Source organism: Salvelinus namaycush, chromosome 2 (genome assembly GCF_016432855.1).
Source record: "Salvelinus namaycush isolate Seneca chromosome 2, SaNama_1.0, whole genome shotgun sequence".
Lineage (NCBI taxonomy): Eukaryota > Metazoa > Chordata > Actinopteri > Salmoniformes > Salmonidae > Salvelinus > Salvelinus namaycush.
The window spans coordinates 17,075,339-17,348,148 of NC_052308.1; the positions used below are offsets into that span (position 1 = coordinate 17,075,339).

Consider the following 272,810-nt stretch of genomic DNA (forward strand, 5'->3'; position numbering starts at 1 on the left):
GTTATGTTCAGAAAACCAAAGCCTCGTTCCGTTCGACGAAAATTCCAAAAAGTATCCGTAATGGTCGTAGAAACATGTCAAATGTTTTTTATAATCAATCCTCAGGTTGTTTTTAACAAACATAATCGATAATATTTCAACCGGACCGTAACCTATTCAATAAGAGAGAAAAAGAAAATGGAGAGCTACCCTCTCGCGCGCAGGAACTAATCAGAGGACACCTGACTAGTTTTGAAAAATCTCGCTCATTTTTCAAATTAAAGCCTGAAACTATGTCTAAAGCCTGGTCACAGCCTGAGGAAGCCATTGGAAAAGGAATCTGGTTGATACCCCTTTAAATGGAAGAAAGACGGGCCAGGAAACACAGATTTAAAAATAAAAAAATCACTTCCGGGTTAGATTTCCTCAGGTTTTCGCCTGCAGAATCAGTTTTGTTATACTCACAGACAATATTTTGTGTTTTCTATCCTAATCTGTAAATTATATGCATATTCTACGATCTGGACCTGAGAAATAGTCTGTTTACCTTGGGAACGTTATTTAAAAAATACAAAGAAATCTGACCCCTAGCGTCAAGAGGTTAATAAAGGTATCACTAGTCACTTTAAATAATGTCACTTTAATAATGTCTACATATGCTACATTACTCATCTCATATGTATATACTGTATTCTATACCATCTACTGCATCTTGCCTATGCCGTACGGCCATCACTCATCCATATATTATATGTACATATATTATACGTACATATTCATCCCTTTACATTTGTGTGTATTAGGTAGTCGTTGTGAATTTGTTAGATTACTTGTTAGATATTACTGCACTGTCGGAACTAGAAGCACAAGCATTTCGCCACACTCACATTAACACCTGCTAACCATGTGTATGTGTCCAATCAAATTTGATTTGATTTGTAAGGGGAAGACACCAGACACAGACCCCCCAGAGTCCAGATTCCAAGCAGGCAAAATGTGCAGCACCCATATCAAGAATGCCCCAGAGTGTGTGGACTATATTTCATAACCATCTTAGCTTATCCTCCATGTTCATGCTCCAGCCATGAGTACCCAAGGGCTATTCACATTCCACACAAACCACATATATCAAATGATGAGAATGGGTTTGTTTGAACATAACATTCCAGCTATTCTACATTTTCTGTTTCTTCTTTCAACCCACTACCAACTGCATTATTTTTTTTATAGTTCAAATATTCCTTTTGACAAGGTATTGAATAATTCCAATATGAAAAATGGAACCAATTAATTTGTGTAGCATTAAACATTCCTCAATGAGGTGACACATCTGTTCCAATATATATTCCATCCCAAATGGTACCTGTCATGACGTTGCCCTCTTTGGGTACAGCAAACCCCATCCCCCTCTCCCTGCCTCTCCCTGCCCCCTACAACTAGGCTGCTGTGGTCAGTGAGGTCGTACATTCCTAGGGAAGACCCTGCCTCATGGCCACACAGTATAGAGTGAAGTTTCATAGAGAACAAAGGAATTTCTTCCACCTCACAGAACTTGAGGTCCGAACAACATTTACGTTCCGGAGAAGGTATAAAAGATCGGTGAAGAATCCAGCTACGAACTGGTCCGTTTGTTACAACTTGGGGAAGCTCATGGGAGACGGTGCGGCCACATTACCATAACGCTGTTTATATAATAGACTCAGATATGAGGTTTACATCTAATTGTTGTATAAGATGAATGAGTGTGTATGATACTGTTTGTAAAGTTGTGTAATGTGATTTTGGACTGTTTAATGAAGGAAACTCCAATTCCCTTTTGAGTTGAACTAAATCAGAGGACAGCCCATGAGACCAGTTAGGGTCAGGCATCCTGAGACAGGCCCTTTTCTGCAATTCCGAATAAAACCCAACTTTGAGAAATTATCACTAGACCATGTTTCTCTCAATCACGGGAGGACAAAGGTTGCAGACCATTGCTGAATCTTTTAACCATAGCACGTGGTTAAACTCTTACACTATCGATACCGACAGAATAAGAACAAGTCTTTGATATTAATTACTAGTCTGCAGCTAGGAATTCGGTATCATTGAACGCCGAAACATCCATTCTGCAACAACATGAATGAATGTCACTCTGAACTATCCCCTCTAACCAAGACAGACAGACAGACAGACAGACAGACAGACAGACAGACAGACAGACAGACAGACAGACAGACAGACAGACAGACAGACAGACAGACAGACAGACAGACAGACAGACAGACAGACAGACAGACAGACAGACAGACAGAGAGAGAGAGAGAGAGAGAGAGAGAGAGAGAGAGAGAGAGAGAGAGAGAGAGAGAGAGAGAGAACGGAAACTCTCCAACAGAAACTAACTTTTCAACAGCGATCAAGACGACACACTGAGCGTAGATATATATATTGATTGCAATTGTTCCCGAATGAGTGAGCGTTCATGTGCAAAGGATTAGTATTTCAATTGTTATAATTATCAACTTTGTAGTGTCTCATCTCAGTTGACCCCCACTTCCCCTTTTGTCCACCAAGCCACGATACCGGTTTAGCCCACTAGGGCACATTCTCCTATCATTTCTTGTAACCATATTTACTTTGTTTGTTTGTTTATGCATTTCTGTGAATTACTTAGTTAGTAATAAATAAATGATTTAAGACAATTGATGTATGGATGACTCATAGTGAAGACTAGGTTCGTGCAGATAACCAACAATTTACGACGTTTGGAATGAGACTAACGTGAGGTAACGTAAATAATTCATTAATTAAGAAGACGAATTGATCAGATATGAAAATATCTGGAAAGTTATTTTAGGAAAATTATATCTTTGTAATCTGAATATTTTCCTTGGTGCCCCGACTTCCTAGTTAATTACAGTTACATGATTAATCAGTTTAATCGCGTAATAATAATTACAGAGAGTTATTTGATAAATAAGTCTTCAGTTTAATGATGCCAAAGACACAACATACCCATAATGCTTATTGAAAGTGCAACCAAAATCAGTTCCTGGCAAACTGACACATTATCTACCATTTACAGTCAACACACCAATAATGTAAACACAACATTTCCAGAAACCAACAGGACTTCCTTTATTGGCTAACTTATTTCTATGAAATTCTGACAGGGGTTGACTTTTCATTCAGTGCTTTCGGGAAGTATGTACAAAGGACATGGAATTAATTGTTTTGGTTTGTTTGTTTGTACCATACATACAAAATAGCATCTACTTTCCTTATTGTAACATTTACTCGATTGTTTAGGGAATCTGATGGGAGCTTATGAAGTAAATTCTGTTTACTGTTTGTATATACTGTTTTAATATATTCCTATTCAAAACTAGGGGAACGTTACATTAGGTTTCTAATTTAGGAAAAGAACTGGCTTCTTTGAAAAGTTGCCTGATCCAGTCATGGAATTGACAGACAACAAATATATAGGTGGGCAGCAACATTGCTTTGTCATTAATACTGGGAGGTTATTTACCCCATACAATGATTGATATAAATTCAGAGATATACCCTTCTCTTAAACCAACTGATATGACAGAATTCTTCACATAGTTTTGGTGTTACCTGAATAGTGATCAATACCAAAGTAAAATAACACAACCTATCCTATATGTTACAATAGAAATAAAGTGATATCCTCTTATTTTCCCTAACACTAAATCTGATTGAACATTACCAATATTCTGACAGCATTTTAGCAACATGAAATCTTATTAAAATATGTCCATATGCACCCCCAGGAAGAATAACTTATTTTATACAATTTATGACAAGTGAGGACTTAGATACGGTCATTTTCATGTTTTCATAAATTCTTAGAATGTTTGAGAATTACATATACTAAGGTATTTGTGAAAATAGTGTAGCAATATAGAGTGGGGAAGCAGCCGTGCGTTTGGACAAATAATAAACACTGCAGTAAATAAAACCCTAATAAAAACATGTCTCATCCAGAACCGGAGTCTATGCAGACCGATGCGCCATAGCCAATCAGAGGTACAGTAGGCCTATATGCAAACAAGCCATTTGCCACAAGGGCCTGCCATCATTCACTTTGAACTGGACTGTGTGTTTACAGGCAGTTGCAACAGCGCAACTTTAGATAGAACGCATTCTGCAAAAGCCACAAAATACACTTGAATGGATTTCTGCAAAAATGTAGCTAAATACCACAGGAGTCCACTTACATTTGGGAACTTTACAGTCCTATTGATCAAACAACCATAAAAAGGTAGGGTGTCTTTCCCTATATGCACATCAACAACAACCCTCTAAAATATTTTATCTTGTTGGCCATCAAAATTGCACTGATAAATGATGGGGAATAGCCTGCTCATCCTTCTGCAGCTTGCCTACCAATGCATGCGTTGTCCCAACCAAGCACCCAAGCTAACTGGCCAAAGTTGATAAGCTTGCTAGCTAGCTACTACCAGACACAAATGAGAGAACACCTCACTGACAATTTTACTCGCCGAGCAGAGCTGGTTAGGCTGTTTACATGTTATATAGAGCATTCGTGAATAACTATAACTTTTTTTGCCTATGGTTACTGACACCGGTCATATTCAGCAGGTCTTGCGTGTTCGTAAATTGATCAGTTATTCAGCGCTCTGGCACACTCGGAGCACTCTGAAATCGGAGTAGATGGCTAGCCAGAGTGAATTTGCGAACACAAGAGAAATGCTAACTGGATAACAGGCATTCAGCATAGCTACCAATCAAAGCGATTCACATGTATTTCTAGCTAACCAAATGACACGTGCATCTCTAGCTGTGTAGCCACCAAAAAATGATATGAGGGGGAAAAGTCGGTGAATGTCCTCACCAACGTCCTCACTCACTCATGACGTCCTCCTAGCAGCTAGCTAGCTATCTAGCTAACGCTAGGCTCTGTGTTTTTAGCTAGCTACATAAATAGATACGCTAGCATATTAGCCACATTATGGCTGACTTGTGATCATTGCCCTTGCTAGTTTGATTGTATTGACATTCCCTGCCTTAGTTACATTCGTCAGTTTTTGTCCAAAATATTGAGTCATTGAAAATGAAACAGTGCATCCCGAATGGAGGCCAGTTGTGATTTACAACATAATGTATTTACACCAAATGTATTGGTGAATTATATTAATCATGCTTTGAACTACATCCATCTATTCTGCCAACAATGCCTTAATGTACGTCATGGAATGTTGAGTCAAATAGAACCTATTTTTAAAATCTCTTATAAAGTTGATTTTGTAGGATTAACTGGGAATTTGATATTGTTGACTGATATTATGATTGTCTGTCGATTCCATAGCTGCAAAGTAGTTAAAACGCTGTCGGTTCCACTTTAAATGCCCTTACATTGTTCCCAAAGTCATTAAACTGTACAGAATGATTTTTAAAAAATCAACAATAGAGGAAGAATCCAATCCGCATTATATCCACACTATAAAAAAGGTGTGGGAGTAATACATATATACAGAGAGGAGGGGTGGGGGTAGTGCAGGAGGGGGGTTGGGGTGAAAGGTCAGCAGAAGAGGCAGATGAGTGTGAGGAGAGCTGTCAGGCTGGGCAGAGCAGCGCTGAGACTAGAGGCTCTACTGGATGACATGCAGTGGTCTCTGTTCTGGCCAATGCAGGCAGCATAAGCCATGACATGGGGAATGTAGTTCTGCTCGTGTACACCGTGCAGCAGGTGAGCCATAGGGCCCTTAGCAAACACAGCCACATCCTCTCCTCCATGAGTCTCCATACTCAGCGGCACTGCAGACTGGGCCTTGTAGTTATTTTCCTCTGAAGAGAGGGAAGGAAGGGAAGGGGTGGAGGTAGGGAAAGGGAAGGAGAAAGAGATCAGATGGATGATTTTCTGGCATGCCAAAGACCAAGTGATGTTCTCTATGACAGATGACTATCAAAATGACAATACTTCATTGATGATAAAATTTCACTTACCATAGTCAAGGGTGGAGACGTTCTCTCTCAGACCATTGACTACTTTGAACCCTGGTCCGTTCCCATATAAGATGGCGGTGAAGGGCTTCTGGTCCACATCACTCAACATGGGAGCCAGTCCTGTAGACAGAGAGGAAAATAATGAACCACCTCCATCACAAACCATTAATTACAACATCCACGACATCCAAGTGACTGATGACTGAGTGTAGCCACATACAATGTACAATACATTGTTGCAAAATCATCCACTGCTCACCAAAAATTGTGTTCCCCCTTGGAGTGTAGCCTCCGAAGTTGAACATGTGAGAGTGGTCAGCAGTGACGACAGTCATTGTGTCATATATGCTGGTCATGAGGCCGGCGTGGCCAATGGCCCGGTCCATCTCCACTGCCTCATGCAGGGCCTGCTTGGCTTTACCCTCGTGATGTCCGTGGTCGATGCGCCCCCCTGGCAACGCACAGCCTGGTTAACCTCTCTCTCTCAGGCAGATGAGAAAATCTAGCATCAGCACTGGCAAATCAGCCTCAGCTATACAAACTTCACATTCAACATGATATACATTATTAAACTTATGCAACAGATACAGTATTTACTGGTGACAGAGTAAATGTAACACAACAATCACCCTCCACCAGCAGGTAGAATCCGCTGGGGTTTTTCTTCAGGATCTTGATGGCCACCTCCACCATCTCTGTCAGTGAAGGATCTGTCTCATTGTTTCTCTCCAGGTCATAGGGAAGATCTCCAGGCTCAAACAGACCTGTGTTAACACAGGAAGCAGGGTTTAAAATATTGCAAAATAGGTAGAGAAGATGATCAGTGGTTAACATGAATACAAAATATGAAACAGGCATGTAGTGAAATCAATAAAGAGCAAACTATTTAAAAAAAGAACTCACCCAAAAGGTAATCCACACTATTAGGATTTAGCGATAAAAGTTCCTTCTTGTTCCATACATAGTGGGCGTTCTGTTTATTTAATAGATAAAACAATACATCATATGGCATTGATCTAACCCTGTGACAACCTAAAACTATTCAAATGTTGATAAGAAAAATAGAGAAAGGAAGACAGAGAAGAACAAGGAAGAAACAACAGGACATGGTAGAAAAGGAGTGAGAGAAGAACTAAGATAGAGCAGCTGACCTTGTTTTTCATTCTGTTATTCCACTCCTCCACCAAGTTCCTTCTATCGATGCGCGTACCGAAGTGTTTCTTCTCTCCAGGATACTCCACATCTGACTGGTTTTTGGGGAACATGTACTTCCTCCCTCCTCCCATAATCACCTAGACATCCACCACAGAGATAAAACATTTGATATCTCTCTATGGACATCCCCGGTAGGGTGAAATATTTTCCCGGTATTTTACAAATGTTCAATCCCGAGAACAAATCACTTTTCTACCGGGTAACCCGGTATTTCCCGCCAAAACCAGAAGTGTCACTCAAAAGCACAAATTTGTTTATATCCATGTTAGTGAGCATTTCTCCTTTGCCAAGATAATCCATCCACCTGACAAGAGGTGGTATATCAAGAAGCTGATTAAACAGCATGATCATTACACAAGTGCACCTTGTGCTGGGAACAATAAAAGGCCATTTTAAACTGAGCAGTTTTGTCACACAACCCAATGCCACAGATGTCTCAAGTTTTAAGGGAGCGTGCAATTGGCATGCTGACTGCAGACCTGTTGCCAGATAATTTAATGTTAATTTTTCCACCATAAGCTGGCTCCAACGTCGCTTTAGAGAATTTGGCAGTACATCCAACCGGCTTCAAGACCGCAGACCATGATGTGTAACCACATCAGCCCGGGACCTCCACATCTGGTTTCTTCACCTGTGGGATTGTATGGGGGGGGGGTCTGTAATAAAGCCCTTTTGTGGGTAAAAACTAATTCTGATTGGCTAGGCCTGGCTGTCAAGTGGGTGAGCCTACAATATGCCCTCCCAGGCCCATCCATGGCTGCACCCCTGCCAGTCATGTGAAATCCACAGATTAGGGCCTAATGAATTAATTTCAATTGACTGATTTCCTTATTATGAACTGTTACTCAGTAAAATCTTTGAAATTCTTGCATGTTGCGTTAATATGTTTGTTGTATATAATTAGTAGACTGATGCATACAGTATCTTTCAAAGTATTTCCCCTAATGTTATTAGCCTACCTCCTCTTTCTCTCTTGTTGCTTCATTCCTTCCTCGCATTCAACAGGTAGGCTGAATTAAATACATTTTGTTGTCCTTAACATCATCATTCTAATTACAACTTTGAATAATATAGGACTAAAATTAGATGCAGAAGGCTTTCACTTCTCATCACAAAGATTGAATGGTTATGGTTCTGAATAAATAACTGCTGTAGCCTACCGCGTTCACTCTTCTTTCAAACTACCCGTGATTCTGGCTGCTGTATTTAACATTCAGCAAACAAGAGCTTGCATCCCTCTTCGAATAGTCTATTGGTATAAGAAATGCAAAAAAAAAGAAAGTCCAGCAAGCTATTCTAGTCTAGCTTTTCCTGCATGGGACTCCAAGAGCTAAGGAACGTTGTTTAACAAGCTATTCTCGTCTAGCTTTTCCTGCATGGGACTCCAAGAGCTAAGGAACGTTGTTTAACAAGCTATTGTAGTGTAGCTTTTCCTGCATGGGACTCCAATAGCTAAGGAACTTTGTTTAAGGAGAGAGGCCTGCGGAGCACAGGTGCGTGCGTATTGTGCAAGACACAGAGGCTATAAATTAGAAGCTTATTATGCATTACCCATCATTAATTAGCTAAATATAAGTATAATACTGCATTGAAAGTATTACATGAAACAAGTAGGCTAGGACTTGTATATACAGTGCATTCGGAAAGTATTCCGACTCCTTCACTTTTACAGCCTTGTTCTAAAATGGATTAAATAGTTTAATCCCCTAATCAATCTACACACAATATCCCAAAACGACAAAGCAAAAGCAGTTTTTTTTTTTGCTAATTAATAACACATTAAAATAAAACACACTGAAATATGACATTTACATAAGTATTCAGGCCATAGAGAAGCCAGATTTAGACATTGCATATAATTTAATAGTTCCATTTCACCCCATGCTGTTCATATAAATAATTTATTATAATTTACAGGTTTTTCAAAGTTATTTATCCTGGGAAAAGGGAGTGGTTTTGGGCAATAAATCCACAATAAATCTCAGTAACCGGGTTCCCGCCATGCAACCTTAATCCATGGCAGGAGGAGAGGAATTATCTGTGAGTCGTTACATTACAGGTGCAAGTTGCTCAACATTACTGTCTGAACAATGTATACAGAATAAAGAGCAATCATTGTTTTCAACAATAGCTGTTGCTTATAAAAATGCTCTGTTTTTAGCATGATTACTGGATATTTTCTGTAATATCAGGATCCATATTATATACACTACATGACCAAGAGTATGTGGACACCTGCTCGTTGAACATATCATTCCAAAATTATAGCATTAATATGGAGTTGGTCACCCTTTGCTGTTATAACAGCCTCCACTCTTCTGGGAAGATGTTGGAACATTGCTGGTGGGACCTGCTTCCATTCAGCCACAAGATCATTAGTGAGGTCGGCACTGATGTTGGGTGATTAGGCCTGGCTCGCAGTCTGCGTTCCAATTCATCCCAAAGGTGTTTGATGGAGTTGAGGTCAGGGCTCTGTGCAGGCCAGTCAAGTTCTTCTACACCGATCTCGACAAACCATTTATGTATGGACCTCGCTTTGTGCACGGGGGCATTGTCATGCTGAAACAGGAAAGTACCTTCCCCAAGTTGTTGCCACAAAGTTGGAAGCACAGAATCGTCTATAATGTCATTTATTGCTGTAGCGTTAAGACTTCCCTTCACTGGAACTAAGAAAAACAGCTCCAGACAATTATTCCTCCTCCACCAAACTTTACAGTTGGCACTGTGCATTGGGGCAGGTAGCGTTCTCCTGGCATCTACCAAACCCAGAGTCGTCCGTCTGACTGCCAGAAGCGTGATGTATCATTCCAGGTAAGGTGTTTCCACTGCTCCAGTTTCCAATGGCGGCAATCTTTACACCCCTCCAGCCGACGCTTGGCATTGCGACGAACAGTTATCGTGCTGACGTTGCTTCCAGAGACATTTTGGGACACAGTAGTGAGTTTTGCAACAGAGGACAGATGATTTTTTACGCGCTACGTGCTTCAGCACTCACGTTCTGTGAGCTTGTGGGGCCTACCACTTTGCGGCTGAGCTGTTGTTGCTCCGAGACGTTTCCACTTCACAGTAACAGCCCTTACAGTTTACCGTGGCAGCTTAGGCAGGGCAGAAATTTGATGAACAGACTTGTTGGAAAGGTTGCTTCCTATGACGGTGCCACGTTGAAAGTCACTGAGCTCTTCAGTAAAGCCATTCTACTGCCAATGTTTGTCTATGGAGATTGCATGCCCGTGTGCTCGATTTTATACACCTGTAAGCAACGGGTGTGGCTGAAATAGCCGAATCCACTAATTTGAAGGAGTGTCCACATACTTTTGTATATATTGTGTATATGCTGTGACTCACATCAATGTTAGGAATGTTCTCAAAGAGCTGCCTGGCGATGTCCTTGCAGCCCGCCTGTACTGCCTCAGCGGGCATCTCTCCATCGGAGTACCAGTCCCTGTCAACACAGTGGGCATAAGCCGCACTGGGGGTGGCATGGTTCACACGCGTTGTCGTGACTATTCCCACTGACTTGCCTGGGTAACAAACACACAAACATTTTTGAACCTGCTACTAGGATTCTGTGCAATAGTCCGCCAGATCTGAAGACAACGATTAGCTCCAAAGAATCTGCTAATTCTAGTTGAACTTGAACAGAGTGTCAATTCATTTTTCAGTCATTTGAGAAATATGAGAAAACTATTTATGTATTTTCTTGTTTGTTGGATCCCTGATCTTCTCTGACCCCTGACCTCTACTCCAGAAGTCTTGTTTTCATTCTTGCCATGTCTCTAAGTCATTGGGGCCTGCTAGGGAGTCTCTGCTTTTGAGAAAATACATCTGCAGCTATAAACTCCCCATTGATATCCATGCATGCCTACGATTACAATGTTATCATGGTGTGTCTCTACGGCTAATCTCAGGTTGGCCAAATAAGGCTTAATAGATCTGGTGTGGAAAGGTACTGTGAAAAAACATGAGTTATAATGAGACAGTACCGGCTTCCTTGGCCCATCTGAGGATGGAGGTGACCTCGTTGCCCTGTGTGGTGTTGCACTGGGAACGGACGGCAGCTGCACTCACACCCACCGTGCCCTCGTTGGCCTTCACCCCACAGAGGTATGCTGTGGCCGTACCCGCACTGTCTGCCACCTGGGCATTGGTGTTATATGTCTGCAGAGACAGGACAGTAACGTGTGAATTATATAGAATTGTAGTAGGAGACATTGTTCTGCATTCCGTGTTGGTGTTATCCACACCTCCAAGCATCACCTTGAAACGCTCAGATTGTGTCATTTCTTTTACATTCTAAACTCTTACACAATTATTGACACAGACTACTACATGATCAATCATGTGTGGAATGTGCTGCTCCCTTAACTATAAAGACAGTTCTATGATGTGTGGCTTCTTGCCAAGTATGTAACATAATAACACATTATTATCGTATGACATAGACAGTATGTGACCAGGTATATTGGTCTTGCTCTTGGTGAACCATTCATTACTTCCAGATCACTAATGCAAGCTATTCTATAGCTTTTCTATATGATAACAGACCAGGTCAGACCTTGGAAAGCGCAACAAAGGGGAACTTGTCCATCTCCAGCTGGGTCTCTTCCCCACTCTGTCTGCTCAGCTGCCCCTTCAGTATTCGTGCTGCCGTCACTGTGGGAATGCCCATTCCTACACAACAAAAGCAAAGCAGTGCTCGGTCTGTTATGGTGTGATTCTATTTAAGGGATAGAAAGCGTTTCCATCTCATGCATTAACACCTTTTGGTTTTTTATCTGGTTAACATGGCTCTGTGGTCACTTTTCACAGCAGCTGCTCTACCACTGAACAGACAACTCTACATTTGGTGGTAAAGAACCCCGCCAAAAGAGCTTTTACCTGAGATCTGCCTTTTCACAAGTCAACAAAATTTGTATTTTTAGAAATGACTATCTATTTTCCCTTTGTTTTTATATGGGTATCAATATGGATGCTTTTGTAGAGGATGTGAACTGACGTGCACTTTCACTTTATCCAGCATGATTGTTTTAAGCATGGTTGTCATACATGATAGAGTAAGGTACATTGTATGCTGCTGCATGTAAAACATAGACAGTTAAGATCCTTTGGGGGGGACAGTTTAATGGGTCACTACATAACATAATATTAAGCAGAAGCAAAGTGATCCATTGGCACTGTAAGCATGTTGGTTTAATGCTCGATGGCTCCCATATTCAACATTCGATTTAGAAAGTCTGAAAAATACTATTTACTTCTGACTGGATTACGTCAATCCTCCAGAATGTTTAGATGGAAACGACTGTGTTTGATGAGGAGGATATACTTATCATCAAAATACTAGTTTTCTACAACCACTAGGAAAGATAATCTGGAAATGTATAAAAATATTACATCTGTATGCTGCACATAAGCTCATAGAGTTAAGACTTCACTTCATCATACAGTATGGCACATACTCATGGAATGAAAAAAGACTCCTGTAATCATGGCTTACCATCACCAAGGAAGAGGATGAGGTTCTTTGCAGTGTTTTGATTGAGCTTCTGAAGTGTGAGGGCATTCTTCAAAGTACGCTGGGCCCATGTGTTCCAGAACAGGGGATCTTTCTCTTGGTCTGCAACACGGAGGTAGGGTTTTAGTTTTAAATGAGGAGGGAAAGAGGCCAGCAGAAGTGATCTGTAACACCTGCGAAAGTACTGGGACAAGTGGGACGGAATATGCCTCAATTAAATGGAAAACATGTTGAGGTTTATCCAGGGAAGCATTCTTTGATGGACAAAAACTTGATTAACACAGAAAAGATGCGTTGTCCATTATTTCCAAGGTAATGTACAGAACATTGGCATTAATCACTTCCTTATTCACTTGTATTTCATAACCTAGTTATAACTTTTCTAATTAATGTTTTACTGCCAGACAATGTCAAACTTCCTTTGTGAGTAACTTATTTCTTTACTGGTTATAAGTCTCAGCATGACAAATAATATGAACAAGTATGGACGATAATATCAGGGACCAACAGGATGACCATAAGCACATACACATGTACTGTATTCATAATGACATGTTCTGGAGGGTCGGCCACTGCCAACCATATGACCTTGGACATCTCCAGCATGTAAGCTTTTATTTCTGAAATTACGTTGCCTACTATACACCAGCACATACATTAATGATGTTACGATAAGAAGGAACCTAATCTTATAACTGTTTAGGGAAAAATATTACACATCTGGAATTCATTTTGAATCCATTTTGTGAACCTCTTCTGATTTGTACATAATCTTTCAGGAGCTAAATGATTCTGGTCATTTTGTAGAGAGAACAGAGAAAATGGAGGTTCACTAGCCATCGTATTGTTAATGCAGTGTGAATTCTGTTCAGTGGGTTCAATAGACTGACAGTTATAACTCTAACAAGCCGTGTTATTCTAAACAGGATGCCATAAACAACAGAGAAGTGGAACTTCATTAATAAGAGCAGTTGAAGACTTCTGCATGTGTCACATCTCCAATAAATCAAAGCCCAATTTAGTTTCTACCCTTCTTCCTCCTGAAGTGTGCACTCATTCACTCCTCCCCAAGGACTATAGGATTATTGGATTGGTTTCAGCATGTGCTAAAGGATCATTCCACTACATTTCCTAAACCTGTCCCTTTCCTTTCAAATATACTTCAGCGAGAAGAGAGAACGAAATAGATCTGTGTTAGTATGTGTCCCCTCTAAGCTCTTCCTGGTAGATTTCAGTCAAACAGCTGGATGCTGTTAAGAGACATTACATTTCTTGACAGGTGTGTGTATTACCAGGAAACTGTGGCTTCCCCAGGCCTCCCCAGACCAGGCAGGAGCAGATGAGCAGGATTGTCACCTTCATGCTGCTTTCGCTCTATCGCTGTAGTGTTATCACATACCACGTCCCAAACTAGAGAGAGTCTGTAAAATAAGGAGAAATCAGTGTATATGAAAGTTGACGATGAGTTTGATTTAAAGTGCAGCAAAGGATGTGGAAAGTAGGTAGGTTTCAACTTAGACATTCACAGTGAACAGAAGTAGTGGTTTTGTTGTAGTGCAGTCCTAACACGGCCCCATGGGCCCTGAGCAGCCAGACTTCATCTATTATTACATCCCCCACCCCTGTCCCTCCACTTTTCCTCCGCCGTCCCACCCCTGTCACTCCCCTGACCCACCCCTGTCCCACTTCTGTCTCTCCCCTGTGCTGTGGTCAAGGTCGCTTTAATGGGAGCGTTAATGGGATTGTGGGCCGTAGTACAGAGATTTAACGGCCATAACAAAGCCAATATAAATGTTTTTTAAACAAGGTTTACAGTTTTCTAAAGAAGAGAGTTTGGCAAATGTATTGTTACACGTGCTTGAAATAAAATGGTATTTCATAACGTCTTGAAACTGTGTGCAAATGAGCCTTGTTACTTTATGCTATTAAAACAGACAACGCAAGTCCTACAGCATTAGTATACAATATGCTGTAGTTGAGCTCACATAAAGCTGCTAGGCTGGTCTCTGAGGAGAGGAGAGGTTTTACCGTGCCACAGATGCAGGCCTAGGCCTATCCTCTAAGTAAAGCTCAGAAGTGGCCGGGCCCACCAATCAGCAGCAGACTAGCCAGCCTGCAGGTGAAGAAGCAGAGCAGTCCCAGGATGGGCACCAGGAGAATGCCAGAGAAAAGGAGGGGTGTCAAGGAGAAAAGCATCCCGGTTGGAATACCAATCTGTATCAAAGACAGAGGCAGATGTTTCCTGTTTCACCTGCCAGCTCTGTAGCTGACCACTAAGAGATGAAAACTGGGTCCCTGTACAGGGTTCGATCTGTTTGAATGGAGCTGGGATTAGGTTTAATAATGTTCGTGAGGTCAGGGTTTTGGATCATAATTAGAGTGTGTGACTTTATTTCTTGCTCTGGGCTTAGTGACACAGGCTCCTCCATTCTGGGAAAACACTGACCTCAGACACATTCCCCCAAACAGATTACCTTGGCCCATCCAAAATGTAATGGGAGGAGAAGGAATCAATCCAGCTCAATCAATGTTGTGGTCCAACTGGCCTGTTTGAATCTTTTACTTTCAAGAACTCTGGGTTTTGGCTTTATCCTAGGGTATGCTGTACACATGATATCTATGGTGATATTTTTTATGTTTAAATGTTTCTAGCACTGGCATTCTTTCCCCTCCAAACAACCATTGCCTTGTTGAGGAGCTGATAAGATTGAATGCCTGTTGTGCTTATAAAGGCTCCATAAGACCATACTACTAAGAGTTTTTAATTCTGTCATGAGATAAGGCACATTTTTCTATTTAACTACAATGACAGCCTAGGAACAGTGGGTTGTTCAGGGGCAGAACGACAGATTTTTACCTTGTCAGCTCGGGCATTCGATCTAGCAACTTCGGTTACTGGCCCAATGCTCTAACCACTAGGCTACCTGCCGCCCCTACAGGAAAAAATTTAAGTGCTCAATTGTAGATGAGATATCATCCTCTCCTTAGCATAGGCTAAACATTCCACCCTATTAATGCCAACTCAATCACAAATCAACTTGAAAGATTATCCATGTGCTTTACATCACTGGTACAATGGCCATGTCTAGGGAACAATGACTGACAAGAAGAAAACCTGAAAAGAACAAAGGCTTGCCATATGTTCTATTTTTTTCTGTTTACCTGTAAAAGGTGAGCGTGTCCAACCAATTTAGGTATTGTGCATCACAGTGTATACATTAATTGTCAGCCAAATTTAGTAAATTGCAGAACGCTCTATCCAAATGTATTGATAAAACAAATATTTCAATCATTCGGTCTGTCTGTCAGTGTATTCTCCACCTTTTCAGCTATATTGGTACCTTCTGACAATTATTTTCTGGAGAACTATTGTGTTGTGAATTCTGACATTAATATTACTATAGCTGAGCACTCACTGCTAGTTGACCTTTTTATAATCAAAATGAACATCCAACAGCATAGGATATCAACCAAAATTAATGAAACTGGCTATAGGCCTAGCTATGTGATTTAGTGTAGTATTGGTTTAATAAAAAAACTTCATCCTTATGGAGGGTACTGCTATTGTTGTATTGATGCTCAATCACGTGTTGGAAAGTTGGGAAGATTGCGAGTTCTACCTACAAGAATCTGCAATCACAAAAACTTCTACCACAGCTACACTTATAGGGTAATATTACTTTAATTTAAAGAGATGGAAAGCGATAAATAATACGCATGTGGTGCTAGTGGCATGTTTAATTGCACCGATTTTCCTGACAATGCAGCCAATTGCAAGGAGATTTTATGTTGATATTTTCTAAATAGCCTGCACACGATAAACCATTGATATTCCAAAAATAGACAATTAATACAAAGAGTTAAAGGAATACACTTACTTCGGGTTCTATTTAAGCTTCTTTAGCAAAACACTTATGTCTGTGTCATCCTGTCGCACTTTTATACGCCTATGCACCAGCTCTGTTTTGAGGGCTGAGAATAGCGGTTGATATCCCACCACGATGGCGAGAAACCACCCTATAAATAATGGCATCATAACATGAAGAGCTGGATCGTGAGTGCCGCCTGTTGACCAGTTTCACTGTTGCATTTAGACTACTCAAAATATTTTATTCAAACCTTAAATCAGTCGAGTTCATTGTCAGCATGTGAAATACTAAACTGAAACATATTGGCCTACATACTTAATATATAGGTTTATAAGTAGCTTATCATTGTCATTACTTTATAGCCTCGTTTATAAATGTGTAAGAATACAGTTGCTTTAATGCACAATTTTGACCTTTACTATTATTAGTATATTGCTATTTATTAACCTCGATTGCCTAATGTCGCGTTCATGTGCCAGTCGGAAATAGGAAACTCGGAAACTTCCGACTTGCTAGCTGGTTGAATGCAGCACATGTATAGGCTCCTACAACCAGTTAAACAAGTCAGAAGTTTTCTAGTTCCGACTAGCACGCGAACGCGGCATAATGCACCAATTTACCCTGAGTGATTTTTGTTCATAATTTTGTATCCTTTAGATGTCACTAGAGACCAGTAACTATTCACACAATGTTATATTGGCTATCTCTCATACAGGAAAGCTACACTACCTGCCCTTTCTCTCCAAGCATCCCACACACAAATGCACAGTGTGAACAGGCAAACAATTACACTACTGGGATTATCTGACCGCTGCCATCAATGTGTCAATTGACAGGGAATAGACATAGCAGGACTTGAATTTTCGTTGTGAGGGAGGGAGGCTACAACATTTTAGAGTATTTGTCATGGTCTTTGCTCATGTGAAAAATATACATATCTTCTGTTTAAGTAGCAATGAATTGCTTGGATAAAATTATTTACTGAACTGAATAATAGAAGGCCTATTTAGTATAGGTTAAAACACCATCGGTGTCACGTTCTGACCATAGTTCTTTTGTGTTTTCGTTGTTTTAGTGTTGGTCAGGACGTGAGCTGAGTGGGCATTCTATGTTGTGTGTCTAGTTTTCCTGTTTCTATGTTTGGCCTGATATGGTTCTCAATCAGAGGCAGGTGTTAGTCATTGTCTCTGATTGGGAACCATATTTAGGTAGCCTGTTTTGTGTTGGGTTTTGTGGGTGGTTGTTTTCTGTCTTTGTGTCTGCACCAGATAGGACTGTTTCGGTTTTTGTAGTGTTCACGTTTATGGTCTTTATTAAACATGATGAACATTGGCTACTGTAACGTTCGTCTTGTGGTGCATGAACGGACCAAGGCGCAGCAGGTGAGGAATACATACTAATTTATTGAATGAAAGACGAAAACACTGACAAAACACTAGAACAAACTACAAAACAATAAACGAAGGCAACAGACCTGAAACCAACGAACTTACATATAGACGAAGAACGCACGAACAGGAACAGACTACCTAAAACGAACGAACAAACGAAACAGTCCCATGTGGTAAACACAGACACAGGAACAATCACCCACAAACAAACAGTGAGAACAACCTACCTTAATATGGCTCTCAATCAGAGGAAACGACACACACCTGCCTCTAATTGAGAACCATACCAGGCAAACCATTAACCCAACATAGAAAACACATAACATAGACTACCCACCCCAACTCACGCCCTGACCAATTAAACACATACAAAACAACAGAAAACAGGTCAGGAACGTGACAGAACCCCCCCCCTCAAGGTGCGAACTCCGGGCGCACCCCTAAAACTCAAGGGGAGGGTCTGGGTGGGCATCTGTCCGCGGTGGCGGCTCCGGCGGTGGACGAGGACACCACTCCACCACTGTCTTTGTCCCCCTCCTTAGCGTCCTTTGAGTGGCGACCCTCGCCCCCGACCATGGTCCAGGAACCTTCACCAACGCCCCTCTAAAATAGAGGAGACAACTCAGGACAGAGAGGTAGCTCAGGACAAAGAGGTAGCGCAGGACAAAGAGGTAGCTCAGGACAGAGGGACAACTCAGGACGAATGGCAGCTCTGGACTGAATGGCAGCTCCGGACTGTAGGGCAGCTCCGGACTGGAGGGCAGCTCATGACTGGAGGGCAGCTCATGACTGGAGGGCAGCTCATGACTGGAGGGCAGCTCATGACTGGAGGGCAGCTCATGACTATAGGGCAGCTCATGACTATAGGGCAGCTCATGACTGGCTGGCGGCTCTGGCAGCTCCTGACTGGCTGGCGGCTCTGGCAGCTCCTGACTGGCTGGCGGCTCTGGCAGCTCCTGACTGGCTGGCAGCTCTGGCAGCTCCTGACTGGCTGGCGGCTCTGGCAGCTCCTGACTGGCTGGCGGCTCTGGCGGCTCGGGACAGACGGGCGGCTCTGGCGGCTCGGGACAGACGGGCGGCTCTAATGGCTCGGGACAGACGGGCGGCTCTAATGGCTCGTGGCAGACGGGCGGCTCTAATGGCTCGTGGCAGACGGATGGCTCAGACGGCGCTGGGCAGACGGATGGCTCAGACGGCGCTGGGCAGACGGATGGCTCAGACGGCGCTGGGCAGACGGATGGCTCAGACGGCGCTGGGCAGACGGATGGCTCAGACGGCGCTGGGCAGACGGATGGCTCAGACGGCGCTGGGCAGACGGATGGCTCAGACGGCGCTGGGCAGACGAGCAGTGCAGGCGGCGTTGGGCAGACGGCCAACTCTGACCTGCTGAGGTGCACAGTAGGCCTGGTGCGTGGTGCCGGAACTGGTGGTACCGGACTGGAGACACGCACCTCAAGGCTAGTGCGGGGAGCAGGAACAGGGCACACTGGACTCTCGATGCGCACTATAGGCCTGGTGCGTGGTGCCGGAACTGGTGGTACCGGGCTGAGGGCACGCACCTCAGGGCGAGTGCGGGGAGAAGGAACAGTGCGTACAGGGCTCTGGAGAAGCACAGGAGGCTTGGTGCGTGGTGCCGGAACTGGAGGCACTGGGCTGGAGACACGCACCACAGGGAGAGTGCGTGGAGAAGGAACAGGGCTCTGGAGACGCACTGGAAGCCTGGTGCGTGGTGTAGGCACTGGTGGTACTGGGCTGGGGCCACGCACCATAAGGCGAGTGCGGGGTGCTGGAACTGGAGGTACTGGGCTGGGGCGGGAAGGTGGCGCCGGATATACCGGACCGTGCAGGCGTACTGGCTCCCTTGAGCACTGAGCCTGCCCAACCTTACCTGGTTGCATGCTCCCCGTAGCCCATCCAGTGCGGGGAGGTGGAATAACCCGCACTGGGCTGTGTTGGCGAACCGGGGACACCATGCGTAAGGCTGGTGCCATGTACACCGGCCCGAGGAGACGTACTGGAGGCCAGATATGTAGAGCCGGCTTCATGGCACTTGGCTCAATGCTCACTCTAGCCCGCCCAGTGCGGGGAGGTGGAATAACCCGCACCGGGCTATGCACCCGTACAGGAGACACCGTGCGCTCTTCCGCATAACACGGTGTCTGCCCGTACTCCCGCTCTCCACGGTAAGCATGGGAAGTGGGCGCAGGTTTCCTACCTCCCTCGCCACACTACCCTTTAGCCCCCTCCCAAGAAATGTTTGGGTGAGCCTCTCGGGCTTCCGTGCTAGACGCGTCCTCTCCTTCGTCCCCAGAAGAAAACCGTTACAATCGGAGTCCCTCTGCTATTCCTATTCCTTTTTGTTTTATTCCTTTTTTTAAAGCAAAAAGACAATACTATTATAGCAATGGATAAATACAAAGACTGGACCAGCCAGAGCCAAGAATTTGTTACTTTCTACATTACCATTAGGACTAGTAGCATGGCACATGAGGCCAATTTTCACATATTTCCTGTGGACCTGTGAAAATGAGGGCATTATAATCCCTCTGATCCTATTAGGCACTCGATTACTTTAGAAGCTTTTTGCAGTTTTCTTTTCTTTAATCTCCACACCTTAAGTGATTGCTCTGCATGTTAAGACTGTAAAGAAACGCCCAGTCAACAATACATGTTCCTTAATCCTTAAATGCTGTAATCCTTGACAATTGTTTATGTATTATATAAACACATTGAAATTATTTTCAGCTAAACCACCCCTCACCCTAGAATTATTGCCTTAGATCAATTATATATCTCCTTTATGAATAGTTTATTTGCAAATCCATGCCAATTGCATAAACCAAAACAGGTAGCAGTTAGAACCTAAGTAGGGCAAATATAACAATGTGTACCTGGCTGTACCTACATAGTCTAGGCAAGCATGTACTTTAAATACATAGGCCTACTGTTGTGGATACTTAGTAAAGTGCAACCATTTTTTTCCTCAGACCTTTTTGTACATTAATTGCACCACAAAGTGTGGAATTTTCTAAGAAAGGGTAATAAAAATGTTTTATTAAGACCCACCCATTTCTCAAATCCTATTGGTTAGAATAATAGTGAACCGTCCCTTCTCATTTTGCTGTTGGTTGGACATGTTATTTCAGGGTCAGCATGGAAACTCAATATTTACGTGGTACTTTCGCGTTATATGTTCGCACTATATGACCGAAAATACAGTTCGTCACTCATTTGTTGTGTCTGGCACACCAACAGCTGTCCGCTGAAGGTACCTGAGAGGAACGTATAGAGTAGACGGAGTGAGCTGAAATAATGGTGGTAAGAACCTGTTCCATATCAAATGTATCTTAATTACAAACCTTATGTTTATGAACTGAATTTATTGGCTGTCGTTGCTGTAAATCTACATTTGGAACATCAACGTGTGATTACACGGTGCGCAAAAAATTGTGTGCAATTACGATTTCTATTAACGTTTGCGACCATGACATGAGGTAATATCTTTAGCATAATTCCCGGGGCAACTGGTTTCTGCATTACCAAAACTAGTAATTCTCTGCATTTTAGGCCTACTCCCTGACTTAATAATTGTTGCCTTATTATGATCATGTGGGCAGATAAGCCTTTTATGTCTTGAACACACTCTTTCATTGTATTTTTTTTCTATATAGGCTAATGTTAAATCCATAGTTGGTTTGTTACTAGCTGACTGAACTCAACTCTACGATTAATGATGGAGTTGAGGAGTGACTAGTGTAGGCGGACTGGAGTTCTGAAGTCACATAAAATAAAACTACAGATTTCAGCGCCCCAAGAAACGCTGCATTTACACAATACTATGTCATGTGTAAATGCGGGCTATTCTTTTGGTGCTGAAATCCATCGTTTTTTATTTAAAAATAATGTGAAGTCTGAGCTCCAATCTACCATTGGAATCTGCTGAGTGGGGGACTGCTCATAATAATGGCTGGAACAGATCAAATGGAATGGCATCAAACCATGTGTTTGATGTTATTGATACCATTCCACTTAATCCAGCTCCAGCCATTACCACAAGCCCGTCCTCATCAATTAAGGTGCCACCAACCTCCTGTGCAGTTCACCCACACTGGTCGCCACCCAACACCATGGTAAATCGTGGAGTTGAGTTTATTCGGCTAGTTTGTACTTGTCACCATCCTTGTTTGCATAGTGGTTATTCATTACCTAGGGCCCAGGGGTAAGCATGAGAGTTTCTTGGCAGTAAACATAGGCCTACATGCAGCAACAGACACAGGTTATCTACCTGAGCTGTAATGTCCAGGTGTAAACAAGCTTCCATATGCCACTCCTTAAAGAGCGACTGCACCACAGATGGATGTATAAATGTGAAGCAGCCGGTTGGCGTTTCCACTCACTACCAGATATGGTGATAAGAAGCCCAGCGAGATGGATTTTGGCCAACATTCTGCACATTTTCTCTTAGATGAAACACTTGATCTGCATACAGTTTTCTGTTTCCAAAAGTAGAATCTGTAACAAACAGAGTGGATTTCATTTTGTAGACTTTACCCTTTGACAAAGTTTGACAAAAAACTGTGTTGTTTAGAAGAAGTGCAAGGGCAGATTAAGTTATTGCACATGCGCACTTCCCAGAGTAGCCGTTCCCAGACATAAATATGTAAATACATGCTAGACGTGCCAATAGGATCTCACTATCTCATGCTTGGTTCTGCCTACTATGAATAATTTGCTCCCATTGGAAACGAGGCGCTGGTCTATCTTGGGTTAGTTGTAAAAATCTTTGACAGCACTTCTATGGTATAATGGCGGTCCACAAACAAACGTTTAATATAAATAAACAAATAAATCCCTACTAACTTCAAACAAACTCTCCCCATTTCTATATATTTTTTGTAATTTAGCAGACGCTCTCATCCGGAGTGACTTATAGGAGCAATTAAGGCTAAGTGCATGTCGACAGATTGTTCACCTACTTGGCTCGGGGATTTGAACCAGCAACCTTTAGGTTACTGGCCAACGCTCTTAACCATTATGCTCACGCCCCCATCCAACCTTTTCTAATTTATCTCTATCATACTGAGACAATCCATCCTGAGGATTATCCAGCATTTCAAAAATCATGTCAACAGTAACACCTGTTACTCCTAATAACTGTTGCCATATCCACAATAATCTTCAACCTGGCATTTCAGTTTTCCATAACCCAAGCCGTGTTGATAACCTTTCCAATGAAAGCTATGAAGTCAATTTTATTTACTAGCAAAAGTGTCCTTTGACACAGCACATTTGTGGAAACAAGATTTCTGAACAGGCCTCAAAACCATGTCAGGACTAGTAGAAGCACCAGTTCTGACACTAGGTCCACTTACTACGGGAGAAACCATGGTAGCTCCATCAGTCCGCCTATAGTTCTACCAATCTGTTTTACAGCCTCTGCATATGAGAAATCATGATTCTTTATCTCTGGGCCTCTCCTGCCTCTCTCTGCACCTGGCATCCACCAAATGTTGCACTGTGTTCCACCCCACAATTACAACACTTAGCCTTCACATTATTCCCCCACTCCATACTTTTCTTTTCTTTACAGTGAGCAGCTACATGTCCCAATCTTTGGCATTTAAAACACCACAATGGGGATGGAATAAATTCTTGGATATTCAAACTTTGACGCTCTTTCCTACAAATCAAACTTTTGGTCTCAAACACTATGCCTCCCTTCATATTTTATTTAATATCGTCTATTGGACATAGATAGTGGGACCCCAGAAATGATTCTCCTCAACATAGCATACACTCCATGGACATGGCTTTTGATCTTCTTCCGATTGAGAGTTTCCATTTGAAGAATCTTCTGCTGCTGACCACAGAATATTATCAGTCTACCATTTCCAATGAACCAGACTAGTTTTACTTCACCTAAACTCAGCAAAAAAATAAACATCCTCTCACTGTCAACTGTGTTTATTTTCAGCAAACTTAACATGTGTAAATATTTGTATGAACATAACAAGATTCAACAACTGAGACATAAACTGAACAAGTTCCACAGACATGTGACTAACAGAAATTTAATAATGTGTCCCTGAACAAAGGGGGTCAAAATCAAAAGTAACAGTCAGTATCTGGTGTGGCCACCAGCTGCATTAAGTACTGCAGTGCATCTCCTCCTCGTGGACTGCACCGTTCTTGCTGTGAGATGTTACTCCACTCTTCCACCAAGGCACCTGCAAGTTTCTGGAAATTTCTGGGGTGAATGGCCCTAGCCCTCACCCTCCGATCCAACATGTCCCAGATGTGCTCAATGGGCTTGAGATCCGGGCTCTTCGCTGGCCATGGCAGAACACTGACATTCCTGTCTTGCAGGAAATCATGCACAGAACGAGCAGTATGGCTGGTGGCATTGTCATGCTGGAGGGTCATGTCAGGATGAGCCTGCAGGAAGGGTACCACATGAGGGAGGAGGATGTCTTCCCTGTAACGCACAGCGTTGAGATTGCCTGCAATGACAACAAGCTCAGTCCGATGATGCTGTGACACACTGCCCCAGACCATGACGGACCCTCCAAATCGATCCCGCTCCAGAGTACAGACCTCGGTGTAACGCTTATTCCTTCGATGATAAACGTGAATCCGACCATCACCCCTGGTGAGACAAAACCGCGACTCGTCAGTGAAAAGCACTTTTTGCCAGTCCTGTCTGGTCCAGCGACGGTGGGATTGTGCCCATAGGCGACGTTGTTGCCAGTGATGTCTGGTGTGGACCTGCCTTACAACATGCCTACAAGCCCTCAGTTCAGCCTCTCTCAGACTATTGGGGACAGTCTGAGCACTGATGGAGGGATTGTGTGTTCCTGGTGTAACTCGGGCAATTGTTGTTGCCATCCTGCACCTGTCCTGCAGGTGTGATGTTCGGATGTACCGATCCTGTGCAGGTGTTGTTACACGTGGTCTGCCACTACGAGGATGATCAGCTGTCTGTCCTGTCTCCCTGTAGCACTGTCTTAGGCGTCTCAAAGTACGGACATTGCAATTTATTGTCCGGGCCACATCTGGAGTCCTCATGCCTCCTTGCAGCATGCCGAAGGCACGTTCATGCAGATGAGCAGGGACCCTGGGTATCTTTCTTTTGGTGTTTTTCAGAGTCAGTAGAAAGGCCTCTTTAGTGTCCGAAGTTTTCATAACCTTAATTGCCTACCGTCTGTAAGCTGTTAGTGTCTTAACGACCATTCCACAGGTGCATGTTCTTCTTGTTCATTGTAAAGGGTTTAAACTCTGTATCCCATGCTTGTTCAATGAACCATAAACAACATCTGTGAAGTTATTTGGATTTGTATGAATTATCTTTGAAAGACAGGGTCCTGAAAAAGGGCCGTTTCTTTTTTTGCTGAGTTTATTTCTTTCTTTACGTTAATAGGATAGGGTGTAGATGCGGCCCTGTGGTCACATCAAACACCATCACAACTTTACACTCCAACACATCATTACTCGTTTCCCATCTTCACCCTCACGCTCTCTGCACTAGAAGCATCACTGCTTTCAGTAGCATGGTTTCTCTTTTTCCTGTTACTGTCCTTGACACTCATTCTCCCGACCCATATCCTCAGAACTATCAACCATAATGATCGCATTTAAGCGCAGCTGTTACTTCTCCAACCTTCTCTCCATATCCTCCATCACAGCATCTTCACTAATCACACGTCGGCAAACTGCACTTCCTGATTTGGCCTCATTTTAGATTTGGTTCATTAAGAAATGCTAACAGCCATGGTTGAATTCAAACATGAGTTGGTTTCGGGGTGTGGTTTGATGTGGGTGTCTCTTGTATGTGTTCGCAGGTGGGAAGAGTTAGACAAATTATTTAGCCAATTAGCTTCAGCCAGCTGGTGTGCAACTGTGGAAAAATGTATTTGACTTTGGATAGCCTATCTCCGGGGCTAGCTACAGACCGTTAATAGATTGCCCAATGTACTGTAAATGAGACAATATTTTCATGTTGCACACTTTTTTGTTTTCTTATTAAATGCTTTCAATATTTGTATATGCATTTCCACAATTTCTAGTTGGCTTGAGGTTTTTTAAGTAATTGAAATTTGGAGCTATTGGAATTTTTACATTGTCCCATGTACATTGTGTAATTTACCGATGGTTCCTAACTAGCCCCATAGGGATATCCAAAGTTAACCCAAATTTACCACAGGCATTACGATTAGGTCGTGTGCAGCTGCAATCAGAATGTATGATTACTTATGTGCTGCCAGCTGTGGGCATGTGGGCAGGATTAATACAAACCCAACCTTCATACAGTATACTTTGTGATGCAGTCACGAGCACAAGTCTCTGTTTTGGATGCAACTGACTTTATGACCAAAATTAACCTATTTACACTTTGTAGTCAATTTTGACAGTAGAATAAATGTTGCTGACTCATATCAATGCCACACAGGCTTTCAACATGCGAAGTTGTATTTTAGAGTCAGTTTCTCTTTAAATCTCACATCATTCAGATCAAATATTTCTCCATAGGTATTCTCATGTAAAACCTGGAAGGTAGCCTACATGATGTCTCTCATTCATTGAGCAGTAGACTTTATTGCTTTTTGTGGGAAGTTTTTTTTGTGTGGCGATTTTAGGGTTATGTCCCTGACATCATATCTAAACTAAACTACAGTATTGTTTAACTGTACACATGACTGCATAAGGGTTCTGTAATGAAAATCATGAAGGGACACCAAGTTCATTGTGTCCTTTGACAAGGATGTGGGAATCACATTATCCAGGAGTTTTGTGATGGTTTATAGGGGATGGGTGGGGTTGAAGTGTTATAAAGGTTTAACTAACTCTACAATCATTGCTTTATTAACGCTTGAATCATTAAAAATGTTATTTACTGACATTAAAGCTGTTATTGGAGTCATTATTTGGGGATTTAATGCAGTATCTTTATGATGATAATGATGTTGGGGACACTGTGTGTGTGCATATATATTTATTTTTATATATATATTTTATATATATATATATATATATTATAATATATATATATATTTTATAATATATATATATATATTTTATATATATATATATATATATTTTATATATATATATATATATATTTTATATATATATATTTTATATATATATATTTTATATATATATATATATATATATATATATATATATTATAATATATATATTATAATATATATATATATATATATTTTATATATATATATATATTATAATATATATATATATATATATTTTATATATATATATATATTATAATATATATATATATATATATTATATATATATATATATATTATAATATATATATATATATATTATATATATTATATATATATATATATTATAATATATATATTATAATATATATATATATATATATATATATATATATATATATATATATATTATATATATATATAAAGAGAACAGCGTATGAGAGGACGCACCTGGGTGTCAGAATTTGCAGAACCTCTAAGTCTTATTGATTTTATGTTCTGGGCTAATAAGGGTTATCCTATAGTTTTGAATGTTTAGCTTGTGTTGGAGAAAACCCCCACATACTGCGAGTTGCCGGCTGATAAGGATATTTGTTTTCAGTCGGTACCTGACAGTATCAGGGTGTTTTTTCCAAAGGAAACATGCAGAGAAAGCCCATGATCCCTATGGCCCATGATCCCTCGGAGTAGCTCTGTGATTTTAAAACAAAAGCAGTTTAAGACAATTATAGAAAAATATTAAGAACACATTCATTAGACTCCTAGTAAGTCTACATGCAATGTAGGGCACATGCAGTGAAGTTCACCAGTACCGGTTTAATTAACCTACATTCTAGGGGTGTAACGGTTAACTAAATCCACAGTTTGGTACATACTGTACCTCGGTTTTTGGGTCACGGTTCACAGAAGGAGGGAACACATTTTTATTACATTTACAGTTGAAGTCTGAAGTTTACATACACTTTAGCCAAATACATTTAAACTCAGTTTTTCACAATTCCTGACATTTAATCAAAGTAAAACTTTCCTGACTTAGGTCAGTTAGCATCACCACTTTATTTTAAGAATGTGAAATGTCAGAATAATAGTAGAGAATTATTTATTTAAGCTTTTATTTATTTCATCACATTCCCAGTGGGTCAGAAGTTTACATACACTCAATTAGTATTTGGTAGCATTGCCTTTAAATTGTTTAACTTGGGTAAAACGTTTTGGGTAGACTTCCACAAGCTTCCCACAATAAGTTGATGAATTTTGACCCATTCCTCCTGACAGAGCTGGTGTAACTGAGTCAGGATTGTAGGCCTCCTTCACATTTGGGATGGTGTTCTTCGGCTTGCAAGCCTCCCCCTTTTTCCTCCAAACATAATGATGGTCATTATGGCCAAACAGTTCAATTTTTTTGTTTCATCAGACCATAGGACATTTCTCAAAAAAGTACAATCTTTGTCCCAATGTGCAGTTGCAAACCATAGTCTGGATTTTTTTATGGCTGTTTTGGAGCAGTGGCTTCTTCCTTGCTGAGCGGCCTTTCAGGTTATGTCGATATAGGACTCATTTTACTGTGGATATCGATACTTTTGTACCTGTTTCCTCCAGCATCTTCATCAAGGTCCTTTGCTGTTGTTCTGGGATTGATTTGCACTTTTCGCACCGAAGTACGTTCATCTCTAGGAGACAGAACGTGTCTCCTTCCTGAGTGGCATGACGGCTGCGTGGTCCCATGGTATTTATACTTGCGTACTATTGTTTGTACAGATGAATGTGGTACCTTCAGGCATTTGGAAATTGCTCCCAAGGATGAACCAGACTTGTGGAGTTCTACAATTTTTTTCTGAGGTCTTGGCTGATTTCTTTTAATTTTCCCATGATGTCAAGCAAAGAGGCACTGAGTTTGAAGGTAGGCCTTGAAATACATCCACAGGTACACCTCCAATTGACTCAAATGATGTCAATTAGCCTATCAGAAGCTTCTAAAGCCATGACATCATTTTCTGGAATTTTCCAAGCTGTTTAAAGGCCCAGTCAATTTAGTGTATGTAAACTTCTAACCCACTGGAATTGTGATACAGTGAAATAATCTGTCTGTAAACAATTGTTGTAAAAATGACTTGTGTCGTGCACAAAGTAGATGTCCTAACCGACTTGCCAAAACTATAGTTTGTTAACAAGAAATTTGTGGAGTGGTTGAAAAACGAGTTTTAATGACTCCAACCTAAGTTTATATAAACTTCCGACTTCAACTGTAACTGCAGTAGATCACTGCATTTCATACATACCGCATCCCATGAACCAAGGTTCCATACCTTATGGTTCGAATAGGTAGGTGACAGTTAGAGACTTACTACATTACTTTTATTAATGACTTGGCCATTTCAGGAATTCAGTTCCTTATGTAAAGGAACATCAGTAGTTTAATAAAATATGTAGGACAGGCCTACCTATCTCTCAACTGGCTTCACATGTAGGGACGATCACTTATAGGCTGCAGTTTCCGTGACCTGCTTGTAACCCTGTTAACTCCGGAAAGGTAGGCCTACAGGTCTTAGAACAGGTGTGGAGAACTCATTCGGACAGCTTGGTAAGATAAAATATCAACTGAATGGTATTTTCCCTCACTACTCTTGTCCAGCACATTATCATGATCTCCAGATATGATGCTTAACTTGTAAGTAAGATCAACAGAGATTTCTTGCCATAGTCACACTGTGTTTTGGAGGGTGACTAAAATGTTGTTTGATTAATACATTTGGAGAGAAGAAATCTTTAAACCTTTACACTTGTGGGAATTGGCCTATATGTTGAAAAACAAATGATAGTCCCACTAAGCGCAAACCAGATGGGATGGTGTATCGCTGTGGTAGCCATGCTGGTTAAGTGTGCCTAAATTATAAATAAATCACAGACAGTGTCACCAGCAAAGCACCATCACACCTCCTCCTCCATGCTTCACAGTGGGAACCACACATGCGGAGATCATCCGTTCACCTACTCTGCATCTCACAAAGACACGGCGGTTGGAACCAAACATCTCAAATTTGGACTCAACAGACCAAAGGCCAAATTTCCACCGGTCTAAACTCCATTGCTTGTGTTTCTTGGCCCAAGCAAGTCTCTTCTTATTATTGGTGTCCTTTAGTAGTGGTTTCTTTGCAGCAATTTGACAATAAAGGCCTGATTCATGTAGTCTTCTCTGAACAGTTGATTATGAGATGTGTCTGTTACTTGAACTCTGAAGCATTTATTTGGGCTGCAATCTAATGTACAGTTAATTTCAGATTTCTGAGGCTGGTAACTCTAACGTATCCTCTGCAGCAAGGGTAACTCTGGGTCTTCCTTTCCTGTGGCGGTCCTCATGAGAGCCAGTTTCATCATAGCGCTTGTTGGTTTTTGCGACTGTGCTTGAAGAAACTTTCAAAGTTCTTGAAATTTTCCGTATTGACTGACCTAAACCTTAAAGTAATGATGGACTCTTGTTTTTCTTTGCTTATTTGAGCTGTTCTTGCCATAATATGGACTTGGTCTTTTACCAAATAGGGCTATCTTCTGTATACCACCCTTACCTTGTCACAACACAACTGATTGGATCAAATGCTTTAAGAAGGAAAGAAATTCCACAAATGAACTTTTAACTAGGCACACCTGTTAATTAAAATGCATTCCAGGTGACTACCTCATGAAGCTGGTTGAGAGAATGCCAAGTGTGCAACGCTGTCATCAAGGCAAAGGGTGGCTACTTTGAAGAATCTCACATTTGTTTAACACTTTTGCTTACTACATAATTCCATATGTGAAATGCATTATTTCAACGTGTTGATGTCTTCACTATTATTCTACAATGTAGAAAATAGTAAAAATAAAGAAAAGTCCTTGAATGAGTAGGTGTGTCCAAACTTTTGACTGGTACTGTAAATGTGCACCCATCTCAGTGAATACTGAGCGGAGGCCTAGACTAAAAGCAAATTTATGCTTGACCCGAAATGTGGTCGGAAGCTCCATATGGAGTGTGTGACGCAATTGCGGCTCCTCCAGAGGAATGAAGAGGCCAAATCGAGCTCTGTACCGCAATGCCGTGACGGTAGGTGGGGGCGGTACATCCTGTATAAACACAAACTCACTTTCTTGACAACTTCCTTCAGAACAGCTCTGCACTGCTCCGCGAATCGCAAGAAGTATGAATGCCATGACTTCTGCAGAGGCCCTACCATCGTAAATGCTGCATGGCCAATGCAGATGTCAGATTGACCATGCCACGCCTAGATGCACAATGCACTTCTCTCTCCCATCAATTTGTGCACATTAATTGTTTCATAACTTCATTGTGTGAATTGTTTGCGTTTGATTGTTAGTGTCTATCGATTCCACATTACATATATCACCAGTAGTACATTTACCGTTAATTACTATAATTTCTAATCTACAATGTTTGTTTGGTTACGGTAATTTCTGGTAATGCATTAAATATATTATCATTCCAGTCTTTTACCGTTCTTGTCAGAGTGGACACAATGTTTGCAACGTGCATAACCTATGCTACACTTGTGAGAAATAAGTATTGGTTTATTTTATTCCTTTTAGGAGTTTTTTTTGTCAATTTAGTCTTTGTCAGGAGCACTCCAAACAAAAGACAATGTTGAGTAAGGACGCACACCTGATTACACATAGAAGTAGGTTTATAGGTTACCTGGCCTGCGTGCAAATGTTGGCATATAAATGTGCCCATTTGGAGATCTGATAGTATTTCTGATTGGATTAGGGCACCACCACTAATGAGCTCTGGAGCTTTTGAAAGTAATGTTTTCTTCACCCCAAACAGCAAGCAAACAAAATGTTTGTTTTATATATATTGAGAATGACAATAGTTCCTCAATGTATTTAAAAAAAATGTCATGTTCTGATCCAGTGGTAAATAGGCCTACCTGATTACTTCTTATCAGTGCTTGACTTGGACTGAAATAGGTTCCGGTACTCATTTTGGGTGCTGGTAGTGTTTATATTTAGGTGCAGGAGCTTCACAATACTTTTGAGCTAATATTCTATAAGATGAAGAGGAGCTCAAGCAGTAGAACATTTAAGGTGCTTGTACTCAGCTCTCGTGAGCTCCTGCCCAATTCAAGCACTGCTTCTTATCCTTTGCGAAAATAGCCTACAGTCCCGAGCTCACTGGCATGGGAAACTGTAGCATACAGTCCAGGCGTAGACAATGTGATTTATAGGATATTTATTTTTGTCGGGATATTTTCTATTTGCAGACTGCAATGTTTTTATTTGTTGGCTGTATGTAGGTTATTTTTACATAGTGGGCAATGGCAATAGAAGTTACGTTTTAGGTTTGTATAATTTTTATTTAGATTTGAATAGTATTTTGATTATAATAAATGAAATTAAACTATTCCACAAAAATGTGCATATGGAAACCATAACTGGCATGCAGATTGGTAGAAATTGTATGCGCATTTTACATTTACTGTACTTATCGCCGCATTTGTTGGCCGAAATCTGAAAGTACTCTGGATACATTCAGTAGCATAAGAATATTCCTGGAAAATGTGTGGTAGGTGCTAGAGGTCGACCGATTTATGATTTTTCAACGCCGATACCGACTATTACCAGCCTGTTCAACCTCTCCTTCGTATCATCTGAGATCCCCAAGGATTGGAAAGCTGCCTCGGTCATCCCCTTCTTCAAAGGGGGAGACACCCTGGACCCAAACTGTTACAGACCTATATCCATCCTGCCCTGCCTATCTAAGGTCTTCGAAAGCCAAGTCAACAAACAGATCACTGACCATCTCGAATCCCACCGTACCTTCTCCGCTGTGCAATCCGGTTTCCGAGCCGGTCACGGGTGCACCTCAGCCACGCTCAAGGTACTAAACGATATCATAACCGCCATCGATAAAAGACAGTACTGTGCAGCCGTCTTCATTGACCTGGCCAAGGCTTTCGATTCTGTCAATCACCGTATTCTTATCGGCAGACTCAACAGCATTGCTTTCTCAAATGACTGCCTTGCCTGGTTCACCAACTACTTCTCAGATAGAGTTCAGTGTGTCAAATCGGAGGGCCTGTTGTCCGAACCTCTGTCAGTCTCTATGAGGGTACCACAGGGTTCAATTCTCGGGCCGACTCTTTTCTCTGTATATATCAATGATGTCGCTCTTGCTGCGGGTGATTCCTTGATCCACCTCTACGCAGACAACACCATTCTGTATACATCTGGCCCTTCTTTGGACACTGTGTTAACAAACCTCCAAACGAGCTTCAATGCCATACAACACTCCTTCCGTGGCCTCCAACTGCTCTTAAACGTTAGTAAAACTAAATGCATGCTTTTCAACCGTTCGCTGCCTGCACCCGCACGCCCGACTAGCATCACCACCCTGGACGGTTCCGACCTAGAATATGTGGACATCTATAAGTACCTAGGTGTCTGGCTAGATTGCAAACTCTCCTTCCAGACTCATATCAAACATCTCCAATCCAAAATCAAATCTAGAGTCTGCTTTCTATTTCGCAACAAAGCCTCCTTCACTCACGCCGCCAAACTTACCCTAGTAAAACTGACTATCCTACCGATCCTCGACTTTGGCGATGTCATCTACAAAATAGCTTCCAATACTCTACTCAGCAAACTGGATGCAGTTTATCACAGTGCCATCCGTTTTGTTACTAAAGCACCTTATACCACCCACCACTGCGACCTGTATGCTCTAGTCGGCTGGCCCTCGCTACATGTTCGTCGTCAGACCCACTGGCTCCAGGTCATCTACAAGGCTATGCTAGGTAAAGTGCCGCCTTATCTCAGTTCACTGGTCACGATGGCAACACCCACCCGTAGCACGCGCTCCAGCAGGTGTATCTCACTGATCATCCCTAAAGCCAAAACCTCATTTGGCCGCCTTTCCTTCCAGTTCTCTGCTGCCTGCGACTGGAACGAATTGCAAAAATCTCTGAAGTTGGAGACTTATATTTCCCTCAACAACTTTAAACATCTGCTATCTGAGCAGCTAACCGATCGCTGCAGCTGTACATAGTCCATCGGTATATAGCCCACCCAATTTACCTACCTCACCCCCATACTGTTTTTATTTATTTACTTTTCTGCTCTTTTGCACACCAGTATCTCTACTTGCACATGATCATCTGATGATTTATCACTCCAGTGTTAATCTGCTAAATTGTAATTATTCGCTCCTATGGCCTATTTATTGCCTACCTCCTCATGCCTTTTGCACACATTGTATATAGATTCTCTTTTTTTTCTTTTTTTTCTTCTACTATGTTATTGACTTGTTTATTGTTTACTCCATGTGTAACTCTGTGTTGTTGTCTGTTCACACTGCTATGCTTTATCTTGGCCAGGTCGCAGTTGCAAATGAGAACTTGTTCTCAACTAGCCTACCTGGTTAAATAAAGGTGAAATAAATAAATAAATATATAATAATGATTGGAGGACCAAAAAAAGCCGATACCGATTAATCGGCCGATTTAAAAAAAAAAATAATAATAATAATTAAAATAAAAAATATTTAATTTTTAATAATGACAATTACAACAATACTGAATGAACACTTATTTTAACTTAATATAATACATCAATAAAATCAATTTCGCCTCAAATAAATAATGAAACATGTTCAATTTGGTTTAAATAATGCAAAAACAAAGTGTTGGAGAAGAAAGTAAAAGTGCAATATGTGCCATGTAAAACAGCTAACGTTTAATTTCCTTGCTCAGAACATGAGAACATATGAAAGCTGGTGGTTCCTTTTAACATGAGTCTTCAATATTCCCAGGTAAGAAGTTTTAGGTTGTAGTTATTATAGGAATTATAGGACTACTTCTCTCTATACCATTTGTATTTCATATACCTTTGACTATTGGATGTTCTTATAGGCACTTTAGTATTGCCAGTGTAACAGTATGGCTACCGTTCCTCTCCTCGCCCCTACCTGGGCTCGAACCAGGAACACATCGACAACAGCCACCCTCGAAGCATCGTTACCCATCGCTCCACAAAAGCCGCGGCCCTTGCAGAGCAAGGGGAACAACCATCTCAGAGCGAGTGGCGTCACCGATTGAAACGCTATTAGCGCGCACCCCGCTAACTAGCTAGCCATTTCACATCGGCTACACCAGCCTAATCTCAGGAGTTGATAGGCTTGAAGTCATAAACAACTCAATGCTTGAAGCATTGCGAAGACCTGCTGGCAAAACGCACGAAAGGGCTGTTTGAATGAATGCGTACGAGCCTGCTGCTGCCTACCATCGCTCAGTCAGACTGCTCTATCAAATATTAAATCATAGACTTAATTATAACATAATAACACACAGAAATATGAGCCTTTGGTCATTAATATGGTCGAATCCGGAAACTATTATTTCGAAAACAAAACGTTTATTCTTTCAGTCAAATACGGAACCTGTAACGTCCTGACCAGAGTTCTTATGTGTTTTGCTTGTTTAGTGTTGGTCAGGATGTGAACTGGGTGGGAATTCTATGTTGTGTGTCTAGTTTGTCTGTTTCTGTGTCCAGCCTAATATGGTTCTCAATCAGAGACAGCTGTCAATCGTTGTCCCTGATTGAGAATCATATATAGGAGGCTTGTTTTGTGTTGGGATTTGGTGGGTGATTGTTTCCTGTCTCTGTGTTTTGTCTGCACCAGATAGGGCTGTCTCGGTTTTCACATTTGTTATTTTGTTACTTGTTAGTAGTGTTACCGTTTATTCGTCTATTAAACATGTTGAACACTAGCCGCGCTGCATTTTGGTCCTCTCCTTCATCCCAGGAAGAAAACCGTGACAGAATCACCCACCAAACTCGGACCAAGCAGCGTGGAAACAGGCAGCAGCGACAGCAGCAGCGGTACCAGGAGGAATGGACATGGGAGGAAATTCTGGACGGAAAAGGACCCTGGGCAGAGCCAGAGGAGTGTCGCCGCCCCAAAGCAGAGCTGGAGGCAGCAGAAGCGGAGAGGCGGCATTATGAGGCGCTAGCAAGGCAGAGCGGCTGGAAGCCCGAGAGGCTCACCCAAAAATTTCTTGGGGGGGATAAAGGGGAGTGTGGCGAAGTCAGGTAGGAGACCTGCGCCAACTTCCCGGGCTTACCGTGGAGAGCGAGAGTACGGGCAGACACCGTGTTGTGCGGAAGAGCGCACGGAGTCTCCTGTACGTGTGCTTAGCCCGGTGCGGGTTATTCCACCTCCCCGCACTAGCCGGGCTAGAGTGAGCATTGAGCCAAGTGCCATGAAGCCGGCTCAAGATATCTGGCCTCCAGTACGTCTCCTCGGGTCGGTGTACATCGCACCAGCCTTACAAATGGTGTCCCCGGTTCGCCAGCATAGCCCAGTGCGGGCTATTCCACCTCGCCGCACTGGCAGGGCTACGGGGACCATTCAACCAGGTAAGGTTGGGCAGGCTCGGTGCTCACGAGCTCGTGTACTCCTTCACGGTCCGGTATATCCGGCGCCACCTTCCCGCCCCAGCCCAGTACCAACAGTGCCTACACCACGCACCAGGCTTGCAGTGCGTCTCCAGAGCCCTGTTCCTCCTCCACGCACTCTCCCTGTGGTGCGTGTCTCCAGTCCGGTACCACCAGTTCCGGCACCACGCACCAGGCCTACTGTGCGCCTCAGCAGGTCAGAGTCGGCCGTCTGCCCAACGCCGCCTGCACTGCTCGTCTGCCCAGCGCCGCCTGCACTGCCTGCCTGCCCAGCGCCATCTGAGCCGCCTGCACTGCCTGCCTGCCCAGCGCCATCTGAGCCGCCCGTCTGCCCCGCGCCATTAGAGCCGCCCGTCTGTCCCGAGCCATTAGAGCCGCCCGTCTGTCCCGAGCCATTAGAGCCGCCCGTCTGTCCCGAGCCATTAGAGCCGCCCGTCTGTCCCGAGCCATTAGAGCCGCCCGTCTGTCCCGAGCCAGTAGAGCCGCCCGTCTGTCCCGAGCCGCCAGCCAGTCCCGAGCCGCCAGAGCCGCCAGCCAGTCAGGAGCCGCCAGAGCCGCCAGCCAGTCAGGAGCCGCCAGCCAGTCAGGAGCCGCCAGAGCCGCCAGCCAGTCAGGAGCCGCCAGAGCCGCCAGCCAGTCAGGAGCCGCCAGAGCCGCCAGCCAGCCAGGAGCCGCCAGAGCCGCCAGCCAGTCAGGAGCCGCCAGAGCCGCCAGCCAGTCAGGAGCCGCCAGCCAGTCAGGAGCCGCCAGCCAGTCAGGAGCCGCCAGCCAGTCAGGAGCCGCCAGCCAGTCAGGAGCCGCCAGCCAGTCAGGAGCCGCCAGCCAGTCAGGAGCCGCCAGCCAGTCAGGAGCCGCCAGCCAGTCAGGAGCCGCCAGCCAGTCAGGAGCCGCCAGCCAGTCAGGAGCCGCCAGCCAGTCAGGAGCCGCCAGCCAGTCAGGAGCCGCCAGCCAGTCAGGAGCCGCCAGAGCCGCCAGCCAGTCAGGAGCCGCCAGAGCCGCCAGCCAGTCAGGAGCCGCCAGAGCCGCCAGCCAGTCAGGAGCCGCCAGAGCCGCCAGCCAGTCAGGAGCCGCCAGAGCCGCCAGCCAGTCAGGAGCCGCCAGAGCCGCCAGCCAGTCAGGAGCCGCCAGAGCCGCCAGCCAGTCAGGAGCCGCCAGAGCCGCCAGCCAGTCAGGAGCCGCCAGAGCCGCCAGCCAGTCAGGAGCCGCCAGAGCCGCCAGCCAGTCAGGAGCCGCCAGAGCCGCCAGCCAGTCAGGAGCCGCCAGAGCCGCCAGCCAGTCATGAGCCGCCAGCCAGTCATGAGCCGCCAGCCAGTCATGAGCTGCCCTCCAGTCAGGAGCTGCCCTCCAGTCAGGAGCTGCCCTCCAGTCAGGAGCTGCCCTCCAGTCAGGAGCTGCCCTCCAGTCAGGAGCTGCCTTCCAGTCATGAGCCGCCTTCCAGTCATGAGCCGCCTTCCAGTCATGAGCCGCCTTCCAGTCATGAGCCGCCTTCCAGTCATGAGCTGCCTTCCAGTCATGAGCTGTCTTCCAGTCCGGAGCTGCCTCTCTGTCCTGAGCTGTCTCCTCTATCTAGGGGGGACCTTTGTGAAGGTTCCTAGACCAGGGTCGGGGGCGAGGGTCGCCACTCAAAGGACGCTAAGGAGGGGGACAAAGACAATGGTGGAGTGGTGTCCTCGTCCTACGCCGGAGCCGCCACCGCGGACAGATGCCCACCCAGACCCTCCTCTTGAGTTTTAGGGGTGCGTTCGGAGTCCGCACCTCAGGAGGGGGGTACTGTAACGTCCTGACCAGAGTTCTTATGTGTTTTGCTTGTTTAGTGTTGGTCAGGACGTGAGCTGGGTGGGAATTCTATGTTGTGTGTCTAGTTTGTCTGTTTCTGTGTCCAGCCTAATATGGTTCTCAATCAGAGGCAGCTGTCAATCGTTGTTCCTGATTGAGAATCATATATAGGAGGCTTGTTTTGTGTTGGGATTTGGTGGGTGATTGTTTCCTGTCTCTGTGGTTTGTCTGCACCAGATAGGGCTGTCTCGGTTTTCACATTTGTTATTTTGTTACTTGTTAGTAGTGTTACCGTTTATTCGTCTATTAAACATGTTGAACACTAGCCGCGCTGCATTTTGGTCCTCTCCTTCATCCCAGGAAGAAAACCGTGACAGAATCACCCACCAAACTCGGACCAAGCAGCGTGGAAACAGGCAGCAGCGACAGCAGCAGCGGTACCAGGAGGAATGGACATGGGAGGAAATTCTGGACGGAAAAGGACCCTGGGCAGAGCCAGAGGAGTGTCGCCGCCCCAAAGCAGAGCTGGAGGCAGCAGAAGCGGAGAGGCGGCATTATGAGGCGCTAGCAAGGCAGAGCGGCTGGAAGCCCGAGAGGCTCACCCAAAAATTTCTTGGGGGGGATAAAGGGGAGTGTGGCGAAGTCAGGTAGGAGACCTGCGCCAACTTCCCGGGCTTACCGTGGAGAGCGAGAGTACGGGCAGACACCGTGTTGTGCGGAAGAGCGCACGGAGTCTCCTGTACGTGTGCTTAGCCCGGTGCGGGTTATTCCACCTCCCCGCACTAGCCGGGCTAGAGTGAGCATTGAGCCAAGTGCCATGAAGCCGGCTCAAGATATCTGGCCTCCAGTACGTCTCCTCGGGTCGGTGTACATCGCACCAGCCTTACAAATGGTGTCCCCGGTTCGCCAGCATAGCCCAGTGCGGGCTATTCCACCTCGCCGCACTGGCAGGGCTACGGGGACCATTCAACCAGGTAAGGTTGGGCAGGCTCGGTGCTCACGAGCTCGTGTACTCCTTCACGGTCCGGTATATCCGGCGCCACCTTCCCGCCCCAGCCCAGTACCAACAGTGCCTACACCACGCACCAGGCTTGCAGTGCGTCTCCAGAGCCCTGTTCCTCCTCCACGCACTCTCCCTGTGGTGCGTGTCTCCAGTCCGGTACCACCAGTTCCGGCACCACGCACCAGGCCTACTGTGCGCCTCAGCAGGTCAGAGTCGGCCGTCTGCCCAACGCCGCCTGCACTGCTCGTCTGCCCAGCGCCGCCTGCACTGCCTGCCTGCCCAGCGCCATCTGAGCCATCCGTCTGCCCAGCGCCATCTGAGCCATCCTTCTGCCCAGCGCCATTAGAGCCGCCCGTCTGTCCCGAGCCATTAGAGCCGCCCGTCTGTCCCGAGCCATTAGAGCCGCCCGTCTGTCCCGAGCCAGTAGAGCCGCCCGTCTGTCCCGAGCCGCCAGCCAGTCCCGAGCCGCCAGAGCCGCCAGCCAGTCAGGAGCCGCCAGAGCCGCCAGCCAGTCAGGAGCCGCCAGAGCCGCCAGCCAGTCAGGAGCCGCCAGAGCCGCCAGCCAGTCAGGAGCCGCCAGAGCCGCCAGCCAGTCAGGAGCCGCCAGAGCCGCCAGCCAGTCAGGAGCCGCCAGAGCCGCCAGCCAGTCAGGAGCCGCCAGAGCCGCCAGCCAGTCAGGAGCCGCCAGAGCCGCCAGCCAGTCAGGAGCCGCCAGCCAGTCAGGAGCCGCCAGCCAGTCAGGAGCCGCCAGCCAGTCAGGAGCCGCCAGCCAGTCAGGAGCCGCCAGCCAGTCAGGAGCCGCCAGCCAGTCAGGAGCCGCCAGCCAGTCAGGAGCCGCCAGAGCCGCCAGCCAGTCAGGAGCCGCCAGAGCCGCCAGCCAGTCAGGAGCCGCCAGAGCCGCCAGCCAGTCAGGAGCCGCCAGAGCCGCCAGCCAGTCATGAGCTGCCAGCCAGTCATGAGCTGCCCTCCAGTCATGAGCTGCCCTCCAGTCAGGAGCTGCCCTCCAGTCAGGAGCTGCCCTCCAGTCAGGAGCTGCCCTCCAGTCAGGAGCTGCCCTCCAGTCATGAGCTGTCTTCCAGTCATGAGCTGTCTTCCAGTCATGAGCTGCCTTCCAGTCATGAGCTGCCTTCCAGTCATGAGCTGCCTTCCAGTCATGAGCTGCCTTCCAGTCCGGAGCTGCCTCTCTGTCCTGAGCTGTCTCCTCTATCTAGGGGGGACCTTTGTGAAGGTTCCTAGACCAGGGTCGGGGGCGAGGGTCGCCACTCAAAGGACGCTAAGGAGGGGGACAAAGACAATGGTGGAGTGGTGTCCTCGTCCTACGCCGGAGCCGCCACCGCGGACAGATGCCCACCCAGACCCTCCTCTTGAGTTTTAGGGGTGCGTTCGGAGTCCGCACCTCAGGAGGGGGGTACTGTAACGTCCTGACCAGAGTTCTTATGTGTTTTGCTTGTTTAGTGTTGGTCAGGACGTGAGCTGGGTGGGAATTCTATGTTGTGTGTCTAGTTTGTCTGTTTCTGTGTCCAGCCTAATATGGTTCTCAATCAGAGGCAGCTGTCAATCGTTGTTCCTGATTGAGAATCATATATAGGAGGCTTGTTTTGTGTTGGGATTTGGTGGGTGATTGTTTCCTGTCTCTGTGGTTTGTCTGCACCAGATAGGGCTGTCTCGGTTTTCACATTTGTTATTTTGTTACTTGTTAGTAGTGTTACCGTTTATTCGTCTATTAAACATGTTGAACACTAGCCGCGCTGCATTTTGGTCCTCTCCTTCATCCCAGGAAGAAAACCGTGACAGAACCGTTCCGTATTTTATCTAACGGGTGGCATCCCTAAGTCTAAATATTGCTGTTACATTGTACAACCTTCAATGTTTTGTCATAATTATGTACAATTCTGGCAAATTAATTACGGTCTTTGTTTGGAATAAATGGACTTCACACAGTTCGCAACGAGCCAGGCGGCCCAAACTGCTGCATATACCCTGACTGCTTGCACGGAACGCAAGAGAAGTGACAGAATTTCCCTAATTATAAGAAATTCATGTTAGCAGGCAATATTAACTAAATATGCAGGTTTAAAAATATATACTTTTGTATTGATTTTAAAGAAAGGCATTGATATTTATGGTTAGGTTTGGTGCAACGACAGTGCTAAATCATCACCTGTTTGGCGAAGTAGGCTGTGATTCGATGAGAAATTAACAGGCACCGCATCGATTATATGCAACGCAGGACACGCTAGATAACTACACATGGTTGATGATATTACTAGTTTAACTAGTGATTATGTGAAGATTGATTGTTTTTTATAAGTTTAATACTAGCTAGCAACTTACCTTGGCTTCTTGCTGCCCTCGCGTAACAGGTAGTCAGCCTGCCACGCAGGCTCCTCGTGGAGTGCAATGTAAGGCAGGTGGTTAGAGCGTTGGACTAGTAACCGGAAGGTTGCAAAAACGAATCCCCGAGCTGACAAGGTAAAAATCTGTTGTTCTGCCGTTCCTAGGCCGTCATTGAAAATAAGAATGTGTTCTTAACTGACAGAAAAATGACAAGGGTTTGAGTGAGCGGATTAACTGGGAAATGTGAAGCACATATTTGGACTCATGTATTTGGCTTGCTTGTATGACATCAAAGCGGTATTTAATATAATCCTCAACTTCTCATCTTTCAAAATACATAGAGTCCTCTTAATTTACAGCATTTCCTTCACTCCAGACAACAAAGCATTTTCAAACGTTGCCCAATTAGTGGGAGGGATGGGGGCAACTTCTTGTTGCGTGCTGTGCTCAAGTTCAGAACAACTGTCAGTCAAAACCCATACAATTAAAGCACTTATCAGTACCCAGATTTGCCATTTCCAACCCAGGTACGAGTGTAAAAGGTTAAGGAGATTGAAGGAAATCTGTTACTCATTTGTCAGTCATGAAATTAATTTAATAGATGGAGAGAATAATCTTCTTTGTTTTTTGCAATCCAGGGATAGCTATGTTTACGCCAAATGAACAAGATGCCAATGTCAGCCGTGGAACAAAACCGCATAATCTTCTGTCATAATCCATAGACATTTTGCCTTGTGAAACTGAAAATTCTTAGCAAATTGTGGTCCTAGCCATGCATGCCCACATCCCAGAAACACATACCCAAATACTTGCACAAACACACACTCCCCTTACACATGATTCCTGCTTACAAGCTAAAATTAAAGCAGGAAGTACCAATGACTCGCTCAATATGGAAGTGGTCAGATGATGCGGAGCGGGTCGAGAGTTTCAAGTTCCTTTGTCTCCACATCACCAATAAACTATAATGGTTCAAACACACCAATACAGCCGTGAAAAGGGCACAACAACACCTTTCCCCCTCAGGAGACTGAAAAGATTTTGCATGGGTCCCCAGATCCTCAAAAAGTTCTACAGCTGCACCATCGAGAGCATCCTGACCGGTTGCATCACCGCCTGGTATGGCAACTGCTCGGCATCAGTGGGACCAAGCTTCCTTCCATCCAGGACCTACAGTGGCAAGAAAAAGTTTGGTTGAGGTTATTGCTGCCAAAGGAGGGTCAACCAGTTATTAAATCCAAGGGTTCACATAATTTTCCCACTCTGCGCTGTGAATGTTTACACAGTGTGTTCAATAAAGACATGAAAACGTATAATTATTTGTGTGTTATTAGTTTAAGCAGACCGTGTTTGTCTATTGTTGTGACCTAGATGAAGATCAGATCAAATTTGATGACCAATTTATGCAGAAATACAGGTAATTCCAACGGGTTCACATACTTTTTCTTGCCACTGTATATGACTAGGCGGTGTCAGAGGAAGGCCCAAAAAATTGACCCAAGTCATAAGACTGAACTCTCTGTTACCGCACGGCAAGTGGAACCAGAGCGCCAAGTCTAGGACCAAAAGGCTCCTTAACAGCTTCTACCCCCAAGCCGGAAGACTGCTGAACAATTAATCAAAATGGTCACCTTTGTTTTTACACTGCTGCTACTCTCTGTTTATTATCTATGCATAGTCACGTTACCCCTACCTACATGTACAAATTACCTTGACTAACCTGTGCCCCCGCACATTGACTCTGTACCGGTACCCCCTGTATATAGCCTGGTTAATGTTATTTTATTGTTACTTTTTTATTTATTATTTATTATAATTTTTTACTTTAGTTTATTTTGTAAATATTTTCTTACCTCTATATATTGTCGTGTCTTTGGCATCATTAAATTGAAGACTGTTATTTTATCAAATCAATTCTCTAATTATTATTACGTGATTAAACTAATCATGTAAATGTAATTAACCAGGAAGTCGGGGCACCAAGGAAAATCTTCAGATTACAAAGTTATAATTTTCCGAATATAACTCTTCAGATGTTTTAATATCTGATCAATTAGTCTTCTAATTAATGAATTATTCTTTACCTCACGTTAGTCTCATTCCAAACGTCATAAATTGTTGGTTATCTGCACGAACCCAGCCTTTACTATGAATCATCCATACACCAAATGTCTTAATCATTTATTTACTAAATAACTAAATAATCACAGAAACGCATAAACAAACAGTAGATATGGTTACAAGGAAATGATAGGGTAGGTTCCCTAAGTGGGCTAAGCCGATATGACGGCTCGGTGGACAAAGGGAAGTGGATGTGGACTGAGAAGGGCGGGAAAGACAGAGACACTACACAGTTGATAATTATATTAATTGAAATGCTAATCCTTTGCACATGAACGCTCATTCATTCGGGAATAATTGCAATCAATATATATTTACGCTCAGTGTGTCGTAATGATCTCTGTTGGAATCTTCCGTCTTTCTGTTGGAAAGTTCATCCAAGCGTCTCTGCTTCCCTGGAGTCTTTCATGGTTAGAATGGATACTTCAGAGTACCATTCAGAAATGTTCTTATAGAATAGATGTTTCGGCGGTTGTCGGTCTTCGCATCTCAGGTTCACATAATTTCTAGCTGCAGAATAGTAATTAGTATCAAAGATGTGCTCTTATTCTGTCGGGATCGATAGTCTCAGAGTTTAACCATTTCCACCCATGTAGCCAATGCTCCACGTGGTATGGTTAGGAATTCAACAACCATTACAACCTTAGCTTATACTGAGGTTTTTGTGGTCTCTACTCAACCTTCGCCCCCTCAGCTGACCGAGGTACGCGTAGTCTGAAGAGGATTTCTTCAGGTGGGGGTTTTATTCGTAACAGTAGAAAAGGGCTGTCCCATGAGCCAGATCATGTCTGTGCTCCTGGGGGCGGGCCAATGACTTAGTTAAACTTTAAAGGGAATACAGTTCTCTCACATTAACGGTTTAACATAGCATCACATCATTTCACAAATAGTTTAATCTTTACTCATTTATTTTATACAATAATTAGACGCAAACCTCAACGTAGGCTCCTGTATAAACAGAGTTATGGTAATGTGGCTGTGTTGTCTTTCATGAGGTCACGAACATGAAACAAAACGGATCGGGTCGTCGCTGGCTTCTCCACTGACCGTTTACACATTCTCCAAAACATGGATATTGTTCAGTTCTCAAGTTCTGTGATGTAGAATAAATTCCTTTGTTTTCTCTATGTGTCTCTTTCTGCAGGGGGAGAGAGTCTCCTCCAGGAATTTACGACCTGAGATAACAGAACCTGGGTGTAGGAGAGGAGAGAGGGGGAAGGCACTCGCTATACCCAAAGAGGGCCACGTCATGACATTATTGAACTACATTGTTGGTTAAGGGCTTGTAACTAAGAATTTCATGGTAAGGTCTACACCTGTTGTATTTGGCGCATGTGATAAATACAATTTCACCTTGCCCTTAACTGCACATACAGAACTAACATCAACAGCATGCATCCCAGTCTTTCCTGGTTGAGGATTGACGAGAGATTACCTGCTTCTCTTCTAGTTTTTATGAGAAATATTACTGTGATGAAAATTCCATATTGTCTGCACAATCAAATCAAATTCAGCTCAGACACCCATACATACCCCACAAGACATGCCACCAGGGGACCATTCACAGTCCCCAAGTCCAAAACAAATTCATGGCAATGCACAGTTTTATACAGAGCCATGATCGCATGGAACTCCCATCTTCAATTACTCAAGCATACAGCAAAATGACCCTTTAAAAACAGATCAAACAACAACTTGTCACGCCCTGACCTTAGAGATCCTTTATATGTTTCTATTTTGGTTTGGTCAGGGCATGAGTTGGGGTGGGTATTCTATGTTCTATGTTGTGTATTTCTTTGATTGAGAACCACACCCGGCCAAACACAGAGGCAGCTGTCTATCGTTGTCTCTGATTGAGAACCATACTTAGGTATCCCTTTTTCCATCTGTCGTTGTGGGAAGCTGACTTTGTCACTTTGTAAAGTGACTAGGCAACAGGATAGATGATGAACAGTAGCAGCAGCGTATGTGAGGAGTCAAAAGAGTTAGTGCAAAAAGGGTCAATGCAGATATTCCGGGTAGCTATTGGTTACTATTTAACTAACTATTTAGCCTTCTTATGGCTTGGGGGTAGAAGGTGTTCAGGGTTCAGTTGGTTCCGGACTTTCTGCATTGGTACCGCTTGCCATGCGGTACCAGAGAGAACAGTCTATGACTTGGGTGGCTGGAGTCTTTGACACTTTTTCAGGCTTTCCTCTGACACCACCAAGCAGTTGCCATACCAAGCGGTGATGCAGCCAGTCAAGACGCTCTCAATGGTGCAGCTGTAGAACTTTTTGAGGATCTGAGGGCCCATGCCAAATATTTTCAGCCTCCTGAGGGGGAAGAGGTGTTGTGCCTTCTTCACAACTGTGTTAGTGTGTGTGGACCATGATAATTCCTTAGTGATGTGGACACCGAGTAACTTGAGGCTCTCGACCCGCTCCACTACAGCCCTGCTGATGTGGATGGGGGCATGCTCTGCCCTCCGTTTCCTGTAGTCCACGATCAGCTCCTTTGTCTTTCTGACATTTGAGAGAGAGGTTGTTGTCCTGGTACCACACTACCAGGTCACTGACCTCCTCCCTATAGGCTGTCTCATCATTGTCATAGATCAGGTCAACCACCTTTGTGTTGTCAGCAAACTTAAAATGTGTTTGAGTCGTGTGTGGCCATGCAGTCATGGGTGAACAGGGAGTACAGGAGGGGACTAAGCACGCACCCCTGAGGGGCCCCCGTGTCCTGGATCTTGGACAGGAAGTCCAAGATCCAGTTGCAGAAGGAAGTATTCAGTCCCAGGGTCCTAAGCTTAGTGATGAGCTTGGAGGGCACTTTGGTGCAGCATTCTGACGTAGTTGTTCCTCTTTTCCAGGTAGGAGAGGGCAGTGTGGAGTGCAATAGAGATTGCGTCATCTGTGGATCTGTTGGGGCAGTATGCAAATTGGAGTGGGTCCAGGGTGTCTGGGATGATGGTGTTGATATGAGCCATGACCAGCCTTTCAAAGCATTTCATGGCTACCGATAGTCATTTAGACAGGTTACCTTGGCGTTCTCGGGCACAGGGACTATGGTGGTCTGCTTGAAACATGTGGGTATTACAGACTGGGTCAGGGAGAGGTTGAACATTTCAGGGAAGATTTTCTTAGTATGCGTTCTGGTAATCCGTCTGGCCACACAGCCTTGTGAATAAAAACCTGTTTACAAGTCTTACTCACATTGGCTACAGAGAGCGAGATTACACAGTCATCTGGAACAGGTGGTGCTCTCATGCATGGTTCAGTGCTGCTTGTCTCGAAGCGAGCATAGAAAGAAATTAGCTCATCTGGTAGGCTCGTGTCACTGGATAGTTCTCGGCTGGGTTTCCCTTTGTAATCCATGATAGTTTGCAAGCCCTGCCACATCCGACAGGCATAGTAGGATTCGATCTTAGTCCTGTTTTGACAGTTTGATGGCTCATCAGAGGTCGTAGCAGGATTTCTTATAAGCATCCAGATTAGTGTCCCACTCCTTGAAAGTGGCAGCTCTAAGCTTTAGCTCAGTGCGGATGTTGCCTGTAATCCATGGCTTCTGGTTGGGATATGTACATACGGTCACTGTGGGGACGACGTCATCGATGTACTTATTAATGAAGTACGGTGACTGATGTGGTACATTCCTTAATGTTATCGGATGAATCCCGGAACATATTCCAGTCTGTGCTAGTGAAACAGTCCTGTAGCTTAGCATCCGCTTCATCAGACCACTTGTTTGAGTTTTTTCTTGTAAGCAGGAATCAGGAGGATAGAGTTGTGATCAGATTTGCGTTTCGTTTCTGTGTGTGGAGTAAAGGTGATCTAGAGTATTTTCGCCTCTAGCTGCCCATGTGACATGCTAGTAAAAATTAGGTAAGACAGGCCACAAGGAGCACCGCCACTGGATGTACATTTTCTTGTTTGCTTATGGCCCTCTACAGCTCGTTAATACCAGCATCGGTTTGTGGTGTTAAATAGACAGCTACAAAAAATATAGATGAAAACTCTCTTGGTAAATAGTATAGTCTGCAGCTTATCATGAGGTATTCTAACTCAGGCGAATAAAACCTTGAGACTTCCTTAACATTAAAGATCAGCACCAGCTGTTGTTAACAAAGAGACACACACCTCCCCTTAACCTTACCCGAAGCTGCTGTTTGGTCATGACGATGCATAGAAAAAACAGTATGTTATCCATGTCCTTGTTCAGCCAAGACTCCAAGAAACATAGGATATTACAGTTCTTCAGGGAGCCCGCTTGTTTAACTCTCTTGCGCCGTCTCTTCCTCTTTCAAGTCCTGGGGATTAGGGGCTTGGTCCGGAATGAGCAGTATATTGCCGACTTGTTGAAGTAGAAATCTTAATCCAAATCGAGGTTAGTGATCGCTGTTCTGATGTCCAAAGTTATTTTCGGTCATAAGAAATTATGGTGGAAATATACAAAAATAAAAAAGTTAAGATCAGGGTAAAAACACACAAAATAGCAGAATTGGTCAGGAGCCCGTAAAACGGCAGTTATCCACTGCAGCGCCATCTTCTTCCACATACAGTAGTAGGCATTATGATGCTAAGAACTGAAGCTCACTTTAGTCTGAAAATGTACTTGAAAACCACTAAAAATAAGTGGTTGCTACAGAAGTCGTCTCCCAGTCTTTTTCTCATCCCTCTCATCACCTCTGTGTGTCTCCCTCCATCTCTCTCTCTCATCAGAATGGTCCCTCCACAGGGTGATGATAGGATTGAGCAGGACCTTGTTAAGGAGAGCCAAGTATATCAGTGTGGGCGTTGGTGGGCATGTTTTATGAGTGGCCTTGTGGAGGTTAACAGAACATTGGTGGCTGTCCGCTGTGCTGTTCAGGCCTTGTGATACTGCCGGTAGATTTGACTGGCCCTGTCCGTGTACTAGAAAGCTGGGTTTGGTTTGGTAGGAGTGGAGTCTGCAGTTTTGCTGTAGGCTGGTGTAGCAGTTACAGCTGCCTATTTGGTGTCTGAAGATGCATAGCTGTTAACATGAGTTATAGGTGTAGGTAACTAAGCTTGACTTAGGGGAAGTGTCATGGATTAGATTGAATACAGGAGAATAACTAGTACTACACTTTTAAATTATAGCAGTTTACCTAATTACCAAGGTCAGTTCCAATATCAAACCTCTCCCCAAGCAGTAAAAACATAATTTTTTAAGAAATTAAGATTTCTCAATGTCCTTCTGGGTGGAGGGTTAGACAAGGTAAGGTTTGAAACAATCGACTGTCATGCGTATCGGGTGACGGTAACCCGGGCAACAACTGAAAGCATGCAGTGGGAGGGCATTTATATCCAGACTCCACCCTCTGGTCTTGAAAGTCCTATGGATAGGAGAGTGGGAGGGAACTAACGTACAAAAGTTTCCTCCCTAAATCTATATGAAACCACTCTGTGGAATGCACACACTCCCTCTCACACACCCTCACTCTCAGTCACATAAGTCGATTAAGTCAATGCTCCTTCCTGTTTTTCGCGAGTTCCCTCTGTTTTGTTTCTTGTTTGACTAGGTTGGGCTAAGTTGGAGCTCCAGGAGAGCGTGTACTGAAGGAGGGCTGAGCAGAACAACATAGTTGCTAGAGAGGAAGGGCTGTTTCTTTGAAAACCTTTACAGGACTTTTTAAGTGGTGAGTTTTGACGGCGCCCACGAGATTAGACCCCAGGAGTAGCCGAATGACGTAATGGGGGGTGGTTGAGTAGAGGGTTAGGGGGTAGGGAGGTGGTGAGAAGAGGGTAGGAAATACTGGGGCGCTGAATTTAATATTCCTTCCCCTGATCTTAGGGGGGAAACCCAGGATTCCCAAAGACTGTTAAAGAGTAAACATCACACACATCCTGACTGTAGGAAAGGAAAGGAGAGGAGAAGGCCTTAAGGAGCATGGAAGCACTGAGGGAGTCTTTTCTGCATTTGACCTTTCAGATGTCAACGTACAAGAGGGCCACTCTGAACGAAGATGACCTGGTAGATTCCAACGGGGATGAGATCTACCCCCCTGCCATGCAGGTAGGACAACTATTCCTTTGTATAAAAATAATGGACGAGCCCTGACACATGCCAAGTCTGTCTAGATGCACTCATTCAGCTGCTTCTGTTATGTTATGATCTGCTTGCATTGTATGACAAATTACATTCCATTCCAAATTCCAGTTCTTCTATTATCTTTGTGAGGACTTTGAGCGTCATGTTATTTCCTGAGAGCCTGCTATTCTCTGTCAGCCATGTGCTACATTTAACACAGAGAGCTACTTGAGGAGAAAGACTATTATCTCCTGATGCGTAGACTAAACAAACTACCCTTTATAGAGGCCCATACAGTATCTGCATTTCTGGGTGCTTCAAAAAGCTTGGATAATCAATTGCAGAGCCCATCCTACAGAACAGATGTCTCAAGTTGCATGTGTTTCTATACTATTTGACAGGCAAGGAGGAGCTCACTGCTTGTGGTATCCTAGGTTTTCTGTTGATGCAAAGTCTGTCAGATTAATACTGTAGTTAATCACATTGAAAACCAATGTGTTCACTGTACCTGCACTGGTAAGTGGATAACTGCACTGTTATGATAGGATTTTCAGCCCACAGATGTAAGTATATAAACACATTCCATTTGTATTCTTACTTTCTACCTTACGGATACAACAGTCTTCTAACCATAGAAATCATATTAAAGTATTTTAATTCCTAATTCTATGGTTACAACTCTGAATCCCTGTGCAGGATTCTTCTTTCTCCCCTGCACTAAATAAAGTCACCAATAACCAATAATAATGACCAAAAGTATGTGGACACTTGCTTGTTGAACAACTCATTCCAAAATCATGGGCATTAACATGGAGTTGGTCCCTCTTTGCTGCTATAACAACCTCCACCAGATGTTGGAACATTGCTGCGGGGACTAGCTTCCATTCAGCCACAAGAGCATTAGTGAGGTCACACACTGATGTTGGGCGATTAGGCCTAGCTCACAGTCGGCGTTCCAATTCATCCCAAAGGTGTTCGATGGGGTTGAGGTCAAGGCTCGAAGTTATTCCATACCGATTTCGACAAACCATCTCTGTATGGATCTCGCTTCGTGCACGGGCGCATTGTCATGCTGAAACAGGAAATGGCCTTCCCCCAAACTGTTGCCACAAAGTTGGAAGCACAAAATCGTTGTAGCGTTACGTTTTCCCTTCACTGGACCTAATGAGCCTGAACAATGAAAAACAAAACTTTACAGTTGGCACTATGCATTCGGGCATGTAGCGTTCTCCTGGCATCCGCCAAACCTAGATTCGTCCGTCAGACTGATAGATGGTGAAGCGTGATTCATCACTCCAGAGAACACGTTTCCACTGCTCCAGAGTCCAATGGCGGCACGCTTTACACCACTCCAGCCAACGCTTGGCATTGCGCATGGTGATCGTAGGCTTTTGTGTGGCTGCTCTTCAGTAAGGTCATTCTACTGATAATGTTTGTCTATGGAGATTGCATGGCTGTGTGCTCGATTTTATACACCTGTCAGCAACGGGTGTGGCTGAAATAGCGAATCCACTAATTTGAAGGGGTGTCCACATACTTTTGTATATATAGTGCATATCCACTATCCACAACTGATTAAGTAGGAGAAAGCAGAACAACACGCTGCACCTGCTGTGGACTGTTGACGAAGGTATCACTAGATAAAGGTCCTTTGAAGACATTGTTGCCTAACTTTTTAGAGGCTGCAACAACATTAACTATGTAACTGAGAATCATAACAGGTTATACAATGGACCTGCGCTGTCTGAGTCAGTGGCTTCACACATGTCTGGCTAGAAGTCTGTTACACTAAATCATTTCTGTTTTCATGGTTTCAATATTTCCATTTTACTTCAGCCAGCTCTTTTCCTTCTGCTGAGAATCTGAGCTTCCTCTGAAATCAGATCATTCCTAACATATTTTCCCATGGCTAAGAGAAGAAATAAAGTATGTTTCTGAACGTTTAATTTCCAAAACTATTTTTCTACCATCACATTGTGCAGTGGTTTTTACTGTGAGAGTCTGTGATAAAGCACAGACCTCAACCACACTGACTTGGCAGAAGTAGCTTCTCAAATGCACACAGAAATACAGATGAAAGTTTTTTTTAACACCCAAACCTCTGAAAGTGGGGGTGGTAGGTAGCCTAGTAGTTAAGAGCGTTGGGCCAGTAACCGAAAGGTCGCTGGTTCGAATCCCCGACCCGACTAGGGGAAAAATCTGTCGTCATGCTCTTGAGCAAGGTACTTAAAGCTAATTGCCTCTGTCTGCTGAATGACTAAAATGTAAATGTAAAAATCAAAGTCTGGAGGATTACAAAGCCTGTTGTAGCTTTGGCACCAGAGCTGCTCACATTCAGTGTGACATTTGAACTCTTGCCTTAGCTAATGGGACATAATCACATTTTTTAACAGGTCTGGGATAATTGGTTTTCACAGGGTGTGTAAAACATCTTGTTTTGAAAATGCCTATGTGGTATCTCTATCAGGCAGATACATTTATTCTAGTGTAAAAATGTACTAAAAAGTGCAAATAGGAGAATTTCGGTAATGAAGTCAGTCTTATCCAAAATGGAGATTTGCTAGATAGGGGAAAAAATGGTATGTCACGGAATGAAGGGTACCATAGCAGTTTTCCTTGGATTTGGTTTATTTCAATCCTGCCCACAGCTGGCAGCACCCAAGTAATCATCAATTAGGAGAGGAGCTGCACATGAGCTATCGTAATGCCCATGGTAAATTTGGTTTGACATTCGATATCCCTATGGGGCTAGTTAGGGATCATCAGTAAATTACACAATATACATAGGACAATATTTTAAAATGTCAATAGCTCAAAATTTCAATGAGATATTGAACGCATTTAATGTGCAGCATGAAAATATTGTCCCTTTTACTTAGTGTAATTTATTGACTGCCCCCCCCAGAGATAAGCTATCGAATGTCAAACCAACATTACCACAGTTGCGCACCAGCTGACTGAAGCTAAACGGTGACTTCAAGACACAAGGCCTGGTTAGACTGTTTTAAGTTATCTAGAAGGGTGAGTGACTAATAACACGGAACCCAAACCGGCTGCGCACGTGCGCCATCGTGCGCTATCGTGCATACATTTATTTTGCCCCCCCACACCAAACACAATCACGAAACAGGTTAAAATATCAAAACAAACTCTGAACCAATGACATTAATTTGGGGACAGGTCGAAAAGCATTAAACATGTATGGCAATTTAGCTAGTTAGCTTGCATTTGCAAACTAATGTTAATTTTTCCTATTTAGCTAGCTTGCTGTTGCTAGCTAATTTGTCCTGGGATATAAACATTGAGTTGTTATTTTACCTGAAATGCACAAGGACCTCTACTCCGACAATTAATCCACACATAAAACGGCCAACCGAATCGTTTCTAGTCATCTCTCCTCCTTCCAGGCTTTTTCATCTTTGAACTTATATGGTGATTGCATCTAAACTTTCATTGTATTACCACGACAACCGGCAACAAAGTTCGTCTTTCAATCACCCACGTGGGTATAACCAATGAGGAGATGGCACGTGGGTACCTGCTTCTATAAACCAATGAGGAGATGGGAGAGGCAGGACTTGCAGCGCGATCTGCGTCAGAAATAGGAATTAGTTCTATTTTAGCCCTTGGCGACGCAGACGCTTGTTGGCGCGCGCGAGCAGTGTGGGTGCAATAATTGAATAACGTGGATTTCTAAATTTATTTTGCGACGCTCGCGCACGCGACGTGTCTGGTCTGGTCAGCATGTAACTCTACTGTTTAGGCAGAGTGAATGTACAAACGCTTGACACATGCAAACACACACACACAAGAGACACCCACATTAAACCATCCCCCCAAGACCACTCTTGTTTGGATTCAGTCATGGCCGCTGCATTTCTTACTGACCAAGCTGAAACTCGAGGCAAAATTGTTTTCACAATTTCCCCTGGATAATAATGACATGTTTTCTGTGGGGCCTGTGTTTATACTTTTCCGACTGCTGGCTCTTTCAGTTAAAAAACATGACAATGTCCTAGTTCATCCATTTTGGTTAGTGCTCTGCCTTCCCCTTATCTGGGGCAGTGGCACCATTTATTTTAATGATACCTTCTGAAGAACTAGAAAATTATGGACAAAAGATGAATACATTACCTTTATATAGAGGGGTGTTGAAAGGTGATATGGTATATAATCTGTTATTAAAACCATGCGAGTCATTTCAACCATAACCAGAACATTCACACAGTACTAGCCCCAGTGCCTCTGTGGTATTGAGTGTATCATCTCTGACCAGATAGCGGATACCATTCATCATCGGATCATAGAACATAGTGGTTTGTTTGCCTGAGTACTGTCGTTAAGGGTGACTTGTGTACCAATCTCTGTAACCTTTACTCACATAACCAGTGTATGTGTATCTATGGAGATGACACTGTGGTGCCCTGTGCTCATTGCAGTGTGTGTGTGTGTGTGTGTGTGTGTGTGTGTGTGTGTGTGTGTGTGTGTGTGTGTGTGTGTGTGTGTGTGTGTGTGTGTGTGTGTGTGTGTGTGTGTGTGTGTGTGTGTGTGTGTACAGGTGACACTGCGACATGGTCCTGGTCCCAGGTGTTGGGCTGAGAAGACATACACTGAGCGGAGGCTGTTGGTCCTAGTGTGTGCATTGTCTGTTGCCTTGTTCTTCTCTCTCATCACTGTTGGGATCTTCTACAAAGAGAGTGAGTGGCTAAGATTATTAAGCCTGGTTCAGGTAAATAATCCTGAGAAGAGTTGACCAAACAACCTATGATTGCTCTTTTGTGTTCATATAATCTGCCAACATTTTCTTAGGTACACATTTTCTCAGCTCAGTATTAATTTCCTTGTATTTTGAAAAGGGAACCAAATGCCACTTGCTCATATTCAACCACCAATCAGCCCACATGACAAATCACAGTCGTCTGTTATAAGAACCGGCACAAGAATGTGCTTTTACTAGACCATTCACCTTTCCAATCCTTTTATTCAGCTATAATTTTAATCGTTGATTAAAAAACATAAAACTTATTATCCGAAATAAACAGCCTTAAACATAGACATGAGACAGAATGAGAATGGACGAATTGGACTTTGGGTTATGAATTATTATCGCTCTAAAAATATAAACATGTTTTCCACATCCTTTCCCGAAATAACGCAAAGGGAGTTGCCAAATGCCGTGGGCTGTCCCTCAGCTTTTGCAACTAGTCCCAAATTCCAGAGCACTTTCTAACAAAAATACTGTTATCCACGTTGCAGCCTTATTCTAAAGTATATTACATGAAAAAAATCCTCATCAATCTACAAACAATACCCCATAATGACAAAGCGAAAACAAGTTTGTAGAAATGTTTGCAATTGTATTAAAAATAAAAGCAGATACATTATTTACGTAAGTATTCAGACCCTTTGCTATGAGACTCGAAATTGAGCTCAGGTGCACCCTGTTTCCATTGATCATCCTTGATGTTTCTACAACTTGATTGGAATCCACCTGTGGTTAATTCAATTGATTGGACATGATTTGGAAAGGCACACACCTGTCTATATAAGGTCCCACAGTTGACAGTGCATGTCAGAGCAAAAACCAAGCCATGAGGTCAAAGGAATTGGCCGTAGAGCTCTGAGATAGGATTGTGTCAAGGCACAGATCTGGGGAAGGGTACCAAAAATGTCTGCAGCATTGAAGGTCCCCAAGAACAGAGTGGCCTCCATCATTCTCAAATGGAAGAAATTTGGAACCACCAAGACCTTTCCGAGAGATGACCGCTTGGCCAAACCAAGCAATTGGGGGAGAAGGGCCTTGGTCAGGGAGGTGACCTAGAACCCGATGGTCACTCTGACAGAGCTCCAGAGTTTCTCTGTGGAGATGGGAGAAACTTCCAGAAGGACAACCATCTCTGAAGCACTCTACCAATCAGGCCTTTATGGTAGTGACCAGACGGAAGCCACTCCTCAGTAAAAGGCACATGACAGTCTGCTTGGAGTTTGCCAAAAGGCACCTAAAGGACTCTGACCATGAGAAACAAGATTCTCTGGTCTAATGAAACCAAGATTGAACTCTTTGGCCTGAATGCCAAGCGTCACATCTGGAGGAGACCTGGCACCAACTCTACGGTGAAGCATGGTGGTGGCAGCATCATGCTGTGGGGATGTTTTTCAGCGGCAGGGACTGGGAGACTAGTCAGGATTGAGGGAAAGATGAACGGAGCAAAGTACAGAGAGATCCTTGATGAAAACCAGCTCCAGAGCGCTCAGAACCTCAGACTGAGGCGAAGGTTCATCTTCCAACAGGACAACAACCTAAGCATACAACCAAGACAACGTAGGTGTGGCTTCAGGACAAGTCTCTGAATGTCCTTGAGTGGCCCAGCCAGAGCCCGGACTTGAACCCGATCTAAAATCTCTGGAGAGACCTGAAAATAGCTGTGCAGCCACGCTCCTCATCCAACCTGACAGAGCTTGAGAGGATCTGCAGAGACGAATGGGAGAAACTCCCCAAATACAGGTATGCCAAGCTTGTAGCGTCATACCCAAGCAGACTCGAGGCTGTAATCGCTGCCAAAGGTGCTTCAACAAAGTACTGAGTAAAGGGTCTGAATACTTATGTAAATGTGATTAGTTTAAGTGTTTATTTTCTACATTTGCAACAACAACAAAAAAAACTGGTTTTGCTTTGTCATTATGGGGTATTGTGTCAAGATTGATGAGGTGAAAAAAACAATTGAACACATTTTAGAATTAGGCTGTAACATAACAAAATATTGAAAAATTCAAGGGGTGTGAATACTTTCCGAATGCACTGTAGATGCCAGGGGCAAGAACAGGAACAGCTGTTGGAATGGGGATAATTAAGTGATAATGCCAAAGAAGCTGGTGTGGAAGATATTGGCACGGGTGTTAGGGCCGTGATAAAGTCGAGGGTCGGCAAACCGTGCCAATATATCCTCCAAACACTGGCTTCGAGGACAATATCACTTTTATACAACTAGTTACCAACATATTCAAATAATGATTTACATATTTTCATTAATGTTATTTTGATAAATGTATTCATACTATTTAATCCTACCCTAGCCGGCTGGTCATTCATTCTATCGGTTCAGTTGCCAGAGAGACGCGACCCAATCGTTCAGTCTTTTTGTTCTGTATCTATGGATGCGACCCAGTCATTCGTTCTAAATGTTCCACTGCAATACTGGCTGGCAATGTTCTTATCCCTTGCTTAGTAGCTAGCCAACTACAGCTAACTTAGTCACTTCAAACATTGCAGCCAGAATAACAACAATGTAGCTGCATTTGTGTTTGTTTAAGATGTTTACTAGTGACATTTATTTGGATACATCATAACAATGAGCTAATGATGCGCGATTTTGCCTGGCGTAGAAAATGTGCTCTCTCGTCAGGACACTGTTGTTCAGAGGAGCTAGCCAACAACACAGCTAACACAATCACTACAAACTGAAGCTGGAAAGACAGAAAACTAGCTGCACTACGTTTAATTTTACCTGTTTTCTATTGATAGTTATTTGTATACAGTACCAGTCAAAAGTTTGGACACACCTACTCATTCAAGTGTTTTTCTTTATTTTTACTATTTTCTACATTGTAGAATAGTAGTGAAGACATCAAAACTACGAAATAACACACATGGAATCATGTAGCAACCAAAAAAGTGTTAAACAAATCAAAATATATTTGAGATTCTTCAGAGTATCCACCCTTCGCCTTGATGACAGCTTTGCACACTCTTGGCATTCTCTCAACCAGCTTCACCTGGAATTCTTTTCCAACAGTCTTGAAGGAGTTCCCACATATGCTGAGCACGCTTCTTTTCCTTCACTCTGCGGTTCAACTCATCCCAAACCATCTCAATTGGGTGGAGGTTGGGTGATTTGTGGAGGCCAGGTCATCTGATGCAACACTCCATCACTCTCCTTCCTGGTCAAATAGCCCTTACACAGCCTTGAGGTGTGTTTGGTCATTGTCCTGTTGAAAAACAAATGATAATCCCACTACGCGCAAATCAGATGGGATGGCGTATCTGTTCATCTACTCTGCGTCTCACAAAGACACGGCGGTTGAAACCAAAAATCTCTAATTTGGACTCATCAGACCAAAGGACAGATTTCCACCAGTCTAATGTCCATTGCTCGTGTTTCTTGGCACAAGCGAGTCTCTTTTTATTATTGGTGTCCTTTAGTAGTGGCTTCTTTGCAGCAATTCGACCATGAAGGCCTGATTCACGAAGTCTCCTCTGAACAGTTGATGTTGAGATGTGTCTGTTACTTGAACTGTGTGAAGCATTTATTTGGGCTGCAATCTGAGCTGCACTTAACTCTAATGAACTTATCTGGTGTATATATATATATAACTAAGGTGTATATAACTCTGGTGTGTGTGTGTGTGTGTATATATATATATATATATATATATATATATATATATACACACAGTTGAAGTCGGAAGTTTACATACACCTTAGCCAAATACGTTTAAACTCAGTTTTTCACAATTCCTGACATTTAATCCTAGTAAAAATTCCCTGTCTTAGGTCAGTTAGGATCACCACTTTACTTTAAGAATGTGAAATGTCAGAATAATAGTAGAGAGAATGATTTATTTCAGCTTTTATTTCTTTCATCACATTCCCAGTGGGTCAGAAGTTTACATTTGGTAGCATTGCCTTTAAATTATTTAACTTGGGTCAAACATTTCGGGTAGCCTTCCACAAGCTTCCCACAATAAGTTGGGTGAATTTTGGCCCATTCCTCCTGACAGAGCTGGTGTAACTGAGTCAGGTTTGTAGGCCTCCTTGCTCACACACGCTTTTTCAGTTCTGCACACACATTTTCTATGGGATTGAGGTCAGGGCTTTGTGATGGCCACTCCAATACCTTGACTTTGTTGTCCTTAAGCCATTTTGCCACAACTTTGGAAGTATGCTTGGGGTCATTGTCCATTTGGAAGACCCATTTGCGACCAAGTTATAACTTCCTGATTGATGTCTTGAAATGTTGCTTCAATATATTCACATAATTTTCCTCCCTCATGATGCCATCAATTTCGTGAGGTGCACCAGTCCCTCCTGCAGCAACGCACCCCCACAACATGATGCTGCCACCCCCGTGCTTCACGGTTGGGATGGTGTTCTTCGGCTTGCAAGCATCCCCCTTTTTCCTCCAAATATAACGATGGTCATTATGGCCAAACAGTTCTATTTTTGTTTCATCAGACCAGAGGACATTTCTCCAAAAAGTATGATCTTTGTCCCCATGTGCAGTTGCAAACCGTAGTCTGGCTTTCTTATGGCGGTTTTGAAGCAGCGGCTTCTTCCTTGCTGAGCGGACGTTCATCTCTAGGAGACAGAATGCGTCTCCTTCCTGAGCGGTTTGACGGCTGCATTGTCCCATGGTGTTTATACTTGCATGCTATTGTTTGTACAGATGAACGTGGTACCTTCAGGCATTTGGAAATTGCTCCCAAGGATGAACCAGACTTGTGGAGGTCTTGGCTGATTTCTTTTGATTTTCCCATGATGTCAAGCAAAGAGGCACTGAGTTTAAAGGTAGGCCTTGAAATACATCCACAGGTACACCTCCAATTGACTCAAATTATATCAATTTGCCTAACAGAAGCTTCTAAAGCCATGACATCATTTTCTGGAATTTTCCAAGCTGTTTAAAGGCATAGTCAACTTAGTGTATGTAAACTTCTGACCCACTGGAATTGTGATGCAGTGAATTATAAGTGAAATAATCTGTCTGTAAACAATTGTTGTAAAAATGACTTGTGTCGTGCACAAAGTAGATGTCCTAACCGACTTGCCAAAACTATAGTTTGTTAACAAGAAATTTGTGGAGTGGTTGAAAAACAAGTTTTTTAATGACTCCAACCTTAGTGTATGTAAACTTCCGACTTCAAATGTATATACACAGTATGTCCCCCCACTTCTAAAACCAAAGTTGCGCCCCTGGGCATTTCTACGTCATAGATTTAGGTGTAATTTGTGGAATAGACACCGGCTGGAATGCGGTTTTAACCAATCAGCATTCAGGATTAGACCTACCCTTTGTATAAATTGGAACAATGACTGACTCTGACCTCATCTGTGACACAACCTCTCGAGGGGCAGCCCTTCTCTCCTCTATAAGCTCCATCTATCTATTTTTCACTGTTCATTTCTAGAGCTTAGATAGAGAAGTTATTTTTCTCAGGGGTTATATGTTTTGGCAGTTACCTGTAGAAAACAATGGTTTCCAGATGGTCTGAAAACACCCATGTGCTTTTTTTGATCTCATATTTTAGGGGATTTATTTAAGGGCCCTTAAATATAAACTCAGCAAAAAAAGAAACGTCCTCTCACCGTCAACTGCGTTTATTTTCAGCAAACTTAACATGTGTAAATACTTGTATGAACATAACAAGATTCAACAACTGAGACATAAACGGAACAAGTTCCACAGACATGTGACTAACAGAAACGGAATAATGTGTCCCTGAACAAAGGGGTGGTCAAAATCAAAAGTAACTGTCAGTATCTGGTGTGGCCACCAGCTGCATTAAGTACTGCAGTGCATCTCCTCCTCGTGGACTGCACCAGATTTGCCAGTTCTTGCTGTGAGATGTTACCCCACTCTTCCACCAAGGCACCTGCAAGTTCCCAGACATTTCTGGGGGGAATGGCCCTCACCCTCCAATCCAACAGGTCCCAGACGTGCTAAATGGGATTGAGATCCGGGCTCTTCGCTGGCCATGGCAGAACACTGACATTCCTATCTTGCATTCCTGTCCTCCAAATCAATCCCACTCCAGAGTACAGGCCTCGGTGTAATGCTCATTCCTTCGATGATAAACGCAAATCCAACCATCCCCCCTGGTGAGACAAAACCGCAACTCGTCAATTTAGAGCACTTTTTGCCAGTACTTTCTGGTCCAGCGACGGTGGGTTTGTGCCTATAGGCAACGTTGTTGCCGGTGATGTCTGGTGTGGACCTGCGTTACAACAGGCCTACAAGCCCTCAGTCCAGCCTCTCTCAGCCTATTGGGGACAGTCTGAGCACTGATGGAGGGATTGTGCGTTCCTGGTGTAACTCGGGCAATTGTTGCCATCCTGTACCTGTCCCGCAGGTGTGATGTTCGGATCTACCGATCCTGTGCAGGTGTTGTTACACGTGGTCTGCCACTGTGAGGATGATCAGCAGTCTGTCCTGTCTCCCTGTAGCTCTGTTTTAGGTGTCTCACAGTATATACATTACAATTTATTGCCCTGGCCACATTTGCAGTCCTCATGCCTCCTTGCAGCATGCCTAAGGCACGTTCACGCAGATGAGCAGGGACCCTGGGCATCTTTCTTTTGGTGTTTTTCAGAGTCAGTAGAAAGGCCTCCTTTAGTGCCCTAAGTTTTCATAACTGTGACCTTAATTGTCTACCTTCTATAAGCCGTTAGTGTCTTAATGACCGTTCCACAGGTGCATGTTCATTAATTGTTTATGGTTCATTGAACAAGCATGGGAAACAGTGTCTAAACCCTTTACAATTAAGATCTGTGAAGATATTTGGATTTTTACGAATTATCTTTGAAAGACAGGGTCCTGAAAAAGGGACGTTTCTTTTTTTGCTAAGTTTACTAGCTGTTTTTATTTTTATTTTACCCCCTTTTCTCCCCAATTGTCGTGGTATCCAATCGCTAGTAATTACTATCTTGTCTCATCGCTACAACTCCCGTACGGGCTCGGGAGAGACGAAGGTCGAAAGCCATGCGTCCTCCGAAGCACAACCCAACCAAGCCGCACTGCTTCTTAACACAGCGCGCATCCAACCCGGAAGCCAGCCGTACCAATGTGTCGGAGGAAACACCGTGCACCTGGCCCCCTTGGTTAGCGCGCACTGCGCCCGGCCCGCCACAGGAGTCGCTGGAGCGCGATGAGACAAGGATATCCCTACCGGCCACACCCTCCCTAACCCGGACGACACTGGGCCAATTGTGCGTCGCCCCATGGACCTCCCGGTCGCGGCCGGCTGCGACAGAGACTGGGCGCGAACCCAGAGACTCTGGTGGCGCAGCTAGCGCTGCGATGCAGTGCCCTAGACCACTGCGCCACCCGGGAGGCCCTAGTTTACTAGCTGTTTAATCAAAGCGATAGTGTTGTCTAACTGTTGAGGCTGAAGTAGCAGTGTCTGTAAAATATATTTGATACAGTATGTTTAGCTGCTTGTCCCACTCCGTTGGCAGCTCACCCGGGTATGTGTCGGACAGAGACATGCATTACTGTGGCCAGTGCTGTGATTGGAGCCCTGGACCGTTCTGTGGACCCCTGCCACGACTTCTACAGCTTTGCCTGTGGGGGATGGGTAAGGAACAACCCCCTCCCTGAGGGAAAGTCCCGATGGGGTCCCTTCAGCAACCTATGGGAGCGCAACATGGCCATCATGAAGCACCTGCTAGGTAAGATTCTTCCTTAGCTGCCCCGCTCACCAACCTAGAGAAATACATTCAAACAGTTATGGCCTACACTCACCATAGCCGAGCATGCGAGGCGTGTGATTTAGTTTAGAATGCATCGTTTTTAATTATAATGGCCCAACCGAAGCCAGGTGGATGGGTTGTCCACTTTGACATCGCTCTCAATTAGAACGCTTCTCTATTTTATTGTTGGCACTGTAGTCACACATAACAAATTGTCATTCACCTTTTTCTAGCTAATTTGAATGGGAAGAGGTTGCTTAAGGTTTTACCATACATGGTAAATTAGACCAATTTATCCACTTATGGAAACAACCTCACTATAAGCAAAGATGATTGGAGATATGAACTATCCTGCTAGCATGGTCACTGCTCTGCATGTCCCATCCTTTCCACTTGCCTTGCTCTGCTTGCTCCGCTCGCCCGCTTCTGGTAGTTTAGTCCTTATTGCCTCAGTGTTCTTTCTACATGTGTGTTATAGTTACGTTCCCCAGCAAGAAAACCAAACAATTTGCTCAAACAGAAGGGTGAACTAACAAAGAGTCACTAACCAACAACTAAAACAAAACCAGTGTGGATCTGAAAGACACTTACAGGGGTGTCTACTGAAAGTTGACTAGCAACAACAACTGGAACCTAAAATTCACCCACCATGAGCACCCACTACATTTGCCCAAGAAGAGGCAAACATACTAAACTTAAAGACAGAAAGCAAAACGAACATGGAAGATCCGATAAAGGATTGTTTGTCTAGAAATCAAAATAGGGAGCGCCAACTTAAGCTGTTACCCATCCACATCTCTCAAGACAAATGGAGCACTGGGCCAGCCACTCTGAAATAGCACCTGGGCCTGCACAGGTGAAACACCTTCCCACTAACAAGATGGCAACCAGCACAGGTGTAGCATATACTGACTATAACAAGGTGACGCCAATCGGTGCGCCCTACGTGATAACGAGCTATACGTTCTAAAGTCCAACCTCAAAACAAATGGAAAAACGAAAGCCAATAACAGTTATCCTGTCATTGTAAGAGAAGTTTGGAGAAAACTTAACTGTAAAATGTTGTATATGGCAGAGAACACCACCATGAAGGGGCTGAGCAAGGCTGAGGAGAATGCACAGATGTATTACAAGGCATGTATGAATGAGACTAAGATCGAGGAGTTAGGAGCTCAGCCTCTACAGGAGCTCATCAATCAGGTGAGTTCACTCCTCGAGGCATACTCATCCAGTCGTCTAACATGGCCCAATGTAGCTATAATGTCACATTTGATGTGCTAATGTGTTCTTTGACATAGTTAATGTAAATAGTTAACCCATTTTTTTATTTTTTATTATTTGAATTTATCCTTGGATGTATCCATTGCCCTGATATTAAGGAACTCTCAGGTTAAGTTAGCCTCTCTCTGAAGGAGATCATACATATTATTTTACAGACAGGAGGATGGGCCCTAACTGGCTCCTGGGACAAAAACAATTTCCAGGAGGTTCTACGCACAGTGTCAGCCAACTACCATTGCTCCCCCTTCTTCACTGTGTTTGTCAGCACAGACTCCAAGTGCTCCAACCACAATATTATCCAGGTGAGAGGATAGCCAGTCACCCCAGTGGCTCCAGGCTCAGACTGTGGCCTCAGGCCCACACAGTGGCTCTAGGCCCAGCTATTCCCAGAGGCCTTCTCCTCACTTATTTAGCTGTTGATTTACATTCCTCTTTACATTTGGTAGAACATTCATCAAACATCACTTATCCCCAGATCTACTCAGAGAGGATTTACGTGCACATTTACCTGCTCTTTCTTTCAAAGGGGATGTTAGAAATTGTATGGTTAATCGAAGCTGCAGTATACTGTAGATCCTGCAATACTACATTGTCAAAGCTAGACCCAGGCTCACTTTGCTCAGAGCACTGAAATGTTTCAATGGGGTGTGAGCTGGTAGTCATGCACTGTTCCTCTTACCTACTGTACAGGTGGATCAATCTGGGCTGGGGCTCCCCTCTCGGGATTATTACCTCAACAAAACTGCCAATGCAAAGGTACTGACAGGTGGCTGCACTATGGCTCAAGGGGTTTAACTGGGTGAATGGGCTTAAAAATTGTAGCATTTAAAGACAGGGGAAGGGAGGACTTAAAATAGATCAGTGCCTTGACACAAAGGCCAGATTAAATTAGGAAATTAATTTCATAAATTGGCACAGTACTTCTGAGAAATGTATCTCGCTAGATATTTGTTTCAGTAGCTAGGTTTCCATCCAGTGGCGACAGATTTGCAGGCGAATATTCTAAAATGTACACTACCGTTCAAAAGTTTTAGGTCACTTAGAAATGTACTTGTTTTTGAAAGAAAAGCAAAAACAATGGTCAATTTTAAAATAACATCAAATTGATCAGAAATGCAGTGTAGACATTGTTAATGTTGTAAATGACTATTGTAGCTGGAAACAGCAGATTTTGAATGGAATATCTACAGTTGAAGTCGGAAGTTTACATACACCTTAGCCAAATGCATTTAAACTCAGTTTTTCACAATTCCTGACATTTAATCCTAGTAAAAATTCCCTGTCTTAGGTCACCACTATATTTTAAGAATGTGAAATGTCAGAATGATTTATTTCAGCTTTTATTTCTTTCATCACATTCCCAGTGGGTCAGAAGTTTACATACACTCAATTTGGTAGCGTTGCCTTTAAATTGTTTAACTTGGGTCAAATGTTTCGGGTAGCCTTCCACAAGCTTCCCACAGTAAGTTGGGTGAATTTTGGCCCATTCCTCCTGACAGAGCTGGTGTAACTGAGTCAGGTTTGTAGGCATCCTTGCTCGCACACGCTCCAATACCTTGACTTTGTTGCCCTGAAGCCATTTTGCCACAACTTTGGAAGTATGCTTGGGGTCATTTTCCATTTGGAAGACCCATTTGCGACCAAGCTTTAACTTCCTGACTGATGTCTTGAGATGTTGCTTCAATATATTCACATAATTTTCCTCCCTCATGATGCCATCTATTTCGTGAGGTGCACCAGTCCCTCCTGCAGCAAAGCACCCCCATAATATGATGCTGCCACCCCCGTGCTTCACGGTTGGGATAGTGTTCTTCGGCTTGCAAGCATCCCCCTTTTTCCTCCAAACATAACGATGGTCATTATGGCCAAACAGTTCTATTTTTGTTTCATCAGACCAGAGGACATTTCTCCAAAAAGTACAATCTTTGTCCCCATGTGCAGTTGCAAACCGTAGTCTGGCTTTTTATGGCGGTTTTGGAGCAGTGGCTTCTTCCTTGCTGAGCGGCCTTTCAGGTTATGTCGATATAGGACTCATTTTACTGTGGATATAGATACTTTTGTACCTGTTTCCTCCATTATCTTCACAAGGTCCTTTGCTGCTGTTCTAGGATTGATTTGCACTTTTCGCACCAAAATACATTAATCTCTAGGAGACCGACCGCGTTCCCTTCCTGAGCGGTATGACGGCTGTGTGGTCCCATGCTGTTTATACTTGGTACCTTCAGGCGTTTGGAATTTGCTTCCAAGGATGAACCAGACTTGTGGAGGTCTACAATTTTGTTTTCTGAGGTATTGGCTGATTTCTTTTCCATTTTTCAAGGTAGGCCTTGAAATACATCCACAGGTACACCTCCAATTGACTCAAATGATGTCAATTAGTCTGTAAACAATTGTTGGAAAAATGACTAGTGTCATGCACAAGTAGATGTTCTAACCGACTTGCCAAAACTATAGTTTGTTAATTAACAAGAAATTTATGGAGTGGTTGAAAAATTAGTTAGAATAGACTGATGAGTTTCAGAAGCAATGTCTTTGTTTCTGTCCGTTTTGAGCCTGTAATCAAACCCACAAATGCTGATGCTCCAGATACTAGTCTAAAGAAGGCCAGTTTTATAGCTTAAATAATCAGAACAACAGTTTTCTAATGATCAATTAGCCTTCTAAAATTATTAACTTGGATTAGCTAACACAACGTGCCATTGGAACACAGGAGTGATGGTTGCTGATAATGGGCCTCTGTACGCCTATGTAGCTATTCCATTAAAAATCAGCCGTTCCAGCTACAATAGTCATTTACAACATTAACAATGTCTACACTGTAGTTCTGATCAAGTTGATGTTATTTTAATGGACAAAAAAATAGCTTTTCTTTAAAAAACAAAGACATTTCTAAGTGACCCCAAACTTTTGAACGGTAGTGGTCATAAATAATATGTTATTTTCATCAAATTTACTTGTTGCTGATAAAAGGCTGTCCGGGATGAGCGAGTGCACATAAAAATAACTTTTGCGGTTAAATTCCATGTATTTATTTTTTTTAAGTTAAATGGGTTTCCATTGTATTTTCAACTCTACTGATTTGTTTTTTGTCACTAAAAGTTTTATATAGCAAATGTCTTGGCACTTGCGTTCTAGCCAACAGTTTGCAGATACAGTGCGAGTATAGCCAAAATCAGGGGCATTCAACTCTTACCCTACGAGTTCTGGAGCCTGCTGGTTATCTGTTCTACTTGATAATGAATTGCACCATCTGGGGTCCCAGGTCTAAATCAGTCCCTTATTAGAGGGGCAAAACGAAAAAACGCAGTGGATCTGGCTTCGAGGTTCAGTTTGAGGGGCCTACATGATGAGACAATTATGGACAAAAGAGCGAGAATATTTATTTGTCAAACAGCAGCCAAGAATCAATCATCCTGTCACTAGAATAAGACAATAATTTTGGGAAAAGAGCATCAAGCTCATCACCATGCACTTTCACCACCTTCATAGTGGAGTGGAAGTCGTAGTGGAAGAACCACACATCATATCATTGCGTGACTCAACGTTTACTTCGATATGATAGTTATTATATCAATATTGGCACATAAAAGGCGTTTCTACCACCATCTTTCACAAATAATTTTAGACACTAAAAGATCCCACTTTTTTTTTTTGTCGACAAATTTGCTGCTTCCATTATCTGACATGTACTTTACTCGCATAAAAAGGTTGGATGGAATCCTGGTTAGTAGGAATAGAAAACAACCAAAGGGACAGTACAAACCCTACAGTATGCCACTTGGACAGAAAATGAAGAAATACTAGAGAATGTATAGCTCAAGGGATAATGCTCTGCTTGTAATAGTATTTTCCTAGTCCTGGATTGTGTTTTTAATTGAATTTAACCAACATCTCTCCCTCTGTGCTGCCTACATGGTCTTGGCAGTATTTGAATGCGTACCTAGACTTCCTGGTGGAGTTAGGGGTCCTGTTGGGGGGCTCACAGGAGACGTCCAGATCGCTGATGCAGGAAATTGTGGACTTTGAGACCACCCTGGCCAACATCACCGTACCCCAGGAGGAGAGGAGGGACGAGGAGCTAATTTACCATAAGATCCAGGCAAAGGATCTGGCGGTCAGTCCCAGAACGACTTGCATCTCTCTGCCGCTTCAGATGATCCAAACATCAACACCTTGTCCACCTGCAGTATCACCAGATACAAACATACAGTAGATGACTTCCAGATTGAGCTGTCTCCAGTGGTGTAAAGTACTTAAGTAGTACTTTTAAAGTATTTTTTACTTAAGTCATTTTGTGTATCTGTACTTTACTGTTTATATTTGACAACTTTTACTTCACTACATTCCTAAGTAAAATAATGTACTTTTTATTCCATACATTTTCCCTGACACCCAAAAGTACTTGTTACATTTTGAATGCTTAGCAGGACAGGAAGATGGTGCAATTCACGCACTTATCAAGAATACAGCCCTGGTCATCCCTACTACCTTTGATCTGGCGGACTCACTAAACACACATACTTCGTTTGTAAATTATGTTTGTGTGTTGTAGTGTTCCCCAGGCTATCCTTAAAGAAATTAAAAAAACAAGAAAATTGTGCCATCTGGTTTGCTTAATATAAGCAATTTGAAATGATTTAGTGTTTTACTTTTGATACTTAAGTATCTTTGTGCAATTACATTTACTTTTGATACTTATGTATATTTAAAACCAAATACTTTTACTCAAGTAGTATTTTACTGGGTGACTTTCACTTAAGTCATTTTCTATTAAGGTATGCTTACTTTTACTCAAGTATGACAATTGGGTACTTTTTCCACCACTGGCGGTCTCAATCAACAAGTGTATTTTGCATAGATTGCATTTTTGGTTTAACAGTGCCTTCTCCAAGGTCTTTCTTCCTACTTTCTGTTCATACCTGCTGATTTAAAATATATATATATATATACAAATCTGTGCACGAGTAGATGTTGACAGTATCATTGTTTCTGTGTGTGTCTGTAGACATTGGCTCCTGCGGTGGACTGGATGCCTTACCTCACAGACGTGTTTGCTCCTGTTCTTCTAAATGACTCAGAGCCTGTGGTGGTGTACGCCAAGGACTACCTCCAGAAGGTCTCTGACCTCATTGCAAGCACTAACAAGAGGTTAGAATCACTTCCAAGCCCTGCCTTCCACTCATTCATATTTAAATGCTGATGGACAACGCTTTGTAATTAAGGTAACCATTGGGGTGATTTCATATCGATTGGATAGGGATATTATAAAACGTTATGCAAACTACATATAGAATATAACCTTTTGCTTCCTTTCCTGAAATGTTAATATGGTGTAATGAATTAATCTACTCCTACTTGAGCAGTGTCCTGAACAACTACATGATCATGAAGGTGGTGAGGAAGATGGTGTTCATCCTGGACAAGAAGTTCCAGGATGCTGAGCAGCGCTTCTTTGAAGTCATGTATGGAACCAAGAAGGTGAGAGAGAGATGGGGAAAACATCAGGGCTGTAAGCTGGCAGAGAAATTGTCAACAGACCTACAGATAAGGGTACTCAAGGGGGACCGGCTTTTCCTGCTGCCTCAGTCAAGAAGTAAAGCGATACTTGCTTATAGCACAGATAAAAATAAATTAGTGGCTGTAAACTGTAAACAGAAATTGGCGTAGATAAAACTTAATGAGATGTGCACTTGTTAGGGGCAAACTTAAAGGGACACTTTGCCAAAATCACAGAGGCCCTTTATCTACTGCTCCAGAGTCCGATGAACTCGTGGATTACCATTTTATGTCTCTTCGTCCAGTATGAATGAAGTTGGAGGTAATTTTGTGAGCCAATGCCAACTAGTGTTACCCATAGTGCAACGACAGTCTATCTACAAGCAATGCTAGTTAGCAATTGTGCTAGCACTAGTCAGCAACTTCCTTCAAACTGCACGCAGAGACATAAAAATGGTATCCACGAGTTAATCTGATTCTGGAGAAGTAGATAAAGGGTCTCTGCCAAAATCCCAAAGTGTCCCTTTAATTAAACAAGGAGCTGATAAGAAATACTTTAGCTGAGTCACTGTCATCATTAGGCACATAGCAGAAGCCTTGTTGTCCAAACCCTTATCTGAGAAAGATCCTGTTTGCCTTGCTTTGCTCTGGAGTCACACCGTCAGAATATACCAAGAGCATTCTTGTCCTGGGGAGTGTGTGTGTGCACAATTCCTGAGACCCTCTAAACTACACTTTTAGCACCCCTCCCTTTCTACCCCTCACTCACTGTCATTGTTTTCCCTGTCTCTACTCATATCTCTTGTTCTCTCACTCACCCGTTTCCACTCTGACCTCTCCCTTTCCCCCTTCCTCTGTCTGCAGTCTCAATTTGATTCTAATATTCTCTGTAATCGAGGGGAAGTTGGGCGAGAGGGCTGTCCTGTTGTTGCCAATCTTGGAGAGTCTCACAAAAACAACAGTCAGCCCTTTTAGAGGGGAACGTGCTGTCTCCCTACACTGATAAAGGCCTGGCTTCAACTCCAAGGCATAGCAGCAAGGTTATGGATTCCAAGGAAATATTGTTTACTTCAAAAGGAAAACCAACACTTTACTACTTATTCCATGCTTGGGGAGCATTTTAAAAGCTAATACAGTTAGACTGGGTTGATACTGTGTTAGTATCATGCAGTGTTTTCAAGTCTGAGAGACAGTGCTATCTTGTGTGTAGGTGGTGTCATTACTCCTGTGTGTAGGTGGTGCAGTGATCTTGTGTGTAGGTGGTTTGGTGTCATAGTTCTCATGTGCTTGGTGTGATGTTTCAGAGCTGCACCCCACGCTGGAAGCTGTGCGTCAGCGACACAGACAGTGCCCTCGGCTTTGCTCTTGGGGCCCTCTTTGTCAAAGCCACTTTTGCTGAGGACAGCAAGGCCATTGTAAGTGTTTCAAAGTATCGCCTACACACCTACCTAGACTGTGAACTGCCCCTGGGTGAGATTTTGAGAAGCCTTTCCTTTTCTCCTTTTCTCTATATTTCTATCAGGCAGAAGATATGGTCTCTGAGATCAAATGGGCATTTGAGGACAGCCTGAAGTATGTGGACTGGATGGATCAGGAGACCAAAAAGGCAGCCAAAGAGAAGGTGGGAGAGATGGGTTGCTTTGACTAACTTGTAGAAAGTGTTCCACTGCTGGGGTGAGGGACTTGTCATTACACAAATTAGCAACTCTGGAAAAGTTTCTTGCCTTATAACTAACATAAGGTATGTAGCAGCGATAGGATTTCCATTGTATTCCATAAGAGATTGCCAGACAGGACACAGAAAACATAGTCCTTATTGCTTTATCATCAGTTAGTGAAACAGAACTCTGCAGTGCCATCTAGTGTAAGCATCTGTCTCAATTCACCTCATCTGCTTTGTTATAGGCTGAAGCCATTTACAACATGGTTGGATATCCAAAATTTATAATGGACCCCAAGGAGCTTGACAAAGTGTTCAATGATGTAGGTAAATATGTAATTACATTGAATATGCATACTTCTATATTATGAAGTCCATGTCTCATATGTTGATTAAAAGACCCAACTCATTGATGTTGTCTTATTGTAAGACACCCTGGTTCTGGGGAGGGTTGCCAATCTTACAGTATCTCCTGTTTGCATTGCTTGTGTGTAAACCTCTTTCGCCTTCTAACCTGATTCCCCTCTCTCTCAGTTTGAGGTGGTGTCTGACCTGTATTTTCAAAATGTCATGCAGTACTACAACTTCTCTGCCAGAGTGACTGCGGACCAGCTAAGGAAAACCCCCAACAGAGATCAGTGAGTGCTCGCCTCTCCAAAGAGGAGGTCAAATTCTCTGACAGTTACAAATTCCCATTCTGCTGACTCTGTAGAATAGTACTGGCACCCAGAAACGTTCCCTGGCAACCAATTTCCCTCAGCCGAACTGATCTTTTTCTCTCACTACATAGTGTAAGAGAGCAGCTTAGGGTTCTAATGCTTTCACACTGATCTCTAGTCAACAGCCTAGCTAAGGGGATAGGGGAGAGACCACCCTCATCTCAGACTTATGTTCTATGTCTGTCTTATATACTTTGTCTTGCATATACAGGTGGAGCATGACCCCTCCTACAGTGAATGCATACTATAATCCTACCAAGAATGAGATGGTGCTCCCTGCAGGAATCCTTCAAGCTCCTTTTTATAGCCGCTCATGGCCAAAGTAGGTCCCTCTTCCCTTTTCAGCCTATTCAGTTCCTTAATACCGCCCCATCTCAGGAAAAAATACAAGTACACCACATTTGTGTGTGTGCACGCTGTACTTGTGTGAATTGTATGTGTGTGTGTGGTGTCTTCACATAGCCCAGAATGTAATTGCTTTGTTATAAAATGCTTTTATTTACTTGAAAATATTTAGTTAAACTGTTGAATACATTTCCAGGGCCCTGAACTTTGGGGGGATTGGTTTCGTTATGGGACATGAGTTGACACATGCTTTTGATGACCAAGGTAAGACTTTGTATTTTCATATAAATTGTAGTGTCTTAACTCTTGTTACTTTATATGGGAGACTCAGAATAAAATGATGTGAATATAGAAGTTTGGTACAAACTAAGACTCTTTTCAGAAATACTGCTAGGCTGTACACTTACAGTACCTGGCAGGGGAGACACCTTGATCACGAAGGAGATTCACCCAGGGCGAGGTTCGGCCATTGCACTCTGGACGAGCTGATCCCTCGAATTCCCCAGATGTGGGAATCTCTACTGCATAAGTTGTGGTAGTGGGGGACTGTGTCCGCACTCCCCCCCCCCTCCCACAAAAAAAACGAATTATTATAGGCTGTAATTTCTGTGAGTGTAAGCATCCCACCAATCAAAAATATGGCACATTATGATTTCAAATTAGGTCTCCCGTTCTGAAGCATATTTTGCTTTATGTTAAAGGGAGGGAGTACGACAAGGATGGGAACCTCCGCTCCTGGTGGAAGAACTCGTCTGTGGAGGCCTTTAAGAAGCAGACCCAGTGTATGGTGGAGCAGTACAGTAACTACAGCATCAACAAGGAAGCCCTCAATGGAAAACACACCTTGGGAGAGAACATAGCTGACAATGGTGGCCTGAAGGCTGCCTACAAAGTTTGTATGATAGGGAGGTGTTAGGGTGGGCTAAGGGGAAAGTAGACTTGACAATTCAACTTACAAGCACACATACAGTAAATGTGCAGACGTTTCAGAATTAACAATGTGGGATGCAGTATTTGGAAGGTTTGAGGGCAAGAAAGATACTTTAAAAAAAATATTCAAACATCCTCCCGCCATGGAGAACAAATGCATGCTGCCTGTAATATGATCCTTGTCTGCTTTGAAGGCTTATGTGAACTGGATTGCAAAGAATGGAGAGGAGGCCACTCTGCCCGCCCTGGGGATGACTAATCATCAGTTATTTTTTGTTGGATTCGCCCAGGTTTGTGCCACTTACAGTATCTCCATGTCTCTGGCAAATTTAGTAATGCATTCTCGAGCATGCCTGCCTTCAACATTATGTATTAATTTGAATGACCTATTACATTGATAATGTAAATGAAGGATTATTCACTCTAAAGTCCTTAATAATGTGTGTGTCTGTGCTTCCTGCTATGTGTAGGTATGGTGCTCAGTTCGAACTCCGGAAAGCTCGCATGAGGGCATCATCACAGATCCACACAGTCCGTCGAGATTTCGAGTTATTGGCACCATCTCCAATTCCCATGAGTTCTCCGAGCACTTTGGCTGCAAGGCAGATGCCCCCATGAACCCTAAACACAAGTGTGAGCTTTGGTGATGCCTAGCTACACATTGGTAGGTCTGGCAGGTGGCAAAATGGACACTGGGGACATGGAGCAAAAATAGATGCAGAGGTAAAGTCTCTAAGGAAGGAGAGTACTGGTCTCGATACCACTGAAAATCCAGCTGTCTTACCCACTACACTTCTCAGTGTCCTTATGAGGACTGAAGCTGGAAGTTGAGCCGGACCCAACTCTCTTCATAAAGAAAATTTGTTATAGAAATCAGCCTCTCTTTCCCCAATGGAACTCTGAAAATGGGCCTTCGTGTTCACTTAATTGAGGGACAATTTTAACACTGGAAACCAAAGGAATGGTTATAAAAAGGTGAAAACTAATGGGAACTTCTCTCAATCAGATTTTATGAAGTTGTCATATGCATTATAGTGATATTTATTTGTTGTTTGTATCAGTTATATCAATCCACCTCTGTGTTGTGTCTTCAGTTATTGTATATTTCTAGACTGCAAAAGAAAATGACGAGTTGCAACTCCTGGATTTGGATTGAGATATAATCCAGAGGAAATGGTCAATCACATCTACAGTATAATACAAGTTACTGTCATAAGTGGATTGTAAAAGCCATATTTTATTATTGCACATGATTGATCCGGTCAATAAGCCCTATGTGTAGGTCTAGCTTGTTTCTGCATCAACGAAACCTAACACTGATTTGGGTTAATGTCTCCAGTTTATGCAGTAGTGGTGTTGTAAGGAAGTGACCCTCACATAATTGCTAAATGCCTGATATAAGTGACATTTTTAAACAAATATTAAATCAGAGCATTCTGAAACTCAAGGATGTACTGTTTAACCTTTATTTAACTAGGCAAGTACTGAACAAAAATATAAACGCAGCATGTAAAGTGTTGGTCCCATTTTTTTAACAAGCTGAATTAAAAGATCCCAGAAATATTCCATATGCACAAAAAGCTTTTCCCTCAAATGTTGTGCATACATTTGTTTACATCCCTGTTAGTTAGCAATTATCCTTTGCCAAGATAATCCATCCACCTGACAGGTGAGGCATATCTATTTTTTTATTTAAATAGGCAAGTCAGTTAAGAACAAATTCTTATTTTCAATGGCGGCCCCTGCCTTGTTCAGGGGCAGAACGACAGATTTGTACCTCGTCAGCTCGGGGATTCGATCTTGCAACCTTTCGGTTTCTAGTCCAATGCTCTAACCACTAGGCTACGCTGCCACCCCAAGATGGTGATTAAACCGCATGGTCTTTACACAGGTGCACCTTGTGCTGGGGACAATGAAAGGCCACTCTAAAATGTGCAGCTTTGTCACACAATGCCACAGATGCCAAGTTTTGAGCGAGCATGCTGACTGCAGGAATGTCCAACAGAGCTGTTGCCAGAGATTTGGATGTTCATTTCTCTACCATAAGCTGCCTCCAATGTCATTTTAGAGAATTTGGCAGTCCATCCAACAACCGCAGATCACATGTAACCATGCCAGCCCAGTACCCCCACATCCAGCTTCTTCACCTGTGGGATTGTCTGAGGGGAGTGGGGTATTTATGTCTGTAATAAAGCCCTTTTGTGGGGAAAAACTCGTTCTGATTGGTTGGGTGGGCCTAGTTCCCAAGTGGATGAGCCTTTGCCCACCCATGGCTGTGCCCCTGCCCAGTCATGTCAAATCCATAAATTAGGGCCTAATTTATTTATTTCAATTTACTGATTTCCTTCTATGAACTGTTACTCCGTAAAATCTTTTAAATTGTTGCATGTTGCGTTTATATTTCTGTTCAGTATATTAACCATTGAACAAGTCACGTAACAAAAATAGTTTTACCGTTCTGTCTGGTCATACATGACATGACTTCTCTGTGACGTTACTTCTCTAACTGGTCTTATCTCATAGAAATGTTGTAACCATTCTTTTGTATGACCCATCTATTTCGATGGCCCATCTGAGGCTTCATAACGACAACTTTAACGTAATGATGAGCCTCGGTTGTATTCCCAAACAATAAAAGTTAATTAATAGTGGTTATCAACGCTAGATGTCGCTGCACACAAACAATACAGTACCGAGTACTGTGCGATCTAATACAAACTTCACTTCTGCCTTTTGGCAGTAAATACACCATCGGTCCATCATTATGTGTACAGACGACTGTACTTGAACCTGATTACATTTTTATATATTGAGTGGTTCTTGAGAATGACCCCATACATATAGCAGGAGACAGTTTATTTTACACACACACACACACACACACTTCAAGACAGCCACTACAGTTAAAATAATAAATAACATACATTCTTTAAAAAAATATAAAGCGTAGTTATTTAGAACAAAAATAATGCAGTACTCAATATACATGAATGTAGGCCTATGTGCCAGTCAGTATAGATAATTGGCCACATGAATGCAACAAATGAAGCGTCATTTTCGATAGCTGTAGTTAAGACGTACATACTCGTAATTGGACGAGAATAGCCGAATCATCTGTCCTACCGGACTGGAAGCGGCCGGAACGCCATGTTAACGAAGTCTCCCATCTCCGTGGAAAAATGATTAGAGAAAAATCAGTCGTTGAAAACAAATGTTAAATTATCGAAGGAGAAAAGACGCCGGCGATAGTGTTCGGAAGAACTGAAACGGATCTGCAGAGGTCCCGGGCGGGCAAGGGAGGCAAACCTCCCACCGTCCCCATGAATAGCACCACAGACCCGAACAGCGACTTTCCATGAAAAAAAGCTAATCTGAGTTGCTATAATAGCTAGCTAGCCCTAGTGTCGGCTAAAGGATTTGCGGCCTGTTTCAATCATATTCAACGCTTGCTATATTTATGAAAGCTAGATATATTTTGTATCAGTATTTATTAGTGTATTGTTTTCCTTGGTTTATTTTTTTGCAATGAGTTTGCCGGCGAAAATAGTCCCAAAACCCGCCACTGTCGCAGTAAGTGGACCTGCAACTGGCCCGTCTCCGTCGAGCCAACTGCGGGCTACCCTGACCTCGGTGTCTTTACCGTCGGGAGCCCCAGGCGCTTCTCAACTGAACACCTTGCCGCCTCCTCAGTATCCTTCGTTGACAAGAATACCCCTGCCATCTCTTGGTCAGGTATTCGGGGGAGAAACATTTAGGTAACGTATTGGTGAGCGGTTGGGTGCGGGTCAATGACTGATGTTTTGAAGAATAGGGAGGAGACATTTAGCTTGCTAGTTAGTTAGCTTACGTTAGCTAGCTAACAGATTACTATAGTTTATTGACAATCTGCTAAAATGGCTAGCTAGTCAAATTCGCTAAACTGCAGATAAATAATTTTGTTGGTTAATTTATTTTAACTGTTGTGCATGTGGGGATCAGAAAAGTGGGCCGACTAACGTTAGACACAATTTCACGAGTTGGCGTAACGTTAGCTAGTTAGCTAGCTAACTCTAGGAGGCCACCTCACCGGCTTTGTTCGGTGTACCGGTAGCTAGCTAACTAGTCAGCCACTTTCATATTAGCTGCTGTAGACTCATAACTAGCTAATCCGGCTAAAATATTGGCGAACTATTTTATTCGGGTCAGGCAGTATTTTGTAAGAGGGTTTGGGTGGACTAGATTTTGTAGGCATCAAAACGTAACTAGTTAATCATCCTAAACTATATTATTGCTACCTCGTATGAGTGAATGTAAACTAGCTGGGTCCAGTAGAAACCTAGCTAACTAAGTTGGGCCTTCTCCCCGGTATCCATAAAAGGGATGCTAACTGTCGTTATTTAGCTAGCTAGCTAGGCCGTAGTTAAACCGGGCAGTAGATGGCAACCGGTGCCACACCGGTATACCCATATTGACACGGTAGTGACGCCACAGACATATTTGCTGGTAACGTTGGCTACGTTAGCAACTGTAGTAACGTTACAGTGTAATGAATTTGATCCAGTATGGGTTTCCCGGTATTCCTATTTTATTTGGGGATATGCATGCATCATGATTGTATGAATGACATTCAGTAAGCCTATGTCAAGTCACTGGTATCACATTTTTTTTAACAGAAATGGACCAAGAGCATTTTCCTCACTTCAGAAACCTCTTGTCCCTGTGAACACTTTTGATCCCAGCCAGTGGAATTGTTCTGCCAAATTGGATCTCCTAACAAACGTGCCTTGCTTGATTTGTATGAACTTTGTGAATATCAACTTTGAGTCTTAATTCATTTGATCCGGCCATTTAAAGTTAGGATCTAGTGGCCTTTTATGATTATAACATTATGATTTTGATCTAATGTCCAGTCATAATGGAAGTATTGTTTTTCAGAGGGCTAGTCTGTGAGTCTTATCATCTTCGATGGTGCAGCCTCCGACCAGAAGTTTTAGAGGACGCCCTCTTGGCCGCAGGGACAAAATGTTGCTGTTTGAAAGCACATTTCCTGCAATTCTACACAATTAGCCTTGAGGCAGAGAACATTTTCCAGTTTTAAAGAAAATTTCCTGCAATTCTACACATTTTGCCATAGCTCATGCCGTTCTTATGCTATCTGAGTGACTTAAACATAACAAAATCAATGCAAAGGAATTTCTTCAAGTTGTGAAAAGACTATTAGAAAATCCCATAAGAACAGTTACATTTTAGACATTAATCACCACTTCATCCATGCTTAATAACATTAACAACGTTACAGGCTTCTAAAGGACTCTGCCACAGTGATAGCGAGTCAGCTGACTCATATCCTCAACCTGTTAATCTCAACTGGGGAAATCCCATGTCAATAGAAAACGGCTTATATAACACCAAGTCGGGATAGATCGGATGTGGCCAACTACCGTCCAGTGTCAGTTCTTTGTGTTGTCTCCAAAGTGTTGTAAAGGCTGGTGCAGACACAGGTGGCCAACTATTTCTCACTCAACGGCCTATTTACAGCCTATCAACGCTGCTTTAGAAAGATACACATCTACAGCAGTGCAAAAGGTTGTGGAGGACATCAAGTCGGCTTGTAACAGCCAGGTCACAGCAGCGCTCTTCTTGGATCTGGAGAAAGATTTTGACACTACACCACCCCACACTCCAGAGGAAGCCTGTGAAACTAGGCTTTGACAGCACTGCAATCAAGTGATTCACATCATACTTACGGGGAGGAGTCAGTACAAACTGCAGCGCACGCAATTAGCCCAGGTACCTGTGGTGAATGGAGTCCCACAAGGGAATGTGCTTGGATCCCTGCTGTTCTGCATTTACATAAATTACTTTCCATCAGTGCTGGAGAAATGCTGCATACATAATTGCAGATGAGACAATCCTATACTACTCAGCAAATACACCAGGGAGTGTGAGGAGGCAGTGTCAAACGACATCAACAGGGAAGCGTCTTAGTTCGCTGATAACCTACACCCTCATAAGACCAAGGAAATGCTGTTTGGCATCCCACAAAAGCTGAGACACAGCCAAATTTATCACAATAACAGACAGACAAAAAACGTACAAACAAGTAAACTGCTTAAAGTACCTGGTGAAGAAGTTGGACCCACACCTACACTGGAATGAACATGCTGGCCTGGTCACAGGGAAATGGCTTTCTGGGCTTGGCGCTCTAAAAAGGTAAAGGGACTTTGTCAGGAGGATGCCCTTGGAGACTATCTACTACCACCATGATAACTAACCTGGACAACTGTGCCACGGTATGGCTTCCCACCCTACATCAGTGCAATAAGACAGGTTTTAACCAGCTACAGGGTATCATCAACAGGGCTGCTCGTATCATGACTGGGAATTCACGGAGGGAACACATAGAGACAGAGTTTTTTCTGCAAAAATCAGCAATCAAACCACCGACGGACAGGATCCATTATAACACCCTAGTGATTGTTTTCAAGGCGACGCAGCACAAACTGCCTGAATACATGTCAGACCACCCGTCCTCCGGGGGTGTACCAGAGCAGCAGCCAAAGCTTATGACCAATGGGACCTGCATCTGCTGGCACAACCATCAGCAAACATGGCCTTCCAAGGCAGTCTGCAGTTCTTTGGACCATTGCTCTAGAACAAGCTGGACTTATCCACACAACAGCTAGCTAGCATGTCCACCATCAAGAGCTTTACACAAATCTAGACCGATGTAATGTGAATGTGGTTTGGTATGTATGCTCTATATTCTTCTGTGTATTTGGGTTTTATCCAGACAACTTTATGTGATGTGTATACTGAGTTAACAAAACATGAGACTGACCAGGTGAATCCAGATGAAAGCTATGATCCCTTATTGATGTCACTTGTTAAATCTGCTTTTATCAGTGTAGATGAAGGGGAGGAGATCGGTTAAAGAAGGATTTTTAAGTAAGACAATTAAGAAATGGATTGTGTATGTGTGCAATTCAGAAGTGAATGGGCAAGGCAAAATATTTGCAGTGCATTCGGAAAGGATTCAAACCCCCTGATTTTTTTCTACATTTTGTTACGTTAGACTTATGGATTCAATTGTTTTTTTTACCCCTCAATCTACACACAATACCCCATAATGACAAAGTGAAAATACTTTTAAAGATATTTTTGCAAATTTATTAAATATACAGATGAAGTCGGAAGTTTACATACACTTAGGTTGGAATCATTAAAACTCATTTTTCAACCACTCCACACATTTCTTGTTAACAAACTAGTTTTGGTAAGTCAGTTAGGACATCTACTGTGGGCACGACACAAGTAATTTTTCCAACAATTGTTTAGACAGATTATTTCACTTATAATTCACTGTATCACAATTCCAGTGGTTCAGAAGTTTACATACACTAAGTTGACTGTGCCTTTAAACAGCTTGGAAAATTCCAGAAAATGATGTCATGGCTTTAGAAGCTTCTGATAGGCTAATTGACATAATTTGAGTCAATTGGAAGTGTACCTGTGGATGTTTTTCAAGGACTACCTTCAAACTCTGTTTCTTTGCTTGACATCATGGGGAAATCAAAAGAAATCAGCCAAGACCTCAGAAAGAAATTGTAGACCTTTACAAGTCTGGTTCATCCTTAGGAGCAATTTCCAAACGCTTGAAGGTACCACGTTCATCTGTACAAACAATAGTACACAAGTATAAACACCATGGGACCACGCAGCCGTCATACCGCTGAGGGAGGAGACGCATTCTGTCTCCTAGAGATGAATGTACTTTGGTGCGAAAAGTGCAAATCAATCCCAGAACAACAGCAAAGGACCTTGTGAAGATGCTGGAGGAAACAGTTACAAAAGTATCCATATGCACAGTAAAACGAGTCATCTATCGACTTAACCTGAAAGGCCGCTCAGCAAGGAAGAAGCCACTGCTCCAAAACCTCCATAGAAAAGCCAGACTACGGTTTGCAACTGCACATGGGGACAAAGATCGTACTTTTTGGAGAAATGTTCTCTGGTCTGATGAAACAAAAATAGGGAAAAGGGGGACGCTTGCAAGCCGAAGAACACCATCCCAACTGTGAAGCACGGGGGTGGCATCATCATGTTGTGGGGGTGCTTTGCTGCAGGAGGGACTGGTGCACTTCACAAAATAGATGGCATCATGAGGATGGAAAATTATGTGGATATATTGAAGCAACATCTCAAGACATCAGTCAGGAAGTTAAAGCTTTGTCACAAATGGGTCTTCCAAATGGAAAATGACCCCAAGCATACTTCCAAAGTTGTGGCAAAATAGCTTCAGGACAACAAAGTCCAGGTATTGGAGAGGCCACCACAAAGCCCTGACCTCAATCCTATAGAAAATATGTGGGCAGAACTGAAAAAGCGTGTGTGAGCAAGGAGGCCTACAAACCTGACACAGTTACACCAGCTCTGTCAGGAGGAATGGGCCAAAATTCACCAAACTTATTGTGGGAAGTTTGGAAGGCTACCCAAAACTTTTGACCCAAGTTAAACAATTTAAAGGCAATGCTACCAAATACTAATTGAGTGTATGTCAACTTCTGACCCACTTGGAATGTGATGAAAGAAATAAAAGCTGAAATAAATCATTCTTTCTACTATTATTCTGACATTTCCCTTACTTAAAATAAAGTGGTGATCCTAACTGACCTATGACAGGTCATTGTTACTAGGATTAAATGTCTGGAAATGTGAAACTGAGTTTAAATGTATTTGGCTATGGTGTATGTATACTTCCGACTTCAACTGTAAACAACACCTTATTTACGTAGGTATTCAGACCCTTATGTAAATTAGCTACCATACACGGACCTTTGCTTACATGTTGCTATGGTTCAAACTGTCAACAGCAGTATAGACCAAAAAGTATATTTTATACACATTTTCTACACTGCATCCATATTCCGCACATCGTGGCATTGTTTACAAGTTTGCTATTTTAATGTGTAATGTGGGGATATTATTTGTCCCTCATTCACTTCCATTACTCAATGCCCCAAAAGTGTGTAGGGTGTTCGCTCAATGCTCGAATGAAATATGGGTAAATTCAAGATGGTGCTCCAAAATGTATGTCTAAACCTTGTTTTCTGTGGCCTATGTCATTATGAATCACATACAATTATTCATTAGATTGTTCTTCACAATATTACAACCTTAATATGCTTGTACTTAATTGTTGCTTAAATAAGAACATTAGTTTGTTGTAATGGTTGCTAGTTTAGACCGCGCCTCTCTTGGTTGTATCTCTTCCATATTTCAGTGTTAGAAGGTGGTAACATTTGGAGGAGTGTCTGTGCTTTGGACCAATCAAAATCAACTTGATACTCGTCTTTTTCATCTCCAGATCTGTGGCTTTTTATTCCTCTAACCCCAGTCAATCAATGTTGAGGGGCCCCTTTCTATTGGAATTTAAAGGGGAAGAATAAAAACCTCGCAATGGAAACTGGAACAGATTTTTTTCCCGAGGGGTCAGATATTGAAATTCAGTCTGTTAGCTTTGTTAAATTTTATATATACACATCTATATATAGTACCAGTCAAAAGTTTGGACACACCTACAAATTCAAGGGTTTTTCTTTATTTTAATGTATTTTCTACATTGTAGAATAATAGTGAAGACACAAACTATGAAATAACTAAGTGTTAAACAAATCAAAATATATTTTAGATTCTTCAAAGTAGCCACCCTTTGCCTTGATGACGGCTTTGCACACTCTTTGCATTCTTTCAACCAGCCTCACCTGGAATGCTTTTCCAAGTCTTGATGGAATTCCCACTAATGCTGAACACTTGTTGGCTGCTTTTTCTTCTCTCTATGGTCCAACTCATCCCAAACCATCTCAATTGGGTTTCGGTCGGGTGATTGTGGAGGCCAGGTCATCTGATGCAGCAGTCCACCACTCTCCTTCTTGGTCAAATAGCCCTTACACAGCCTGGAGGTGTGTTGGGTCATTGTCCTGTTGAAAAACAAATGATAGTCCCACTAAGCGCAAACCAGATGGGATGGCTTATTGCTGCAGAATGCTGTGGTAGCCATGCTGGTTAACTTCTATAGGATATGTGGGACGCTAACATCCCACTTGGCCAAAGCCAGTAAAAATGCAGAGCGCCAAATTCAAATAAATTACTATAAAATCAAACTTTCATGAAATCACACATGAAAGATACCAATTTAAAGCTACACTTGTTGTGAATCTAGCCAACATGTCAGAATTCAAATAGGCTTCACGACGAAAGCTCACCAAACGATTATGTTAGGTCAGAGGCAAGTCACAGAGAAACACAGCCATTTTTCCAGCCAAAGAGAGGAGTAACAAAGAGCAGAAATAGAGAAAATTAATCACTAATCTTTGATCTTCATCAGATGACACTCATAGGACTTCATGTTACACAATACATGTATGTTTTGTTCGGTAAAGTTCATATTTATATCCAAAAATCTGAGTTTAGGCGGGACGCTACTGTCTCACTTGGCCAAAAGCTAGAGAAAATGCAGAACGCCATATTCAAATAAATTACTATAAAATCAAACTTTCATTAAATCACACATGAAAGATACCAAATTTAAAACTACACTGGTTGTGAATCCAGCCAACATGTCAGAATTGAAATAGGCTTTTCGGCGAAAGCAAACGATGCTATTATCTGAGGATAGCACCATAGTAAACAGAGAGAGAAGCATATTTCAACCCTGCAGGCACAACACAACTCAGAAATAAAAATATAATTAATGCCTTACCTTTTGACGAGCTTCTGTTGTTGGCACTCCAATATGTCCCATAAACATCACAAATGGTCCTTTTGTTTGATTAATTCCGTCGATATATATCCATTTATTTGGCGTGTTTGATCCAGAAAAACACCGGTTCCAACTTGTGAAACGTGACTACAAAATATCTCAAAAGTTACCTGTGAACTTTGCCAAAACATTTCAAACTACTTTTGTAATAAAACTTTAGGTATTTCTTAACATCAATAATCGATAAAATTGAAGACGGGATGATCTGTGTTCAATACAGGATTAAAACAAACTGTAGCTAGCTTTCTGGTCACGCGCCTCTAACAGTACACTTCCAGTGACCCTCGTTCAAGATGGCCGTACTTCTTCATTACACAAAGGAAAAAACCTCAACCAATTTCTAAGGACTGTTGACATCCAGTGGAAGCGGTAGGAACTGCAAGAAGGTCAATTAGAAATCTGTATTCCCAATGAAAACCCATTGAAAAGAGATTGACCTCAAAATCTGAATCTGAATGGTGTGTCCTTGGGGTTTCGCCTGCTAAATAAGTTCTGTTATACTCACAGACATGATTCAAACAGTTTTAGAAACTTCAGAGTGTTTTCTATCCAAATCTACTAATAATATACATATCTTATCTTCTGGGGATGAGTAGCTGGCAGTTGAATTTGGGTATGCTTTTCATCCAAACGTGAAAATGCTGCCCCCTATCCTAGAGAAGTTAAGTGTGCCTTGAATTCTAAATAAATCACTGACAGCGTCACCAGCAAAGCACCATTACACCACCACCTCCATGCTTCATGGTGGGAACCACACATGCGGAGATCATCTGTTTACCAAGTGGGTGGCTACTTTGAATAATCTTTAATGCTTTTTTGGTACTACATGATTCCGTATGTGTTATTTCATACTTTTGATATCTTTTCTACAATGTAGAACATAGTCAAAATAAAAACCCTTGAATGAGGTGTCCAAACTTTTGAATTTATTTAATTTAACTAGGCACGTCAGTTAGGAACAAATTCTTATTTACGACAGCCTAAAGGACTGTCAATTGACGGATTTCCTTATGAACTGTAAATCAGTAAAAATTTAGCGTGTTGCGTTATAATTCTCTGTGTGTGTAAAGGTGTACAGTTGAAGTTTACATACACACCCACCTTAGCCAAATACATTTAAACTCAGTTTTTCACAATTCCTGAGATCTAATCCTAGTGAAAATTCCCTGTCTTAGGTCAGTTAGGATCAACACTTTATTTTAAGAATGTGAAATGTCATAATATTAGAGGATTATTTATTTCAGCTTTTATTTATTTCATCACATTCCCAGTGGCGGTTTTGGAGCAGTGGCTTCTTCCTTGCTGAGCGGCCTTTCAGGTTATGCAGATATAGGACTTGTTTTACTGTGGATATAGATACTTTTGTACCGGTTTCCTCCAGCATCTTCACAAGGTCCTTTGCTGTTGTTCTGGGATTGATTTGCACTTTTCGCACCAAAGTACGTTCATCTCTAGGAGACAGAACGTGTCTCCTTCCTGAGCGGTATGACGGCGGTCCCATGGTGTTTATACTTGCGTACTATCGTTTGTACAGATGAACGTGGTACCTTCAGGCGTTTGGAAAATTGCTCCCAAGGATGAACCAGACTTGTGGAGGTCTACAATCTTTGAAGGTAGGCCTTGAAAAACATCCACAGGTACACCTCCGATTGACTCAAATTATGTCAATTAGCCTATCAGAAGCTTCTAAAGCCATGACATCATTTTCTGGAATTTTCCGAGCTGTTTAAAGGCACAGTCAACTTAGTGTATGTAAACTTATGACGCACTGGAATTGTGATAGTGAAATTATCTGTCTGTAAACAATTGTTGTAAAAATGACTTGTGTCATGCACAAAGTAGATGTCCTAACCGACTTGCCAAAACTATAGTTTGTTAACAAGACATTTGTGGAGTGGTTGAAAAACAAGTTTTAATGACTCCAACCTAAGTGTAAACTTCCGACTTCAACTGTATACAGTGCCTTCGGAAAGTATTCAGACCCCTTTGACCTTCTCCACATTTTTTACGTTACAGACTTATTCTAAAATGTATTTAAATAGATTTTTCCCCTCATCAATACACACACACACACAATACCCCATATTGACTTTTATTTATTTGAATGTATTAAAAATAAAACACTGAAATATCACATTTTACTTAAGTATTCAGGCCCTTACTCAGTACTTTGAAGCACCTTTGGCAGTGATTACAGCCTTTGGATATAACGCTACAAGCTTGGCGCACCTATATTTGTGGACCCTCAAGCTTCTCTGTAGACCCTCTCAAGCTCTGTCAGGTTGGATGGGGAGCATCACTGTACAGCTATTTACAAGTCTCCAGAGATGTTTGAGACCGGGCTCTGGCTGGTCCACTCAAGAACATTCAGAGACTTGTCTCAAAGCCACACCTGCGTTGTCTTGGTTGTCCTGTTGGAAGGTGAACCTTCACCTCAGTCAGGTCCTGAGCGCTCTGGAGCAGGTTTTTATCAAGGATCTCTCTGTACTTTGCTCCGTTCATCTTTCACTTGATCCTGACTAATCTCTCAGTCCCTGCCACCGAAAAACATCCCCACAGCATGATGCTGCCACAATGCTTCACCGTACAGTTGGTGCTAGGTTTCCTCCAGATGCGACGCTTCGCATTCAGGCCAAAGAGTTCAATCTTGTTTTTCATGGTCTGAGAGTCTTTAGGTGCCTTTTGTCAAACTCCAAGCAGACTGTCATGTGCCTTTCTGAGGAGTGACTTCCGTCTGGCCACTCTACCTATAAGGCCTGATTGGTGGGGTGCTTCAGAGATGGTTGTCCTTCTGGAAGGTTCTCCCATCTCCACAGAGGAACTCTGGAGCTCTGTCAGAGTGACCATCAGGTTTGTGGTCACCTCGGTGACCAAGGCCCTTCTCCCCTTATTGCTCCGTTTGGCCGGGCAGGCCGGCTCTAGGAGGAGTCTTGGTGGTTCCAAACTTCTTCCATTTAAGAATGATGAAGGTCACTGCTTTCTTGGACCTTCAATGCTGCAGAAATGTTTTGGTACGCTTTCCCAGATCTGTGCCTCGACACAATCCTGTCTCGGAGCTCTATGGACAATTCCTTCAACCTCATGGCTTGGTTTTGGCTCTGACATGCACTGTCAACTGTATGACCTTTATATAGACAGGTGTGTGTCTTTTCCAAATCATGTCCAATCAATTGAATTAACCACAGGTGGACTCCAATTAAGTTGTAGAAACATCTCAAGGATGATCACTGGAAATAGGATGCACCTGAGCTCAATTTCGAGTCTGTTTTTGTTATTTTTTAACCATTAAAAAAAATATTTTGCAAAAATGGCTGAACCTGTTTTCTATTTTTCATTGATTGGGTACTGTGTGTAGATTGAGATTATTTTATTTTTATGAAATTGATTATATTTCTTTCCAAACGGGGTAGGGCCTCATAAAACTAATTCGGGAAGCAGGGATCTTTATCCAGGAGGGGATTGATTTGTCTTTGCTGTAACCAAGAAGCTTGATCTTGCAAGCTAACCACTTTGCTATGAAGTTAGCCAACCAAATGCATAGCTGGAGCCCTGATGTTGAGATGCATAGCATGAGCTTTAGGGCACCACAAACAAACAAATTGAAGGTATTGAACATTTCTAAATACCTCAGTATAATTTCTAAATGCCTCTGAGGGTTCTTACTAAACACAGGAGACTTCTCATTAAAATTACAGTCAAGTCAACCATACATTTTTCTCAAGAACCTTGCTCCAAATTCTGCTAAAGCTGTCTGAATAAGTTATCTTCCTATGCATTGTCAGTAGTAACTGTAGTGAGATGGCAGTCCCAGGCCATAGCAGACAGCGTCTTGAACCTTGTGTTTATTCAGTGCTGTGAGAACCTGGTCTGGTGAGACAACGGAACGGAGCACAGTGAAGGGGTGGTTTTGTGTCTGCACTATCTTGGCTGTCTCCAGTCACTTCCTGTTCTTCCACTCTGAACCCAGTGCACCCAGCCTCAGGTAGGCTATAGCTCCAGGCTGATACAACTACAGACTGGGAGGGAGCCTCAGGGTTAGTCACTATGCTATTAGATGGGTAGAGGAGAAGATGCTGTAGTAGATAAACTTAGCATATCAATTCTATAACAAAAGTAATTGTCTGATTCTTGTCATTGTAAAGTGTAAGGAATTCTTAACTCTTGCAAGTGACTCCTTTTTTCTCTGGGCATTCTGTGTAGTCTGGTGATTCAGAAGGTCATTTTGAGATTTTGTCCTGAATGTTCTCACAGAAACACTTTTGTTAGGTGATCTAATTTGTCTGCAGAACAGTCAAGTCAGCAGAAAATCCTATTTGACTTTCTAACACTGAACTACTCCCTTTCCTTTCTCTTATTCTATCAGCACCTTTCTCTCGTTCTCTCTCGCTCCTTCCTACATACACACTCCGCACATAATTGGCTTTACATGATGATACAGGGACACAGTGGCTTTTCCCCCTTTGCTGGCTCTAAATGGGACTGGTCGGTGGAGGGTCTTGGCTACTGTACATTCAAAGGGAAAATAGGGATCGGGATAGAGTGCCTGTAGCAGTGGCCCCAAAATGATTGGTAATGAACTACTAGACTTGCAGAACCTGATGATCTGTATCAGAGCCTGGAAACCTGAACCTGTACTTGAGATGGGCGTAGGGTTTAGGTTACAGGTCTGGGCTGTCCTGGCAGGAGGCAAAGGAGCAGAGTGACTTAGAGGGGTTGGTTTTTGTTAACATCAGTGTCTACTGAGCTGTGATGGGTGCCCTTCTATGCCCTTCACAGATCAGAGTGTTTTACATGTATGTAGAAAGGTTATTGTTTGGGGCAGACCAGGGTTTCCCTTCCTTACTTTCACTGTGTTCTGTCTGCTGCATCAAAACATGACATGTTTTCTAATGAAGTTGTAGCCTAGGTTGCTAAAGCTCACTTGTTATCCAGTCCCTATTGGCCACATGTAGCAATGAGCTGATTACCTGGCTGTGCATAATTGTACAGACATTCATTTTCTCTCATCTGATCCCTTGGCCTTTTGTAACTCTAATAGATGACATATTTTCCTCCGCTCTCGCTGCAGAAACTAAATGAAGCTCAGACTAATTACTAATTAGTGTGGTCAGCAACTCTCATGGCTGTAGCTGGTGCTTGCAGGGTTGAATGGGTGGTGCCAGTTAGGGCTGGCACAATTACAGTTAACCGTGTAACTGACGGTTATGGATGAAGACTGTCATGAAAATAAAATAACCCTCATAACTGCAACACTACCGTTCAAAAGTTTGGGGTCACTTAGAAATGTCATTGTTTTTGAAAGAAAGGCAACAAAAAAAAATGTCAATTTTTAAAATGACATAAAATTGATCAGAAATACAGAGTAGACATTAATGTTGTAAATGACTATTGTAGCTGGAATGGCTGATTTTTAATGGAATATCTACGTAGGCGTACAGAGTCCCATTATCAGCAACCATCACTCCTGTGTTCCAATGGCACGTTGTGTTAGCTAATCCAAGTTGATCATTTTAAAAGGCTAATTGATCATTAGAAAACCCCTTTTGCAATTATGTTAGCACAGCTGAAAACTGTTGTTCTGATAAAAGAAGCAATACAACTGGCCTTCTTTAGACTAGTTGAGTATCTGGAGCATCAGCATTTGTGTGTTTGATTACAGGCTCAAAATGGCCAGAAACAAAGACCTTGCTTCTGAAACTTGTCAGTCTATTCTTGTTCTGAGAAATAAAGGCTATTCCATGCGAGAAATTGTCAAGAAACTGAAGATCTCGTACAATGCTGTGTACTACTCCCTTCACAGAACAGCGCGAACTGGCGCTAACCAGAATAGAAAGAGTGGGAGGCCCCGGTGCACAACTGAGCAAGAGGACAAGTACATTAGAGAGTCTGGTTTGAGAAACAGACGCCTCACAAGACCTCAACTGGCAGCTTCATTAAATAGTACCCGCAAAACACCAGTCTCAACGTCAACAGTGAAGAGGCTACTCCGGGATGCTGGCCTTCTAGGCAGAGTCTGTTTGGATGAACTCTTTACAACGTGATGAAACTTTTGTTTCTCCTTGCTGAAACAAGCAAGGTGTTGTAGCAAGCAAGTCTTCGGGGACTGCAGTCATTTGGCTGACCAGTAACCGTCATCTAAAATGTAATGACCATCACAGGCCTAGTGCCAGTGCCTCTGAGTAATATGTGGTTATGCATGTAATTATAAGGCCCAGTGGAATTGGGCTTGTATAACAAAATATGGTTGCTAAAACAATATGGCCTTTGTTAACAGTTCAAATCCAGTTCTATTGGTCACATACATATGGTCAGCAGATGTTATTGCGAGTGGAGCGAAATGCTTATGTTTCTAGATCAGACATTACCTGTTAGTGCAGCAGTATCTAACAGGTAATATCTATCTAACAATTCCACAACAAAACCTAATACACACAATCTAGGAAAGGAATGAGGATATATGTCTAAAATATATGGATGAGCAGTGACAGTGGCTAAGATGCAATAGATAGTGAAGGATACAGTATATACATATGAGATGAGTAATGCGAGATATGTAAACATTCTTAAAGTGGCATTATTAAAGTGACTAGTGTTCCATTTATTTAAGTGGCCAATGATATCAAGTCTGTAGGTAGGCAGCCGCCTGTCTGTGCTAGTGGTGGCTGTTTAACAATCTGATGGCATTGAGATTGAAAAACAGCTTCTATCTCTCTGTCCCAGCTTTGATGCACCTGTACTGACCTCGCCTTCTGTATGATAGTGGGGTGAACAGGTAGTGGCTCGGGTGGTTATTGTCCTTGATCTTTTTTGCCTTCCTGTGACATCAGGTGTTGTATGTGTCCTGGAGGTAGGGCTGGGCGGTATACCAAATGTATCTATATACCGGTATTTATGCACGGACCGGTTTGGGTTTTTACTTTACTTTCATTAACGGTATTTTAATGTTTGGTTTGTTAAATGTGATACGCTGTGTGTAACGTCCATTTTTATAGTTTACTCCGCTACTTGAGTCATCCCTCTCCACACTCTATCTCCATGCCGCTTTCCACATAGACCTAGTCATGGGTGAACAGGGAGTACAGGAGAGGGCTGAGCACACACCCTTGTGGGGCCCCAGTGTTGAGGGTCAGCAAAGTGGAGATGTTGTTTCCTACCTTCACCACCTGGGGGTGGCCCGTCAGGAAGTCCAGAACCCAATTGCATAGGGCGGGGGTCTAGACCCAGGGTCTCAAGTTTAATGATCAGTTTGGAGGGTACTATGCTGTTGAATGCTGAGCTGTAGGCAATGAACAGCATTCTTACATAGGTATTCCTCTTGTCCAGATGCGATAGGGCAGTGTGATGGCGATTGCATCGTCTGTGAACCTATTGGGGCGGTAAGCAAATTGGAGTGGGTCTAGGGGGACAGGTAGGGTGGAGGTGATATGATCCTTGTCTAGTCTCTCAAAGCACTTCATGATGACAGAAGTGAGTGCTACGGGGCGATAGTCATTTAGTTCAGCTGCCTTAGCTTTCTTGGGAACAGAAACAATGGTGGCCATCTTGAAGCGTGTGGGGACAGCAGACTGGGATAAGGATTGATTATGTCCGTAAACACACCAGCCAGCTGGTCTGCACATGCTCTGAGGACGCAGCTAGGGATGCCATCTGGGCCGGCAGCCCTGTGAGGGTTTTACTCACGTCGGCCACGGAGAAGGAGAGCCCACAGTCTTTGGTAGCAGCCCATGTCGGTGGCACTGTATTGTCCTCAAAGCACTCAAAGAAGTTGTTTAATTGGTCTGGGAGCAAGTCGTCTGCGACGGGGCTGGTTATCTTTCTGTAATCCGTGATTGTCTGTAGACCCTGCCACGAACGTCTCGTGTTTGAGCCGTTGAATTGCGACTCCACTTTGTCTCTATACTGACACTTTGCTTGTTTGATTGCCTTACGGCGGGAATAACTACACTGTTTGTATTCGGCCATGTTTCCAGTCGCCTTGCCATGATTAAATGCGGTGGTACGTGCTTTCAGTTTTGCGCGAATGCTGCCATCAATCCACGGTTTCTGGCTAGGGAAGGTTTTAATAGCCACAGGGGGTACAACATCTCCTATACACTTCCTTATAAACTCGCTCACCTAGTCTTCATATACGTCAATGTTGTTCTCTGAGGCTACCCGGAACATATCCCAGTCCACGTGATCGACGCAATCTTGATGCATTGGATAGACTTAAGCACAGGCCCTTTCTGTTTTAGTTTCTGCCTATAGGAGGGGAGCAACAAAATGGAGTCGTGGTCAGATTTTCCAAAAGGAGGGCTGGGGAGGGCCTTGTATGCATCGCGGAAGTTAGAGTAGCAGTGGTCGAGCGTGTTGCTCGTATACTGCAATCGATATGCTGATAGAATTTAGGTAGCCTTGTTCTCAGATTAGCTTTGTTAAAATCTCCAGCTACAATAAATGCGGCCTCGGGATATATGGTTTCCAGTTTGCATAAAGTCCAGTGAAGTTCCTTAATGGCCCTCTTCGTATCCGCTTGCGGGGGGGATATACAAGGCCGTAACGATAACCGAGGAGAGTTCTCTTGGTAGAAAATACTGTCGGCATTTGATTGAGGTCAGGTGAACAAAAGGACTTGTGTTATTGTGTATTGTTACAATTACACCATGAGTCGTTAATCATGAAACCATACACCCCCGCCCTCCTTTTACCAGAGAGATGTTTGTTCCTGTTGGCGCGATGCACTGAAAATCCCATTGGCTGTACGGACTCCGACAACATGTCCCCAGCTAGCCATGTCTCCGTGAGACAGAGTATGTTACAATCCCGGATACCTCTTTGGAAAGCAACTCTTGCACTAATTTAGTTTACTTTGTTAACTAGGGACTGGACGTTAGCGAGTAATATACTCAGAAGCGGTGGGTGGTGTGAGCACATCCGAAGCCTCACTAGAAGACCGCTCTGGCACCCTCTCCTCCGACGGCGTTGTTTTGAGTCAGCCTCTGGAATCAGTTCAAATACCCTGGGAGGTGCAGATAAAGAATCCACTTTGGGAAAGTCATATTCCTGGACGTAGTGCTGGTAAGTTGACGTCTCTCTGATATCCAGTAGTTCTTCCCGGCTGTATGTAATAACGCTTAAGGTTTTCTGGGCTGACAATGTAAGGAATAATACATAAAAAACAAAATACTGCACAGTTTCCTAAAGACTTGACGCGAAGCTGCCATCTCTATCGGCGCCATCTTCTTTCCCCTCCAGTTGCCCTTTAGATTCAAGTCTAAGCCACATGTTGCCGAATGCATCAATGGATTTACACTAGTTAATGAATCATATTGTGGGGCTCGTAGCCTAGTGGTTAGAGCGTTGGACCAGTAACCGAAAGGTTGCTAGATCGAATCCCCGAGCTGACAAGGTAAAAATCTGTCGTTCTGCCCCTGAACAAGGCAGTTAACCCACTATTTCTAGGCCGTCATTGTAAATAAGAATTTGTTCTTAACTGACATGCCTAGTTAAATAAAGGTGTAAATATATATATTTGTGTTAACAAAATCTTGCTTTGCACATGCGAAGGGATTTGGTTAGGCAATTCATCACTACATAGCAATTGCAGGAATCAGATCAAATTGTAATTCCAGTAAGAGTCATGTGGTCCCTCCTGCCAAATCCCTGGTGGTGTCAGCTGTCTCGTCTCATCTGATCATTTTCCCATCTGCCGTTGCGTGGCCTGCTAACCTCTGACCCCTGGAGGAAACGTCCTTGCTGCCTGCGAATCAGATTCCCTTATTGTCACTACCTCCTTCCCTCCAGCCCCTCACACACACACCACACAAGACCGCACCGCATCAGGATTCACTCCTGTCTGTTTTATCCCTAGACTGTGGCTACAGCTATCACTCTGCCCATGTTAAAGGTTAGTGAAGTCACACTCACAGTAGGGATCTCCACTCAGACTCTTTTTGTTTGTTTTGGCTTTATTTAGTAGCTCCAAGTGTTTTATTTTAATTTTATACTATATTTTCTCTTCCACATAAGGGCTATTAATTAATACCCTACGGAGACTGTAGCGCAGTGTCGTTTTTTGTCACAACAGGGGCGGCTCCTTGTGCGCTGTGACGTTCTCTGTACTCGGTACCACAAGAAAAATGTCACGTGCCATATCATTCCTTGCATAGCCATGGTGGCATGGTTGTGTAAGCAATTAAACTCGCTTGGTTCCTTAATCTGATCTATAGGCTATACATCAAAGTAACCTATTTTGCATTGATAAGTAAATATAATCTCAGTGATTGTTCAAACAAATCAAACAACATTGTAGCCATATTAGAATCCCCCCAAAAGGTATTTTGTTTAGAAGAAATAACAATTTATTCCAAGCTATTGGTAAAAACAACTGCGAGAGATGTGCTTTTTCTATGTGACCAAAACAGGATGACATTCTAGTTTTTAAATACATTGAAGCAGCATACCAAATTGGCAGAATGTTGTAGGTTACACCGGCAAGTATACGAATATTTGCCAGGGCATTTTATTTCATTCTAAATCTGATTATTTCACATGTGAGAATGTGCCGATGTGGGAAGCTAATCAACTTCAAAATAACCTCCAATTTCAAGATTGCTGTCTCGGTTTAGATTGACATTAAATAAGCAGCCTATTTTGCATTGATAACGAAATATAATCTCAGCGACTGTTCAAACAAAAAGCCGAACAACATTGTAGCCTTATTAGAATCCGCCCAAAAGGTATATTGTTTAGAAGTGATACATTTATTCTAGTTTATTTGGAAACTTAAACAGATTTGTTTTTGTTCTTCTCTTTTTTACATTATATTTTAAATATGAGAGTGAATACATTGAAGCAGCTTATCAAATCGGCATAATGTTGTAGGTTACATCAGCAAGTATAAAAATATTTGCCAGGGCATATTATTTCATTATACATCAGATTATTTCACATGGCGATGTGGGAAACTAAAAGGCTACATAGTTTGCAGTGTTTAGCCAACTTGCTAGCAAGGGAAGACATTTACATTTTAGTCATTTAGCAGATGATCTTATCCAGAGCGAGTTAGTTAGTGCATTCATCTTTAAAATAGCAAGGAGGGACAACCAGATATCAGTCATAGTAAGTACATTTTACCTCAATAAAGAAGCTATGTTGTTAATACGTTGATCCATTGATGCATCTGGCAACATGATTTAGACTTTAACAAGACAAGAGACTTTGAATTTGCTTTCATAACAAATGAGAAGACAAGAACCTCTGTCGCCCCGTTGTGAATGCTGCTATGTGGGAGTCTGGACCTGCGAGGTATCATGTTACCAAAAGGTATCATGTTACCAAAAGGTGCACGTTTACTCTAAACAATCTGACTCCACCCAGTACACACGTAGATCTGCGCGCGTTAAGTTTGGAAACCTATAGCAGACCCTCGTTATGCTGTGTAGCTGCTGTCTCCAGTTCCACTGTTATAAAATGTATTGGGAGGAGTGTTGGTTTTGGCGGGAAGCCAGGGGAGACGAGGGCCCCTGCAGGCAAGGAAAGAGAGGGGGAGCTGGATTGAGGGGAGGAGGGCGGGATTTGGGGAATGACTAAAAAGTGTCAGAGGGGAAAGAAGAAAGCCAGGCGTTCTATTTCCCTGAAATCATGTGACCAGTGTGTGTGCCTCTAAGACCCAACAAACTGCCTGAGCAGGTTACTGAGCTCTTCTATCTGTCTGGCGTTTCCCCTCTCCCTCTTTTCATCCTCCTCATCACTCCATCATAGCAGTCATTGATGAAATCAAAGTTTATTTGTCACATGCACAGGATACAGGGTGTAAACGGTACAGTGAAATGCTTACTTGCAAGGTCTCAACAGTGCAGTACACTTGATCAAAATATTAACAAATGAGTAATAAAAAGTAGTGATGTTGGAAATATATACACAATAAGAATATACTGTGAAATTTGTGAAAGTGAATGCAACCTGATTAACATCAGTCATGACCCGTGATCACATGGTAACCCTATCAGGAAATAGAAAGACCGGGCTGTCCCTGGTTAAGGGGCTGTTTAAGTAAACTAGGCCTAGATGTGAGAGTACATTTCAGGAATTTATTTTCAGCTGTCATGATTGACCTATAAAGTTAGTAATAGATTCTAAAATGAACTTTGAAATTGGTGCCTTGAGTAAAATGGAAATGGGTCATGATCATGATCATTCCTAGAGTTGGAGTTTTGGAAATCCATGTTGGGATTTCCCTTTGACACATACATGCTCCCTGGTAAAGGTACACAGTGTACTCTTGGAGATGAGGCTTTAGGGAGGGGGGCCAGCAGTGTCGGGGATGGGGAAACATTGGCTAAAAACCTGCTAAAGGAACTAGAGAACAAAGATGTGATAAACTTGCGATGTTTGAATTGAAAGACTTGAATGGTTTTGCAAGATTTGTTAGCCGTAGACTGTTTAGAACAGTGCATTAATGTCCCAAAGCATGTGAATGTGTGCTGGTCCTGCTGCTGTTGAGGTTGTTGATGCCCCCACCTTTTACCCGTTTTGGCCTTAAGTTGACACTTTTTCAGAATTTTCCTTAATATGACGCGTCCCAGGTTCTCTCGGGTTCAGCCATCCCTGGATGACCGCATCTTCCCCACACAGCCCGGTGTCGCTGCCATCTATAGCGTGAGTACATACCCTGCACCACACACACACATTCCTACTGCACCACAGACACATACGCTCATACCACACACACTAGTTGTGAACCTCGCAAGCATACCTCAACCACATCTCACAGGTCTGATGCACAGTCTGTTTAGTTCTGACATAAAATCTAGAAAACGAAAGCCTGGTGTGTGTGTGTGTAATGTATGACAGAAACGGATGGGAGATCACTTCTCAACCTGACCTCAGCCTGCAGCTGGAAAGATGTGGCTGTCACCTCTGCAACATAGTGATTCATAATAACCGTCAGCATCATCACCCACCTACCCCCTGCTGTGTGTGTGTGGCCCTCACTTCACCACCCTTCTTGGGGTTTGTTAGCAGTCTGGAAGGCTCTGCTCTGCTGCTGAGGAGAGGGATGCTTTCTGGACTCTCCCTCCCCCACCCCGACTGTCACATTTCCTGTCAGTGGAGTCAGTCACTGGCAGAGACTCCTCCTCTGGCAACAGAAGTCAGATTAGCTGCTTTATCCTGGGTCAACCAGGGGAAATGGGCCACACAGAGAGATGCTAGGGAGAGTAAACCAGTGTTAAGAGAAAAACAGTGATGTTGTCGTATAACAAACAGAAGAGTATTGCCTCTACCGCACAGAGGTTCCTGTGCAGAAGCAGCAGCGATGTAGGCACCACAAAGCCCAGGGGAGCGGAGGTGCGCCGGCCGGCCTGCCTGCTGCCTGCATTATCTGCTGTGCCAGGCTTGCTGCAGCAGCAACACCTGCAGTGGGTTACAGCTCACAGTACAGTACAGCACAGTGGCAGGGCATGGGGATAGTACAGCACAAAGCACACTGCCTGCAAACACTGCAAAGGGACAGGGCAGCACTCTACAGCCAGGGCCGGGCCTGATTCTGCACAGCAGGGCACAACACACTTCATGTCCAGTATAGGTCTGCTCCTCTGCACAAAGACAAACAGGAGTTAATCCCTGCCGTAGCACCTTATTTACATTCTTCAGCAGGAGCAGGTCTAATGACCTGTGGAATCCTGTGACTGAACATCCCTGGGTGATGCTTTGCCAAAATTATACCGCTTCAACACACTAACAAATACCGGATATCATTTAACTCAGCACACACACAAGCATATACCCTCTATCTTCCTATGTCTTCAGTGACTCCATTTCATTTTGGAATCATCTGATGTCCTCTATCTTGCTCTGTGTGCTGTAGGTACCGAGGCACCCTGGTCCTCCCTACACAGCTCACGACTACACAAAGGGACACCCTAACTTGGCGGGCACGCCGCCAGGACATGCCCACTCGCAGGCGCTCTCTCAGGTATCATTACCCACAGCTTCCCCATATCGCTACCCTAAGGGCTGGGAGGCAGGTGGAGTGGTGAGTGTAGCCGAGTCTCCGCCGTCATCCTCTCTGCGTCTGACCATTGGTCTGTCCGTCCGTCTGCCTGCCTCTGTGTTTGTCTGTATTTCTCTCTCTAACATCTTTATCAAAATGCCTGTTGCGGCGTGCTTCTTGTGTGAGTTAAATTAATTAAATACACTGAGTGCCTGTTGATTGGTCGGAGGTTGTGTTTTTTGTATTTCTATATGTTCTGTACTGTTTGTCAATAGTCCAAGAGAAGCACATTTGTCTTAATGATCTGAATTCCACAGGACATCAGCAACTTCGACTGCTGCGGCGCTCTCTTATTTTCTCTGCTCTCCATAAGAGGCTGCTAAAGGGGTCATCAATTTGTCACTGAGACAGCAAGTCAATTACATTGCCTTTGCTGTGATTTGCTAGTTTCTCCTACTGCCTTGGAAGTGCACACGGGTGCACACTGTGTGTGTGTGTGTATGTACACACACACACACACACACACACACACACACACTTGTTTGCAATTCCAGACTGAGTCAGCCTTTGCAGAAGGTATGTGTTGAAAGGGTTCCCATGACCCTGTGTGTTCACCATGGTCACCCCAGCCCACACATTGCCTCGGCCTGAAGGAGCTGCTCTCTGGCCTAATAAGTGTCTGCAGCCGGTGGCACAACTAATTATCCCAGCTACATAGCCACACCACCAACCACTCACAAGGGCAAGAAGTGCTGCTTTAATTCCCTACGATGCACACGTGAAGTGATGCGACACAGGGGCTGGTGTTATAAAAGCTCCTTGGAGATGTACAGTCGTGGCCAAAAGTTTTGAGAATGGCACAAATATACATTTTCACAAAGTCTGCTGCCTCAGTTTGTATGATGGCAATTTGCATATACTCCAGAATGTTATGAAGAGTGATCAGATGAATTGCAATTAATTGCAAAGACCCTCTTTGCCATGCAAATTAACTGAATCCCCAAAAAACATTGCATTTCAGCCCTGCCACAAAAGGACCAGCTGACATGTCAGTGATTCTCTCGTTAACACAGGTGTGAGTGTTGACGAGGACAAGGCTGGAGATCACTCTGTCATGCTGATTGAGTTCGAATAACAGACTGTAAGCTTCAAAAGGAGGGTGGTACTTGGAATCATTGTTCTTCCTCTGTCAGCCATGGTTACCTGCAAGGAAACATGTGCCATCATCATTGCTTTCCACAAAAAGGGCTTCACAGGCAAGGATATTGCTGCCAGTAAGATTGCACCAAAATCAACCATTTATCGGATCATCAAGAACTTCAAGGAGAGCGGTTCAATTGTTGTGAAGAAGGCTTCAGGGTGCCCAAGAAAGTCCAGCAAGCGCCAGGACTGTCTCCTAAAGTTGATTCAGCTGCGGGATCGGGGCACCACCAGTACAGAGCTTGCTCAGGAATGGCAGCAGGCAGGTGTGAGTGCATCTGCACGCACAGTGAGGCGAAGACTTTTGGAGGATGGCCTGGTGTCAAGAAGGGCAGCAAAGAAACCACTTCTCTCCAGGAAAAATATCAGGGACAGACTGATATTCTGCAAAAGGTACAGGGATTGGACTGCTGAGGACTGGGGTAAAGTCATTTTCTCTGATGAATCCCCTTTCCGATTGTTTGGGGCATCCGGAAAAAAGCTTGTCCGGAGAAGACAAGGTGAGCGCTACCATCAGTCCTGTGTCATGCCAACAGTAAAGCATCCTGAGACCATTCATGTGTGGGGTTGCTTCTCAGCCAAGGGAGTGGGCTCACTCACAATTTTGCCTAAGAACACAGCCACGAATAAAGAATGGTACCAACACATCCTCCGAGAGCAACTTCTCCCAACCATCCAGGAACAGTTTGGTGACGAACAAAACATTGGGGAACAAAACATTGATATTTTGGGTCCATGGCCAGGAAACTCGCCAGACCTTAATCCCATTGAGAACTTGTGGTCAATCCTCGAGGTGGGTGGACAAAGAAAACCCCACAAATTCTGACAAACTCCAAGCATTGATTATGCAAGAATGGGATGCCATCAGTCAGAATGTGGCCCAGAAGTTAATTGACAGCATGCCAGGGCGGATTGCAGAGGTCTTGAAAAAGAAGGGTCAACACTGCAAATATTGACTCTTTGCATCAACTTCATGTAATTGTCAATAAAATCCTTTGACACTTATGAAATGCTTGTAATTATACTTCAGTATTCCATAGTAACATCTGACAAAAATATCTAAAGACACTGAAGCAGCAAACGTTGTGGAAATTAATATTTGTGTCATTCTCAAAACTTTTGGCCACGACTGTAGTCTAGCACAAGATATCCCCATATTTAGCTCTCAGGGCTAACCCCTGCAGAAAGTACCAGATAGGCTATCACATTGGTCTTGTTCAGTGTTTAACTAGACTACTACTATAGATTTACCATGCTAACACTGTCCGTTATTCTCCATTGCTGAGGAGAGCAACAGTTTGGTTGGTCTAAATAATTGTGAACTCAGGTAAAATGCCCAAACTGATGAGTCATCCAATCTCTTCTTAGCTTGTTCTTAACTACCATTTTCCATCTCGCTTCCCTTTTTCTCTGTCCTAAATACGTCCTCCTCTCTTTTCTACATCCATCCATCCCTCTGTCCCTCCCCTATGACAGTCTCCATACACCACTGGACAGAATTCTGGCTCAGCACCTCTAGTGTACTCTCCTCAGACGCAGCAAATGAACACGCAACCGCAGAGTCGCCCGGTAAGTGCCTGTTCTCTCTCTCTGCGTCATTTGTATGTATTATGACTGGTGTGCTTTGGGAAACCCAGACAGATCATGTTTCATTTTGATTGGCCTGGAGGGGTACGGTGTCGTCTGAGGTAGTGATTGACATGATCTGGGTTCAATAATGATAAGTCTTGATGACGTGTCTGTCAGGCAGTCCTCTACACACTCTCTGGCATCTGCTGTGTCTGAGATGCTTTCCAGTCTTGAGTTATCTAATAGTTGTTGATAATCATTCCTGTAAATGTTGTAATCATTTTGTGTTACCTAATTTTAGAATGTCATAATGCATTTATTCAGTGTGCCAATGACTTTAAGATGATATACTTAAAGTATTGTACTGTTCTATCTGCACTTTCAATGTAGTCATCCATGCCCAGCCCCAGCCCCAGCCCCCCTGTCATGTGGAACCACCAGGTCTGCATCATCTCCTCTAATGGCAGTAAACATGACAACGTGGCAGCTCTACTGCTCTCTGTGGTTTTGTATTACCGTGCCTCAGTGTTCCCCTCATTGTTCATCTTGTCTCTTTGTTACTGTCCTCCTCTCTGCTTTGCCATCGCTGCCTCACACTCTCTTTCTGCCGGACCTCACACCTTCTCCCCCATCAGTTTGCGACGGGCCCTCGACCAACCCACCATCAGGTAACTTACCCCATTTCGTCTGTCCTCGTCTGTTTTCCCTCAGCTAGAGCTGCTTAGTGCACTTTACCACACTACTGTTATTGGTTGGCAAAGAGCTTCTGCTCTCGGTGGAAATAGGCCCTGTTTATATAGGATGTGTCCCTTAAGTCAGTGTTTCCCAACTCCATTCCTCAAGTACATTTTGGCTTCCCTGTAGATTACGTAGATCAAATGGCGATGGAGTATGTTGCCACTGCGCAATGAGAATAGCCTATGCAGCTGCCAACACCTCAAACATTTTGACACATTTACGCCGACGTGACCCCAGTATTCCTACCACCGGAGCAAGACAGAAATGCCAAAAAAACCTCTGCATTCAAGCATCCCTTCTCAGCTGGTTCAGACCGGGCCAAAGGAATTACAAAAGAGAGAGGTATGTATATAGCCACGGAAATGCGCCCCTTCTCGTGGTTGAGAAGAATAGAGGTTTCAACACTTCGTGAAAGTGCTCGAGCCATGTTATAAACTTCGCCCTCTCGCACCCATTTCAGAAAATAGGCAGTACCCGCTCTATATAAGCAAGCTAAACCCAAAGTTGTCAATGAATTGGCCAATGCGCACCCTGTGTTGACTTACTACAGATGGATGGACCTCCAGGGCTACACAGAGATACTTAACCATGAAAGCCCATCGCATTATCCCAGACTGGGAAATGAGAAGTACCGCGCTACAGACATATTTTTCTCTTTGTAAGAATACATTATAGCATAGGCCTATACAATATCTGAGCCATGTTTATTCATTGACAACTTCGGGTTTAACTTGCTTATATAGAGCAGGTACTGCCTGATTTCACATGCATATTCCACTTTATTTTAGTGTTGGTGAGTAATTGTGAAAATACTAAGTGTTGGTATTCCTGATTTTGTGCTCTTATCAGGCATTATGAGTCATGATCATGTATGGAATCAGGAATAACAGTAGGTTGAATTTTCTTAAATAAACAAAAATTAACTACAGTAACTTTTGCATTTCATTTTCCCGCTGTACCGAAACCGAACCGTCACCCCAAAACCGCAATACGTACCGAACCGTGTTTTTGGTGAACCGTTACACCCCTAGTGTTAGGGGTACTTGAGGACAGGAGTTGGGAAACACTGCCCTAAGTTAATGAGAATATATGGCTCCCCTTCCCGCCTGCCTTCCACCCAGGCATGCAACAGTCTGATTGTGTTTGTCAACAACCATTCTCTCTAGATTTTTGCCACATTGTTGTTAAAGGCATATCCAAGAAGACTGTTGCCTTTCTGCCAGTCGAGCAACGATGCTAGATGTTTGCCATACTATAGTGATGACTATCTTTTCTTCTCATGTTGTGGACTTGCTAGTCAAGCTGTTGATCAGACTTAGTGTCAACAAGAGTGGTACTGCGCCAACATTTTGGAAATATCTTGTCCTGTTTTCTGACGTTGGCATACTTTATGTACTCGATTCTTCTCCTTTTAAAGAGGGTTGAACTGCATTTTTAGATTATCTGATGATTTAGATGCTTCATATGAATGTGATTGCATGTTTTGTTTGTGAATTGTGTGTGTGTGAGAGCATAACTATGTGATCCTGGGCACAGAAACGGAGCCCGTAGAGTCTTCCTGGTGTCTCCCTGTCTGAGAAGCAGATGCCATTTAAAGACACTGGGTCCCACAGGCAGACAGGCGCACCCCCACCCCGTCCATAACTTGTTGTCCAACATTCTCACCTTCTGGATCATTCTGTGTTGGTCATTTTGACAGACTATTAATAGTCAGCCTCCTATGTCAGTCAGGCTCAGTGTGTCTGAATCTGAACTGTTTACTGGCACAGAGTACACAGTACATGCCCTGTCACATACTGGCTCTGCTCTGTGCTGGCACTGGCCTCTCTTGTGCCGCCACGGAAGTGGAGTCGGAAAGCAGATGAAGCAGAACTAAAGGGCTATTATACGGCCAGAGAAAATGGGCCTTGTCTCTGATATAAATTGCAATCCCCACACACAAAAAATGGTTACATAGTGATCTCATTCGGACTTCTCAGTGTTACTCTTGATTTCTCTTTTCTAAAGGAACTTCAGTCTTTTGCTCTTTATTGCTCTTTAAGAATGCAAACCAAGAGGTCAGACATAAGCATAACGTTGTTTGGTTGGACAACATTAGTTGTAGCCTCTATCTCCACTTTAGAGACATCCAAGTAAATTGTATCAGTATTGGTTTTGAGCTGGTGTTTACTGTGAGCAGTTTTCTTCCAGTTATTCTAGTAAGAGTTCAAATTCAGCCATGGAATGGTCAGATATTAGCATCAACATTTTGCATCTTGCATTAACATTTAACTTGCGCAATTGAGGCCATGTCATCGTGCTCTGTTAGAAATGAGCAGAGCTATCATTGTTGTCACTCCCTGATAGTAACAACAAGCTCATGTCTGCCAGCCAAATTTGAGCAAAATCCTAGTTGGTCTAACGTGCATGTTGCCAGAGCAAAGCAAACTGAAAGGGAAGAAAAAGGAGCGTTCCCATCAGGATTGACTCGGACTCCCGCCTCCCTCTCTGTCTTTACTCCGTGGTGTTGGGAATAATACTGCGGTCACACCTGGTGAGCCTGGCTGAGTTTAGGTGAATGGTAGAAGCTAGATAGAAAGACCTCTGTGATGTCACATAACTCCAGAGGGTAGGTCCTGGCTCGCAGCGTTCCACACCCTGTCTGTGTTACTAAGTCATTGCTGTCGGGTCCTCACTGGGACTGAGAACTACCCAGTTGGCAAAAGGGCCCACCGGCTGCATAATGTTGCGGTTTGTGCGTGTGTGTGTTGTGAATGATTGCCCGCTGTGTTGGGCTCCACACTCATCAGTGCAGTCTCCCATTGGCTTTTCTCTCTTTCTTGCTTCAATATTCAAGGGAGGATTCAGGCCCATCCAGGTAATAATGACTCTTATCATAACTCTCTGTAGATGCATGGCATGAGGAACACTCCTACCTACCACCTACTGGTCCTAACCCCTAACATTTAACCTTTAACCCCAGAGCCCTCCTGTGGCCATCATCTTCACTACAAGTAGAAAACGCCTCCCCCCAACATAACAATCTAAGACCACCACACTCACTCTCATGCTGTCTTTTCTTTAACAAACAAAGCCTTTTTTAAATAATTCTATCATTTTGATCCATTCTTCTTTCCTCATCTTTGCTTAGTTTGGCTGAACTGCATGCAGAATATTAGAACTGTTAACTCTTCCTTTTAGAGCTGATAACTCTTCCTCCCCCCATTTTATTTATATTTGTTGTAATTTTTACCCACCTTCTCCGCAATTTCATGATAACGATCTTGTCTCGTGAGCCTAGTAAAGGCCCCCCCCAGCCAAACCCTCCCCTAACCCGGAGACGCTGGGCCAATTGTGCGCCGCCCTATGGGACTTGTGGTCCCCCCAAATTTTTTACAATAAAAATAACCTGATTTTAAAGGAAGTTTGTGTACACTTCAGGGTACCTGAATCTCTGAATTATTGGAAGCTGAGTCAACTGTGTGGTAAACTTGAGCTCTAGTCGTTAGGATGTCGGCCACAGCTGTTGTTTGGAGTCTTTCATCTTGCCCAGAGTACGTTGATTGCTGCATAAAATGTTATGAGTTCCCCCAAAAGAGCCTGGCAGCACAGAGCCTCCCATTGATTGTAATATTTAGTCTCCTGCAAACAGCACAACTTCTGCAGTCATGAGAACATTTTCATGATTCTGTGTTTTATGATGCGTGAAGAGCTGTCTCCAAATCGTAAACACAATCTATACACAGAACAATAATACACTGTATCCCCAGTTTGTCTACATTAGCTATAGCATAAACAGTAACAATTTATCTTAGAGCACTTCCCTTTCCAAATGTGACTGTTGTAGACACTGCATTGTAAAGGCCATTTGGTTGCATATAGAGTCAGCATTTGTGGTGTGTTACAGTGTGTGTGGCTGCGGAGATAGGTGAGTAGGTACAGGTGTTGGTGGTGGACTCTGGCAGCATGGCACAGTGCTCTCCAAAGCCCTGTTGTAACAGCACAGCAGGTTGGGAGGCAGAGGTGGCTGGTAGACCGCTGTGTTTTGAGACCTTTCACAACCTCCATCTCTCTGATGAGAGGGCTGAGTGAACCCAGCTGGAGGGGTCAGGAGTCCTATGGGTGTGCTATGGGTTTAATGCTGCCTGGGGAAAGATGTGCTGTGACTGTTTCAAAGTCTCTCTGTAGACCAGAACAGAGTGATGGAGTGGAAGTGCCATCCACCTGGTCCTCTGAGATGATGCTTTCTGTCCCTTAGGCCTTAGTGGCTATTCTCTCAGAGCCCCTGCATCCCCAAAGCTGAAATGAGACCGCACAGGACAGGCATGAAGAGATAACACTGCTGTTGGGACAGTTGTGGATCCTCTCTTGCTCTGGGACTAACTTTTGCCACATTTATTATCTTTGTGTGTGTCAGTTTTTCCAGAGGGCTCAGATGCAGACAGCGCGGCCAACCATCCCCACCAACGCTCCCTCTATGCGGCCCTGCTCTCAGAACCCCACATCGGCGGTGTACCCCCCCAACCAGCCCACCATGATGATGATGGCCCCCATGCCTTTCCCTTCCCCACAGGCTGCCCAGTACTATATCCCACAGGTGAGACTGACTGACCAGGCTGCTGCTACTCTCCAGTAGGCATTCCTCTCCTATTGTCCCACACTGCCTTTAACCTTTTGTTCTATTCTATCCCCTCCGTTTGTCTCTCTGCAGTATCGCCACAGTACGCCCTATGTGGGGCCGCCCCAGCAGTTTTCAGTGCAGCCGCCAGGGTCTGGCACCTTCTATCCTGGCCCTGGCCCAGGGGAATACCCTGCTCAGTACGGTAAGTCTCAGTCAAGTGTGTGTGTGTGTGTGTGTGTGTGTGTGTGTGTACGCACGCACGCACGCACGCACACATACATACATACATACATACATACATACATACATACATACAGTGGGGAGAACAAGTATTTGATACACTACCAATTTTGCAGGTTTAAAAAAAAAAATCATCCAATGTGATTTTCTGGATTTTTGTTTTAGATTCCGTCTCTCACAGTTGAAGTGTACCTATGATAAAAAAATTACAGACCTCTACATGCTTTGTAAGTAGGAAAACCTGCAAAATCGGCAGTGTATCAAATACTTGTTCTCCCCACTGTGTATATATATATATATATACATACAGTATATCACAAAGTGAGTACACCCCTCACATTTTTGTAAATATTTGAGTATATCTTTTTATGTAACAACACTGAAGTAGTGAGTGTACAGCTTGTATAACAGTGTAAATTTGCTGTCCCCTCAAAATAACTCAACACACAGCCATTAATGTCTAAACCACTGGCAACAAAAGTGAGTACACCCCTAAGTGAAAATGTCCAAATTGGGCCCAATTAGCCATTTTCCCTCCCCGGTGTCATGTGACTCGTTAGTGTTACAAGGTCTCAGGTGAGAATGGGGAGCAGGTGTGTTAAATTTGGTGTCATCGCTCTCACACTCCCTCATACTGACTGGTCACTGGAAGTTCAACATGGCACCTCATGGCAAAGAACTCTCTGAGGATCTGAAAAAAGAATTGTTGCTCTACATAAAGATGGCCTGGGCTATAAGAAGATTGCCAAGACCCTGAAACTGAGCTGCAGCACGGTGGCCAAGACCATACAGCGGTTTAACTGGACAGGTTCCACTCAGAACAGGCCTCGCCATGGTCGACCAAAGAAGTTGAATGCACATTCTCAGCGTCATATCCAGAGGTTGTCTTTGGGAAATAGACGTTTGAGTGCTGCCAGCATTGCTGCAGAGGTTGAAGGGGTGGGGGGTCAGACTGTCAGTGCTCAGACCATACGCCGTACACTGCATCAAATTGGTCTGCATGGCTGTCGTCCCAGAAGGAAGCCTCTTCTAAAGATGATGCACAAGAAAGCCCGCAAACAGTTTGCTGAAGACAAGCAGACTAAGGACATGGATTACTGGGACCATGTCCTGTGGTCTGATGAGACCAAGATAAACTTATTTGGTTCAGATGGTGTCAAGCGTGTGTGGCGGCAACCAGGTGAGGAGTACAAAGACAAGTGTGTCTTGCCTACAGTCAAGCATGGTGGTGGGAGTGTCATGGTCTGGGGCTGCATGAGTGCTGCCGGCACTGAGGACCTACAGTTCATTGAGGGAACCATGAATGCCAACATATACTGAAGCAGAGCATGATCCCCTCCCTTCGGAGACTGGGCCGCAGGGCAGTATTCCAACATGATAACGACCCCAAACACACCTCCAAGACGACCACTGCCTTGCTAAAGAATCTGAGAGTAAAGGTGATGGACTGGCCAAGCATGTCTCCAGACCTAAACCCTATTCAGCATCTGTGGGGCATCCTCAAACGGAAGGTGGAGGAGTGCAAGGTCTCTAACATCCACCAGCTCCGTGATGTCGTCATGGAGGAGTGGAAGAGGACTCCAGTGGCAACCTGTGAAGCTCTGGTGAACTCCATGCCCAAGAGGGTTAAGGCAGTGCTGGAAAATGATGGTGGCCACACAAAATATTGACACTTTGGGCCCAATTTGGACATTTTCACTTAGGGGTGTACTCACTTTTGTTGCCAGCGGTTTAGACATTAATGGCTGTGTGTTGAGTTATTTTGAGGGGACAGAAAATTTACACTTATACAAGCTGTACACTCACTACTTTACATTGTAGCAAAGTGTCATTTCTTCAGTGTTGTCACATGAAAAGATATACTCAAATATTTACAAAAATGTGAGGGGTGTACTCACTTTGTGATATACTGTATGTATATATATATATATATATAGTGGGGTATATATATATATATATATATATATATATGAGGTCGACCGATTTTAGATTTTTCAACGCCGATACCAATTATTGGAGGACCAAAAAAAGCCGATATATATTTTTAAATCGGCCGATTTAAATCGGTATATTTTTTATTTGTAATAATGACAATTACAACAATACTGAATGAACACTTATTTTAACTTAATGCATCAATAAAATCAATTTAGCCTCAAATAAATAATGAAACATGTTCAATTTGGTTTAAATAATGCAAAAACAAAGTGTTGGAGAAGAAAGTAAAAGTGCAATATGTGCCATGTAAGAAAGCTAACGTTTAAGCTCCTTGCTCAGAACATGAGAACATATGAAAGCTGGTGGTTCCTTTTAACATGAGTCTTCAATATTCCCAGGTAAGAAGTTTTAGGTTGTAGTTATTATAGGAATTATAGGACTATTTCTCTCTCTACCATTTGTATTTCATATACCTTTGACTATTGGATGTTCTTATAGGTACTTTAGTATTGCCAGTGTAACAGTATAGCTTCCGTCCCTCTCCTCGCTCCTACCTGGGCTTGAACCAGGAACACATCGACAACAGCCACTCTCGAAGCAGCGTTACCCATGCAGAGCAAGGGGAACAACCATTCCAAGTCTCAGAGCGAGTGACGTTTGAAATGCTATTAGCGCGCACCCCGCTAACTAGCTAGCCAATTTACATCGGTTACACCAGCCTAATCTCGGGAGTTGATAGGCTTGAAGTCATAAACAGCTGCTGGCAAACGCACGAAAGTGCTGTTTGAATGAATGCTTAAGAGCCTGTTGGTGCCTACCACCGCTCAGGCAGACTGCTCTATCAAATCATAGACTTAGTTATAACATAATAACACACAGAAATACGAGCCGTAGGTCATTAATATGGTCGAATCCGGAAACTATCATCTCGAAAACAAGACGTTTATTCTTTCAGTGAAATACGGAACCGTTACGTATTTTATCTAACTGGTGGCATCCATAAGTCTAAATATTCCTGTTACATTGCACAACCTTCAATGTTATGTCATAATTACGTAAAATTCTGGCAAATTAGTTCGCAATGAGCCAGGCGGCCCAAACTGTTGCATATACACTGACTCTGCATGCAATGAACGCAAGAGAAGTGACACAATTTCACCTGGTTAATATTGCCTGCTAACCTGGATTTCTTTTAGCTAAATATGCAGGTTTAAAAATATATACTTCTGTGTATTGATTTTAAGAAAGGCATTGATGTTTATGGTTAGGTACACATTGGAGCAACGACAGTCCTTTTTCACGAATCCGCACCGCATCGATTATATGCAACGCAGGACACGCTAGATAAACTAGTAATATCATCAACCATGTGTAGTTAACTAGTGATTATGATTGATTGATTGTTTTTTATAAGATAAGTTTAATGCTAGCTAGCAACTTACCTTGGCTTACTGCATTCGCGTAACAGGCAGGCTCCTCGTGGAGTGCAATGTAAAGCAGGTGGTTAGAGCGTTAGACTAGTTAACTGTAAGGTTGCAAGATTGAATCCCCGAGCTGACAAGGTCGTTCTGCCCCTGAACAAGGCAGTTAACCCACCGTTCCTAGGCCGTCATTGAAAATAAGAATGTGTTCTTAACTAACTTGCCTAGTTAAATAAAGATTATATAAAGCTGTAAAAAGAAAAAACGGCCAAATCGGTGTCCAAAAATAGCGATTTCCGATTGTTATGAAAACTTGAAATCGGCCCTAATTATTCGGCCATTCCGATTAATCGGTCGACCTCTAATATATATATATATATATATATATATATACTGTACTCTGCTTACCCTTTTCTTCGTCCTCCCTGACAAAGCTCCTGGACCTCAATACTATCCAGGACAGCAGGTGTACCCCCCCTCACCCTCCATCATAGTGCCTACACCGCAGCAACCTCCACCAGCCAAGCGTGAGAAGAAACCAGTGAGTATCTCAGCACGCTGCCGTCTCCACACAGACACACATATGCCATGGTCTACCAAACATTTTCCTATCATACACTCCCCATGTATGTAAGCATACACATACAGATACACACACTAGTAGATGCCATCTGCTCAGTTACACACCAGCTTTTCTATTTCCATATGCATACTGTGAGAGGATATGAGAAATGATCCCTGATGTTTCTGATAAGAGACACTTCTGGATCCATCAGCCTTTTTGAGTTACATTTTAAAACGCATTCATTACTTTACAGAGAAAGTATATGAGGGATGACAGGTTGATTTTAGATCAAGGCTGCCAGGAGAGTGTTTCTGTGTGTGGAAGGAAGGTTGGTTTGAAATGTATGCCAGGCCTTAATCTAGCTCTGACGCTTGGGAGCTCGGCCTCGAGGGACCCCACTTTGAGCCTATTAGCAGTCATTTTGACTGTAACATTCTAACAGTAATAAATACATTTCATATATGCCATCGAAAAAATAATAATTTGGTTGTGTTTATAAAGGTTTTGGTTATTTCAAAGAACACAATATCATTTTGATTAGTTTGTTACTGTAGGCCGTCTGCTGCTGCATGCTCATTCGTGAAGCGCCTGGAATAGCTGTTATTCTTAATATTTTGAAATGGAGCTCATCTCTTCAAATGTGAGTTTTTTTTGGGCAAAGGTAAACATTGTTGAAACCTCCAGAATCTGCTCTTTCAGATACTATATAGAAATCAAAACGTCTTACCTGCATGTGACTAGGAGGATTTGAAGAAGTCACTTTTGTTGCTCAATTTCCCTGCCTCGGTCAATTACAAGCTGCGCTTCATATACAGTTTGACAATTGATGATTGTCAATTTAATCTTGTCTTAAGGCTAACTTTATATGTGAAATTAGTTTCAATGGGGTGTTGGTGTCGTTTCGAGTGGCCATCATTAGGGTTGCACATTTTGGTGGAATATTCAGAGGTGGAAACTTTCCATGGGAATATATGGGAATTAACAGAAATATATGCCAGTTAATATTAATACCATTTAAATGTAGAATTTTTTTGCATTTGATATATTTACCATGTCATATGGAGACAGAAACATAAGACTTATCTTATCATAAGTAGACATAATTGCAAATGATTAAATCCTTCCAATAGGAAAAAACACAATTTCGTTACGAATTGAACTTCAATTAAAAAAACAAGAGTACACAAACGAATGTACAGTCAATACAACAATAGAAAAATCTATGTACAGTGTGCAAATGTAGGGAGGTAAGGCAATAAATAGGCCATGGAGGCAAAATAATTACAATTTAGCATTACACTAGAGTGATAGATGTGCAGATGATGATGTGCAAGTAGAGCTACTGGGGTGCAAAAGAGCAAGAAGATAAATAACAATATGGGGATGAGGTAGTTGTGTGTGCTATTTACAGATTGGCTGTGTACAGTGACAGGTAAGCTGCTCTGACAGCTGATGCTTAAAGTTAGAGAGGGAGATAAAGACTCCAGCTTCAGTGATTTTTGCAATTTGTTCCAGTCATTGGCAGCAGAGAACTGGAAGGAAAGGCGGCCAAAGGAAGTGTTGGCTTTGGGGATGACCAGTGAAATATACCTGCTGGAGCGTGTGCTACGGGTGGGTGTTGCTATGGTGACCAGTGAGCTGAGATAAGGTGGGGCTTTTCCTAGCAAAGATTTATAGATGACCTGGAGCCAGTGGGTTTGGCGATGAATATGTAGCGAGGGCCAGCCAACAAGAGCATACAGGTCGCAGTGGTGGGTAGTATATGGGACTTTGGTGATAAAACGGATGGCACTGTGATAGACTGCATCCAGTTTGCTGAGTAGAGTATTGGAGGCTATTTGGTAAATTACATCGCCGAGGTCAAGGATCAGTAGGATAGTCAGTTTTACGAGGGTATGTTTGGCAGCATGAATGAAAGAGGCTTTGTTGCAAAAGAGGAAGCAGATTCTAGATTTAATTTTGGATTAGTTGACTCTTCACATGGGATGATTTCACTGAACAATAAAAGAAAGGGAATATTGAATGGTCCCCAATGATCAATTGCATCTCCCAAAAAAGGTTTTCAACATACATCTGTAAAATGATAAACTAAACTAAAGTTTTGATGTCTTCCTCTCAGGCTTCCATGTCTTCTCCCTGGACCTCCTCAATGTCCACCTCTTGAACATCAAACTCTGAGACCTCATCTTCACTGTCACTTTCCAACTTTGTTGAGGATGGCTCGTTGTTAGGCTCAAAAAGCCTCAAATTTGCCCGGATGGCCACCAATTTTTCAACCCTTGTATTGGTCAGCCTGTTCCGTGCTTTGGTCTGTGTGTTCCCAAACAAGGGCCAGGTGCCTACTGAGGTGGCTGATGTTGGTGGGATTTGGAGGATGATTGAGGCAACAGGGGAAAGAGCCTCAGCTTCACAAAGTCCCTTCCACCAGGTGGCTGATGAGATGTGTTGGCACGACTGCCATATTGCATCTCCATCCCAAAGCACTTGCTTGGAAGTGTACATCGCCAGACTGCCAAGAACCTTGCCCTCGTTCATGCCAAGGTGGTGAGACATTGTAGTGATGACACCATAGGCCTTGTTGATCTCTGCACCAGACAGGATGCTCTTGCCAGCATACTTGGGGTCCAACATGTACGCTGCAACGTGTATGGGCTTCAGGCAGAAGTCTTCATGCTTTTTGATGTATTTCAGAACTGCAGTTTCCTCTGCTTGGAGCAAAGGTGAAGTGGGCAGGGCAGTATGGAGTCTGAACATCAGACAGGATGGCATTGTCTCCCGCAATCCGTGCAATGGCTACTGCTATAGGTTTCAGGCTGCTTACCACTCTCTCCCAAAATACATCATCCAATAGGATCCTCTTGATGGGGCTGTCCATATCGGCAGACTGTGATATGGCCATTTATTGGAGAGACTCCTTCCCCTCCAGGAGACTGTGAAACATGATGACAACACCACCCCAACGGGTGGTGCTCTTATTCTTCTCACTTTGCTTGGTGAGGTAGATTGCTGCTTTAACTTGATGACCCTTCACATACCTAACCATTTCCTTGGCTCTCTTGTAGAGTGTGTCCATTGTTTTCAGTGCCATGATGTTTTTGAGGAGCAGATTCAATGCATGAGCAGCACAGCCAATGGGTGTGATGTGAGGGTAGGACTCCTCCACTTTAGACCAAACAGCCTTCATGTTCGCAGCATTGTCTGTCACCAGTGCAAATACCTTCTGTGGTCCAAGGTCATTGATGACTGCCTTCAGCTCATGTGCAATGTAGAGACCGGTGTGTCTGTTGTCCCTTGTGTCTGTGCTCTTGTAGAATACTGGTTGAGGGGTGGAGATGTAGTTAAAAGTTAATTATTCCTTGTCCATGAACATTCGACCACCCATCAGAGATGATTGCAATACATTCTGCTTTCTCTATGACTTGCTTGACCTTCACTTGAACTCTGTTGAACTCTACATCCAGCAAATTAGTAGAGGGGGGTATGCTGGGTGAAGAACATTCAGAAATCTCTTCCAATACACATTGCCTGTGAGCATCAGAGGTGAACCAGTTGCATACACAGTTCGAGCTAGACATTCATCAGCATTTCTCTGACAACGTTCCTCCATTGAGTCAAAAAAACTTCTGATTCCAGGAGGACCATGAGCTGTTGCTATCGATAAGGTGTCTGATTCATCATTTTCAACTCGAATAGAAGTAGAGGGACTTTTGTCAGAGGTTGCTTGTTGTGAGCGCTGAGGGAACTTTATGCACTTGGCCAGATGATTCTGCATCTTTGTTGCATTCTTCACATATGATTTGGCACAGTATTTGCAAATGTACACAGCTTTTCCTTCTACATTAGCAGCAGTGAAATGTCTCCACACATCAGATAGTGCCCATGGCATTTTCCTGTAAAGATTAGTAAAAAATTTGTTTAAAAAAACAAATATAAGGATAAATAGTTAAGCAGTTAGATTAAACAACTCCTTTTGTAAGATAAATGTTTTAAAATTAAACGTGTATGGAAACAGGTGAATTAACACTCCTCAGTTAGCAGGCTCAAGCAAGCTAAAACCCACATGGTAGCAAGAACTAACTAGCAGAAATTGTTAACACGTTAGAGATGTTTTAAACACACTTTGCTGTAGGCTACTATTTACTAGTTAACAAAAATTAATGTATGTCATATAAAATATATTCACCCCACCCAGTATTATATTCAAAACTTACCAGAAAGCATGTAGTCCTTGGCTCAGACAGTGTAGTAGTGTGGGCTCAATAGCATCTCATTAGAGTGCAAGATCTTGAGAATCAGCTGTACATGTGATGGAAGAGTGCACTGTGCATGCAGAGGGTTGAAATTCCATTGAATTGGGGATTGTTTAACCAAAATATGCCACAAGACCTAGAATTGCCTTGTGTATCCCACAAAAAAAGGTTCACTGTTATAATATAACTTTTTTGATGAGTTTATGCAAAATTCCTGAAATTCCAAGGCTTAACTTCCCATGGAAAATGTCCAGCCCTTTGCAACCCTAGCTATCATTGGCTGTGCAGGCTGACTGCTGGTTAATGAGGGGTGGCAAGGGGAAGGGATGATCTGTCCTCTTAACTTCTTATAACACACATTGATATCGAAATTCTAACAACATACATGTGTTAAATAAACGTATTTAGGAAAAGTCCAGGGCAGAGGTGGCATGACTTTAAAAATGGCAGAGGTATTTTAAATGTCAAAATGACTGCCTCTGCGCTTCTAGTGTTTATTCTTCTGCCAGAGAACCTTTGATCCAGGGCCAGTGGGAAACTTTAAGGTATTCAGAAATATAGTGCTGTTCCGTTTGGACTCTTATGACCCACTTGTTAAGACTCACATGAAAATATATTATCTTGCCAGAAACCCTTTCAAGTGCCTCTGCTGAAATACTGTTAAGCTTTTTCTCTCTACATTTGTACAAGCTGAATAAGAATGTCTGAAACTTTTGGTCACAGATGCACTCCTGTACACAACACACTCACTGTTTTGAATGGCTGAGTGAGGGTTGCTCTGAAACGCTGGCACTTTAGTGAGATGCCGCTCCTTTCGTATCATTGTCCTCCCAGATCCGTATCCGGGACCCCAACCAGGGCGGCAGGGACATCACAGAGGAGATCATGGCAGGGGGCACAGGGAGCCGAAATCCAACCCCCCCTGTCGGACGGCCCTCCTCCACCCCCACCCCTCCGCAAGTAAGGACACATCTTCTCTCATGCTGCCTGATATTCAGCTTATTTTCTCTCGCACGCACACACGCACACACACAGGTTGCCATTGTGTGCCACTGGCCCACTGAGCTGTTAGCCTGTCACCCATGTCTGTGTAATCTGTGCCCAGGGCAGATTGCTTGGTGTTGGGAGGGAACAGGCAATTAAGCCACCAGGGCTTTGGCACCACGACAGACAGAGCCATGCATGCAGGCACAGCACATTTTCTGTGTTTGTAATCCATCCTCTGCCATGCTGCGTTAGACACAGCCAGCCACTCAGACTTCAGCCACTGTCCCTTACTCCCTGCCCCCCACCCATTGCTCTGCAACTGGGCCCAAACACTCACCTGGCCTTATCTGGCCTCGCCTTCACAACCTTTGCTATCCAATTTGAGTAACAGACAACCATGGCTATTTTACAAAAGTGATCTAAACACTTTCGTTGTTCATAGTAAATGTGTTATCATAGTCATCTTTGACACACAGATATATGGCTTACACACATGTGTAATAAATAAATAAATATATATATATATATTACCTATTATTAGTACCTACCTGCATGTATCACTGTATCTCCTCCCTCACTTGTGCAGTAAATGTTGTTGTGGAACATATCGTTTATGCTTTTTGTCCCTCCATGACGAATCCAGAATAAGATTCTATACTTCATTGATTCAAACAAAATGAGTCATTGATGTGCTGAGAATTTTAATAGATGGGTTAGCTGACAACGTCACAAACTATGCTCACGCTTCAATGGGGCAGAAGTCTGAGTGTTGTGATTTTGGATGGTCAGATAGCTAGTAACAATGACAAGAAGCTGACAGGTGGGGAGTCGTAGGTTTTATCTTGTTCGTGATACCATGTCTTGTTTTGAGGTGTTTTGACTGATGTCACGTCTATACTACTAATATGACTCAAATTGGCTAGCTTGCCAACCAATAACTGTCACGATGTATTTGAGACAAGTGCTCGTTGTACAAATATATTTATATTCTTAATAAACATTATAGTTTACAATGTTGTCAACGAATTATAGTTGACATGTTGTCAACAATTTAAGCCAACCCCGTCTGTATTGCCCCATAGTTGCGTACAAGTCAGTTGTTGTTAAACAACCAACCCGTCTATAGAAATAGGCTATCTTTAAGTTACAGTTCTTGTTCTGGATTCTGTGGAGGGAAAGCTTTTGTGACACTTCCTCCCTGTCCTCTCCTTGGACTTTAACATTCTCTCCTCTCTGTGTTTTGTCCATTTTCTTTTTACTCTCCCTTCTTTTGCTTTGTTTAACCTTGTGTGCCTCCATTTCCCTGTCATTCACACTCCACCTCCCCTACTCTTGCACGTTCTTTTTGCTTCTTCTTCTCCTTTCCTCCCTTTTGCCTGCTTTCCTTGGTTGCTGTCTCCTTGCTTGTCTCCCCCTGTCTTTTCCTTGGCTAATGTATCTAACCATAACCACTGGTATCCTTATTTCCGCTTAATTCTATTTTTGTGCTTATTTGTCTCTCTGTGTTGCTAGTTTTTATGGACGCACCCTCATTATCCTCACATTTTCTACCTCAAATCGCAGCAGCAGTCGGGTGGCAGCCATACTCCGGAGCAAGGCCAGGGCCAGGCCAACTCAGCCTACAGCCTGGAGCTCCCCCAGCAGCAGCTCACGCCTGGGGCTGCAGCCAGCAAGCCAGGGCCAGGTCTGACCCTCTACCCCCGGCCCTCACCCCTCCATCCTTCAGGCAGAATACATCCCTGCTTTGAGAGCAGCGGCCTGAGGAATAAAACGTTTTTTAGAACCTGAATGTTGACTCAGTTAAGAGATTGGCACAAAGAATTGTGTTTTCTTTTGTGTTTAATGTCTATGTTATCTGTTCTCTTTTCCAGTAGATGATAAGCCAAAATTGGAGCCGCTTGTCCAGAAGTCTTCCTCTCCCGGGCTTGGTCAATCAGAACCTTCATTGGAAAGGCGAGAGGCCAGTGCACCTGTAACTGCTCCCTCTCCCCACTTGGATCCAGAGCTTCCCTTCCCAGCCCCAGTGGTGGTTTCCCCCATCCCGGCCCCTCTTCCTGTTGCCGGCCCCATTGAGCAGCCCTCTGCCGTGGAGCCCACTGCTCCCCCTCCCTCCTCTGCAGCGGACCCCAAGCACCTGCCACTCACGACTCAGTCCCAGACCTCAAACACAGAGGAACTTCTTCCAGAAGCCCCACGCACCCTGGCTGCTTCCCCAGCCCTAACCCCTAAGGCTTTGAATGGCCATGCTGACACTGGGGCTGAGATGGACACCCAGTCTCAGGAGCCCGCCCCCCTTGCTCCCTCCCTATCCCCAACCCAGCCCCAGGCTTCAGCCCCGGCTTCTAGAGAAGACTGCAGTGAGGCTGTGCCCAGTGAGGTGAGGGCAGAGATGCCCCCTGCTGTCATGGACCCTATCGCACCAATCACTGTAATGCCAGTCACTCTGACCTCCAGCCCTGCGCCTGCTGTTCCAGCGCCTCCCCCAGGCCTTCCGCCGCTAGTGCAGGCCACAGCAGAGACCAGCAAGCTCTCTGACACTAAAGACATCCCTCTCAAAGCAGGGACAGAGACTCTCATCACACCAAACAGCAAGCTTGAACCACAGCTACAAGCCCTTTTCAGAAAGAGTCCCACTACAGGTATGTGCATAGCCATGGATACAGACATGACAGCATGGATGCCTATGTGTGTATACTATAAATAAACAGTTAAAGGTTGCTGATAGACAAGACTTGGATCAGCCAGACTGAACTCAATGCTGACTGCTGAGAACAGCACAGTGCTTACACTAAACCCTGGATTTAATTTTTACTCTGGGGAGAAGGCCACTGTTTTCTGCTAGTATAATAAGTCTAGTCATTGATATTTAATGGAAGCAATTTGGGGTAAATCGCCAGCCTATAGCTGACTTCAAAATGTATTTGCTGCTGTTTTCTCTGCAGTATGTCAGACTGCTTCTGCTACACCAAAGACCTGGAAGAAACCAAATGAAGGGAGTCCTGTTGGAGATGCATCACAGAGGGAGACTGAGGTAAGCAATGATGCTTTCTATTCACTCTATGGGGGGGTGCACATCCTGCTATGCCTTCAGACAAACCATCAAACAGGCAAAGTGTCAATACAGCACTAAGATTGAATCGTACTACACCGGCTCTAACGCTCGTCAGATGTGGCAGGGCTTGCAAACTATTAGACTACAAAAGGAAGCACAGCCGCGAGCTGCCCAGTGACACAAGCCTACCAGACGAGCTAAATTACTGCTATGCTCTCTTTGAGGCAAGCAACACTGAAGCATGTATGAGAGCATCAGCTGTTTTGTTCGATAAAGTTCATATTTATATCCAAAAATCTGTTTACATTGGCGCGTTACGTTCAGTAATGTTTTGCTTCCAAAACATCCAGTGATTTTGCAGAGAGCCACGTCAATTTACAGAAATAGTCATCATAAACTTTAATATAATATACAAGTGTTATGCACAGAATTAGAGATATACTTCTCCTTAATGCAACTGCTGTGTCAGATTTTTTTTAAACTTTACGGAAAAAGCAAACCATGCAATAATCTGAGTACAGCGCTCAGACAACAAAACCATGTTGGAGTCAACAAAAGTCAGAAATAGCGTTATAAATATTGCCTTACCTTTGATGATCTTCATCAGACTGCACTCCCAGAAATCCCAGTTCCACAAATGTTTGATTTGTTTGATAAAGTACATCATTTATGTCCAAATACCTCCTTTTTGTTTGCGCGTTTAGCCCAGTAATCCAAATTCATGAGGTGCGAGCAGACAAAGTCCAAAAGTTCTGTTACAGTTCGTAGAAACATGTCAAACGAAGTATAGAATCAATCTTTAGGATGTTTTTATCATAAATCTTCAATAATGTTTCAACCGGAGAATTCTTTTGTCTTCAGAAATGCAATGGAACGCAAGCTAACTCTCACGTGAACGCGCATGGTCAGCTCATGGCACTCTGCCAGACCCCTGACTCAAAGAGCCCTCATTCCCCCCTCCTTCACAGTAGAAGCATCAAACAAGGTTCTAAAGACTGTTAACATCTAGTGGAAGCCTTAGGAAGTGCAATATGACCAATATCCCACTGTATATTTGATAGGCAATGAGTTGAAAAACTACAAACCTCAAACCTTTTTCTCAGGTTTTTGCCTGCCATATGAGTTCTGTTATACTCACAGACATCATTCAAACAGTTTTAGAAACTTCAGTGTTTTCTATCCAAATATACTAATAATATGCATATCTGAGCTTCTGGGACTGAGTAGCAGGCAGTTTTCTCTGGGCACCTTATTCATCCAAGCTACTCAATACTGCCCCCAGCCATAAGAAGTTAAACAGGTCAACATTCACGTGGCCCTACGGATTAACAGGACGTGTACTCCAAGCATGCGCTGACCAACTGGCAAGTGTCTTCACTGACATTTTCAACCTGTCCCTGACTGAGTCTGTAATACAACATGTTTCAAGCAGACCACCATTGTCCCTGTGCCCAAGAACACTAAGGTAACCTGCCTAAATGACTACCGACCCGTAGTACTCACGTCTGTAGCCATGAAATGCTTTGAAAGGCTGGTCATGGCTCACAACACCATTATTCCAAAATTTGCATTCCGCCCCAACAGATCCACAGATGACACAATCTCTATTGCACTCCATACTGCCCTTTCCCACCTGGACAAAAGGAACACCTACGTGAGAATGCTATTCATTGACTATAGCTCAGCGTTCAACACCATAGTGCCCTTAAAGCTCATCACTAAACTAAGGACCCTGGGACTAAACACCTCACTCTAACTGGGTCCTGAACTTCCTGACGGTAGGTAACAACACATGTGCCACACTGATCCTCAACACGGGGGCCCCTCAGGGGTGTGCGCTCAGTCCCCTCTTGTACTGTCTGTTCACTCATGACTGCATGGCCAGGCACGACTCCAACACCATCAAGTTTGCCGACAACACAACAGTGGTAGGCCGACAAAGATGACACAGCCTATAAGGAAGAGGTCAGAGACCTGGCCGTGTGGTGCCAGGATAACAACCTCTGCCTCAACGTGATCAAGACCAGGAGATCGATTGTGGATAACAGGAAAAGGAGGACCGAGCACGCCCCCTTTCTCATCCACAGTGATGTAGTGGAGCAGGTTGAGAGCTTCAAGTTCCTTGGTGTCCACATCACCAACAAACTATCATGGTCCAAACAGACAAAGACAGTCATGAACAGGGCACGACAAAGCCTATTCCCCCTCAGCAGACTGAAAAGATTTGGCATGTGTCCTCAGATCCTCAAAAGGTTCTACAGCTGCACCATCGAGAGCATCTTGACTGGTTGCATTACTGCCTGGTATGGCAACTGCTTGGCCTCCGACTGCAAGGCACTACAGAGGGTAGTGCGAACGGCCCAGTACATCACTGGGGCCAAGCTTCCTGCCATCCAGGACCTCTACACCAGGCGGTGTCAGAGGAAGGCACAAACAATTGTCAGACTCCAGCCACCCTAGTCATAGACTGGTCTCTCTGCTACCGCATGGCAAGCGGTACTGGAGCGCCAAATCTAGGTCTAAAAGACTTAACAACTTCTACCCCCAAGCCATAAGACTCCTGAACAGCTAATCAAATGGCTATCCAGACTATTTGCATTGTCCCCACCCCCTCTTTTACACTGCTGCTACTCTCTGGTTATTATCTATGCAAAGTCATTTTAACTTTACCCAGATTTACATATTACCTTAATTACCTCGACTGACCTGTGCCCCCCACATTGACTCTGTACCAGTATCCCCTGTATATAACCTCGCTACTGTTATTTTACTGCTGCTCTTTAACTATTTGTTATATTTATTTTTTACTGAAACAACAATGTCGTTTTAAGAAAAATAAGTGTTATGAGCTTGTAATTAAGCATTTCACTGTAAGGTCTACACCTGTTGTATTCAGCACATGTTACAAATAACTAGGGTAGCAAAGGGTCAAACTTTCCGGTAAATTTCCTTTTTCCCTGAAATTTTCCATAGGAAGTTAAGCCTTGGAATTTTGGGAATTTTGCTTAAATTCATCAAAAAATGTTAGCTTATTACAGTGATGTGAAGAATGCAACAAAGATGCAGAATCATCTGGCCAAGTGCATAAAGTTCCCTCAGCGCTCACAACAAGCAACCTCTGACAAAAGTCCCTCTACTTCTATTCGAGTTGAAAATGATGAATCAGACACCTTATCGATAGCAACAGCTCATGGTCCTCCTGGAATCAGAAGTTTTTTTGACTCAATGGAGGAACGTTGTCAGAGAAATGCTGATGAATGTCTAGCTCGAACTGTGTATGCAACTGGTTCACCTCTGATGCTCACAGGCAATGTGTATTGGAAGAGATTTCTGAATGTTCTTCACCCAGCATACCCCCCTCTACTAATTTGCTGGATGTAGAGTTCAACAGAGTTCAAGTGAAGGTCAAGCAAGTCATAGAGAAAGCAGAATGTATTGCAATCATCTCTGATGGGTGGTCGAATGTTCATGGACAAGGAATAATTAACTACATCTCCACCCCTCAACCAGTATTCTACAAGAGCACAGACACAAGGGACAACAGACACACCGGTCTCTACATTGCACATGAGCTGAAGGCAGTCATCAATGACCTTGGACCACAGAAGGTATTTGCACTGGTGACAGACAATGCTGCGAACATGAAGGCTGTTTGGTCTAAAGTGGAGGAGTCCTACCCTCACATCACACCCATTGGCTGTGCTGCTCATGCATTGAATCTGCTCCTCAAAAACATCATGGCACTGAAAACAATGGACACACTCTACAAGAGAGCCAAGGAAATGGTTAGGTATGTGAAGGGTCATCAAGTTAAAGCAGCAATCTACCTCACCAAGCAAAGTGAGAAGAATAAGAGCACCACCCGTTGGGGTGGTGTTGTCATCATGTTTCACAGTCTCCTGGAGGGGAAGGAGTCTCTCCAATAAATGGCCATATCACAGTCTGCCGATATGGACAGCCCCATCAAGAGGATCCTATTGGATGATGTATTTTGGGAGAGAGTGGTAAGCAGCCTGAAACCTATAGCAGTAGCCATTGCACGGATTGCGGGAGACAATGCCATCCTGTCTGATGTTCAGACTCCATACTGCCCTGCCCACTTCACCTTTGCTCCAAGCAGAGGAAACTGCAGTTCTGAAATACATCAAAAAGCATGAAGACTTCTGCCTGAAGCCCATACACGTTGCAGCGTACATGTTGGACCCCAAGTATGCTGGCAAGAGCATCCTGTCTGGTGCAGAGATCAACAAGGCCTATGGTGTCATCACTACAATGTCTCACCACCTTGGCATGAACGAGGGCAAGGTTCTTGGCAGTCTGGCGATGTACACTTCCAAGCAAGTGCTTTGGGATGGAGATGCAATATGGCAGTCGTGCCAACACATCTCATCAGCCACCTGGTGGAAGGGACTTTGTGAAGCTGAGGCTCTTTCCCCTGTTGCCTCAATCATCCTCCAAATCCCACCAACATCAGCCACCTCAGTAGGCACCTGGCCCTTGTTTGGGAACACACAGACCAAAGCACGGAACAGGCTGACCAATACAAGGGTTGAAAAATTGGTGGCCATCCGGGCAAATTTGAGGCTTTTTGAGCCTAACAACGAGCCATCCTCAACAAAGTTGGAAAGTGACAGTGAAGATGAGGTCTCAGAGTTTGATGTTCAAGAGGTAGACATTGAGGAGGTCCAGGGAGAAGACATGGAAGCCTGAGAGGAAGACAACCAAAGCTTTAGTTTCTAGAATATCGTATTACAGATGTATGTTAAATGTTTTTGGGAGATGCGATGGATCATTGGGGATCATTCAATATTCCCTTTTATTGTTCAGTGAAATCATCCCATGTGAAGAGTCGACTCATTTAATTAAGGTTCAATTCGTGACTAAACAGCTTTTTTTATTTCTATTGGAAGGATTTAATCATTAGCAATTATTTCTACTTAAAAGGTAAAAGGTTTGCTTCTGTCTCCATTTGATTTGGTAAATATATCCAATGCAAAAAACATCTGCATTTAAATGGTATTTATATTAATTTGCATATATTCCTGTTAGTTCCCACAAAAAGTTTCCACCTCTGAATATTCCCCAAAATGTGCAACCCTATAAATAACATTAGATGTTATTAATGATTTGAAGTGTTATCGTCTGATTTTGTTGATTTTTATTATAATCCCCATTAGCCGCCGCCAATGGCGACAGCTAGTCTTACTGGGGTTCAACATGCATCAAAAAATACATTACAGACAAAATAACGATTTACACACATTTAAAAACATGTGTGTGTGAGTGATTAGATATCCCGCTCGTCGCTCACGGAGCAGTGCTTACACAACGTTCTGACGCTCCACATCTCTTTCCAACCTCTCATTGAAAGAGGTAATATGTCAGGCATATTGGGCCAAAATCAATGATAGCCTATTGTGTAGATAATAGAATGAACATTAAAGAGAAACTTTTAAGAGATCAGATTTTTTTTGTTTTTAATACTTTGCTACAATCCTCATCTTTGTAAGTCACTTTGATTTTGCACGTGTGTCGTTTCAGTTTCTTTAAACTACATGACAGTAGCTATAGCAAGGGGCTATAGCAGCACACAAGTAGACTACAAATGCATGCTGGGCCGGGCATGTCCTGAGCTCGTGAAGTAAGTGCTACTGGAGCGAAATTGGAGCAGGTGAGAAGGCTGACACTCCAGCCTTTGGGAAACTCGCTCCGCGCTCCAGTCAAATTGGGCACGTTCCAGCTCCACTCCACACACACAGCCTGGTGTACATCGATCAGTTACACATACATGTTAATACATGCACACAAAAAGTAGGCCACATGGGGGAGAGGCGTTGTTCTGTGAGGTGTTGCTTTGTTTTTTAACCAGGTTTCATGTTCACTTGTGCTATATGAGATGGAGGTTCCATTCAATCATGGCTCTGTATAATACTGTACATTTCCTTTAATTTGATTCTGACCTGGGGACTATGAAAAGACCCCTGTTGGGGGGGGGGGGGTGTAAGTTGACTATGGAAACAATTTGGGATTTCCAACACATTAATGTTTCTTTACAAAAACCAGAAGCGATGCAGTCAGTCGTTCCTCAACTCTTAGCCAAGAGAGACTGGCATGCATAGTGTTGATTTTATCCCTCTGATTATAATGAAGAGCTAAGACTCGGCAAGGAGTTATCCATCTTGATCAGTGTTCCAAACCCCCTGTGTGAAGTCCACTCTGTCCCTCTATCTCACCCCCTCTACCTCCCTTGCCTCCCCCAGGACGAGCTCAAGCCTGTGGAGGAGGCTGCTGGAGACCAGGCCCTGCAGCCCGCCAGGCCCCATAGTAGCAGCAGCCCGCCCCCACCCTCAGCAGCACCTCTAGCCATGGAGGCAGAGGAGAAGCCCCCTGCCCCAGAGGAAAATGGGGAGGCTGAGCTGGAGCCCATGAGGAACGGGGCTGGGCACACCTCGGAGACAGAGAGCAGTGACAGTGGGGCCACCCCTGGGGACAAGGAGGGCTCTACAGGAGCACCCCCAGACCTCTTCCAGGAAGGTAGGAGGGCAGTTATTAGCCTCAGTTTCATTTGTGTTTTTCACTTCGTTTTCACAATCAAGTCATACAACCTTTGCACAGTATGAGATGAGCAGGGCTGTTTTCTTCCTCTCGTTGTTTCCTTAGATCTGCCGGAGACCAACGGGAAGCGCCAGTACAACCGGGACTTCCTGCTGGGCTTCCAGTTCATGGCTGCCTGTACACAGAAGCCAGACGGGCTACCTCAGATCAGTGACGTAGTTCTGGACAAGGTGTGTGTGTGTGAGTGGTCTGAGCATAGCTTCAGCCTAGTGGACAGAATGAGTTGTGAGCAAGCCCCTAAACCCCACAGTGGTTCAGTAAATATTCAGGACTATAAATTGATAGTGTAAGATGTTAGCAAAGTAAGTTGCTTTTGAAAAGGGCTTTTCTTTCAAGTACAGGGATTATTTATTTATTTATTTATTTATATAGAACAAATAGTATGAGTAGCCGTATGTGATCCTTTTAGTAAGCACAAGACCAGATGTATAGGTTTTTTCAGCTATTGTCTAATAGTCATTCATGAAATGATAGGCTTCTGGTAAATGAATCTCCCTCGTCTCCACATAAGCTACATACTGTTGGAGCCTATAATGGCTAGCCCATAGACATCCTGTTTTGATTAAAATCACATTGCCATTATGTCACACTTGGCAGTGTTGATAATTCAGCCCCAGAAAAGGAGCATTAAGACTGGCAATGATTGATGTACAGTCCCAGGAGTCATATTTTTCTCCCTGAGAAAATGTTCGCTAGAGGAGTGTACTAAGGGAAGTCAAGGACAGCTGAGAGAGCTGTAGTTGTTCTCCCCCTTCCATTCCCCCACAATGTTCCCCTCAGTCTTCCTTCCACATCTGGTTCCGACTTCACTCACTGTGCCAGTCACAAAATGTGTTTAAACATAATTTATCGAAAGCATAGCTGAAACACAAAACAACATACGAAGTTGGTGGTGATCTAGGACTGTTATTGAGAATCCACCACCGCTCAGTAAAAACCAGTGGGATAGACCTAAGGGAGGGGGGTCTGGCCAGTCTTTCTCCCCAGTGGTAGGCCAGAAACAACTCCCAGCCCCTACCTCAGGCACTTCATGTAGATCTGAAAGAGTTGATGGGTATATGCAATATGGTAGTAACACTACCTTTCCCTCTGATGGGCTTGGTAGTGGTTTCACCATATTGATCATTATATTATCATATTCATTATTGCACCTATCCGAGGTATGTGACAGTGAAACATTATTTGATTTGGATTATACAGCCACTGCTTTTCCTCTATGGCTAGGCCCACAGTGTTAGAGAATCACTGCTCCCCCTGCTGGTCTGTCAGCTCACCATCTCGCTCCCTGTGTGTCTGCAGATAAACCAAAACAAGCTGCCATCACGGGCGGTGGAATCCAGGGTGATCTCTCGTGGCCCTGACTTCACACCTGCCTTCGCTGACTTTGGCAGGCAGATGAGTGGAGGACGCGGCGGCGCTGCAGTGAGTCACACACACGTAATTACTACTCCTCCACCTGACACCAACACAACACCCTTCTTTCTCTCAAATAATGTCTCTTGTCTTTGTGTTTCTCATCTTTCTCTCTCACACGCACTCACAGAATATTACCTTGTGCGTTTAATTTCCCCCATAGTCTTCTGGTATGGTAACAAACAAGATTGTTGGGCTGGTATCATAGTGAGATAAATGAATCATGGGGAATTATTTGCAGCTCTTGTTGGTTTGCTAAAGATGAGTCATTTCCCAAAGTCGTGAATTGAACATCAGCGCACAACCCAATCCCTTATCTGAGGAGTCTTGGCGATATTGTGTTTTGTTGGTAGTGAACTGCAGAAGTGACGAGTTGTGCTGTCTCCTCTCTGTCCTCCAGCAGATGATGAACATGGGGGGGGGTGCCCGGCGGCCCCCGCCCAGGAAGATTATCCTGAACGTGTCGGCAAACGACGAGGTGCAGCTGAAGAAGGCCGAGAACGCCTGGAAACCTGGCATGAAGAAGGCGGGGCCATCAGACGACCCTGAGGTCATTACAACACAGGTAGGATGAGCCCAACCTTTCATCAGACACAACCACACAGTCAAAAACACACACCCTACTCAACTACAAGATATTATGAGTTTCTTCAGCAGTCGCTCCACACAGGAAAGAAATGTTGTGATCAAGGAGTTGTCAAGAGACCGAAGATGAAGTGTGAGTGAATGAATGTTCACCTCAATAAATGATGAGGATGTTGTTGCCGTGTCAGGAGCTCTTCCGGAAGGTGCGCAGCATCCTCAACAAACTGACGCCTCAGATGTTCAACCAGCTGATGAAGCAGGTGACGGACCTTACCATCGACACGGAGGAGCGCCTCAAAGGCGTCATCGACCTGGTCTTTGAGAAGGCCATCGATGAGCCCGGCTTCTCTGTGGCCTACGGGAACATGTGCCGCTGCCTCACCACGGTATGTTATGCTCAGTTCTTTATCGTTCAGACATGATTACTTGTGGTTCCTCTGAATGCTGCTAGCCAACATCAAAATATAATCTGTATATGCATGGGTCCTCTAAAGCCTCATACACATTCAGCAAAATGTCCCTAAATGTATATTTCTGCCCCCCTTTTCACTCTTTCGACACCATCTCCCGTTCAATTCAAAGTGTTTCCCCCATATTTCTTCCCCTCTAACCAAATTGTTACTTATCTCGGTTGCTCTCCAGCTCAAAGTGCCCATGACGGACAAACCCAACACCACAGTGAACTTCCGTAAGCTTCTGCTCAACCGCTGTCAGAAGGAGTTTGAGCGGGACAAGGTGGACGACGTAGTGTTTGAGAGGAAACAGAAGGAGCTCGACTCTGCACAGGTACCCAGATCACCTGACAAACACACACTACCCAGATCACCAACCGGTCTGTCACCTACTGTCCCTAGTAGGGGAATACAGAGCAGAGAACTCTATGGGATCCAGTCAGTTACTGATGTTAGTTGAATAGTTAATGTGGGGTTTGCTGTTAGGTCTGACAATCTACTCTCCATCTCCTTTCCAGTCCAGTGATCAAGAGAGACTACGGTTGGAGCTGGAGGAGGCCAAGGACAAGGCCCGCCGGCGCTCCATAGGAAATATCAGGTTCATCGGGGAGCTGTTCAAACTCAAGATGCTGACAGAGGCCATCATGCACGACTGTGTGGTCAAGCTGCTGAAGAACCATGACGAGGAATCGCTGGAGTGCCTGTGCAGGCTGCTCACCACCATTGGCAAAGACCTGGACTTTGAGAAGGCCAAGGTGAGCCATAGGGATGGGCTGGAGAGGGCAGGGGAGAGGAGGGAGCTTAAATGAATTCCAGCTGGTGGTATGGGGATGCCTCTGAGGGCTGCAGGGATGTGGGTGAAGAGACATGGTTGAAGACATCTCACTGTTCCCTCTTGTCTGCTGTTTTCTGGCCTGTTTTAACCTGCTGCTGGCCAAAGGAATGGCTCCTAGACATGTACAGAAGTGTTCTCCCTTTTGGGCTCTGCCAGAGTTTTAAGACTCTGGTCCTCACTCATAATACGCTGACACTGCAACACACACGCATCCATATTGACGGCGCACACAAACACACTTACACACTTCACATACGCTGCTGTTACTCTGTTTATTATATATCCTGATTTGCCTAGTCACTTTTACCCCTACCAACATGTACATACTGTATTACCCCTGGTTCTCCTTGTAAATAGTCTTGTTAATGTTTTTGTGTTAATATTTATTTTTTATTTAGCAAATATATGTCTCACTTTTTAACTGCACTGTTGGGAATGGTCTCGTAAGTAAAGTATTTCACTGTAAAGTCTAAAGATCCCAGAAATGTTCCATATGCACAAAAAACTTATTTTTTTGTGCACAAATTTGTTTACATCCATGTTAGTGAGCTTTTGCCAAAATAATCCATCCACCTGACAGGTGTGGCATATCAAGAAGCTGATTAAAGCATGATCATTACACAGGTGCACAAAAAAAGACCACTAACAAGTGCAGTTTTTTCACAAAACAATGCCACAGATGTCTCAAGTTTTGAGGGAGCTTGCAATTGACATGCTGACTGAAGGAATGTCCACCAGAGCTGTTGCCAAATAATTGAATGTTTATTTCTCTACCATAAGCCACCTCCAACATCATTTTAGAGAATTTGGCAGTACGTCCGAACGGCCTCACAACCGCAGACCCCGTGTAACCACGCCAGCCCAGGACCGCCACATCCGGCTTCTTTACCTGCGGGATCGTCTGAGACCAGCAACCCGGACAGCTGATGAAACTGTGGGTTTGCACAACTGAAGAATTTCTGCACAAACCTTCAGAAACCGTCTCAGGGAAGCTCATTTGTGTGTTCGTCGTCCTCACCAGGGTCTTGACCTGACTGCAGTTTGACGTCGTAACCGACTTCAGTGGGAAAATGTTAACCTTCGGTTGCCACTGGCACGCTGGAGAAGTGTGCACGTCACTGATGAATCCCGGTTTCAACTGTACTGGGCAGACAGCGTAATGTGGGCAAGCAGTTTGCTGATGTCAATGTTGTGAGTGGGGTGCTCCATGGTGACGGTGGGGTTATGGTATGGGCAGGCATGAGCCACGGACAATGAACACAATTGAATTTTATCAATGGCAATTTGAATGCAATGAGATCCTGAGGCCCATTGTCTTGCCATTCATCCGCCACCATAACATGTTTCAGCATGATAAACCACAGCCACATGTCGCAAGGATCTGTACACAATTCCTGGAAGCTGAAAATGTCCCAGTTCTTCCATGGTCTGCATACTCACCAGACATGTCAATTATTGAGCATGTTTGGGATGCTCTGGATCAACGTTTTCAAATTGTAACTCAGTAAAATCTTTGAAATTGCATGTTGTGTTTTATATTTTTGTTCAGTGTATATCAAAATTATTGTTCCAAGAAATAAAGTGCACATTGAATTGCTTAATGGAGTGGAGTGAAATTAATTGAGAGCGTCTGGCTGTCCACTGGAGTGAATCGTGAAAATGTTGTATTAATACACCACTTTGCATTGACCCTTAATTTCTCTCTTTCTTGTCATAGCCTCGCATGGATCAGTATTTCAATCAGATGGAGAAAATTGTCAAGGAGCGGAAGACATCGTCTCGGATACGGTTTATGCTGCAAGACGTGATAGATCTCCGATTGGTAAGTTGTGTGTGCGTCTCCCTCTGTGTTGGTGGGGCGGGAGCGGTGGGGATTTGTGCATGCATGCATTCTTGAGATTTGCGTGTGTGTTCTGCCCAGCTCGGTGAGGATGCATTTTCCATTACAGTGAATCAGAATGCTCATTTTCAGTACCTCCATTTCACGCAGGCTCCCTGAGCACACCAATAATTAGATCTGAGGAAGAAAACAATCGGTGAGATTCTAATCAGTGAGATTTGAGCATAGAATTAAACATTCTGCACAGCCCTCCACACAATACTACTGTGCCATTGGGGCTATGTGACTGTTGGCCAATTATGTTGTACACAGTTCACTAATTCAAAACACCAGATTGTTTCTCTGAGGAAACTCCTTGCGTAGGTCTAACACTGCTCTTTTTCTCCAGCACAACTGGGTGTCCAGGAGAGCTGACCAGGGACCCAAGACCATCGAGCAGATCCACAAAGAGGCCAAGATCGAAGAGCAGGAGGAGCAGAGGAAGGTGCACCAGCAGCTGCTCTCCAAAGACACCAAGAGAAGGCCAGGTCAGCCAGGCCCATGGGCTAAATCCTCTTTAAGGCTTACAGCCACACTGGAATCCCCTCCCCATAACTTGCAGACTCAGAGATGCTACAGTGGCCCACAGTGGACAGAAGGCTCCCCTACTCTCTCCCACCTGTCAACTCACCCCATTGTATTCTCTCAAGCCTGGGGCATGAGGAGTTGATGTTGTCACTATTTGAGTTGTCTTTTAATAAACCCATTAACATCTCATCCCCCGTGTGTTCCCTCTGTCCTCCAGAGCAGCAGCAGAGAGAGCAGCAGAGAGAACAGCAGAGGGAGCAGCGTGTGCAGCAGAGAGAGGAGACCTGGAACACTGTGCCCATGACCAAGAACAGCAGGACCATCGACCCCACCAAGATCCCCAAGATCTCCAAGGTCAGCCCCAAAAACACCTGTAGACCTCAACTTTTTACTTCCTCTTTTGGATGGTTTACCATGGAGGTTCACTGGTGTTTAAGTGTATTCTATTTTACACTTGAGTAGGTGCATGGTCTTCCCAACTGCCATACAATGCCAACTAGTAGATGAAACACTACTGTGCTGTACTGTAGACATTACACCGCATCAGCTATTTTCTCACTTATAGGAATCCTGTGGTTCTTCATTAATACTTCTATGTGGCACACATCCCTGTCCTCATGATATTGTACTAGTGGTGAAATAATACATGTCCACATGCTGGATAGTTGTGGTACAACCACACAAAGCCTTGCATACTGGAGCATGGCACCCCCTGTTGGAGGAAAGATGTTAGAAACCCAGACAGTCCTCTGTGTGTCAGTACCAATGATGTATGAGGCAGCTCTCCATTCTCAGAGATTGTAGTCATTATTGCATTGTAGGCCCAGATCACATGATATGTGTATTGGAAGGTGAACTGTTTCTGTCTGTCATCATCCTGTCTAGCCTCAGATGGATGAGAAGATCCAACTAGGACCACGGGCCTCACTCAACTGGATGAAGGGCAGCAGTGGAGGGGCCAAAGCCAGTGACTCCGGTGAGGAGACATACCGTGTCTCACACACACATTGGTGATCCAGTTGAATTAGCTGTAATTGTGTTCTGGTTGAAATGTAATGTCTGCTGCTTCATCTTGTCTCCCATCAGAATTATCCCGGGCTGGTGGTGGTGGCGCCAGTTTAAACCGGTATTCTGCACTCCAGTCCACCCCATCTCAACCCACCACCCCACCTGCACAAAACCCAGAGTATGACACTAGAAGAACCTTGGGCAGGTAATGATCACATTTTGAAACTTGTAAAATGGATTTGGTCTCTGAACATCTTATTTTGAGGCAAAACATTTGTGTTGTGTGTGTTTTCTCCTCCCTCAGTCGAAGCAGTGCAGGGAGAGAGCGAATCGAGAAGCCCTCGAGCTCCGCCCCGTTGCGGCCTGGTTCCTTCGTTCGAGGCGTCAGTGCCAAAGAGCTGCTGGCGAGCCCGGCCCTGAGTCCCGAGGAGCCCCGCAGAGAGCTGGAGAGCATCAGGAGGCTCAGCGTCAGCGAGGACAAGACTGAGCCAGAGTGCAGCAGAGCCAGGGAGCCTGGTAAGGCAACAAAACCCAGTTCTAGAGACATACAATGACTAAACACACAGAGTCAGTGGACACACACACACTCTCTCTCTAGCAGGGGAGTGCTCTTGTAACAATGTTGTTTCCCCCTGCAGTGAAAGCAGAGCCTGTGGTTGCCCAGTCTCCAGACAGACCTGCCCTCTCTGAGGAGGAGATGGAGAGGAAGTCCAAAGCTATCATTGACGAGTTCTTGCACATCAACGACTATAAGGTACAGTCATTTAAAGTGGAACTGACACCATTTGAACTGCTTTAAACACAGATAATCATAATATCGGTCTAAAATATCAAATTCGCAGTTAATGCTTCAAAACCAACTTTATAAGAGGTTTTATTTGACTCAAAATTCCATTACATAGAGTAAGGCATTGTTAGCAGAATTAAATGGATGCTTAATACAATTCACCAAAAAATCGCTACATAGTCTATTAAATATTGCTATCAGGTTGTAAATCACAGCTAGTACATTTCTTTGCTGCCTCCATCCATTCAGGGGATGAACTGTTTCAGTTTCACTGACCCAATATTTTGAGAGAAAAAAAAAAGTAAATTGCTTGGGGAAACTCAACACAATCAATCTAGCTATGCAGTCTTGTTACATGGCTAAGACTATAGCTAGCTTATCTATTTATACTGAACAAAAATATAAATGCAACATGTAAAGTGTTGGTTTCATGAGCTGAATTAAAAGATCCCAGAAATGGTAATGGATGCTAACGTTAGCCATCAAGCTAACGAAGTTAGTCCCAGATGAGTTTTCCAATGGAGTCCTCTTTGTCTGGAGAAGTAAATTACATTTTGGGTAAAAAGGCAAACTCGGCTCCATCATTCATTGAATCAGATGGCTCATTCATCACAAAACCCACTGATATTGCCAACTACTTTAATAGTTCTTTTTTCATTGTCAAGATTAGCAAACTTAGGCAGGACATGCCAGCAAAACACGCTGACACTACACATCCAAGTATATCTGACCAAATTATGAAAGACAAGAATTAGTGTGTGAGTGGAAGAGGTGAAAAAATTGTCTATCAACAATGACAAGCCACCAGGGTCTGACAACTTGGATGGATAATAGCGGATGATATTGCCACTCCTATTTGCCATATCTTCATTTGAAGCCTACTAGAAAGTGTGTGCCCTCTGGCCTGGAGTGAAGCAAAAGTCATTCTGCTACCTAAGAATAGTAAAGCCCTCTTTACTGGCTCAAGTCAACCAATCAGCCTGTTACCAACCCTTAGTAAAGTTTGGGGGGAAATGGTGTTTGACCAGATACAATGCTATTTTACAGTAAACAAATTGACAACAGCATTTCAGCATGCTTATAGGGAAGGACACTCAACAAGCACAGCACTTACACAAATTACTGATTGGCTGAGAGAAATTTATGATAAAAATTGGGGGGAGTTTGTTTTGTTGAACTTCAGTGCGGCTTTTGGCATTATCGATCATAGTCTGCTGCTGTAAAAACTTGCTATGGCTTTACACCCTCTGCTATATTGTGGATTACAAGTTAACTGTCTAACAAAACACAGAGGGTGTTCTTTAATGGAAGCCTCCAACATAATACAGATAAAATCAGGAATTTCTCAGGGCAACTGTCTAGGCCCCTTACTTTTTTCAATCTTTACTAACAACATGCCACTGGCTTTGCCAGTGTGTCTATGTATGCGGATGACTCAACACTATACACGTCAGCTACTACGGCGACTGAAATGACTGCAACACTTAAAAGAGCTGCAGTTAGTTTCAGAATGGGTGGCAAGGAATAAGTTAGTCCTAAGTATTTCAAAAACTAAAATAATTATATTTGAAAACACACACATGATAACATATGCACTATACACACGTACACACGTACACATAGATTTTGTGTTGTAGATATGTGGCAGTGGAGTAGGGACCTGAAGGCACACACTTAGTGTGTTGTGAAATCTGTTATGAATGTATTGTAAAGTTTTTAAAATTATATAACTGCCTTAATTTTGCTGGACATCAGGAATTGTAGATGCTGCCTTTGCAGCAGCTAATTGGCATCCATAAAAATAAAAAAATGCACAAAAAGCTTATTTCACTCAAATTTTGTGCACAAATTTGTTTACATACCTGGTAGTGAGCATTTCGCCTTTGCCAAGATAATCCAGCCACCTGACCACTGTGGCATATCAAGAAGCTGATTAAACAGCATAATTATTACACAGATGCACCTTGTGCTGGGAACAATAAAAGGTCACTCTAACGTGCAGTTTTGTCACACAACACAATGCCACGGATGATTCAAGTTTTGAGGGAGCGTGCAATTGGCATGCTGACTGCAGGAATGTCCACCAAAGCTGTTGCCAGAGAATTGAATGTTAATTTCTCTACCATAAGCTACATCCAACGTCGTTTTAGAGAACTTGGCAGTATGTCTAACCATCCTCACAACCGCAGACCACATGTAACCATGCCAGCCCAGGATCTCCATATCCGGCTTCTTCACTGCGGGATTGTCTGAGACCAGCCACCCGGACAGCGATGAAACTGTGGGTTTGCACAAACTCTCAGAAAGAGTGTGCAAAGCTGTCAAAGGCAAAGGGTGGCTACTTTGAAGAATCTCAAATATAAAATAGATTTTGATTTGCTTAACATTTTTTTGGTTACTACATGATTCCATATGTGATATTTCATAGTTTTGATGTCTTCAATATTATTCTACAATGTAGAAAATAGTTTTTTTTTAAATAAAGAAACCCTGGAATGAGTAGGTGTGTACTAACTTTTGACTGTTACTGTATGTGCTCGCTTGTCACAATGATTTTCTTTTGTCATATTCTTTCCATTTGATGGTGCTTAATCTGTGCCCGGTCTTCTTTAATAATGCTGCATACTGTATGTGCATGCTTTTGTATTTTACTCTCTACAGGAAGTTTGTAACACCAAGATGTGTGTTTGTATTCTCTGTAGGAGGCTGTGCAGTGTGTGAACGAGCTGGACCTGTCCTCTCAGCTCCACGTGTTTGTTCGTGTGGGGGTGGAGTCCACCCTGGAGCGCAGTCAGATCACACGGGACCACATGGGCCAGCTCCTCTTCCAGTTAGTGCAGCAGGGCACCCTGCCCAAGCCCCAGTTCTTCAAAGGGTCAGCCTGCCTACATATCCGTCTGCTCTCATTCAAGCTGTGTCATCGAACAACTGTCCTGTAACTAAAATGGCTGTCTCATCAGAATATCTGTGTTTCCTTCAGGTTTGCTGACACCCTTGAACTGGCGGACGACATGGCCATTGACATTCCCCATATCTGGCTGTATCTGGCTGAGCTGCTCAGCCCTGTGTTGAGAGATGGGGGCTTCTCTATGAGAGAGCTCTTTAGGTAACACTGCTACTCTACAGCACAACAATATTGTATTGTTATCTCCCTGTAAAGCTATGGGGATAAAGAGGGTGTTACTATTGCATCAACATATCTTATCTGATCAGATCAGTCCACATGCAACCCACATTTATTCAGATCTCACATAGTCTGCAAGATGAGTAAAATGTACCCCATTTTGTTCCCTCTGTCAAGGATTGCTACTTGTTGCTATCGCAGTTCTTTCATTATGGAGTGTTGATGTTGGCTCTCACACCTCCATTCCGTGCTTTCTGTAAACTGTGATATGAAGGAAAACAGTTGGGTGGGATGGAACCGCTGGAGACATCTAATGCTTTTCTCTTTGTCCACAGTGAATTAAGCAAACCTTTACTTCCTGTTGGAAGAGCTGGGGTCTTATTTTCTGAAATACTGCACATACTATGCAAACAAATGGTAAGTTACATTGTGTGGGTTTTACTCCTCTAGTTATTTTTTTCTCTAATATTTCTGAAAGAATGTTTTACCCCTTTAGCTCTTCTGACCTGAGAGAATTTCACACAGCATCTTGTTAATATAGCTGTCGGATATTTTAGCATGACTTTTGTCGGGGTGCAAGTGAGTTACCAAGTGCATATCAAGTCAGCAAACCCATTAACTATTGTATGCCAGGGTTCTGACATGTTGTCCTGTCTGTCTCCCACACAGAGCCATAGGAAAGTAGGCACCTTGTGGAGAAAGTCGGGCCTCAGCTGGAGTGACTTCCTGCCAGAGGAAGAGGACGTCCAGGATTTCATCTCACAGCAGGTTAGTGAGAGAGACACATTGTATTACGGCATGGAGGCATCCCAACAAACGGTTTCACAGCAATCTAAACCTTCTCTCCTCTCCGTCTCCCCTCCTCCTGTCAGAAGCTCCAGTTCACTGTGGCGGAGTGCTCCAGCCCAGCCCTCTCTGCGACGGAATTGTCCCCCGGGGTGCTCAACCGGCAGCTGGAGAGACTCCTGCTGGAGGACATGGCCAGTGATGAGCAGATCTTTGACTGGGTAGAGGTACGAACTGTAACATTAAAAGCCCACCACACAGCCCAGCACAGCCACGTTTGGCTTTGTCATACACATATTGGATTATAAATACATAGTGTTACATATTTCAAGTCAAGTGTCAGAGATAAAGGCACTGATATCGTGCCGCTTTCCCTTGTCTAACTGGAGCTCCTTTGTGCTCCACTGTTGTCCGCCACATCCCAGGCAAATCTAGATGAATCTCAGATGAGCTCGTCTCCGTTCCTGAGAGCTCTGATGACTGCTGTGTGTAAGGCAGCGGTGAAAGGTAAGCTGTCATTCTTTTAGCTAGGGACAGTCCATTGTTTTGTATATATTATATAGCTAGAGCAGTTCAATCATTTTCTCCATCTTTGTTTCTTGTGTAGATGAAAACACTTCCTGTCGAGTGGACGTAGCCATCATTCAGAGGAGATTGCCTGTATTACTCAAGTACCTTAACTCAGACACTGAGCGACAGCTACAAGCACTTTATGCACTTCAGGCGCTGATAGTCACACTGGATCAGCCTCCTAGTAAGTAACATCCCACTTAGAACGTTAAACCTGAAGATTCACTATAGAGATATAAGCACGGTTCTGTCTCCTGCCCTGCACAGAACCATTTTACATTTACTTTTTTATTCTTGACAAAACTAAAATGTTTTTTTGTCACATACACCAGATCAGGGCCGTAAATTGTTTGGTTTTACGGCGCCCCTGGATCAAATTGGGCTTACGTGCCTTTTCTCAAGGGCCCAACGACAGATTTTTCACCTTGTCGGCTCAGGTATCTGAACCAGCAACCTTTCTGTTATTGACCCTACGCTCTATATGCTAGGCTACCTGCCGCCCTGAAGACATCCTTTTATGGTTTTATTTCATGCAGCCATTGCTATTATATAAAAATGTCTTCATGAACTTACTATGAAAACAGACTCATTTAAAGTTAGAATCCTTAGTTGCTACATCCATTTTTTGACTTATAAATGAATGATATATATACCCATTTACCTAGTTAAATAAAAATGTATAAATAAAATGTTATTCTTTAATAATATATCTTATAAATCCCTCATGAGCTTAGTTTAATTATCGTACCCCATCAGAACCCGAAATAAGCTTGTTTTACTCCAATGTTTGTAAACCATGCAAATCAAATTTTATTTGTCACATACACATGGTTAGCAGATGTTAATGCGAGTGTAGCGAAATGCTTGTGCTTCTAGTTCCGACTGCAGTAATAACCAACAAGTAATCTAACCTAACAATTCCACAACTACTACCTTGTACACACAAGTGTAATGGGATAAAGAATATGTACATAAAGATATATGAATGAGTGATGGTACGGAACGGCATAGGCAAGATGCAGTAGATGGTATAGTGTACAGTCTATACATATGAGATGAGTAATGTAGGGTATGTAAACATAAAGTGGCATAGTTTAAAGTGGCTAGTGATACATGTGTTACATAAAGATGGCAAGATGCAGTGGATGATATACAGTACAGTATATACATATGAGATGAGTAATGTAGGGTATGTAAACATTATATTAAGTGGCATTGTTTAAAGTGGCTAGTGATACATTTTTACATAATTTCCATCAATTCCCATTATTAAAGTGGCTGGAGTTGAGTCAGTATGTTGGCAGCGGCCACTAAATGTTAGTGGTGGCTGTTTAACAGTCTGGTGGCCTTGAGATAGAAGCTGTTTTTCAGTCTCTCGGTCCCTGCTTTGATGCACCTGTACTGACCTCGCCTTCTGGGTGATAGCGGGGTGAACAGGCAGTGGCTCGGGTGGTTGTTGTCCTTGATGATCTTTATGGCCTTCCTGTGACATCGGGTGGTGCGAATGTAACATTGTTAAATCTTTGAATTTAACCACTCAAATGTTGATATCATGGATGGTTAGTCCTTGCTTTGTCTATGAATTTGAGTGGTTACATTTCTCCAGGCCCATCCCTCAGCTTTTTACCAAAACATTCAATTAAGGATTCTAGCTTTAAGCCATGGGATTTGGTTATTATAGCCCTTTTGTCTCTGTCTCTCCAGACCTGCTCCGGATGTTCTTTGACTGTCTGTATGACGAGGACGTCATCTCGGAGGACGCTTTTTACAAGTGGGAGACCAGCAAGGACCCCGCAGAGCAGCTGGGCAAAGGTGTGGCTCTCAAGTCTGTAACCGCTTTCTTCACCTGGCTGAGGGAGGCCGAGGAAGAGTCGGAGGATAATTGACAAGGGAGCAGGTGACCGCTGCAAGCCTCCAGGACAGCTGTTGCTACATAGAATAACTGCATCCTCGTAGCAGAACAAACGGACAAACCTACAAAATGCGTGCGGGCAGAATGACATGTATACGGCTGGAATTTTTTTCTGCGGTATGGTTCTGAGACATGCCGCCATTTTGAGTTTGAATTCTAATGGCGGAAGCACTAAATACCTGTATTATACATAGAAAATATTTTTGTTTTAAATTTTAACTTACTTTTCTTTTGTTACTTTTTAAGAAGAGACTAAAAGATACATAGGTTCCGGACTCTTTAATTTATTATTTTTTTAAGGACTGCAAATATGGACGTTTATTTAACATTTGCAGATGCTCACAATGAGGAGAACATTGATGATGAATAGAAATAACAATATTAATTATAATAACAATAATAATTGTGAAATAAATAGCCTCCCTGGATTCCATGTTGTTTGGTTGAAAACAGGGTAAAAAGTTATTTTGGAATGTAGGGGAAGGCAGAGAGTGAATGCACAGGGACAACTAACGTCATAAGACGTCACTGGTTATCAGTGATTATTCACAGGAAGTGTCTCCTCTGCTTTGGCTTGATCTATGTGATATGTACATAAACTTCCCAAGAGGCAGCGGTATGCATTCAAGAAGCAATGCAAATCAGTCCACAAAAGAACATCACATGAACATAAATAAACAACAATGAACAATAGATGCATTCAAATGAAATAAGCAAAACGCAAGTTTAAAAAGCAAATGCAATGGGTTGCTGAACATGAAGCGCTTGTAATACTTCAGACCTACAGAGCAAATTAAAAGCTTGTAAATACATTAAAGACAAAAAAAGGTATTTAAAAAAACATAGCAAATGCAATCAATGGTGGTTATTTTGTTGAGTGGTGATGTTTGCACTACAAGAAGATATTTTTTTAACTTGGTTTTAACATTGCAGTCTGAAGTGGAAAGTGAATTTTGTGTTAAGTGTCATCTCTAAAATGAGACTACAGTATAGGAATTGTAAAAGATACATTACCAAAAGTATGTGAACACCTGCTCGTCGAGCATCTCATTCTAGAATCATGGGCATTAATATGGAGTTGGGCCCCACTTTGTTGCTATAACAGCCTCCACTCTTCTAAGAGGGAAGGCTTTCCACTAGATGTTGAGACATTGCTGTAGGGACTTGCTTCCATTCAGCAACAAGAGCATTAGTGAGGTCAATCACTGATGTTGGGTGATTAGACCTGGCTTGCAGTCGACGTTCCAATTCATCCCAAAGGTGTTCGATGGGGTTGAGGTCAGGGCTCCGTGCAGGCCAGTCAAGTTCTTCCACACCGATCTCACACCGAAACCATTTCTGTATGGACCTCGCTTTGTGCACGTGGGCATTGTCATGCAGAAACAGGAAACGGCCTTCCCCAAACTGTATGCCACAAAGTTGGAAGCACAGAATCGTCTAGAATGTCATGGTATGCTGTAGTATTAAGATTTCCCATCACTGGAACTAATGAGCCTGAACCATGAAAAACAGCCCCAGACCATTATTCCTCCTCCACCCAACTTTACAGTTGGCATTCGGCAGGCAGCTTGTGTGGCCTACCACTTTGCGGCTGAGCCGTTGTTTCTCCTAGACGTTTCCACTTCACAATAACAGCACTTACAGTTGATGAGCAGCTCTAGCAGGGCAGAAATTTGACGAACTGACTTGTTGGAAAGGTGGCGTCCTATGACAGTGCCACGTTGAATGTCACTAAGCTCCTCAGGAAGGGTGTTCTACTGCCAATGTTTGTCTATGGAGATTACATGGCTGTGTACTCTTTTATACACCTGTCAGAAAATGGTGTGGCTGAAAAAACAGAATCCATTCATTTGAAGGGGTGTCCACATACTTTTTGTGTATATAAGCAACTCTTGGAGGACCAATGAAGTTAACTAGAACAATTAGCATCTATTATTGAACCTTTTCTAATAAGAGTTGCCAGTTCTCCATTCATGCAACTTGGTTGAAAAGCGAATTAACGACAAACTTTTCCTCGACGGAGATTGACCGTATTTTATACCCTGTATTAGAGTGAGGAAATATTGTAATGAACTAGCTGAGCACGATGTAAGATGGGGCATGATTGTGGCAGGACAAGTCATATCTTGCATGTCTTAAATAGCCTTATGACATTTGCCAGCATTCCTATGTAATGCTCATGTGATCTCTGATTCAGATGTAGGTAATTAACCCATAGGAAATCAGCACCCAGTTGGACCCCTTCAAACTGGTTAAAGTCCTCAATGGCATTTCCAATGCTAAAACAGACTTCTGGGCACTAGTCCATCTCTATGGGTTAACCCTAGTCTCTCCAAGATTAGGTCATCCCATACCTGCAGCTACCAATGAAATCCTATCCATTAAGTATTTGATATCAAAGCTGATTTGATAAAGCTGGTCTTTGTCAGCTCCATTCTAGATTTCAAATACCATTACTGGTTTCCAGTCTGTCAAAATTAGAAATAATCTGAAATGTGATCAAAGGCAATGGTAGACACAGACTTGCATTTCTGCAGACTGTATGTGAATGCCCTCTGCAGAGGTTTCCTCTCATCCACTACAGTGGAGTGTAACTTCAGTAAGGAAGGATCACATAATTCCATCCAGGTCATCAGGTGCGATCAGCCAATGAAATATATTTATGAGCAAACATTGGCAGTAAACCGCCAACCTTGGATTTATACCTGTTCAAACAACACATTCTAGGTGGCAGTATGCACCCTTTCAATTTGTTTACCAACTCATAGAAGTAGTAAATTAAAATTGACTACTTCAAAATGGAGAAGGCCTCAATGGCGCTGCCCATGCTCTCAGAAGCCATAATGGGACAGATATAATGTTGCGTCCTTTAACTATCTCTGAGTTAACTTTATCCAGCTACAATCAAGTAGGCCTACACTGTACTCCACAGTGACTTCTGCAGGACAACGGTTGGCGCCTAGTTAGCGAGAACTGTTTGACCTGGAATTTAGGCAGAAAATATATCTGAACCAAAGAGATGTATAAGTAACCCAATATAGTTCATCTGCGTCGTTTACAGTGAGAGCAAATTAAGCATAGTGGGCAGAACAAGCAAGAAGGTAGGCAAAGTCGAGCACAAGCTAGCGAAATAGTATTGGCGCGTTGTAGCATGTATTTGCATATTTCCGTTAGGGAATGCCTCTGAAGTGCACAAACTAATTCCATCCTCTCCCACCACCCGCCGCTTGACTTCCTCTCACTACCACATTTGGTGCTGAGAACGTTCTAAAAGATGCTTCAGCTTTATAGTCCCGGTGACGTGTCTGTGTTACCTATTTCTGTCTGTCTGGATCTCAGTTCGGAATGCCGTAGCCATTTTGGAATGGCACGTCGCGTTGAACAACAAAGGATACTCAGCCAATCAGTCTCCTTTGTTCTGACCTGAAAGGTTCAGATGTATTTACTGGGTCGGAACAGTTCTGGCTAGTGCCTGGTAAGCACATCTGGGAGAAGAGATCCCAGATAATATACTGCAGCATTTCTATTAGAATTGCTACCTTTCAGATGTTCCAAATAATTTTACAACATTGGCATTCAATGGGATTGGGTACAGCACTGCAAAATCACAGTTTTATGAATCACCTAACATCCCAAATAAGTACTCATTGGGTGCGTTCCAGCAGGTAGTCTTACGATCCATGTCGTCGCATTTAGTCATACTAACCAGAATATTTGAGATCACACCTGGAGAAGTGTTTGTCTCAGGAAGCACCTGGTGCTTCGGTAAAGTTACACATTCTAGCAGGTACTGAAACGTATATAAATTGCTGCCTCGTTCAGTGAGTTACGAAGTCATCAAGTGGTTACATAGTATGGAATATCCAGACTTTACACAGGATGGAACGCAAGTAATGCAGTTTGAGGGGATCGACCAGAGCGAGATGCTGCAGAGATTTTCTGACCTTGACCACATTCAGATATGAGTACGGTAGTTATTTGGGATGAATACAAGGTGATTTCTAGATTGTAATTCAACTACCTTGCTGGAACACACCAGCACCTTCAGAATTTGTCTATGCTTTCCAGATCCACAAGTGTTGTTCCAGGTTTCGCAGTTTGAACAACTCCAGGAAGTGACGTTGCAGGCTAGCTTAGTGCTGCTCCCTCTCCTTGAGTATTTCAAGTTGAAGGCTGACCGGGGTACTGCAGGCTGCCATTTGCTACTAAATTATTTCATTTAACCTTTATTTAACTAGGCAATTCAGTTAAGAACAAATTCTTCTTTACATTGATGTTCTAGGAACAGTGGGTTAACTGCCTTGTTCAGGGGCAGAATGACCTTGTCAGCTCGGGGATTCGATCTAGCAACCTTTCGGTTACTAGGCTACCTGCCGCCCCAGTACCTCTTCTGTGTGTGATTTAAAATAAAAATTGGTTCAAGGACATGCATCTGGTGTAATAGAAGCAATAATTGTTACCATGATTTAATACAAATATTGCCATTTTCCCACTCACTATAGTGGGAGATCCTGTTTTCTGCAAAAAATGCCTGCAGTCGGCCTTTCGTGGCTTCAATGAGAGGGGGCAGTCGTTCTCCGCTGATTTAAATAACTATTTTAGTGCTATTCGGGATCCTTGGGACAAAAGGGGTTAGTTATAATTATAAACTGGGTGTTTTGAGCCCTGAATGCTGATTGGCTGACAGCCGTGGTGTATCAGACCGTATACCACGGTATGACAAAACACTTGTTTTTACTGCTCGAATTCCATTGGTAAACAGTTTATAATGGCAATAAGGCACCTCTGGGGTTTGTGATATATGGCCAATATACCACAGTTAAGGGCTGTGTCCAGGCACTCGACGTTGATCATGCTGAGGAACAGCCCTTAGCCGTGGTATATTGGCCATGTACCACACCCCCTCGGTCCTTATTGCTTAAATATCTTTGCCTTAACCACAGTTTCAAAACCCAGAGGCGCAACATCCGGGAACGCTTGCGAAACAAGCCGACTAGCCCAGGGTGTTGGGTTTGAGAAGTCTGAGTGAAATCTAAAGGCACAACCTAGATTCGAGTCAATGTCTAATGTAGTTGAACATGTTTTTACTGCAACCTCGTGAAACTGACAAACTGACACGCTTTCATTTATACTGTGCCACTAGCACAGTCAGTGTAGTCAGCTCAGCTATCCCCATTGAGACCGTGTCTGTGCCTCGACCTAGGTTGGGCAAAACTAAACATGGCGGTGTTCGCCTTAGCAATCTCACTAGAATAAAGACCTCCTCCATTCCTGCCATTATTGAAAGTGATCGTGTTACCTCAAATCTCAAAATAGGGCTACTTAATGTTAGATCCCTCACTTCCAAGGCAGTTATAGTCAATTAACTAATCACTGATCATAATCTTGATGTGATTGGCTGACTGAAACATGGCTTAAGCCTGATGAATTTACTGTGTTAAATGAGGCCTCACCTCCTGGTTACACTCGTGACCATATCCCCCCCGTGCATCCCGCAAAGGCGGAGGTGTTGCTAACATTTACGATAGCAAATTTCAATTTACACAAAAAAAACGACGTTTTCGTCTTTTGAGCTTCTAGTCATGAAATCTATGCAGGCTACTCAATCACGTTTTATAGCTACTGTTTACAGGCCTCCTGGGCCATATACAGCGTTCCTCACTGAGTTCCCTGAATTCCTATCGGACCTTGTAGTCATAGCAGATAATATTCAAATTTTTGGTGATTTTAATATTCACATGGAAAAGTCCACAGACCCACTCCAAAAGGCTTTCGGCGCCATCATCGACTCAGTGGGTTTTGTCCAACATGTCTCTGGACCTACTCACTGTCACAGTCATACTCTGGACCTAGTTTTGTCCCATGGAATAAATGTTGTGGATCTTAATGTTTTTCCTCATCCTGGACTATCGGACCACCATTTTATTACGTTTGCAATCGCAACAAATAATCTGCTCAGACCCCAACCAAGGAGCATCAAAAGTTGTGCTATAAATTCTCAGACAATCCAAAGATTCCTTGATGCCCTTCCAGACTCCCTCTGCCTACCCAAGGACGTCAGAGGACAAAAATCAGTTAACCACCTAACTGAGGAACTCAATTTAACCTTACGCAATACCTTAGATGCATTTGCACCCCTAAAAACTAAAAACATTTGTCATAAGAAACTAGCTCCCTGGTATACAGAAAATACCCGAGCTCTGAAGCAAGCTTCCAGAAAATTGGAATGGAAATGGCGCCACACCAAACTGGAAGTCTTCCGACTAGCTTGGAAAGACAGTACCGTGCGGTATCGAAGAGCCCTCACTACTGCTCGATCATCCTATTTTTCCAACTTAATTGAGGAAAATAAGAACAATCCGAAATGTATTTTTGATACTGTCGCAAAGCTAACTAAAAAGCAGCATTCCCCAAGAGAGGATGGCTTTCACTTCAGCAGTAATAAATAAATGAACTTCTTTGAGGAAAAGATCATGATCATTAGAAAGCAAATTACGAACGCCTCTTTAAATCTGCGTATTCCTCCAAAGCTCAGCTGTCCTGAGTCTGTACAACTCTGCCAGGACCTAGGATCAAGAGAGACACTCAAGTGTTTTAGTACTATATCTCTTGACACAAGGATGAAAATAATCATGGGCTCTAAACCTTCAAGCTGCATACTGGACCCTATTCCAACTAAACTACTGAAAGAGCTGCTTCCTGTGCTTGGCCCTCCTATGTTGAACATAATAAACGGCTCTCTATCCACCAGATGTGTACCAAACTCATTAAAAGTGGCAGTAATAAAGCCTCTCTTGAAAAAGCCAAACCTTGACCCAGAAAATATAAAAAACTATCGGCCTATATCGAATCTTCCATTCCTCTCAAAAATTTTAGAAAAAGCTGTTGCGCAGCAACTCACTGCCTTCCTGAAGACAAACAATGTATACGAAATGCTTCAGTCTGGTTTTAGACCCCATCATAGCACTGAGACTGCACTTGTGAAGGTGGTAAATTACCTTTTTTAATGGCGTCAGACCAAGGCTCTGCATCTGTCCTTGTGCTCCTAGACCTTAGTGCTGCTTTTGATACCATCGATCACCACATTCTTTTGGAGAGATTGGAAACCCAAATTGGTCTACACGGACAAGTTCTGGCCTGGTTTAGATCTTATCTGTCGGAAAGATATCAGTTTGTCTCTGTGAATGGTTCGTCCTCTGACAAATCAACTGTAAATTTCGGTGTTCCTCAAGGTTCCGTTTTAGGACCACTATTGTTTTCACTATATATTTTACCTCTTGGGGATGTCATTCGAAAACATAATGTTAAATTTCACTGCTATGCGGATGACACACAGCTGTACATTTCAATGAAACATGGTGAAGCCCCAAAACTGCCCTCGCTAGAAGCCTGTGTTTCAGACATAAGGAAGTGGATGGCTGCAAACTTTCTACTTTTAAACTCGGACAAAACAGAGATGCTTGTTCTAGGTCCCAAGAAACAAAGAGATCTTCTGTTTGAATCTGACAATTAATCTTGATGGTTGTACAGTCCTCTCAAGTAAAACTGAAGGACCCCGGCGTTACTCTGGACCCTGATTTCTCTTTTGACGAACATATCAAGACTGTTTCAAGGACAGCTTTTTTCCATCTACGTAACATTGCAATAATCAGAAACTTTCTGTCCAAAAATGATGCAGAAAAATGAATCCATGCTTTTGTTACTTCCAGGTTAGACTACTGCAATGCTCTACTTTCCGGCTACCCGGATAAAGCACTAAATAAACTTCAGTTAGTGCTAAATACGGCTGCTAGAATCCTGACTAGAACCAACATTTTTTATTATATTACTCCAGTGCCAGTCTCCCTACACTGGCTTCCTGTTAAGGCAAGGGCTGATTTCAAGGTTTTACTGCTAACCTGCAAAGCATTACATGGGCTTGCTCCTACCTATCTTTCCGATTTGGTCCTGCCGTACATACCTACACGTACGCTATGGTCACAAGACGCAGGCCTCCTAATTGTCCCTAGAATGTTTAAGCAAACAGCTGGAGGCAGGGCTTTCTCCTATAGAGCTCCATTTTTATGGAATGGTCTGCCTACCCATGTGACAGACTCGGTCTCAACCTTTAAGTCTTTACTGAAAACCCATCTCTTCAGTAAGTCATGTGATTGAGTGTGGTCTCACCCAGGAGTGTGAAGGTGAACTGTAAGGCTCTGGAGTAACGAACCGCCCTTGCTGTCTCTGCCTGGCCGGTTCCACTCTCTCCACTGGGATTCTCTGCCTCTAACCCTATTACAGGGGCTGAGTCACTGGCTTACTGGTGCTCTTCCATGCTGTCCCTAGGAGGGGTGCGTCACTTGACTGGGTTGAGTCACTGACGTGATCTTCCTGTCTGGGTTGGCGCCCCCCCCTTGGGTTGTGCCGTGGCGGAGATCTTTGTGGGCTATACTCGGCCTTGTCTCAGGATGGTAAGTTGGTGGTTGAAGATATCCCTCAAATGGTGTGGGGGCTGTGCTTTGGCAAAGTGGGCAGGGTTATATCCTGCCTGTTTGGCTCTGTCCGGGGGTATCATCGGATGGGGCCACAGTGTCCTGACCACTCCTGTCTCAGCCTCCAGTATTTATGCTGCAGTAGTTTATGTGTCGGGGGGCTAGGGTCAGTCTGTTATATCGGGAGTACTTCTCCTGTCTTATCCGGTGTCCTGTGTGAATTTAAGTATGCTCTCTCTAGTTCTCTTCTTTCTTTCTCTCTCTCGGAGGACCTGAGCCCTAGGACCATGCCTCAGGACTACCTGGCATGATGACTCCTTGCTGTCCCCAGTTCACCTGGCCGTGCTGCTGCTCCAGTTTCAACTGTTCTGCCTGCGGCTATGGAACCCTGACCTGTTCACCGGATGTGCTACCTGTCCCAGACCTGCTGTTTTCAACTCTCTAGAGACAGCAGGAGCGGTAGAGATATTCTGAATGATCGGCTATGAAACGCCAACTGACATTTACTCCTGAGGTGCTGACTTGTTGCACCTTCGACAACTACTGTGATTATTATTTGACCATGCTGGTCATTAATGAACATTTGAACATCTTGGTCATGTTCTGTTATAATATCCACCCGGCACAGCCAGAAGAGGACTGGCCACCCCTCATAGCCTGGTTCCTCTCTAGGTTTCTTCCTAGGTTCTGGCCTTTCTAGGGAGTTTTTCCTAGCCACCGTGCTTCTACACCTGCATTGCTTGGTGTTTGGGGTTTTAGGCTGGGTTTCTGTACAGCACTTTGAGATATCAGCTGATGTAAGAAGGGCTATATAAATACATTTGATTTGATAGTGAAGGAGTAACTTTGACGGTGTGCACATGCGCAGTTCGGCACGAGATGACCCGTTGATGTGTTTCTACCCTTGAGTTTAGCTAACCAACGTCGCCATGACATTGCCTAATAATAAAGCGTCAGCATGCGTCAGTCATTTCGAACCAACAAGTTTGCTTACATACTCCCTTAAATGACCTTCACTTGAAATACAAGATAAAAGCTGCAATAGTATTGTTTGTCAATTTTGAGACGCCGTAGCCCGTATGCGCTTCCTCAAAATAGTCAGAATTAACGCAAAATAACTCAAATCTGTCATGGATTTTTACATTTTTGCCAAGGAGATCTAATAGTCTAAATTTACATGAGGACGAGTCCTTTCGTTAAATGACAATGGGCACTTCATGGAAGAATCCCTCTAGTGTTGACCAATCGCAGACGTGGGGACGTAGACTTCGGCTACCGACGTCGGCTTTTCTCAAACATTTTGTGTGCCCCAACAGCCGAAAAAACACTTTCTGTAGTCCAAAACGAACAAAAACGTCATAATGTTGTCATTATATATGCACGAACTGTTTCGTCTGGGAAGCATGCAGATCTTCATACTGTACTCCGTGGTGAAATAAGTACCCAATTGTCATACAAGAGTAGAAGTAAAGATACCTTAATAGAATATGACTCAAGTGAAAGTCACCCAGTAAAATAATACTTATCTTGAGTTAAAGTCAAAGTATTTGGTTTTAAATATACCTAAGTATCAAAAGTAATTGTAATTGATCAAATGTACTTTTTAAAAATATCAAAAGTATAAATAATTTCGAATTCCTTATTATGCAAACCAGATGGCACAATTTATTTGTATTGCTCCTGAGTGTTGCAGCGGTCTAAGGCACTGCATCTCAGTGCAAGTGGCGTCACTATAGTACCTGGTTCGAATCTAGGCTGTGTCACATTCGGCCGTGATTGGGAGTCCCATAGGGCGGCGCACAATTGGCCCAGCGTCGGTTGGGTAGGCCGTCATTGTAAATAAGATTTGGTTCTTAACTGACTTGCCTAGTTAAATAAAGGTTAAAGAAAAAAATTGATAGCCAGGGGCACACTCCAAACACAATTTACAAAGGAAGGATTTGTGTTTAGGTTTTCCACCAGATCAGAGGCAGCACAGATGACCAGTGATGTTCTCTTGATAAGTGTGTGAGTTGGTCCATTTTCTGTCCTGCTAAGCATTCAAAATGTAGTACTTTTGGGTGTCAGGGGAAAAATGTGTGGAGTATTTTCTTTAGGAATGTAGTGGAGTAAAAGTTGTCAAAAATATAAATGGTAAAATACAGATACCCCCCCAAAAACTACTTAAGTAGTACTTTAAGGTATTTTTACTTCGGTACTTTACACTACTGACTGTACTGGCTTGCCCTTACCAAGGAAGAATGACTGCCCCCTCCCATTGAAGCCACTGAAGTTCAAGGGTGGCCACGGTACTGTAGGCATTGTTAGAAGAAAACATGATTCCCCATTTTATAGTGAATAGAAAAATGGAAATCTTCGTGGTCAATATTTGTGTAAATAAAACATTTTTCGATGACAATCATGGACCAATAATACCCTCTAATCGCACACAGAGGAAGTAATAAGGATAATTTAGTTGCTAATGGAATCCTGCAGTACTCCGGTCGGGCTTCAACTTGAGTTACTCAATGAGAGGGAGCAGCACTGAGCTAGCCTGCAACGTCACTTCCTGGGGTAGCTCAAACTAGGCATGATATATGCTGCGTTCAAAACAACTGGGAACTCTGAAATTTCAGACTAAAGTGCGTTCAAAACAACTCGGAAATTTCTGACTTCAGTACTTTCAAGACAAACAAAAATGAGTTCCGACTGAGGAAATCGTTTTCAACGGTCATCCAACTCGGGAACTCGAGCCTCTTTCCGACCTGAAGACCATTGACGTCATGATTTGACCTCGTATATTTCAGAGTTCCTAGTTGTCTTGAACGCACCATGTCGTCTCTGAGACAATCTTCACAGATTCATGTGTTAATTGTCCTAACCTGCTACACTAATTCTCTTAACTAATGTAGCAGGTTATCTTAACCTGCTATGTAAACATTAAGCTGACTCACAGTGCACCTGGCAATGGCCGGTCTAACCAATAATGGAGTGCTGATGTCACTACAGACACCTGTCGCTGTTGATCCACCAACTGATGTTGGGGCTCACGAGTGGTGCAGCGGTCTAAGGCATTGTATCGCCGTGATAGAGGCGTCACTACAGACCCTGGTTCAATTCCGGGCTGTATCACAACCGGCCGTGATCGGGAGTCCTAGAGGGCGGCGCACAAATGGCCCAGCGTCTTCCGGGTTAGGGGAGAGGTTTGGTAGGCCGTCATTGTAAATAAGAATTTGTTTCTTAACTGACCTGCCTGGTTAAATACATTTAAAAAAATGTACACCCATAGCTGTTGATCCCGATTCACCCACTTATTTTGCAAGCCCACTTTCAGACAAACTCCCAAGTATGCAGTTACCCATACTTGTTTTAACCGACTTAATTTGGCTTCAATGCCTATTGAGTCTTCACATAGGAATGAACGGTGTCACTTTACCCGAACCTTAACCCCTAACCATAACCCTTACCTTAAACAGTTTTGTAAATGTTAAGTTCAATGGGGTGACGTCATAGTTGGACGTCCCAAGGATTCTACATAGCAAGAACCAACAAAGAACACACCCTACGTGACACCACACCCACGAGGTTGCTACGTGTACGTTCAAGGGGGAGGGGCACGTAAGTAACAAAAAAATAAAAACGAAGGAAAGAAGAGCGAAGCAATTTTTATTTCAACATCTTTATAGAAAGTCTAAAGGTAAGAATATAAACAATTGTTCATGGTTAGTCCCTGCAAAAAGCGTTCTACAGTAGACCTCTTGCAAAAATGCATGCGCCGTTTTCTTATTTACCAATGCAACTTCGGTGCATTTACCATCAGCTCTATGCAGCGCCATTACGGTGTGGGGTGGCCTAAATCAATGGACAAAATGGCCATATTTGAATTTTTACTGGAAGACGTGCATCTTCACCGATATTAATTTTTGATAACTATTTACACGCCCCCACCATTCCAAAACATTATAGAAAAGTGCACACTCTTTGTGGTTTCATCGATGTTTGACGATAATGTACTTTGCAAAGAGCCGTATCTTGCATTTGATGAATGAGGCCATGATTGACGTTTCTTCGCACATACAGAAGCAGTGGGTGACTGCATGACGTTACCATTGGGTGATGCTAAGTTGCTTTAGATCCAATAACTTTATTGTGATCGGTAATGCCTAATTTATCTGTCAGTACTGAGGAAATGTTTTCATTTATAATTTTGCATCTCTATGGTCAACAGTTTGGAGTCATGCCTATACGTCGTGCAGCTGGTACTCCACCCCAGGAGACACCCCCCTCGGCTGCACCAGATGGAGGTGAGTTCAAGACCCTCGACATGAACAGGAACTATGCTTTGGGATTCAGATTGGTACCCAGCATTGACAGGCTATGAGTGAATAGTCACCACTTCACAGGACCTGATTGGAATTCTGTTGAATCTAGGTCTTGCCCCCTATTAGTGGTTATTTTAGGAAAGCGTGGAATCAGACATTGTTCAGAGTTCTTGTTGTTGAGTGGCATGTAAATAAAGTTTTACATCTACTTGCTGAATTTACATATTCACTCTTGCTTCCTCCTTCCACATTTCTCTTCAGAGCCTGATGCCAGCTCTGAGGAATCTGCCTCTGTTGAGGAGGAGCAGGAGGTAGCACCCGCAGCCCCAGTAGCCAAGAAGGGGGAGGGTCAAGGAGAAGGTGAGGGCACAGGTGAACGAGACCCAAAAGAGAATGGTGAGAAACCTGATGAATCAACTGGAAAGAAGACTGAGGAGAAGAAGGCTGAGGGGGAAGAGGCTGAGAAGGAGTGAGTTGCTTGTGCTCAAACCCTGCAAATGTTGCATATCTATTTCGATAAATGTTTAATTTAAATTTTTTGTGCTTGCTGTCTTGTGGTTTGGCTGCAGAGAGAAAGATGGAGTGAAAGAGAAAGTCAAGAAGCCCATTAAAAGGACCATTCCTGCCTGGGCCACCATGTCTGCCAGCAAACGTGCAACGCTCACTAATAAGAGCACCTCCACCATGCAACCCCCTAGGATGGACGACATACTCATTGAGGCTATTGAGGTCTGTACACAACACACTTATTACTAGGGATGCACAATATATCTGTGAACATATCGGAATAGGCCCATATTAGCTAAAAATGCCAACATCGGTATCGGCCCGATGTCTAGTTTAACGCCGATGTTAAAAACCGATGTCAAAGCTACCGTGCATACCTATATTACGTAGGTGCATGACGTAATGACGCCACGTAAAATGTTGCGCTACACGTGCAACACAGCATTCCTAACCTAGCCCACAATGTCTGCTGTGTGGATCGAGCAGGCAACAAGCCAAGCAGTCATTTGAAAGAGTAAGAACATTTCAGCGAGACAACTCAAAGGCGAAATCCATTAAAGCCAAGATAATGGAATTCATAGCCCTTGACAATCAATCGTTCTCTGTCATGGGTGATGTTGGCTTTCGCCAACTGGTCGAGGTACACACTATCAAGTGCGCTATTTTTCAGATGTTGGCCTTCCGGAGTTACACAGTAATAGCATCACTGCTATTAACTTCACGAAATACATACTATGGAACGCCATTTGGGTCTTTGCCTGTCAAAAACGATACAGTAGCACTGTCAAAGCTGTACAAAAGTCTGCAAACACCGGCCACAAACAATGTTTTGACAATACCGCGTTGGTAATAAAGCATTTGTTCGACCGCAACTTCTGGGGTAGCTAGCTTTAGCTTGGTACCTAGCTAGCACCAATACAACCAGTCTGAAAACAATGACCAGTGGAAACTGCAGTCATATTCATTATTCTTAGCAATGATTTAGGAATCCTTGTGAGTAAGTATTAGCTAGGTTGCCACTTGTTGTTCGCCTATTGAAATTGAACTTCAATTCATGAAACTAAAGAGCTAGCCAGCTACTTAACCCTGTTGCCCAAAGCTAATGTTATAAGCAGCCAGCTAGCTTCATCTGGCTAGTGAGGCTCGACCTCACCGGGTTATGTTTTGTGAAGCTAGCCACAATAAGGATTAGGCACAATGGTGGAATTTGCAGTTTGCCTTCAAAATAAAAGTATGTCATTGACAGTGATGCAAATTAATACAAATAGTAGAATTATGCTATACTTTTATTTTGAAGGCTAACCGCAAAGTCCACTTGTGGCTAGCTTCACATAGATGGGTCCGACCACCATTAATCAAATAAGAACCGTCTTATAAATGTAGGGTTATTTTAGAAAATGTCGGATATCAGTATCGGCCAAAAATGTCATATCGGTGCATCACTACTTATTATGTTGTTATCCCTTACTCCCCACAAATGCTGCACCTGCAACTTATCATATTTCCTCTCTGCAGTCCTGCAAGGAGAAGACTGGGGCCTCAGCCCATTCTGTCATGAAGTACATTGTGAAGAAATACCCTAACCTGGAGTTGGACAAGAGGAAATTTCTTCTCAAGAAGGCTCTCAAGAGGCAGCTGGAGAAGGGCACCATCAAACAGGTGAGAAGTCCTTATCCCTGACCACAGCTGACAGTGAATGAACATGAATTGCAAATGTTAGGTGGCAGCCTATCCTAGTGTTTGACCTGTGTTGTGGTGCCCTATACCCTGTGCGTCTGGTGCTTTATTGGCCTGCATACTCATGTTCCTTTACCTCCTATTCACAGCTGAAGGGTAAAGGCCTTTCTGGAAGCTTTACCATTGGGAAGCAGCCCCCTAATAAATCCACTGCTAAAGGGGTAGGTATTTTCAGTCACCTATCTACGAACTTAAACAATAGCAATGTACCATTATGTGATTGTCCCATTTGGCTTTTAGCAGACATAATATGAATAAAATATACGGTGCATACCTATATAATGTAGGTACATATGCCATTTAGCAGACACTTTTATCCAAAGCGACTCAGTCATGCTTGCATACATTTTTTGTATGGGTGGTCCCGGAAACCGAACCAACTATCCTGGCGTTGCAAGTGCCATGCTCTACCAACTGAGTTTGACTGTGATTCTGATGGTTTGGTGCTAGAAGCCGATGGCAGTAGCTCCTGGGTTGAAGGCAGAGACCCTTGGGGATGCTCTGCCCCTGATCATCACACGGCTATGTGAGCCCAAAGAGGCGTCTTACATTCTGATCAAGAAATATGTGGAGCAGCACTTCCCTCAACTCAACGTGGAGCATCGGTAAATACCTTTTTATTGTCATATTTGATTGGGAATGGGTTCAGTGATCGGGTCCTGTTATTCTCTGAGTACGTAAACACATGCTAACTTGACGTTGTACCTGACATGGTAATGCAAACTTCTGCGCAACCCAAATCTACAGTATGTTTAATGCAGTCTGAAAATAAGGAACCCACTACATTTTGAACTGTGGGATGTCCATCAAAGTTTTGTAGATTGGTGTGGGTTAAAATAGGGTTCTCAATGCAGTCACCGATTCATTCCTAGGCCGGATATCCTAAAGAGTGGCCTGGTGAGAGCTGTGGACAAGGGTCAACTGGAGCAGATCACTGGAAAAGGTGCCTCTGGAACATTCCAGGTTAGTCTTGTACTAAAGGAATGCACAATTCAGTCTACTCCATAAAGGCCTTTGGCATCTATAATGTTAGATCTTTGCTCTGAGGTGTTTCTCTCAGACTCTCTCTTACCCTCTCACAGCTGAAGCGGGAAGGGGGCAAGTTCCTGCTTAAAGGTGGGCCCCTGGAGGACGCTATCATGACAGCCATCGTGGCCATGAACGAACCCAAGACTTGCAGCACCACCACACTCCGCAAATTCCTTTTAGAGACAAACAAGGACAGCATGGAGTACCGTGTGGGTAAGACCTGTTCCCTTACTCTCCTAACTGAAACACTGCTTTGACAATGTGTCAATACCTACCTGAAACTGCAGGAGCTCTCTCATTAGCTGGGTTGAATCAGAGATGTTAAGATTCTTTATTGACACTGGGCACTTCTCTTCCCTCAGTGAACAGCCTGAAGAGGACACTGCAGAAGTGTAAAATGATGGGCTGGATGGAGCAGATCACTGGGAATGGGCTAAATGGGACCTACCAGCTCTGCTACCCTTACCACCCCAGGTAGAACTCCACTCTAGGAAGATTACACTGAAGTTCATTGCTGCCCTCTGTACATAATTGCACAAATGTGTGCTATACCAGGAGCAGTATTCTCTGTTTAGAAAGATGCTGACTACACTACTAATCATGTCACTTTTCATTCATGTTTACTGAACCTCTGATGTACTGAATATTTCAACAGTCTGGTAGTAATAACAGAAATGCCCGCACTCTTGCAATACCTTTTATTTATTTTTTGGGGCTCAGATTAGACATCAGATTTTCTTTTCTTATTCCACAGCCCAGCCATTCTGTTCCCAGAAAAACAGAAAGTGAAAGAGGAGAAAATGGCAGAGAAGGCTAAACGCAGAAAGATGGTTGACTCGTCTGATGAGGAGGACTCTGATGAGGAGGAAGAGGAGTCGTCTGAGGAGGATGAGGAGTCAGATGATGAACCCCCTCCTAAGAGGTGAGTCCAAGGTCAAATTGCTGAAATTCAATGAAAATAGTGGGGTTTCAAATGGTTCACTGCTAACAGTGTATTTGTTCAATACGATCCTTAGGAAAGCTGTGAAGCGGCCACCACCTAAAGCACGTCGCCCTCCCCCCAGCAAGAAGTCACAGCCGGCAAGTCAGTCAAGGGCTAAGGGCAAGAAAAGAGCTGCCCCTGCTAAGAGATCTGCACCCCCAGTCAAGAAACCAGCACCCCAAGCTAAGAAAGCAGCACCACCAGCCAAGAAGTCTGTTCCCCCAGCGAGGAAACCAGTGCCACCAACAAACAAACCAGTGCCCCCGGTTAAGAAACCTGCAGCTGCCAGTAAAGCTGTAGCCTCAAAGAAGACACCCCCACCAGCTAAGGCGGCACCCACACCAGTCAAGAAAGCTGCTCCAGCGAGCAAGCCCAAAACGCCCATTGTCAAAAAGCTGACAAGCAGAGCATCAAAGCGCCCAGCGCCCAAAAAGTCACCACCTGCAAAGAAGGAAGCAGCCAAATCTGCAGTGAAGGCCAAGCCAGCAGCCCGCAAGTCCCTGAGGGAGAGGAAGTGAGCTCACTATTGCCCAGCAGTGGAAGTTTAACTGTAGCTCTGAAGGCTGCAGTGCTCTGCCTCTAGCCATGCTCTCTTTCGCATCATTGTTTTCCCCCTGTTTGGGGCTCTAGAATTCTTCTCTGTAGGATAGGGAGGTGACAGTTATCAGTTCATGTCAATTTACTGTACTTTGAACTGTTACATTTCTGTGAACCCAACTTCTAAACACCATTGTGTAGAAAGTCCTCTTCAAAAACTGTAAAATTGCATAGGTATTGAATTGTGAAATTTCACAATTTCCCTCACACACTTGTGTATATGCAGAGATCTAACATAAAATCAAAGTGACTTGTCTTTTCATTTTAACATTTCATCCCAATCCACTTTCCCATGTTTTAGCTTGACACATTCCTTGTATAAAAATATAGAATTCTCTACATTTAATCTGGAGTAAATTTTCAAATCTTAAAGAATATTGAGATTTATGTAAGTGAATTTGAGAGCATGAGAGCCAACTTTTCATGTAATGAATTGTTATTTAAATGAACGTTCCTTGATCAGTTGCAGGGCCCATAGTTAAAATACTTAATTTGATTGGAGACTGACATCAGGAAGCAATTTGTCATTGTCATATTCAGTACTACTGCATAGTATTAGGGAAATATTTTTTTAATGTTCGTAACTAATCAAAGTTCATTTTATCATATAAAGCTAAAAAATACAAAATCGTCTACATTCTGTGTAATAGTGCAAGATTTGAAGAAACTTCATTTTGAAGGTGTGGCTCATGCATACCCTGCATGCGTGAACTCTTTATGTTATGCTTTTTTCCAAGTCGTTATTAAAATGGCTATTTGTACTAAATTCCTTGTTATGCATTCTGTCATGATCTTAAGGAAGGGTACAAACACCAAATACAGCGTCTACTGGTGGATCATAAATTGGAGCAAAAGTATACATTGTAGGGTAGTGGCTACAAACTACAAATCAGTAGATGTCAATTTGATTCACTCAAAGTGCTGGATGTTTCAGTTGTGGGTTATTGAAATAGATATACCTAATTTTGCAATTTCAGTTTGAGGCTGTTCTGGGGGGGGGGGGGCGCAACTCCATATTAGGAAGGTGTCCTTAATGTTTTGTACATTCAGTGTACACTGTCTCGAAAGAGCCATGTTTCTAGTCACGCCCAAACACACCGGTGAATGGCCAACCCTTTTCTGAATTGAGTTGGGAAATATGCTGCCCTGTGGGCTTCAGGGACCGTGTACGTTTCGTTATCAAAACTGAGAATGGGAAAACTGAATTTGAAAATCAGAAATCAACTTGTTTTCTCATTTATTGTTTAAAAATTTGGCATGGAATAACGGAAAACAAATGAAATATATTACGTTTTTTGTTTCTCGTTTTGTTCTTACCCAGAAGTACAGCCCTGCATAGAATATTCAGGATCTTAGTGGGGTGTTTACACCCTATCTTGGCAGTGTAACGGATGTGAAATGGCTAGCTAGTTAGCGGTGGTCCGTGCTAATAGCGTTTCAATCGGTTACGTCACTCGCTTTGAGACCCTGAAGTAGTGGTTCCCCTTGCTTTGCAAGGGCCGCGGCTTTTGTGGAGCGATGGGTAACGATGCTTCGTGGGTGTCAGTTGTTGATGTGTGCAGAGGGTCCCTGGTTCGCGCCCGTGTCGGGGCGAGGGGACGGTCTAAAGTTATACTGTTACAGCAGCACAAATAAAGGATTAGACAGTGTGACAGGAAGATTTAAAAAAAATACTCATGGTAGCTAAGATGATTAACTTATTAAGTTAGCATGCAAATAGAACAAACTCAACTGAATAAAGTTGGCTTGCAGTAGCTAGCACTAGCTGACGAGCACTAGCTGCTAGCACGACAAAGTAATATGACATCTATTTTTGTCTTAGCTTGTAACTTATAAAATATTCATTTTTAATTTATTTTTGGATCATGTATATAATGCAGCAATTACATTCACTTGTATTACTTATCAAGAGATGGTAGGGGAGAGTTTTTTTCTCTCAATCAAACCCATCTCCCACCACAACAACCACATCCCTCCATACAAGTGCCATCTGTCAACTTTCAGTAAAAACCACACTTGAAGCAAATGTAAACATTGAATTAAACCAATGTAGTCAAAGGGCAGTTGAACAAGAGTGAGCAAAGTTTAGTATAAGGGGGATAATGTAGTTGATTTGGCAGACTGACAGCATGGGATTGGTGCCAACAGCAAAACAACTTCTAATGTATCTGGGAGAGAGAGTGAGATAGATTTATTACAAATGTGTAAAACAAAAAAAACTGATAGCTTATTTACATAAGTATTCGGAACATTTGCTATGAGACTCGAAATTGAGCTCATTTGCATCCTGTTTCCATTGATCATCCTTGAGATGTTTCTACAACTTGACTGGAGTCCACCTGTAGTAAATTCAATTGATTGGACATGATTTGGAAAGGCAAACACCTGTCTATATAAGGTCCCACAGTTGACAGTGCATGTCAGAGCAAAAACCAAGCCATGAGGTCAAAGGAATTGGCCGTAGAGCCCTGAGACAGGATTGTGCAGAGGCACAGACCTGGGGAAGAGTACAAAAAAATGTCTGCAGCATTGAAGGTCTCCAAGAACATGGTGGCCTCCATCATTCTTAAATGAAAGAAGTTTGGAACCACCAAGACTCTTCCTAGAGCTGGCCGCCTGGCCAAACTGAGCGATCGGGGGAGAAGGGCCTTGGTCAGGGAGGTGACCAATTAACCGATAGTCACACTGACAGAGCTCCAGAGTTCCTCTGTGGAGATGGGAGAACCTTCCAGAACAACAACTAACGCTGCAGCACTCCACCAATCAGGCCTTTATGGTAGAGTGGCTAGACGGAAGCCACTCCTCAGTAAAAGGCACATGACAGCCCGCTTGGAGTTTGCCAAAAGGCACCTAAAGGACTCTCAGATCATGAGAAACACGATTCTCTGGTCTTATGAAACCAAGATTGAACTCTGGCCTGAATTTATTTTTTATTTTACCTTCATTTAACTAGGCAAGTCAGTTAAGAACAAATTCTTATTTTCAATGACGGCCTAAGAACAGTGGGTAAACTGCCTTGTTCAGGGGCAGAACAACAGATTTGTACCTTGTCAGCTCGGGGATTCGAAATTGCAACCTTTTGGTTACTAGCCCAACGCTCTAACCACTAGGCTGCTGCCAAGCGTCACGTCTGGAGGAAACCTGGCACCATCCCTACGGTGAAGCATGGTGGTGGCAGCATCATGCTGTGGTGATGTTGTTTAGCGACAGGGACTGGGAGACTAATCAGGATCGAGGGAAAGATGAACGGAGAAAAGCACAAAGAGAAGCTTGACGAAAACCTGCTCCAACGCACTAAGGACCTCAGACTGGGGCGAAGGTTCACCTTCCAACAGGACAACAACCTAAGCATACAACCAAGACAACGTAGGTGTGGCTTCAGGACAAGTCTCTGAATGTCCTTGAGTGGCCCAGCCAGAGCCCGGACTTGAACCCGATCTAAAATCTCTGGAGAGACCTGAAAATAGCTGTGCAGCCACGCTCCTCATCCAACCTGACAGAGCTTGAGAGGATCTTCAGAGAAGAATGGGAGAAACTCCCCAAATACAGGTGTGCCAAGCTTGTAGCGTCATACGCAAGAAGCCTAGAGGCTGTAATTGCTGCCAAAGGTGCTTCAACCAAGTACTGAGTAAAGGGTCTGAATGCTTAAGTGAATGTGTTATTTCTGTTTATTTTATTTTATATTATTGGCAAAAATGTCTAAACCTGTTTTTGCTTTGTCATTATGGGGTATTGTGTGTAGATTGATGAGGGGGGAAAAAACGACTTAAACCATTTCAGAATAAGGCTGTACCGTAACAACATTTTGAAAAAGTCAAGGAGTCTGAATACTTTCTGAATGCACTGTAAGTAGACTTACAGTCATGGGGCCAGGATTATTGCTTCTCATCAGGGTGTTGTAGGAGACGGTAGTGCAGGACCTTGAGCGTATCATGTCCACTGGATAGGGCAGAGTGACCAAACTTTGTGTGTGTGAGAGAGAGAGAGGAGATGGAGAGAGTTTGTGTGGAGGGTGGGGGGGATCAGTAACCAAGTTATATTACACTGGTTCAATATCACTGATCAACCCCCCCCCCCCCCCCCCCCACACACACACACACAGGGGGTATGTACAGATGTAGGATCTTAATTTGATCATTTTCTCACAGCAGAAAAATAATTTTTAATTAGGGCAAATCAACTCTGACATTTTAAAGTGGAAATTACAAACTTTAGAAGCCTTTTTTAAACCTTGAATACACTACAAGTTTGCCTTTCCAGGAAATTTCCTGCAACAGGGTGATCAAATTAAGAGCTTATGCCTGTATACATTCAAAGAAGTAGGCCAATTGTCGCAGCAATAGTCGTGTTCACAACTGAAGTGTATAGCGTAAGTCTGCCATTCAGTAAGCAGGAAATGTTGGTAGGGGTATACTTCAAATAAAATTGCTTATTTGAACTTACTGTATTGGCTGATGTAAGTACATGAAGTTGATGATGATGATCTGCTCAAATGCCATACTGTGCCCTTCTCCTGCAGGAATATCCAGATATCACAGACAGACACATACACACACCCTCACATTGAATATAGCTTAATTGGATATTGTTGTATATGTAAGCAATAGCTAAGTTAGCTATGCAAAGTGCCAGATAGGTAACCATTTACAGTAACTTCTGTTCATTATTACTCAGTCAATAAATACCATCAGCAGACAGAAGATCTAGCTAGGTTAGCAACAGAAAGTAATGTAGAAATCTGACCATTCTGCAGCAGGTATCTCTGACCTGCTTAATCTTGTAGCAGGTTGAACGACTAACTTACTTCCACTAGCTAGCATGACAATAGCCAGTAACTAGAAAAGCCTAGCTATCCAGCCTGCTAGCTAGTCAGTAGCCAGCTAGTAGTGCAAGCCAACTTTGTTCAGTTGTTGTTGAGTTTGTTCTATTGGAATGTTAAGTTGTGCATGAGTATTTTTCTCTTCCTGTCACACACAGTTTAATCCTTTCTTTGTGATTCCAACCTAGGCTGTAAACACACACACCCTACAGGACATCCATATTCGTTGAGGGGGTATTTTTATTTATTTAATCGTTACTTAACTAGGCAAGTCAGTTAAGAACAAATTATTATTTACAATGACGGCCTACCCCAGCCAACCCCAAACCCAGACGACGGGACAATTGTGCGCTGCCCTATGGGACTCCCAATCCCAGTTGTGATACAACCTGGAATCGAACCAGGTCCTGTAGTGACGCCTCTAGCAAGGAGATGTAGTGCCTTAGACAACTGCACCACTCGGGACCCCAAACTTCCGGTATGAACAAAACTAAAAACAAACATTTCATATATTGTGTTATTTTGTTTTCCATTATTCCATGTCCAATTTTGACACAATAATTTAGAAAACAATTGACAAACGGAATCGTTTAGCGTTTTTCAATTCTCCGTTTTTATTCGGAAATCAAAATAACGAAATGTACACGGACCCGTCAGCTTGATAAGGTGAAGCAACCTTGAGTAGGAGGGGAAATCAGAGTTTGGAATTGGAACTGTGGCACAGGATCCGGGGTACGAGTGCGGAGGTGAAAAGAGCGTTGGTTTGAAACTAAATTAAGGTATTTTATTATAATTCATTTATTGACATGTTTACCAAACTTGCGCCTGCAGGTTAGAAATACTTCATCTGTGCGTAAATGTTTGCTCTGGCCGTTCAGACAACAGAATAATGGGTGTCACCCGCGTGCTCTGACTGCTGTAATAGTAGTCTGAAGGCTATGGAATTAATTTTGAAATGTGACGAAATCCATACCAGTAGGGCTAAGAGTATGCTACTGACAATGTTTGGCTTGTAATTCGACGATTCAAACGAAACAGTCGCCACAATCTATTCGATTGCAGGTGCGCATATCATTTTCAGAATTCACGAGGACAAGGTTTAGATCCAGTGCTTGACTTGGGCAGGAGCTCAGAGGAGCTGATTATCGGCACCTGAAAAGGTGTACTGCTTGAGCTCCTGTTCCTCTTATAGAATATTAGCTCAAAAGTATTGTGTCGATCTGACAGTTTCGAGTTTTTGAAATTACTATCGAGTTTTTGAAATTACTATAGACTTACTATCTACCACAACACATACCTGTGCCTTGCTTAAATTGAAAGTTTTGCGTTCACAGCTCTTTTTATCACTACCTCCTGGTTACAAAAGCATTTTCCCATGGGGAAAATAACACTACCAGACGCAACGTTGTTGACATGTCCAATGTTTATAATGCTGGGTGCTACAATGCTATCTGCTCCCGCAGCACTCAGGACAAGTCCTCCAGAAACAGCAGGACAAAAATCTAACTCAGGAGTGATAAGGATGGGTGAGACACCAATCAGGGATGATGGCACAGTTACAAGGTCAGCTGAGGTAAGCCATATTTTTCCTCCCCATATGGAAGTACTATTTGTTTGAAATAAAAGTACTTCCCAAGTGGAAGAAATCTTCCTTGCCTTTACTCTTCCCTTGTATTCTGCACCTGGTTACATTACATGATGTCTATCTAAAATTCATAGTCTGTGTAACATGTAGTCTTTCTTCTTTATGAAGTATGTTGGCTCCTTTCCTGTGGATGACTGTTGTTTGGATGATCAGATGCAGCAGTTGCACACACAGCTCAAGTCTCTCAAAGTAGGTGCTGGTAATAACAAGTTAGAAAGCAGCAGTACTTTAAGGCATGTCTTGACTGTTCACAAATATTTATGGTGGAGATGGGGTCGTGCACAGACCTTTTCGTGGTCAGGTGCTCAAACCACAAAAAGGGCATGAAAGCAATAGGTGGACATATCTTAATGGCCAAGTTAAAGTCACGTTAAATGTGTCATTTAAAAACGGCTTGCAGGCAGTGGGTTCAGAACAACAATGATAAACTGTAATACAAAGAATATATTGTTTTGGCCCCCCAAAAAACTTGAGACTGGAAGGATGTGTCTGCCTGAGGTGTTAAACTTTTTCACAGACATGCAAGAAAAGGAGGTCTGTGTCCCTGAAATTTTCCATCAAAGGTGTGAAGATGTATGATGAAGATGAGACGGTAAGTTGACCTTCTCAGAGCAAAGCACGTGTATCATTGCTGTTAGAGCTGTGTACACTACATCAACATTCTTTAAAAAAAATGTCCTTGTCTGTAGACCATCCTCATGGCCCATGCTCTACGAAGGGTCTCCCTTTCCACCGCCCACCCCTTGGACGCCCAGTTCGCATTTGTTTCCCACAACCCAGGCAACCCTGATGCCCAACTATACTGCCACCTCTTCAAGGCTAGTCATGCCAGAGCAGTAAGAACCAGAGTTAGATCTTTGTCTCCCAAGATGGTTGTCAACTAAATTCCTCTGTGATGGCTTTAAGCTGCAGTTTATTGTATAATTTGTCTCTGGTGTGTTCCCTCCAAGGCCCAGTTCCTGAACCTGTTGCTGTGCCGCTGTTTCCAGCTGTCCTACCTGGAGAAGCACCCAGAGGAGGCTCAAGTTGAGTCTGCAGGCCCACTGCCCAACTGTACCCCCTCCCTCCTCAACCAGGGTTTCCCTCTCAGTGTCAGTGCCCTTGTGTCTTTCAGAAGGGCCCCCACTCAGGGCTTACTCCCAGGGGAAAAAGTCAGTCAAACCTGTTTGTTTTAACTGAATTGTGAAAGCACAGTGAAATAATGCTATTTTTTATTTGTGTAGCTGAAACCTGTACATTGTGCTGGCCTAGCTGTTGACCTGTTAACACTTTCTATGGGTCTTTATTGTAGGTCTTCCCATTGAAGAACAACAGCGCAACAACTGAGGAACAACCAAGCATCCAAGAAAACGTCATCACCTCTCCTTCCCTGGTGCGCAAGAAAGCCATCCGCAACAAAGTACTGCGCTCAGGGGCCTATCGCTCCTTCACTTACACCCCTCACAAACAACGCCACCTCCAGGATTGGTTTAACTCTCCACAAGGTGGGCTAAGTGTGCAGAGAGCTCTTTCAAGAGTGAAACAGTTCATTAGGTAATGCAAACCCTTAGTGCTTTGTGATGGGCACTCACTCAACGTCTGTGGTGTAGGCTACATTTTTCATGGTACTGATTTGTCATTACATACACCATCTAAGGTTGTAGGCACTTTTTTTTCACAGGGTTCTGATTACTGTAACGTTAAAATCTTTTTACCACGCATTTCTGAAGTGAACATGTTATGATGTTTTATGAACTAATTTATCACAGTTTCCCTTGAAACAGTAGTTGTACTCACATCAGTAAGTTTTTCCACAGTGACTCCACTTGAGGTGGAATGGAAATAGATTTGAGGTTATCCAAAGCAAACAACATTTCCCTTGAGGGACATCTTGAAATGTGATCATCCCAAGATGCTAAGGAATCTCTTATCTTGTATGTGAAACAGGAAAGGGGCAGGACAAAATGCCAGTGAGGAGAGCCCGGGCCCCGAGCCTAGCCGAAACAGAAGAAGCTCTGGCTCAAGCAGTGTGGTGTTGGGCCGGCATCACCACGTGAGTCCCCCTCTCTTTTATTATAATAATATATGCTATTTAGCATACACTTTCATCCAAAGTGGCTTAGTCATGTGTGCATAGATTTTTTGCATAGGGTTGTCCCAGCAGGAATCGAACCTACAATCCTTGCATTCCTAGCACCGGGCTCTAACAACTGAGCCACATTTACCTGACTCGCACTTATCCCAGACCAGTTCCTTGTGTGCTTTATGGTGTGTTTGCTTGATGAAAGTCATGTGAGTCATCTCAGGGCTACCATTGGTCTTCACCCCCCCCCCCCCCCCCATGTGTTAGTGACAGCAGCTCTTCCCTGCTTGAGGAGGATGTCCTGGGCTCGTACCTCCTGTGCCCGCATCCTAAGAGACCTGGCTGTGGCTCTCTCATCATTCGTTTCTCTTCTGGCCTCATCACCCACCTCATAGACAACACATATAAAGGGACATACCTGCTTGAGGTGAGCTGTCATGGTCAATCATTCCATTTTCATCAACTTTCTTTAACTTCCAATTTAAGCTCTTTGTTAATGCATGTTCAATGTGTAGCTATGAAGTAATTTATGTTTTTCTACTAGAACTGCCAACAAGAATTCTGCACCATTGCTGCTTTGATAGAGCACTACACAGAGTTCAAGGAGGAGCTGGACTTTCCTCTGAGTTGTGCCCGTGTAAACCACTGCTACGAGTGGGAGGAGAATGTTGGCAAGGCACACCAAAGCCTCAAAAGAAAGAATGCAGAATATAACCAGAGGAAGCAATGGGTTTAAAAGTCATTTCTGAACATTGGATTGATTGATGTATCCCATTCTTTAAGAGACACTGACACCTTTCATTTCTTTGCACTTAAATACGATACAATTCATTCACTTTGCTTCATTTAGGTTACTTTTATTGTTTTGAGATTTCTGATAAGTAATGCTTATCACAATTCACCTGCTAAAGGGAAGTTTGATCGCAAGGGTGGAGCAGAGCCATATATTTAGATAAATGTAAAGCTCTGGTGTGGAGTAAGATGTTGGCACTTCGCCTGTGATGTAGTTATTTTTTTATGTCAGTGTGTTTGAGATGTATATTCTATTTTAGCTGCACCTACTTTTTAAATTGTATACATTTTTTTTTAAAGTAGGAATTTAGTGTGTGTATATATGAATGAGAGGGATTTTCTTTTGTACGTGTTAAGCTGTATGCCTCGTGTTATGCTGTCTGTTTTTCACGGCATGTTTTAAGATGTTCTGTGAGAACATGGTACATGACTCACTTTACACCACAAAGTCTAGGCTATTTTTATTTTTGGGTTATGCATAATGCGTTGCCGGATTTTATACATATGCATAAATGCACACATCTATTAACTTGATCTAAGTCTGTTTTTTAGGGGGAACAAGAAGTGATTTCAAATTTGGCTCTTTGGAAAGACAATAGGCAGCAAAAACATTTTCTTGGCAATTTTCACACATGACGTGGTTTTATCAAGTGTATGGTTGCCTTGGAACGCGGTGGGAAGGGGACAGACAGAGCGAGATGATATTGTTTTTTTTTTGCGTATACTTTTGTTTTTGAGCACGGATTGTATTCATTGGACGACATGATGCCATCTGCCAATATTACGTTTTTATAGCACGCGGAAAATGTATTTAACAAGAAATTATTCCAACAAATTAACGGTCTGACATGTCTTGCAGGTTAGCTAGTACAGGTTGTGAACTTGTTTGCTTTGAGGCTTGGCCAATGTGGCAAGCTAGCTACCGTCCGTAGCTTAGTTAGCTAGCGTTCTGATTTGCTGTCATGCTTCTGTGACCAGATCAACAGGTTAGATTTTTGTTATTCTGATCACTTCAGTTGTAGCATGTCAGCTGGAAAGCTCTGTCATGGCTGCTAGTTAGATGAATTGTTTAGCTTCAAAATAACAGTAGGTTAGCTATTTATTTTTCTAGCTTGCACAAAGCTGAAATCAATGGATTCAACAACTGACGATTGACTATAATTTTGATATTGGCTACTAGTATCAAACGGTGTTAATCAGGCGTTTCCTTGCGTGTCTGATATCAGACACCCCAAGAAGACTGAGGCAAAAATGGCTGCAGAGTCAGTGAAGGTAGTGGTCAGTTGTCCGCCGATGAATGATAGGGCGCAAATGTTGAATTGTAAGACGGTAGTATCCGTAGAGATGAGTCGCTGTCAGTGTTTCATCAAGAAGCCAGGGGCGAAGGAGGAGCCACCAAAACAATTCACTTTTGATGGAAGCCTCTTCATTGACCAAAACACTGAGCAGATGTACAACGAGATCATTTACCCCTTGGTTGAGGTAGGCCTACAATAAATCCTACTACATTTTCACAACTTGATTATTGTGAATTACATGCAGTAGCTCGTGGGCTATTGGACATCTCCAGTATATATCTGAAACTAAATAACATGTCAGTTAGGAAAACACGTGTGCTGCTCGACTTGGCGGGCAGCGAGCGCCAGTTTAAGACGGGTACCACCGGGGAACGGCTCTGTGAGGCCACCAAGATCAACCTGTCCCAGTCGGCTCTAGGCAACGTCATCTCAAAACATACCCTACCGAGACTACAAGCTGACCCGGTTGTTGCAGGACTCCCTGGGAGGGAACACTAGCACCCTGATGGTGGCCTGCAGACAACAACTATGAGGAGAGCCTGAGCATCCTGCGCTATGCCAACAGGGCCAAGAGCATCCAGAACAGGCCGCGCATCAACGAAGCAGCTATGTGCCTTAATCTCTGGCCAGCTGGGCAATGCCAACCTGTCATGTGGGCACCATGCGTTTCTCCACACTTTGTCTAACCACTGAGAGTAAGAGTTTGCACATAGAAGATCAAAGTGCTTGATTAAAATTGGATTATTCTCCATGGTCCTATTTTAATCAGCGTTTCTGGATGGTCCATCGAGGCCACAGTTCAGCACTACAGAGAAGAAGATTAAAGAGGTGGGTAAACTTCCACAAGAAGTTGACTGAGGCTGCTTAGCAGAAGGAGCTCGACTGACCTATTTGTGACCTTCAGGAGTACAAGGAGGAGCTGGCCAGGCTTCAGGCTGAGTATAATGCAGAGCAGGAGTCCAAGGCCAAGCTTCAGGAGGACATTGCTGTCCTGCGCTCTTCATATGAGACCAAGCTGTCCAATCTGGAAAAGTCCCAGACCAGCAGAGGGCACTCTGTTACCACTGCTGGTACCATTACAACATCCCTGTCTACATTCAAAACTCCAACCAATTCAAATTTCACTCAGACGACCATAGCTAAGGATTTTAATGAGACAGATTTTCTGAAGATAAATAACTTTAACAGTCAGGTGTATAGATAGTGCTCTAGTACATTACAGGATATTAAGCCTTGTTTTCTCATTGCCTAGTGTCAGAGCTCTCCATCCTTATGAAACAAGCTCTTGAGGAGGAATTATGTTGTGTCACTGCACATGAGGTTAGTGATTTGGAACCAGTCCTGGCCAAGGTACCCATGCATCAAGTTCCCAGTACTTGTGGGTAACCGGTTATGCATGCATTTTGTAGTAGTACACATCTGAGTAGAGCGGTCCCTTTAATTATGTAACTTCTCTTCTTGTAGGTGAGCCAGACACAGGCATCTTGCCAGGTGACCAGTGTCCAGACAGGGTCTGAGGGGGAGGAGAATGCAGACTCTCCTCCAATCGGTACACCAGGCCCTCTGGACCAGAAGCATGTCCTCAAGAGGTGAGTTACCACACTCGCACACACTCCCTTTTATATAACATAATGTCCAGTGGTGTGGCTTGGTGCCTTGTCCTGTCTCCAGGCTACAGCACACCGGCAGAGGAATACCCTGGCAGATCAGAGGAAGAAGCAGCTGATTGAGGCCCTGGCAGAGAATGGCGAGGAGAGTGACAATGTGATGCTCAATATCTACGACTCCATTCAGGAGGAAGTCCATGCTAAGAGTCGACTCCTAGAGAACACCCAGGGCAAGGTGGGACACATCTTCATGGAAAAGAAATGCCAGATTAATGATTTATCTACTAACATGCTTGTTCCTGTACCACATTTTTGTCACGCATTTGTATTGTTTGCCTATTCTGTTAATACATTATGTACTATGACAGACTTAAGTCTGTATGGTCATTTTAAGTGGTGTTCTCCTGATGTGATGCTGAAGGTGGCCAAGCTGGAGATCCAGGACCTGCAGGTGGAGTTTGAGCTAGAGAGGAATGACTACCTGGCAACAATCCGCAGGCTGGAGGGCGAAGGCCAGCTGCTACAGAGCCTGCTAGAGCGCATGGCCCCTCTGGTCCGCTGTGACTGCAACTACAGCAACTTGGATCGCCTGCAGAAGGAGGCCACTTGGGATGACGACAGCGTCGCCTGGAGGCTGCCTGACATGTTGGTGCAGAAAACAGCCCTGCTATCAGGTGAGCGTAGGACCGGGGAATAAATTATGTTGTGAAGATGTCTTTGAATTTAGAACTAATGTTAATCTTTCAGTGGATGGACTATTTTTATTTAGATTTTCAATGATGTGATTACATGGATGGTTGGTCCTGTTTAGGTTTCTCATCCTCTGTGTCCCTTCTCTCTTTCAGCAGTAGCTCCTTCAGCTCAGAGGATCTCTGTATGCATGAGCTCAGCGGCTGACACAGGAGAATCCTTTCAAGTTTGTACTTTTATTTTTTGTATTATTAAACACATTTATATTTTTTACCTCCCCTATGGGATATGAGGAACAAAACTAAATGTTTATGATCCTTCATCGTTGCCTATGTTTTGTGCAGGATGATGAGGACTGATATAAAGAGATGATGAACCACAGCGAGAACTTCGTCAGCAACTACTTCAAGCCTAAGAGAGTCAACCAGTTGCTGGGCGTTGAGCCCCTTAAGGGACTGGGTAAGACCAGGAGATGCAGGCCCTTCCCCTGAACCAATAGCCCAATGCCTTTTCACTGCTCTCAATATTATATAGGGGTAGGGCTTGTTTCTTACTGGAAACTTCAGAGTGCACTCTTCTCACTTGAATTCAACTGTGACTGGAGTCACAACTGTGACTGAGGTGCTGTTAATGTTAACACAAAAACAGTCAAACTATTCATTGGTATTTAATGAAGTGTGCAGACCAAAGGGAAAGTGCCTGAATAGACAATAACATAATACAATTCAGATACTTTTGGAATCAACATTCAAATAAAATGTGACAATCATAACACCACATCATACCAATGTACTGCTTGCTAATACAAAATAGTTTTAGAAGGGTCCAAGTCAGTTACTGGAAACATTCAAAGATCTAGCCTGCTATCTGCTTAACTTCAACAGATAATTTGCCCTACATGTGTGGTTATTCCACTGATGACCTCTTCCCATGCAGCAGCTCACTCAGCACCCCAGGGGAATGGTACGCCTTACCTGACCTCCAGTGGCTCCAACATCGGCCCCAACATCGGTCCCTCACTCAGCCCTGAATCTCTCCTCCCTTGCCCCTACTGCCTCGAGTCACTGGGGATCACCCCAGCCAATGGCAAGGTGAAGAGGAAGAAGAGCAAAACATAGAGAGCTGGGCTACAGAGGTACTCTGTCACCACCTCCCCCAGTCTATCTACCATTTCTACCTGCCACCCTTTTTGACCACTAGAGACCTCACAATTCGTTGGCTTGTTTAGGTAGAGTATTTCATTCATCCACTGTGATTGACCCTAGGTTGTTAGTAGTTCACTATTGAACTTTCAGTAACCAGCAATATAATGGCACATTTAAATGGACACTTGGTCTGGCAATGTGATACTTCTGGTGTTTATTATTATTTTTTGCACCTTTTTAAATGTTAGCGAAGATAATGCCACTCCATAGTGTTGCAGTGACTCTTAATTCTGTGATACAATGGTTTATCCAACCTTGAATATACTATTTATCACTGTTGTGGTTTTTGCTGCTCATATACTGTAATTGTTAATTTAAAAAATAAAAAATAAATCTGTAGCTTTCTGTGTATCTTGTTCATTTCATGTCTCGTACTACTTCACTTCCCAGAATACATGTCTGGTTGTGCAAAATATTTGTCTTTGAGCATCACTCACAGGAAGGTCATCTTCAGTCTTTCAGCATCAGGGCTAAGAAATACGATCTGAGAGCCAAACGTGTCAGACCAGTTTCAGTGTCACACAATCTGGATGACTCCACAAATGCACTGGGGCCAGGGTGGTGTTGTCATAGCAGCAGAGTGTTAACAGGCCATGTATGACGGTGGAGGGTAGCCTCCGGTTTCCTGTCCTCTAAAAAGATGTGTCAATGACGTGTTGTCTGGAAACAACACGAGTGTGGAGCAACCTTGTGACCTCCAGGGAGCTGAGTGACACAGACGACCTGAATTGATTGTTCCCTGGTTGTAATAATCTGAGCTGGGCATATTTGCCAGCAAAATTTAATTTACCTTTCCTGAAAATGACAAATTTCAATAGCATTGCCAATTTAAGTTGAAAGGGTTAGTTAACCCCAAATGACATTGTTTTCCTTACCCTGTAAGCAGTCTATGGACAAGGTATGACATCAATCCATGCTTTGGTTGTTTAAATTGTCCACTGTTTCAAATGTTAACTTTTGAGCATGTATGGTGCGAATCCAATGTGAGTCAATGGCACCTACAGTGCCTTCGGAATTATTCATCTCGACTTACTCCATATTTTGTTACAGATTGGCTGCAAAATGTATTAAATATTCATTTTTCTCTTACTCATCTACCCACAATACACTATAATGACAGTGAAAACATATTTTTAGACATTTTTGCTAATTTATTGAAAATAAATACAGAAATATCTCATTTACATAAGTATTCACACCTCTGGGTGTGAATGTTAGAATCACCTTTGGCAACAATTTACAGCTGTGACTCTTTCTGGGTAATTCTCTAAGCACTTTGCACACCTGGATTGTACAATATTTATTTGCACATTATTCTTAAAAAATTCTTCAAGCTCTGTCAAGTTGGTTGTTGATCACTGCTAGACATCCATTTTCAAGTCTTGTCATAGATTTTCAAGCCGATTTACACTACCGTTCAAAAATTTGGGGTCGCTTAGAAATGTCCTTGTTTTTTAAAGAAAATCACTTTTTTATCCATTAAAATAACATCAAATTGATCAGAACTACAGTGTAGACGATAATGTTGTAAATGACTATTGTAGCTGGAAACAGTGGATTTTTTTAAATGGAATATCTACATAGGCGTACATAGGCCCATTATCAGCAACCATCACTCCTGTGTTCCAATGGCACGTTGTGTTAGCTAATCCAGGTTTATCATTTTAAAAGGCTAATTGATCATTAGAAAACCCTTTTGCAATTATGTTAGCACAGCTGAAAACTGTTGTACTGATAAAAGAAGCAATAAAACTGGCCTTCTTTAGACTGGTTGAGTATCTGGAGCATCAGCATTTGTGGGTTCGATTACAGGCTCAAAATGTCCAGAAACAAAGAACTTTCTACTGAAACTCGTCAGTCTATTCTTGTTCTGAGAAATGAAGGTAATCCATGCGAGAAATTGCTAAGAAACTGAAGATCTCGTACAACGCTGTGTACTACTCCCTTCACAGAACAGCACAAACTGGCTTTAACCAGAATAGAAAGAGTGGGAGGCCCCGGTGCACAACTGAGCAAGAGGACAGTACATTAGAGTGTCTAGTTTGAGAAACATACGCCTCAAGTCCTCAACTGGCAGCTTCATTAAATAGTACCCGCAAAACACCAGTCTCAATGTCAACAGTGAAGAGGCGACTCCGGGATGCTGGCCTTCTAGCCATTTCTCAGACTGGCCAATAAAAAGAAAAGATTAAGATGGGCAAAAGAACAGACACTGGACAGAGGAACTCTTCCTAGAAGGCCAGCATCCCAGAGTCGGATCTTCACTGTTGACGTTAAAACGTTTTTGCAGTTTTACTTTAGTGCCTTATTGCAAACAGGATGCATGTTCTGGAATATTTTTATTCTGTACAGGCTTCATCTTTTCACTCTGTCATTTAGGTTAGTATTGTGGAGTAAGTACAATGTTGTTGATCCATCCTCTGTTTTCTCCTATCACAGCCATTAAACTCTGTAACTGTTTTAAAGTCCCTGCTGCTCCTGAGTGGCGCAGCGGTCTAAGGCACTGCATCTCAGCGCTAGAGGCATCACTGCAGACCCTGGTTTGATTCCAGGCTCTATCACAACCGGCCGTGATTGGGAGTCCCATAGGGCGGCCCATTGTTATCCGGGTTTGGCCGGGGTAGGCCATCGTTGTAAATATGAATTTGTTCTTGACTGACTTGCCTAGTTTTAAATATTGGTTAATACATTTCTGGCCTCATCGTTAAGTCCCTGACCGGTTTCTTTCCTCTCGGGCAACTGAGTTAGGAAGGACACCTGTTTCTTTGTAGTGACTGGGTGTATGATACTCCACCCAAAGTGTAATTAATAACTTCACCATGCCCAAAGGCATATTCAATGTCTGCCTTTAATATATATATTTTTTTTTTACCCATCTACAAATAGGTGCCCTTATTTCCTAGGCATTGGAAAACCTCCCTGGTCTTTGTGGTTGAAATTGGTTGAAATTCACTGTTCGACTTTAAAGATAATTGTATGCGTGGGGTACAGAGATGAGGTAGTCATTCAAACATCATGTTAAATACTATTATTGCACAGAGTGAGTCCATGCAACTTATGTAACTTGTTAAGCAAATGTTTACTCCTGAACTTATTTATGCTTGCCATAACAAATGGGATTAATACATATTGAAGACATTTCAGCTTTTTCTTTTTTATAAATTTGTAAAAATATCTAAAAACAATTCCACTTAAAAAAATTACGGTGTATTGTATAAAGGCCAGAGACCCAAAATCGAAATTGTATCATTATAAATTCAGGCTGTAGCACAACAATATGTGGAAAGTCAAGGGGTGTGAGTACTTTCTGAAGACACTGTACATTAGCCTTTCCACGCTTCATGTCGACATCTTTAACTAACTTAATTGAGTTACACAATACATTTGTAGATACTTTAAGATGATTTGGATATGAAACATGAAAATACTAATATAGGTACCATTGACTTGCATTGGATTTGTGCCATAAATGCGAGCAGTTAGCATTTGAAACCAGGTAAACACAACCAAAGCATGGATTGCTGTCATACCTTGTCCATAGACTGTTTACAGGGTTTTGTAATTTGGGTGAACTATCCCTTTAATATCCCTACCCACATACTGTAAATTGCCATCACAATGGAACATCACTTGGGGGGTGTCCATTTAGTCTGAAGATCGATTAATCAAATCATTTATTTTTTATTTCTCTGTATTGTGTTTCCCACTTGGTTAATGGATCGATTTTTCCATCAATTGTTCAATATGACTTGACCGGTGGCAGGTGTTTCAGTTGAGAGAGGTGACACCATCATATGCAAAGTACTCCACTCAGACATGGATACAGCTCCACTACAATAATACCTCACTGAGAGATAACACTGAAGTGGAACCATAGCAACAGTGATGTTGTGACCATGAAATGAAAGAGCTGTTTGGACATTAGGAATGAGCACCACAGAAAAGAAAGCACTGGTTTGTTCAGTAGGACAGGTTCACATAGAGGTGCAGTCCAAGATAATCCGATAACACACAGACAGCTGAGTAGGCTTTCTCATTGCGAAAGTGGCATGTGTAAAATGAGTAGTATGACTAGTCTGTAAGAGGAGAGGAGGGTGCACTGAGGCAGAGAAAGGTAAAGCTGGTGGAAAGTACCTGTATAAATAATTATTTGTCTTTTTGTACAAAACCTATTCTATGATTGGGTTGTGAGGGTTGGAGGAAAAACAAATGGCTGTAATTTAACAACGGGAAGCTCAGTCAGGAAAAAAATGGAAAGGAAATGGTCATCTGACACAAAATAGTCCAACATGTTTAAGTGTATGATCAAATACGTTCACATCTCAACCACGAATGAAGTCTGTTACGCCTGTTAAATATGATACGCCTGTTAAAGTGCCTATCATAAGTATCCCCCCCCCCCCTTGGATTTCCTCACATTTTATTGTGTTACAAAGTGGGATTACAATGTATTTAATTGTAATTTTTTTCTTCAACGATTTACACAAAATAATGTCAAAGTGAAATAAAAATACCATTTACATTTTTTTTTTAATGAATTAAAATAAAAAACAAATATATCTTCCATTAAATAAGTATTCACCCCCCTGAGACAATACATCCCACTGGGCACAGACGTCAGTTTTGATTTACATTTGGTTGAGTTGTCAACTTCGTGACTTCGTGAATATATATATCACCACGTCATTGGATTTATGTTAAAAGTTGGGTGAAAGAATACAAAATGTCCTTGCGTTGATTACTTTTTGCAAATTCAATTAGTTTTCCACGTTGATTCAATGTTATCACATAGATTTTTTGGGGGTTCAAACTGTTTTGCCCAGTGGGATCTTAGAAACACCTTTGGCAGTGATTACTGCTGTGAGTCTTCTTTATAGAACACCGTTTGGGTATACTTCTTGGGTAAGTCTCATAGGGGCCGATTCAGACTTAGGAATTTGACTTTCCCACATATTTGGTGTTCAGACTTACCTTATTCAGTCGCTTAATGCGCTCTGCAGGTATGGCTGCCTTGTGCGCTCTGAATAAATGTCATTCAAACCCTGAAAATCCTCCCACTTGCTGGCCAACAGATTTTCCCGTGGAGTTTTCATTCAATAGGGTTTTCAGTACATTTATCTTAAGCCATCCCTTTAAAGAAGGTGTACCTTTTAGTTTGAATTTTGTTGACAGACTCACTAGAATATATCGAGAGAACGGCTTCAGAATATTAGGTATCAATGAAAGAAAGCCATCTAAATATATGCATATTCTTCTCTGTTTCAGCACCAATTGGTAGATCAAAAAATACTCTGATCTTGTAGATTATTTAGGTTAAGGAAAATACTTTAGAATCATAAAAAACAGGTTTGGAGAGCCTTTACGCACAAAAGAAAGAAAATGGTGGTTTGATTCATTCTGAAAATTGTCACATTCAGTTCCTCAATCCATAGTAATGTTGAAAGATTACTGTATATACAGTAGAATTATAATAGGGGGAATAGTGTACAATAGTAGGCTATACCCTCGTCTATTGCCTGCACAAACCATGGAACACAAACCATGGAACTGTGTGACGACACGGCCAAGTATTGCGCCATGCGTCAGGTTCAAACTGTTACGGCTTGGTCTGCGCGCTGTGCCATAATGATTTAATTAGCTTACATTTATTTTTATATATCATCAATTGTCACTAATGATCTTCAGCAACAACCACACGATCATGACGCCGTTTACAGAGGAAGCAAATGAAGGTAAACGAAACAATGTAATTAAATGGAATGATAACTAGGCTTTACCATCTGAAGGGAACTAACAGGAAATTGACAGTTGAATATGTGTGGTTATTAGGCCTACTGACAATCAATACTGATAGTGGCTATTAAAATGCTAGAAATAGGAAACAGAGAAAGTCTGGGTAGCCTATAATTAAGACATTCGAGAGTGCCCATCCCCGCAAGTTAAAAGCCCTTACAATTTACAGTTTGCATAATGGCACAACAATTCATAAACTTTACCTTGGGTATGTTGATATGCTCCTGTTTGCTGCCATATGACTGGTTTCACATTTGTCTCCAGCGATTATAAAGTAAAAGAGATCTAAAACAAGTGTGATTTATATTTACAATTCCCTTAGCCAAACAGATTACTCATTTACCTAGATCTTATCAATAGCTCTTAACAAGTTGTAAATTACATTGCATGGAAAATAGCATTATTTCTATCGGGAAAAATTAAGGAGATCCTTTTTCCACTTGGAATTGGTGGGTTCGCTAGACCTTATTTATGGTTTCCTCACGTGTAAAGGTGGTGGAATTGTTAGGGAATTAAGTCAAGATCAGAATACGCTATATCTGTAGACACACCTCCGCCACACCTTCATTTATTAGATCTCCACCCCAAATGAATAGCGGGTTCCATTTACACGCGCTTAACTAGGGTCCGAATCGGCCACTTAGTGCTGTGCACACTTGGATTATGCCATATTATGCCATTATTCTTTTCAAAATTCTTCAAGCTCTGTCAAGTTTGTTGTTGATCATTGCTAGACAGCTATTTTCAAGTCTTGCCATAGATTTTCAAGACGATTTAAGTCAAAACTGTACTCAGGAACATTCAATGTGGTCTTGGTAAGCAACTCCAGTGTATATTTGGCCTTGTGTTTTAGGTTATTGTCCTGCTGAAAGGGGAAATTGTCTCCCAGTGTCTGGTGGAAAGGAGACTAAACCAGGTTTTCCTCTATGATTTTACCAGTGCTTAGCTCCACTCCGTTTCTTTTTATCCTGAAAAACTCCCATCCCTGCCAATTACGAGCATACCCATATCATGATGCAGCCACCACCATGTTTGAAAATATGGAGAGTGGCACTCAGAGATGTGTTGGGTTTGTATTCAAAACAAAAAGTTAATTCCTTTGACATATTTTTCTGTACAGTCTTTCTTCTTTTCACTCTGTCATTTAGGTTAGTATTGTGGAGTAACTACAATAATGTTAATCCATCCTCAGTTTTCTTCTATCACAGCCATTATCCTCTGTAACTGTTATAAAATCCCCATTGGCATGGTGAAATCCCTGAGCAGTTTCCTTCCTCTCTGGCAACTCAGTTAGGAAGGCGCCTGTATCTTGGTAGTTAGTGTATTGATACACCATCCAAAGCCTAATTAATAACCTCACCATGCTTAAAAGGATATTCAGTGTCTGCTTTCTTTTACCCATCTACCAATTGGTGCCCTTCTTTGCAAGGCATTGGAAAACCTCTCTGGCCTTTGTGGTTGAATTATTACTTAGGTTTTCCATAACATATGGGTTGAATACTTATATAACCAATACATTTTAGTTATGTATTTTTGTTTATTTGTAAACATTTATATAATTTTCTTTTCACTTTGATGTTATAGAGTATTTTCTGTAGATCAATGACAAAAAAAATCACAATAAATCCCTTTAAATCCCACTTTGTAAAGCAACTACATGTAAGGGGGTGAATAATTATGATAGACACTTCTCTGATCTGCTTTAAAAGAGTGTTCAGTGACTGATTCTGCGACAACAAAATCATAGAAAAACAATGTAAAAATATAATGTTGTTAAACAACTGACATGAAAATTAAATTGCGGTAACAGTAAATTAGTGCTTTTTGAGGTCGGTTCGGTTTATATATAGCTGCTGCCTATGCTGTCTGACTTAATCACTATTTTAGTAGTTCTTCAAAGTAAATAAGGCATACTTAGATCAAATATTTTTAGGTAGATATAACTCCCGAAGCAACTACTCTCTATCCCTTCTGATCGAGCATTCTTCTGTCTCTTCTCTTGCCCTCTGTGTCTGCCACACACTAACGCAACGTAACAGGCGTAAAACAAACACACAGACGGACAAGTAGGCGCAATGGATTATCATCATTGTAGTTAATTACCATGTTTTCTATGTAGAATATTGGCCGTAACTATGTAGAATATTGGCCTGTTGGAAACTACAACTCTCCACAGTTCAGTTCAGGCTTCACACAGTTCAGGCTTGATCTGCTTTATCGCTAGAGAAACTGTGCAATGTTTATATTGAGCTTACAGAAGAAGAAAAAAACTGAACAAAATGGAATTCAAATTATTGAAACTAAATGACAGTTAATTGCCCGGAACTACTGAGTAAATTAAACTGCAGTACTCTCTTAAAGAGAGAAACGGAAGAAAGAGGCCAGTCTTTCCTGAAAAGCCAGCATGTTCAATGCTCAAAATATTTACAGAAATCGGTTCAATCCCCACTTTTGTCTGCTTCCCTCCCTAAGGTGGTGGAAGTGTGTTTCATTTGATACCCTCTGTATATCTGTTTATCCACTGGGCAGATATTCTGGCTGCCTTCTCTCCGGGCCTAGTCTTTCAGCAGCCCCAGCTTCCTAAGTGCCTCTCGTCTGTCTTCTCCCATGCTGGGCATCATCACCACACTGAAGCCTGGGCAGTGCAGGGTCTTGTGGGGGGACACTGGCTGAGCAGCGGGGGTTGTTTCCACCTGTTCTGAGGCTTTGTTGGGAGCAGATGGGGTGCAACGTCCACCCTCCCTCTGGCTGCCCAGGGTGGCGGAGCAGGGATCGGAATGTATCCCATGGTCGGCCATGTAGCTCCCAAGCCCCATCCCTGAGCGCTCCAGGGTGGCAGCTTTGACCCCACTGGGTTTGGACGGGTGTGAGAGGGGGGCGGTGGGCTGCTCCTCACTAGAGCGATGGAGGAAGCTGCTGCTGCTTTTTACTGGCCTGCTGTTAGATTCTCTGGGTCCCTGGGAGGTAGTTGAGGGCTGGCTTCTTGTTGGGTTACCATGAGGTGGAGCTTTGACTCCCACACGGGCTGAAGTTAGTTCCAAGGAGGAGTGAGATTTGGAGGTGCACAGGGGCGTAACAGGCTCAGGTTGTGACTCATTATTGTCTCTCAGGAGCCCCAGCTTTTGTAAGGCATCATTTCTCACCTTCTGTGGGTCCGACAAACGCCTGTCCCTGGGCAATGAGCCCAAGGAAGGGGCACTGGAGTCTGTAGTGGGGTTAGCAGTATCCCTTTGGGTATTCACAGCAATGTGGGAAGGGATTTCTTTTTTTTTGGGGAACACGACTGGAGGACTGGCCTTGTGCTTGCTGGGCTCCCGGGGGAGTATCCCTTGGGCTGGGGTGACTGAGCGGCCTCTGGGTGTGCTTCCATGATGCGGGTGAATGGGTATGTCTGATGCAGAGGGCTGCCTGTTCCAGTCTCTGGTCTCAGCTGTGGGACTTTGAGGGGTTCTCTTCATGGAGGCACTCTTCCTCAGATGCACTAGGGCTTCATAGGACAGAGGGCCTCTTGGTGAAGGAGGTGGTCTCTGACCAGGGTAGTCTTTGGGCTTTGACGGAGGGGGAATCACAACAACATTGACCTCAGGGGGTAAACAAGGGTGGTTGCCCTGACATGGCATGTTGTCCAAGGCAGTGACCTGGGGCTTTGAGAGAGAGTTCTCCTTATCTTGGGGTATGCCTGGCCTAGCCTTTGGCAGGATGCAGGAGGTGCTGTTGGCCAGAATGAACGGAGTAGGAACCAGGTAACCGTTCTGCTCTCTGGGATATTTTGATACATCTGAAAGAGAAACAAAATTCTCATTAGATGCTTTCGATATTCAAGAGGATCTAATTCCCTCCTGGGCAGGTCACTCACTGTTGAGTTTGTTTTGGCCCATGGAGGCAGAGAGGTGGGCCATCTTGGTGGCCACATTGCCAGGGGTGGGCAGGCGGTCAGGCTCATCATTGGATAGTCCACTGTCCTCCTCAGTCTCTAGGGACTCTATGGTCTCTTCCAAGAACATGAGACATGCCCTCTCCTCAGCAGACAGGTGCTCAAAGCTATCGTCACTCTGCAAGACACACAAGACCAATTTAAAAACACTTAAAACCCCACAACACGCTTACGGTATTGTCAATTCAGTTCATTCTGAGCTGTTTAGTTCTATGTGAGACGCAGTCATTTGTCATAAAATGTATTTAGCAAAACTTATTTTGCAGGTTCAGGAATATACCTTGAGAAATGTGAGGATAACAAATGTACTTACAAATCCAGAGTTCATGCTGACAACACTGTCACAGCTACCTGCACTGTCCATGCCAGTCATTGTCTCTATGGCGACACCACCCGGCCATGTGTCACTCTTTGGCATTGTAAGGATGAAGGAGTCCAAGGTAGTAATAGAAGTTGGTAGTAGAAAACCTTTCTCTCTCTCTGTTAAAAATAAATACAAAACAACTTCATTAATTACACTTGGGTACTTTGATAATTCCACACATTCCTATTTCACATGTTCTTATCTAATTATCCACAAATAAAACTTAGCTAATCAATTATTATAATCCGTTTCACATAATCTATTGTCTCCCTATCAAACTCTCTCTCACACACACACCTTTCTAAACCTTTTTATATCACAGTCAGGGTATCCTGGCTAAATCTATTTCTGTGAGATATTTTAGCTAACTACTCTTCCTGGTCACATGTGACTCAGATTACAGCACACACTACTCTAATCTCCTTCAGAAGGATCAATTTCAGCAAGAATGAAAGGCAATACAAATGATATCTCTCCTTAACTCTACATCCTACTTAACCATATACCTGTTGGGATAGATAAAGTAGCCTTGCTTGTTTGTTAAATTATGCCTTTGAAAATGTAGAATGATGCAGGTAATTGTTGAACAATGTCTTTCACACCATTTTCCATATTATGTGTGAATACACAACAAACAAACAGATGTGAGATATGAACCTCTAATTAAATGGTCTGAGAGTCTGATATCATAATAAAGTACTCCCTGATTGAGGGGTGTTTTAGAAGAAATGGAGTGGTTTCAACACCTGAGTGGGTCAGTAGAGAGACAATAGCAGTTCTGTTCTGTTCACTGCTCAGGATTTGTCATGTTACTCCATACCAGGCCATTTCCCTGTGGAAGTTAAGTCCTCTATCCACATGCATTTATGTAAAATCTCTATCCAAATCTCTATCTGCTCTTGAAATGTGATTTTGAATGTAACAATGTTCGTGATAATGTTTATTGTCTTTTAATCTGTGCCAATCGGGACTGATCTAATGCAAATAGCAGGGCAGTGGCACCTCAAGCAGACAATGTAGAGCACACAGCCTCATCTATTCTGATTCACAACAAAAGAGTTTGACAAAAATGAATAATACAGTCGATACTGGATAGAAAAGTAATAAAATGTCTTATCTGTGGTTATCAGTCTCCTACTGTATAACACATTCCAATGTTCCCTATAGATGTTTCACTAGATATGAGATATGCAAAAGATATGAAATGAATAACCTCCATTGTGTTTTGTGTTATATATTTCAGAGGTTTAACCAAGACACACAAAAGACTTGAACCCTTATGCCCCTATCATGCCAATGTGTATGATCAGCCTGCCCTATGGGTGAAAGAAGGGAAAATAGATGCAGGTTATCACCACACAGTATTATCAGTTGTTGTACAGTATTTACAGAGATTAGCTATGTCCCGCAGGTGCTGTGACAACATGCTAATTTCCTCAGAATGACAGATCTCAGATCATCTAGTTAATCATTACTTCAACTCACCACTTCTGACATAGAAGTACATATACTTATTAGCGAGAACAACGTTCCTGTCAACTGCTCAAAGGGCTTACTCATGGTTTGGCTCATTTTGAATACAACCCATTTGTGTCTGTGATGGTGAGTCACCTGACACACAATGGAAAAACAAATGTGTCATTCTCCATCAATTCAGGACTATATTGTAAACATTGTTGCATGATTTGCTCAAACATACACATGCACTGGGGGCAATAACATAATAAGGGGATTAACACTTTGTTGTCATAAAGCAGGTTAAAAGTTGCGAGCAGATATTCAACACCATGGTCAATGTCTTTTTCTGATCTTGACACTCCCATTGGACTCAGTATGTTTGTACAGAGGCAATTGTATAACTAGTGAGTAAATGTATGCCGTGCTGGTCTTGTGTCTTATTCAAGAAGGTCAATTGATCTGTATTATCAATAGTTGCCATACAATCTAGGCAATATACAGTAGCCATGCAGATAGTTTACAGCTAAATCTATGTAGGCTATACATTTGTTTTAATTTCAAGAACCATTCTGAATCATTATTTTATCATATAAAAATATACAAGTAGCTATTCTCTATTGTATTATAATTAAGCTTACCAGTAATTTGTTGCAATTTTACAGGATTTGTTCTAATAACCCCACATTCCATCAATTGTGCAGGGCTTGTCCGTCCACCTGTTGCCTGCCTGTACCGTCTGCGCTTCTGTTCAGCACCTTGCTACTACAGGTGATAATAAACCATGTGCTACACATTCTTAACCAATCATAGCACAGTACACCTAAGCTGTTGAGGCTTCATTCAAGCTACACATCTATGTAGTAGTAGGTTAATTATATGTTTTAGTGGTGTTAACCTTGATCCTTGAATCGGTAAGCAATTTTGTTATAGTATCTACAAAAAATGCCTACCACTAGTGTTTTATATTCTCAGAATACCTGTGTAGGAATGGCCCTGAATGTAGCGGTGTGTCACTGTTGTCATGCACAGGTTTCCAATCCTATTGTTGGAGATTGAAGGTTCCTTAAAATAACATGTCTAATCCAGTTGGCAATGATTACATTGATTTAATCATGTTTGTAGGATTGGGATTCATTATAACTGCCTTTGGTCAGTGAATAATTATGGACTGTTTAGGCTATACAGCAAACTATCAACCAAGATAAAATATTACCCATGACAAAATATTAAAGTGAATCTACAAAGTAAATTGTGCAAGATAAAAAAATATATACAGTATATATATACTGCAATAGCATTGCCTTGTCATAGCCTTTTTGCTGACATCCTAAAATACTTCCAATTAAATATTCACTGGCTCATCAACGTGAGTTTGAAATCAATCCCATCTGCATTGTACAGGGTTTATCATAAGGAAAACAAATCTAGGCAGCATTACTGTATTCAGTTAGGGGGGAATTTTGTCCTGAGTTAAGTGTGCGTAAATGGAACATAATTCCCTTTTTTCCACTTGTCTCTCTATGCATATTCTGACCTTGAACTTAAGCATGAAAAAAGCATGCTATTTACACGCTATTAGTTTGGGACGGAAATCGAATAAATGAAGGTGTGGTGGAGGTTTGTCTACAGGTAAGCTATATTCTGACCTTGACTTAATCCCATAATAATTCCACCACCTTTATGAACGAGGAAACCATGAATAAGGTATAGCAAACAAACCTGTTTCTGTCATGTTTTGTCATTGATTATCATGTCTTGTCCCTGTGCTTCCCTTCTATTCGTTTCCCTCTGCTGGTCTTATTAGGTTCTTTCCCTCTTTCTATCCCTCTCTCTCCCCCTCCCTCTCTCCCTCTCTCGCTCTCTCTCTCTATCGTTCCGTTCCTGCTCCCAGCTGTTCCTCATTCTCCTAACTACCTCATTTACTCTTTCACACCTGTCCCCTATTTTGCCCTCTGATTAGAGTCCCTATTTCTCCCTCTGTTTTCCGCTTCTGTCCTTGTCGGATCCTTGTTTGATGTTTGCTGTTCTGTGTCCTTGTTCCGCCCTGTCGTGTTTTTGCCTTCTTCAGATGCTGCGTGTGAGCAGGTGTCTATGTCAGCTACGGCCTGTGCCTTCCCGAAGCGACCTGCAGTCTGTGGTCGCGTCTCCAGTCGTTCCTCTCTACTGACGAGAGGATTTCAGTTTTCCTGTTTTGTATTTACCTAAGATAATATCCAGGAGTATCGTTTTTGTTTAAGACTGGAATAAAGACTCTGTTTCTGTTAAGTCGCTTTTGGGTCCTCATTCACCAGCATAACAGTTTCAAGTGGGAAAAGCATCTACCTTATTTTTCCCGATAGAAATAACATTATTCTCCATGCACTGTAATTTACAACTTGATGGGAGATAAGAGCTACGTAAATGAGTAATCCGTTTTGGAAAAGGGAATTGTAAATATAAATTACACTTATTTTTGATCTATTTTACCTCTATTTTACAAATGTGAAACCAGTCATATGGCAGCAAACTGGAGCATATCAACATATCAATTTTCCCACTGTAAAGTTTATGAAATACTGTGCCATTATGCAGAATTTAAATTGTACAGCTTTTTAACTTGCAGGGATGGGCATTCGAATGTCTTAATTATAGGCTACCGCGGATTTCTGTTTCTATCATATTAAATATTAACCACTATCCGTATCGACCATCCGTAGGCTTGATAAATCTTGTTAGGGATAGCCCCTTTTTTTCAATTTTCACCTAAAATGACATACACAAATCTAACTGCCTGTAGATCAGGCCCTGAAGCAAGGATATGCATATTCGTGGTACCATTTGAAAGGAAACACTTTGAAGTTTGTGGAAATGTGAATTGAATGTAGGAGAATATAACACAATAGATCTGGTAGAAGAAAATAAAAAGAAAAAAACAACATTTTTTTGGTATTTTTTTCTATCACCATCTTTGAAATGCACCAGAAAGGTCCCAAATCTATCCATCACTCTGGTTGTGAATTCCAATGGTGTCCATAAGAGGGCAGTAGTGTATGGGCAAAGTTTCCGACTGATAACTTGAAATATGAGCAAGCTACATGACATTTAGTGTGAAGTTACCAGGTGTCCTTCATGATTTGCCCAAATGTATATTTACATTACATTTTTCTGCAAGAATATCGTCAAATCTGTGTACTTGGACTTTGATTTAGCTTTTCCAGTATTAGTAGCCATATTATAAATTCAACATTTGCAAAACACCCAGTTTTCATAACTCTCTAAAGTCTTGCAATTTTTGTCCAAAAGGAAAAGGCTTGCTGTATGCAAGGTTAGCAGCAAAATTGTGCGACAGATACGGGGTATACTTCCGCATACTCCCGTAAAGCCCAGCTCATTGGCTATCTAGTTAGCTTTGTTTGACCCCGATTGGTGCTTATTTGACAAAGTCAATCAAGTGAAGACTGCCCGTGTCATCGGCGCGCCATGAAGGCGTCGCTCTCTGACCAAATTTGGTGTCCTATAGGATATACTACACTCCTAATGATAGAGTGAAGTCTGGTTATGTTCTAGGATCTCTGAGGAATAAATAATAACGTCATTTGACTGGTTGAAACAACGTTTAGGGTTAGATTTTCACAGATTCCTTTCTTTGCAAATTGAACGAGTGGAAATACAAAATCGATTGTGCATGCTATATATATGGACATTTTTAGGATATAAAAAATGATTTTATCTAACAAAACGATACTTCATGTTATCTCTGGGACGATAAATCAGAGCAATATTTCAGAATGTAAGTACACATTTCACCTTCAGAGGTGAATTTATCAAACCTGTCGCGGTGAAAAGTGTTTTGTTGTTTTGAGCTCTCCTCAAACAATAGCATGGCATTTTTTCGCAGTAATAGCTACTGTAAATTGGACAGTGCAGTTATATTAACAAGAATTTAAGCTTTCAGCCGATATAAGACACTTATATGTACCGACATTTGTTGTTTCTCTCAAATCTGCGATCATGACACGACACTACATGATTTACAACTGTCCCATTGACAGGATGCCTATCCCTAACAAGCTGAAGCTTATAACCACACATGTTCAACTGCCAATTTACTGTTAGTTCCCTTCAGTTGATATAGCTTACATTATCATTCCATTTAATACATTTTTTCCCGTTTACCTTCATTTGCTTCCTCTGTAAACGCCATCAGGCCGTGTGGTTGTTGCTGAGGATCATTAGTAACAGTTGATCATAAAGAAAAAACATGTAGGCTACTTTAATCATCAGACCAAGCCGTAACAGTTTGAACCTGATGCATGGCGCAATACTTGCCCGTGTCATCACACAGTTCCATAGTTAGTGCAGGCAATAGACGAGGGTATAGCCTACTATTGTACACTATTCTCCCTATTATAATTATATGTACAGTTGAAGTCGGAAGTTAACCTACACTTAGGTTGTAGTTATTAAAACTAGTTTTTCAACCACTCCACAAATGTCTTGCTAACAAACTATAGTTTTGGCAAGTCGGTTAGGACATCTACTTTGTGCATGACACAAGTCCTTTTTCCAACAGTTAATTACAGACAGATTATTTCACTTGTAATTCACTGTATCACAATTCCAGTGGGTCAGAAGTTTACATACACTAAATTGACTGTGCCTTTATACAGCTTGAAAATTCCAGAAATTCCAGAAAATGATGTCATGGCTTTAGAAGCTTCTGATAGGCTAATTGACATAATTTGAGTCAATCGGAGGTGTACCTGTGGATGTATTTCAAGGCCTACCTTCAAACTCAGTGCCTCTGCTTGACATCATGGGAAAATCAAAAGAAATCAGCCCCAAAAATTCTAGACCTCCACAAGTCTGGTTAATCTTTGGGAGAAATTTTCAAACACCTGAAGGTACCACGTTCATCTGTACAAACAATAGTATGCAAGTATAAACACCATGGGTCCACGCAGCCGTCATACCACTCAGGGAGGAGGCGCATTCTGTCTCCTAGAGATGAACGTACTTTGGTGCGGAAAGTACAAATCAATCCCAGAACAACAGCAAGACCTTGTGAAGATGCTGGAGGAAACGGGTACAAAAGTATCTATATCCACAGTCAAATGAGACCTATATCGACATAACCTGAAAGGCCGCTCAGCAAAGAAGAAGCCACTGCTCCAGGTCGACCGATTAATTAGGGCCGATATCAAGTTTTCATAACAATCGGTAATCGGCATTTTTGGAAGCCGATTAGATTGCACTCCGCGAGGAGACTGCGTGGCAGGCTGACCACCTGTTACGCAAGTGCAGCAAGGAGCCAAGGTAAGTTGCTAGCTAGCATTAAACTTATCTTATAAAAAACAATCAATCTTAACATAATCACTAGTTAACTACACATGGTTGATGATATTACTAGTTTAACTAGCTTGTCCTGCGTGGCAAATAATCAATGCGGTGCCTGTTAATTTATCATCGAATCACAGCCTACTTCGCTTAACGGGTGGTGATTTAACAAGCGCATTTGCGAAAAAAGCACTGATGTTACACCAATGTACCTAACCATAAACGTCAATGCCTTTCTTAAAATCAATACACAGAAGTATATATTTTTTTAAACCTGCATATTTAGTTAAAAGAAATTCATGTTAGCAGTCAATATTAACTAGGGAAATTGTGTCACCTCTCTTGCGTTCTGTGCAAGCAGAGTCAGGGTATATGCAGCAGTTTGGGCCGCCTGGCTCATTGCGAACTGTGTGAAGACCATTTCTTCCTAACAAAGACCGTAATTAATTTGCCAGAATTTTACATAATTATGACATAACATTGAAGGTTGTGCAATGTAACAGCAATATTTAGACTTATGGATGCCACCGGTTCGATAAAATATGGAAATGTTCCGTATTTCACTGAAATAATAAACGTTTTGTTTTCTAAATGATAGTTTCCAGATTTGACCATATTAATGACCTAAGGCTTGTATTTCTGTGTGTTTATTATAATTAATTATATGATTTGATAGAGCAGTCTGACAACAATGTCAAGGTATTGGAGTGGCCATCACAAAGCCTTGACCTCAATCTCATAGAAAATTTGTGGGCAGAACTGAAAAAGTGTGTGCGAGCAAGGAGGCCTACAAACCTGACTCAGTTACACCAGCTCTGTCAGGAGGAATGGGCCAAAATTCACCCAACTTATTGTGGGAAACTTGTGGAAGGCTACCAGAAACATTTGACCCAAGTTAAACAATTTAAAGGCAATGCTACCAAATACTAATTGAGTGTACGTAAACTTCTGACCCACTGGGAATGTGATGAAAGAAACAAAAGCTGAAATAAATAATTCGCTCTACTATTATTCTGACTTTTCACATTCTTAAAATAAAGTGGTGATCCTAAGGCAGGGAATTTTTACTAGGAATAAATGTCAAGAATTGTGAAACTGAGTTTAAATGTATTTGGCTAAGGTGTATGTAAACTTCCGACTTCAACTGTACACTAACCTTCCAACATTACCATTGGTTGAAGAACTGAATGTGGCAATTTTCAGAATGTGTGTAAAGGCTCTCCAAACCATGTTTTTTAATGATTCATAAATACTTTCCTAAACCTAATAATGTACAAGAATTGGTGCTGAAACGGAGAAGAACATGCATATATTTAGATGGCTTTCTTTCATTGATCCCTAATATTCTGAAGCCGTTCTCTCGATATATTCTAGTGAGTCTGTCAACAAAATTCAAACTAAAAAGGTACACCGTCTTTAAAGGGATGGCTTAAGATAAATGTACTGAAAACCCTATTGAATGAAAACTCCACGAGAAAATCTGTTGGCCAGCAAGTGGGAGGATTTTCAGGGGTTGAATGAAATTTATTCTGAGCGTGAAAATACTTAGAAGTGCATAGGATAGGCGTACATTTCCTAAGTCTGAATCGGCCCCTTACTGATGGTGTCTAAGGTTACTAGAGCTCCACATTTCATGCCCTCATCAGAGAGATGCTTCACAACATAGAACTAAAGTGTAATCCAACAGAGAGACCCTTGTACACTGTTAGAACAGAGTAGCCTACATTTCAGTAGGGTAACAGCAATAGTATGGCTGCCATTCACTAAGAGATCTTTCATTAAAAAAAGGAGGACCAAGGCACTCTTCATATAATTAATTAAAATGCCTTTATTAGTATGGCATGTTCAATAGAAACAAAGTTTTAAAAATCAATTTTAAAACTTTGTTTCTATTGAACATGCCATACTAATGAAGGCATTTTAATTAATTATATGAAGAGTGCCTTGGTCCTCCTTTCTTTTTGATGACCAATTTACCCCTTTTACCAAAGAGCACCTTCTATCTACCAAAATGTACTATTGTGTACCTTAGTTCCCTTCCTCCTCTTTCTACTAGAGATCTTTCATTGGTTGACAATACAGTATCAATATGTAGGGCTTAAAGCACATTAGAATCTAAAACCGAATACAAAAACACATTCACTCAAATAATATCCTAAATGATTTATTTTATTGTGACAACATTGGAAAAATCAAGTAAACCCAGTTTCTCTGTAGTGCTTTGAGTGCAACATTCATTGAACGTTTCCTTGAACATCCATGTAATGGGTTGTGGGAGAAGTCTTATTTGAGTCAAATCAACACCCACTAGAACCATGCCCCAGACCTCTTACACACAAGTCTTTGAAAAATCCAAGCAAGAACAGGGAAACATATTCCACACAAAGCCAGCCCTGACCCAGATTATTTCATTGTAAGACAAGCATTCATAATGCTCATACATCCTGTCCATTTTCTATAAATAACAAGTCAAAGGAGTTTTCTGAATTGTATAGGGGACACTTTGGAGTCTGTTTACGACCAGCTGACAAAAGCTAAAATAAATATTTTGTTTTGAGAAATGATGTGCGAGAGCTTTTAGACTGCATTAATAGTTAGATGGGGGGAAAAAACAAATCCCCAGCCGTTCATCTCTGCCAACAACCCAAAATTATATGATAATATATACGAGTAACAACAGTATCAACCACTTGAAGAAAACGGTCAGAATTCATGTATTTTCATGTGTGAGAATTATAGGGTTCAACCATCTCAATGGCTCCGCTTCAAGAGCAAGGCATGAGATCATGGTGGCTGTGAAAGTAGAACAGTGGCAGTCTTCCTCTCATGCATTTAGATTGAACGCACAGTTGCTAGGTTTCCATCCAATTGGAGACAGATTTTATTGCATATTCTAAAATACGCATAAAGAAAATATGCGCTTTTTCCACCAAACTGACTTGTTGCGGATCAAAATCAGTGCATGATGACGTAGTGCACACAATGTATTATTTCACTAAAGTTTTCATGTTCCAAATAAAATCTAAAGTTCAATGTGTTTACATCACATTTTCAACTCCACTGATAGTTTTGACACAAACTGTTGAGTTAAATGGCAAGATGTGCCTACTCTAGTCTTGGCAAGTGCGCTCTAGCCAACAGCTTGCAGATACAGTGCGAATAGGCTAGTCTATATGATGAGATTATTACGGATAAGGGTGGAAATATTTGTTGGTCAAACTGCAGTCATCATGTCACCAGAATATTTATTGGAAAGGAGCATCAAGCTCAACATTGTGCACTTTTACCAGCCTGTGAAGTTCAGAACTTATTTCATCTGCAGCCTAATAAACTACATGGTTTCCAGTAGTAGTGGAAGAACCACACACACCATATAATTGCGTGACTCCAAGTTTAAGTCAATATGATGGTTATTATATCAATATTTGCGCATAAAGGTGTTTCCACCATTTCTCGCATAATTAATTTTAAAGACAAAAAGAACCCACCATGTCGAACGAACACATAATCTGTCTGCATTTATAAAACTGTACCGAAGATTCCTGTTTCCATCACAGCTGGGTTTTTTTTTATTTTTTAAATATGGTATGACTTATCTTGCATAAAAACTGGATGGAAACATGGTTATAGATCAACATTACAACTATGACATCATTTGGTGGTCCTCACATTAGTCTAACAAGACCTCCAGGGTGTGAATGAGAGGCTAATGGGAAATGAAAAAGAAAAACACTATCATGAAGAGAATGTTGAAAAGCAAAGCACATTGTGTGCAGTACCTGAACTACAAATATATAATGATTCATCACAGACTGAATGATATAGATTGTAAGTCTGTCTAATCATTTTAAGATTAAAATGAAAATAAGCATGTAGCATTCTTATCGATTCTCTGTAATACAAAATACCATAATTCAAATTACAACAAAATAGACACAAATAAATATAATAAAAAACCAATCCCACTGTGGGTAATGCCATGGCCTTTTGATGCTAGAGTGCCATGGCATGATAATAATTGCATGAAATGTTAATGTTCCACATCAAGATGAATGCAGAGCTATATTTCAATCCAAACACCTGACAACCCACAATGCAGAAAATATCAAAATAAATTCAGTAATAGCTTACACAATAGCTTATACAGTTGTCAGAGCACCATTGTTGGATAATTTAGGGTTGTATTGACCTATAAAGAATCTAGCTAAACTCTGCTATTACAAATATTAAATGCATTGCCAATATAAAATAACAGCTTCTCTACCAAGTGACTGACTGGGTTTATATTTGATATTTTGCAACAGTTATCACTGTTTTTCCAAGTACTAGTGAGGCACAAACAAAAACATTTTAATTAATATTTTCATTGATGTGTGAAATCAAACATGTATCTTGTCACAATGGCCCTGGAAAAAGATTTCTGTTGTAGTACTATCGAGCCATGCCGGTTGTGCCACAAGTCAGAACTGAAAAAGCAAGGCATTTCCAGGCATCTACAATTTTGGTATTAAGAAAGTTTTCTGCTCCATTAGTGTCCACAAACGCTACATTACTGAGCAACAAGACTTCAACAAACAATCACCCACTGTGTTTTGAGTTTAGTGTGAAGACTCAAAACTGAGTTTAAAAATTTACCTAAAACAATTGTAGAGGATATTTTGTATGAGATCAGAACCTTACAGTAGATTAGCCTGTGAGCTAACAGCTGTAGTAGTAATACTGAACGGGTAAGACAGAACTCAGGGTCTGCAGAATCTCGCTGGACCAAGTGAGGTAGAGGATCGTACAGACACAGATGTGACGGCATGGGGGTGGTGGTTGTGAGGTAAGGTGGGGGGGTGTGAGAGGAGGAGGAGTGCTCTGACTTACACCTCTCCAAAGTTGGTGTGGCCCGTCTCCTTGGCATGTTCCCGGGCCTCCTTCTGTCCTACTAGGCCTGTCTGACACACCATGCAGCGCAAGGCAAAGCGGTTGATGTCCGTAAACTGCCGCTTCCTTCGCGCCTCGTCCGCTAGCTCCAGGGCCTGGGCCAGGATGATGTCATCTGTGGTGGAGAAGATGGTCTGGGGCGGAGTGTCGGAACCAGGCGTTTCTTTCTGCAGTGGGTCGTAGTGGATGCCGTCGTAGATGAGCAGCACACGTTTGTGGTAGCCAGCGTCCTCACCAAATCTATCCACACGCACTGTCTGCGTGTCAACTACACAGATCTCACACTGGTAGAATTTGGACAGGATGGACACCTCTATAGCTCCGCCCCAGGTGTCGTCACGTCGGATCCAGGTGCAGTACTCCTCGTTGGTCTTTCCCAAAACTGCCTCAGAGTAAGCCGTTGGGTCACTCGACACGATCTGGGCGATGAGGCTTCGCATCTCGGGGGCACACGCTAGGTCGTATACCCCGCCCTCCACCACATAGGAGACACTGGTGAACAGGCAGGAGTTGTCTGCTGGAACGACCCTTCTGGCCAGCACAGGGGGAGACTCCAGGCGGGGTCCCTTAGTTACAGCTGAATTGGTTGTCTGGGTCTTCATCTTGTTCTTCTCTTCCTCCTCAACAATGAGAGTGTCTCCTGCAACAGTCATTTTCTTAATCAAATACAGCCATGACACTGCATGGTGAAGTGTATCCAGCTGTGTAAAAGTCACAAGTGATTGATTCAAGTGAGAAGAGAGAGACAACATAGCCTACCTGATTTGATGGGGTAGTCCTTGAGGTGAGCATCTCCGTTTCGGAGGTCCAAGCTAGAGGGAGGGTAACCGACCATGATCTTCTGTACATCACAGGGGATACCAGTCAGCTCCTCTACCTTGCTCTTCAGCTCCTGCACACAGGACTGATGCGTCAGGCCCTGCATTATGTGGCTCCCATTTTTGGTTTTGCAACGCAGACGCAACATCCTGGGGTCCTTAACCTGTGGTAATAAAACACCATTCAACAAAGGAACATCACAGGCGTGTAGGCTACATACAACTGAACAAGTGAATGCTAGTTTATTCAGGCCAAGGAACCTTGTAGCAAGACATTACTTTCATTTCTAATGGAAAAGTAATTTATTTGAAGTCACAGCATGCTGATGACACTTCGATGGGGCTAAACTGCCGATCACAGCAGTGCAAGCAAAACAACTGACTGCAACTATTTATTTGTTCTGCAACTCCAAGATCTTTTTCACCTCCCGAGAGGCGCTGAATTGCAGTGCTAGGGGGTCACTACAGACCCGGGTTCGATCCCAGGCTGATCACAACCGGCCGCGATCGGGAGTCCCATAGGACAGCGCACAACTGGCCCAGCGTCGTCCGGTGTTGTGCCGGAAAGCTTCTCCCTGCCAGAACCCCCCCTCCCTCACGTGAACGTGCACACACGCAATTATTCATTGCTGCGACTTGCTTGCTAGTTGAGATTTCTGATCACGTTAGGCTGCGTTTCCCTTTATTTTTCATGGTGGTTTGATAACAGGGGAGGCACTAGAAATGTCTGCAGTTTTCGGGTTTGGCTATTTGTTTCAAGTGTATTAGTCTAGAAATAAATGTATTTGCCAAAATTCGTCATCTCTCCCATGTCTTATTCGACTAGTAGTTGTTCTGAAATGTTTGCTTGCCTACATTTTACTCGCTCTGTTTAAAATAACACATATTAATTATTAATTTGCCTATCCTGACGTGACGTTTTTTCTATAGAAAGTATTTGACTCTAGCCACAAAGTTAAGGAAATTAGAAGGAGAGGGGGGGGTCGGCAAGGCCATTTTCGTGTCTGTCGAAATCCCCCCCAATCTATTTTGGGACTGCAAGGCCTGGCACTTTTCAGAATAATTTTGATGACCTATCATGCCCTCTGATGTGTGCCACAGGAAGTATTTGACTCTAGTCACAAAAAGAAGTGGTTATTTCAGCAATAATAGTTTTCAGAGCCCTCTACTGTTCTCTATATCCATCCCTCCATCCCCATCCCATTGTGCTTTTCCACATTTTTTCTTTACACTTTTTCTGTTTTAGTTAAGAATGTAGGTACAGTAGTAATAAAATTAAAGTGTACTCTAGGCAAAAAGAAAGTTCAAATATACAAGTCAACATAAGTGCATATCCATAATCACAGTAAACTGTTATAATAATAGAAAAAAATATGTATAATATAATATACAAAACTATGACTGAATGTGCCTCCATGAAGAATCCCCTCCCCAGTAGGTCTCTTCGCCCTCAATAGGACAGCCCCAGCACCTCCATCGTCCCCATCAACCTCCCCCCACCCCTCAACCACAAAACACAATAATGATCATTGAAAATAGATATATATATCTATATCTCACACTCACTACATAAACATATTCACAGGATACTCAACTTATCTCTTTTCCTACATCAGATATGCAGGTGACATTTCCACCTGGATGACAGCACATAATCAGCAAGACAGAGATGCTCTTCATACGAGGGATGCCCATTCTCAGATGTTAGATAATCTGAGATGATCACGTCATTTACATTCCAGCTCTAACCTGAACGTTCTGCTTCTTCCTCCACACCATCCATCGATGACCCCAAGATGCTAAGTCAGAGCCTTTGTCAGCTCCAGATTTGACTACTTCAACTCACATCCTGCTGGAATCCCTGCATTCTCAGATTCCCCTCTGTTATTAATCTCTATATTGTAATCAATAAAGTGTTTCAAAATGCTGTACTTTTATTAACATATATGTTCAGATCGCACCTGAGAAGGGGTGTAATATCTCCAGATGGGCGTGTGGTACCCTTCCTCACCCATGCCAACAAGATGTTACTTATTTTGGGGTCTTTACTTATACTCTCATACTTACTTTCAAGGCAATGTACAATGAACCTACTGATAGAATACTGACTAAAAGGCAAAACAGAACTGTCAAATTATATTATAGCTGTGTTGTACTTCAAATCTTAAATGTTAGAATCTTAAGTGTAACAATTTTTTGGGGGGAAACAACTGTTTTTCCCAATTTGCTAAATGTGTTCTGAAGGAGGAGTCGATTTGTCTTTTCAAATACGGACAAAGATGTTAACATCATGAGAGAAGAAATAGCAGTCACTCTCCTCAGACGCTGTTATGTTCAATTTCTAATTTAATAAAAAAACATTGATATGGATCTTTCAAGGTTAACTTTGATCCAACTTCTGACTAGATGGCCACTAAAACACATGTATTTAAATAATTATGTAACTATTCCCTTGTTCCCTGTTTGCTCAGAAAAATGCATGTAAAGATTTATAGACTACTTGACATGTTTTGCTAGATAACCTGAGCCAACTGTGCCACTTCTGTGGGGAGGTGGACAATAATGAGGAAGACACTAACTGGGTAATTGCTTATTACTACTTATACAAATTCATACTCCTAAAAATGTGCCTTTAGAATTGAAAATTTCTAGAGGTAGTATCATCTGCTTTGTCTGATAATAAATGAAATAATTGTATTTCAAGAAAATGTATAAAAAAAAAAATATGTATTAACATTTTTCATCATAAATGTCAGATTGGTTGTGCCCACGATGGTTCCACCAGTCCTGTATGAAAACCATCTCATCATTGGAGGATTATGTCTGCGCTGCCTGTCAGGACTAGGTTAGGCTTGAGTTCCAGGCGACGGTATCACCTGGAAAACGTTCCATAAAAGTGGACTAAATGTTCAGTCGAGCGGTTGCAGCTTTCCAATATTTGTTTGTTATTTGTCTTTTTATGTTTGATTTTTTATATTTTTTAAATTTGATCGTATTATGCAAAGATCTAAATTTGTATTTCTTATTTAATGTTTGTTAACAAACTTAACTTTGTGATGTTATTGTGTGATTAATGTGTATTATCATTATTTTCTTAAACATTACAAAATGTTTCTAAAATAAATGTTTGTTTATACTCTAATTTTGCTTTGTGGCACACACTACTAGTCAACATGAGTTACCAAAATGATTCTGAAGTTTACAGGCCTCGTTTACAGTCCCAAGATTTCCTTAATTTTGTGGCTAGAGTCAAATACTTTCTATAGAATTAACTTAATGTCAGGATAGGCAACCGAAATTAATAATTAATGTATGTGTGTTATATTAAACAGAGTCAAATGTAGGCAAGCAATAAACATTTCAGAACAACTACTAGTCGAATAAGACATTGTAGAGATGACGAATTTTGGAAAGGAGATTTATTTATAGACTAATAGACTTGAAACAAACCGAAAACTGCAGATATTACTAGTGCCCCACGATCAAACCGACATAAAATATATAATGAAACGCAGCCTAACCTGATCAGAAATCTCAACTAGCAAGCAAGTCGCAGCAATGAAGAATTGAGTGCGTGCACGTTCACGCGAGGGAGGGGGAGCTTTTCGGCACAACACCTGTTTAGGGCAGGGTTTGGCCGGGGGAGAGGACTTTACAATTAGGCCGTAATTGTAAATAATAATTTGTTCTTAAATGACTTGCCTAGTTAAATAATGTTTAAAAACAAATAACATAGCATTTCTGTGCTAGCGTTACCTACGCTAGCATGTTGTCACTTTCCTCTTCTGCTATCTACAATACGAGACGAGCTGGTTTCAGTGAAACTGTCTAGCAAAACACAAGCAAATGAGCAATGTGATTGATTAACGTTAATTGATGTTGAGTGTTAGCTAGTTTGACAACTAGGCTAGCTAGCCAAGTGTTCTGCTAGCAAAGGGCTAACGTTAGCTGGCTAAACTGTTATGGTACTTTACTCTAACGAGATTGCAGCCTCACTTTACATAACTACGTAATTTACCTCTTTAATTAATAATTGAACCATTATTTATTTGCTTACCTGATGAAAATTGTACCCCTGCCTCGGACAATAAATATCAACCGACAGTCTCTGATGTGTAGAACGTCACAAATGTGAGTGTGTTATTATTCGTAACGTCGTTGCCACACACATGACGTATACACAAGCTTTGTTTCCTTTTGGCTAGAAGAGGGGATAGATCCACTCAATTGATGGATCCAGTCTCTTTTCAAATTAAATGTTAACTTTTGTGACATATTAAAGCCTCATATAGTTTACATCCTAATAATGCAATTGAAGTGAAATTACATGAGCTAACTTTATATTTTAGCAGACACTTATGCAAAGCAATTTATAGGAGCGATTAGGGTTAAGTGCCTTGCTCAAGGCAGATTTTTCACCTAATCAGTTCAGGGATAAGAAACAGCGAGCTTTCGGTTACTGGCCCAAAGCTCTTATCTGCTAGGCTACCTGCCGCTTGTGTGCATAGTGCTTTCTCGAGCGGTACAGAGAGTAGGCAAATTAACTTGAAACATGTCACCTCCTCCTTCCCCCAAACTCACACAGAAAATGGAGACATAAATTACACCGGTTTTACATATTTAATGACTCTTTAATACAGTTACTGGAGCAACATCTTAAATACAATTCAACTATGCTAAACCAGCTAATTGAGGCAATGAAGTCCATATCAACAGGCAAAATTTTACATGACAAAATTCACGAGAATAATACTGCAGCCGGGTATTGAGTACAGTACATTCTTGAGCTGAGCAGGCTATCGTTGGAAAACGTATCAAATATATAGTCACAACTCTTGACATTTCTTTGGAACCTTCTTGTGTATGATTATACACATCTTTACAAGTGTACTATGCACAGAACAGATTACTTTTCAGTAAGGCTTTCAACATGCCCCAAAAGACACAGGCAAAAAATCATAAATAATTGTGACACTGTAGTTCGCAGTCATTGGAATAATTGGGTGTGCGTAATAGCATAACTTTTATCTAAATTAAAAGGATATTGTGTGCCCCTACTGACTAGTGGCTTTTGGTGCAAATTTCCCAAAATCTCATCACTTTATGCAGGTTATTTATGAAAACATTCAGCACAACACCAACTCAAAACACAGCAGAATGCCAAACACATTCATACAAATAGCGACATCTCAATATCTAATATACAGCTACTGTACATTCTTATGGTATTCTACATATCAATATCCTATTAAATGACTACTTTGTGGTGGAATTTTCCTTTACAAAGGAAATGTCACTTAAAATGTTTCTGCACATGAGTTATGTTGTAAATGCAAAGTGCATATTTTTGACTGCAGCAAAAAAGAAAATGAAAACCGGTTAAATTAAATAAAAACACTAGTGACCTGATTCATAAGACATTTCCTTCAAGTATCTCAAAGCATCTGTTAAAATATGGGATATTTACACTGTTTTGGTTTTAGTGGTAATGGCTAACAAGCTACATTTATTAATAGTCGCATGTCTGTAATAATTGGTTAAAAGGCAAGGTTCTCAAATAAGCTTTGAGTTGCTTAAAAATCTACTAGTGTATATTTGAAAAAACATTTCCTCAACCATGAATATAATCAAAGGGACAATTCAGCGAGAATTTCATAAGAAAGGTATTGAAGCTACACTATGATAACTAGGACCGTAGTACTTTTCTTATTCCATGTTTACATATTTCTGTTACTCCTTTATGTTATCTGAAGACAGAGTAAGTAATTGACAGATAAATACATTCATTTACATGTCAACTTCCCTTTTAAGAGCACTGGACTAACTTCTAATCTAAAATATATACAGTATATCCTTATTGTAAATGGTTCCACACAAACCATATATGACCACAATATCAAATTATCCTACTATGTTTTTCTGTGTTCATAATGTCATGTGATGGCTAATATGGATGTATCTGATAATTGGCAAAAATGCTTTATGCTGCAGTAGTGGGAAAGGATTTCATGATACCATAACATGCTGCCACATATATTCAACAAGACATAAAGGGTCTCTGATACACATAAGGCATCATGTTTGATCTCTATTGGCATACATGAAAGAGGTGTTACAGTTGTGGTTTCAGATATTTGGCATGCAGGGAAATGATTATATGATGTGGAAGGCCATAGGGACATGGAGGATAGGATAAGCAGAACTTCAGTGTCACAGTGATAGACTGAGGCACCAGCTGAACTTGAAGGTGACTTCATAGTCACTCAGAAGCGGACACAGCCACTAGTTTCTTCTGGGCTGTCATAGTCGATTCCTTCACACAGGGAGTCCTTTAAACAGAAACAGACATGATTAATATTCTCAGTCGATAATTAACATGAGTCCAAACACTCTGACCAATTATGGTCTTGAAGACAGGTCTTACATTACTACTAGTGTTTTGCCTCAGAGAGACCAATGAAAAGAAACATCCCTGCTAGGTAAAAACTTTTCTCCTGATACACCATCATCATTATAAAACAAAGTGGGAACGAAATGATTAGTACTATTAGTAGTGAAGTGTATGTCCTTGAACTGAAATTATGATGAAGCATCATACTGTATGATGATATCAGTTTAAGATGCTATACATACCCCATTGTCTTATTGAGATGACATTTCATGTGAATAAGTGAAAACAGAAATTAAATTGGTGGAGTTCTGCGGGAATTTATCTTAAATACTCACAGACAACAGCTTCCTATCCGAGGCTATGACGATACAGACAGGGAGGGAGAAAGGGAAGAGACAGAAATGGGGAGACTAGCTGAAGCACTGAACTCACAACAAAGCAAAGCGAACCAACACACTCGGATCACAACAGCAACTTTGAATATGCATCTCAAAACATCAACATGTCTATATTTACGACCCTTGTATGGCATTGATCTCTGACGCTAATTGTTGTTCAGTGCATGTTTCTCCTAAGATCACCATATGACTAATGTATAACACCTGGTTACTGGAAGACTTTTTAACTGTGTATCTGGAATGGTACTTAAGTGATCTATTCATAAGATGTAAATGAGTAGAAGTTAGTGGTGCAGTTTATTTAGGACAGGCATAGTGCTGTGCATATTCAAGATGGACACAGCCCATGAAGAAAAGGGGAGGCCATGTAAGACAAACAGCTGATGTTGGGGGAGAGACAGACATAATATAAAGAGGGGAAGCCACCAACAAGACCACAGCATGTCAGGGAGAAGTCCACTCTGTTTTTATTACAGAGTCTGAATTATCAAGGGGATTTAAGGGTGATGGGATGCTAAGGATAAAGAAGAGATTGGCTTGGGTGGGAGGAGGGAGGGGACTGAGTATAATTATGAGTGATTAATTAAGAGGGCACCATCCATTTCTGACACTAACTTGGCTTTGCTGCAGCACCCCCTCTGGCATCTCGGGGAACTGCAGGGCCGATGGGAAGGGGCGTTGGGGGAGCCAGGGACGGTTGCCGGCACTGTAGAGCCTGGGCCGCTTGAACTGGTCGTGACTGGACAGCGGGGTGTAACTATTCCGCCGGACGGGAGCTGGGTTCCTCGGGACCTTTTCCTGGTTGGAGATGGGGAAACACCAGGTGCATTAGAGAAAGCGACCCGGGAACACACAGCGTTACTGGGACAATTCCCCAAAACACAGCAATCAAACAATCGTTCTCCTTGATCAACCACTACAATAGGACTTTTGCTATGGAATATGAAAAAGTTGATTCTGCATAGTAAAAAAAAAAAAAAAAAAAAGCACTAACAGATTCCACTTAATTCTGCTCCTCTCAAATATTGTCTATGGCATCTCACTAATAGCTCAGACACACCGGTAGGATTGTGAAACGTTTGCCTGCCGACTACTTAGCACTTCTGAACAGAGTGTCGGCATTCTCTCTCTTTTGTGTTCACATAGCAAAGACCTTGAAGTCGTCAGCCACTCAGCCTTGTTAAAATAGTCCAAAACAGAAGGTGGCAGTAGCGTTATTTGGAAATGCATGTCCGTTGTTTTATGGTCTACAGTCACGACGAGTTCAAGCGGCCCAATATTAGCTAGCTATATAGCTAGCGGCGCTAATGTTACTATTGTTTTAGACAGCCCTTGTTGATATAGCTAGATGGCCACAGCTAGATAACTCACTAGCAAGATGACAAATAAACAATTTAATTCACTCTCCATGGTCACTACAGCCCATAGATACATTTTTTTGCTAGCTGGCTAACGTTATGGTTAGTATTATTCATTAGCTAGCAAGATGTTGTGCTAGCTAGGTAAAGTTAAGACACTGCATTGACTCTCAGTAGCCAGCTACAGGCAGCTGCTTCATGGAAAATAATCCATTGTGATGTAATTATCATTTTACTAGCTACAGTGGCCAGATTGCTAGATTGGTAAAGTATTTAGTGTTGTGTGCATTGTGCTGCACTTACACACACTTCATATGAAACAAATGGGGTGGTAACTGCCTTGTCAGTTAGCTAACTAGATAACATTAGCTTGCTAACTAATAAGCTAGTGCAAACCTAAATAAATATGTAAAGACTTGCTCTAGAAAAAAATGTATTATGCAGTTTTATTGTTTTAGTGGTGTCGGTGTTCGCAAGCAGGGAAAGGTAATCAGTCATAGCTTCGTACAAGTTAAATATAAAGTCACACTAACTACTCATTTATCCAGACATAGCTTGAGCTAGTTTGGTTAAAGAGGTTCCGTGAAGCATGTGATATGTGAGCAGAACAGAGCAGGGATGCCAAAAAGGAGCAAAGCCTTGCCACTGAGGATAACATGCAATGTTACTTACAAGTGGTCGGTCGCGATGTGTGTTCACTGCCTCCACGTTAAGGTAAAACATTTCCACTTTACAGCCTGGGGATAGTTGCAGAGATAAATTCATGTTACCCATTCCTAATTGTCAAACTAAACTCAGCAAAAAAAGAAACGTCCCCTTTTCAGGGCCCTGTCTTTCAAAGATAATTCGTAAAAATCCAAATAACTTCACAGATCTTCATTGTAAAGGGTTTAAACACTGTTTCCCATGCTTGCTCAATGAACCATAAACAATTAATGAACATGCACCTGTGGAATGGTCGTTCAGACACTAACAGCTTATAGACGGTAGGCTATTAAGGTCACAGTTATGAAAACTTAGGAAACTAAAGAGGCCTTTCTACTGACTCTGAAAATCACCAAGAGAAAGATGCCCAGGGTCCCTGCTCATCTGCGTGAACGTGCCTTAGGCATGCTGCAAGGAGGCATGAGGACTGCAGATGTGGCCAGGGCAATAAATTCGCAATGGCCGTACTATGAGACGCCTAAGACAGCGCTACAGCGAGACAGGACGGACAGCTGATCGTCCTCGCAGTGGCAGACCACGTGTAACAACACCTGCACAGGATCGGTACATCCGAACATCACACCTGCGGGACAGGTACAGAATGGCAACAACAACTGCCCGATTTACACCAGGAATGCACAATCTCTCAATCAGTGCTCAAACTGTCTGCGAAAGGCTGAACTGAGGGCTTGTAGGCCTGTTGTAAGGCAGGTCCTCACCAGACATCCCCGGCAACAACGTCGCCTATGGGCACAAACCCACCGTCGCTGGACGAGACAGGACTGGCAAAAAGTGCTCTTCACTGACGAGTCTCGGTTTTGTCTCACCAGGGGTGATGGTCGGATTCGCGTTTATCGTCGAAGGAATGAGCGGTACACCGAGGCCTGTACTCTGGAGCGGAATCGATTTGGAGGTGTCGGGTCCGTCATGGTCTGGGGCGGTGTGTCACAGCATCATCGGACTGAGCTTGTTGTCATTGCAGGCAATCTCAACGCTGTGCATTACAGGAAAGAGCCTCCTCCCTCATGTGGTACCCTTCCTGCAGGCTCATCCTGACATGACCCTCCAGCATGACAATGCCACCAGCCATACTGCTCCTTCTGTGCGTGATTTCCTGCAAGACAGGAATGTCAGTGTTTTGTCATGGCCAGCGAAGAGCCCGGAAGTTTGCTGAAAATAAACGCAGTTGACAGTGAGAGGACGTTTCTTTTTTTGCTGAGTTTACTAGTGGTGATAGAAGAAATCCATCAGATGTGAACATAACACAATGTAATTGTCAATTTATTCTACCGTAAGTCTAATGAACACAAAGTCTTACCATAGGCAACAGGGCTGAGCTTGAGCACTGTGTGCAGTGGACATTTCAGATAGGGTAGATCATCTACGAAATACATAGTAAAAAAAAAAAAGTGTCAATGACTTCTGGTGTTTGTGACATTGTCAGTAAGTGTGTACTGTATGGTGTGTGCTCACCCACCTGCACTCTTGTCCAGGAAGTAGGCTAGCAGGCAGCGCATGACAGCCTGGTGACAGATGACCAGCACATTGCCTTGTCTCTCTAGCTCCATGATGACAGGCTCTAACCGCTGCACTAGGTCCTGGTAGGACTACAGGTGGGGAGAAGGGACACACTGAGCTTTAGCTATCCCTAACAAGATAAGGGCTCCATATTGTGGTAAGTGGGTAGGACTTTACCTCTCCTCCTAGGTAGCGGTAGTGGTACTTGTCTTGGTCCCTCAGGGCAAACTCTTCTGGAAAGGAGTTCTGGATCATATCATATGTCATCTCCTCACAAACACCCTAACAGATGGGAGAGAGAGAACTCTGGAAAATGTGCCTTGGCAGTTGAGTTGCCAGATAATGATCAATTATTACTTATTATTCAAACAATGAATATAACAAGTCCTTTATCAAAGATCAAATTCATTTTAATCACAAATGGTGTCTACCTAAATTAAACCATCATGGTATTCATTATTTTAGACCAGTGATAAGTAAGAGATCAGAGGGAAAGTCAGTACTGACAGCATCTATCTCGTTGAGGATCTTCCACTGTTCGTAGGGCACAATCAGCTCCTCAGCAGTCTGGATGGTACGTCTCAGCTGGCTTGTCCACACCTTCAGGTCCGACAGTTTGTGCTCCTCGATGAAGCCGCGCAAGGCATGGGCAAACTGGACCAGAAAGGGCAAAGAGAGATTAGTGTCAATAACAGGCCCATCTATCAGGGGACTTCTTACTGTACATGATCATGGTAAACATGCTATTAACTATTTAAGAGTACATGACCAGATTACCAGTGTTTCCTCAAATTTAAAGTACAGGAGCTTCAATTAGTATTTTCCATTAGCTGTTCAACTAAATCTAAATAGAAATCGGTAGGATCTACTGACTCAAAGACAAAGGTCAGTAATATGCCTGACTGCTCCATAGAGATTGATAGAGGCTTCTACTGGACAAAAGGCCGTATTAGCATTGGCACATTGGCACTGAGGGCTTCCATCATTTTAATGTAGTCAACAGGGGGGGCCTTTCAACTTCATTGGCTGATCCCTCCTGGTTACCCTGTTGGAGTCATGTCCAACTGAGTCATCAAGAGGGGGGATCAGCCAATCGTGAAGAAAAAAATGGACTACTTCAAAATGGAGATGGCCTCAACGGCGCTGCCCATGCTATCACAGATGCTATAATGGCACAGGTACAAAGATGAATCCTCTATCTCTATGGACTGCTCTCTCTGGACTAGGCCTAACTGTCATGGCAGACAGCACACATACCTGTTTTCCCCCTGGGGAGAGCTCCGAGTTACCTCCGATACGGCCCTCCATGTTGTGATTGCTCTCTCCATGCCGGCACAGGTAGAGCGAGTGAGAGTGCACTTGAATGTTCATGAGGTAGTACACTATCCTACTCTGGATGTAGTCTTGCACCCGGTTCACCAGGAAGCGCCGGCCCACATTCTCCACCTTGATAAAGGATAGGTCCCTACGGGAGACACAGTAACACAATTGTCTGTATGTATTCTGTCTCCACCTGGTGGCATTCATCTGACCTTGCAGCAAATTTACAGCAATTCTCGAGAACTACAAACGTTAATGCCTATTAGGTATACCACATGATGATCGGTATGGACAGTTCCCTCTAATTGAAGCAATGTCCTATTCAATTGCAACACACTGAGACAGACAATTTGCTTTGGTCATTCTTAATTGTCATAATCATCGGGATCCAAAGGTTGGTATGTAACCTTATAGCACTCTATGCGTTTGAGAAAGTCATCCATTACCCTCTCTCTGTGCCTCTCTGGGTAGTCTGGACTGGACACCTTCACCTCCTGTTTAGAGATATGACACATTAGAATGTGGGCAAAGAAAAATGAAAGTCGTGACATGACAAGGATATAGTCAGTGTATAAATAGGTTAGTTTTGACCCTGGCCTGGGGTCATAGTAAAGCATTACAATCCCACATGGCGACATCGGAACATACCAGAATATTAGCAGCAATGACTTCTGGGTCATCACACACAGACTCCACAAAGAACACCTGTTGGAAATAAAGCAGCTCAGACTGCGCCACTAAAATATACTGCCTCACCACAGGGCTGGATGCAGTGTCGTTACACAGAGTAACGTTATATGGAGATAAACACAAAAATATATTTGGCAATTTAGCACATTTTTACCTTGAATGCATTCTCTTTCCCAAAATCAAGAATGAGGTCTCTCCTCTCCCTTGTTGTGTTTGTTGCATCAAATACCTAATCAAAGCAAACATCACTAAACGGGTGGATATATGTAAAATATATTGAACAGACAAAAAGGAATCTAAAGGAAAGAGTAGATGCCTTACAGCGATTTGTCCTCCTTTTTCAGTTAGATATCCTTTCACATCCTCCAGGGCTACCAGAGCACACTGTCTGTGGGAGAGGAGAGGGAAATACAATGGCAGTAGTCTTAATCTGCATCAAAGGGCTCAACAGTTGGTCTGCAGAAAAGGGGGCAGGTATGCATTCCAACCTCAGATAATATATATATATATTGTTTTTATACTCAATCTTAAAGGCCCCTGTATCATTTTGTGTTTGATTCTATGGTGAACAGTCCAATAGACCAGAATGATATACTGTATACCTATCTTTCTTCTGTACAGACATCTGAATAGTAACACTGACAGAACAGTGAGGGAACATACCGATGCAACATTTTGTAAGGAGTGAGTGAGTGCCAGAAATATATTTAGATCAGCATTCTGTGATGTTGTCAAGAGCAGTAGCCATTTACAGGTCCATAAAGGGCAATTCAGATGTGTCTCATTAAGTGATTATCCTGGATCAAGTTTAGTGCTTGCTTAGAAAACTTTCAGCTAGTTGGAAAATAGTAATCCATCACAAATTACTATGAAAAACTAAGCAAATGTCCATTTGAATCCCACAACTGGTGTGTGTGTACACACACACATTCTATTAATATAATATGGGTCTTTTGTACACTGAATATCTGCTTGCACAGCAGACAGAGTGTTGGTTCAGAAACTCACTAGCCATTGACGCAGCAGCCGGGGCTGCAAAGTACACCTGTGAAATCATGCATAAGAGAACCTGGTGTGCTGCTGGAGTAATGAGATTGACTCAGATCTGACCATGCTGATGGAAACAATACTTGATTAATGACCATTTTTTTCTAACATGTTACGATTGATAGAAAACTTTGTCTGTCATATGTGAACTTAAGTTCTAAGCAAATAAAAATGGAAAATGTGCCATCAAAACAGTGTGCATGGCAATTGTGAATCCTTTCTCAGTATGGAATCTGCATGAATAAAACAAACGTAACTTACTTCCTTATTTCCATGGCTTCCTTGTTGTCGTGTCTGAAGAAGTCGTAGGACTTGTAAGCTTTGACAGCCTCTCGGCGGTAAACACCCAAGTTAAACACTACAAAATTAACAAAATGGCACCAACAGAGTTATGACTTGCTTGTATTAGTGTCTACATGGTTTATTAAGTTATGGTTGTCTCCTATCATAGAAATGGGACTGGTTCAAAGTAGGATCCTATTCAACATGGGGCGTCTCAGTTCTCAGGAGCTTTACATTTTCTATTAAAAATGTGACATTTACCTAATAATGAAGGCATTTACTTTGTAGGACACAATATACTGGTGATTTAAAGTTGACTGAAGTGCTTATTAAAAGATATCTCAAACACCAGAGGGTTCCACCATCAATAGTCTGTCATAATGGAAGACTTAAAGGGACATGTACACTGCTCAAAAAAATAACGGGAACACTTAAACAACACAATGGAACACTTAAACAACACAATGTAACTCCAAGTCAATCACACTTCTGTGAAATCAAACTGTCCACTTAGGAAGCAACACTGATTGACAATAAATTTCACATGCTGTTGTGCAAATGGAATAGACAACAGGTGGAAATTATAGGCAATTAGCAAGACACCCCCAATAAAGGAGTGGTTCTGCAGGTGGTGACCACAGACCACTTCTCAGTTCCTATGCTTCCTGGCTGATGTTTTGGTCACTTTTGAATGCTGGCGGTGCTTTCACTCTAGTGGTAGCATGAGACGGAGTCTACAACCCACACAAGTGGCTCAGGTAGTGCAGCTCATCCAGGATGGCACATCAATGCGAGCTGTGGCAAGAAGGTTTGCTGTGTCTGTCAGCGTAGTGTCCAGAGCATGGAGGCGCTACCAGGAGACAGGCCAGTACATCAGGAGACGTGGAGGAGGCCGTAGGAGGGCAACAACCCAGCAACAGGACCGCTACCTCCGCCTTTGTGCAAGGAGGAGCAGGAGGAGCACTGCCAGAGCCCTGCAAAATGACCTCCAGGAGGCCACAAATGTGCATGTGTCTGCTCAAACGGTCAGAAACAGACTCCATGAGGGTGGTATGAGGGCCCGACGTCCACAGGTGGGGGTTGTGCTTACAGCCCAACACCGTGCAGGACGTTTGGCATTTGCCAGAGAACACCAAGATTGGCAAATTCGCCACTGGCGCCCTGTGCTCTTCACAGATGAAAGCAGGTTCACACTGAGCACGTGTGACAGACGTGGCAGAGTCTGGAGACGCCGTGGAGAACGTTCTGCTGCCTGCAACATCCTCCAGCATGACCGGTTTGGCGGTGGGTCAGTCATGGTGTGGGGTGGCATTTCTTTGGGGGGCCGCACAGCCCTCCATGTGCTCGCCAGAGGTAGCCTGACTGCCATTAGGTACCGAGATGAGATCCTCAGACCCCTTGTGAGACCATATGCTGGTGCGGTTGGTCCTGGGTTCCTCCTAATGCAAGACAATGCTAGACCTCATGTGGCTGGAGTGTGTCAGCAGTTCCTGCAAGAGGAAGGCATTGATGCTATGGACTGGCCCGCCCGTTCCCCAGACCTGAATCCAATTGAGCACATCTGGGACATCATGTCTCGCTCCATCCACCAACGCCACGTTGCACCACAGACTGTCCAGGAGTTGGCGGATGCTTTAGTCCAGGTCTGGGAGGAGATCCCTCAGGAGACCATCCGCCACCTCATCAGGAGCATGCCCAGGCGTTGTAGGGAGGTCATACAGGCACGTGGAGGCCACACACACTACTGAGCCTCATTTTGACTTGTTTTCAGGACATTACATCAAAGTTGGATCAGCCTGTAGTGTGGTTTTCCACTTTAATTTTGAGTGTGACTCCAAATCCAGACCTCCATGGGTTGATAAATTTGATTTCCATTGATCATTTTTGTGTGATTTTGTTGTCAGCACATTCAACTATGTAAAGAAAAAAGTATTTAATAAGAATATTTCATTCATTCAGATCTAGGATGTGTTATTTTAGTGTTCCCTTTATTTTTTTGAGCAGTGTATAATGTCTTCAAAAGTGATGTTGTAGGGGCTGTCTTCCCCCACTCACCTTTGGTTGGCACCCCTATCCAGTTGAGGTATCGTGTCAGTTTCTTAGACATGTAGGTCTTTCCCCTAGCAGGTAGGCCGATCATTACAATCACTGTGGGAGAGTTTGTCATGTAGGATGCCCATGCTGAACAGAAAGACAGACAGACATACATACATACTATAGTGCATTAGCATCAGACTAACTCAGATACTACTGTATACTGTCTATACTGTATATCTACAAGTGATACACAGGCCTGACAAAATTATATACAGTAGATAAGGCAAAACAATTTAGCTATCAAATTTGTTGGTTGGTATGATCAATCATCATTGGATACATTTCTTATCCTTGATTTCCCATGTACTGTATACTTAGATGAAAAGGGATATGTCAAAGTGGACTGGCAAGCCATGGCTTGCTATTCTCATATAAATTACACCCACAACAGGACTGCAGATAAACTGAATACTGTATGGAATATGGGCTCATTATAAACAGATTTCAACATAATCTGCATGATAAAAATATGTGGAATGAGAATTAATAATTTGCCCAAAATATGCCCAACAGAATAATTTTCAAAGAAGACTAATCCCTCTCAAAATATTATAAACACAGTTGTATTTCTTTTAAACTAATTTGCTTGTTAATGTGTGCATCAGCAAAAAAAAAAAAGTGCTTTCAATGCATAGGGAAAGCTTTACATCATAACTAGCAACATTTTTGGAGATGAAGCCAAAACAAAATAACACCTGTAGACTCATGTGCCAGTCAAAACAGCCTGAAGCAAGCATCCAGACTGCATTGTTGCTGTCTTGCCTATGGTCCTGCCTGCGCAAAGCTGTCCTGCATTGAAGATGTTGCTCTGGGAGGCTTATCATTAGGCTACTTACAGCATTTCTTCTTGTTTACTCTGAGCTCTGTTTTCTTGGCTTCAGCAGAGTTCGCCGAGCTAGTCTCTCTCTGAATGGTTGCGGACATGGTGGAGTTGTGTCCTTGTTGTGCCAGGTTCTCAAAAGCTCTAGAAGGGCATGGCCCCAGACAATCTGAAACACAAGGTTGATTTATTCTAGCAGTAGGTCTAGGCCTATGTAATATTACATTTATATTTCCTGAATAAGAATGACTAATGTATCCACTATTTGAACAATATTCAATTAAATTGATGTTGATATAAAATATATACAATGGTATTGTTACACACCTTCAAATTAGTGCATTCGGCTATTTCAGACACAATCATTGCTGACAGGTGTATAACATCAAGCACACAGCCATGCAATCTCCATAGACAAATATTCACAGTAGAATGGGCTTAGTGAAGCGCTCAGTGACTTTCAACATGGCAACATCATAGGATGCCACCTTTCCAACAAGTCAGTTCGTCAAATTTCCGCCATGCTAGAGCTTCTCCAGTCAACTGTAAGTGCTGTTATTTGAAGCGGAAAGTGGTCTAGGAGCAACAACGGCTCAGCCACAAAGTGGTAGGCCACACAAGTTCACAGAATGTTACTGCCGAGTACTGAAGCACGTGGTACATAAAAAATCGTCTGTCCTCGGTTGCAACACTCACTACCGAGTTTCAAACTGCCTCTGGAAGCAACATCAGCACAAGAATGGTTAGTCGGGAGCTTCATGAAATGGGTTTTCATGGCCGAGCAGCCGCACACAAGCCTAAGATCACCATGTGCAATGCCAAGTGTCGGCTGGAGTGGTGTAAAGCTCGCTGCCATTGGACTCTGGAGCAGTGGAAAGGCGTTCTCTGGAGTAATGAATCACACTTCACCATCTGGCAGTCCGACAGACACATCTGGGTTTTGGCGGATACCAGGAGAACGCTACCTGCCCCAGTGCATAGTGCCAACTGTAAAGTTTGGTGGAGGAGGACTAATGGTCTGGGGCTGTTTTTCATGGTTTGGCCTAGGCCCCTAAGTTCCAGTGAAGTGAAATCTTAATGCTACAGCATACAATGACATTCTAGATGATTCGGTGCTTCCAACTTTGTGGCAACAGTTTGGGGAAGGCCCTTTCCTGTTTCAGCATGACAATACCCCTGTGCACAAAGAGAGGTCCATACAGAAATGGTTTGTCCGAGCCAGGCCTAATCTCCCAACATCAGTGCCCGACTTCACTAATGCTCTTGTGGTAGAATGGAAGCAAGTCCCCGCAGAAATGTTCCAACATCTAGTGGAAAGCCTTCCCATAAGAGTGGAGGCTGTTAAAGCAGCAAAGGGGGCACCAACTCCATATTAATGCCCATGATTTTGGAATGAGATGTTCAATGAGCAGGTGTCCACATACTTTTTGTCATGTAGTATATATGGGCCACACTAAATGCACTTAAAATCCCATTTCATTAAGTATTAGGAGTCTGATGAATTTTCTAATGAATTAGAAAGTAATGGCATGACTTGACATTTGCTGTAACATAATTAGACTACTTTTATATTAGGTTGGATACAGCTTCGTTTTCTGTCAAAGGCCTTCAAGCATATTGCAACACAGCAAAGTGAGGGACTGCCATTTCATCCTCACAGCCACCATGTATTGCGCGGCCATATCCGCTCATCAAAAGAGCACTAACAAAAACCGGGAATCACAAAATGATGCCAAAGCCATTTACCTCAGTAAGCAATATTATTATGCGACGACACTACTGCAGTCCAATCGGAGTCTCGAGCCAGGGTCACTAGTCTGTGTCGGGAACACTGATAATAGACGCATTGGTTGTTTCCATGGAGATAGTTAGAGGGCGCAACATCTTATTTGTCCGATTATTGCGTCTATGAGAGCATGGGCAGCGCCATTGAGGCCATCTCCATTTTCTACTAGTTGGTAAACAAACTGAAAGGGTGCATACTGCCACCCGGAGTGTGTTGTTTGAACAGGTATAAAGCCAAGGTTGGCGATTTACTGCCACCTGCCATTATGCAATGTTTGCTCACAAGTATAATTAATTGGTCCCGAGTATAACCCATTGATCCCACCTAATGACCTGGATGGAATTATGTGATCCTTCCTTAACCCATAGGAAGTCCCACCCAGTTGATTACTTCAAAATGGTGAATGTCCTCAATGGCGCTGCCCATGCTAAAATGGCATTTTGGCCACTAGAGTCCTCTATCTGGCTCTATGGTTGTTTCACACCTAAATAGCACAGGCTACTTACTGTACACTCTCAAAAACTATTGCAATTTACCTGCAATATGAGAGCCGATGAGGGAATTAGAACATTGATCTGACGTCCAATCCGCACGTTCTGCTATCTCTGACTCTATGAGGTTTTTGTCCCACTCCAGTCGGAGGCACAACTGTTAAGTCCTGTTGTGTGCTACGCTGTCCTTGTGCTGAGGTTGGTGGCGCGGGCCCGGTTGATGTCCTTCCAAGCCAGAAAAGCATGAGGTGTGCCATTTGCGTCACAATTTCTTTACCGTAATCGTCATAATATTACGATTTATGATGCGCATATAATGTATATTCATTCAAGTAAATTTACCCTAATAGAAAATTACTCAAGTATAAGTGGAAGTCACCCAGTAAAATACTACTCGAGTAAAAGTCTACAAGTATTTGGTTTTAAATATACTTAAGTTTCAAAAGTAAATGTAATTGCTAAAATATACTTAAGTATCAAAAGTAAAAGTATAATTCATTAAACCGGACTGCACATTTTTTTAAGTTTATGGATAGCCAGGGGCACACTTCAACATTCAGACATCATTTACAAACTAATCATGTGTGTTTAGTAAGTCTGTAGTACTTTAAATTATTTTTACTTAAGTACATTACATCACTGTGTATATTATGTAGGCAGTGGAAGTGAGAACATTATATGCACTGACCAGACAGCAGTAATAAAATCATTGTGAAAGATTTATTATCAAAGGAAATAAAATATAACCTAATTTATAGCCTATTAACATTTTTTTTGATCAAACTATACTATCTGTGAATAGTTGCTTAGCAGAACATAATGGTCTTCAGTACTAAGGCCATGATGGCAGTCCAAAGGTTACAATCTATGTGTACCATTATGTCAGTAATGAAATACAGACAAACCCCAAATAAATAATGCCCCAATAAAAGCTACAGCACGTTGCCCTTAAAATATCACAAAATTGGTTTAGAGTAGAGTTAAATATTTCCTATAATTTTTTTTTTTTAATCAATTTAGTTCAGTAACCCATTTTGAAGATCTGTATTAACATTTTTCATCTTAAAAGTATTTTAAAAGTATTTTACGCTGTCTACTCGCAGCCGAATACATGTCAAACCACGCTGGAATGTCAAATTCTTTCATAACAGTTTGTTCATTCTTGTTTCCTATTCCATCCGTTCTCCACGTCTTGAAATGGTTCACATTCAAATGGCCAACAAATTTCTCAGTGTTCAGAAGGCACCCATTGGCTACTGTTTCTCAGAGTAAGAACCAGGAAGTGGCCAGGTCCTGGCACTGGAACTGCTGCAGCAGATCAGTTCAGGCTACAATGATTACGTAGCCAAGGATGTGTGTATCATTGATTGTAAAGAGCTCATGCTTGTGTATGACCACAATGGTATTGTGTGATTTAAAGTTCAATGTTTCTGGGAAGGCACAGAGATGCATAGGCAATCACTCAGTAGGTTTGCACACTTTGGACACATTGCACAGATTGCCAGCTGTGGATGGTAGGACTTGGCAGAGTCTCCAGTATCCAACAGTTAGTGGTTTAGCAAGTTCACATTAAGGCTTAATCTTCCACAGCTGTAAGAGAGACAACAAAGAGGGCACATTTAAAAACCCAGCACATATACTCACTTTTGGAAGTTAATGCACATGTGCCAGGAGGAAAACAACTCTGACAAAGGTGAAGATTCACTGTATGGCAAAAATATCAGTGTTAAGCAACAGCATTGTAGGATTAGAAGTGTCTCCACTCACTCGGATGTTGAAGCCGAGCAGGTCGCTGACCACAGCGGAGACTGCAGACAGGATGACCACGCGTGTGATGTTATAGATGAGAGGGTTCACAGTCAGCCCCAGCAGTCGGAAGGGGGTGTCAAGCTCCTGTAAAAGGGTTGGTATGAGAAGCCAGTCAGAGATGCTTTCACTGCACGTTATGCTGAATAAACAACTACCAGCCCAGTAGATTCTTTTCATTTATTATGACAAGTTTTTTTGACACCCTTTTTCTCCCAAATTGGTAGTTACAGTCTTGTCCCATTGCTGCAACTTCCGTACGGACTCGGGAGAGGTGAAGGTCGAGAGCCGTGCGTCCTCCAAAACACAACCCCGTCAAGCCGCACTGCTTCTTGACACAATGTCGCTTAACCCGGAAGCCAGCCACACCAATGTGTCGGAGGAAACACCTGGTGACCGTACACCTGGCGACCGTGTCAGTGTGTATGCGCCTGGGAGGACATCCTGGCCGGCCAAACCCTCCCCAAACCCGGACGACGCTGGGCCAATTATGCGTCGCCTCATGGATCTCCCGGTTGCGGCCGGCTGCGATACAGCCCGGTATCAAACCTGGATCTGTAGTAACGCAGCTAGCACTGCGATGCAGTTCCTTAGACCGCTGTGTTACTCGGGAGGCCTCTCAGCCCAGTAGATTTGACTAAAGTCAGAAAAGTCATGATGGGCTGAAGTTGAGAGACATCCTTACTTTCATTAGTTTTGTTGCAAGCTTCAGAACATTGTTCACTATGTTCAAATTTTCTTTCTTGTTGGGCTTCTTTTCCATCTTAAGATACAAGTTGATCTGAAATAAGAAAATAATTGAGAGGGAGATGTATTAATAAAGTTTTTGCTTCAATAGAGTTGTAGCATAGATTTTTGTATCATACTTTTTTCTGAAACTATATTGAGTCATTATTACTGACAGTACCCCTTTAAGACTTTTATTACTAAGCACTTAATTATTCCCAGAAGGCACCTGTGCATGTCCAGAGGGAAAGAGAAGAGCTTTGATGTTGATGTGAATCCTACTTGGCTGTGTTCTTGTGATCGGAGAACTACGGAGAAGTACTTTACCCGTTGTAACCATATGACCCACACGTCCTCCAGAGGAGATTGAATATAATATCCATGATCAAGAAATGAAGGTCGCAGAGGTGCTTGGTGTTGCTAGTATTAGCAACGTGTTTCTCCATCCAAGGCAGTGAACTATGGTGCATGTCTCAGCTAACACACGTTGGTGTGAGTGGAGCATTTAATTAATTTCATAGCACATCTATGTTAAAGTAGTGAACACTCAACAGACATCATGCATTCATTGGCCAAAAACTACATCAATCAAGTTCTCTCAAACATCAAAGAGACACGCACATGCATTTCACTACTGCGTTGAACTACCCCATTGTTTCTAGAAGCTTCTCCACATGGAATACCCAGTTGTAGCTCGCTGTGCAACACATTTGGCAGAAAATTGTTTTCATCAGATGACAACACTATTTGGCTAGCAGCCACACATAAGTAAGTTAGCTTACAATGAAAAAGCAAGGTCTTTTTTGTAAAAACGATGCATGGCCATATTTCTAATGTTTATCATAGAAAGAATGTAGCCGTCTACATTTCCTGAAGTTTTGCTTGAAGTTAATCTTACATTTTAACTTGCTACCAGAGAAAAACTAGACCGGAGGAAAGTACTAGAGAAAAGTAGCCTACACAGAACGCTGTGTGGTGATCCAATGACAAGAGCAAAGATATTTCATCCGAGTGGAAAAGTGCAACTGATGCACGAAATTAGTCCTTTTACATTCATGATTTGGAGCGAACCCTGACTGAAGCCGAGCAGAAATTACAATAAGAAGCATTTTAAAATCTGTGTTCATAAAATGCAGCAGAACTTTTTTTCTGTCTTTTATCTTTCCCTTTCTGCCTGAAAAATGCAGAATCCTGCGTTAATGCGAACCCTGATTGTGTGTGTGTGTGTAGCAGGGGGCCTTACCTGTTCGGTAAGCAGCACTGACACGTTGCTGTATTTACAGTTGGTCTCGGAGCCCAGAGTGGCCAGGCGGAGCAGGAAGAGGATGAGAGAAGAACCCCACACCATGAGCTCCCAGTTGGTCTCGGAGTCCAGGAATGTGTGGTGACTGTTTAGTAGCTGGCAGTTAGATATAGAAAATGAGTACTCATTATCTTAAATCTATTCTGTTTGTACAGGTTGGAGCTTAACAAATGCACATTCGGTCTTACAACAGGTCTTTTTTTTAATTGGATGGTAAATCATGGTGTGTTTACTGGAATCTTGTGTATTTATCAAACAAAGTAAGTTTTTATAGATATGTCTGACCTGTGTACACAAGATGAAGGCGATAGAAAGGGCCAGGAGGAATATGGAGGAGACGATGACATCAACGGAACGCTGGGGCCCACGTCTCTGTGGTTAATAGGAAAAAATATTTGGGAACATTTCAATCAAGGCAGGACCTTCATCCCCCCTAGTGGCAACACCATACGCTGAAGTAAAGGCATCTGAGTAGTGAGAAGAACTCAGACCTTGAGGAAGGAGCGGAGCGACAGCCACATCTTAATGTTCTGCACATTCTTCAGCCTGAAGTGGGGGATTTCCGACTTCTTGGCCTTTCGTGCTGATGTGATGTGGTTGAAGAGTTTGGCGAAAACAAGCCTCTGTTGAAAGAGAAACAGCCACACCATTTACAGCGTATTCATTGTGTTGTAGTGAGTCTACAACAGTGGGACTAACATGCTGACCTGTTTGTAGGTCCTCTCTGCCACACACATCATGAAGAAGAAGAGGCCTGTAAGGCAGAGCCTCTCCACAGTCGTGATGAAGAGGAAGGCGTAGGTCTTGGCGTCGGGCGGCCCCACCGCCATGACAGCCAGCTCAGCCAGAGACAGGAAGCTCAGGCGTGTCATGTCCAGCCGCTGTGCCAGGCGGAAGCCAAAGGGAAGCAGCACCAGTGTGGCAGTGACCAACCCCCCCAGGGCTAGGTAACCCATGCCCTGCTCCACCACCTTCACCTACAGAGAAGATATCACCTCTGTTAGGAGGACAGAGTTATGGGGCACAGAGTACACAGCCCGTATGGTGTTTCTATATTTAGAAACAGTAAGAAACCCATTCCAGCCCTAAAGCATTACACACCAGCATTCACTCTGTATTGAACGTGTGTTAATTGTACCAAAATGGCAGTGAGTGTAATGAAGTGGTCATAGGAGGTGTACCCGTGTGAGGATGATCCCACTGATCTCCAGTACTGACATGTCTGCTTTCTTGCACTCCCCCTGCTCCCAGATGATGGCACTGACCCGGTCTCTAGATGGGTGGCACGCCTGCAGCCATGATAGTTGGCCCTGTGAGGAGAAAAAGCTGGTGTGCTGATATACTAAGCCTTTTTGAGGTTACATATTAGATGACAGGGTATGGTGGTGTAGACCCACCTGCTGTAGGTTCTCATCATCACTGCTGAGAGTGGTGGATGGGGGGAGAGTCAGGCCAGGGCAGTACCGCCCCTCCCCCTCACTGTCACTGCTGCCAGTGGAAGCGGAGTCAGGCCCTTGAAGAAGATCCTCCCACATAGTATCATCTGTGTCAGAGGCCGGGCGCGAGCCCTCTGTCCTCAGGTGCTCCACATCATGAGGGTTCACCTTAGTGTCCTTGGCACCTCCACTACTTTCCTCCTGTGCAAATAATAGGACTGTTCAAACTAAATGTCCACCTTTCACTCAGGCTACAAAGAACTGGACTCACTGTCTTAGGGTTTACCTCAGGTGGTGAGGGATTTGAGAAGGAGTGAAGGTGTCTCTTCCTGAGGACAGTGGTAGGTGTTGGTCCAGCTACACTAGTGGGTGGTTTTGCTTCCTTATTATCCTCTTCCTCCTCACTGGAAAGCTCATCAGAGGCCCCAAAGCCCGACTTTCTCTGATTTGTCTGGACAACATCACAAACAGCAATAGAATTAGCTGGATAAAACAGCAAATGATACCCAAAATGTAAATCACAGACAAAAATCCAGCCTGACAACCCTCTATACAAGTTTGCTAAGGCAACGCAAAGGAAACAAATGTTGACATTTGAAAAAAAGGAAAAACTGGAACTCTGTTAATGACTGCTTGACTCAAACAGTCATTGTTTTATGATCAGGTAAAGGATCTGATCATTGTTTGTTTGGCCTTACCCTTCTCTCCTCTGATCTGTACAACCTTTGGTTTTCCTCCAGCTGCCAAGGCTGCAGCTCAGTGTCCCTGTCGTTCCCCTGTCCCTCTGTCCTCTTCAATCCTTTACCCTTCCTTAGCCTGAATGAAGGGTGAGAAAATAAGGGAACATGTTATACAGTGTGGGAGCAGTTTGCGCAAGTGTATAAAAGGGTGTGTATGAACAGCATGTGTGTGAGCACCATGTTTGTGAACAGCATATGTGTGAACAGCATGTGTGTGTGTGTTAGCAGTGTGTGTGTGTGTGTTACTGGCAATAAGAACCATACCTCCTCCTGCGTGCAGGGCTGGTGCTGCTGCTGCTGACAGGACTGGCTGAAGGGCTCCGGTTGGACTCAGTGGACACTATCTGGCAGTGCACTGTCCCCAGCAATAACATAAGACACATAGGCCCCAACTGCTCACTAGCACTGGCTGCAGGAACCTCTACGTACAACACTGCTGCTGCCACTACAGAGAGAAAGCCATTAATATACTATTTAGGGGACTGAGAGTTACAGACCCATTTAGGTTTATGAAAAAGTATATTGGATTCCACAGCATACATCTGCATCATTCCTAAAGTAATGTTAAAGTGAGATGTGAGTTTACCTTGCATGAAGTAAAGCACCAGGATAAAGGTAGAGATAGACCTGGAGGTCACCTGGATCCACCACTGGAAGAAGAAGGGGAAGAGGAGCACCCTGACCAGGCCCTTACGGGTCAACGCCGTCCATGGACTATCGGGCTTGGCCTTGCCGAATGTAGACCCTGAAAAAGAAGAGACAATCTATAGCGTTGCATGCACCCTTTCCATCCAATAAGCAAATAGTGCAAATGAGCATACATATACACCTTGTAATAAATGGATACTCACCTCTTACTAAGTCAACATCAATGAGGTCTGGCTTGACATGACCGGACCTCTTTGGTTTACAGTCCATGCCCTGTGTGAGAGGCAGTTATCTTTCTAACAAATACTGATCACATAAGACATTAATCTAATTGCTGGTGAAATATGAGCATATTAGACCAAACGTCATGAACTTACATTAAGTTCAGCCTGTTCCAGAGACTTCTCCCAAACCTGCTGATCATATGCACCGATCTGTTGACACATGGACACACTTCAGTTCTATTATACCATGTAAGGGATTTTAGACCCTCATTACATTGTCAGTAAGTCCAGCATGTCTTACCTTCTCTTGATACCATGCTATTCTCGCCATTGTCTTATGATTGTGGTGAACACTCAGTGTCAGGTCATTTCAGAGGGGACACAGGGACAGATAAGATCTGGCTGCAACCCAGGCTTGTGTAACAACAAAAACAAAGGAGAGAACAATTACAGATTAAGCAAAAACAATGACATCGTGGAGTACAATGGGCCTTTCCACAACATGTTCACTCAATACCAGAAATTACCACTGCTAGCTAATTGTAGCTTACTGTTTTTCATTGTGCTGCATGTACAATTGTTACCCTCATTACAAAAAAATAACTATATAGAAATTCAAATCATCTCAATTTAGGATAATGTGGTTGAAGATAGGTGATACAATTGTTCAACTGTGTTCAGGTGAAACTCTGTACTAGTGATCATTCTAAAAACAGCCAGTAAAACCATCATCCCGGAGCAGTATCATCAAGCGGGATGTCGCAGTGTGGTTTGCAAACTAGCTCTGCTTCGCCATCATTCATGCAACCTAGCTATACTTTTCAACTCGTACAAAACACGTTTGAACTTGCCACCATTCAAAATAGGTAAACAGATTCGTGCCACATTTACATTATATAAATTAGAAACAAGTAACGTTAGCAAGCTAGCTACCATTAAACAAAGAGTTATCTCGCCAGCTCTTCTTCAGCCCAGGAGTAGCGCGCGGCTCGACGACGTAAACTATCCAGTTTACGTGAGCAGCATCTCGCCGGTAGGAATTGCAATGATTTATGAGTAACTCTCTTTTACTGCAGTTATCAAAACGATGTCTCCAATCTTTGCTATCAGTTCTATTTGAAGTCGAATTCCCAGGAATGCACACTGAAACAACTCTTTTTAGGCTCTTGCACTTCCTTTTTCCGGGTTGATCGGAGCCTGCTTGTTTGTTGACATTTCTGTCAGAACTGTCAAATCTGTGCAGCCAACCGCTGCGCGTGTGGCCTGTGGAAACTCCACATTCCAATGGAAAACCTGTGACAGCTAGAGCGTACTCTACAATAAAATCTGTGCGTATGGAATACAGTAAAAATAAATAGCAACATAGAACAGAATAGAAAATTATTTTTTATTATTTTTTGTAAATATTATGTTCATTTCCATAGCATTTCATATAGCTATTAAAAAAAAAAGTATAGTTGGACTACATTGTTGTATTGTATGCTACTGTATTTGCAGTCTATCTTCACAGCTCCTGCTTGTCCAATAGAATGATAATATAGTTTCGAAACTCAGGTCAGACTAGTTCAATCTAAAATCCTGAAAACTGTCAATGATTTACACAAATAAATAAAATGCCTATAACAAGAAGGCTACATAGGCAAAATGTTCACAAATTAATCACAACAAGACCATCCATGAGGTATTAATAGCCCCAGAAAAAGAAAAAAAATCTGCCCAGAATTTTGGTAACATTTTACATCTTGTCATTGGAGTCCTGGGTGTCGACTGATGGCGGCTCTTGGTCAGCTGCCACACACACCAACTTACTCTTGACCTTCTTATTGGAGCTGATGATGAAAAAGGGGCTGAGACAGGCATAACAGGAGGAGAAGAAGATCTTCATGTCAGCTACCACTGGAGACACATTATCTACCGTCAGCATGTAAATCCAGATGATATTGTCTATGCCGAAGAATACAACATACAACACCACCAGGGTGATCACTGTATTGGCTGCCCTAGTCTCAGCTCCTCCACCCTGGGATGATCGTCGGATGCTTCTCACTTGGCGGCTGTGACGGTGGAGGAGGAGAAGGATGTAGCCACTGGACCACAACATGAGCCCCACAAAGACAAAGTCCCGTGTAGAGACAATCACTCCATTGATCTTGTAGGACAGCCTGTCCCTGAAGTCCACATGGCAGAAGCCCAGGTTGAGGGTGAAGGCAGGCACTGTGCCGTTGCGAGGGGCAATCGAGAACAATGGAGCTGCGAAGCATACAGCCATGTTGAAGAGCCACAGCCCTGCGATGGTGGGCACGATGAGCCTGGGAAGCCGGGCCTTAAGCCTGGACAAACAGGGTCCACCTGCAGGGGCAATGGTCACTGCCTGGAACACACTGAGCATACAGGTGATGCACACTGACAGAGCCCGGGCGATGCGATAGGTGTAAATGACCACCTTGCAGCCCGGGTCATTCAGCAGGTCACGCAGGCCAAACACAGTCATGGTCTGGGGGACGCAGCGGGTGAGGAGCAGAATCAGGTCAACGAAGGCTAGGTGGCAGAGAATTATGTCCACAGGCTGGAGTCGGCACTCAGAGCAGACGACCTGGGTGTAGGCCAGCAGCACCAGGGTGTTCCCCAGGAACCCTAACCCTGTTTGCAACAGGAAGGACACCCCTTTGATGGTGACACAGAGATCCAACATGATACTTAACTTGGGTACCACGCTGAAGAATAGAGACAGAAAATTAAGTTTGTTAAACAGATTTATGAATACACCAACTGTGAACAACTGTTACTTATTGCACTCTCTATTAGACTAGGATTGCGGAAGCATATTCTTACCTGCAACTATTGATAAAGAAACATGAACACAGTATTGAGCATTCATTGTGGTTAATTGCCCCTGTAATTTCAATATATAGCATGTTCTAGTCTGTGGGGATTATTAGGGGACAACATTAGAACACTCACCCCACCCCTCCTAAAGATGTAAGAACCACTACAATATGTAAACAAGAATAAGAACAACTGTACATTTTTTTTAGATGGCAGCCATCAATGGCCATATTCTATTGGAACTTCAATTAAATTTAAAAAAGTAATAATTTGGCAAAACTAGTCAAGGGGTAAGATTCAGTCTTAGTGTTCAAATACCCCAGCAGAGGTTTTTGTTATTGTTGATGTAAAAGCAGCTTGATGAAGCTATTAGGAAGTCATTTAGAGGTTTTAACATGCACAGCTGGCCCCTTACACTGCTCTCCTCTGTTCTCTCCTGTCCTGGGAGTATGTCACCTAGGCACACAGCAGCACAGGTCATTATCCAGCAATAACAGATGTCTGTTCTAATTGGGAGCACTGGGAGAGTAACCTTATATTCTGATGTTCTATTCTCTATTCTTAACACTGCTTTATTCACATACACTCTTAGAAAAAGGGTTCCAAAAGGGTTCTTTGCAGAGGGATAAGATTCCACCAAGAACCGTTTTGATCAGAAGAACCCTTTTTGGAAGACAAGGGTTCTTTGTAAGGCAAAGGGTTCTACAGAGAACCTTTAACATCCTAAGAACCGTTTTTGGAAGAAAGGGTTCTTTGATGATTCTTTGGAAGGCAACACGGATTCTTTGGAAGGCAAGAAGGGTTCTACATACAACCATATATAATATTTCCCAGCATGTTCTATTGCAGTGAGATTTTCAAAATTGTTAGTGTAATATCTGTTTTTGCATTTACATTGATTGGTTAATACATTTTTTGCTACACATAGATAAATAACATACAGTTTTCTAAACTAATCCAATAGGTTGGATTTATTTCACCCATTACTGGTTGTTCCAGGTTAGGTGAATGAGGTAGTCTCAGTATTCAATATTCCCTACCTGGCAGTCATACTGAATGCAGGTTGAGGGTGATTAACAATTCCACTTGTTAGATATCCTAACTATGGCTGGATTCCAATAGGAATTACACATCACGTTGCAAGCCAGCATAATGTGACTTGCAGGCCTGATGTGGCCAGTATACCAGGAGATTCCTGACACCACTGTGTTAGGGTATAACTAGGCCCTCAAAGAAAGGCCTTATGATACACAGTATGTAATGTATTGCCATAGATAATAACATTTTAAAGGCAAATAAGGCTGGTGGAATCGATCATAGTGGGTTCTAGAAATAACCATATACAGTGTTTTTTTTGAAGAACCCTACATAGAGGGTTCTAGATAGAACCATCTGCAAAGGGTTCTACCCAGCACCAAAAGGGTTAACCTATGGGGACAAACCAAAGAACCCTGTATGGTTCTACTTAGAGTTTTCCAAAACAATCATCCTGTTCCACCAATACTCTTCTGCACTATGCAATCCAGACAGTGTACATCTATAATCCAGTGTTGCTCCATAATGTGTCATTTAGACTGCACAGCCCTTTGACTAATAGTCAAACTTAGAAGAAAGTCAACCAATACTGAAGGATCCTTGATAAAGGCGAAGGTGACATTTTAATTTAATTTGCTAAACACATCCTGGAAGCACTCTCTGGGTTACATAATGTAAAGGTGTTATTTCCCCATGTGTGTATCAAAATGTTTATATGAGTACAGGACTAATTAAAGAGCAAGCTCATGCATGTTCTTCTCTGGGGATTTGATCATGTGTTCCGAGTCAGTGAGCAGATGGTTTTAATGTGTTTCCTCCAAAGACCAGACCCCCCCACCCCCGCTTCTAATTACTTTATTGATTCATTATTCTTTGCGTCAAAGAGGTTGTCACAAACTACAGATGACTGTTGAAAATCTCTAAAAGCTACTCTGTTCACCAAGTTATTTACTCTCCTGTCCCATTTCTTCTGCCACCCTACTCGTATCCCCATCGCTCCCTGTGGGAGACATTATGTATTATTAAAGACTAATGAGGAGGGGTATAGGTGTACACTACTATGTATACACTCCTTGGAGTGGGATCCACTTACAGGAAGATATATTTTTTATTCACTTCGTATGTGTTTTTATAGAGCACGATGTCTTGCTTCAGCATCACTTTCATCTCTGACAGAGGTGACAATGACAGTGAGGCGTTTCACGTCAATGACATCAAACAGGCTCTTTGTTTCACTTGTTACTCATTTCATTACAAGCATCAATCACAAAGTAAAACAAACCACACAGTGCTCATACATTATTTCTCAGTTTGGTGTAACTATTTTACACCTAGGGCAGATCTTTTTTAATAGAGTACCACAGTATGTCATAATACCCATAAAACCCCAGGGGTCAAACAAGGAAATGGTTCCAATCGTTTTTCCGCCATTAATTTTTCCCATAGGGGATTTTAGAAACACTTAAAAGAAGGACTGTGTTTTGTGTAGGCTTACCCTGGTGTGACGTTTTGATAACCGTGTAAATCTCTCTAGGACAAGGGGACTTTTATCAATAAATTTGCCTGTATTTACCGCTCAAAAGTTAAATTCTAATTAGCTACTAATCATAATCTAGCTACTAATCATGTCTATCATAAAGAACTACAAATGCCATGATGATCTGGACAAGACTGCCAAATCGAGGCAAAGGTAAGAACCTCTGAATTAACTATGTTAGCTACATTTATTAATGAATACATTTATACATTTCTTGACAATTCTGTGAACTGTCTTCTGCAAGTTTTAAATTGACACAATACCTGTTAGCAAAGGTGTCAGCTAGAGATAACGTGCAGGGATTTGTAGTCTTCCATGATGTCTACTTTGATGCTAACTAGCATTTTTAAATCGGAGCGTAAATAGAGCTGAATACATTGATAAAAGTCACCTTGACCGAGAGAGATTGACATGGTTATCAAAACGTCACGCCAGGGTAAGCCTACACAAAACAGACATTATTTTAAGTGTTTCTAAAAATTCCCTATGGGAAAAAATGAATGGTGGAAAAACAATTGGACCCATTTCCCTGTTTGACCGCTAGGTTTTATGTGTAATATTACACCACTCTGGGGCTCTATGGCAAAAATTCTACACTTATTGATCTTGTCACATCTTTCTCCATAGGGGGGCACTGTAGCCTTGTTGTTAGTCCTTACCTGAACCATAGCAGAAAGCTATTCAAAGGAACCATAGAAATAGAGCAGTAGACCTAATCCATGAGTATTGAAAGTGACCGGTCTGGCTGGGAATGCATTAAGCCCATTGAGATACTTCTTGAGACCTACAGTATATTTCCATTCTGGCTGACTATCCTCAGTCCTGATCATATGTTTTGGTGCCATATGGCCACAGCTGGAAAATATTCAGTCATCTGTATTGATATCAGGTAATTGGAGAGAGACTGAAAAGCTGCCTAAAGTCAGTGGACCATGCTGATCACTCCCTACGGCTACTGAACCACTCTAGGAGTATAAGAATACGAGGAAACTCACTAGACATGGGGACTTTGGTCTGGTTTACAAACAGACTTGTGATCTACAGACTCCAACTGCATCATAAAGCATACCCCTCAGGTAAGAGAACTGATGAATGCAATGGCCTTCTGAGATGATTGAATATATTGACAAATACTGATAGGCCTATGACATATATTTTCATATCCTTCATCCCTGCAGCCATGAAATCAGAGGAGGTGGTCCGGGGAATGCTGTACCTGTCTCTCACTGTGGTTGGAGTTCCGGGAAACACTGCTGTCATCGTGGCATTCCTCCTGGCACTGTACCAGGAGCATCAGCTTCTTCCTGCTGACGCCATTGTGCTGCACCTGGCCTGTGCCAACCTGCTGGTAGTAGGCGTGCGCTGCCTGCTGGAGACCCTGGCCACCTTCCGCCTGGTCAACATCTTTGGGGACACGGGCTGCCAGGGGGTGATCTTTGTCTACCGTACGTCTCGCTCCCTCTCCATCTGGCTCACCTTTGTGCTGAGTGCCTACCAGTGCCTGAGCATCGCTACTCCCGGCTCCTGCTGGGCCTCCATCCGTGTCCTGGTGGCTCGCTACCTGGCAGTGATCTTCCTCACCCTTTGGGTCATCAATACCTCCATGAGCTCGGCAGCCATAGCCTTCTCCCTGGGCTCCCGGAATGACTCGGTCAACATGCAGCACAGCATTAATGTTCAATTCTGCTATGTTCGCTTTCCTACTATGCAGTCCAAACAGGTGAACGGGGCTGTCCAGGTAGGGAGGGACGTGGTACCTATGGGCATGATGACCCTGGCCAGTCTGGTCATCCTTGTGTTCCTGTACCGCTACAGCCAGCAGGTGAAGGGACTCCGCAGCAGCTCTGGGGCCAGCGGTGGGGCAGAGCGGCGGGCGGCTAAGGCTGTAGTGGCCTTGGTGACCCTGTATGTGGTCCTCTATGGGGTGGATAATGGACTGTGGGTATACACCCTCACCGTGAGGAAGACCATGAGCTCCTCACTGATCTCAGACCTGCGCATATTCTTCTCGTCGCTGTATGCAGCGCTCAGCCCCCTGGTGATCATAGCCACCAACAGGAAGGTGAACAGCAGGCTGAGGTGTGTGGTGCAGGAGAGGCCCGTTCAGGACAAAGCCACTACACTATCTACTGTGTGAGTTAGGGACCTTATTGTAGTAAGATGGTAACAAAGATGAAGAATGTTGATTATAAATGAATTATGTTGCTATTAGAATATGGAGTAGAAAACACATAGAGCTAACATTGTACATTGTTAAAGGCGTGGCAAAAGTATCTTGACCTCTTGTACTCACATTTTTTAAGACTTCTTCTGTTTAATATTCTTTAATATACTGTATAAAGTTAATGTTTGAGCTGTTTTGATTATTATGTGGAAAAGTTGGTGGCAAGCTTGGATTGACGGAACTCAAAGGTCATGAAACCAATATATTGCTACAAATGTGCCTAGAACATGGCTAGAAATTTAAAAAATAAGCATTGCAAGTAGTGTTTGAGCCTTTTCTGTCAAAGTCCAATTTGTGAAATTGCCATGATATTAATCATTCCATATTTGTCCTGTTATCGCTTTGTTTGATCATTCATTATGCTCCTTCATCTTAATTGGATGGAAACATTATAATTGGATGACTAACAGCACACTATAGCTGTCAAATGACTTCCAGCAGTCTCTTTCATTGTTATTAACGATTTGAATGAGATCTGTGAAACGTCACACTGCTAATGAAGGTAGTTAATTGCCCCACAGAGACCCAGGTACAGTCGCATGAGAAAACCAACTCTCTTTAGAACAAGAAAGATTCACTCTGAATAGAAATATCTGATGTAAATGTGAAAAGGATGGTTTTCATTTATAGGTCAAATAATAAAGATGAGACTACTAAGATAATAGTATATGATTGGTTGACATTATAAATGTAGACATTTCCATCAAATTAGATGTTAGATTAAGTTGCATGAGCTGTTATATCCTTGATTGACTGACTCGCTAGGGGTGATATTTGCCATTTGCATGTAGTTATATTCCACTTCAGGAATACAAGGGCTGAGTAAACTGGACTAGGAGGGGTGGGGTTAGGGGTGTCTGTATAACAACTTCAAAACCTCATGATTTATGTACAAAGAGTGAGTCATGAGTCATCAAATTGCAATTACTACAAACATTTTATGTATTCTTTGTAAGGGCTTTGAATTGTGTATACCCTAGCCACATATATTCTAATTTTGTGTGTTGGATGCAACTTGTTTTTTTAGATGCATTTATATCAGTAGAGTATGGCAGGTCACAAAACCGCCATAAATGTATAATGTTAATGAGGAAAAATCGGACCTTGCCCACCATGTTCATGTAGAGATTGCAACTGTGTTTTGCACCAATCGATAAACATAAACATTCCTTAAAACTAATGCAGGAAATAACATGTTATTCATGTTTGCACCTCTCTGTCAGGCTTTTACTGATCTATGTAAAAAAAAATATTATATTATGTTTCTGTCATAATGCTGTATCATAATCTGTAGCAACATACACTATGTCTGCAGTACAATGGTCAAAACTATTTTCCGAACAGGGCTAGATCTTGTCTGTAAATTCAGATAAAATTCAGCTAAGTTACTGATTTGAGTCCAGATTCAGAGTAAAGAATCCAACTCTCCAAATATTTTCTCATGATGATAAACTCCATGTTTCTTACTCTTCATACCACTGAAATCTGATTGGTTCATGACACAGACTCCGGTGGAATGAAGGATAGAATGCATGGATAATTCCAGTCAGCCTATGGGTCTTTTCCTTCATTCTCCCCAATTCAAAGCGGAGTACTCCTTGGGTCCTTGTCAGAAAACAAATCACAAAAATAGTCAAAATGGAACATTAGACACTGAGGAAAAACTGAGGGGTGAAGAATTACATACAGTTCACTCCATGTGTCTGTGTATTGTGTGTGGGCCTCTGTGTAGGTGTGCCAGCCTCTCGCTGCACAAGATGCAACCTGCTCCTGTACTGTTTCATTCCTTCAGTGTGTTCCAGGCCCTGGTGAATGCCTTAGCTCTGTTAGACATATGTAGAGGTGTGGCTTAAGCCTCTGTGGCCCAGAATCACATTGTTTTGTATGCAATCCTGAACTTGGAAAATTATTTTTACTTTTGCAATACTGAGTAGAATATGAGATTTCAATATCACGGCTGCTACCTATCAATCAAAAATGGTTGAAGGTCTGGGTCACTGCATACCCTGTTTTAACATCGATACCGGAAGTCTCCAATCTGACTCACCTTACTGGAGATTGACTTTTCAACCCTTGGTTCTCGTTTGATCCATATCTAAAAACAAAACAAAACACAAATATCAAACATCAAGTAACAGTTTCATCAAAATAAAAAATATTTTTGAATTTATTTCTGAGTAATCATTGAAGGTAAACAAAAAGTAAAGACGATGTCTCCGAAAAGTTTCTGTAAATTTCCTTTGAAAGGTATATTAAATGAAGTAGTCCAGATCAATCCTTTTCCTGAAGTGCCTGATGTCAGCCTCATTGTCTTTTCACCTGCCCTAAATAGAGGCATTTTAGCTTACAGCATGGACCAGTAGCATTGCAGCAAAAAGAGCATGCCTCGCCCCCTCTTTCTTAAAGGGATACTTCGGGATTTTTGCAATTAAGTCCTTTATTTACTTCTCCAGAGTCTTACGTTAGCGCAATTGCTAACTAGCGTTAGCACAATGACTATCAGTCTATGGGAACAGTTGTCCCTGTAATCTTCCAGTCATTGCGCTAACGCTAATTAGCATTGGCTCATGAATCTACCTCTAACTTCCTTAATATTGAACACAGAGACATGAAAATGGTATCAATGGTATTCGTTGCCAAAATCCCGAAATATCCCTTTAATACTGGTCAACACCCTAATATAGCCCTTGTGGCCAAATTCTGAATGACAGAACAGAACTTATCCCCTCCCTTGAGAAACTAAAACTATTCCACCAACAAACACCCATCATTATTCAGCAGTATTGTTCCACATCCATTTTCACAATTCAGCATAAGAAATGATAATGAAAAATGATCATACTCAAAGCATACACAATCAATAACTGTTGAAATGGATAAACCATTTTGGCTTTATTCTATTATTATTCTAGGTCAATACAATAGTATGTTTAATAGCTTTGTCTTTGGCTGTCTATGCTTGACAACAATCTATAGATGTGAGTTGTGCATTCTTTGGCAGAAATTCTATGGAAATGTGGGATATCATCAACCCACCCTCCTCCAATCCTCCCCCTCCTCCCCTTCCTTACATTCTCACCAGAGTGGAGTCTGTTTGGACACGTTGGCCAAGGAATTTGCTCACTTTCTGGGTGACTGCAACTATGGAAGAAAACATGGAGATAAAAAGGAAACTTAATGCAGGAAATCTGTATGCAAAATAACAGTATTTTAATGGTCACAGTTAGCCCCCAGAATAATGCAAAATCAGTTGTGTTTGATAAAAGAAAAACACCATATATTTTACAGTCCATAAGTGATGTTACGCTATGACACTACTTGTCAATAACATTTATGATTAAGATATTGCAGTTCACATGTTGTGAGGGCAATATGTTATTAAGACTTCCTGTATAAACAGGTATAATGTATGTTAAACATAACAGAACAGCTATTTCAACATCCCAGTTCCAGGGAGAGGTCACTGTTTCAACATGCCTGGAATTCTACAGTGCAGGAAAGGAGTAAAGACAAAGGTTGCACTCAGTGGAAAGAGAACCTGACACTCTGAGAGGAGCAGAATGACACACTATAAGCAGTAGAACACTGTTTGTTTATACAACTATTTGATGAAAACATATTACTGTGATCCAGTTGAGGAAATGAAATGTCAGAGGAGCCCCTGGGTGAAGCAGGCCACATAGTAGATAGGGGTATGGGGAGTTACAGGAGCCCCCTGAGGGCCCGGGGCCAGCCACAGCCACAGTCTCTGCTAGAGTCTCCTCCTAGCCTACACTTTCAGGTAAAATATGTGTTGCTTTGTCTGGACTTGCACAACATTCAAGGTTGGCTGCAATCTACCCAGCAACACATTCAATCAGGAGATTTGATTTGATTTTATTAGGATCTCTTTTAATCCTCATTTGGACTAATCTTCCAAGAGTCCTTAAATATTCAAATACAATTTATAAAACGATCACATTTTCACATATAACACACTGTTAAAACAGACATAATACACTGACATATTGACCAGATAAATATTCTAACAGTCAATCTATCTAAAAGATAAACAACCTTCCAATTTATTATATTTAAATGGTTCTAAAGAATTGTTTGAATTTATTAATTAAAAGGTTTCTGGGTTGCTCAGATAAATTATTAAATTTCTTTATTGCTCTAAATCAAAATGTTATTTTGCCTATTTCTCTTTTCTATCTGGATAACACATAGATGGAGGACAATCTATTCCTAGTATTTAATGAATGTCTGTCTCTTACCAACTGAATACTGTTTTGAATAGAGTTTGGCCATTTTAAATGGTGTACATTGTGAAATAAAATAAGCATGTTTTTTTCCAATTATCTTGTTGATTGATGACCAACCAAGAGCATTGAGCATGACTATAACAGAAGAACCATATCTCCACCGATAATACAATCTTTGCTGCTTTGTTCAGTGCAATCTGCAGCCTCCTAATTTCACTTGCTGATGCATGTCCCCAGACCATAGAACAGTAGTTCACCTGACTCCCAATTAATGCTTGGGTTGTTTGCTTAAGAATATTTTCTGGTAAATATTTAGCTTTCCTTCTGATCATGCATGCAGTTTTAATAGTTTTTTTTTTTTTAAACATAGATGAGTTATTTGAGACGGCCATGATTAGCAGTTGTCTAGCTGCACCCCTAGTAGTTTGGTTTCTGCCACTTCCTCAAGTTGTACTCCCCTCATACTTAACTGTATCCCATGCTGTGTTGGCCTTTTCCTGGTGGAACAGACCAACATAACCTTGATTTTATTGGTGTTGAAAACAAGTTTGTTCCGGCAAACCGACTCCCTGATATTTTGCAGATCTACTTGTAGAGCTTTCTGTACCTGTTGAATCGATTGTCTTGCTGTATAAATTGTAGTATCATCTGAAAATATACTAGCATGAGTTTCAGATAAGGCATAAGGAAGGTCGTTGGTATATATTAAGTAAAGAAGTGGCACAAGGCAGCTACCCTGCGGTATTCCACAGTTTAAAGCATGAGGGGAAGAAAACAACCCATTGATATAGGTGGACTGTTTCCTGTCAGTTAGATATGACTGTACCCAATTCAATGCTGCCTCCTTAAACCCATAATGCAAGAATATTGTTACAATTATTTCATGATCCACTAAATCAAATGCTGCACTAAAATCTAAAAATAGTACGCCCACAAACCTACCATTATCCATAGCATTGAGCCACTAGTCAGTCATGTCAACCAATGCAGTGGTGGTGGAATGGTTTTGTGATAAGCATGCTGATTGGCTGTAATCAGATCATTCTTTTCCATGAACTCCCATATTTGTCTACTCACAATACCCTCCAACATCTTACTGAGGGAAGGGAGCAGACTAATTGGTCAACTATTGGCAGGAGTAATGGGTTCTTTGTTGTCTTTCATGATTGGACACAGTTTAGCATGCTTCCATACATTGCAAATGTCCCCTTTTCCAGTGACCAATTAAATATGTATTTCAGTGGATTGTAATCTGGGGAGCAGCATAGTGAAGTAAAAAATTGTCCATAAGATCGTAACTTGTAGATATACCATCGGGTAATGACTTCAATAGGTTTAACACATCCTCTACTGACACCATTTGTAGACTAAAAGAGCTGTTTTTTTTGCTCATAATATGATCATCAATCCATTGAACAATAGCTTATTTGGAAGAATGGGTGTTTACATTATCGCTCTGTAAATTCATTTTCTTTGTAAGAAAAATCAGCAAAATATTGGCAATATCAGCCGGTTTTGTTATTGTCCTCCAGTCAACATCCACACTAGATGGGCATGTTGAAATAGATGTACCAAGTAAGCCCTTAACTCTATTCCATACCGTTTTAGAATAATTTCTTACGATTTTATTTAACTGCATAATTAAGTAGTATTCTATAATTCTGTTCATCAATTTCTATTTTAGATTTGGCTGCTAAGACTTTTGCCATATTTCTTTGAGAAAAGAGTGCAGCTTTGAGTTTCACCTGTAGCCAACACATTGCTTAATGCCCAATATTGTACAAGCTAAGACATAATAGGAGGGTAAGGTGGGGAAGCAAAGCAGAACCTAATCATGAGGCAAGAAGACACTTTGTGACAACTGGTGACAAGCCAAGCTGGTATTAGTGTAGATGAACACATCTCACATAAAACATGTGAATTGATTTGGCAGAAAATATACTTTGATTTGCTGCGTCAGTTCCATTGTCGTCAATTATTTGGAAACGTGAAGTGAAATCCATCATTATCTAGAAGCTGATCTATATACATTAGGGTGTCAGTTTGCAAAGATTAATTCCTCTGATGAAAACCAATGAGCCAATCCAATGCCCATGGCCGTGCTGTGTGCTCCCTGAATACAAAAACCTAGCTCCAAGATTCTAATCTCATTTAATGATTGTGGTTAAGAGCTGAAGGCTGAAACTGGGGGAGGGTTGATTGTAACTCCTGAGGGACATTGAGTCTGACCCTGGTTAGTTGATTTCGGATTAGGATGTCACCTCATCTTTCTTTTGGCAATGACACATAAGAGCCACAGCCTGACAGCACGGTCAAAGGTTCAAAATGTAGGCAACAGTGTTTCACCACAGCAACACATTTGTTGAGAGAAATAGCCATAAAATACAGTATGTTCTTGAACACAAGTAAAGCTGGTATAGAGGCCAGTTGTACAGAAACAGGTTATCCCATACAGTACTAGGTTGTGTTAACGTGGTCCCCTGGCCACCCCTTCTTCTCTTTCAATCCACAGAGGTGGAATTTTCCACATGGGAGCTCCATAGACCACTGTGGAATGTAGACAAGACGGAACACGATCTCGGGGTGTGCTGCCTCTCCTGAATCCTGCCAGTGAAGTCTTGTGTTGTAGTTCAGTAATTTACTGGTGGACATCATCTCCGGTCCCCGGGAGACTCCTTCCCTCAAGGGGTGGTCATTTACTATGACTGTAGGCTACATCTTCTTGTCACTGACTCGTTGCTCAGAGGGTCTTACAGTGATAGATGGTTATCTCTGCCTTGGAGCAGAACTTGTAAAGTTATACAACATGGGCAGGGCATGTGCTGACATAACAACATCCTCAGAGCTCTCTCTCTCTCTCCCATGCTCTACCACACCTATAGCTAAATGAATTGCTTACATGGCACATGAGTAGAAAAGAAAAGTACAGAAAGGGCAGACCTTTTAGAAATAGTAGAATCACTGATTCTAAACTATATCCCATTAAAAGACGAAAATGTGATCACTGAGCTGCATGTCATGTCCGTGCATTGGCACAACAAGACCATTCTTGCCAACATTGAACCTTTTACCCCAGTGGGATAAATCAGGGTCACACAGAGTGTTTCTTGGTAGTATAAACAAATCTACTTTGAAACAAAAGTATACACCTTACACACATGGTTATGGGCTTACAAAAAAGAAGATACCTGTACTGTGTTAAATATAGAGTTGAAATCTATTCAATTCTGAGTTTGTATCCCAACATTAGACTTTATATACATCACAGAAGACAGAAATATAACACAAATGTTTGACATAGAAACACTGTATTCCTTGCATTTTTTAACATTTATAATGTTAATTAATTATGAAATTATGAAAAATACTAATAACATTCCACCCATGAGGCCACTAGGTCATTTGACTGCAGGAAAGAGCTACAACATGAGGCACTAGTAGACTTCAGCTGGAAAATCTGTCTAGGCCGTTACATTTTTCCTCCAGTGAGATTCTTTGAGAATCAGAAGAGGGCTCTTGATCTTCCCAGAGAGAGCTCAGCGCAGATAAAACCAATGGAAAAGTGCGTTGTGTAAAGCATGGGAATATTTTGTCAGGATGGCATAGCTGCACATCCATAAGGCTTCTCCCATGGGGGTGGTGATATTACAGTTACATACACTCTTATAAAAAAAGATGCTATCTAGAACCTGAAAGGGTTCTTTGGCTGTCCCCATAAGAGAACCCTTTGAAGAACTCTTTTTGATTCCATGTAGGTCCCTTTTCACAGATGGTTCTACATGGAACCAAAAAGGGTTTTCCCTGGAACCAAAAATGGTTCTCTTATGGGGACAGCCAAATAACCTTTTTGGAACCCTTTTTTCAAAGAGTGTATACGCAGTGTGGAACCAGACCAGCATGAGTGATATAGAGCTTTGATTCTTCATAGAAAGTGTTTTAAATCACAGGAGCAATTACTTTAATATGAATACATAGTAATCATTGTGGAGGGTACAGGTACTTTATGCCAGGGGTTTACAAATGTTCTTGCCCAGGAAAACCTGCAACCCAGGGACCTCTTGTTTTATCATCAGGTGAATGATGAGTAGAAGTAGAAGTAACATTTTTAAATTAATACATTTGGTAGACAGTTAATTATTTTGACCTTCCCACAGTTCACTGGAAGAGAAAGTGTAAACTCTAACTCTATTAGTTAGAAAGGTATATTGACGGTGTAGAGAAAAAGGTACTGTTGTAAAGCACATTTTCTGCAATTCTACACATTTTTTTCCATTGAGTTTAGAGAAAATGTTGCAGTTGTGAAGCTCATTCCCAGCAATTCTACATAGTTTGGCATGGAGCTGAGAGACTATTTTGTAAAGCCAATTACCTGAAATTCTATGCATTTTGCAATGGCTAATGCTGTCTTAATATGCTCAAACATTATAACAAAATTAATGGGCATGCGCCCGGAGTGCCAGTTTTTTTTAATAGTGTTTGATTCTCCTTGACTGTCTAGCTTTCATTTGATTGTTCCGTCAGTACTACTAAATATACTGAACAAAAATAGAAATGCAACATGCAAAAATAGTAATGCAACAACCGGTGCACCCACACATTGACTCTGTACCGGTACCCCTGTATATAGCCTCGCTTGTTATTTTACTGCTGCTGTTAACTGCTGCTAATTATTTGTTACTTATATTTTTTACTTATCTATTTTTTACTTAACACTTCTTTAAAAAAAAAAAAATCTTAAAACTTCTTAAAGTATTGTTGGTTAAGGGCTTGTAAATAAGCATTTCACTGTAAAGTCTACCTGTTGTACCTGTTGTATTTGGCGCATCTGACAAATGCAATTTGATTTGATTTTGCAACAATTACAAAGATTTGAGGAAATCAGTCAATTTAAATAAATTCATATTAGGAAATCAGTCAATTTAAATACAGCCATTAGGCCCTAATCTATGGATTTCACATGACTGGGCAGGGGTGCAGCCATGGGTGGGCCTGGGAGGGCATAGGCCCACCCACTGGGAAGTCAGGCCCAATCAGAATTAGTTTTTCCCCATAAAAGTGCTTATTTTACTGACAGAAATACTCCTCAGCACCTCCGCTGCCACCCCCCTCAGACATTCCCACAGGTGAAGAAGGAGGATGTGGAGGACCTGGGCTGGGTTGTCTGCGGTTGTGAGGCCAGTTGGATGTACTGCCAAATTCTCTAAAATGACATTGAAGGCAGCTTATGGTAGACAAATGAACATTGAATCATCTGGCAGCAGCTTTGGTGGACATTCCTGCAGTTAGCATGCCACTTGCATGCTCCCTCAAAACTTGAGACATCTGTGGCATTGTGTTGTGTGACAAAACTGCATATTTTTAAGTGGCCTTTTATTGTCCCCAGCACAAGGTGCACATGTGTAATGATCATGCTGTTTAATCAGCTTCTTGATATGCCACACCTGTCAGGTGGATGGATTATCTTGGCAAAGTAAAACATGTTCACTACCAGGGATGTAAACAAATTTGTGCACAAAATTAGAGTGAAATAAGCTTTTTGTGGATTTTTTATTTCAGCTCATGAAACATGGGACCAACACTTCACATGTTGCGTTTAGATTTTTGTTCAGTGTAGCTTCAGGCTCAAAGACATGAAGTAGGGGTAGGAGAGAGTACCACCTTCTGACCAACAACGGTATGGCTTCTATGTGCAACTGTCATTGGAGGTTGACAGAGAACCACTGACATACAGTATGTGCTCAGTCTTATTAACAGAGGGGAATGAATGCACAGCACACCCAAGGCAAAAGGAGCTCAGTATGCCAGTGCAATGTCCTCACAACATACAAGACTGGGTTCAATTTATTCAATGAGTGATTTACATAAATAGATGCTCGCCTTGCATGGCTCACAATTACAAAGCTCAAGCTGGGTCTGTCTGCAAAGTGGGGTTCTACCAGCAATACATAGAAGCTGTGAGCTTGTAAACACACAAAAAGATTGCCAGCTCTTTGGAGGGTGAATGTAATCTGCACTGTGTGATTTTGGGGGTGTTATTTAATGTTTACAATTTTCATACCCAGACTTTCAGGTGCCTTTGAAATAGTGCTGTAGGTTCTCTAGTTGACCACCTTCCCTCTGTCAAAAGGCTTTTCAACGGAATAAGTAGACAAAAACAAGAGCACGAAGCTTAAGAGCCTGCAACGGCTACCTGCTTCATTAAACAGACTCATTCTAATAGCGTCTCTACATTAAGTGCTTCTGACTCAGTCCCGGGTAAGTAGCCCATTCATAGACGCTAACTACCTTTAGCGTCTATTGAAATATTATCTTCTGGTCGGGGGAGTTTTGTTAAGAGCCCCGACGCTCGTTCTGAATGTTAAAACGCATCGCTTGCCGTACAGTTTTGGAAACATAAGGAAAGTATATTTCGTATCAGCAAGAAATTATATACATAAAAAAGGTCAAATTACTACACACCTTTATAGTGTTAGAGTTCCCACACGGCCATATATCTATCTTACAGCGCTTGTTTTTCGGAAAACAGACGGATGACAGAGGCGTACCTGTGCTAATTAGTTATCTGCGTCTCTGAATACCTGTGTGTAAACGGTAGACGGACCCCACAAACGTGTTGTCACTGAAAAATTATGTGGGCTGCAATTGTGTTCAAACCAGTTAAAACAGTGTACAGTAAGTGTATATTTTGCATTTGTGAAATTATTTTGATGTAATATGAAAGTAGAGTGATTTATGTTTCTAGAACCGTACCACAATTGAGTATCGATTCACGTTAAGATGGAGTATTTGGCTGTTTTGGCTGCCAGAACCAAATTCACCTCTAAACAGAACATGTTAAAGAAAGGTTAAAGAAAAACATAAAAAAATTGCCTTGATGACAGCTTTGCACTCTTGGCATTCTCTCAGCCAGCTTCACCTGGAATGCTTTTCCAACAGTCTTGAAGGAGTTCCCACATATACTGAGCACTTCTTGGCTGCTTTTCCTTCACTCTGCGGTTCAACTCATCCCAAACCATCTCAAATTGGTTGAGGTCGGGTGATTGTGGAGGCCGGGTCATCTGATGCAGTACTCCATTACTCTCCTTCTTGGTCAAATAGCCCTTACTTTTAAAAAAGTATTATTATTTCACCTTTATTTAACCAGGTATGCCAGTTGAGAACAAGTTCTCATTTACAACTGCGTCCATCTCCTGGGTTTGGCGTGAGTATTCCATCATCATTACTTTCTGCCAAACCTTTCTTAGTATCAATTTCACTGGCTGGCTGTCTTTCATGTTTTGTTTCTACAGCTCTAGTGGACTCCGGTGGCGCAGATCATTTTATTGACCAGGCCCTCATCTCCTCCCTTAACATCACTTCATACCCTCTCTCCTCTCCTTATCCGGTTCAAGCGCTCAATAGTCAACAACTAGGATCCGGGACAATCACACACATCACAGCACCACTCACCCTCACCGTGGAATCCATATATCAAGAAAGTCTTCCCTTCCTCATCATCAGTGCATCCGTACACAAGATCATCCTCTGCCTCCCATGGCTTCAACGTCATAACCCCACCATCTCATGGCCGAGGTTGAAAATCACTGACTGGGCACCCGAATGACGGAAGACCTGCTTACCCTTTCCCTGTGGTTCAACGTCGGTTGAGAGTCCTGTGGTTGCCCTTCAACCCAACATCCCGGAGATACACCAAGATCTTCGGGAGATTTTTTCCAAGACCCGCGCCACCTGTCTCCCTCCTCATCGCCCCTGGGACTGTTTGCTGGCTCTGCGCCAAACGCGGCCGCAACTACCCTCTGTCGATGGCCGAAACCAAGGCTATGGAGGAGTACATCCAGGAGGCTCTCAAGGAGGGTTTCATTCACACGTCCACCTCCCCTGCGATGGCAGGCTTCTTCTTCGTGGCCAAGAAGGATGGAGGATTGCATCTGTGCATCAATTACAGAAATCTGAATTCCATCACCCCAAAGTACCGCCAAATAAAATTAAATAAATGTGTTTAGCAGATGTTATTGCGGGTGTAGCGAAAGGCTTGTGTTTCTAGCTCCAACAGTGCAGTAATATCTAACAAAACACACAATACACACAAAACACACACAATACACACAATATAACAAAATATCTTCCCAACAAAACACACAATACACACAAATCCAAAGTAAAGGAATGGAATCAAGAAAATATAAATATTTTTATGAGCAATGTCAGAGCGGCATAGACTAAGATACAGTAGAATAAAATACAGTATATACATATGTCATGATGATCAGCTTGGCAATGGTTGACATATAACCAGGCCCTCTGTCACCCACAGAAGGGGGGGGGGGCTGGGACACCTTTTGACACATCACACCCGGTCGTAAATTTTTACAGCCTTATTCTAAAATGGATTGAATACAACATTTTTCTCATCAATCTATTCACAACAAAACAGAAATACCTTATTTACATAAGTATTCAGACCTTTTGCTATGAGACTCAAAATGGAGCTCAGGTGCATTCTGTTTCCATTGATAATCCTTGAGATGTTTCTACAACTTGATTGGAGTACACATGTGGTAAATTCAATTGATTGGACATGATTTGGAAAGGCCTGTATTTAAAGCCCAGCCTTATCTCAGCTCACTGCTCACCATAGCAGCATCCACCCGTAGCACCCACTCCAGCAGGTATATTTCACTGGTCATCCCCAAAGCCAACTTCTCCTTTGGCCGCCTTTCCTTCCAGTTCTCTGCTGCCAATGACTGGAACAAATTGCAAAAATCACTGAAGCTGGAGTCTCATATCTCCCTCACTAACTTTAAGCATCAGCTGTCAGAGCAGCTTACCGATCATTGCACCTGTACACAGCCCATCTGTAAATAGCCCACACAACTACCTCATCCCCGTATTGTCATTTATTTTTTTGCTCCTTTGCACCCAAGTATCTCTACTTGCACATGAATCTTCTGCACATCTATCACTCCAGTGCTTAATTGCTAAATTGTAATTATTTTGCCACTATGGCCTATTTATTGCCTTACCTCCCTAATCTTACTACATTTAAACACACTGTATATAGATTTGTATATTGTGTTATTGACTGTACGTTTGTTTATCCCATGTGTAACTCTGTTCTTTGTGTCGCCCTGCTTTGCTTTATCTTGGCCAGGTCGCAGTTGTAAATGAGAACTTGTTCTCAACTGGCCTACCTGGTTACATAAAGGTGAAATAAAAACAAATATATAAGGTCCCACAGTTGACAGTGCATGTCAGAGCAAAAACCAAGCCATGAGGTTGAAGGAATTGTCTGTAGAGCTCCGAGACAGGATTGTGCCAAGGCACAGAACCAGCGAAGGATACCAAAAAATGTCTGCAGCATTAAAGCTCACCAAGAACACAGTGGTCTCCATCATTCTTAAATGGAAGAAGTTTGGAACCACCAAGACTCTTCCTAGACCTGGCCGCCTGGCCAATCTGAGCAATCGGGGGAGAAGGGCCTTAGTCAGGGAAGTGACCAAGAACCTGATGGTCACTCTGACAGATCTCCAGAGTCCCTCTGTGGAGATGGGAGAACCTTCCCGAAGGACAACCATTTCTGCAGCACTCCACCAATCAGGCCTTTATGGCAGAGTGGCCAGACAGAAGCCACTCCTCAGTAAAAGGCAGTTTGCCAAAAGGCACCTAAAGGACTTTCAGACCATGAGAAACAAGATTCTCTTGTCTGATGAAACCAAGATGGAAACCTGGCACCATCCCTATGGTGAAGCATGGTGGCAGCAACATCATGCTGTGGGGATGTTTTTCAGCGGCAATGACTGGGAGACTAATCAGGATCGAGGGAAAGATGAACAGAGAAAAGTACAGAGAGATCCTTGATGAAAACCTGCTCCATAGCGCTCAGGATCTCAGACTGGAGTGAAGGTTCACCTTCCAACAGGACAACAACCCTAAGCACACAGTGAAGACAACACAGGAGTGGCTTCGGGACAAGTCTCTGAATGTCCTTGAGTGGCCCAGCCAGAGCCCGGACTTGAACCCAATCTAACATCTCATAGAGAGACCTGAAAATAGATGTGCAGCTACGCTCCCCATCCAACCTGACAGAGTTTGAGAGGATCTGCAAAGAAGAATGGGAGAAACTCCCCAAATACAGGTGTACAAAGCTTGAAGAATCATACCCAAGAAGACTCAAGGCTGTAATCGCTGCCAAAGGAGCTTCAACAAATTACTGAGTAAAGGGTCTGAATACTTCCATTTTTTTTCTATACATTTGTAAACATTTCTAAAAACATGTTTTTGCTTTGTCATTATGGGGTATTGTGTGTAGATTGATGAGACAAAAATGTTTGAATCCATTTTAGAATAAGGCTGTAACATAACAAAATTTGGAAAAAGTCAAGTGGTCTGAATACTTTCCGAATGCACTGTATTTACATTGTTCGAGTGGTCACTCAAATATCTTGTCAGTATAACAGACATTCTTTGCTTCTGCCCTTCTGCTGCTGGTGAAAATAACCACGACTATCAGGTTGCCATGCCACCTGAGCGCCATGCTACCGCTATACAACTGCAATTGAGCAATGCTGCCGCCTGGAGGGGATTTGGAGGACAAAGCCAAATGAACGAGTGCTGTGATACACAACGCCCGAACGTGGCATGATGGATGTACTGTATGTACTTGGGGTTTTCTCCATACTCTAGTCCTCCCATCAGTGTGAAACAGCAGGAACTGGGATTCATTTGACCATGAAATGTTTTTCCAATTGTCAAGTGTTTTTGTTCCTTAACCCACTGCAACTGCAGTTTCTTGTTTTTTTGCTAAAAGAAGCTGAAGGTCGTCACCCCATTCGTGTCAAGGTACAACTAGTTGTGCATTTTTTATGGGTCTTTGAACACCAATGTTGTACTGGACTGTCAGTTGACTAACTCTAGCCTGTGTGTTGCTCTGCACAATTTGTGTCTGACTCCTTTGTCCTCTTTCAACAATGACCCGTTTTCGACCACTGGCCTTCCGTTGACAGGATGTCGTTTGGGTGGTGGACCATTCTTGATACACACTGGAAACTGTTGAGTGCGAAACATCCAGCAGCGTTGCAGTTCTTGACACACTCAATGTCACGGTTTTCTAAAGTAGAACCCAGAAGCAGACCAGGACAAGGAGAGTAAGACGAAGGTGAGTATTTATTTACAAGTTTAAATGTAGTGATAGAAAAATCCAAGTGGCGGAGCGGGCAGCGGAGGTGAGTTGATGGGATTGAATAGGCAGATCCAAGGAAGTAACTGAAGTCACCGACGACCAGGTAGGGATGGGATGAGTGTTCCGGGTGAATGACTGTAGACAGAAAAAACAGAGGTGAGTTCAAGGCAAGCAAGACGTACAAAACAACAAAACAAACTCTATCAAACTGGAGGCTGATACGCTGGCACAACATACTGTTCATGGCTAACGATCCGGCAGGGAATGGATGTCAGGTCAGCGCTTATGAAGTGGAGGGGTGATGATCAGGACCAGGTGTGCAGATAGCTGATGGGATACAGGTGCGGATACTCAGAGATCCTCCAACTAGCTACGTCGCCCGGCAACCAGACAGGGTGCGTTCCAGGACACCGGAAAAAACACTCCAGGACAGAACACAGGCAAAAACAGACTCAGGAAGCGGGATTCGTGACACTCAAACCGGTGCGCCTGTCACCTACTACCATACCCCGTTAAAAGACATAAATCTTTTGTCTTTCTCATTCACCCTCTGAATTGCACACATACACAATCAATGTATCATTGTCTCAAGGCTTAAAAATCCTTCTTTAACCTATCTCCTCCCCTTCATCTAAACTGATTGAAGTGGATTTAGCATGTGACATCAATAAGGGATAATAGCTTTCAGAGCAGGTGTTCCTAATGTTTTGTACACTCAGTGTACATACAAACATAGTAGGTAGCCTATGGGTAATGAGGGTATATTGATTGCCTGAAGCTTTCAATCGCTGCCATACACTGGTCTTCATGGGTTTCCTTTTACTGAAAGGAGAGAAGAGGTCACTAATTATAACAGTTGTGAACATTCTCCATGTGGTGTCCAATGAGCAGAAGTAAACGGTCAGGTGTTCCAGTCAGACAATATCCACTGTCACAACAGTTGCTTATTATAAACTTGACCCAAGTCTTCTCGGGTCAGCTGTGCTTTCCTTCTTCTCTCCTCCCCTCATTCCCCAGACACATGTATCATTACACCCTCCATCCTTGCCCACATAATCCTTGTCAGCATTTCATTTATTGACCAATTAGACCAGCACTAGTGTCTGCCTTCCAGATTCCCGAGTCATGTCGGTCTCTATCTCCCTAATCACAAAACACCTACTCCAATGAATACGATGGCAGGGTCTTAATGACAAGTAATTACACAAGCTAACTTTGGGTTTGTCACATTCAACTTGGGAAGTGTGTTTGTGTATCTGTCAACGGGATTTAATTTTGTGTGATTGCACATTAAGCTTTTTAACATAAGGATCCAGCAATCACCAGCAGGCACTGTTATAGTAAATGAGCGAAAGCCCTTTCACTTCACAGGATCAAGATAGTGATTAAAGGTCAACATACAGTAGATTCACTGCATGCTAAGTACATACAGTACCTAACGAACATTTTACACAGTAATCCTACGGGAGCTTTAGGGACAAATTCTACTGATGGATCTCACAGCAGTAGAAATCAATCTCTAAACACCTGAAGTAGGGCACTGTTTTCTAATCTAAACTCTGAACTGACAGTTTTAGGCTGTACACTGCTGCCTGAGAACTCGGAGTGGCCAGATGCAGCAACTAGAAGGATAAAGTCTAATGACGGTTGGGAGTTTTTTCCTAGTGGGTTGTCACTATAAAAAAAAGTGCAATAGAGCACAGTGTGTGAATGTGAGAGCATCAAATGACTCAGTCCTGTGGACTAATTTGTCGACTTTTTGTTAATGCTGAGACCAAGGTCTCTTTTCCAGATGAGCTCTACACATCAAAATACAATATACACATTCAACTACACATTACAGCTTTTGACAATTGCATACACATGATTTCTGAAACTGTGGCTCCTTTTTTCTAGACTCGACCCCCAAAACAAACACACAACATGCAAAACGTCACACATCTCTTGCAAAACCAAACACTTCATTCAAAACTATTTTAACTCTTCTCAAAATTGTGTTTTTGAATCAAAACTCTACACACAAACCATCAAATGATTAGCTCTTATACACGCCAATTACACACAGATGTGACACATGTAAAACACTACTATCTTGTGTCTTTTGCATGATCAGTGTGCAGTGGAGTCCACGGAAGTTTGTAATAGCACTCACAAGTCCATGTATTTGCACAAATATATACATTATGTATCAGTAGCGTAGCTTAATCATGACAGGCCCAGGTTCCCCAAAAAATGATGGGCCCCTATCACCACACATATTTCCCTTAAAATTTAAATAATTTTGGTGGTAAGGCTGTGTGTTAATATTACTAAGCATTGTAACAGCAGAGCAGAACCTAATCTAAGGGCACATTTGAAGCTGTTACCAGAGAAGCCGCAATATAGCCAATACATTCAGCACCATGGACGGCGGTCAGAAATTAACCCGTATAAGTCGATCAGCACCACAAAAACCACAAAGCGGTCAAAAAACACCCTATTTTATCTGCAAATAATAGGCAATAGCCTATATTATAAAACGTAAATATATAGATCCATCTCTTGACAGAAACACCGAAACACAGCTAATGACCCAGTACATGCTCGCTGAAGTTATGCACAGCGGCAAAACTGACATACCGGTATTTCAAATGATCTGCCTCCCGCAGAGGCCTATAGCAAAAACACCAGCAAATCAATCAAGTGGAGCATTCAAACAGATTGCTTAAATGACAGCATGCCTTTTAACAGTATATGATGTGTGTGTGCTTACTATTATTCTTATAGCCTAGTTAAATGTATAGGCTATGATGACAATAAAATGGCTCACCGGCCGTGCACCAGTCGTAGATTGACAAGCAATGTAAATTAATCTCAATAAAGCTTGATTTATATAGGCTGTCTGGGTAGCCTGCCCTATAAAAATAAGCTTACTCACTCATTTGATTGGCATTCAACGGGCCTTACGCTCTGCGAAGTCGTTGACTAGGGCATTCAAATCCATGGTCCTGGCCCTGGTGTTTTCAATGGACAGAATGGCCAACCCACGCAGTCTCTCCTGTCCCATTCTGCTCCTCAGGTATGATTTCATTATTTTCAGTTTGGAAAAGGAGTGCTCGGCACTGGCTACCGTTACAGGCGAGTCATAAAAAGGAGCATCGCTGTAACTACTTCCCCAAATGTAGCAGTGACTGAATTGTAATCCACAATGAGCATCTTGGCCAGGTCTCTCACTGTAGTGTGCTTTGCTATTTCCTTCTTAAAACAGACCCTGAAAGAGAGTAATTGGCAGGGAAGCTTGCTGATACATTTTTGCTGTAATGTTCAGCCAGCCGGCTGGCGATCTCGTAGAGTTGATCATCATCTGCGTTGGCCAGGGTAGTGGGATGGATGGAGTCAAACAGACTCGATGTTGCCCGCAGACTTTTAAATATGTTTGACAGCTGGTGGATAATGATGTCAAGGTTTGCATTAAAGACATTGACTCTAAAACTACTCTCCATATCAGACAGTCGCTCGTCCTCGCATAGCTCATCAAAATGACGCCTCGCCTTCCTTCTCTGAGTGTCTTCAAATGCGTTCTGAACTCCCCATTTGTCGGCAAAGGTCATTGCAGTGACTTTGGCCTTCTCAAAATCCTGTCGGAATCCAGACAGGACCTCTATCATGTCCTTGAGTAGGCTGACTGCTCTGTGCAGGTCTGCGTCTTTGGCCTGTAGCATTTTGAAGACAACGTTCACATTTTCTAAAACCTTAGTCTGCAGAACGACGTCCTTCTTGTCACTTAAAAGCACAATCTTGGTGAGGCCTTCATTACGTCCACATATCTGTCTCTCAGGGCTGCAAGGGACTCATATCTAGATGACCAGCGGGTGGGACACAGTCGTTTTAGAGTTACATTTTATGTTTCTGATGCAAAATCAAATATACCACTCAACATTGACCATCTCTTTATGCTGTGCCCAAAGAAGGTGTATAACAGTTCAACAGTATCATAAAACTATTTAATCTCTGGCACATTTTTGACAGTCGTTGAGAGCCAGGTTAAGATTGTGCGCTGCGCAATGCACATAAACAGCAAGCGGGCTCTTTTTCAGGTATTCTGGCCTGCACACCCGAATAGACCCTGCTCATGTTAGCAGCTCCATCATACCCCTGCCTACGACATTTTGAAATATCCAGCCCATTATCGTCTATGCTGCCCAGGATTTTATGTTGAAGCTCAGCTGCTGATATGTCAGCAGTCTCCAGAAATCCCCAAAACGACTCTGATGGTCAGATCTGTGGCGACATTATTTGCATCCCTTATCACTCTCACATAGCGATAAACTTGGCTTAACTGGTCTACTTTGGATACATCCGGTGTGGTGTCCATAATAATAGAAAAAAATGTGGCTTCCTGCATCTCTCCCTGAATGTCACACTTCACTCGCTCGGCTAAGATATAAATCAGCTAATTTTGGATTTGAGGACTGAGATAGTTAACGGATCCTGCGGGGTTTTCTGAAAGTTCTTCTGAACTGGGTCGTAAAATGACATCAGTTCAAATATACTGAGAAAATGCCCACTGTTGGCCTGCCCCAGCTTTTCAAGGTTTCCTCTTGAACGCCAAATTACATGATGCAAGTGTGAAAGTTACATTAACTATGCACTCCAACACCTGTCGGCAGAAATTTGCTGCGTTACGCACGCCTCTCCATTTCTGCTTCAATAGTGCCATTGAGCTTCCATTGCTCATATACCAAACAGGCACCCATGTGAATCTGGGATGTCTCATGACATGCTATTTTAGATGTTAGATGGCGCCAATCTCTCACCCCATTCACCCACGCATCAGAGAAGAATGGGGTTCTCCGATTTCCGAACAGCCAGCAAGGCTCAGAATACGCGCAATCTAGCTTGGCCGAATAACATAGCCATGTATGTGGTAATTTGATTCCAGCCTTGGTTGTAGTGGTGTAATACAACTCGGAAAAACATAGCCTTTAGTCATCTCTTGGGAATGGGCCAGTAGACTTACACGAGCCTAATGCAATAACATGGAGTTTAACTTTTTCATCCACATTTGTTGCATAATTCCCCCTGTCAGTAAAAAGGCAGCCTGTCCTACTTCCACCTGTTTCCTCCGCTGCCACGATTCTAGCCTCGCCTTGCTCCTCTTCCTCCCTACCCGGCCTGGGATAGCTTGTCCGGCCTGGCTTGTGCTCAGGGTCGTATCCGCCGATACCTGACAACCTGTATCCTCCTCTGTCAAAGTTCCTTCTTCTGGCACAATGGAACAGCTTGGTCTTGGCTCACTTGACCCGCTAAAGCTGCTGCTGGCGATGATAAACCTACATTCTCTTCTGGTCCCGCTACATTGCTTGTGCTAGCAATGGCTGCACTTGAACTGCATTTGAAAAAGGAATCTAATTGAACTAATTTTGATATCTCCTTTGCTTTCTCATTGTTGGCCTTCCTCTTTTGGGCTCCACTTTTGTGTTGATACATTGCTGGTTTTTAAATCCGTAATTTTCTATTCTCGACTTTCTCTCTTTATTTTATTTTTTTGCCCGTTGTCTCTTAATAGGTAGCTCAACTGTTGCTTAAAACGATGACAGAAACAACAGCTTTGGAGAGTATTTGCACAATGAATCCCAGAATGCATTTCATTATCTTAACATGGTATGGAAACTATTGAATAATATTAATTTGATTTATTGTCATCAATACACTAAAATATCATGCTGACTTATGTAGTGGCAAAAAAACATTTTGTTGGTGAAACCATCAGTGGGATCATTTATCATATAGCCTATGTTAAAGAAAGATCTCGTCAAATCGTAGACGTGATGGGCGGTATTCAAATTACATAGGGGGCCCGTGGTTCCACAGATCCGGGCCCGTCACGGGCCCATGTACGTCGCGGGCCCTGGTGCAACCGCACTGGCAGCACTGGCTGAAGCTACGCCACTGGTATGTATGCATATTCAGTATATATTTACTCTATAAACAGAAATGCAAGGGGGAAAAATAAAAATGTATTTCTTTCTCAAAACATTGTATTTTCATCCATATTTTAGGATGAACATTAACAGACAAAACAAATACAGTAGAAGATAAACAAATAGGCTTATTACTATAAAGAAAAAACAATTAGGGTGCATCCTGTCTCCTATCTGGGTCTGGCCACAGCTCCTAATCAACATCACAAGCGATGTTCTCTCTGGCTAAACAGTGGGGGAGGTAGCGTCTGGAGTGGCGTATCCAGCCCTGGCACGCCCCTCGTCTATGTCACCACAGGCCTCCTCCATCGCCTGGAGAAGGGGTATGCGTTGGTGTTATTTGCGATCGAATACCTTCCAACCCCACGCCGAAAATAACTTTTCTGTTGGGTTTATAAATGGAGAATATGGTGGCAGGTTGAGCATCAAAACTTGCGGATGGTCAATGAACCAATTGCGAACCAGAGCAGCCAGATGACATCAAACCTGGACTGCTCTGGCCCATTCCTCTGGTCATTGGGAATGAGGATATTATGCAGGGTGTCAAGGAAGGTGATAATGTGGGCAGTATTGTATGGCCCAAGAGTGGCATGATGATGAAGGACACCATTCTGTCTGCACACATTGTGATGTTGCCACCCTGCTGTCCAGGGACATTGACGATGGCGCTGTGTCCTATGAGGTTTCTTCCCCTGCATCTTGTTTTGGCTAGGTTAAAGCCGACCTCATCAACGTAGACGAAATCATGATGCTCTGCAGCAGCATCTGGTTCCATAACTCTCTGAAACATACAAGACAAAACATTATTGTATGACAGAATGAATAGACATCGAACAGTCATTATGTAGCACAATACACTGGAAATGACAGGATAGTATAGCTTACTCGTACGTATTCATAGCACTGTTCTTTCACTCTGTCAGAATTTCACTGAAATGGTACTATGTAGAGCTGCTTCATACAAATCTGATGGCGTTTCATGAGACGGCCAAGTGAAGATAAACTCACCCTTTTTATGTTACTGAATGTTGTGTTGTCAGTGACGATGTGGTGTTGTCGTAAACATATGCTGTTGTTTGAAATGACCATATTCACTATGTGTTGTTCCTGCTCTGCTGTGAACAGTTGGTTTCTTCCTCCATTGAAGGGTCGTCTAGCAATTCTGCAAAAACATGATGTGAATGGTTAGGGTGCAAGATTTCTTTCAGTATGAAATGAAATGTTACTGTAGTGCTGTAAGTGTTGTAGTGCTGTAAGTACAGTAGCATGGTTTGGAGGGTAGGTTAACTTACCTGTTCTCATTTCGAAATGTCTGGATGACACTTGTTGCAGTGTGGCGGCTCAAGTTAGGCTGGACCGTCTGCCTAGCCTCCCTGAAACTCAAACCATGGCTGACCACATGGTCAACTAAAGTTGCCCGGATCTCATCTGTGATTGTTCTCCTTCCTCCTCTTCCTTGTCCCACTCCTCGTCCTCTTCCCCCTCCTCGTCCTCGTCCTTGTACTCTTCCTCATCCTCCTCCTTGTCCTCGTCCTCGTCCCCCTCTTACTCTCACTCCTCTTCCTCTAACTCTCTCTCCAAAATTGGCCTCCATTGTTGTCCAAACCAAGAAAGCCAACCTGAAGAATATTTATAGTACTCAAGCTCTGATTTCTAAGTGAAGAAATTAGCTATAAGTGTTTTCACACTGGGTGTAGGTAATCGTTAAAAGTGTGGCATTTTGAATGGCCATGTTTTCCAAACGAAACACAAGACCTGTTAGTTTTGAATGATGTGTCTAATGTAGAGAACTGTGTTTAGTGTTCTGCAAAAAGTGTGTTTTACAGTTGCAAACTGAGTGTAAAGCAGATAATGTGCTTGCAGTTTTGCAGACTTGGTCTGAAGATTAGGGACATGAGTTAATGGTTTCACTGAGTGTGCCTCAAGTGTGTAAGCGATTGTAAAACATTTTTTTAACATACACTACCGTTCAAAAGTTTGGGGTCATTTAGAAATGTCCTTGTTTTTGAAAGAAAAGCAACAGTGTAGAGGCGACTCCAGGATGCTGGCCATCTAGGCAGAGTTCCTCTGTCCAGTGTCTGTGTTCTTTTGCCCATCTTAATCTTTTATTTTTATTGGCCAGTCTGAGATATTGCTTTTTCTTTGCAACTCTGCCTAGAAGGACAGCATCCCGGAGTCGCCTCTTCACTGTTGAAGTTGAGACTGGTGTTTTGCGGGTACTATTTAATGGAGCTGCCAGCTGAGGACTTGTGAGGCATCTGTTTCTCAAACTAGACACTCTAATGTACATGTCCTCTTGCTCAGTTGTGCACCGAGGCCTCCCACTCCTCTTTCTATTCTGGTTAGAGACAGTTTGTGCTGTTCTATGAAGGGAGTAGTACACAGCGTTGTACGAGATCTTCAGTTTCTTGGCAATTTCTCGCATGGGATAGCCTTCATTTCTCAGAACAAGAATAGACTGACGAGTTTCAGAAGAAAGGTCTTTGTTTCTGGACATTTTGAGCCTGTAATCGAACCCACAAATGCTGATGCTCCAGATACTCAACTAGTCTAAAGAAGGACAGTTTTATTGCTTCTTTAGTTAGAACAACAGTTTTCAGCTATGCTAACATAATTGCAAAAGTGTTCGCTAATGATCAATTAGCCTTTTAAAATTATAAACTTGGATTAGCTAACATAAACTGGGTTAAATCTCCAAGCTGCCAAAAATCTACCCAGAGACCAATGACAGACCAGAAAAACTCCCAACTCTCTTGCAGACAGAATGTTATGGATAGCACCGCCAGAAGAAAATGACAGCCAACAAATTGCAATAGATGTAACCTGTCTCCAATATTACATTTTCACTATGTTAAATTGCATCTAACATCGTCCTTTCAGAGGAAAATGATGCTCCCTGCTGGACTCCAATATGAAAGGTTGCAAATAGGCTAATTTGACGTCAGTAGCACTAGGCTTGGCAATGGGAACCATAATAGAGTAGCTGCAGCAGTGCCGGTCCACTGACTGCTGTAATGAGAATATTGTGGCTGGGAAAAGGTGCAGGTCAGTTTTCTCTGTAAACGTTGACAAATTGAGAACAGAAAACCTTTGACATTTTATCATGCTAGGGAGTTTCAAAGGTCACCGCCTGTGGGTGTTGCTTTCAAGACATATTTTGCTGTAATAGCTTATTGCACAAAGGATATTAGGTGCCATGACTTCAGCAACACACACATAATAAAATGACCTCTATGTGAGCCTGTTCATATGAAAGGTCACTGTAGAACGAAGGCACTGTAAAGAGTTTGTTGAACAATTTTTCTCAGAAGGAAATACATCACAAAATCAACTTGTTACCCTTGAGTTACAGTAGGTCTATACATGTTGTGGAAATGAACGATCACTATCATGTTTGAAGTGAGGTTCATATATTCCTCTGTTGCATTGTTGTCTGTGGCCTGTCTCTGTGTCATATCTGCGTCCTCCCTTTCTGATGTTTACTTTAATCCTCAGAATCAAGATTCGCTAAAGGATACATGTCTTCAAGAGGATGTGACTGTGTAAAGAACAACCCAAAGCATGTAAATAATAGAGGAAGTAAACAAAGTCATTTGTGATTATATTGCCATCACTCTGTACTGTATAACATCTCGTAACACCGGAGGAGCAAGACTGTCTTATTTAAATGTTAATATCATTCCCATTATTCATAATGCAATGTGGTCTCTGGCATTCTCTATTCATCTCTGTAGCATTGGACATGACAAGCCAATTTACAATGCCTTGGCCAAATTGCTTTAGCATTGTAACACTCATAATAGATCCAATTTATTTCTCAGGTCACAGAAAGCTATTCATATTCAGCACAGTATCTTCTTTCTGTCTGTTCAGTTGAATCCCTGATATCATCTTTGCTATGGGAGTTTTCCTTTGAGCAACTATAAAACTATAGTGCACCGTAACCAATCATCACACATACGTCGGAGAGCGCCTGTGAGCTTCTCTTCTGTTGCCCTTCCCATCTAAGAGGTGAAATGAGTGGAGCATTAAAACAGTAGGAGATGACACCAGTGGGGTGGGAGGCTATGCAGTATTAGTCTTGGTGGAAATGCTTCTGACAGATTACAGCTCTGAAGAGACAGAGGCAGGCTTTGTGCTGGTATCTCTGTGACCCTTCCAGGCATCATCACAGAGCGTGGCATGTCACTGAGACACGGAGTCTCTGCTGCTGTATGTCTGCAATATTTCCCTTAAGATGTAATTCCTCCAGACAGACAGCCCGACCGTCATCGGACTGTAATTCAGCCCCAAATGCCCAATCTCTTCATCTGACATGGTTATAGTTGGCGACACTAATGATCCCTATAATCATTAATGCATTGAAATGGTTCCCTCGCTGTTGGGTGGCTCAACCTTTGATGAGGCTCTGGCAGATCTCAGAACCGAGAATAAAGAGGATTAGTTGATTCATGAAAGCGTTGTAAAAGAAAGGTTGTATCAGATGATGGTCTTTATTTAGGGAATTTGATCAAAAGCACAAGCCCAAACACACAGGAAATGACAGCTTGAGGAAAATTATTTTCAACATCTGTTTAACAAGAGTGCAAATTGTGTTAAGTCTTAGAGAACTGTTAATTTAGAACTATCTATTTCAAACTGGTGATATGACATTTCCTTTCACGCGGAATACATGTATTATCCTTGTATTAACTCAACATAAGACTCTTTTAAAAGATTAGCATACATAATAACTATTACAACTACATCTTGCAATATCATATGTCTGCTGATTAGTGAAACAATCGTACTCTGACAACGGCAACAAGGTTTCAGAGCTACAGCAAAATACTATTAATATGCATGCATATTTATATAATGCCAATTACATATCATAAGAGCCCCCCCAAAATAGTCCAATAAGTATTAAAGCATTCAACTGAACAAAAACAACTCTGAAAATGTGTTGCAAAGTTGAAAAAATTGTGAAGTTTCTATCACAATGAGTCTCCTGGCTGTAAACCAAAAACACTATTCCTTGCCACTGTCAGATATAGGCCTAAGGCTTAAACAATAACAAGACACAGTGGCAGAATAAATTCAACCACACCCTTGTTTTATTACAAAACCAGAGAGCAACATCTGTCCGGTGAAGTCCACAAAACATATTGCATGTAACAAACAGTTACATGACCTACAGCATGGTCAAGCAAGGTAATGTTTCCAACATTTTCGGACTACTAAACAACTATTGATTTAGAACCACGGAGAGTTACCGCAAGTCGCAAAGAAAAACAGGAGTTGCGCCACTATTCCAGCACCATTTCAACTTCAATATTTCAACATCATCTAATCACCTATGCTTAGTCTAATACAGTGACAACTAATAAAAACTATTTAGTCCAGTCTACGTAAGCTAAATATGATGTGGCTGTCTATGTTACTGATTTCTGTGTGTGTGGTGTGTGTGTGTGTGTGTGCGTGCAGTAGAAAAAACATGTTGACTCACCCTACTTGTAGAGAAACACAAATACCATCCTCCTCTTTCATGTCGCCTAAACTGTCTATGACTCTGTCATACAATACACACATTTAGTTTTTGTTGTCCTAGACTACCTGGCGAAAATACTTGCTCACTCGCCGAACTTCCTTTCATGGGCAACTGTATACCAGGCCAGCTAGATAACATTAGCATACTACATCTAGCTACATGTTGAACTTCCATCCTCTCAGGCCAGAGGCACAATGTATGATTTTATGGTTGGATCAGAATCGCCACAATGTCATACTCATTCTGACCAGACAGCATCAGATAGATACGCTACTCATACTGAGACAGAGGGGTGCTGTTTCGTTTGCTCAGATGCTTTCAACGGTGAGATACGTTCAGCCTTTTGCGAATTAAAAGGAAATGTATGAAACACACAGAGACAAAAAATGCATTATTTTGTTTATTTTTTTCTTGCTCAATTTGTTGGGGAAGCCTGGCTTCACTTGGCAACCATGAAAACACACAACCTGGTGATCAGACGGCTGATATTGCACATCCTCCCTTGGTTGATGGCTGAACCTGTTAAAAGGCCTGTCAACGGACGTGCAGCGGCCTGGCAAATCTCAACCTCTTCTATAGGTTATCTTTCCTCTATCCATCCCTCCCTGACTTCTCTTGATGACAGAAAACATGCCTTTGAAAATTGGACGTCATGCTCTTAAATACTGGTCATCCACATCACCTAATTCAAACGTCAGTCAAAATAGTTGAGTGAAAAGTGGACAGTCTGAAGAAATTAAGTGTCAACAGGCCTTCAGGGACTATAATGATATTCTTGGAAATGGAAATATGTGTTTGCACTCTTGAAATTAGAAATTTCTTCAGCTTTCTATAGCCATTGTGTATGTGTGTGTGCGTGTGTGTTCTGAGTGTGTGAGAGTGCTCGTCTGATAAAGAAAATAAAAACATACAGGAGTGTTGGCCCAAAGGTATAGGACGTTTTCATTGTGTGTGTGTGTGTGAGTCATCTCAAGTTTGTGGCCAATGGACCATTTTTTATAAAAATAAAATTATTTCTGTGGGCAAGTAATTTCAGAGCATATGTTAGAAGTTATGTGGACAATATGATCTGCTGTCCATGGTGCTGAAAGGCCACATGTGCGCTGTAGTGTATGTACATTCCCTCACCACAGCAGAATTAGAGCCACAGAGGGAGTCAGTCTCTCTACCCTAAGGCAGAAATGTGACCATGACAGACTCACATTGGTTAAGTGTGTCTCCCCATCCAAAATCATTTGTATTAAAAGACCAGGGATCATCAACTAGATCCAGCCACGGGCCGTTTTTTCTTGAGCGTATGGTCAGGGGGCCGGAACATAATTACAAATAATTTGTAGACTGCCCAAACAGATATAACATTTGACTTATCATTTCAAACCTTGCTTAAATTTCTATACGATCACATTCATCTCTCTACTATGCGTGTGAAACTTTGGAACAAAAATCCAAAATGTAAGATCACTTGGAGCTGATTTGCTGGCAGGCTGCCAGATGGGGAACCCTGCTTTAGAGTGACCATGGATTCTCTTTCTTTCTCTTTCTTTATTTGTTGGGTGGACTTCAATTATGGAGCAGTAAAATAATCTACTAAAAAGGCTAAGGGTGAGAGCCATTGAGGTTGAACATAGTACTGTGACGGTGCCGAGGTCTGACGTCCTTGTCAGGCTCAGAGTCTTTTGTCAAACTGTAGGTACTGTAGTAGGTAGAAGGTTTTTAATTCTGCGCAACACTTCTCCTAAACAGCACCAAATCATAATCTCGTACAACTCCTCTGCTTTCAGATTTCTCTGGCGGACCTTTGGCACTATTTGCAGTGGAGCAATTTTAAAACTCAATGAAGGGAGATGGAGGTTAAATGAGGCTTTACAGAGAGCTGCTTCCCTTCCATTACTTTTCCAACATAGCCAAGTTCTTTAAACCAGAGGACCCATCTTCTCACCTCATTAATTTGCAGCCCTGAGGTGTGTTGCCCTAATTCCTGTTGAATATTTTCATATATCTTATATTCACAAAAAGGGCCAATTTACCAGGCAGACGCATTTTCTTTTATCCAATAAGCAAGATGCAAATTAATTCCAGGAAAGAAGGTCAATCACATTCAAGTCCCATTTGAAAAGGTCTGGGATGGATGTTGTTAGTTTATAATGGAAGAGCAACTTTTAAAAGAACCTACCTTCCTAACTCACAACATATACCAACCTCCTTGGACATACAAACAGGAACAAAAAGTGTGTTCTGCAAAAATATGAATGGATATGATCTGAAAGTACAAGAAAAAGTATTCAAACCGTTCTCAACATTGTGGATAGAACTGAACCATGTGCAGTGGGCTGGTCACCAAAAGCATTTTGCCTCTGATCACATACCACTCTGCAGGATGTGAAGATGTGCTGAGTTGGCTGCTCTGTTCTAGTCCACCTGTTCACCAGGGAATGACCTCCAGACCCAGGTAGGAGATCACAGTAGGACTCATCAGCATCATTGCTCAAACCCAGAGGAGAGGAGGTGAATGGAACATGTTGATGAAAGAGTTATGAAAGGATAAAGGACAGGTTGAAGTGGGAAAAAAGTATCAAGTCAACCTTACCTTTTTGACACGTAGCTTCTTGCCAGCTACTGTATCTCCAACATTGAATGATGAGTGTTTGTGTACCATAAATGGGTTATGAATGGCAGGAGAAAAGTGATGCCATTACTCCAGCCATTCAGGAACACTTCACACAGAATGAATGCATCTAATGTTTCATTACCTTCCTCACATCTTTATTTACTTCTTTGCTGGGCACAAAATGTCAGCAAATGTCAGCTGTTGAAAATGCATGAGTGATGGGAGGGGAGGATGTTTGCATATCACATTCACAGATAATTGGTTCGCTCTCTATTTCCTCTCTCAGTGAGGGTCATGATCCTGAGAATGGCTCTGGAGTTAATGGGGGTAATAACATGAAGATGGATTAAGATGCCGAATTCTAAAATGGAAAAAACGTGAGTAGACTAACATTGCACACTGTTGTAATTGAGTATGGTAAATCAGTAGACACAAGGAGAGGTATCACTCAGAGTATCAAACTAGTACTACTGTAGGTAAGTTTTCCACAAAGAGTATTTACAGATGTATTCAAATTGAGGATGTCTTACTCTCTAACTTCAGTTTTCTAAAAAGTCATAATGTAATACATATGGTTCTGGTTCTCTCTGATGTGGTAAGATCTTTGCGTCCCGTAAGGCAGATTCATAAATATAGAAATGTCATATGTAGCTGTAAATAATGCAAACTAAATACTACACAGTGCACATTTACTAGGCAGCCAACAGTAAAAACTTTGTCCCCTTAAGGTATTACCATCCACAATGACCGCAGTACAAGTGTTTTCAAACATGGCAGTACAGTACATCTTCCTGCTTGGTACTTGCATTTGGTTATCAAGTTTATTAAAGTAGGCCTACATTCCTTTTTAAGTAAGTCTCAGCACGTTTGAGTGACCAAAGATAATTGTTTTCGAGCTCAAGATTCAAGTGTCATTTTGATAAATGTTTTGTTATAATCCGAAGATAATGGATGTGAAATGAACAAAGTGTGAAACTAATTCAGTGTGTTTGTTTAGCAATCCTCTGTCTCATTCATTTTAAAGCAAGGTTGTAACAGCTCAGTTGGTTTCATAGGTTTTTGTTCTTATTATCCATCTGCTATGACAGCTTGATTGGGCAGCCAGTCAGTTCAATACTATTCCATGTGTATACGCCTCCCCAATGCGTTTCTCCACAGTGTTGTGTTGTTATGGTAATTTCCATGAAGTAGATTGCATCTAACTGTTCATTTCTGGCTCTGTCTGTTATTAGGGCCCTAAGCAAAGGCATACAACTGATAATGAATACATCTGAACAATGCTTTATATGGCAGATATATCATTACTGATAGCAAATACTAATAACCAGCATGATCACTTTATTGGGCAAAATAATTATAAATCATAATTATAAAACATTCACTGTCTTGTCACTTTGAAAACCAGCTATGTACTGAACAAATCTGACTGTTCTGAAACCTTTATGTTTTTAGAGGGCCCTGTCTTTCTGTGTGTTTTTCTCTGTGTAATTGGGGCTCACGGCCAGATCACCTGTGAAGGCCAGTGGGGAGTACTTGCCATCTGTACTGCTATGGGGGAGTCCAGCCAGCCCACTGGCCACCTCGGGCCGCTCAGAACCACCAGGTAGTGGGTCTGACATCTCCACATGTCAACCGCTGGATAATGAGGGCCAGACAGCTGGCCGTCTGACAGGCTTTGCTACTGCCCCCAGGAAAACTGTCAGAAAGGCCTTCTGCGCTTTTCAGCAATGTGAGCAGGTCTCTGGTCAACATACTCTGGATTTGACTTTGAAGAGTATACAATGGCACCTACTGCCTATTTATTCATCAAAATGATTGGTTTTGTAATATAAGGTGACCTTATTCTGTATTTAATGAATATTGTTAGGTTAGTTCCTCTACCAGCCCAGGCTGTGTCTATAGCAGGATAACTTCACAAGGAATGTTATCATTACAACAACATTTACTCAGGGGTAGAATGCATATGTACATTTGCAAATGAGATATTCTGGATGTTTTCTCTACTAGTTAGATTTTCAGGCAGCTAGAAGAAAAGAGAACTAATTAATTGAAAGAGTGTGGTTGCAGCATTGAACCTATAGATGTCAGTGTTTAAAAGGGAAATTTGACATTTAAATCTCCAAGGGTACATGGAGAATAGAGTAAAACACATTTTTATGAATGATAATGTTGCAGTGTGCAATGTTTCTTGCTTTTCCCACTGGGCACAGATGTCAGTCCAATGTCTAGTTTTGATTTACATTTGGTTGGGTTGTCAACTAATGTGAATTCAATGTGAAATCAATAAGAAATGTCACCCGGTTGATTACTTTTTGCAAATCCAATCAGCTTTCCACATTGTTTCAATGTCATCACACTGAATGTTTTGGTTGAAATGACATGGAAACAACGTTGATTCAGACAGTTTTTTCCTAGTGGGTTGTAACTATAAAAAAAAGTGCAATAGAGCACAGTGTGTGAATGTGAGAGCATCAAATGACTCAGTCCTGTGGACTAATTTGTCGACTTTTTGTTAATGCTGAGACCAAGGTTTCTTTCCAAGATTAGCTCTATTTAGCACAACAATACACATCAAAATACAATATGCACATTCAACTACACATCCATATACACATTCAAACATACGTTATTATACACAACACTATATGAAAATAAAAACACAATCATAAAAAAACGACACATTCTTCATTAAAATGGTCCAATAACAGCAGTCTGAAATTCCCTATAGGCACCAATTCCTCATATTTTAAAGAGGAAGCCAACTAACGTTCACTGTCAGTTCAAGAAAAAAGACATTGAGCCCTTTCCAAAGGATGACGCGAGGAAGGTTGGGTTTGAACAGCACACTGTACGTGAGATGCAAGTGAACTGATGAGAGTCCTATCTTGAAGCCTACCACCGGCATTGAAACACCGAATTGAAACGTGAACGAGTCTTTTGAAATGTGGCAACGAGAAAATTATTGATGTTGATTTAGGGATGCGAGTTTAGAACACATGTAGGGCTACATTTCCATGAATAAAATGAGAGATCAGATAGCTGTTCCAGCCTGATAAATGAGAATGATAATCGCATCCTGATTGTTTTTTGGTCGGCATATGGACATAGCGCGCTTCACAGCTGACGGTGCCATTGTGGGACATTTTCCAACACCAAAGGAAGGACACTACATTCAGCAGGTTCTTTATTCATTTAGCACACCAGACACATCATGACTGTGCCTTTTTACATTTCAAGGTGAGTACCATACTAACATTGATAACTGCAGCTCATGAGAGGATGAAATGGAAAAGTTGGGTTATTACTTCGCGCGCTCAGGACGCAGTGAAATGATAAACCCGCGCGTCCAAAATAAATGATCTACATTCTTATTGTTTGAAGGGATTTACATACATGTATATTCTTTCCACATGTATTTACATACAGGTATATTCTTTCAGGATCTTTCAGGATGTAGACAATGGTAACCATTCCGTAGAAGTCAGGTTAAATTGAATTGCATTTACTGTGATATCATCTCGTTCTCCCACTCAGCAAGCAGCTGATGGGGTACCAACGCATCTAGTACTCATGCTTCATGAGTTCTTTATATAGAGATAGAATAGGCTATCTGACTATCTGTAGTATGTCATATTGTGATACATTTCCTACTGAATCGCTATTTTGTGGTGGTGCAAAATCGTGGAAATATTTCTCTATAGAGGCATCACCTATGTATTTTTGAGGCAGGCAAGTTACTTATGATTGACAACTGTCAGGGATTCTGGGTTTAGGCAGCAGCAGCAATAGGCACACACAACCTGAAGACCCTTTTATGAGACCTATCATCATCATTCTCATCATCCTAATCATGCTCAAATGGGCATACATCAAAATGTGCATCCTTAACAACCCAATAGTATTCATTAACCAGGTTGTCACCAAAATAATTATAATATAATAGTAGCCTTAAATTGTTAATTTTTATTAATGCCAATACTGTTTTCTATGCTTGTTTCCACTTAATACTTCGGGATACTGGTGCACTTGTAGTCAGAAAGGCCTTTTCTATGTATGACATGATTTTCTTCCTAACACATTTCATATTTCGTGGGGCCTACATTACACAAATGCATTTAATACAAGGCTACACTTTTTTGTGTACATTACACCATTTCTTTCATAATGAATTTAATACAAGGCTATGTCGAATTTTATGAGGGTTGCCAGATTTCAATTTTGTCGTATCAATTAAGGTATTTGATTGGGGAATGGATATACATTTTTATGATGGGAAATTATAATACACACCATAATACACACATTGTCACACCCTGGCCTCTGTTATATTGATTTTCTTTATTAGTTTAGTTAGGTCAGGGTGTGACATGGGATGTTTGTGTGTTTTGTCTAGTTTAGGGTGTGTGTATTGTTTAGGGGGTTTTGTATAGTGTATGGGGTTGTGTTCAGTAGAGAGGTTTAGGAAAGTCTATGGTTGCCTGGTTTGGTTCTCAATCAGAGACAGCTGTTTATTGTTGTCTCTGATTGGGAGCCATATTTAAGGCAGCCATAGGCTTTAGGTGATTGTGGGTAATTGTCTATGTCTAACGTTAGTAGCTGTGTGTGCACTTTCGTTTGTAGCTTCACGTTCGTGGTTTATTGTTTTGTATATTAGTTTGTATATTGTTCGGTTCGTCTTCGTCTCTAATAAAAGAAGATGTACTCATATCACTCTGCGTATTGGTCCGATCCATGCTCCTCCTCAGACGAGGAGGAGAACGAACGTGACAGAATTACCCACCAGAACGGGACCAAGCAGCGTGTAAAGCAGCAGCAGGAGCTATATACACAGGACTCTTGGACTTGGGAGGAGATACTGGATGGTAAGGGACCTTGGGCACAACCGGGAGAATATCGCCTCCCTCGTGAAGAGCTGGAGGCAGCTAAAGCCGAGAGGAGGCGATATGAGGAGGCAGCACGGAAGCAAGGCTGGAAGCCCGTGAGTAAAACCCAAAAATTTCTTGGGGGCAGAATTACCCACCAGAGCCGCCCGTCTGTCCCGAGCCGTCAGAGCCGCCCGTCTGTCCCGAGCCGTCAGAGCCGCCCGTCTGTCCCGAGCCGTCAGAGCCGCCCGTCTGTCCCGAGCCGTCAGAGCCGCCCGTCTGTCCCGAGCCGTCAGAGCCGCCCGTCTGTCCCGAGCCGTCAGAGCCGCCCGTCTGTCCCGAGCCGTCAGAGCCGCCCGTCTGTCCCGAGCCGCTAGAGCCGCCAGTCAGCCAGGATCCGCCAGAGCCGCCAACCAGCCAGGATCTTCCAGAGTCGCCAGCCAGCCATGAGCAGCCAGAGTCGCCAGCCAGCCATGAGCAGCCAGAGTCGCCAGCCAGCCATGAGCAGCCAGAGTCGCCAGCCAGCCATGAGCAGCCAGAGTCGCCAGCCAGCCAGCCATGAGCAGCCAGAGTCGCCAGCCAGCCAGCCATGAGCAGCCAGAGTCGCCAGCCAGCCAGCCATGAGCAGCCAGAGTCGCCAGCCAGCCAGCCATGAGCAGCCAGAGTCGCCAGCCAGCCAGCCATGAGCAGCCAGAGTCGCCAGCCAGCCAGCCATGAGCAGCCAGAGTCGCCAGCCAGCCAGCCATGAGCAGCCAGAGTCGCCAGCCAGCCAGCCATGAGCAGCCAGAGTCGCCAGCCAGCCAGCCATGAGCAGCCAGAGTCGCCAGCCAGCCAGCCATGAGCAGCCAGAGTCGCCAGCCAGCCAGCCATGAGCAGCCAGAGTCGCCAGCCAGCCAGCCATGAGCAGCCAGAGTCGCTAGCCAGCCAGCCATGAGCAGCCAGAGTCGCCAGCCAGCCAGCCATGAGCAGCCAGAGTCGCCAGCCAGCCAGCCATGAGCAGCCAGAGTCGCCAGCCAGCCAGCCATGAGCAGCCAGAGTCGCCAGCCAGCCAGCCATGAGCAGCCAGAGTCGCCAGCCAGCCAGCCATGAGCAGCCAGAGTCGCCAGCCAGCCAGCCATGAGCAGCCAGAGTCGCCAGCCAGCCAGCCATGAGCAGCCAGAGTCGCCAGCCAGCCAGCCATGAGCAGCCAGAGTCGCCAGCCAGCCAGCAATGAGCAGCCAGAGTCGCCAGCCAGCCAGCCATGAGCAGCCAGAGTCGCCAGCCAGCCAGCCATGAGCAGCCAGAGTCGCCAGCCAGCCAGCCATGAGCAGCCAGAGTCGCCAGCCAGCCAGCCATGAGCAGCCAGAGTCGCCAGCCAGCCAGCCATGAGCAGCCAGAGTCGCCAGCCAGCCAGCCATGAGCAGCCAGAGTCGCCAGCCAGCCAGCCAGGATCCGCCAGAGCCGCCAGCCAGCCAGGATCCGCCAGAGCCATTTGCCAGTCTGGAGCTGCCTCTCAGTCCGGAGCTGCCCCTCAGTCCAGTGGCGCCCTCTGGGATGGTATTCAGTCCGGGACTCGCCGTTCCAGAGGCGCCACCAAAGCGGGTAGTGACTATGGTGGAGGGGGGTCCACGTCCCGGACCCGAGCCGCCGCCATAGGAAGGCCCACCCGGACCCTCCCCTTCTGTGTCAGGTTTTGCGGCCGGAGTCCGCACCTTTGGGGGGGGGGGGGGGGGGGGGGGGGTACTGTCACACCCTGGCCTCTGTTATATTGATTTTCTTTATTAGTTTAGTTAGGTCAGGGTGTGACATGGGATGTTTGTGTGTTTTGTCTAGTTTAGGGTGTGTGTATTGTTTAGGGGGTTTTGTATAGTGTATGGGGTTGTGTTCCGTAGAGAGGTTTAGGAAAGTCTATGGTTGCCTGGTTTGGTTCTCAATCAGAGACAGCTGTTTATTGTTGTCTCTGATTGGGAGCCATATTTAAGGCAGCCATAGGCTTTAGGTGATTGTGGGTAATTGTCTATGTCTAACGTTAGTAGCTGTGTGTGCACTTTCGTTTGTAGCTTCACGTTCGTGGTTTATTGTTTTGTATATTAGTTTGTATATTGTTCGGTTCGTCTTCGTCTCTAATAAAAGAAGATGTACTCATATCACTCTGCGTATTGGTCCGATCCATGCTCCTCCTCAGACGAGGAGGAGAACGAACGTGACACACATGCACACAAACACATACACACACTCTGTTTGTACTCATGTTATAGCCAACTTTTGACTTTTGTATGAATTATTTTGCATAGATGTCGGGAATAGTGGTATAGGAGAGTCTGAAATGAATGAAATACCCTAACCCTATGCTATGTTAAATACCAGCAGCAATTTCCAGTGAGAGGCTCAGTCTGAAGCCATTCGGCTATGGGTTTCACAGCCCTATAGTAATCATGCAAATTGAATCAGCATAAAACGGGTTTATTTACAACCTATGGGCAAAGTGGTATAGGAGAGTCTGACGTATAACCCTTAACTTGAGTTCAGTCTTCGCCAATGAGAACCAAGAGGGGCCTAGCTTCGTCCTTCATGACTGGGAAAGGTCTTGATTCTAGGCTATAGAAAAGCCTACATCCATCTCATTAGATCAGAACAGGATGGATCAAAAGTTATTCATATTACTGGTTTACATCCATAAAAAGGATAGTTGTGTTTTGCTGCATAACACACATATCATTTGTCTACCCATGTGATGTGGATCATTGTCAGGTTATTTTATATTTAAGCTTCAGTAACAAAAGAACACCATGGTTGTAATAACACTTTAAACAGGTCGTTTGTAAATGTGTAGAATGTGTTTGTTTTGGGTCCACACTGGTAAGTTAACTTATGTAAAATAGACAGTCACAGAGGATTTTCTTCTGAATAACTGGTCAGTGCATAGCACTTTCCATTCAGCTTCAGGCAACTTTGATGTAAGGCTTGACTGCACCTGTAGTGACTACTTCTATCTGTCATGCCCATTGCTGCTTATCCATTGTTCACGAGATATATCAGTGTAATTACACCCAACACAATGTTGAAAAACAATGCTTCCCACCACTAGATCACATAACTAGACGTGAGCTGGATGTGATCCCAACGCAGCCACCAATCTAGCGTAAGAAAGTGAAAGCTGTAACAGGAACTCTAACCAGGGCTCATACGTGGCGAGGTGAGCTCTTAACGGCCGTTGCCATGAACTCTTAGTTTACAATAGAAATCTTAGCTTACAATAGCCTCGCCCATCGGGCTCCCGAGTGGCGCAGCAGTCTAAAACGGAACCCAAACCAGCTGCGAGTGTGCGCCATTGTGCATACATTTATTTTGTCCCTCCACACCAAACGCGATCACGACACGCAGCTTAAAATATAAAAACAAACTCTGAACCAATTACATTAATTTGGGGACAGGTCGAAAAGCATTAAACATTTATGGCAATTTAGCTAGCTAGCTTGCACTTGCTAGCTAATTTGTCCCATTTAGCTAGCTTGCTGTTGCTAGCTAATTTGTCCTGGGATATAAACATTGAGTTGTTATTTTACCTGAAATGCACAAGGTCCTCTACTCCGACAATTAATCCACACATAAAACAGTCAACCGAATCCTTTCTAGTTATCTCTCTTCCTTCCAGGCTTTTTCTTCTCTTGACTTTATATTGCGATTGGCAACTTTCATAAATTAGGTGCACCTCGTTCGTCTTTCAATCACCCACGTTGGTATAACCAATGAGGCGATGGCACGTGGTTACCTGCTTCTATAAACCAATGAAGAGATGGGAGAGGCAGGACTTGCAGCACGATCTGCGTCAGAAATATAACTGATTTCTATTTTAGCCCTTGGCAACGCAGATGCTCGTTGGCGCGCTCGAGCAGTGTGGGTGCAATAATTGAATAACATAGATTTCTAAATATATTTTGCAACGGTGTAGTCAGCCTGTAAGGCACTGAATCGCAGCGCTAGAGGCATCACTGTATCACAACCGGCCATGATCGGGAGTCCCATAAGGCGGCGCACAATTGGCCCAGCTTCATCTGGGTTAGGGGAGGGTTTGGCCAGGGTAGGCTGTCATTGTAAATAAGAAATAGTTCTTAACTGATTTGCCTAGTTAAATAAAAACATTTATAAAGTATATAACATGATTGACACAACCGTAGTAGTCATAATGAAGCGGCCTTGGAAGTGCCATAAGTTTAAGCCAACACAATTCATTATTTAACTGCATTGATATGGCTTAATTGATCATCGTCCAGACTCGTTACAGTTGCAAATACCATGCAGTTGCACCAGGGGAATTAAACATTAACAGATTTGTTTTGCAGGTCTTCTGTTTCCCCACATTTATTGATTAATTACTTTCCCATCATGAAAATGTATCCGGATTCTCCAATCAAATACCTTCATCGATACCACAAAAAAACTGACAAATACAGCTTTTTCTTCTCAAATCTGGCAACCCTCATAAAATCTGACATTGTGTCAGTATCCCAAAGTATTAACAAACAAACATAGAAAACAGCATTGGCATTAATATAAAAAAAGCAAGGCTACTATTATAAGTATTTTAGTGACAACCTGGTTGATTAACAATATTGTGTTGTTAACACGTTTGTCTTTTATATAAATACACAAAAAAAGTCAGTGTAGAACACCATCGCCCAGAATGCATTGCTCCAATAGATTGCTCAAAAGATTGTACTGAAGTTTGCCCCCCAAAAATGTATTTTCCTTTGAATGAAGTCGCACAAAATGTGTGTATTTTCACACAAATTAAGCCACACAAAAACACACAAATATGTAGTAAAATAAATGTACATAATTTTCACAAAGTTAGTGTGAGATTGTGTTGGATAGGGGCATGTGATCATGTTTTTTTTTAAATGGCAAAATCACCTTTAAGTAACATCAAACCAAATATGGAGTTGATTTGTATTGATTTCAAGTGATGTGGACTTAAAAAAAAAAACATACTCACATGCCCCCATCACTTCCATTCATTATTAGCTTGTGGTGGCTAAGGTTAGCTGAAGTTTGTAGTGGCTGTTTAAAGAAAACGGAACAGTTTTTTCTCTTGCAGTTTTTCTTGGCTCATAGACTACTTTCAGGGTGAGGAACCATCTAAGATCATGTTGTAAAATAGTGAACTGCTCCTTTAAGCCTAAACAGCAGCTGCAGTGCAAACTTCACAATGCTATTGACCAAGCTCATCTCATCTTTGTTCTGTCTGTGTGTTTGGAAGGGGGATTGGATTTGTTGCCTTTTAGACTCTCCTAGTCATGCAAACCAGATGAACCCAGGGCTCTTGGTGTGCTCTCTGTGCTCTCTACACTCGTGCTTATCTCACTGGCCAGTTGGACTGGCATTTATTCAGATGGTCCCACCAGAGCTGTAAAGCTTCTCACAGAGAGAGAGATTGACTTCTCTCTGTTGGCTCGCTAATGCCAGGCCAGTAGCTTTATCAGTTGCCTGCTAATTTTAGAATTTAAATAGGTCTCTATTTTAGTTCAATTTTTATTACTGTAGGCCTACTGTCATATAATGAGATTGCGTTTTCCTTTAGAGGTTTCTCTGGATTGCTTCTATTACTGTATCTCTATATCATTCTTTGTAATGGTAAAAAGAGGGCTATTTCCTGCAGCATAACTTTCTCTAATCTACTGACCTTGTTTTCATTGCCTCTCATCAGTCATGAGTTCTCTTCATATTTTTTGATTTAACATTGCAACACTGGCTAGTGTGTTCTTTACCGAGGTGTCATGGTTCCCCATTTTAAAATGATTATAGATAACAGGAGGCACATTCACTAAACTCACATTATGATATTTTCATGTGGAGTAATAGCCTGATCAAATGTTGATAATAAATATGGTTGTTGTGTGATCCAAACATCATCAGGAGCAATGTGGGTCAGCGGCAATGCCCTGCACTCTATTTGCAGTGGTAAGTCAGGCAAATTAGTGTTTGTAAGACAATTACACGGTGTGTGACTGCACATCAGCTCACTACCCAGAGCTGGAGACCCCTCCCGTTGCCCACCGAGAAACTGATGAAACACGACAGCTCAGATGCTATAGCCTGAGGAGGAAGGGGAGGAGGGCCCTCATGTTGGCTAGTGTGTATGTATGTACATATGTATGTACTGTATGTATGTGCGTGAGCGAGTGTACACACTTTTGCGTATGTGAAAGGGGGAACGTCACAAAGACAGACAGAGAAAGAGAGAGTGAGAGTATGAGAGTGAGAAAGATAAATACAATCCCCCAAATGAACAAACATGGCCTGTAGCTGTTTTCTTCTCTCCTCCGTCCTCCATCAAGTACCTGTTTATTTAGGGGTGTCTGAAAGCCAGCATAGAGGTAAAAAGACTGTACGTGTCTATTCAAAGTGTAGAGAGTTTAGTGGAGAGTGTAGGAGGAGAGATACAGGTGGAGGCATACAGGGAGCTCACCTGCCAGGTGGTACCATTGGCAGTACACTGCATGCAATATGGCATGACGCCTCCAGATTGTTATCCCTATTTTCAATGTAAATGCTGCTGTCACAGTGCTGTTGTACTGGATGTTCTCCTACAGGCTACTTCCATGTTGATTTGTAATCCCTGGCACTTTGTGAGATGGCATTGTGCTAGTGTAAATGGTTGAGCTTTTTAGACAATAGCAGATGTTAATGTGAGTGTAGCGAAAAGCTTGGGCTTCTAGAGACCTATGAGGTAATGACGGGACATTGAATAGATGAGCAGGGTTGAGAACTAAGAGATAAGAGCAGAGATAAAGGCATATAGTACTCTATAGGAGGGGACTTGGCAGTGTCAAACATATAATGTGAGGAGGAAGCAATTAAGTATTTAGGGGAACATGATTTGTGCAGTAAGTCAGTCTCTATGTTTTTATTCCCTGTACCGTGCCACTGACTCGGGCATTAGTGCAGAGTTTCAATGTAGGTTAAAGTTAGGGGCAGGATGGAAGAAGCTAAGCTGTAGGAGCAGATGCTTTTATTTGCAGGGCTCTGGCTGTGTCCCACCTCCTTGGTCTTATTTTCACTGGGCATTAAATGAGGAATGGGTGCTGCCGGTGCACCAGAGTCTCCAGGGGTGAAGTTGTGAATAGTAGACACCATGTATTGTCTCTCCTCTTCCCTGTTTCTTTCTGGGCTCCCAGTGATTTGTCAGCAGTGAAGGTAGCAGCTGCTCTCTTTGCGTTGTAATTTCTTTGATCGCAATTTTTTGTGCCAGCTACCTCCATCCTTGGCATCCTGATCCCTACACAGCCATATGGGCCAGTAGAGGGAAGCTGAGGAAACATACAGGCTTGTTCTGAATCAGTTGTTGTTGGCTTTGTGTGCGTGTCCATATAAGGGTGTGTGTGAATTTGCCGCTTCATATGTTCTTTCCATTGTGCATGTTATTTCCCCCTCATATACTGTACTCTGTACATGGAAGTGCACTTTGTATATGGAAGTCTACTGTCTATAATTTCAGAGAGCAACATCTTTCACTACTATGTTTGGCTTTTCTATCCTGAATGATTGACGCCATCAAAGCTTACACAGTATAGCATACTACACACCCAGTCATACTGTAACTGACTGAGACGAATATAGCTGATCTACAGGGACAGTTACAATAAATGTAGGATGTCGTAAGCTATATAAAAAAAAATACATTCAAGGCAGGAATAGACTAATGTTGTAACTAGCTGGTAATCTACGGGAACAGTGAGAGAGCATATCCAAACAGAACTCTATAGATGTTCCTTGTCCCTGCCCAAACCACACTGGGGAAGAGAGCTCGTATTTCATTAGCCTTATTCCCTAGTCCTCTCAGCTGTCATGCCAACAGTGCACTCGTAGCCGTGCTCTTTCCCTTGTTCTTTTTAAGTCCCTTAAATGTCATTACCGATGGGGGTGATTTAGCGGCATATAGACTTGCTCTGTCTTTCACTGAATGTTGAATTATAGAAGACCTGGTATTGCACTTGGGCTGCACAGGTTTTCATCAGAGTGCTGGAGGTCACTTTGCCTTTCCCCTTTGATTCTCATCATTCATGCAACATGAGCGCTCCCTGATTCAAAGAGCCTGTTTCAGGTCACCATTAGTCAGTAGAGATCCACAGTGAAATGTACTGAAGACAGAGCCCAGGGAAGGGAATTGATGAGTGAATCTGACTATGGCAATGTTGGGAAGCTCTATATTTCCATGCGGACTCAGAATTCTGCAGTGTTGCAGCAATTTAAGTTTTACTGCTGTGCATAATGCCAATCACTGTCAGAGGTCACTGATTATGTTTTGACAATATGCTTGAAGAGATTCTTTTCCCCTAGCTTGGTTCACTACCCTGTGGTTTTTACAACCGTAATATTTTTGGATTGATTGAGTGATGTTTTATGGTTTTTAATGCTTGGTCTCTAAAGCTAGCAGTCTGAGAATTGTTCACGAAACAACACAATTGATATAAAATACATTTTATTATTATTTTACTCATAACAATAAACAATTTCACACAAAGACATGGAGGGGAACAGAAGAATAAATACATGCAGTGTGATTAGGGAATGAAAACCAGTTGTGCAAGGAACAAGACAAAACAAATGGAACAATGAAAAATGGAGCGGCGATGGCTAGAAAACCGGTGACATCGACCGCCGAAAGCCGCCCGAACAAGGAGAGGAGTCGACTTCGGCGGAAGTCATGACACCTGAATTGATTTGAAGAGGCAAATGGTCACTAAATCTGGTAGAATTCACTGCTTGTAGGCCTGTCCAATAATCACAGTATCGTGAGTTTTAAATGAACATCCATATGTCATTGTAGCCATTTGAGGGCTGAATGTGGGTTTGTAAGAAGACCAATAAAAGCAGAATCCATAGCCCCGGGCCTGGCCCTCCAATGAGAACACAAATAAGACACAGAGGAGTGATCACAAAACATTTATTTTACCATAAACCTCACAGGTCCCTTGTGATTAAATCTGACATTCATTTAAAAGTCATCATTATTAAAGACGGCATTTTCATGTCCTTATTCCTCTACCCCTCACTGTAGGTACCAGTGTCAGCCTCCAGCTCTGGCTCTCTGGCTCGCTCTCCCCCCCATCTCCAACATGTATGACCTACTTCTGTCTCTGCATCATTGTAAACAGATCTACTAATTGCCTTCATTTATTCATTTGGAAGTCAAGTTCTGTTGGGGCTGGCGTCCTCCCAGTTCATTCATGTGTAATGTTTACAATTTCCCCCTCCCCCTATGACTCGTCCACATGGATTTGCGGACCCCAAGACCAAGATATCCCGTCAGGCTTTGTGATTTAGCCCATGATTAAATGATTGCCATTTTGGGGGGCATGAGACATTTCCGCAGTGTCCCATTGTGCAGACTGACCCAGATGTGGGGACATGACAATATACTGCACATAATGCATCGACATAAGCTCTAGAAGGGATGAAGTTGTCTTTATGGTTATATGGCTTAGTAAAGGTTTTGTGTGGTGGAATATTCTAATCAAGTGAGACTTTGTCATTTCTTCAAACAATCATCTTTATTCAATATCAATTAATTATTGCAATAATGAGGCTGGTCCACCCAACACCCTTGAGTGTTGGACCGAGTAACCTAACCTTTACACAAATGCAACGTTTTTTATATATTGCATGACACTAAGTATGCTTAGTCATGGTTGGTTCCACCCCTCCCATGCAGATTGGGGCATCAGAAGCCACTCTGGGTTCATCCTGTCGTTATCTGTCTTAACCCCTCCCTGGCTTAGTTTCCCAGATGCAAGGATGATTTTGAGACAATTAGGGATTGTTCTACTCCTAAGCTATCTCTAGTAAAACACATTCTTGTCTATGAAATGCAGTCTTTAACTCATTTGTCAGCTCAAGCCATCTCTAGTGACCATACGCCCAGATTAGCTGCAGAGAACTAGAGTGGAGACCATAAAAACACAGACACTAGCAGGACAGAAATGTCTTACTATTAGTTAAATATTAATGGTTAACAATTCATATCAAATAAATCAGGTAAATATGTAAATTTTCTCTCAATTGTCAAAACCCCTGATATTCCACCCTAAAACCTAGGATTGCAAAACACAGATGTACAGCAATACTCTGGAGGTTTGATATAACTAGATCACATCCAGTCCTGTCCCTGTGCCTCCATACTGGGTTAATACTCTGTCTTGTCCAGCCTGATCAGACATGGCCACAAGGGACACAGTATTCATCACATCTGATGAAAGGACACAACTCTATTGTTGCCTCAGTGTGAGAGCACTGTGTTTGTCCTGCAGCCTGAAAGATGGTGTCACAGTGTGTTGACTGTTTCCAATCCTCTCACACGTTATCAGCCTGGGCCCAGCACGAGCCTCAGAGGCTGCTGCAAATGGAACACATTCCTGAGATATAAAGCACAATACGCACTGTGCATAAAGTGCACAGAGGGAAAGAAGGAGACATATTTCTGTGATCATTTTAAATCATGTTTATGTATGGTCACAGACGGTTACCCTCCAATGAATCACACATAATAACACACTGCAGAGTTTATGCCAGAATGCCGAGCCAATGTACTCCAATGAAGGCTGAAAACATAGGCACACCCCTTGGTGGAGGTCTTAAGGTCGAATTAAACATGGTGGCATGGCATGCCATTTTGACTCGGATTGGTGCCCTCCACCATAGCCTGGCATCCCCAGAGGCCTGAGCATGTTTTTCAATGAGTGTGTGTGAATGAGTCATGTCTGGGGCTAAGGCTGGGGTTGGCAGGAGTGTGTCTGACTGGCAAGGCAGTGTATTCAGCAGGGAGGGCTGCAGCCAGCAAGGAGCTGTCCCTATAATCCAGGGTAAACACAGAGCAGTGTGACTGCATGGCACGCCTCAAACATGACTGAATCCAGCAGAAAATAAATTGATAGACTGCTGTTACTTCCTGCTTCTGGCCCATCTTGTTATTCTCTATAGAAGGTTTGGCTTGATCTTCACAACACTGAATTCACCTCTGTTGGTCTCTGTATTGAGGAACTATGCTGCACCTTGTCGTTTCTATAATATTTGTCCTTAGCTTTACGGTTTCAATGAAAATTGAGGGATTACATATCATTTTCACAGACACAGACATAATACTTGAGGCGCAACTAAGATCTTAATGCAAATGATGTTGAGGTTCATAACACTGAAGGTGGTCATATGATTTGGATTGTAATAATTTACAATAAAATAATGGCTTTCCCAAACCACTGAACACAGCAACTCAAGGTGGTCTCCCATGATATTGTAAACTGGGAGCTTAAAATAGGGTTTGAAATGGGGTGCACTCCTGTGGGGGGGGGGGGGGGGGGGGGGGGGGGTGATTTGTGACAATCCATTTGCTTGGGCAGAAAATGGAATTCATTTTCTGCATGTACAGAAAACAGAGCTACAGCTCACACCTGTGTGAGAATCATGTAACAGGGCCCGGAGATTCACTAGGCTAAGATTATTCATAATGTTTCACTACAAAGGCCAATTGAATACAACATGTTATTATATTAGCATAGAACCTAGATAAGGAATGTCTAGTTACTGCAGATGTGAGAGAGAGATTATCAGGAGAAGGACATGTGATAACTTTATTCAAATCAAAGGAGAGCGAATGCTTGGTAGAGCGACGGTAGCCAAGGCTCTGCTAGTGGCCAAGGCTCTGCTAGTAGCCAAGGCTCTGCTGGTAGCCAAGGCTCTGCTAGTAGCCAAGGCTCCGCTGGTAGCCAAGGCTCCGCTGGTAGCTAAGGCTCCGCTAGTAGCCAATGCTCTGCTAGTAGCCAAGGCTCTGTTGGTAGCTAAGGCTCTGCTGGTAGCTAAGGCTCTGCTGGTAGCCAAGGCTCTGCTAGTAGCCAAGGCTCTGCTACAGTATTAGCTAAGGCCCTGCTGGTAGCTAAGACTCTGCTGGTAGCTAAAGCTCTGCTGGTAGCTAAGGCTCTGCTGGTAGCTAAGACTCTGCTGGTAGCTAAGGCTCTGCTAGTAGCTAAGGCTCTGCTAGGCAGCTATCTCCAGTCAGCACCTGTTTCTCTCCCTCCCAGGAGCCACAGGATTGACCTTTTATGTGTATCCTGCACAGCACAGCACAGCACAGCTTGCCAGGGCAGTGACATTTTATTTATTTATCTGGATATAGAGTTTTGATATTTTCCGTGTAACATTTAGATTTGTAACTGACATGTATAACAACCAAAGAACTCCATGATGAAAGGATGGCAACAGAACAGGGCAGCAATGTCGG

General features: G+C 42.8%; 11 protein-coding genes, 1 non-coding gene and 1 pseudogene across 30 annotated transcripts; 7 read left to right on the forward strand and 6 right to left on the reverse strand.

Moving 5' to 3' along the window:
• Positions 1-2,929: 2,929 nt before the first annotated feature.
• LOC120059460 (alkaline phosphatase-like) lies at positions 2,930-16,667 on the reverse strand. The gene is made up of 12 exons (XM_039008524.1): positions 16,558-16,667; positions 13,972-14,100; positions 12,662-12,781; positions 11,723-11,838; positions 11,151-11,325; positions 10,513-10,688; positions 7,104-7,244; positions 6,856-6,925; positions 6,582-6,716; positions 6,212-6,403; positions 5,953-6,072; positions 2,930-5,793 (listed from the first exon to the last, which is right to left on the reverse strand). The coding sequence occupies exons 2-12, from the start codon at positions 14,039-14,041 to the stop codon at positions 5,528-5,530; spliced, it is 1,581 nt and encodes a 526-aa protein (XP_038864452.1). The 5' UTR covers positions 14,042-14,100; positions 16,558-16,667; the 3' UTR covers positions 2,930-5,527.
• Positions 16,668-21,074: 4,407 nt separating this feature from the next.
• LOC120059464 (endothelin-converting enzyme 1-like) lies at positions 21,075-74,102 on the forward strand. Of its 6 annotated transcripts, none has more exons than XM_039008556.1 (19): positions 21,075-21,257; positions 49,581-49,664; positions 54,238-54,376; positions 61,912-62,124; positions 63,221-63,345; positions 63,582-63,728; positions 64,117-64,182; positions 67,352-67,540; positions 68,432-68,574; positions 68,790-68,904; positions 70,227-70,337; positions 70,445-70,543; positions 70,828-70,905; positions 71,117-71,220; positions 71,513-71,623; positions 71,843-71,910; positions 72,348-72,538; positions 72,771-72,866; positions 73,047-73,223. In XM_039008556.1, exons 1-19 carry the CDS (start codon positions 21,252-21,254, stop codon positions 73,221-73,223), a joined length of 2,262 nt encoding a protein of 753 aa, XP_038864484.1. In that variant the 5' UTR covers positions 21,075-21,251. The 6 variants fall into 6 exon arrangements, with proteins under 6 accessions (XP_038864484.1, XP_038864502.1, XP_038864465.1 ...); XM_039008537.1 differs by lacking the exon at positions 21,075-21,257 and adding an exon at positions 49,069-49,287 and having other exon boundaries at positions 49,443-49,664; XM_039008565.1 differs by lacking the exon at positions 21,075-21,257 and adding an exon at positions 49,069-49,287.
• On the forward strand, positions 72,050-72,213 carry LOC120028771. Its single transcript, XR_005473531.1, has one exon. It is a non-coding gene; the product is annotated as a U1 spliceosomal RNA (small nuclear RNA).
• A 1,580-nt stretch (positions 74,103-75,682) lies between the features above and the next one.
• Positions 75,683-139,247, forward strand: LOC120059491 (eukaryotic translation initiation factor 4 gamma 3-like). Of its 13 annotated transcripts, none has more exons than XM_039008597.1 (36): positions 75,683-76,265; positions 95,917-96,016; positions 97,227-97,394; positions 100,029-100,121; positions 100,512-100,562; positions 100,757-100,789; positions 103,696-103,716; positions 105,256-105,435; positions 105,550-105,661; positions 109,493-109,599; positions 114,699-114,833; positions 116,424-116,544; positions 116,732-117,499; positions 117,803-117,891; positions 124,173-124,446; positions 124,573-124,697; positions 125,827-125,964; positions 126,341-126,505; positions 126,714-126,911; positions 127,168-127,311; positions 127,496-127,732; positions 129,530-129,634; positions 130,041-130,179; positions 130,437-130,573; positions 131,105-131,195; positions 131,306-131,432; positions 131,532-131,743; positions 131,866-131,981; positions 134,717-134,889; positions 134,995-135,120; positions 135,474-135,555; positions 135,808-135,906; positions 136,011-136,151; positions 136,350-136,431; positions 136,532-136,678; positions 138,199-139,247. In XM_039008597.1, the coding sequence occupies exons 1-36, from the start codon at positions 76,102-76,104 to the stop codon at positions 138,378-138,380; spliced, it is 5,382 nt and encodes a 1,793-aa protein (XP_038864525.1). In that variant the 5' UTR covers positions 75,683-76,101; the 3' UTR covers positions 138,381-139,247. The 13 variants fall into 13 exon arrangements, with proteins under 13 accessions (XP_038864525.1, XP_038864533.1, XP_038864541.1 ...); XM_039008605.1 differs by having other exon boundaries at positions 126,344-126,505; XM_039008613.1 differs by having other exon boundaries at positions 116,735-117,499.
• Positions 139,248-150,447: 11,200 nt separating this feature from the next.
• Positions 150,448-156,796, forward strand: LOC120059566 (heterochromatin protein 1-binding protein 3-like). Its single transcript, XM_039008702.1, has 12 exons — positions 150,448-150,553; positions 151,085-151,160; positions 151,440-151,647; positions 151,748-151,907; positions 153,201-153,344; positions 153,512-153,583; positions 153,873-154,027; positions 154,295-154,385; positions 154,505-154,664; positions 154,814-154,925; positions 155,206-155,373; positions 155,468-156,796. Exons 2-12 carry the CDS (start codon positions 151,094-151,096, stop codon positions 155,949-155,951), a joined length of 1,821 nt encoding a protein of 606 aa, XP_038864630.1. The 5' UTR covers positions 150,448-150,553; positions 151,085-151,093; the 3' UTR covers positions 155,952-156,796.
• Positions 156,797-161,511: 4,715 nt separating this feature from the next.
• On the forward strand, positions 161,512-165,877 carry LOC120059577 (SH2 domain-containing protein 5-like). Of its 2 annotated transcripts, XM_039008711.1 has the most exons (10): positions 161,512-161,628; positions 162,313-162,422; positions 162,603-162,683; positions 163,012-163,086; positions 163,184-163,330; positions 163,445-163,645; positions 163,786-163,978; positions 164,421-164,526; positions 164,824-164,983; positions 165,101-165,877. In XM_039008711.1, the coding sequence occupies exons 2-10, from the start codon at positions 162,372-162,374 to the stop codon at positions 165,290-165,292; spliced, it is 1,206 nt and encodes a 401-aa protein (XP_038864639.1). In that variant the 5' UTR covers positions 161,512-161,628; positions 162,313-162,371; the 3' UTR covers positions 165,293-165,877. The 2 variants fall into 2 exon arrangements, with proteins under 2 accessions (XP_038864639.1, XP_038864645.1); XM_039008717.1 differs by lacking the exon at positions 162,603-162,683.
• A 105-nt stretch (positions 165,878-165,982) lies between these two features.
• On the forward strand, positions 165,983-170,470 carry LOC120020557 (annotated as a pseudogene).
• Positions 170,471-178,496: 8,026 nt separating this feature from the next.
• Positions 178,497-180,248, reverse strand: LOC120020566 (specifically androgen-regulated gene protein-like). The gene is made up of 3 exons (XM_038964274.1): positions 180,189-180,248; positions 179,798-179,993; positions 178,497-179,719 (listed from the first exon to the last, which is right to left on the reverse strand). The coding sequence occupies exons 1-3, from the start codon at positions 180,246-180,248 to the stop codon at positions 178,497-178,499; spliced, it is 1,479 nt and encodes a 492-aa protein (XP_038820202.1).
• A 10,323-nt stretch (positions 180,249-190,571) lies between these two features.
• Positions 190,572-196,896, reverse strand: LOC120059594 (ubiquitin thioesterase OTU1). Its single transcript, XM_039008727.1, has 3 exons — positions 196,818-196,896; positions 192,702-192,924; positions 190,572-192,582 (listed from the first exon to the last, which is right to left on the reverse strand). The coding sequence occupies exons 2-3, from the start codon at positions 192,907-192,909 to the stop codon at positions 191,879-191,881; spliced, it is 912 nt and encodes a 303-aa protein (XP_038864655.1). The 5' UTR covers positions 192,910-192,924; positions 196,818-196,896; the 3' UTR covers positions 190,572-191,878.
• Positions 196,897-197,389: 493 nt separating this feature from the next.
• On the reverse strand, positions 197,390-209,490 carry LOC120024698 (6-phosphofructo-2-kinase/fructose-2,6-bisphosphatase 2-like). Its single transcript, XM_038968954.1, has 15 exons — positions 209,403-209,490; positions 208,525-208,650; positions 206,449-206,545; positions 205,462-205,528; positions 205,295-205,369; positions 205,099-205,155; positions 204,820-204,944; positions 204,388-204,595; positions 203,638-203,784; positions 203,308-203,412; positions 203,090-203,219; positions 202,931-202,993; positions 201,580-201,644; positions 200,165-200,347; positions 197,390-199,089 (listed from the first exon to the last, which is right to left on the reverse strand). Exons 1-15 carry the CDS (start codon positions 209,488-209,490, stop codon positions 199,024-199,026), a joined length of 1,602 nt encoding a protein of 533 aa, XP_038824882.1. The 3' UTR covers positions 197,390-199,023.
• A 2,874-nt stretch (positions 209,491-212,364) lies between these two features.
• Positions 212,365-219,732, reverse strand: LOC120059604 (protein PHTF2-like). Its single transcript, XM_039008737.1, has 17 exons — positions 219,480-219,732; positions 218,848-218,960; positions 218,700-218,756; positions 218,526-218,595; positions 218,261-218,419; positions 217,939-218,119; positions 217,633-217,750; positions 217,221-217,385; positions 216,896-217,135; positions 216,680-216,808; positions 216,206-216,475; positions 215,990-216,121; positions 215,784-215,870; positions 215,439-215,594; positions 214,155-214,250; positions 213,431-213,556; positions 212,365-213,253 (listed from the first exon to the last, which is right to left on the reverse strand). Exons 2-17 carry the CDS (start codon positions 218,875-218,877, stop codon positions 213,233-213,235), a joined length of 2,037 nt encoding a protein of 678 aa, XP_038864665.1. The 5' UTR covers positions 218,878-218,960; positions 219,480-219,732; the 3' UTR covers positions 212,365-213,232.
• Positions 219,733-220,281: 549 nt separating this feature from the next.
• LOC120024703 (olfactory receptor class A-like protein 1) lies at positions 220,282-221,238 on the reverse strand. Its single transcript, XM_038968968.1, has one exon. It carries the CDS (start codon positions 221,236-221,238, stop codon positions 220,282-220,284), a length of 957 nt encoding a protein of 318 aa, XP_038824896.1.
• A 3,886-nt stretch (positions 221,239-225,124) lies between these two features.
• LOC120024711 (olfactory receptor class A-like protein 1) lies at positions 225,125-226,081 on the forward strand. The gene has a single exon (XM_038968978.1). The coding sequence runs from the start codon at positions 225,125-225,127 to the stop codon at positions 226,079-226,081; it is 957 nt and encodes a 318-aa protein (XP_038824906.1).
• Positions 226,082-272,810: the final 46,729 nt, after the last annotated feature.

What these genes read in the sequence shown, in the direction of transcription:
- LOC120059460 (XM_039008524.1), bottom strand. Translation starts at nt 14,041, where the DNA reads ATGAAGGTGACAATCCTGCTCATCTGCTCCTGCCTGGTCTGGGGAGGC. An exon ending in TAGTGTGGATTACCTTTTGG is followed by an intron (nt 6,717 to 6,855) that starts GTGAGTTCTTTT and finishes GTGTTAACACAG; the next exon opens with GTCTGTTTGAGCCTGGAGAT. An exon ending in AAGGGGGAACACAATTTTTG is followed by an intron (nt 6,073 to 6,211) that starts GTGAGCAGTGGA and finishes CTCTGTCTACAG; the next exon opens with GACTGGCTCCCATGTTGAGT.
- LOC120059464 (XM_039008537.1), top strand. Translation starts at nt 49,539, where the DNA reads ATGGAAGCACTGAGGGAGTCTTTTCTGCATTTGACCTTTCAGATGTCA. An exon ending in CATCATGAAGCACCTGCTAG is followed by an intron (nt 62,125 to 63,220) that starts GTAAGATTCTTC and finishes TGTATATGGCAG; the next exon opens with AGAACACCACCATGAAGGGG. An exon ending in CCAACCACAATATTATCCAG is followed by an intron (nt 63,729 to 64,116) that starts GTGAGAGGATAG and finishes CCTACTGTACAG; the next exon opens with GTGGATCAATCTGGGCTGGG.
- LOC120059491 (XM_039008597.1), top strand. Translation starts at nt 76,102, where the DNA reads ATGAGTTTGCCGGCGAAAATAGTCCCAAAACCCGCCACTGTCGCAGTA. An exon ending in CCCAGACCTCTTCCAGGAAG is followed by an intron (nt 124,447 to 124,572) that starts GTAGGAGGGCAG and finishes TTGTTTCCTTAG; the next exon opens with ATCTGCCGGAGACCAACGGG. An exon ending in AGACACCAAGAGAAGGCCAG is followed by an intron (nt 130,180 to 130,436) that starts GTCAGCCAGGCC and finishes TCTGTCCTCCAG; the next exon opens with AGCAGCAGCAGAGAGAGCAG.
- LOC120059566 (XM_039008702.1), top strand. Translation starts at nt 151,094, where the DNA reads ATGCCTATACGTCGTGCAGCTGGTACTCCACCCCAGGAGACACCCCCC. An exon ending in TGCTACCCTTACCACCCCAG is followed by an intron (nt 154,926 to 155,205) that starts GTAGAACTCCAC and finishes CTTATTCCACAG; the next exon opens with CCCAGCCATTCTGTTCCCAG. An exon ending in GATGAACCCCCTCCTAAGAG is followed by an intron (nt 155,374 to 155,467) that starts GTGAGTCCAAGG and finishes TACGATCCTTAG; the next exon opens with GAAAGCTGTGAAGCGGCCAC.
- LOC120059577 (XM_039008711.1), top strand. Translation starts at nt 162,372, where the DNA reads ATGGGTGAGACACCAATCAGGGATGATGGCACAGTTACAAGGTCAGCT. An exon ending in CACAGCTCAAGTCTCTCAAA is followed by an intron (nt 162,684 to 163,011) that starts GTAGGTGCTGGT and finishes ACTTTTTCACAG; the next exon opens with ACATGCAAGAAAAGGAGGTC. An exon ending in AAGGGACATACCTGCTTGAG is followed by an intron (nt 164,984 to 165,100) that starts GTGAGCTGTCAT and finishes TTTTTCTACTAG; the next exon opens with AACTGCCAACAAGAATTCTG.
- LOC120020566 (XM_038964274.1), bottom strand. Translation starts at nt 180,248, where the DNA reads ATGACTGGCATGGACAGTGCAGGTAGCTGTGACAGTGTTGTCAGCATG. An exon ending in TCAGCATGAACTCTGGATTT is followed by an intron (nt 179,994 to 180,188) that starts GTAAGTACATTT and finishes TGTGTCTTGCAG; the next exon opens with AGTGACGATAGCTTTGAGCA. An exon ending in GGGCCAAAACAAACTCAACA is followed by an intron (nt 179,720 to 179,797) that starts GTGAGTGACCTG and finishes TTTCTCTTTCAG; the next exon opens with ATGTATCAAAATATCCCAGA.
- LOC120059594 (XM_039008727.1), bottom strand. Translation starts at nt 192,909, where the DNA reads ATGTTGCGTCTGCGTTGCAAAACCAAAAATGGGAGCCACATAATGCAG. An exon ending in GGACTACCCCATCAAATCAG is followed by an intron (nt 192,583 to 192,701) that starts GTAGGCTATGTT and finishes TGACTGTTGCAG; the next exon opens with GAGACACTCTCATTGTTGAG.
- LOC120024698 (XM_038968954.1), bottom strand. Translation starts at nt 209,490, where the DNA reads ATGTCCGCAACCATTCAGAGAGAGACTAGCTCGGCGAACTCTGCTGAA. An exon ending in GATAGGGGTGCCAACCAAAG is followed by an intron (nt 206,546 to 208,524) that starts GTGAGTGGGGGA and finishes TTAATTTTGTAG; the next exon opens with TGTTTAACTTGGGTGTTTAC. An exon ending in CTTCCTGGACAAGAGTGCAG is followed by an intron (nt 202,994 to 203,089) that starts GTGGGTGAGCAC and finishes TGTATTTCGTAG; the next exon opens with ATGATCTACCCTATCTGAAA.
- LOC120059604 (XM_039008737.1), bottom strand. Translation starts at nt 218,877, where the DNA reads ATGGCGAGAATAGCATGGTATCAAGAGAAG. An exon ending in CGCTCCGCTCCTTCCTCAAG is followed by an intron (nt 215,871 to 215,989) that starts GTCTGAGTTCTT and finishes TATTAACCACAG; the next exon opens with AGACGTGGGCCCCAGCGTTC. An exon ending in TGCTCGGCTTCAACATCCGA is followed by an intron (nt 213,254 to 213,430) that starts GTGAGTGGAGAC and finishes TCTCTCTTACAG; the next exon opens with CTGTGGAAGATTAAGCCTTA.
- LOC120024703 (XM_038968968.1), bottom strand. Translation starts at nt 221,238, where the DNA reads ATGTTGGATCTCTGTGTCACCATCAAAGGGGTGTCCTTCCTGTTGCAA.
- LOC120024711 (XM_038968978.1), top strand. Translation starts at nt 225,125, where the DNA reads ATGAAATCAGAGGAGGTGGTCCGGGGAATGCTGTACCTGTCTCTCACT.